General features: G+C 35.3%; 28 protein-coding genes and 3 non-coding genes across 59 annotated transcripts; 17 read left to right on the top strand and 14 right to left on the bottom strand.

Annotated features, from left to right (window-relative positions):
* Positions 1–2,076: 2,076 nt before the first annotated feature.
* On the bottom strand, positions 2,077–4,782 carry LOC140775514 (S-adenosylmethionine synthase 5). Its single transcript, XM_073118863.1, has 2 exons — positions 4,630–4,782; positions 2,077–3,664 (listed from the first exon to the last, which is right to left on the bottom strand). The coding sequence occupies exon 2, from the start codon at positions 3,652–3,654 to the stop codon at positions 2,470–2,472; it is 1,185 nt and encodes a 394-aa protein (XP_072974964.1). The 5' UTR covers positions 3,655–3,664; positions 4,630–4,782; the 3' UTR covers positions 2,077–2,469.
* A 9,405-nt stretch (positions 4,783–14,187) lies between these two features.
* On the top strand, positions 14,188–16,504 carry LOC140776304 (peroxidase 1-like). The gene is made up of 2 exons (XM_073119967.1): positions 14,188–14,439; positions 15,542–16,504. The coding sequence occupies exons 1-2, from the start codon at positions 14,230–14,232 to the stop codon at positions 16,367–16,369; spliced, it is 1,038 nt and encodes a 345-aa protein (XP_072976068.1). The 5' UTR covers positions 14,188–14,229; the 3' UTR covers positions 16,370–16,504.
* A 2,285-nt stretch (positions 16,505–18,789) lies between these two features.
* LOC140775763 (autophagy-related protein 8i-like) lies at positions 18,790–22,122 on the top strand. The gene is made up of 5 exons (XM_073119184.1): positions 18,790–19,007; positions 19,126–19,181; positions 20,247–20,299; positions 21,654–21,772; positions 21,853–22,122. Exons 1-5 carry the CDS (start codon positions 18,968–18,970, stop codon positions 21,939–21,941), a joined length of 357 nt encoding a protein of 118 aa, XP_072975285.1. The 5' UTR covers positions 18,790–18,967; the 3' UTR covers positions 21,942–22,122.
* A 961-nt stretch (positions 22,123–23,083) lies between these two features.
* LOC140775764 (membrane magnesium transporter-like) lies at positions 23,084–27,401 on the top strand. 2 transcript variants are annotated; one of them, XM_073119185.1, is made up of 5 exons: positions 23,084–23,334; positions 23,429–23,481; positions 23,576–23,676; positions 26,835–26,974; positions 27,087–27,401. In XM_073119185.1, the coding sequence occupies exons 1-4, from the start codon at positions 23,262–23,264 to the stop codon at positions 26,959–26,961; spliced, it is 354 nt and encodes a 117-aa protein (XP_072975286.1). In that variant the 5' UTR covers positions 23,084–23,261; the 3' UTR covers positions 26,962–26,974; positions 27,087–27,401. The 2 variants fall into 2 exon arrangements, with proteins under 2 accessions (XP_072975286.1, XP_072975287.1); XM_073119186.1 differs by lacking the exons at positions 26,835–26,974; positions 27,087–27,401 and adding an exon at positions 25,090–25,398 and having other exon boundaries at positions 23,162–23,334.
* Positions 27,402–28,228: 827 nt separating this feature from the next.
* Positions 28,229–29,896, bottom strand: LOC140775707 (pentatricopeptide repeat-containing protein At5g48910-like). The gene has a single exon (XM_073119114.1). The coding sequence runs from the start codon at positions 29,894–29,896 to the stop codon at positions 28,229–28,231; it is 1,668 nt and encodes a 555-aa protein (XP_072975215.1).
* A 706-nt stretch (positions 29,897–30,602) lies between these two features.
* LOC140775407 (protein GFS12) lies at positions 30,603–49,712 on the bottom strand. 3 transcript variants are annotated; one of them, XR_012106749.1, is made up of 18 exons: positions 49,556–49,712; positions 48,670–48,704; positions 48,152–48,223; positions 45,866–48,055; positions 45,314–45,645; positions 44,992–45,204; positions 44,836–44,904; positions 44,541–44,746; positions 44,372–44,434; positions 43,995–44,203; positions 43,800–43,911; positions 43,140–43,658; positions 39,479–39,774; positions 34,674–34,887; positions 34,519–34,592; positions 32,967–33,102; positions 31,056–31,270; positions 30,603–30,960 (listed from the first exon to the last, which is right to left on the bottom strand). XR_012106749.1 is itself a non-coding variant. In XM_073118681.1 (18 exons), exons 1-17 carry the CDS (start codon positions 49,682–49,684, stop codon positions 31,121–31,123), a joined length of 5,019 nt encoding a protein of 1,672 aa, XP_072974782.1. In that variant the 5' UTR covers positions 49,685–49,712; the 3' UTR covers positions 30,603–30,960; positions 31,077–31,120. The 3 variants fall into 3 exon arrangements, 2 of the variants coding, with proteins under 2 accessions (XP_072974782.1, XP_072974784.1); XM_073118681.1 differs by having other exon boundaries at positions 31,077–31,270; XM_073118683.1 differs by lacking the exon at positions 49,556–49,712 and adding an exon at positions 48,824–49,414 and having other exon boundaries at positions 31,077–31,270.
* A 4,433-nt stretch (positions 49,713–54,145) lies between these two features.
* Positions 54,146–59,740, top strand: LOC140776618 (ATP-citrate synthase alpha chain protein 2). The gene is made up of 11 exons (XM_073120372.1): positions 54,146–54,333; positions 54,647–54,823; positions 54,920–55,162; positions 55,353–55,404; positions 55,613–55,727; positions 55,823–55,904; positions 58,488–58,583; positions 58,776–58,877; positions 58,985–59,101; positions 59,189–59,305; positions 59,425–59,740. Exons 1-11 carry the CDS (start codon positions 54,235–54,237, stop codon positions 59,494–59,496), a joined length of 1,272 nt encoding a protein of 423 aa, XP_072976473.1. The 5' UTR covers positions 54,146–54,234; the 3' UTR covers positions 59,497–59,740.
* Positions 59,741–60,336: 596 nt separating this feature from the next.
* On the top strand, positions 60,337–68,187 carry LOC140776205 (uncharacterized). 4 transcript variants are annotated; one of them, XM_073119830.1, is made up of 8 exons: positions 60,337–61,830; positions 62,962–63,249; positions 64,056–65,915; positions 66,027–66,095; positions 66,864–67,165; positions 67,273–67,483; positions 67,648–67,752; positions 68,102–68,187. In XM_073119830.1, the coding sequence occupies exon 1, from the start codon at positions 60,453–60,455 to the stop codon at positions 61,824–61,826; it is 1,374 nt and encodes a 457-aa protein (XP_072975931.1). In that variant the 5' UTR covers positions 60,337–60,452; the 3' UTR covers positions 61,827–61,830; positions 62,962–63,249; positions 64,056–65,915; positions 66,027–66,095; positions 66,864–67,165; positions 67,273–67,483; positions 67,648–67,752; positions 68,102–68,187. The 4 variants fall into 4 exon arrangements, with proteins under 4 accessions (XP_072975931.1, XP_072975933.1, XP_072975932.1 ...); XM_073119832.1 differs by having other exon boundaries at positions 64,056–64,177; positions 66,864–67,483; XM_073119831.1 differs by having other exon boundaries at positions 64,056–65,730; positions 66,864–67,483.
* An 81-nt stretch (positions 68,188–68,268) lies between these two features.
* Positions 68,269–72,729, bottom strand: LOC140776207 (guanosine deaminase-like). Its single transcript, XM_073119833.1, has 5 exons — positions 72,457–72,729; positions 71,041–71,103; positions 70,624–70,814; positions 68,719–68,823; positions 68,269–68,629 (listed from the first exon to the last, which is right to left on the bottom strand). The coding sequence occupies exons 1-5, from the start codon at positions 72,470–72,472 to the stop codon at positions 68,441–68,443; spliced, it is 564 nt and encodes a 187-aa protein (XP_072975934.1). The 5' UTR covers positions 72,473–72,729; the 3' UTR covers positions 68,269–68,440.
* Positions 72,730–78,788: 6,059 nt separating this feature from the next.
* LOC140775706 (agamous-like MADS-box protein AGL80) lies at positions 78,789–79,645 on the bottom strand. Its single transcript, XM_073119113.1, has 2 exons — positions 79,331–79,645; positions 78,789–79,052 (listed from the first exon to the last, which is right to left on the bottom strand). Exons 1-2 carry the CDS (start codon positions 79,643–79,645, stop codon positions 78,789–78,791), a joined length of 579 nt encoding a protein of 192 aa, XP_072975214.1.
* Positions 79,646–87,611: 7,966 nt separating this feature from the next.
* Positions 87,612–88,614, bottom strand: LOC140776663 (agamous-like MADS-box protein AGL80). The gene is made up of 2 exons (XM_073120448.1): positions 88,300–88,614; positions 87,612–88,030 (listed from the first exon to the last, which is right to left on the bottom strand). The coding sequence occupies exons 1-2, from the start codon at positions 88,612–88,614 to the stop codon at positions 87,716–87,718; spliced, it is 630 nt and encodes a 209-aa protein (XP_072976549.1). The 3' UTR covers positions 87,612–87,715.
* Positions 88,615–94,686: 6,072 nt separating this feature from the next.
* LOC140776649 (transcription factor PHYTOCHROME INTERACTING FACTOR-LIKE 15-like) lies at positions 94,687–97,862 on the top strand. Of its 4 annotated transcripts, none has more exons than XM_073120424.1 (6): positions 94,687–94,844; positions 95,567–95,651; positions 95,779–96,715; positions 96,814–96,915; positions 97,009–97,230; positions 97,314–97,862. In XM_073120424.1, the coding sequence occupies exons 2-6, from the start codon at positions 95,584–95,586 to the stop codon at positions 97,746–97,748; spliced, it is 1,764 nt and encodes a 587-aa protein (XP_072976525.1). In that variant the 5' UTR covers positions 94,687–94,844; positions 95,567–95,583; the 3' UTR covers positions 97,749–97,862. The 4 variants fall into 4 exon arrangements, with proteins under 4 accessions (XP_072976525.1, XP_072976526.1, XP_072976524.1 ...); XM_073120425.1 differs by having other exon boundaries at positions 94,696–94,810; XM_073120426.1 differs by lacking the exon at positions 94,687–94,844 and having other exon boundaries at positions 94,855–95,651; positions 97,009–97,074; positions 97,165–97,230.
* Positions 97,863–98,338: 476 nt separating this feature from the next.
* Positions 98,339–103,938, bottom strand: LOC140775475 (uncharacterized). The gene is made up of 3 exons (XM_073118794.1): positions 103,745–103,938; positions 103,367–103,633; positions 98,339–102,144 (listed from the first exon to the last, which is right to left on the bottom strand). Exons 2-3 carry the CDS (start codon positions 103,406–103,408, stop codon positions 98,725–98,727), a joined length of 3,462 nt encoding a protein of 1,153 aa, XP_072974895.1. The 5' UTR covers positions 103,409–103,633; positions 103,745–103,938; the 3' UTR covers positions 98,339–98,724.
* Positions 103,939–121,840: 17,902 nt separating this feature from the next.
* LOC140775626 (transcription factor MYB61-like) lies at positions 121,841–123,504 on the top strand. Its single transcript, XM_073119007.1, has 3 exons — positions 121,841–122,126; positions 122,251–122,380; positions 122,475–123,504. Exons 1-3 carry the CDS (start codon positions 121,994–121,996, stop codon positions 123,502–123,504), a joined length of 1,293 nt encoding a protein of 430 aa, XP_072975108.1. The 5' UTR covers positions 121,841–121,993.
* A 90-nt stretch (positions 123,505–123,594) lies between these two features.
* Positions 123,595–132,676, bottom strand: LOC140775625 (pectin acetylesterase 3-like). Of its 3 annotated transcripts, XR_012106789.1 has the most exons (14): positions 132,529–132,676; positions 132,025–132,191; positions 130,195–130,277; positions 129,981–130,110; positions 129,805–129,878; positions 129,213–129,299; positions 129,014–129,138; positions 128,774–128,834; positions 128,537–128,590; positions 128,344–128,421; positions 127,996–128,101; positions 127,760–127,905; positions 126,031–126,943; positions 123,595–124,724 (listed from the first exon to the last, which is right to left on the bottom strand). XR_012106789.1 is itself a non-coding variant. In XM_073119006.1 (12 exons), the coding sequence occupies exons 1-12, from the start codon at positions 132,341–132,343 to the stop codon at positions 126,830–126,832; spliced, it is 1,377 nt and encodes a 458-aa protein (XP_072975107.1). In that variant the 5' UTR covers positions 132,344–132,354; the 3' UTR covers positions 126,030–126,829. The 3 variants fall into 3 exon arrangements, 1 of the variants encoding a protein (XP_072975107.1); XR_012106788.1 differs by lacking the exon at positions 132,529–132,676 and having other exon boundaries at positions 132,025–132,354; XM_073119006.1 differs by lacking the exons at positions 123,595–124,724; positions 132,529–132,676 and having other exon boundaries at positions 126,030–126,943; positions 132,025–132,354.
* Positions 132,677–133,348: 672 nt separating this feature from the next.
* Positions 133,349–133,420, bottom strand: TRNAH-GUG (transfer RNA histidin (anticodon GUG)). Its single transcript has one exon. It is a non-coding gene; the product is annotated as a tRNA-His (tRNA).
* A 590-nt stretch (positions 133,421–134,010) lies between these two features.
* LOC140776165 (uncharacterized protein C24B11.05-like) lies at positions 134,011–136,561 on the top strand. 2 transcript variants are annotated; one of them, XM_073119776.1, is made up of 8 exons: positions 134,011–134,081; positions 134,699–134,761; positions 134,921–134,986; positions 135,158–135,255; positions 135,340–135,465; positions 135,603–135,920; positions 136,011–136,076; positions 136,266–136,561. In XM_073119776.1, the coding sequence occupies exons 2-8, from the start codon at positions 134,716–134,718 to the stop codon at positions 136,413–136,415; spliced, it is 870 nt and encodes a 289-aa protein (XP_072975877.1). In that variant the 5' UTR covers positions 134,011–134,081; positions 134,699–134,715; the 3' UTR covers positions 136,416–136,561. The 2 variants fall into 2 exon arrangements, with proteins under 2 accessions (XP_072975877.1, XP_072975878.1); XM_073119777.1 differs by having other exon boundaries at positions 134,022–134,091.
* A 279-nt stretch (positions 136,562–136,840) lies between these two features.
* TRNAC-GCA (transfer RNA cysteine (anticodon GCA)) lies at positions 136,841–136,912 on the bottom strand. Its single transcript has one exon. It is a non-coding gene; the product is annotated as a tRNA-Cys (tRNA).
* A 2,872-nt stretch (positions 136,913–139,784) lies between these two features.
* Positions 139,785–154,913, top strand: LOC140775345 (nuclear pore complex protein NUP98A). Of its 2 annotated transcripts, none has more exons than XM_073118581.1 (13): positions 139,785–139,957; positions 140,024–140,174; positions 140,777–141,058; positions 143,684–144,325; positions 144,593–144,820; positions 145,199–145,833; positions 145,992–146,076; positions 146,167–146,218; positions 146,648–146,786; positions 146,906–147,022; positions 147,140–147,317; positions 152,755–152,817; positions 153,855–154,913. In XM_073118581.1, the coding sequence occupies exons 2-13, from the start codon at positions 140,156–140,158 to the stop codon at positions 154,514–154,516; spliced, it is 3,102 nt and encodes a 1,033-aa protein (XP_072974682.1). In that variant the 5' UTR covers positions 139,785–139,957; positions 140,024–140,155; the 3' UTR covers positions 154,517–154,913. The 2 variants fall into 2 exon arrangements, with proteins under 2 accessions (XP_072974682.1, XP_072974681.1); XM_073118580.1 differs by having other exon boundaries at positions 146,158–146,218.
* Positions 154,914–156,557: 1,644 nt separating this feature from the next.
* On the top strand, positions 156,558–164,860 carry LOC140775478 (pentatricopeptide repeat-containing protein At3g56550). 12 transcript variants are annotated; one of them, XM_073118804.1, is made up of 6 exons: positions 156,558–156,801; positions 156,939–158,278; positions 159,526–161,933; positions 163,265–163,381; positions 163,502–163,679; positions 164,476–164,859. In XM_073118804.1, exons 2-3 carry the CDS (start codon positions 158,225–158,227, stop codon positions 161,767–161,769), a joined length of 2,298 nt encoding a protein of 765 aa, XP_072974905.1. In that variant the 5' UTR covers positions 156,558–156,801; positions 156,939–158,224; the 3' UTR covers positions 161,770–161,933; positions 163,265–163,381; positions 163,502–163,679; positions 164,476–164,859. The 12 variants fall into 12 exon arrangements, with proteins under 12 accessions (XP_072974905.1, XP_072974906.1, XP_072974904.1 ...); XM_073118805.1 differs by having other exon boundaries at positions 156,558–156,806; XM_073118803.1 differs by having other exon boundaries at positions 156,558–156,818.
* A 1,140-nt stretch (positions 164,861–166,000) lies between these two features.
* On the bottom strand, positions 166,001–175,024 carry LOC140775480 (protein ROOT HAIR DEFECTIVE 3-like). Its single transcript, XM_073118815.1, has 16 exons — positions 174,874–175,024; positions 174,578–174,644; positions 174,258–174,348; positions 172,780–172,850; positions 172,624–172,687; positions 172,462–172,527; positions 172,295–172,342; positions 172,157–172,213; positions 171,748–171,801; positions 170,797–170,940; positions 170,600–170,668; positions 170,424–170,512; positions 169,926–170,004; positions 168,603–168,768; positions 167,506–167,603; positions 166,001–166,285 (listed from the first exon to the last, which is right to left on the bottom strand). The coding sequence occupies exons 1-16, from the start codon at positions 175,022–175,024 to the stop codon at positions 166,178–166,180; spliced, it is 1,422 nt and encodes a 473-aa protein (XP_072974916.1). The 3' UTR covers positions 166,001–166,177.
* A 5,255-nt stretch (positions 175,025–180,279) lies between these two features.
* Positions 180,280–193,210, top strand: LOC140775454 (DEAD-box ATP-dependent RNA helicase 50). Of its 2 annotated transcripts, none has more exons than XM_073118754.1 (8): positions 180,280–180,666; positions 181,159–181,718; positions 182,094–182,288; positions 184,627–184,814; positions 188,517–188,730; positions 190,409–190,540; positions 192,080–192,249; positions 192,884–193,210. In XM_073118754.1, exons 1-8 carry the CDS (start codon positions 180,303–180,305, stop codon positions 193,122–193,124), a joined length of 2,064 nt encoding a protein of 687 aa, XP_072974855.1. In that variant the 5' UTR covers positions 180,280–180,302; the 3' UTR covers positions 193,125–193,210. The 2 variants fall into 2 exon arrangements, with proteins under 2 accessions (XP_072974855.1, XP_072974854.1); XM_073118753.1 differs by having other exon boundaries at positions 181,141–181,718.
* On the bottom strand, positions 192,258–195,782 carry LOC140775457 (uncharacterized). Of its 3 annotated transcripts, none has more exons than XM_073118760.1 (6): positions 195,523–195,777; positions 195,286–195,351; positions 195,074–195,214; positions 194,771–194,844; positions 193,744–193,892; positions 192,258–192,679 (listed from the first exon to the last, which is right to left on the bottom strand). In XM_073118760.1, exons 2-5 carry the CDS (start codon positions 195,316–195,318, stop codon positions 193,754–193,756), a joined length of 387 nt encoding a protein of 128 aa, XP_072974861.1. In that variant the 5' UTR covers positions 195,319–195,351; positions 195,523–195,777; the 3' UTR covers positions 192,258–192,679; positions 193,744–193,753. The 3 variants fall into 3 exon arrangements, with proteins under 3 accessions (XP_072974861.1, XP_072974860.1, XP_072974859.1); XM_073118759.1 differs by lacking the exon at positions 192,258–192,679 and adding an exon at positions 193,358–193,638; XM_073118758.1 differs by lacking the exon at positions 192,258–192,679 and having other exon boundaries at positions 193,358–193,892; positions 195,523–195,782.
* Positions 195,783–196,014: 232 nt separating this feature from the next.
* On the top strand, positions 196,015–198,606 carry LOC140775456 (large ribosomal subunit protein uL18c-like). Its single transcript, XM_073118757.1, has 3 exons — positions 196,015–196,230; positions 196,993–197,154; positions 198,236–198,606. Exons 1-3 carry the CDS (start codon positions 196,015–196,017, stop codon positions 198,383–198,385), a joined length of 528 nt encoding a protein of 175 aa, XP_072974858.1. The 3' UTR covers positions 198,386–198,606.
* LOC140775455 (glucose-1-phosphate adenylyltransferase large subunit 4, chloroplastic/amyloplastic-like) lies at positions 197,179–204,910 on the bottom strand. 2 transcript variants are annotated; one of them, XM_073118756.1, is made up of 16 exons: positions 203,048–204,910; positions 202,420–202,533; positions 202,139–202,312; positions 201,983–202,075; positions 201,821–201,904; positions 201,665–201,720; positions 201,279–201,372; positions 201,070–201,182; positions 200,683–200,755; positions 200,398–200,478; positions 200,219–200,305; positions 200,028–200,132; positions 199,717–199,823; positions 199,576–199,636; positions 199,317–199,443; positions 197,179–197,337 (listed from the first exon to the last, which is right to left on the bottom strand). In XM_073118756.1, the coding sequence occupies exons 1-15, from the start codon at positions 203,276–203,278 to the stop codon at positions 199,342–199,344; spliced, it is 1,575 nt and encodes a 524-aa protein (XP_072974857.1). In that variant the 5' UTR covers positions 203,279–204,910; the 3' UTR covers positions 197,179–197,337; positions 199,317–199,341. The 2 variants fall into 2 exon arrangements, with proteins under 2 accessions (XP_072974857.1, XP_072974856.1); XM_073118755.1 differs by lacking the exon at positions 197,179–197,337 and having other exon boundaries at positions 199,075–199,443; positions 203,048–204,909.
* A 1,361-nt stretch (positions 204,911–206,271) lies between these two features.
* LOC140776122 (uncharacterized) lies at positions 206,272–206,988 on the bottom strand. Its single transcript, XM_073119705.1, has one exon. The coding sequence runs from the start codon at positions 206,761–206,763 to the stop codon at positions 206,467–206,469; it is 297 nt and encodes a 98-aa protein (XP_072975806.1). The 5' UTR covers positions 206,764–206,988; the 3' UTR covers positions 206,272–206,466.
* Positions 206,989–214,833: 7,845 nt separating this feature from the next.
* Positions 214,834–220,438, top strand: LOC140775290 (uncharacterized). The gene is made up of 3 exons (XM_073118489.1): positions 214,834–215,330; positions 217,704–218,141; positions 220,143–220,438. The coding sequence occupies exons 1-3, from the start codon at positions 215,069–215,071 to the stop codon at positions 220,331–220,333; spliced, it is 891 nt and encodes a 296-aa protein (XP_072974590.1). The 5' UTR covers positions 214,834–215,068; the 3' UTR covers positions 220,334–220,438.
* Positions 220,439–223,740: 3,302 nt separating this feature from the next.
* LOC140775705 (arogenate dehydratase 3-like) lies at positions 223,741–224,835 on the top strand. The gene has a single exon (XM_073119111.1). The coding sequence runs from the start codon at positions 223,741–223,743 to the stop codon at positions 224,833–224,835; it is 1,095 nt and encodes a 364-aa protein (XP_072975212.1).
* Positions 224,836–232,371: 7,536 nt separating this feature from the next.
* Positions 232,372–232,443, top strand: TRNAQ-UUG (transfer RNA glutamine (anticodon UUG)). The gene has a single exon. It is a non-coding gene; the product is annotated as a tRNA-Gln (tRNA).
* A 1,286-nt stretch (positions 232,444–233,729) lies between these two features.
* Positions 233,730–238,206, top strand: LOC140776536 (protein LEAD-SENSITIVE 1-like). Its single transcript, XM_073120270.1, has 2 exons — positions 233,730–233,916; positions 237,181–238,206. Exons 1-2 carry the CDS (start codon positions 233,823–233,825, stop codon positions 237,951–237,953), a joined length of 867 nt encoding a protein of 288 aa, XP_072976371.1. The 5' UTR covers positions 233,730–233,822; the 3' UTR covers positions 237,954–238,206.
* Positions 238,207–242,616: 4,410 nt separating this feature from the next.
* LOC140776541 (protein LEAD-SENSITIVE 1-like) lies at positions 242,617–245,347 on the top strand. Its single transcript, XM_073120278.1, has 2 exons — positions 242,617–242,710; positions 244,682–245,347. The coding sequence occupies exons 1-2, from the start codon at positions 242,617–242,619 to the stop codon at positions 245,335–245,337; spliced, it is 750 nt and encodes a 249-aa protein (XP_072976379.1). The 3' UTR covers positions 245,338–245,347.
* Positions 245,348–251,973: the final 6,626 nt, after the last annotated feature.

Below are 251,973 nucleotides of genomic sequence, written 5' to 3'. Positions count from 1 at the left end.
TATTAAGTTTTGAGTGTCATTTATTTTTTTTATTTTTCCCTGCTTTACAAATCAAATGTGTATATCTCATATATCTGATTGTATCTTACGGTCATCAAATACGATGACCATTTATTATTCATAATAACATTCAATATATATATATATATATTCTATTTTGGGAGTTTCCAAAGCTTCACATTTAAGTGAGCTTTTAGTTTAAGAAATCTTATGTCCCAATCTTTGTGCACTTAAACAATACCCATGAATCACAAATCTTAAGATTAGTGGCAAATCCCAAGCATGATGCAAATTGCCCATAGTTATGCCTAAAATTAAACTAGTACTTATATTTTTTATCTGTATCATTTTGCCCTCTGTGGTTTAGATTCATCTAAACTAGTAGAGAAGTACAAATTATCATAATATCCTTCTGATATTAATAATTATATTGTTTGAGCAAATATAAATCTTCTAACCATATTTTAAGATGATTGATTTTTTTTTTTCATCATATAATTTAAGGAATGCACATCCTAATATTACATTAGGACAATTCTGATATTTAAATATTCATTGTGTTGGAAAATTTTCCTCTTTAACAGTTATTTTTTTAAAGCATTTTAGATGAAAAAGACAACAGTTTTATATGGTTTTAGAACTTACACAGTATTATCCTGTAAAACTTAGGAATCCGGATCTCAACTTGCTCATAGATCAGGAGGTAAAGCTATTTGGATCTACTGTTTTTGAAACCAGTGGCTATGTCTGGCTTTAATAAAGCACTAAAGCGAAGTTAAAACCAATGAAAAGTATATGAAGAAAACACATTGAATCTAAACCAAACTATAATAAGATCTCAAGTCCCCCAAAAAGACTTTGGAAGATGTGAATGCTCCCTGGTCCTTTGCCAACCGACAATGCGACGATCTTAGATCACCGACACACACTGAAGTACTTTTAATAAACTCATCGTAGCTGGCTCACAGCTCACACTGCCTTGGCCTTCATCAACTATTTGGTGATTTTGAGTTTGATTATAAACTTTACACATTTATATTAATCGAATGCACCTTTAGATTCGTAGTAAAAGCTTGTCCCGAAGTGAAAAGAGATAAGCTCGTCTCAGCGTTATCTACAGATGAGCAAGTGTGAGAACTGTGAGTCGCCGAATGCATTCAGTGGGCAAGTTGCATGCTCCACTGGGACTGCTAGAGAGATTGTGCCCTGTTTGATTGCCCATTCACGAGTTTGTTCTTCTTCTATCTCTCTACATTATTTCCATGCCATGTTACTGCTTACTTTGCGTAGAGAGTCCCATCTCTGCGTGTGGACCCGTGCCGACATTTTCGCAGATTCTGGATATGCCTAGTGGGCTCTCGTAAAATTAAAGAACTCTTAAACTTTTAAAGGAATCATCTTTTTGGCATTCACTTTTTTGTGTTGTTATCTTGGTGGAACAAAAAATTAAGGAAGATTACAATTTCATTATCCAAATGGAACCATTGGATTACCATTAAGGTTAGGGATTAGGGTTTGAGAAGATCCAAAGAGAAAAGTGGGAGAGGCACTGATTCTGTAAACATCACGAGTCATGATCTCGCTTTTTGTAAGAATAAAGAACTGCCGATGTATGAGTATAGGCTGAGTATATGTGATGACGAAGAACCTTCTTGGTTAGGTCGTAAGCAAACAAAAGTATTTGCTCATCCGGTAGAGGTAGATCACTAACCATGAAAATAAAGTTTTTTATTGAAGTTGGGGTAGGCATAAGTCCAAGAGTGGGTGGTGGTCAGTAGTCACTATCCATCACCAACAACTTTGGCTGAAGGGAGTAAAAGTCTAATTCAGGATTAGATGAGTGAGAGGAAACACTGGAGAGATAGCAGTTATTAGAAGAATATATAGCATCAATACCGGCAAGATCATAAAGAAGCATCTTAAACTTTTTATCTAGCTTTAGACAGCCAGGACATTCTGATTCAAAGCAGAGGGAGAATATAATGCGGATAATCTCGAAGGACATTATTTGTGGTTGACTTGTAATGCAACACATGAAACTTAAAGACATGACAGTGATGCTGAGACATGGCCGTATCAAACCAAAGGAGAAAAAGAAATAGTTCATTTCATTGACACAAACAGTGATGCTGAAACATTACATGAAGCAAAAGAAGCCCCACAGAGTTGCGATCTCTCACAATTTTTCCCATTTTTCAGATCACAAAAATTCAAACTGAGTTTCTCTCAACGCAACATAAGGCCAGGACCAGATATATAAAAGAACAAGAGTGGTAAAAGAAAAAGGAGAGCGTCACAGTCGAACAACGGGAGTAGAAATAACCACTGTCTTTAATAGGAGGACCAGCAGGGGGAGAGAGAGAGAGAGAGACTGACAGAGAGCGAGAGAGTTCATGAGCAGCAGCAGCAGCAATTTAGTAGTTATTTGTCTCTACCTAAACGAATAGGGGAGATGGTAGTCTTTAAATCTTAGGCAGTAGGCTTCTCCCACTTGAGGGGCTTGACCACCTCCCATGTGAAGTCTGGGTCATCCCTGCCAAAATGTCCATAGGCAGCGGTCTTGAGGAACCTACCATTGCCACCCCTCTTCAAGTCAAGATTAATGGTGATCATCCCAGGCCTGAAGTCAAAGTTCTCCTTGACAATCTTCAAGATCTCCTTGTCGGGGATCTTGCCAGTGCCGTAGGTGTCCACAAAGACTGATAGTGGCTCGGGAACACCAATGGCATATGAGACCTGGACAATGGCACGACGTGCAAGTCCATTGGCCACAATGCTCTTAGCTGCCTGCCTCACAATGTAGGCACCACTGCGATCGACCTTGGTGGGGTCCTTGCCGGAGAAGGCACCACCACCATGGGCTCCCCAACCACCATAGGTATCAATGATGATCTTGCGGCCAGTTAGTCCGGCATCACCGTGAGGTCCACCAATGACAAAACGTCCCGATGGGTTGAGGTGGAAGATGGTCTTCTCATCAAGGTACTCCTCAGGGACGACAGGCTTAATGACGTGCTCCTTGAGGTCAGCAGCAATCTCATCGTTGGTAACGGTCTCATCATGCTGGGTGGAGATGAGGACAGTGTGAACACGGACTGGTACCATGGCACCACCCTCATTGCGGTACTCAACAGTCACCTGGGTCTTGCCATCAGGCCTCAGCCAGGCACAAGTTCCATTCTTGCGGACCTCAGTGAGACGAGCGCCAATTTTGGTGGCGAGGACATGGCTGAGGGGCATCAGCTCAGGGGTCTCATCAGTTGCATATCCGAACATGTGACCCTGGTCACCAGCACCAATCTCCTCAGGGCGCTTGGTGAAGTGGCCGTGAACACCCTGGGCAATGTCAGGGGACTGCTGCTCAATGTTGACAAGAACCTTGCAGCGATCAGCATCAAGGCCCACATCATCAGATGTAAACCCAATGGCACGGCAGGTGTCACGGACGATTTTCTCATAGTCGACATTGGCCTTGGTGGTGATCTCTCCAAAGACCATGACCATGTTGGTCTTGGTGCAGGTCTCACAGGCGACCTTGCTGTCGGGATCCTGGGCAAGGCAGGCATCGAGCACTGCATCAGATATCTGATCGCAGAGCTTGTCTGGGTGGCCCTCGTTGACAGACTCAGAGGTGAAAAGGAAAGTTTCCTCCATTTTCTTTTAGCTGAGTAGGTACATAGAAAGTTAGAAACTATAAGATTGAGTGAACAAATAGAAAATTCAGCAGAAGCCTTAATATAGTCATCACTTAAAAGTTAGATAACAAGAATTAGAAGACTATGCACATGAATATAGATCATCAGAGAACACGAAGCTCGCAAGTTCTATTACAAACTTAAGAGAGCAAGTTTCAGTTTCACGGAATACTATGGATATTGCAGTGACAAAGAGCGTCGGTAATTTGACGTACTATAGCATTCGGGTTCTTCAATAGATCTAAATAGGGAAATAGCACACAGTAAAAAAGATTCAAATTGGTGGATGCAGAAAAAGAGAATAGGAACCCGAACAAAGAAAGGAAAAAGGTCAAAAGAAAAGGACGAAACAAATCAGAAGCTCTAACTGAGAATACAACCATCTCAACTCCTTCAGTAGATTTTATATAACCTAACATAGACTTCTACAAGGAAAAGATCCCTTCGTATGCCAAGAGTGGCGATATCCTCAAAGAGATCATCATAAATATACATCAACAAGTGAGATCTGAGTGAGTACTTTAAGATTTTTAAACAATGCGAAATCAAAAGGTTACAAATGAATAGATCAAACAGATCAAGCAGTAGAGCAGAAGTTCGCACCTAACAAAGATCTGAGGATTATTTATGCGAATAAATCTTTAGATCTAATCGGACTCCATATCAATTATAAAATACAAAAATATTCTACAAGACAAGCAGATCTGGAAGGTAAAATCCTAAAACCCTAACACCATACAAAAAGGTCACAAAGAGGAGATCTCAAGGAAGCTCTAAATCAAGCTAAGATCCAACCATTCACAAAGGAAACATCGAGAAAAACACATCAATCCCAACAAATCCACCCAGATCTACCCAACGGAGAGCAAGAAATCCGACTCTTAAATCTCAGATCTAAACAAACAGCAAACAGGAACGGATCGAAGGAGATTACCTGCAAACCCTAATTACTGCTGCTGCTGCTGCTCTTTTAGCGAAGGATTTGTTCTCCTCGTTCACGGCCTCTAAGCTCAGGGATGGGACTGCTATTTATAGAAGTCCGGGAGCTTTATTATGGGTTAACTGGATGGGACGGTGGGGATTAAATTTGATCCGATCGAGTGGGCTTTAAGATTCGTGGGGAGTGGGTGGGGGAGAGCGACACCAACGGCTTTGTGGTACGAGGGAGAGGCGGTGAGAGGGGGGGAAGTAGTAGTGGGATTTTTACCGGCTACCGCCGGTGGCCACCAACCCTTGTGGGCCCACTCGATTCTCTCGGAGTCTCATCTGGCTAGGCGAGCCACTTGTCAATGACCGGCTCCAGTCGGACGCGCGGATTGAGATACGGAACGGGCATAACGTGCAAGTGGAGCCCCGCCACGTGTCACCGAATTCTAGTTGGATTTAATTATCTGAAGTAAGAAGCATAAGCATACACATATAATAATTCTTATGGTATATTTTTTTACTTCAATGTATTTATTACATATTTTAATTTTATTTTCCCAAAAGTGAATGACCAACTTTGCCCAAATTGCTTATGCATGATACCACTACTTGGGGTGGTGAGACGAGCACTACCTACTTGTGACTTTAGCTTATTTCTCACCAACAATTGTGGTTGGTGGCTTTGATCAAATAACAAACATGTTGCTTGAGTTTAGATCTGGTGCTGTCACTATTACATCATCAATTGTGACTACTTCCTACTTCCTACTTCCTACCAAGAATCCCTCTCAGAGTGAGTTGGTGTAACATGAGGTGGTATTAGGCACGCAGCTGGGATGCAAAAGATTATTTATGGTAACTAGTTGCTATCAATGAACACATCAGGGGAGTTGGACCTTATATCTTTTTTTAAACCGGGTCCGTGGGATTTTATAATAATTCAAAAGCATGATTGATTCATAGTTCATACGGTTGGAAATATTATGTATTTAACATGAATATTTTATTAACTTTGAGTTTATTTTTAAGTGGGGTCTATATGTTATTAGCGATAAATTAATGGTGGAATTAAAAGAGCTTAAATAGTACTTTAATATTACATATTCACTTATTTAAATACGTGGAGAGAAGTGAATAAAAATTGGATTTAAAAAGGATAGTGAAAATAAAAAAGAATGAGTTTAGTACCATATTGGATATTTGAGAAATATTAGTATAATATATAAGTGTCAAACTTCCCAAAAAAAATACTTATTTTATAGATTAAATAGTGTAACCATTCGTGACCAAATCTAACTATCTATCTGTTAATCTATAAATTTATTTATTTTAATTAATTATCTTTTATTAAAAATTTATAATTTTTAGAATCAAATTATTACTACCAACACACATAGGATTTCACAGTCAACCTCGTCGACAAGCTTGCCGTGTGAGGACGTGAGTTGTATCCCATGTTTTTATTTCTCATCCTTTTCTTTGTGGGCAAGTGACATAGATGATGAAGATGGTACCGAAGAAATTGTGGAAACTTGAGTCAGAAGAGAAAAATATAGACTTGGGCTTGGGCTTGTGAATGGGAGCCGAGCTCGAACGTGGCGGCGGCTCGAGTCACGCTTAGTGCGGTTCTAACCGGAGCAACACCAGTCCCAAAAAGCTTGGAAATGACACGCGTCAGTTAATACGGTTAGTGAAGTGTCGGCCACCTGGGATTATAGCCGGTTTAAATCCTGGCTTGACCTAATAATCTCAAACTATATAAAATATAATGAATGATATCAATTTGAGGTCCAAAATTTTCCAGGATTTGTGAACGTATAATGCTTGCTTTTTATTTCATCTTTTATATATACAGTTTGAATGAAAATTATTTTTTCTTCTAATTTAATTTTTTTTAATAAGCTTAAATATTCTTTTGTTTAGACTTATACAAAATAACAAAATAATTTTAAGAATGAGATCGTCGATGTTCATCACCGCTGGATCTATCCCAGCATGGCAACGTTCACCACCAGCACCATCATAGACCCTAGGGTTTGGAGTTCCAATTATCTCCTTTATTCACCTCCCACCACTAGCACCGGATCCAGCACTAAATCCATCACTAGTGCCTCGGTGGTGACTTAGTCATTATAAGCGAGGGGAGCGGAGCCCTACCGTTAGATAGGAATCGACAACATGTGTGCGATGTTCGAGACAAAGGCAAACCCTATTGCCACAGGCGTCGTTGGTGTTCTGGACTGGCTCTTTGAGGATGGTGGTGCCCTCGAGTGGCTTTCCAAGACCTTGCAAGTCGAGGCTCCGCCTCGTGAGGTCGACCCACTTCCCGAAATCCTCCAACAGGTGGAGATCGAGAGAACAAGAGGGATTCATGTCTCTGACTCAAAGATGAAAGATGAATGGAGTTCGACGAGGAGAGGTTCTCTTGAAACCCTAGGAGTGGGTCAGCGACGGCAACAGCGCAAAAAACTAAGGGAGGGAATAGGAGATTAGATGAGGAATTGAGGCTAACATAGATTGTTCGAGGCCAATGTCGCAAGCAATGGCTGCGAGGTAGAAGATGAAATATGAGGTGGGAGGCTAGGAGCGATGCCATCCGGAGAGAGTGAGGTGTGAGTGAGTTAGGGTTTATATATATTATATATCGGGTTGGCTGGTTGACCCGACCTGTATACTTAAACGAGTCAACACGGGCCAAAGGTATAAACCCGAATATAACCTGATTATTAATCATGTTAAGCAGGTTGACTCGTTTACAACCCAAACCCTATTAGACTAAACTCAAACCCAACTATGAGCTAGATTATCCCAATTTGTGCCACACCTAGTCTGGCCACTTAATTAGATTAAGATCGGTAATGAATTCCCTTAAGAATGGATGAGTAAATAAACAAAAGGAAAGATAGGAGTTAAAATAAAATGTGTCCTAAATTATAAAAAAAATAATTCACTACGCATGGCTTGTCGGCAGTAGACACTCCTCCTGTTCCCAAGAATTTAAAATCCATAGATTAATATTTAATACCACTAACGCGTGTGCAAGTGTTGGATTACACTCCAGCCAACTTGCCAATAAATAAATTAAACTACTAATAAACAAAGATTAAATAAATTAAACTAATAGTAAGCAAAGATTAAAAATAATGGTGGACATGACAAAGGAAAAATTACCGCATGCCTTCGCTATAAAGTTCAATTTTGTTTAACTAATTGGACAGCCATTTACAGCCTACCAAGTACTCTTGGCTTTATAGCAAATTCTAGCAGCCCTCTTCCTAAGAGATAATATATTCCAGGATTACTAATCATATATTATAACTTTAGTCAACTGTTTAATTTACAAATAACTATATATTGGATAACTAAATAAAATTATATTATTATACTCGATAAAGAAACTTAATAGCATCAATTACTATTTTAAAACTGATACTAATTATCCCAGACATTAAATTATATTATGTTAGTTATCAAAATTAATCAGGTTCAATTCAGAATAATTATAATTACAACCAAAAACGTAATTATTAAGATTGTTAATTTGTTATTTATATACCTAAATATTTAAATTTATTATTTTATATATAAAGACAATATAGTAATTAGTCCTTTATTTCTTCGTAACATCTAGCTAAAATATTATATCCCTTTTTTTGGAGATATAATATTCGATTCAGACTCCTAATTTTGTATATTATGTTTGTACCAAATCTCAAATATGAAATTATATGGGGCTCACGGGATAACTAATCAAATCTTATTTTTTATATTTTTTAAACAAACGCATCCTATAAAGCTTACTAAAATTATTGTTGAATCTAAGAGACTTTGGTAATTAGAGACAGAGTTATTCCAATAAATTCAGTCTTATTTGTGAGTGTCAACACTAGCAAAACTAACCTCTTCTTGGGTTAGTGTTGTTGTTGACAACCTCCTCCCTCTCCCTTTCTCTAGTCTTCGACTCAAAGCGGGAGGGGTGTCTTCTTCCTCCACAAAGAGTTTTTTTTTTTTCCTCTTTCACTCCCTTTCTTTTTCCTCATTTCTTTTCTTCTCTCTTTGTTTTCTTTTATTTCCTCCTCCTTTCTCTCCTCATGTCTCCCTTCACCTTTCTCTATAAACCATCCCTTATCTCTCCGTTTGGCCTTTCCCGAGTCCATAGTTGACATAGTCGCTAACATAAATGGTAGTCACTAGCGGGGTTGCTACCTCACCTCCCACCTTATCGTCCACCACGCCTTGTAGCTAGTTGGTGTTTCAGGAGTCACGTTTTAGACTATAAGACCACAACATAACCACAAATTGACTCGATACTCTTTGCTTTAGTGAAACTACTTGAGTCATGCTTTATTCTTAATTATTTTTGTACCCCCCGAGTTTGATACTATATTTTCTATTGTAGTATTGTCTAAATTAGACCAACTTTTGGGCTTGTATTAAAAAGTCATCGCTCTATTCTCCACTTTCTTTTTTTAAGATTAATGAATCGCTGCCACTAACCGGCGTTACCTCAAAGAAAAAAAAATTCAGTTTTTTCTACAATCTCTCAATACTACTTTATTAGTCTTTGGATTCTTGAAAATTTTCTTAAACAAGTAGGTTATCCAAGAAGATCTTTCTTATGGAGAGTGAAGAAACCATATTTTTGGCACTCATTATCAAGCAAATTGGCGTCTAGTTTGCAAGTCAAAGAAACAAGTGCACTTCTAGGGACTTATAGGCAAGTTGGGGGCCTAGGGTAAAACTAAGATGGGTCAACGGCCCAATATATCTCAGGCCTAGGCTTAACAAGGCTCGTAACAATGCTAATGCACTTAGGTATCAATTAAATCGATGTCATTTAAGATAGTTTTTTTAACTTTTTTATTCGTTAGAGTAGCTTTCTCAAATGGAAGATATTATCTTTTTTTTAAAAGAATTTAGTAGTTATTATTTACTTAGTTCCTAAATGCAATAATTAGAAATATTCTGTCTAACCCAACAAGACCAAAATTTCTTGCCCCGGCCATGAATTAATAATGAGCTATTTGAAACCATGAATTAGACTCAATGTTTTATATATATATATATATAATGTATTTGGAACCATTAAAAGCTTGATCTAATAATAGTTCAAATTTTTATACCCATTTATCTCTTATGGTTCATTCTTCTTTTAAGACCTGAATGAAGCCTAATTTAGTTCAAACTTAAATCAAGCTTTAGGTGATCAGCTTGATTAAAGTTTGAGTTAAGCTTGAATTAGGAAGCATTGAACTTTACATTGAATTGGATTCGGCTTGAATTCTACCAAGCAACGTTTGAACACCATATTAAGGTTAAGAACTAATTTCAAACTGAGCTACTTTATTCCTAATTTTTCTTCTCGCTCGACCAATTTTTATTGGTCTCAGTCGTCACCGACCTCTCTGTTGTCAGATTCGCCTCTTTCTTTTCTCCTGAACCCACCTCTACCTCTCTCGACATCGCCCTCCTCTCTTCCTCCGACCACTTCAACCTTCCTACTCCTCTAGCAAGCTACTGCACCTAATGCGCCATTATGTCGCTTCCCTCCTTCGTTGGTTTTGTTCTTTCCTTGCTTCCTCTGTTATGTACAAGATCTTGTTCTATTGGTGTGCTTAAGTGCTGGTCTGAATCAACTAGGTTACAACGGAGCCGATGAAAGCCTCTTATCATGATGTTATAGTGTGCTTATGACTGCTATATCTTCTTTGCCCATTAGGCTTAATACAATATGTTTTGCCACGTTTTATGGGGCTTCCGCTTGTCCAAACTATCTTCTATTTTCTTTTATGTATCAGACTTATAATGTAATGTTAGTAAATAACTTAGATTTATACATCTTAATATAAATTTAAATAGCACAATGGATATAAGTTCTATAAATAATGCGGGTTTGCTTAATCAGAGTCGCAATTCTTATGAAAAGGATTAATCAACCGAACAGGGCTATAAAAGACCCAAAGGGTACATTAATCCTAAACTTATCCTTGTAATGAAATTATTATTCTTCTTTCTTTATCATTATTTTAAAAAAAATTAATTTCAATGTGAAAACTTGGACTTTGAACATACAACTCCCATGGAAAAAAAAAATTAATTAATTAGGTGGAGACTTCACCCTTCGAAGTATTAATTATTAACCCACATACTAGGGCACAAAATATGGATAAAAGTCCATAAGAATAAAGAACTGAAGAATATATGATTATGATGGCCTCTTATGATAGAATGTAAGTTCTAAAAATAATGTGGGTTTATGTAATTGGAGTCGCAATTCTTATGATAAGGATTTACCAACCACTCAGGGCTTTAAAAGTCTCAAATCTATCAATATCACTCACCATGACAACAAAGGCTACCTTATTAACCCTGACCTTTATCCTTATTCTTATTTTTATTTTCAGACCCATTTTAGTTTTTCTTGCATCTCAGACCTTTTTTCTTTTTAATTTTATTTTCAATTTTATCTTTGTTGAATAGTGAAGATAGAGAAGCATGTTGTGCATTTAATATCACTATGGCATGAAAATACAAATGTTTAATAATTATAAAAATACAAATTAAAAACTAAAAGTATTTAATAATTACTAAATTTGTAATAAAACTGAGGAATACAATTAGTGTTTTCAATTCAAAATTATTGATTGTGGACTCGTCTGCTGTAGGGCCAATCCTATCATAATTAGAAGGGCAAATTTGGAAGAAAAAAAAATATGAGACAGTCCAAGTGAGAAACTAAAATGAGTGTATTTTAGTACCAATCATCCATCTTCTTCTTTTTTTATGGATTTTTCTTTTAAATTTATTTCGATGTGAATACTTGATTAGCATGAGGCATCCACAATCCATGGACTTTGAACATCTAACAACTCCCATGGAAAAAATTGATCTGATGGAGACTTTTATTCTAGGAAGTTTGAAAAATTTAGGCACACGTATGCATCTAAATTCTAAACAATAATTTTAACCTTTTGCTTATGTAAATATGTGGAATAAATATCAAAGTGCAACGCAAAGATGAATACAAGATTTTTACGTAAAAATATCCAAATAAAAAAAATCACGGTTCCAAACTCGGATCAAAACTAATTGCTAAACTTGTAGCAGTTATGAGACTGACTTAAAACAACCCGTTGAAGACGAAAGTTTGATGCGTTGAAGAAAAGACGAACTTTGTTGGTGGAAGAACATTGTAACTCCAACAATTTCTTTTCCAAAGTAATCACCAACACTCTCTTAGGGTTAGGGCATCCAAATCTTTATATAGGTCAACAAGATAAGGCTAAATCCAAGTCAGAGCAAATCTCACGAAAGTCCAAGCTTATCATGTTACATAAAGGCATTCGAACGCCGCCCAGGTGTATTCGAATGGGCTGACTTATTTTCCCAAGCGCGTTCAAACGTGCAAATACACCCCTTTGTATGTATGAATGCGCTATGAAGCATGCATGATGCGTTCGAATGGCCAAGACATCACCTCTGTATGTGCGAACGCGTTGTGAACGCATGCAGGGTGCGTTTAAATGGCTAAGACACCACCTCTATATGTGCAAACACTTGGGTCCGCATTCAAACAACTGAAACACATTCTCTGTATGTGTGAATGCTTGAGACTGCATTTAAATACAATTCGAATGCGTTGGAATGCGGTACAAATGCAGTGACTTGTCTCCTCTAGATCTTAAAAATCTTCAGTCCGGATATTTCAAAACTTATATAAATGCTCATGTATATATATATATATATATATATAAGAGCAGTTAGATTATTTTATACATATTTGCCACCACTAAAAACCTAACGAAAGCATTAATTATTAACCCACATACTTCTGCACAAATTATGGATCAAAGTCCACCTGGCTCTTTTATTATCTCATATATTTTGAACCATTCCATAGCTCGTGGAACAAAGAACTAAAGAATATATCACAGTCTTTTACCTAACTGCCGCTGAAATCTATTAAATTATATTTATAATCGACTCTATGATTAATTATGAATGAACATCCATAGGTTGTCAATTTTTAAAACGACTTAGCATAGATACATTTAAATGACTAAAAATATCCTTCTCTTGAGTGACATTAGGGCCATTTAACCAACTTATATAAGGCCAAACAAAATGGTCTTCTTAGAAAGCTAATCTTATAATATTGTCTACTTCCAATTGGAGACTTCCACAAGCTTTCAAATTGGTGTAAGGTTTTCAAAAGAGATTTGGTGAAGACTTTGAAAGGTAGGAGAAGGGTATAATTTATTTGTAATATAATCAAAAGATTTAGTTGTGATGCCAGTAATGCCACACATCCACATTGATAATAAATTTAAAGAAAACTACATATGACGTACTACAATTTGACTATATTACAACTAAAGCTCGTCATACCCAGCACTATATTTCTCTTTTGACTGTTAAATTACATATAAGAACTACAATATTTCTAATAACGCCAAAACTTAGGGGTGTAATTTTCTCAATAAATTAAAGCATCACTCTTCTCCATTGTGGGAGTAGTTGAGATGGGTGGTATTGTCGTTAGTGTGATCAATGTTGCACGTTTTGCCTTCTGTTTGTAATTTTATTATCCCCAACTACTAAATATTTATGCCATTCATGAATCATATGATCGATGTTTATGTTATTGGGTTATGATAAAGTGCTCTTCACATGCTAAAGTGAAAAAGGAACTTTAAGAGAAATGATTAAAGGTTTGAAAAAAGAAAAGAAATTGTTTTGATAGACACAAGAAATCTAGTAATTTTTTTCATGTAGATTCCTCTAAACCTCATTGTTTGTGTGTATGTTAATCTTTATAAATAAGAATAAAGAGTGTTTGTTGTCTTTGTTGGGTTTGAAGGATACCCATATTGAAAAGAGAAAGCATAAATAAATAAGAAAGATATCTTAATTATTCGAATTTAGAGCACTTTACTACTTTAGATTAAGCAATACATTAGACATCATAACTATGGACTCAATTTTTCTTTGTTTATCCCTTTTCCTTTAGGAATCAAGCTTTTAGTAGTACTACCAAAGGCTAGAGGAGACCACATAGACTAGATAATTTAGAAGAACAAACAATAAGTTTGATGAATATTAATTGAAGATGACTAGTTCAACGATTCAAGGAAGAACAAATCACATTGATATGGGAGTCACTAAGATTTTCTTGATTCAGGGAAAACAACCTACCATCCAATTAATTATATTACTTGCTACATCACCATCATCATCATCATATATATATATATGAAAGAGAAAAAAAAATTACTTGTCTTCTGGAAGTCAGGATATTAAGAACAATGGTTTTTAATTAGCATCCTGATCCAAATTGTTAAGCAGCATTCATAATTAATTATCACACTCAATCTCTAACAAATATATACATATAGAAGACTAGAACCAGATCTAGGTCAACAAAATCAAAGTAGTCATGCATGTGCCTGGCAGAACTGATATTTTGTCATGAAAAAAGGTTAGTTGCCCAACCAAATATCTTTGTTAATTAGGATATCTATTTATCTATCTATCCCTATAAATAAATACCTCCTTGTCTATGAAGAGAGACTAAGTTGTGGCCAAGGTTGAGTTGAGAACAAACAACATGGCCCTTGCAATGAAGCTCTTCTCTCTTCTCCTTCTCCTCACTCTTATCCCACTTATCAATGCCGCCGGCCTAAAAGTAGGGTTTTACAACAAAACCTGTGCGTCGGCCGAGTCGTTAGTACAGCAGGCGGTCGCCGCCGCCTTCGCCAATGATTCCGGTGTCGCCGCCGGCCTCATTCGGTTGCACTTCCATGACTGCTTTGTGAGGGTAGGGATTCTCTCTCTCTCTCTCTCTCTCTCTCTCTCTCTCTCTCTCTCTCTTTTACTGTACTTACTACTACTCAAAGTTCAAACTTAGCTAGTTTATTATTTACTTATTTTAACTGGGGTTACAAATGAGGGGTTGTTTTGGTGTATATATGAGATAATACTTGAAGTTCACTAAATCTCAAGTAGAAATCTAGTGATAATATCTGTGCATTCTTTCTCTCTGCATAATTGTGACTAGCTCACATGTGAACAAGAGTGGTTATGTATATATAAAGTCAAGCATTAGAGTTCTACTTTGCATCTGTCCACTTCTACCTTTTCTTTTCCATCATCTTTTGACTGGTAGAATAAGCTCAGCCTTAATTTGTTTGTGGAATTTAAATTTGGTCATTCCAAGGATTTTGGTTCTAAATTGTTATTATTTATCTTAGAGATAGTTATACTCAGGCATCTTAAATTGTTATTATTTGTCATATATACTTTCAAAGAAAATATATAAATACTCTTTTTAGTTTAGAAAATGTATGTAATAATAATAATAATAATAATTTAGTAAATCTAAATAAAATTCTCTCTTAATTTTATTCCACCTCCATATGGATAAGAGGATAAAGGAGATATGGGAGTGTGGATTGTGGTCTATGATGGTTGGCTAGTGAAGGCACGAAGAGAGCATTAATTGGTCCATAACTCCCACTTGCATAAACATTTACTTTTTAGGGCCCACATGTGTGGGGAATTTATTATAATTTTGTACTATCTTACAACAAGTAGATGAATGCCTTTGTTCTTGACCCTCGTAATGGTAAAAAAAATGCAAATAAAATAATAATAATAATAAGTTCTTTTGATTAGTTGATTACTTTATTGCGTTCGAATCTAATTTAATGAACCTTTTTTCTAGTACCATAGATCAAGTTACAATTATTAAATAATTATTAATTATCCTAGTAGAAATATAGGGTGTTTTTGATAACATTTTAGATCTAAGATATAGATATGAACTTTTCTTTTTGTTTTATTTTTGTAATCATTATGGTTACTGAACATTTAACGTAAATGCATGTAATTAGTAGTAAGAATTGCATGGAATATTGCAGGGTTGCGATGCTTCCGTCCTCCTGGACTCCCCCACCAATCAGTCCGAGAAGGATGCGATCCCGAACAACCCCAGCCTCCGCGGCTTCGAGGTCGTCGACGCCGCCAAGGCCGCCGTCGAGGCCCAGTGCCCCAACGTCGTCTCCTGCGCCGACATCCTCGCCTTCGCCGCCCGCGACAGCGTCGCCCTCACCGGCAACGTCACCTACCAGGTCCCCTCCGGCCGCCGGGACGGCAGCGTCTCCAACATCAGCGAGGTCATCCCCAACCTCCCCGGCCCCTCCTTCAACGCGACGCAGCTCGTCGACAACTTCGCCTCCAAGAACCTCACCGCCGCCGAGATGGTCGTCCTGTCCGGGGCCCACACGCTGGGGAGATCCCATTGCAGCTCATTCCTCGCTAGAATCTACAACTTCACCAACACCACCCAGGTGGACCCAACTCTAAGCGAAGCCTACGCCAGCCTTCTCCAAACTAGGTGCCCTCAGAACACCAGCCGATTCTCTCCGATTACGACCGCCATGGATCTGATCACGCCCACGCTGCTGGACAACAAGTACTACGTGGGGTTGGAGCTGTCGCTTGGGCTCTTCACTTCGGATCAAGCGCTGTTGACGAACTCGACTCTGAGTAGTTTGGTGACCAAGTTCGCCAAGCACCAAGAGGACTGGGAGAAGAGGTTCATCAAGGCCATGGTTAAGATGGGGAAGATTGAGGTGCTCACTGGGACCCAAGGGGAGATTAGGGCGAATTGCAGGGTGGTGAATAGTGGTTCTACTACTACTACTATCTCTACCACTGGTAGCTCGGATGGAGTAGCTAGCTACTAGTAATTGAGATGTAGACATAGGTAGATATGGTTGTGTGTTTGTTTGATGATCTCTCTGAGTGTTTGTGTGTGTGTGGGTGGGTGGGTTTGAATGAATAAATGACAACTTTGTTGTGGTTTTTGTTCACCACATTAAGTGAGGATTAATACCCTGCATAGAAGAACCACTCCAGTTACAGTACTTCCTTTTGGAACATTTTGTTTCTCCTTTTCCTTCATACAATCAATCACTTTTTAGACCAACAGAACTAATCAAAAAAACTTTTTTCATACAAAGATCTTCTTATTTAGAACTTAATTGACAATTTGAAATGGAGCCAGCCTTTTGATGGCCCTCAGGTTCATTGTTTGGTTTTGTTTCTTTCTTTCCTTTTCCTTTGTTGATCATTATCAAGTTACAATTAGCTAGGCAATTGTTATATGTGTTCTGGGTGTTGTTTCAATTAAATCTTATATTCTCTTTGAGCTTGATGTTTACTTCTGCCTTTCTAAAATATCTCCCTATGGTTTGTGCATCAAGTTTGTAACATCTCAAACTTAATAAAATTATCATCCTACTAAATTTTCATCAAAGAAAAAAGGTTAGCTTATTTCCGAACTTAATGCTCACCTAAACGTGTTTATAAGAGTAGCACCAACGCATGATGAGTAAGACGTCCACTTGGCAAGGATAAAAATATAATATAAAAAGATGATAGAGTATTAATAAGGATAAAAATGAATTATGTCACAACTAAATGGTGTTGCAGTTTAAATTCAAAAATACTCATATTATATAAATGGCATATAATAGTATTTATAAGGTACATGTTTCTTGATCTGTGCTTATGGATGGGATTCCAACCCATGTCGTTCACATAATCTAACTATGACATAATAGATTAGTAAATATTATAAAACATAATATATATATTAATATTACCTTATACTAAAAAAATAGAAAAAAATATATTTTATCTTTTGTTGCTAGATCTAAATTTATTTCACCCCCAAAAGTTGTGTCACTTTATCACCTTATAATTTTTTCTTAGACTGAAATTATTATTTTTTTACATAATATTTGCCTAATTATAAGTCTAATTTGAAAATATTCATTGGAAAATTATAAAATTATTGGATAAGTTTTCTAATACATAAAAAAATAATATCAATTGGATTTCGTAGGATAAAGATACAACAAATTTATTGAGCATTTGTGTATTTTTACAATACTCTTTATCATCTGAAATATAATCGATATTATTTTAGATGAATTAAAAAACTTATTTAATTATCTAACTTTATTGCTAATAAATATCTTCAAATTTGACATGTAGATTAGCCAAATATGATTAAAAAGGGGTTAATTACGTCTACATCCTCTAAACTATTTCCAATTTCTACGAGAACTCCTTAAACTTTTTTATGTTATAATGTTCTTCCTAAACTTTTATACAATTTTCATGTTACTCTTCCATTAGCCTACCGTCAAAAAAATTAGACGAGTCAGCTTACGTGGCAGTTAATTAATTCCAAAATAAGCTAGATGCCCTTGTAACCCTTATATGGCCCTCTAATTAAATTAGGATAATATATATATATATATATATATATAATTTAATTTTCCTTATTAAGAAAATTTATCGATTTCTCCCCTTCACCATTGTCGACAGTTGACACCTCGTCCCTAGCTTGCAACACCATAGCACCACCAATCCCCCACCTTTCCCTCCTCTTCTTCCCCGTCTTGAGAGGTAGTGCCAACATATTTATTCGACGATCTTGAGAAGGAGCTTCCACTTGTTGTAAGGGCGGGGCGAGGCAATGATAATGAGGGTGACGGTAGCCACAACCGAGGAGGGTGAGAGCGGCTACGATCGAAAAGAGCGAAGTGAGATGAGAATTGATGAGACTATTTAGGTAATTCATAATTTTATTTTATTTTGCTGGCTAATTGATAAGCTTATTAACTTATTAGCAGTATAATAATTATTAAGCATTTTTCGTCACCGTCTTAAGCTATTTCACTTTGCCCCAAAATTTAAAGGGGACATTGTAATTTAAAAAAGTTTAGTTCTCGTGAAAACTCTAAAAAAAAATAATTTCATTTTAATTATAACAATAATATGGTACAATGACATAAATAAAATTAAGAAGCGGTGAAATGAATTTTAAGAGTAACCACATTGAGATAAAATATAAATTCTCCTAATATATATATATCAAGCTAATCCAAATGGAGCTCGAGCGAGCCGAGACTTGCTCGGCTTGGCTCAATTATTATTGCGAGCTAAAAGAAGGGTCGAGCTCTCGAGCCGAGCTCACTGGCGGCTATTTTGACAGCACTGGCTGAGGTGTCCAAAACGTTTTTATTTTTATTTTTTAAGGTACGAAAACTTCCTTTGCTACGTTTCTCGACTAAATACGGTACTACTATCAGCCACGTGTCAAGAATCGCCGTGAAGGAAACGGAAACACGACGACGAGACGGCAGAGAGAAGGTTTCACGATTTACACCCCGCGTTACGAATCGGGAAAGATAGAGGAGAAGCGACATCGTTCCCCTTATCCTCTCTCCGCTCTCTTCCCCCGAATCATCGAAACCCTAATTTCTGTAGCGATGAAGCATCGACGATCGTTCAAGGAAGAATATACCTTCGGTTCGTACCGCTATTCTGCGAGTTCCCTTCGTTTCTGTAGATTTCTTTCAGGCTTTTGCAAATTGCTGTTCTTTCTCGTGTTGGATTATAATTGGGGGGTTTGCTTGATATCTGGCAGAGGAGCGGCTCCATGAATCGAGGGACATAATCGCGAAATATCCTGATCGAGTCCCGGTGAGTGCATCGTGTCGTCACATATTGGTTTTTCTTTGTGATTTTATATTTCTTGAAGAAGTTGGGAGAAATGCTATGATCTGTAATTTTACGTGATTATGCTTCCAATCGTCAACTTGTGGGGCTAGAAGATTGATTCAGAGTGGCGTTATGAGGACAAAATTACGCTTGCAATTCTATAAATTGGCACTCTAAGCATAGTATAGAATTTAACTCAGATGAAAGATATGATTCGATGGAGTTGTGGTGGTAGGTAGGGAGGTTCTAAAAAATTCTGGACCAAGCAACGGTTATAGATTTAGGCATCTTGTTTAGGTTGCTATGACTCCCTATGTTGAGTTCCTATGTAGTTATTTACAGTTGAACCTATCCTTTGTTGTCTACGGACTTTCACTCAAAAAAAAAACCTATCCTTTGTGAATAAATAACAATTTAATGGTCCTGATGTATCCCTGAAGCAGAACCATGGTATCTGAGCTGACCTGACCTTAGGAATTGTTGTTCACTTCAATGAAGGAGAAGCAAGGCCACCTGAGAACTGACAATTCTTCTTTTCAATGAATAGGGTAGTGTGGTAGATGATGATTTAGCATTGTAGGCTCAGAACCTCCGCAATGCCCTTCTGTTTGGTAGAATGGCAATGAGATTGGTTGAATGTTTATTGGAGATAAGCATTTAATTATTGTTTGAATGAGTAGGAAATTTAGTGAGTCAGAGCAATATATTCTTTGGAAGGAGCAAAGTGAAAAAAGCAGCTTATGGGCCACTTTTCAGAATTTTTCTTGATTCTTTCTACAATTTAAGCAAGTATGCTAGTTTATTATACCGTATATGGTATGCACTATCCTTTATTTGTTCCAATGCATTCGCCTGGTCATATCCTACATGAACATTTAATCCTTGAAAACCAAACCTATAATTTAGTCTAAATTTAATCTTGTTAAAAATATTTAGCTTTGCCAAAACAGTATTTGTATCTGATGAAGGACATTATGAAGGTTCCTTTTTTTTCTACTGATATACTTTGGAAGGTAGCCTAACATTTGGTTATTTTTGACTTTGAAGGTTATTGTTGAGAGGTTTTCTAGTAGTGATCTTCAAGATATGGAAAAGAAAAAGTACGTTCCACCTTTCACTTATGACTTATATGAGATCTGTTTGTATTCTCTTGGTTTCTTACTATTTATGTTATACCTAGATACCTATTCTCATGCATCTGTTGAAACTTGAAACAGTCACATCCCTTCATGCCAAATGCTTGCCTTATCTAAGAAATGTATCTCGTTCATTACTTGCCTTCATCTTCATGGAGAAAGAGATAAACAGAAGAGCATGTATCTGTGTTCAATATTGGCATCCCAAGGATGTAAATGATTTGATATTGCAAGAAGATAAAACACTATGGGTTTTAAAGAAAGTCAGCCTTATGCTCTATTGATATCTTTAAACTTTGCATATGCATATCTTATGGAGTAGGGACCTAGGTGAATCTGAGGTGAATTCTTTTTAAACTTTCTTCATGCTAGTGCTCTGTCAGGCTAGCCTATTGTATTTATTCATATGTTAGTGCATACATGCTAGATTATAATTATTTCATTTTAAATTTCAAAGTAGATTAATGTTCCTTATTAAATATTCAATGGTAAATTAAATTGTTAAAAATATGCTAATTTGGAAAGGAATATCCTTTCTTTATCCTAGGAAGAAAAGAAAAAGGAGAGGAGAGGAGAGGAGAGGAGAGGAGAGGAGAGAGGCAGGGGGGTTTGTATTTGTGGTAGATACTACCTTCAAATATATTTCTGTTATGCTACTTTGTTTTGTACCCCAGTAGTGAAAGCTTGGAGAAACTTGTGGGAGATGAGTGAAGGGACCGCTCTAGAAGTTGGATGGACATAACCTTGTTTTGGGACATCCTCTCATTTCATTATGGCTGCCTTCTGGTTACCAGAAGGGACAGCTTATTATCAATGGGAATTTTATTTTTCTACAGCAAATTTGAAAATCTTTCTTGTTTTGAGAAAAATTAACAATAGAACTGCTCTTTTTTTTTTTTGTTTATATGTTTGCTTGACATTATTAGCATTTAAGTTAGCATTACATCATCTATTTTGGATGCAGAATATATTCAGTTTACAATTCAGTCATATGCAAATAGGAATTTTATGGCTTGTGCTCTTGGTGATTATTACTGGAATTTCATAAATAGGCATGTGTTGTCTTATAAGCACATGATATAAACATTTAACTGGGATCAGTCGTATTGACATGCGCATAACTGTCGAAATTTCCTGCAAAGGAACGTTTTGGTTGTCGAATCCATAGTTCTACATATAGTTGACAATGACATGCATGTGCCAGGTTATAGGAGTTGCTATAGTTCTCCTATAGCCACAAAATTAGCAAATTATTTCATAAAAATTGCATTTGATTGTAATATATTTACTGCTGTAACTTTGTATTACCCTACCGCAGATATCTTATCCCTCGAGACATGTCGGTTGGCCAGTTCATTCACATTTTAAGTGTCAGACTTCATCTTCCTCCGGGGAAGGCACTCTTTATATTTGTCAAGAACACTTTGCCTCAAACATGTCAGTTATTGAGTTATATCTGCCTTCAACTTTCACATATTTTAGGATCATGTTTTGCTTAGTATCCTTTTATTTTACAGGTAGTCTCATGGACTCCGTTTACGATTCTCACAAAGATGAGGATGGGTTCCTTTATATGTGCTACAGTAGTGAGAAAACATTTGGATGAGCTACCACCATCAGAATATTATGTATAGATGCTCATCCTTGCCCTATGTTGAAAATATTTTTACGAGAACAAGACAAGCCAAGTTGTATATATTTATGAATTCTATGCTTTCAAAATTAACGATTAGTACTCTCTTAATTAATATAAATTTATAATAGGATCAATTACACCTTGTTGCTCATTTTCCCATAGGCTCTTTTATTTATCTTTTGTGACAAGTTGGCTTTCTTAATTTATCTCGACCAATGATTTCCATCCTATGAGCCTTTGCAACAATCCCTACAATATTATATCTCAAATTTGACAGCCTCATGCATGAAACCAGTCCTTCCGGCTCTAATAATCCAGTGCAGGAGATGCATTTTCTTAATTCTCCGAAGAGTAGAAAGAAGGTTTCACCAAGTTGATCTCGGACGTACTGCACCACCACCTCCTCTAATGTGGCTACGTTTTTAATCATCCAACTCTGTGTTGAGATAGTAATGCCATCATCCAACTCAATCCCCAGTAGACTTCATGCCATATCCTCTATTCTTCCAAGTGAGCAAAATCAATGGTATTACCCGAGGTACCTCTATAGCGAGGGATTTGAAAATACCAGTAAGCAATCTATATATATTTGAGAAGGATGTTTTACTAATAGCTTTCAAGACATCTCTATATGCATGCATTGCCCCCATAATTAACAGCGACTGTGCTGTATGTTTGGCATGAGAGCTCTCGGATGGTGGGGTATTGGCATTCTGTTTGCTTAATTAATAACCCAAGTTCTGGTGTTCTTAATTTGAAGGTTTGAAGGGCCTTTTCAGACCCAGCTAGCAGCTCACCGGATTAATTACTCATAAGTGATTTTGCCGGAAGGTTGTTAAAGCTATCAATGGATTACAATACCATATTTGTTGGACTATTTCTACCATTGAAGAAAACTTTACATTTTCTTTTTACTAATATAACCCTTTTTTTTATTTTTATTTTACAATTTTCGAGCATAAATATATCCAATGTAATTATCTATTTATTATTATATATATGATAATTGACATATATAATATCCAACATTATATATTTTTTTTATACAAAGTAATCATTACATTGTGCCAAACTAAACATTAAAATACTTATAAACTTTAATAGCTACCTATTTTGCATATAAAATGTCCACATAAAGTTATCCTTAAAACCCAATAAATTAAAATCTTCAGATGATTCTATTCGGATCCAATAAATAGTCCGGATCCGAAATCCGATGTTGCCGTTCCTTGGACTCTTCTCTTGGAAGTTGGAAATCCCCCAAATCGTGAACTGAAGAGGAGGAGAAAGATGGGATTTGGTTTCTTGGTCGGAGTATTCGGTGGCCTTCTTCTTTCCCACGGCGCCTTAGCCACCATCCACTGTAACCTCCTCTTCTTTACGATCCCGTTAGCCGTGGATAGTTGTAAACTTTTCGATCTCAACCCTTGAACTTTTGATTCGATTCGTTGCTGCAGATAGAGGAATGCTCAAGATCGCGGAGGAGGAGTTCTCGGGACCTCCCATGAATGTATACCCACTTCTCAAAATCCCACCTTTCTTATCAAGTTTCGATCTTTTTTGAGTTTGGTAATTTGTGGATCTATTGTGTGTTTGTAATGTAGGTGGTGGTGGAGCTGCTCTTGGGTTTAGTTCTGTGTATGTGGGCAGGTCTGGCTGTGCCGTCGAAGTTTCACTCAGTTCTTCCTGATTCGGATGAGAACAGGTAGAATCTGACTCTCCTTTTTCATTTCAAATTAGTGGTCCACAATTAAGTAACATAATGTTACTTGAGTATACAAAAAAAAGAAAAAGAAATATGCTATACTGATACATTACTAGTGTAGATGGCTCCAAGAATTTTAGATAGATGTAGTTGGATGATGTAGCATTATCTGTAAGTAATTTGATGCCAAATCTCGAGTGCCGCATATATGAATGCATATGTAGGTACGTAGATCATATTTTAGGATACAGATAAAATCTTGGTGGAATTCGAGACATTGTTATGGCGTGTGTGCAACTATTTGAAACCTTTTAATTGTAAGGTCTCTTTTACTGTTCTCGTTGTTAGCTTATTCTGTAAGTTGATTTTGTAGGTATTAACTTTTCAATTACTCAGCTTGCTAGTAGATTTGATAATCTGATAGGATGTAGTTTAGTAAGGTCATGAATACCTTGTCTATACATGTCCTGCATATTGTATGTTCTATTATTCTGTAGTAGAGAAGTGTTTAAAGGTTCAAGCTGAAGGTGTTAGAAGTGGAAGAGGAAGATAAAATAATACTTCAATAAGACTAAGTCACAAAAAAATCTTCTACTCACATATTGTGAAGAAACAAATTAATAATCACTACCACTTGACAGAATTTTGTTGAGGATCATATAAATGTTGGTAGTTGTCAATATATTCATCGTCATCCTCATCAAGACGATAGAGATAATACTGATGATGAGGGCCGGGCACATTGAATATTGATCTCATCAGTCTTCCATATCGTAGGAAGTTGACTGATGCTCTTTATATGCATCCCAAGCATCAAACTGAATACCATTATAATTTCCCTAACTATAACTAATCATTTTCAGATAATAGTTTATTATAACCCCTTTATGACTTGAATAACACTTTATTTATCCGAATAACCATATAATAGTTATAGTTATAGAAATTATAAATTTCTAATGGTATTCAATATGATGATTGAGATGCATATCAAGAGCATCTGTTTCTTCCTACGATATGGAAGGACCAATGAGATCAATATTTGATGTGTTCGATCCTCATCATCAGTATTATTTTGATAATGACAACAACCAACATTTGTATGGTACTAAACAAAATTTTGTTAAGCAGTAATGATTATTAATTTATTTCTTCAGAAATGTGAGTTGTAATTTTTTTTTATGACTTTCTTCATTTCTGTAATTTTAAAATATCTATGCTATTTTTCTTAAAGTTTTTGTTATTTTTTAGAATTTCCTTAAAAGAATATCAAAACTGAAAAAACTTCAAACCATGTCCAGTGGACCTCAATCAAATATCTTGTGATTGTGCTACTCTCTCTCTCTTAACTATCTTAATTTGACTAACTTCCCTATATATATAGCTTTTTAATGAACTGTCATACAAATGCAGGATTGTTTGCCTACCAGCTAACCTGGACTTCATGATCTTCAATCACCGTAGTGGCATGTTTCCTTCCAATTCAAAAATGAAGTTGAAGACCTAGGAACTTCCACAGTTTACTTTCTTTTGACGGAAATTAAACTTGGATAATGGATTTTAGGGTTTTATTTAATGCCATGGAAAACCTGCAAAATATGGTTGTATTTCCTGTACTTGTTTTTTTTGTTATTCTTTTGATTCTCAAAGACTGGATCAATTAGTTCCTTGCAACTGACAATAGAAGAATATGTTTTAATATAATTTGAGCATCTTCATTGACTTGTTCAAAATCTTATTTTTCTTCTTTGTTTGTTTGTTGAGGAGTATATCGTTGGAAATGAGAGAGTTCTGTCTAAATAATTACTACCTGAACTCAGCAGATGTAGTATTGTTTGGCATCCCAATGGATTTTTCTCCACACTACTAATCAATTTGAGGTCAATTACGATAGTTGGATGCTCAATTTTGAGGTCAATTATGATAGTTAGATGCATACATTGATGCATTGGCACGCATCCGATGATGCACATTAATTCAAACAGATTAACACAAATTCCACTCTCTTTCCTTATACTTCAATTGCTACTAAGGGTAACAAAACCCAAAGACTTTTAAATAAGTTTGAGTTTACCATACTTAGGTTTCGAATCATAACCTGATTATTAAATAGATTGCATAATTATTTGTCATTTTAACCCTTTTAATTTAAATCAACTTGTTTATAACTTGATGATCTTATGACTGAAATAATTTATTATAACACTTATTATTTGAATAACCATATAACTCGTTTAACCAGTTTAAATCTAACTTATTTAACAAGCAGGTTTAATGTAACTCATTTAATAAATGAGTCATAATTATGATAGCTTGAACTTCCCCATGTACCTCTCAAATCCTAATCCAATCTCTATTCTCCCCTCCTCCCCTTTAACTCCAGCCACAATCACTATGGCAGAATAATTCCTTTTTTTCTCTTTGCTTTTACTATATACATTTATCACCCCCTCTCTTTATCGCCTCCTTTCATCTATGACAAGCCCAATCCTGGCCTCTCTTCCAACCCATCACCTCCAAGCCATGCCCGATTCAGACTTAAGGGAAGAATTACAGCAAGGTGAGGTTTTGATGCATTGTTTTTTTTTGTTTAGAAATGAATAGCTAAGTAAAACATATAATTTGTATGAGAATTGAAGGCTATATATATATATATCCATGTAGCATTGATGAACTTTTGATGTATTAATGTTATATATTTCATATAGACAAGAATCATACACTGAGGCATGTTGCGTGATCTAGACATGAAAAGTATGACAGACAGTGTTGTAATATTCTTGCATAACTTATGCTGCCATTCTTTGTCAACTGCATTATGATCAAAGATTATTGCATGTTAGCTTTACTGCTGAAATGATCTAGACATGAACAGTATGACACAGTGTTGTATTATTCTTGCATAACTTATGCTGCCATTCTTTGTCAACTGCATTATGAACAAAGCTTATTGCATGTTAGCTTTGCTGCTGAAATGTTTCAGTTATATTGTTTCTGACTGCGACTCAATCGAGGTCATCCATGAGTGCCAGAGGTGGCTCGTTGACACCCCTGATTACAGGATGCCGTCGCGCTGAAAACTGATAAAAAATTTTATCATCTCCTCGTATTAATTCTCTGCTTTAATTGGATGATTAGTTTCTGATGGCCTATGACAGGGTATTTGTGCCTGCTAATGGCAAGTCCAAGGTGCATCTTAATCTCAATGCTTGCAAGGCATTAGGCTTGGTTGAGAAGATGGCATACAGTTCTACTGTCTGGAATCAGCACGATCGTGTGTGGTGATGGCGATGCGGCGGTATTCTTCCTTGTTGATGTTAAGTTCAAATTGTAGATTGATGAGTGAACTATCTTAGGTTGTCTTTGTTGTCTTCTTAGTCCATTCAATGACAGTTCAAATGCTCTTCCAGTTATTTCATACGAGAACCACTTGTTCCTTAACTGCTGAGAGGAAGAATTTTGGCGATCAAATGTAAGAGGCTTGTGGTGAAACATCAAGGCTTCTTTGCTATCTGTTCTCCTTAGAGAAGTAATGTTCTGAATGTCTATCAAATTTAGTTATCTAGTCAGATAGACTTAGTGATGCAGGTAAGATGCTGAAGAGCAAAATCAAAACAAACCAAAACCACAGTTGACAGTTTGCCTTTTGTTCTTCTTTCTCATTTTACAATGCATAAAAAACACATGATTCTGACTTATTTTCTACAGTCAACTTGTTAATGTCTCCAAATATGACAATGTGGAGCTTATGCCATTGCATTCTCAAAACGTTATGCTTTGATTCGCAAAGTTGCAGTTTCTGGAGAATACACTGATTCAGTAGAGACTGGTGTAATTGATTATGTGGATGATGATGCATGAAAATTAAGTAAATCACAGCCTCAGAGAAATTAACAAGTTAACAGCAGTGATGTGGTTACATTCAAACTTTCAGATCATAGACAATTCGCTCAACACAGTTGGGCCAAATGAAACTACACTGACAAGGGAAAGCAAGAACTACTGCTCTGCTCACACCATGACATAAAGAACACTATACAAATTACAATCAACTGCCCAGATTCATCTCCACCTCCAAGACCTCCTCCAGGAACTACAAGGACATTACCAACACCAGGGAAGGACCCAAACAATCACCTTCTGTAGGGTTACCAAAGAACCCCCGAAGCCAGAAAAGTTCTGCAACCAAGAAGGCTTCTGCTCGTGGGGATGTTTCATCCTTCTCGACACGTACGTAACAAAAATTCTCAATAAAGAGAGAAAGGAGCAGTATTATCTTCTTAGGCCTCTCCATGAGTTGCTACCTAACTAGGTATTTTTTGAATAGTCCTTTCCTTCTTATAGGAAAGGAAATGTGAGCTGCTGATCTCTTTAAGAGTTGTAATAGAATCATGGTATACAACCAAACCACTTCCTCGGCGACATACGCTCATCGTTGCCTTGCAATCTTTCTCGAAGAAAACAGAAGTAGAATGAGTATGTAGGCTTTCTGTTGCATTGTTTATGACAGATGTGTTTTCAATTTTGGATGTTCCAAGATGAACCTCTGCCTCTATAAATTGTATTCTTCTTCTACTTTCAACATTTTTTCCATCTCATGTAATACACATATTATGTCCCTGCTTTGAGCATGAAAGCTCTCTCTTCCCATAAAGAATTCATGAACAACTCCATCCACCTCCACCCAGCTGCAGCCTGCAACCTTTCTCACCTGGAGATCATTCATCTCTTTTCTCATCCTAGCAGTATCATCCAATTGCCCTACATCATTATATATATTAGCTATAAGAATGTAGAACCCGCTATCTTTAGGACCCAATTCAACCACCTTTCTCCACACGCGGTTAACCATTTCTACATTCTTGTGAATTCTGCATGCACTGAGAAGAGTCTTCCAAATTACTGGATTAGGTTGAATTGGCATCTTCTCCAAAAACTCCAAAGCCTCTTCTAGGAGCCCTGCGCGCCCTAAAATATCTACCATGCATGCATAATGTCTTATATTTGGGGTTAATCTGTAATGGCTGGTGAAGAGATTGAATACTGCCTGGCCCTCACTCACCAAGCCCGCATGACTACAAGCACTGAGAAGACCAATAAATGTAATGTCATTGGGTATTATTAGGGGATCATCTTGCATCCTTGAGAAGAAATTAAGGGCATCTCTACCACGACCATGAGCTGCAAGACCTAAGATGATAGAATTCCAAGCTGATAACTCCTTATGCTTAAGATTTTGAAAGATGTTTATAGCATCATCTATGCATCCACATTTGGAGTACATATCCAAAAGTGCAGAACCAAGGATCGAGTCCACTTGTACACCCATCCTTCCTATGTAGGCATGGATCCACTGCCCTTGAGTAAGAGCTCCAAGCTCCGCAACTGCTGGTAGAACGCTCACAAGTGTGACTTTGTTTGGCTTCACACCAGCCATTTGCATGTCAATAAAAACTTCCAGTGCCTCCCTAAACTGGCAGTTCTGCACATACCCAGATATCATAGTCGTCCAAGTGACCACACCCCATTCAGACACCATGCTATCAAAGATCCTCCGTGCAACTTCCACACGACCACATCTCAAATACCCAGATATCAGTGAGTTCCATGAGAACTCATTCCTCTCCGGCATCGCATCAAACAGATCCTGAGCAATCTCCATCTCCCCACTCCTCGCATACCCATCAATCATAACACTCCAAGAAACAACATTTCTCTCTGCCATTCCATCAAACACCTTCTGTGCAGACCTCAGATCGCCAATTCTACAAAACCCAACGATCAAATCATTCTGCGAAATAACATCATCTGGTTTGGAGCACATGGCGAGCACATTAAGGGCATCTTGGCAGGCATGGCACTTGGTGTACATCCTAATGAGAGATCTCTGGACAGGAACATCATAAAGGAAGCCACTTTTGACAGCATGCGCGTGGAGCTGCCGACCTTCTTCCAAGGCATGGAGCTCGTGACAAGATCGGAAGAGGGAGGGAAAGGCGATGCGATTGGGAGCGAGAGCCCCGCGCGAAAGAAGAAGGGAGAAGCGGAGAATTGGGTCTTGGGAGGCGGGGGGAGGATGAGTTTGGTGAGGTTTTGGGTGAGATTTGGTGGGAGAGGAAGAGAAGGGGAGATTGATTTGCGTTTGCTTCTTTGGAAGCTTTCCATAGTCTTGGGGATGAGAAGATGACAGTTGATGCAAGGGAAATGGCGCGGCGGACATCCCAAAGATACTGTATAACTGTTTCAACTGTAATAACTGACATATAAGATAAATGGCATTATTATGGAAGGAAGGCAGAGGATAATGAGCACGTGGTGTAATCTAAGTGGACTAGGGATTTTTTACATTTCACACCCTGAATTATGTGTCTATTTCAGTTCACACCCTGTCTTTTAATTATTTTTAATTCGACCCTTCTATTCTTTTTAATTAAATCAAAAGATAATTTCACTTAGACTTTTTCTACGTACATTTTCTAAACTTATTTTTTACCATACAGCACTCCTTAAACCTCTTTTTTATTATTTAGGAGTCCAAATAGTTTTTTCTTTTCCTTTTTCCTAGTTGAAAGAGATATGTGACTCAAGAGTTGTATATAAATAATAGTATAATTTTGAGAGTATATGTGAAAATTGTAATAGGTCAAACTGTCTAATTAGAATTATTCCTTAAATAGTTTCTAAGGAGAAGATAAATTTGGTGGATTCTAAGAATCCAAACTGCTGTTTATGCTGACGTTTGTTCTTTTAGATGCATTTAATGGCTGGAATAGGGTGAACTGCAGACAAATATATCCTAGTAATCAACATATAAGTCAGCATATCTTATGCCAGATTATGTTCCTATCATAACTTTTGGGTGCAATTTGCATTACTTTCCAAACCAAACAAAAATGAAAATAATAAGCAAGCAGAAGTACTCTGCATGAAATCAATAATTTCCATTCTGATTTTTATTATAACTCCAATAGGATGCAAAATTTCCCACTCTGTTAGACAGTTCCAATTAATAAATAGTACATAAAAGAGAACACTTACAATGAAAAAAAAAAAAAGAAAGGAAAAATGTGGCTACAATAATTATGCTCACTAATTGTTGAAATATAACTGCTACTAATACAAATTCGATCGGAAGGAGGACCGATTTGAGATATGTATGTATATACACTGCCACGCAACCATATTGAAGCCCGAAGTAAAAACTGGGAAAACTCAGTCAAGCTGTAATCAGGAAAATGGGCCACAACGATGCATTGCAACCTTACTGTAGGTATCCGACGATAACTGCACGACACATTGCAACATGAGAACAACTCAGTCATCAAGAAAAAAGATATATTGACTTTCATCATGCAGGTAAGGAAATACTCTTTACGCACATTATGATGGAAGGTTATTACCCTCTCATATGCCTGGGACAAGGAAGAAAAAGGAAAAAGAGAGACTAGCAGCATATCTTCAGATACCCATCCTCTGTTCCAACAAGAAGCAATCTTGAAAATGGAAGCACGCTGATGGTCGAGAGAACTGACAAGTTTCTCGTCCCCCTGTCGGCAGAATACAGTTTCTGGGGAAAAAGCCGCTGCTGCCCACCCTACAACAAAATATCAACAACCCATAATTTAATAAGAAACAGAAAAGAATGAGTGAAGAAGTACATTGTTAGACTGATCACCAGAGACAGTAGCAGGGAGAAGTCACCAAGTAGAGCTTAGAAAGCTCACTGTTTGGATACTAGGTCCCAAACAAGTCAAGTGACCCCAGCAACCTCCACTACTCAATAGGGGGCTGAAAGAAAAGGATATTTTGCATATCACCACCTATTTTAGCCTTAATGTGTGGAAGTTCTTTTTGACATACTTGCAAATTGAATCCTCCTCTTGCAGGCATATTTGCAAAAGCTAATTCATGTTAGTTTTTAAGGAATATTCTCACTGTACCCTTTGCTACTAAATAGTCCTCTTCCCTTTCTACTTTCAGAAGAACCACATGAAGGGAATTTTAAACCAAAAAACAGAAAAAATTGAGCTGGAGGTCATTTCTTGCAAATATAACTAAACAAAGAAGAGTCAACTTGAAAAACTTGGAAATATGACAACAGAGAATAGGCTTTTCACAATAAGATAAGCAGTAATGTTAGTTGCATACAACAATGGTTGTGCCGAAGGCATATGCCGTGCCATGCTACTATCAGCATGACATGATCCTACAAGTCACTGGTCAGCACGCCCTTATGTGCCACCGGTATGCATTTAATATATTTTTAATAAAAAAAATTAAAATACTTAAAGATGTTTTTAGATCTTCGGCACGTCAATTCTTAGTTTTTTATTTGAATTTCTGTATTATAACCTACATTACAATCTTTTATCTTTATATTATTTTTGTAAATAACATATTTTATTAAAGATATAGCAATAGTCAAATATAGATATTATTCAACACATAATATGATTGAATACATTCATTAAAACTTATCTTAATAATTGAACACTCCATAATATAAGTTAATACCCCATAATATAAATGAACGCATAATAGCATTCAACACATAATATTAATTAATAATAGTTCAATAATTAAAACTAATATCTAGTTGAACGTAAAATAACCGGAAGAATCAAAGATTTTATTTGTCGGCATAAGAATAACATGAAAATATTGCGTTAAATACTATTAATAATATTCAATTATATTGATGACGATTTTATTTGCTGGCACAAGAAAAATATTAAGGCCTCGTTTGGTTCATGTATAAATTTTTTTTAAGGATAACTTTATGCACACCTCTTAAATGTAAATTACGTAATCTAAATTTTACTCACATTTTGTTGTTTGATTGTAAAAATGTAATGATTTTGCAATAAGATTTTATGTATAACTTATTACGTGACTTACCTTATACAATGTTTGACTAAAATATACATGAATGAGTGTTTCATTGCAGAATGTATTTAACGAAAGAGGGTCCTAATTCATGAATAAGTATCTCTTATGTATAAACCAAACGCCACCTAAAGTTGTTTGATTATGATCAATGAGTGTAAGAAAGAGTTTAAAAAAAAAAAGTTCCACATTGGCATAGGTCGACACGCACCCGTGCCAGACAAACACAACTCGGCACCAGGTGTCGTGCCACCACCTGCATGGCAAGTGCCAACCAACACAATTATCCTTGGTTGGATATACCCACAAAAGGAAGTCAAGGATGTGGTTCAAGGCCACCATTTGTCTCATACAATTTGCAAAAGATATGAATAACAGAAAGATAAAAGGAACAAGTTCCATACTTCACTTGTTGATCTGGAAAGCGAAGTGAGTGCAATCTTATGCCCAGAAACTGATATCACATCCTGACCCCACAAAGAGAAGCTGGAGATTCCATCTGAATGGCCCCTAAAAATATTCGACTGGGTTGCTAAATTCCTGCCAAAGTATACATCAAGAGTTTAGTAAAGGTACAAGCATTTGTTTTTCCATTTATGGTACTTGAAACATAAACATGGGAAAGTGGCTTAAGTTTAGTTTGCTTCTGAAGTTAGCATTATCTCTGGAGATCTGAACCATAAATTGTTTTGTAAGGTGAGGGTTGTTATTTGTTGTAACTGAATCAAGGATCCTGCTCTCATGGTTTTAACTGCCAGGTTGCATGGTTTGTAGTATTCAACATGTTGCAGATTTCAACAAGGTGCAGAATATCTGGCACAGCCAGAAGTTACACAAGCCACAGAAAGCCCTGTGGCATATCATGTATCTGCATGGGATCATGTTGACCAGATTACCGTACTGATGTAGGCTGCATCAAAAACCTAGCTTCTCTTCTAAAATATAGAACAACGACCAAAGTAAGCATGCTCTTGAGATCCAAGTACGGTCAATAATAGTTGTGCCAAAAGCAAGAGGTAGGCCTCGGCTTGGCACAACAAGTATTGCAGCACACACTATGTGAGTCTACCTATCACTGCCACACTAGAAAACCTAAATATGATTAGAAAAAAATCTTTAATCTTTTTTAGAGCCCTAAAACAGGATTTATGGGCCAAATTGATGTCTATTAGCACTATTTAACAGCAGTAGATCTATTTGAACCATACACTAATAAAATTCTAATTTGATGACTTCCCCAACTTCTTTCAGATCTTGTCACACTGAGGCAAATAACTTGAGGAACCGAAATTTTCCATTGATTTTTGACATTTAAATGTGACTTATAGGTATCAAGCACCAAAGATAAAGGTGTCTCGAAAGGGATGAAGGAAGTAAGATGCTTCCCCAGTATCAGACCACTTTTAAGTAAGATATGCTTATATGGTTATACCTAATTGCACAAAGAGGCGCGGGTGGACATTATGGAGGATCCAGGTAGTCCACCCATATTAGTGCAGAACTTTTTCTGGCATCATAGATATTGATCCATGCCAACCATGCCAATTAGCACAACAATCATGATGAGTCATTTTTAAGAATGTAACACTGAAAATTTTTAAGGTGGGGGTTCATGAGTTGTCTGATTCCTAACTTATAATGAGTTACATGAAAGTAATAGTAAATATGCACTTTAGTTCATTATCTTTTAATTGGAGATATACCCTAAGAAACTCGAGCATAAATGCTGGAGATAGCATGTAAAATTCAGGATTGATTTCATGAACTTTTGAAATTCTGAGCAGTTAAAGAAGTGAAAACCAAAGAAGAGTTCTGAACGCAATGATGAAGTGATGGCTTTTCTTTACCTTTCTCTTCATTAAGATGTAGCTCATTTAATCTCATCTTACAATGCTTATGAATTAAGATAAATATAGTGATACATGCATATCAAGAGAGGGCAGTAGAAAAACTAACCCTCTCAGGTCCCAAACTCTTAGAGTTTTATCGAGAGAGCTTGATACAAGCAGATGATCCTCCAGTGAAGCCAACTGCACACATTAAACATGTAACAGTGAGTAAGAACTAAGAAGTATGCAACAAGAACTGATAACCAAATTTTTCTGTCCTACCTTGGTAATATAGCCATCGTGTGCACGCCAAAAGGCAATGATGTTCCCACTTCTTGCGTCAAGCAATCTACACTGACCTGAGCTTAACCCAGCTACTATCCATGATGATGAAGATCCACAAGGACAAATAGCTGACACAAGAGATGAGAAGGAGTATTCGGCAGAATCACTCTTCCACAAATGCAGCTTCCTGTCCTGAACAACATCAATGAACCTACAATTGACAAGATCTTAGAAAGCATTTTAGTATCAAGCTAAAGCAAACAAGGGAAGGCAGATACTGGGAAGGTATACACTATATAGAATAAATAGGCTTCAATGTTTTAAGTATCTGTACTCTTCTGAAAAAAAATTGCATTTATGCTGCCTATGGCCCGTCAACAATGTTCAAACACGCAGCCAGATTGTTTACGACGGTAGTAGGCTTGGATAAATAATGAAAAATGGAGCCCAGCCCACTCTCTTCTCCCTCTCTTACAACTAATAGTTTGTTTAATCTTCCCATCTTCCAGAGTGGCAGAAGTAGAAACCAGGGAGTCAATTGATGAAGAGTAGCGACCAAAGGATAGCCACCAGAAAAACCAGTATGTACGTATATTCTTTTTCCGAACCAAAGCTACTGTCAACCTCCTTTATCCCTTAGTCTACCTCCATTTGCGTTATTTTCTCTTCTTCCTCCCCCAAACTATAGCCACCTCCTTTTGCTCCCTATCATGTTCTTCCTCCCTAAACCATAGTCGCCCATCCAAATTACTCTACCTCCTGCCAGCTTGCCTTGCTTTCTCTGCCTCATCAAATTGCTAAGATATTGCTAATTTCATATTGATAGCAGATTTTGTGATTTCTTGTGCTTTTTTAGTATGTCTTAAGGTGACGCAATATGTCCCAGCACACATATATACTCTCTACCACTTTGAGAAGTCATAACACTGATAAGGTTTTCAATTATCCAAGCAGTAACAAGAACTGCTCACATCAAGATATACTCAGCTAAGGACCATAATTCCAAGCTCAAGAAGGCTAGGTACAGAAGCATATCTTAAAGACAGAATATTGACTAAACACCAGTTGCCTACAGATAGGTGATCGTTCATGAGAATTCAGAAGTCAATCGGGATGTAAAAGATTCAAATAAATTATACTTCAAAGCATTAGATCTGTTGATGTGGCAAATACATGGTAGCAAATAAATGAACCAAAAAGGGAGAAGAAATTTTTAGTAATTTGATCAGCAATAATGGAAATGGAAAAGGTGCTATGTATCACCAAGCAAGGATGACTATGCCAAAAGCACGTGCCAATTTTAGGGGTGGCAATCGGGTCGGGTTGAGTAGGTTCGAATCGGGTCGATTTCGGGTCGGGTCAACTTTACCTTGACACGAACACGACCCGATTAATAAACGGGTTGTATTTGGTAAACACGAACACGACCCGACCCGCCGAACCAATTTAATAAACGAGTCGAGTTAACACGACACGCTAACACAACCAGTCTAACCCGTATAGTTAAATGAGCTATGTTAACCCGACACGTTAACACGACTCATTTAACTTGTTTAATATAAATCATATATAAAATTTAATATTTACTGATTTATTATATAAAAAAATAAAATAATATTCCAACCTTTTATTCATCTCCCAAAATTTTGATTATTGTTAAAGTTTATATTGGGCCTTTGATTAATATACATAAAAAATTTGTACAATTATTGTAATTTACTGTGCGTGCTAAATTAATTTAAGCAAGCTATAAATTGGTATGTAGAAATCTTTGTGAGATTGCAACTAATTAGGAAGTAACAACTTCACGGTAATTGCAATTAAAAATATATCTTCACAATTATAAAGGAAAAAGGAAAGACAAAGGGTATAAAAGCCAACTATTTAATTGAATCATTAATGTAATATTCATATCTTTCACTTCTTGAAACAAATTGATATGGAGTATAATTGATAATGCCCAGATTCTTCTCAACCAAATCTAAAAGCAATCGATAAACGTAGAAAGAAAGCATTTTTCATAATTGTTTTCAACCATACTCCAAATCAAAATTTAAAAAAAAATCTCTAATGTACCGTCTGAGAGATCAATCATCACTTCGTGGAGTTGCATCCGAGTATAGATCTTCCTCGCGTTCATCAGTGGAGGAAGCATCGAGTTCTCGGTGGCATGGAGAGAGAAGATGTACCGAGGATATCCACTGAATAAGCCAAGAACGTAAATGTAGTAGGAGAAAAGGTAAGGCGGCGAGAAGGGTCTGAATCACGAGTTGCCACCGTAGTAGATGGAGAACATTCGCAACTATTTTTCGATGAGGATTTCGAGCTTGGAGAAGTAGAATATGGAGAAGTACTCGTCGTTGACGTTCGCGGTGTTCCAAGAGAAGGTCATGTCGGTCGATTTGACTAGCTTCACCTACGTTGCCGTCGTCTGGAGAACGACGGAGAGGGCCTCAAAATCATCGTTCCGGTAGTTGTCGATGGTGAAGCTGGTGGAAATCTCCGTCCAACCCAAGTCTTCTCATAAAGGCCACCATACCCAGTTATATGGGTCATCGGTTCATCTGCTTAACCGATTGAGTGAGGAGTGAGGAGATTAGGTGGTGAGTGAGGAGAATCCGGCGATGTTACTCCGTGTGAGGAGTGAGGAGTAAGGGGGCGACGACGCAGTGTGATCGGGCTACGAACATGGGTAAGGGCCAAGGAGCGACGGCTAAAGGCATGGGAAAGGGGCAAGGGGCGACGGCTGTGGGATTGGGGATTCACTCACTCACTTGAGTTGTGTTGTGGGTCTTAGGGTTAGGGTTAGAAAAACTTAGAATATATATATATGTATATATGTATATGTATATATATATATATATATATGGTAGGTTGGCGGGTTAACCCAACCCGACCCGTTAACTTAAACGGGTTAAGCGGGTCGGTGGTATAAACCCAAACATAACTCGATTAATAATCGGGTTAGGCGAGTTGACTTATTTATGACCCGAACCCAACTAAACCCAAACCCGATTAACAATCGGGTCATCGTATCAGATTATCGAGTCAAGTCAATTTTTGCCACCCCTACGTGCCATGTCAATACTTGGTCAGCACGCCTCCGACATACATTTGCATGTCTTTGACATACCTCTAATAAAAAAATTTAGGATATTTAGATATAATTTTAGTGTCTTTAACGCAATAATCCTTATCTTTTAGTATGAATATATATGTATGAAAACCTACATTAGAGTCTTTTATGCTTAGATTATTTTTGTAAACGACCTATTTTATTAAAGATATAACAATAGTCAAGCAAAACATTATTCAATATATAATATGATTGAACATATTCATTAATTTACAAAAAACCAATAGCTAATTGAACATAGCTAACCTTACATGTTTCTATATCAATTTTGACTCAATTTGAACAAATTTGACATATTAATTTTGATTTTTTTTTTCAAATTTGAGCAAAATCTAATTATGCTATAAAAATTATAAATTTTGGATTCAAATTAACTCATATAGGGTTATTCTAATATGTTCCTATACTAATTTTGACCCAATTTGAACGAATTTAACAAATTAATTTTGAAATTTTTAATTTTTACAGGAAAATAAATTTTCCATTTGATTCCTATTTTTCAAAGGCTTTGTTTGATTTGAGGCTAAGCCCCGAACTCGATTAATTAGTCTCATTTCATAGTCTTGATTTTTTAGAGAGTAAACTTAGTTAGATACGAAAAAGATAAAAAAAAATATTTGGTTATTGAATTAGATTAGGGGTCCCCAAACTCAAAGCAAACAAGACAAAAGGGTTTTCCATAGATCTAGCACCAAAATGTCATATCTATATAGAAGATCCTTTCTAGCAAAATTGAGCTGAACTTATCATTTGTACTCCCTCAAATTATATTTTGAATTATGAACAAAATAAAAATAAAATATAACCATGCCAATCGGCACGAGTCGACATACCCCAACACGGGGCTGCACCACTAGCACTAAAGATTTTGTGCCTATGGCACGGCTCATGTCAACTATCGATTGTCACGGCATGTATAATAGCATGTGCCGACCATGGCACAAGAGTAGAGGCTCCACCCATCATCAAATTATGCAAGAGAGGAAGAGAAAAGGAGTTGGGAGACTACTCATCATTGCTATAGTGTGACATAACCCGTCGCTCGCATGCCCTAGTAGTAAGGAGGAAGATGATGGAAGGAAAGCGGGTTTAATAAGGATCCACACCGATGGGCAATGATGAGGGTGACGATGACGTCAATCACTACTAGGAGTATTGTGCGGCACCCCTCGTGCCTAGTGGCAGTACACCATATGCATGGCAATCTTTGATTTGATTGGCAAAACTCGTGTCAGGTGCCAGTACTCCATTGGCACGGCCATCCATACCAAAAAATAAATAATACTAGAAGAGGCATCTACTATAGATGCAAAGCTCAGATCAATAATCATTTGAATAAATTGACCAAGTACTCATTATTGGCTTCCTGACTCAAAGCCATTAGAGAGCATATAAAGATCTCAGTTCACTGTAGGAACTTCTACATCACTAAATTATCATGTTATGAGTCTGCATATCCCTTTCTAAGGATTAAAAAGAAGACCAAGAGTCATGTATAAGCTATCCAATGGGTACTGGAAATTTCCACTTTGTAGAACATAATATAAGATACAGATTACAGAATACCATGTTACATGAATTAGAACCATTTTCAACAAAATAAAGAAAGTCAAAGAAAATTATTTCAAGTGATTACTCACTAGTATAAAAGTTTATGTATAAATACCTGAGAGAGCCATTTCCCATTCCAGCTATAAGCTTTTCATCAGATTCTAGGTAATGCATGCAGGTATACAGACTACCACTGAATGCATTAGACAACATTCCACCTGAGAGTGCATTGGGCATAAGCATGCTTGTCTGCTCTGTAGTAATCTTGGCTGTAGTTTGTAGTGGAGAATTTGTTGAAGAATCTGCATATACAGCGATCAGTTTACCGGTTTGTCCATTCCATATATGAATAGTACCATCACAAGAGGCAACTCTTCCGCTGACAGACAATATGTTGATAGCATTCACAACCTGAAGAAACATTTAACAGTGAAAAGAACAAGTTAAAAAGATTATGGGAAATTGGATTTTAAGAAGTTAGGTTAGGGATGAAAACGGATTGGATACGGATCGGATAATACTCAACCCATATCTGAATCCATATTTTTAGTCCGGATACGGATTCAGATACGAATATTGTACAAATAGCAAAATTTAAAACAATATCCTAACTAAACGGATACGGATAATTTTCGGATAGAAGATCGAATCTTAAATGGATATTGATTGAATTTTAAAAAATTATAGTATTTTATTTAGATATAATTAACACAAACATTAAGACTTTTACAACAAATAATTTTTTTGTATGTCAAATATGTAAAATTAGAGAAATTAATCTCTATAAATAATATATAACGTATTATTTGTAACAATGTTAATATTTATTATTTAAATAATCAAACTAAAAACTATAAATCATTCAAAAAATATGCGGGTAAACAGATATCCGAATACGAAAAATATATCCGACCCGTATCCGAATCTGTATTTGAATTTTTTTTCAAAAATTTATCCTTATCCGAATCGGAAAGAATTTTTTTATCCGAATCCGATCCTAGTCGGATCGGATCGGAGTTAATCCGACCCGTTTTCACCCTTAAGTTAGGATGAAGGATGTAGTTTAGAAATACATGGTCATGTAGACAATAAGAAGCACATTTAAGATATGCTCCTAAAATCAAAGAAATAGAAGCATTTATGGTGCTTCCATCCAAGAACATAGAAATGGTTATATGCCTGCGCAATAAACAAGCATAGAAGCACTTAGATACAGAATCAATAATTGTGACTTTGACATTCCATGATGATTGAAAAGGGAACATGAATGCTGGACCAAATAAATATCAGAATAAGTTAGGATAAAACAGGTAATAATTTGCAAGAGGCAGTTAATTTCATTCCAAATGGGTGAGACTTAATCAAGTAATTTAGAGAGGTCGAGAAGAAAAAAAAAACATAGAAATCTTATTAATATGTTTCCTTTTGCTGAGGACAAGCTTATTAAGGAACGATAGGTGTGCAAACACAATTATTCTATTTGAATAGAACAATCAACAATTCTCCTGAGTTAAAGGACCTTCAATAAACTATATTTTAGTGTGTAAGATATGGAAATCGACAAGGTTAAAAGATGGATACTGCAAGCTAGTCAAAATTACTTGAAATATCCATCTAACAAAGATCCTATAGCCAATATATGAAGGAAAATACATTAAAGTGGGTCAATGATAATTGAGTTATAAACAGCATCCACTTGTGATGTTCTAATTCAAAATAATTTACAATGTTTTGAAAGACGATCGCGAGTGACAAGCAGTCACTCCACAACCTAACACCAAGGTGAAAGACGGGTGACAAACCAGTCTAGTATTTTTTATATAAAAAAATCACATATGATATATTTTTATTTTTTTAATAGTAATATAGTATATATAAAATTTATAATGAATCAGTAAGACTATAACTAATTAGTAATTACTGATATAAAAAATTAAAAACAATAAAAAGTAAAAAATAGTAATCACTAATCACTAAACAGTAACTCACATTTCATATTCCTCTAGTTAATTCACATTTTAAATTCTTCTAATCAGCAACTATTTATTTAATTAGCAACCCATTCCTCCGAGGCTCCAATTGTAATGCAAGTCGGTGGAAAAAAAATAGTAATCTTAATTCATAGACTACTTAGCATTTAGCAATTAATTCCTCCAGCTACCTAAATGAGAGTGGGAAAGACTGAGAAGTGGGGAAAAATTTAAGAGAAATTAAACAATCAATGGATCAAGACTGTGGAAAAAAACTCGAGAGTTCAACAATGTTTGCCGTCAATGAAAAGAAGTGGGAGAGAGTGAGAGAGTGAAAGAGAGTGGAGAGAGTGTGAGAGTGGAGTTGAGAGAGAAGAAAGATCAAAGGCATACCATTGCCAATCGTCGTCCACAATAACTCACTGCCGGTAGCCATCACCTAAGCTCCCTAGTCGCTGTTCGCTACTAGCAACCATGGAAGGTAGAGCCGAAAAAGACGATCGAAAGAGAGGTTTAGGATTTTGATGGTTTGATCAAGAAAGAGCAACGAGAGAGTGTGGCAAAAGAGAGTGTGTGTGTGTGTACTTTTTTCTTTATATATAATGGTTATTGGTTAGTTAGTCGGACTCAATCTATTAACCCGAATCCAACCCAATAATCTTTAATGGGCGGGCTGAATCGCCGACCCATATTATCAGGCCACCCGACTCACCAGACTGCCTTTTAGCGACCAGGTGGCACGCCAATGCGGTAGGCAGCCTTCTATCATCACCACCACTAATGGCGAGGTTGCCGATGCACCACCCAACATGGCGGCCACCACGAGTGCTATTCAAAATAATGATAATTTAATATAAGAAAAAATTCACCACAAAATATATAATTGATCTCAAGATACTTTAGCCCCCGTTTATTTCTGGAATAACTTTTTTTCTTATTCCAGAATAATAACTAAACATCATAATAACCTTGTTCGAAAATACAAATATTATTCATCAAAATTACATTTTATACCACATACCAACCTAATTATTAATTTGTCCTTAAAATTTATACCATCAATCTACTTTATATCAAATCAAAAGGCATTCATAGTAATTTCATAGGAAAAGACATATTTTTTCCATTTTTTTCTTTATTTTATATCACATCAAAAGTAATTATTATATCCTTATTCTAGAATATAAATGAACATAAGAAATAACTATTCCTGAAATAAAGACTTCATTTTGAAAATAACAAAGAGAAATACTTATTCTAGAATTAACCTTATTCGTAAAGTAAATAAGGCTTTAAGCTTTTGGAAAAACAAGTTTAACTAAGGTGGCACAAAAGAACGAGCAAAACCCACAAGACCTAGCTATCTTCAAATATTAAAACCTGCACACTTTTAGTTTTGAATTTTCTTTTGTTGTTTATTCTACGGATCCCAAATAGTTGGACTAAAGGCTTGTTTCCTGTTGGTTTTCTTGTATGCTACTATGCTATTTCATTCTGAGTTTTAAACCTACATGCAGAGAAAGTGCAAAGAATTTTGCTCAAATTAGTTGCAGGAAAAGAATTAACCATCGTGCCTACTTACAATATTAACTCAGAGAATAGTCAAATAACAAAGAGAACACTTTATGAAATCAGAAGATCATAAAATGCCCAAAAAGCACGTTACCAAGTCATCACTATAAATGCAGTACAAGGAGATGATTTCCTCTGCTCACCCACACCTAAAATGCTAAGGCATATCAAGTGATTCCCCTTGACATGTCAGGGAAAATAGCTTATCATAAAGGAAATCTAAAGGAAGCTAACCTCATCATGTCCGTAATAACCAGATATGCAGTTCACTTTAGGCAATTCCCACTTCTGAACACTTCCTTTAAATCCAGGACCAACTCCCCCAGTAAAAATTGTGCATTCATCATGACAAACAGCTAATGTTCTTAGTGCACCAGGATGTGCACGGGCAGAGTAAAGAACTGATGCTTTGATCTTCCAAGGAACTTCATCTTTCTGGCCACCACCTCGTCCAAGAAAATCAGGTCCCTCCATATCAGCATCAGGACCAGGGAACCAAAACCAGGGTTCCTGGTTTCCGAAGTTTGAGATTACTGAACTGTTGATGGATGCAACTTGTTCGCGATCATTTAACTGCTTGCCATTTGTCACAGTTAAACCACTTTTTACTCCTTGTGATTGTGGTATAGACCATCCAACCCCATTAAGCAACAGTTTAGCGGGATTGTAATCAGAGGAAGAGTATTTAATGATATGAACCCTTTGAGGATTCATAATGTCAACACTTCTAGAAGTTTCACCTGAAGATTCCCACTACAAATGCAAAAGACAGGAAGTGAACTTTAAGCAAAGTATAAAGTATATTCGACTAGAGTGTAAAGCAATCAGAATGTAGTGTTCATAGTGCAAGATAAATAAGACAAACTCCTACAGTCTCAAAGGATAAATGTTTACCTTCCAATTATGACGTCTTTGAAGAATTTGCTCCAAAAGAAACCATGTGGAGCAGCACTGGCGGAGCTTCTCTATGCCAATAATTGATGCCAAGGAAGGATACAAAAGCAACCTACAAGAACAAAGAAAATGTAATGAAATATTCCCAAGTGAATCTTGTTTAACATCATAAACTTATTTATAGTTTGCACCTACACAATGTCCTTTCTGTCTTCAATCTTAACATCCTCATCTAACTTTAATTTGGAGATCTTTGAGCTCCTCAAAGAGGGGCCAAATTCGCCAAAAGCTACCTGGGAAAAGGCCAATTCAGCAAATAGCTCTATGAGCTGTGGCAAAACATACAAAGAAGTCAAATCTGGTCCAATTCTCTGGGAAAGTGCAACAAGTGTGGTTGCAGCAACCTGCCAATAATCATGGAGCAGACAGATCAGCTAACAGATGTCTTGCAAGATGCTAATAAAGTGGTATATAAGTATTAGAAAGAAATCAACTGATGAAATGCTAATGTAGCAATATCTAGAATCTAGATCTGATCATTAAAAAAAATTAAATGGAAAGAGACTATTTGCCTGAGTCACACGGAGATCCAGCTGAATCTGCCTGAGAACCTTAACATGCAGGCAGACTTGATCCTGTAAAAGTAGCATGAGAAAGGTAAATAAACAATAAAAAATTATTAAGCAAAACAAAAACCAAAGTCAATTAACTGGATTAAAATACATGAATAAAAAGACAAACCTGAATTAGTTCTTTGAGAATCACCTCGACAGGAAGAACTGAAACTAGACCATCTAAAGTAGATAAGCTATCAATTAAAGTTAAAACATTCCAGCTTTGTTGGGGCTCAGGCTTATTCATCTGTGAGATATTGATACACGAGAGAACTACACTCCTTACTAAAGGCAGAAGTTGTTTCACAATAAAGTTTTCTCCGAGAAGCGCGCCTATTAAGAAAATGAATCCATTAAATAGAAATTTTCTCTGGCAGGAGAATAAAATGAGGGAAGTTAAAGCAACTCAAAAAGATGGATACCAATTCTAACCAGAGCATCAATCCCATCAGCAGAAAGCCCTTTTCCAAAAGAGTGGATTAGTGGTAAAACTGTCTGGACAATATTTTTTACGTCAATAATGGCCCAATATGTTGGAGTGACCTATATCATTTAGTCAGGAAGCATCTTATGCAAACTTGCCTGATGAACTGTGATGGGAATACCAAGCTCATCGCTTGAACCAATGAGAACAACAGAAGCAGCAGAAGCTGAGATCTTGTTAGGTGAATTGCACAAATTTTGGACAATTAAAGAGTGTACCTTCTCCAGATACGTCTGTTTACCCAATTTCTTCCACAAATCCCTCACAAAGGAAACTTGGAGGAGAGAGACCTTCATAAGTGAATATTCTGATGCCAATAACAAGTATCAACCCGTTCAAGTGATCAGAACAAAGATACTTTACTATCTAAAAACCAAGAAGTCAGAAGTAAAAGAAAAATACATGAAATTTCTAACCAGCCTGTAAAATCTTTTGAATGATGGGTAGAATCAATGCTTTAATTGCTTGCATGCTCAAGCACTTCAAAAACTCTTTTAGGACATGCATTGCTGACTCAGTTTCAACATCAGATGCAGCTGATGCAATAAGATGCAAGCAGTGTGGTGCACACATTTCTGCAGCAAATGTTCCCATTGCTTTCAAGGCTCCTTCACTTGCAAGCTTAGCAACATACTGAAGGCGATAGCCAGATTTAGACAAGAGTTGAAGTGGAGCAAGAAAAATATATGCGGACCTGACTGTTGGGGGAAAGTATGGTGACTCCAAAAAACATTTTGCTGACGGCCTCCTGAAAGAGAATAAAACATTTAGAGAAGTAAATTTTGCATAAAAAAAGAAAAGAAGATCTTTTAGAAGGAAAACCATAACTAGGAGTCACTCAAAGAAAAAATTGTTAGTTCATCAGTAAAGGATCCCATCCATGAACAGCTGCCAAATTCATTTGTTTTATTCCTATGGGAAATCTTAATTTTCTTCACAATAGACTCCTATCAGTGAAAGAAAGTTACCTCTTCCAATCCTTATCAATAGATGCTTCAACAAGAAGCGCAACATGGGAAGGCAGTTCTTGCAGTACACCTGGTACAATGCCAGTTTCCTTGTATGCAGCTAGTGAGATGGGATCAAAAAGTGGTCTTTCCAAATAGAGTTCAGCTAAGATGCATCCAACAGCAAATATGTCATCTGCTTGTTCTTGTGAAGATATACCCAATGCAGAGGACTTTTGCCTCCACAGCAAAATCTCTTGAAAGCCCATAGAGAGACTGTCATCAGCTTCAAAATATTCTAAAAGACAGCCAAAATCAAAATCAGACAGGACTGATGGAGCTCCATCCAGTTGTTCTAAGACTTTCTTGTCCAAATGTTTGTTTTTTAGATACTCCAAGGAAGAAAAGTTCTCAGCAGAACTTTCACGATAACTGTAGATTGGATTCAAACAGTTTGAATTTTCAGAAAATAAAGTTGCTTCTTCTATGTCTTCCATATAACTAGTTTCTGAAATGAGATTGTCCTTGGGCGCAAAGTGCAACGGACTAATAATATCTGACCCCATGTTAGCAGCTGCCTTGCTTTCATGTACATCTTGGCATCTAGCACATGATGCTCCATCATGGTGATAGCGTGAGTGAGTTGTGACACCACGACGAATAGGATGTGGTCGTGTAAAGAGCTGTCGGCGCCCAATAGACTTTGGCATTGAGGGATCACTGGTTGGCAACATTACATTTTTCGCTTCAATAGATGCTTGGCCAGACAGCTTATAACCAAATGTTATGTCAATCCAGTGATGAATTTGTCGTGAGACATGAACACTTTCTAGAGCATCTCGATGCAATATAATAAACTCTTCAGGAGATGCAGCCCAGGATGGGACAGCCAGATCACTCATCTCAGAATGACGAGATACAAAAATGCGAGGATCAGTATAAAATTCAGGAATGCACTCGTCTGGGGTCCACTGATAAAGTCTTTGCATGCTTGATGGGTACTCATTAGGCTCATAAACAGAACGTACAGCAGAGCGAAGAATGTTCAAAGGTAACCTTCTTGCTTTATAACTGCAGACAGCTAGCTCAGAAAGGCATTCATCAGAAACATGATGGGGAAATTCAGATGTCGAATATGTAAAATCTAATTGTTCATCACCTTTCGCCAGTCGCCATTTGCTTTTTGAGAGGTCCCTCCATCCAGCAGTAGAATTTTCATCAGGCTTCACATTGAAGTCTATGACCCATGGCATTACAGTATGGAATGTATGGTCACCCCACCTTCTACCAGCCAGTTTATTTAAGACAAGAAGGTACTCATAGTTGCTCATTTCACCCGTCCACCATCTCTTGAAATCAGAAGGCCAGTCTATAGATAATGATAACTTAAGATCTGAATAAATAGTTTGACAAGGGCAATAATCCATTAAACAGCATGGCTTTCCAGAAGACGCAGATTTTGCTGATCTCAAGTTACATCTCACAAGAAACATATCACCAATACTTAGCAACGGCCAACAAGAATCAGTCAACAGTATGGTGGAAGGTCTTATGTTGCCATGAGAAGCTCCTAAACCATGTATATATGCCAAGGCAGAGAGTATCTGGTACATAAAAAGTCTAATATGCCAATCTGACTGCAATGCTTTGGGGCTATACTGCATGACATTTTCCAGAGTATACTGAAACTTGGGTTGCAATAAGTATCTAGAGTCACGTGATTCTAGAAGACATAATATAGGGCAGATATTGGGATGTCTCACCGTACCAGTTAAATTAGTGCCATCAAAAGTAGAAAATCCAACTAAGTTAAGAAAGTTCACACCATAAACCCTATTTATTTTTCCTTCAGCTAGTAGATTTATTGATGAAATCACCTCGTCTTCAGTTGACCCAGCTAAGAATTTTGAAACAACATCTCTGATTGCGATATATGAGATTCTGCCAATATAAGGAACTGGAGTCAATGCAGAGATCATTCTGAAACATGAGGGATGTTCACAATAACTGATAGATAAACCTCCATGATCCACAGCTTCCAGAGTTTCTCTTTCACACAAGGAGTCATTTAAGGAAGATGAAGTTTTATCAGCTTGTATGCCTACATCAAGTTCTCTTTGATATTGACCTTGTTCCAAGGGAGTGATACTGTCTTTACCCTGCAGACCATTCACTAAAGTGACTAAACCATTCTCCAAAGTGCTGTAGCCACTGCAAGAAGTAAATTTGTTTGAGCATATATTTAGACATGTACATAACAAAGATAAGGAATCGTTCTTTGACATGTTAGAAAGAAATACGACTTACTCATCTGCATCCGCAAACCTCTCCTTGTTCACAGACAATCCCACCAGCATAAATTGACCGGAGACATCATAACTGCAATATGGTGTTCCATACATCACCACAATAAGACGCGGAAAGAATGTAAATAGAAAGAGAAAAGTGGAAGGTTGAGTTTCTTCAGTTTTTCCTCCTTTTTTTATTTTCATATTTTTATGTGTGTATTGAGGGAGGGAGGGAGGGAGGGAGGGAGAGGGGGGAACCTGTTAGCAACCTAAAATTAACCCTTTAGAAAGTGATGCAAATTCTTGGCAATTTGGCAAATTGGCAAATCTAAGCAAGAGAGATTTTGACAAGGCCAGATGCTAAATAAATGCACTTAGGGTAGCATTTCAAATTTCCAATAGCTTCCAAAACATTGAAAAAGGTTTCGAGAAGAAGAAATTAACAAGTTTACCATATTATATTATCTTCACCTCAAAGGCATAAATAGTCAGAGAGCTAAAATTGAAAAATATTAAAAGGGTAAAAGTTTCTTTCACCTTGTTGTATCTACCACTTCTCTGTTCACATAGATCTGCAGCGATAAAATAAGTGTTATACATTTGAAGAACAAGTGAAATAACAAAGTTTATGCAACAACATGAAAGAAGAACACAGATCAACCAAAAAAGTTGACAAGCTGCAAAGTATCACCCATCATGGACGTGTCGCCGTGTCGGTTGGCAAGGTCAGCAAAGTTCAGCATCTACCATGCCAGTGAATTGTCAGTATTAATATCGGGGTAAGTATCTCGATGCTCCCTCATGCCCACACATTTCCTCCCCTGATGGCCCTGAGATAACATTCTGAACTAGCACCTATTCTTTGGCATGGGGACATACTATTTCATGCCTACTGTGCCCTCAATTCACATATAGTGGAAGACAATGGCTACTGCAACACTTACAACCTACGTTACTAGAGTGACGCAGTCTAGGTTCAATGACAGGTTTTGACTCAAGAACCCAGTCAAATTCACCTCAGAAGAAACTCTTATCACTTCTCTATTCACCAATCGAATCCCAAATAATCAAAGTCTTTGTTGCATAAGAAAGCACTAACTTTTCTGGGTTCTACAACAACTTCGTCCAAACACGAAAGATCGTAGCTTTGGCCCAATCTCTAGAAGTGAAAGAAAGAGAAGAGGAAATCCAACTAAAAGAAACAATTCAGCTCTTCTCCAGCACATCAAAAAACACTTTTCATGAACGAACAAGCAGGCCCTGAACAGCAGCGACTTCTCGCACTACCACCACTAAACCCCTCGTCCAAATTCAAAAAGATTGAAACTTTCAAACAAAAACAGGAAGACAAACAAAACCCTAAACCCAAATTAAAGAAACTAATAATCGAATGACAAAAGGGAAGGAGTGGTGCTACTGGAACCTCAACAACGGCGGAAGAGCCAAATGGTAGCGGCGAATCGGAGACTCCGTAACGGAAGACGACCTCATCGGAGAATTCGGATCGGATGCGCCGGTCCAAGCACTCGAAGCACGGCGTCACAGTTCCCATGGATCTCTCGGGATTTTGCGATCCCGGGCTTAATCGAAGGAAGAGTAGGAGAGGTGAAAGAAAAAAAGCTTTTATACGAAGTGTGGAGTTAACGCTTATGCTACCATCGGACGGCTCAGATTTATTCATGGGTGATTATCACTGGGCCTAATTAAAAAAAAGGTGTCAAATTATAAAATACGACTTAATTTATAATTATTTCCCGTCCATTGTTTTGACCGGGGCTGTCAAAATAATAAAGCCGGCTCGAGTTTGGCTCGATAAGCCTCAATCAAGCTCGGCCGAAAACTAAGCTAAGCAAAGCTTAATCTTTAAAACAGGTTCAAAAATAATTTTGAACTAAGCTTGATCATGAGCATTAGGCTCAATCAAATAGGCTCAAAATTTTGTATATATAAGTAATATTTTCTATATCATACTATACTTTTATTATATTTTAGAATCTGATTAAGTAGATTATTATATATCCTGATCTTATAGAGTTTAGTTCTGATTCTAATTTTATTGTATATTTTGTATACGCGGATATTTTTAATAGTTTATATTTATGAATTATGCCCTATTTTAAGTTTGATTCAAAGTCGAACTTAATTTAAGTTTTATGAATCTTGAAATTTTGCTTATATTGATTAAGGCTTTAAAAAAATTATTTAGGATTTGGGAGAAATTAAGAAATTGAAGAGTGAGATTTGGGACATTATTTGAACTTTGGATAGTGAGGAGAGAGATTCAGATAATTGTTCGATGGATGGTAACATGGTAGATTCGTCCGACGGTTGGATGGATGGCTCTAAGAGACTTCACTTGACTAAGTTCTAAATTTAAATTACTAAAATATCTAAATCTCATTGTTGCCTAGGTTCTGAAACCAAAAATATAAATCTAACCATTAAATTTAAAACATGTCCCTTCTAAAAATATCATTTATTACTTGTATTCTAAATTACATTTACAACACTTAATCGTTAAAAAATTTCTATCTCCTTTTACACTTAACTTGTCTGCCAGCAGAGTGCTTCTAATGCGGCGTAATCCACTAAGTTTTACATAGGAGAAACTCATTTTTTGGTCAACGAGATTTAATCTTATAACCTTTTATCACAAGATAGTGTGCTCAATTATTGTATTGTAACGGTGATCACAACATATTTTCTTTGTTTAAGAAAAAAATAGTATTGTAATGATAGTGCCTCTATAATACTATTTAATTCTAGTTATTCTTATCTCATTTCTTCGAAAATCCAAATGTGATTAAATGATTGACATCTTGTAATCCCTTATTTCTTTATATGCATAGATCATAGATTGTGATATATAGTCAAGTGATGTTCTAAAAAGTTATTGTGGCTCTTGATAGTTCAAAATCAAGGCATTTTCCTGCTGATTTCTACTAAAGTAGTGAAGCTAGAACAAGAAAGGTGCGACATATAATTTGGTCTCTATCTATGATTATTTGCTTAAAAGGATACACAAGTTAATAGGCCTTTTAGCCAAGTTATGAAATATAGGAAGTTATGGCTAAAGTATCTTTTTCAACTGAAGCTGATCTCTTCAAGTAGAATAACATTTTGTAGTTTTCTTAAGTGTTATATTTTGTTCTTCAGACCATGCATCTTAATGTTAAAACTTGTCATACTATATTAGTACATAATTGTACTTTATTTAGCACAAGATATGAGTTGTAAGAATCTTTCTTCAACTAAATGGAGATTTTTTATTTATATATTTATTAGGAAGTTGCTTATCTTAAGATGATTTTATTTGAATTCAATATTTTGATATATTTGTAACGACTCATACTAGTAGATTTCAAATCTCCAAAGCAATTTGTTAAATAGAAAATGCAAGAGCACACGTAAACATATTACTTTAATATAGAAAAACTCCTTATCAAACAAGGGTAAAAATTACGAATCCTTTTTCTGGGATCAAACCAAGTACAATGATAAGTAGTAGTTACAAAATATTTACAAACCATCCGTCGTCATCCACAATTATTTCTAAAGTGAATTGCTTGACTCCCCTCAATACATCATTTCATGTGCTTGATATCCAACTTTAGTGACCCTTAAGGTTGAAAACCTATCTCTGTGACCCTTGAGGCAATAGTGAATTTAATCTTGAATCTAGTAGAAATGTGATATAAAAACTCCACCATTCAACTCTTCCAACTCTTCTCTTTTGCTCTCCTAGGAGGCTCTATGATATTTTCTTCAAGACATCCTTATATATAATCCCAAAAGATAGACTCTTAAAAAGCCCTAATTTGGTCAAATGCCTCTCTCACCGTGGATATAGTAAGCTCTTAAAAAAATCTCATTCCACCAACTTTTTCACATTGGATACAATTAACTCTCAGAAAATCTTGTTCGAACATATTTATCTCGTTCGAATGGATTTCAATTAGAATTCCTACAACACTATTCTTCAAACAAAAATAGCTCTAATTTTGATTTTCAAATGGGAAGAGGTTGTGCTATTGATCTTCACAACAAATCTAAAGAATTTACATCATAAAAACTTTGCTTTCTCACAAATTATCTAGTTACATAAAAAACTAACAATAATGTATTCTACGTTCTTAAACAATAAAAAATTCACAAAATTTATATAATGATAATATCAAAATAATGTTATAAAATATAACCAACCAAACACTTGTTTACCAAATATATTATTATAAAATATAATAAATTAAACACATGTTTAACAAATAGGATATTATAAAATACAATCAACCAAACACATTGGATTGTTTGGTTGGGGGCTTTTTTAAATACCACAATAATAGATGCAGTATCTAATTTAAAAATTATTATTTAGTATAATAGATTTGAAAAAATAGACTCAAATGCAATCCGTTGGAAATTGAAATCACTTGAATCAAATGAATGTCAAAAGACTATATATAGCCATCACAATTTAACCATCTTTCTCTCATTTTAATCTCAACACAACACCAACCAACCTCCCTATTGATCCCAATCCAATCCCAACCCAACCCCAACCCATCTCTCTCCTCTCGTCTCATTTCTATCCTCAACTTTAACTCATATTTCCTCTTCTCTCTTCTATTCTCTTTTAATTAAAGACTTGTTTACAAAATATGTTATTATAAACTATAGCATTAAATATATTTTACCCCTCGTACTTATACCCAAAATCACTTGATCCCCATATGTTTCAAAATTCATAAACCAGTCCCTATAGTTATACTATTGGTTTTTCTATTAAATTTAACTAAATACCATTGCTATTTTGGTAATTTAGCTGAATTATCTCAAAATATGCATATCTTCTCTAATAAGTATTATTTTAACGTCATCGGTTAAGTTTAACGAAAAAACCAATGGTTTCACTTTAGCCAAAAGTATAAGGACTAGTTTGAAATTTTTTTAAGTACACGGGGATAAAGTGATTTTGGGCATAAGTATAAGGGATAAAATATATTTAACCCTAAAATATAACTGAGCAATATGTGTTTAACATATACAGTATTATAAAATACATCATCCAAACAAACAATTTGTTTATCTAGATACAATATCTAGAGAAACATGTTTATCTTAATACACATGTATTTCTAAATATAAAAAACCAAACGACCCAATTTGTCTTTTGTCTTTTGTTTTATTCTGAAACACAACTTTTTATTTTAAATATCATAACTTTATTCGAGAATATAATTATTATTCATCAAAATTACATCTTATGCCTTACACTAATCTAATTACTAATTTACCATTCATATTAATTCGATCAACATATTTTATATCAAATCAAAGAGTATGTATTCATAATAATTTTATAAAACATAAAATAACTTTTTCAATCTTTTCCTTCACTCTATATCATATCAAATGTAATTATTATATCTTTATTTTAAAATACAATTGAACATAAAAATAGTTATTCCTAAAATAAATACCTCATTTTAAGAATAACAAAGATAAATATCTATTCTATAATTGATCTTATCCTTATATAATTACCATAATATATATATGTATATATAAAGTATTCAAAACTGGCAGTTAAGCATGTTATCTATGGATATAATTGAGGATGGCGATATCCATCCTCCATCTTGTTATCATCGACAACTCCATCTATCAAGATGAACGGTGCAAGATCTGCCCGCATAGAGTAGATTAAACGGACGTTCGCATACATCATACTGGTCCAACAATAATTAATCCTTGCTTTAAAATGGCGGATGGGTAGGTGGGTAGAAGGTGACCGTTTGCTTCTGCGCTGCGCCTGCCCGTAACTAACACCGCTTACCTTCCGCTATTCCCCGCCAAACAGCACACAGTAGTTTGTCTGACGTGTCGAGTTGTCAATGGAATAATCCAGTGGGACCCACCTACCTCTGTTCGACCTCTCCTACCTTAGTTTAGATCTATGCTCCGATCCCGGAAGCCAATTTAACTCCTTGGATTAGATTTAGAAAGAGAGAGAGAGAGAGAGAGAGAGAGAGAGAGAGAGAGAGAGAGAGAGAGAGAGAGAGCGATTTAGTTACCTTAGCTCTCGATTCTATCGAGGAAGAGATGGCTCGTAAGAAGATCCGGGAGTACGACTCGAAGCGCCTCCTCAAGGAGCATCTCAAGCGCCTCGCCGGCATCGACCTCCAGATCTTATCCGCCCAGGTCATATCCATCTCCCCCACTGTTCTCTTCGTTCGCATATCTATTTCCGATTAAAATTCCCATCATGGTGTTTTAGCTGCTTCTGATTGGCTTGTTACTTGATTGGAAGATGTTAAATTTGTACCTTGATGCTTTCAGATTCTTTAGATTACTTAAGTGTATGATCGGATATACGAGGCTTCGATTTTTTATGCGAATTTTCGGTTTGAACTATTTTTACGTTGCGAACAGTTCCATGTCGATGCTTTTATTGGATTGGAAGGTGTTTGAGTATTAATTTATGATACGAATTTGACATTCTGATAATGTGAAGGTTACGCAATCGACGGATTTCACGGAGCTGGTGAACAAGGAGCCATGGCTGTCGTCCATGAAGCTGGTCGTGAAGCCCGACATGCTTTTCGGGAAACGTGGGAAGAGTGGCCTGGTGGCGCTCAACTTGGATTTGGCCCAAGTGGCGCAGTTCGTCAAGGAGCGTCTTGGAGTCGAGGTGCTTGATAGTGGAATATCGGATCTCGGTTTTGTCTTTTTTTCACTGGCAGATCAGAACACGGTGTAGTGAGTGATGCCTTTGTTGATTTTGTAGGTTGAGATGGGTGGGTGCAAGGCTCCGATTACTACGTTTATTGTTGAGCCTTTTGTACCCCATGACCAAGAGTATTACCTTTCCATTGTGTCGGATAGGCTCGGATACACCATTAGTTTCTCAGAGTGTGGAGGGATTGAGATCGAAGAGAATTGGGACAAGGTGAAGACTGTCTTTCTTCCCACAGAGAAGCCCATGAGCTCCGATTCTTGTGCTCCATTGATTGCCACGCTTCCCCTGGAAGTAAGTTGCATCCCTTTCGCATGTTATTATCACATCTTCCAAATGCAAATCTGTGTTCAGATTTGGTCTGATATGAATAATAGAAACTCCATTCGCATACTTTTCTCCTAAAGGATTGAATTTTGTCTTAGATCTTTTGTTGAACAAAGTAATAGTAGTCTAATTCATACTTGGTATATATGATTTTTAGGTACGAGGGAAAATTGGAGACTTCATAAAAGGGGTGTTTGCTGTTTTCCAAGGTATGCTAGAAGAGTAATTCTTTCCACTTATATATTAGTCATCTCTTCATATGTAAGTTAGTTAAAGGTTTTGCATATTTATATGGTCTCAAATTTTCACTTGAAAATTTTAATTTCATCAAACTTGGAGTACTTTTCATTTCGAGCAGCATCGTTCTAAGTTCTTATAACCATTCTTAATGAGAATGAATGGTTGCATCTGTCACAGACTTGGACTTCAGTTTTCTTGAGATGAACCCATTTACTTTGGTGAACGGGCAGCCATACCCACTGGATATGCGAGGAGAGTTGGATGACACAGCTGCTTTCAAGAACTTCAAGAAGTATGTCTTGTGCTTCTTATTTTTCTAAATAGAGTTGGATGCTTTCTCAACAAATCCATGCGAAGTTTGTTTTGATTACTCTTTTTACTGTGCAGATGGGGAAATCTGGAGTTCCCACTTCCTTTTGGCAGAGTCCTGAATCCTACAGAAAGCTTTATCCATGAACTGGATGAGAAGGTAGCTAAATTTACATTTGCTCTTACTCATTTCCTAATTTGGTCAGATTTCTATTGTTGGAAAATTTGCAGCACACACTTTTATTATGATAATATGGTAATACTTTTCTCCTACGCCCCTATGGTCAAACCTTATCTTCACATATATGCAAGTATAAAGACTAATTTGCAGCACATTGTACTCCATAGGTCATTGGAAACACATTTGAAATGAAATATAAAAGGCCTATGGTTCATAGGCATACACTAACTAAGGTATCCCATTTTTGTATGGAAAACAAGTACAATCTATTATACTCATATCCTGATTGAAATAGAATATGAAAGGAAATAATGCTTACTATACCTTCGTCTTGTCGAACTAAACCAAAACCTGCACAAGTTCAGCTTATAACATCAAATTGAATAACACTTGAATTTTAATCTCGAGCTTTTGTCAATCTTAAAACTCATACAAAGCAACGATGGCCGTGTCGACCACCGGCCATACCGTAAGAGAGGGAAAGAAAAAGGTAAGGGACTACTTACCTTCGCCGTCACCGTTGCCGCTCGCCGAGTTGTTGTCGCCCGAGCTCTCACCCCCGTAGGGTGCTCTAGCCCGAGAGAGAGAGAGAGAGAGAGAGAGAGAGAGAGAGAGAGAGAGAGAGAGAGAGAGAGAGAGAGAGAGAGAGAGAGAGAGAGAGAGAGAGAGAGAGAGATATTAAAAATTTAAGTTGCGGATCTTGACAGCGAGCGGCGACTTGGCGATGGCAAGGTCGACGACAAGATCAATGGTGAGTGGCCAAACTATCATTGCGGCACCCCTCGTGTCACGCGCCGGTATGCCACCGACACGGCCATTCATGATATAAAGGATGATGCCACATATGTACTACTAAGCATTTCTTTTTGTCTATTAATAAAATATCTAGTAGGATAAGCCACCACGGTCATCTGTAATCATGTTGAATCTAAGCTCTAGTCCCTACACTTGCAAATTGCAATCCTCCTCCTTTTTAGAATATAGACCTAATGTTCTATATACTTTCATCTTTCAAAAGCTTGTTTCCTTGCCTTCTATCCCTTGTTATGTCATTTTGCCAATATTGTTGGTCAGTGACAAGAGAGAGCTATAAGGACTCTTAAGATATTTCCAGAAAAGGGTAGATTTGTTAAAAAAAAAAAACTCTCAAAAATAATGTCTTAAAAGCCTGAATTAGAAATTGAACCTTTTCCATTAAGTTCATTCCACTGTCACTATCTCTCCACAACTCTAGGAAGTTCCGCATTTGCTACCTAGCTTTCTTAATAGTTTTCCTTTGTCTCTTATTTGTTTAAATTACAATTAGGGTTCTATAAGAATGATTAAATTGTGGGAAGTTATACTTTTCACTATGAGATAGTGAACTAAGAATGACAAGTCAGTGTACATTTTGATACCTCAAAAGTATAGATTATGGATGTTATGATAATGAAGAAAACAATCAGGAGAACTGATCTATTTTTGAATCATTAGTGGTGGACGGTCACTTACCAGGATGTCTATCTTTGAACGAGAAAGGACAATGAAGTAGCTAGGCTCAAGACAGTAAATATACTTCAGCTTTAGTAACATCAGGCATCAAAGTAAAGATGGTTATTCTAGAAGACGGTATTATTATAGAACTAGTGCAAGATTACTTGTGTAGAAGTCATTCAAGTGACAAAATGCTTTTGACAAAATTTTCTCCTGGTCTTAGTATTTACTATTTCTATTGAAGTATTGTTTTATGAAGTGAGAAGAATTAAACATCAAATTAACATCCTAAAGAACTTGTGCTGCTGATATTTACCTTATTATGATTCTCCTTGAGGTAAATAATTAAGGACTTATGATGATCATCATAGATAGTTGTCCCAACATCAGAAAGCGAAGAAATTTTGTTATTATCATGCTATGCATTACACTGGAAGCCTTTAAATACTCTGGGGTAATAAAGTGATATAGGCGCAAATGTGAATAAAATGTCATGCTAGATGCTTAATGAGTAAAGAAGGCATACTCCTCGCTTTGATCCTTTTCTTATGGCTGTAGTTTTTCTTGTAAATTATGACTCAATATGGATGCCACTGCTTATCTTCGCCTCTTATATTTCACTACAAATGCAACAGGATATGAAATGTAAATGGTCAAAGTAGGATAATCTATAAAAGTCATGTGATAAGGTTCCAATTGTCTTGTGGGAGTTTATACGAATAATTATTGTTGCCCGAAATGCTTGTTCATCTACTTAATACCACCACCAATACATATTTTATCTGGAGTATGGTGATGGTTGTTATAGCAAGGTCGCCATATATGCGGAAGATACAGATGTGACTTCATGACATTCTATCTATTTTCTTACACTTTAAAGTTTATGTGCAAGATGCAGATATAGCTTAATATTTTTCTTATTTATTTATTCTGACTATAGGATGCAACTTCCATGAAACTAGTAGTGTTATAGTGCTTTCAACTGGTTTCAAGCTACATAGCTAAGGATGTCTACTATAGTTATCTTAGGGTAGCTTGCTAATTTTGATGAAATTTGGTGATTTCTGACTAACTAAGCTGTCATTCCAGACAAGTGCATCTCTGAAGTTCACAGTTTTGAATCCGAAAGGGCGCATATGGACAATGGTTGCTGGTGGTGGCGCAAGTGTCATATATGCTGATACAGTAAGCCTAAATTCCTCCGTACCACTTTCTCTTTTTTCTTTTCTTTTATGAAGGATTATTTTTCTGAGTGGTTTCAACTCATCTAACAGGACTTTCTTGTTGATGAAATTCTACTGCTTATAGTGATAATTTAATCCGGTGTTGAACTTGTTGAAAGTATCAGTATGCAAATCTTATTTTGATCCTTACCAGGTTGGGGATTTGGGTTATGCATCAGAGCTAGGAAATTATGCAGAATATAGTGGTGCTCCGAATGAGGAAGAGGTTTTGCAATATGCCAGAGTAGTTCTTGATGTAATAGCTTTATTGACTTTGCTTCCTTAAGTTAGTCATACTATTTGTCTAGTTTTGATAGGCACAGCTGATTTACCACAACGCTGGGTTCCATTTTGTTTGCACAGTGTGCAACTGCAGATCCTGATGGTCGTAAGAGAGCTTTGCTAATTGGAGGGGGTATAGCTAACTTCACTGATGTGGCTGCTACTTTTAATGGCATTATTCGAGCCCTGAAGGAGAAGGTTGGATGTGGTTTCTTCTCTGAATCAGTCTTAGCTAGCAATAAATTTTCAACATCTAAAATATTTGTCACGTCACTCTACTTGAAGGAATCCAAGTTAAAGGCTGCGAGGATGCACATTTTCGTGAGAAGAGGTGGTCCCAACTACCAGACTGGGCTTGCGAAAATGCGGGCACTGGGTGTGGAACTAGACATTCCCCTTGAGGTATATGATGCCACTTTGGTTGGTTCAAACAATGACAAGTTCCACATCTCCACTATCCTGCGGAGATTTCAAGTTTATCTAATGAATTGATCTAAAAATCTCCAAAACTTTTTGTGCAGGTTTATGGACCAGAGGCTACAATGACTGGGATTTGCAAGCAAGCCATTGATTGCATCATGTCTGCAGCATAATAAGCATTAAGTTTTTGAACAATATATAAATGTGTCCTCTATTTTGTCCAAGCAGCTCAGTTCACTGATGATTTCTGGTGAAAAACAACCAGAAACATTTTTATAGAGTATAACTTTGGTGTGCTGCAATAGTTACTGCAATTTTGAACTTCTGGGGGTGTGTAATGTTGTGATAGTGTAATTCCATCAAATGGTAAACTTTCCTAATTGCATTCCATCTGAAACAAGCAATGCTGGATTCCAACTGCGGATGTGCACTGTGTTTTTCTGTTTCTTTTTTTTACTTTTAAACTTTGCATGATGATTATTAATTGTTTAGTATATAGCTCAATTATGTTTAGCTTGTACTAGTTAAAATAATTGCAGTTTGATTTTAATTTACCTTATATCGTTTAAACTTAAAACACTTAATATGATAGTACTGAATTGGTTAAAAAGGCTCATATCTAATAGTGAGACACAATTAAGTTTTCATTTTTCTTCTTAATCTTTGGTTAATTTATATTTTATTTATGACGAAAATTATTGATGCTTGTAATTTGGTACGAAACAAGTGAGAGTTAAAGTGCTCAAATTTAAAGAATATAAGATTAAAATTAAAATTAGGTTAAAACACACAGAGTAAACTGTAATTTAATCTGATACACTATATATAATTTCATGTATTTGGGAATGGTATTTATTATTTTCTGCAATGATTTCAATGGCAGTTATGTAATAAAGATAGTGAAGAGTTTGGAATAAGAATCATGCAAAATCCCTTTTATAACGTTAAAAAAAAAAACCCCAAGAAACCAGTAGATATGCCAAGATATCCATCTAAACCGGATTCAAATAATAGAAACCAGTAGATATGCCAAGATATCCATCTAAACCGGATTCAAATAATAGAAACCAGTAGATATGCCAAGTAGATATCCATCTAAACCGGATTCAAATAATAGAAACCAGTAGATATGCCAAGATATCCATCTAAACCGGATTCAAATAATAAAATCCTTCCAACAATCCTAATCCTATTACACTTTCAAATCTCCGAGAACAAACGAGTCGAAGGTGGGAAGGCAACATCGATGGAGATGGAGATGGAGATGGAGCAAAGGGGAGGAGAGGAATACGATGATGACATTGTCGGTACCCACTTTATTCCGACAGAGGAGGAGCTCATCGCCGATTACCTGTGCCCGTGGGTCGCCGGCCAACCGATGGCCTCCGATTTCGTCACCGTCGCCGAGGTCTCCTCCATGCCGCCGTGGGAGCTTCTTGCAGGACGGGAGGAGGCCTACTTCGTCTTCGAGCGGAAACAATTGGGCTCGTCGCGGACCAGTCGGACGATGGAGAGTGGGAGGTGGAAGAAGGATTCTACCGGCAAGGAGGAGACGCTCATCCTTGACTCCGGCGAGACCGTGCGGTGGAAGAAGAGCATGTTGTCGTTCCATCTCACCGGATACGACTGCAGCAGTGGGTTCGTCATGCACGAATACCAACTCTGCGAACCAGCCGGCTCTCGTAATCGGCAGAAGAAGAGGAAGACATCTAGCTCGGCGGTGGACTCCTCGTCTTCTTCTTCTTCTTCTTCTTCTCCTCGTCCTCCGCCTCAATGGGTTTTGTGTCTCATTAAGATGAGCGCAAAAGCCCAGAAGAGCCGCAGATCACGCAAGCGTGCTCAAGAAGAAGAGGTTTCCGTCGATGTGTTTGATAACATGCCCTCCATGCTGATGCCGTCTCAGGATAGCCTGATCCAGAGCAGCAGATCACGCAAACGTGCTCAAGAAGAAGAGGTTTCCCTCGATGTGTTTGACAAAATGCCCTCCACGCTGATGCCATCTCAGGATACCCTGATCCAGTCCAGTGAGCATACATCGGATGCTCCTTCATCATCAGGCATGTTCCAGGACTGGGTCCAGGACGATGTCGAGGAAATCCTTCACATGCTTGCAGAAGTTGACCAATATCTTGACTGTGAGCCATCAACTGAGAGTGCAGGCACAGTGTTGATCCCGCCAGTGACTGTTGCAACGCGGTCCCAAGAAAAGTTCGACGGCTCTGTTGGTGACAGTGATCAGGAGACAAAGTTAGCCTACGACCAGCAGGTGATGGTGCACCAAGAAGCCCTCCGATGTTTTGACATGCAATCAGGCTTTGGTGCAGGGGACGTGGGCAATTATATATGTGATGCAGAGATGTTCGATTGTTCTTCCTTGCATTACATGTTTCAAGATGTCGATGCTTACACATTGGATGAATTCACCGATATGACTGGGTTTAACATGGCTGGGAATGTAGTTCAGGAAACAGCACCTATGGCATCTCCTCCATTTTTCGCATAGCATTGTATGTATATTTTGGGGTTTTATTCTGTTATTAGCCTCAAGATGCAATTTTGTTATTATGCAGCTGTACAGGGCTGGGTTTACATATATATATGGTTTACATTGAATATATATAGTGATTGATTTCACTGACTGATGTTTTACACCACCCACTTTCTTGGTGCTCCACGCTGTTGTTTATGTGCAATTTCTTTGATCACAATAAATTCATTAAATGATATAAACTTCCATGAAACAGAATCTTTGCTGGCATGTTGAGGAACCTATCTTATGTGTTTCAGTTAAATGTCAAGCAATGAAAATATCCTAATTAAATTGCTTTTCTGTTTTTTGAGATTAAGCTTAATCAAAGTAGAAATATGTGAAACGTTGTTCAATAATAGTTTCAATAATAGTTGCATGAGGAAGAACCCTTAATATCTATTTAGACTTGGGAAACAAAGAAGTTGCATCACAAGTTTTGTGATTTCTTGTGTTGTCAGTCAGTCTCAAAATTGCAGAAACTGTTGTATGCTTACTTTTTTTCTATAATTGTTGGGTAAATGAACTGCAACATAGAAAATTGAATAATATTACCATGTTAAAATTTCTGATTAATGCCAAATTGGAAGATTACTTTATAGATTGATTACAAGGCAAGTGTTTCAATCATTAATAAGTCTTCTAAGATTTGATTTCTTATGCATACTGATGTATAATGCTCCTATTATGATAAGCAGTGGTGCATTATTTATTTCCTCCGAGGTTTCTTGCATCTTGTTTAGTAAAGATATTGCTATACTTACGGAATTCCTTGAAATGGTCAAAGCATGAAATTATGTCTGTCGTTTATGTTTAAATTTTCCTATGGTCAATTTAAATTTGATTCTACAATGCAGCATTAGATTTAACTGTTTTTAGCAACTGTCCATGCCATTCACATTGCTTTCCTGATCTATTGCCATATTCATGAAATTCCTTGAAATGGTCAAAACATTAAACTATGTCTGTTGCTTATGTTTAAATTTTCCTATGATCCATTTAAATTTTGATTATACAATGCAGCATTAGATTTAATTGTTTCTAGCAACTGTCCATGCCCTTCACATTGCTTTCCTGATCTTATGAATGTTGTTTTCTCATATCAAAACAGAGTCAAAGCAAGTTCTGTTCATTGCGCCATAGGCAAAGTGATGGAAAGAGGCAAGTTTGACTTGTCCGAAAGAAAAGAATGAACTGAGAGGAAAGTCTAGTCTAGAAGTAATGACATCTGCAAGTGTTGATAGTTTAAAGTCCTATGCAATTGTTATCCTTCTAGGTCTTAAATGCAAAAACGGAGAATGTGGAAAGATAATAAGAATTGTAGCACAGAATGGATGCCTGAGCACAGTGACAATTGCAACTAGTATAGCTGGACATGGTACAGCTATTATTCTTGGAGGTAATGCTGAATTTATGTGTAGTTTGAAGTAGCATGAGATGCTTATGCCATGTTACTTACTTTAGATCGTACACCATTTAGTCGTCATTAAATCTTCATGGTCATCTATGTATTACAACCACCATTGATGCTGCCATAGCTCCATAACTGTATTTATGCTGGTTCTATGATGATATATATGCCACAGAATTGTCAAGCCAATAGAAGGGGTCTTTGTATCTGTTGAAAAATGTCTACCAATGAAAACTTGGAAGGTAGAATTGTGAATGAAGATATATTAGTATTGAATTTGATAAAATAGATCCAGTCTTACTGCGTATTTCTGGAATAATCTTTATGACTGGTTTATTGAAATATGTCTTTTTTCTGTCAAGAAACCTAACTTTTCTTTGTATTTGATGAAAAAGGCCATGAAATTGGTTTATAATGTCTTTTGTACTTGGAAGGATTTCCGTTGTGCTTTACTTTGATTATGTTTTATGTGCATTCTTGCAGAGTCATATTATTAATAAATTAGCATTAAGGTCATTAACTTTTTTGAAGTAAAATTCTTAAGATTGTCATTTTGAAGTACAGTCTTCTGTTTTCTTTCTGTAATAAAGTAAAACTGCAGATAAGACATTATCCTGAACTAGTAGTATTTGTTTTCCTGGCTCTTTGTTAGGATGTGTGACCTATGATGGATGTTTATTCGTTTTATAACTTTTACTATGCTTTATGGAGATTTACTTTGTGTTTTTTCATGACATTCTTACTGGTAAAGGTTTCAAGTTCCAACATGTGTTTTTCCATGACATTATTCTAAGGGATGCATTCGCCAAGATAGTTGAAGAATATAAAGCATACACAGAGGAGGAAAGAATGTTCTGTTTGTCCACATGATGGTTTCACAAATTTACGCCATGAACCTTGTAAGATTGACAGTCAGGTAAAGCCAAATATTGCAATTATTCATTTACTCAAGTTACTCCATTGGTATCTGCAATTTCTTCTCAGTCAGTAACTAAATTACATACAATTAGTTCTGAATGAAGATGCATATCTAAAGATTTTATTCGTCATCGCTCCCGTCACATTGTCTGGAAACACTCTTCCCTTTTACTGTTATGCTGTGATTTATCCTTTTTGTCTTGGAGGATCTGCTCTAGTGACAAATGTTCAGATTGAAATATTATCTTTAGCTTAGAAAAGTTCTCTGTGTAACTCGATATATTAGAGTAAACATGCTTTCACTCAACATCATCATCAATTATATATAATCATTTGATGTATGTTTGCACAAAAATTTCCCTCTGAGTGCATTATGCACTCTATGTCTATACAGTGGTTTATAATGCAAATTCTCTACCTTGTCCATCTGACTTGTCAATATGTTCTGTCGGATGTCCACAGCTTCACAGTCAACTTATTCCTGTTTGTTAATTTTATGCTGTCATATATATATATATGATGTAGACTTGATTTCACCAGTAGGTTGATATTGTTATATAAGATCTACTTTTGTCATTTGGGTTGTTCCTTGGCTATATCAAACTATCTTATACGGATGACAAGCTTGGTATCACATGAGACACCCAAAAGACTTTTTCGGATGTATCACCAAGAAAATAGAGAGGAGATAATGCTTTTGCACATAACCTTTTGTTTTATATAAAATTGTAAAAAAGCTTTCAAAGTTCCATCATCATTATATCCCTAGTTCTTAGAATATGCTTCTGCTGATGTACTGATTTTTGAGGTGGTATGTATTCAGGCGCCACCAGGACAGCAAAGCAAGCATTCTTCAATAAAAGGGTTAAAGTTTGTTACTTCTTTGCTTTAAAGATGATAATGTTTCATTAACTGTGCTACTCTGTAAATTGATAGGGTTGAAATTCTTTTGGTGAAAAACAGCAAAATTAGGGGTATCTTCTTAAAGATTCCTAGTTTTTTTATCAGTTATTTTTTTGGTTGGTTTATCATGATTCCTCGTTGTTACATGGTGTTTCTGTGACAAAATTTGAACAAATATTTGAATAGGAACAGAAGAAATTTTGTTCAAGGAAACTAGGCCCAATCTACTCCTTACATTATATGCTATCTATTTTCCTGATTCCAACCCTAACAAGTATCTAGTTCACGACACATCATGTTTGTTGTATTATCTGATATTATATCTTTATATGTCTAACACATATGGTTCTTGTTTTCTTTACATCTCACTGCCAGCAGTTATTGATTTTTATCATAAAACTGTGCTTCAGAGTTGACATTTATGTGCTTGAAAATGTTGCCTCCAACATTCGTAATAAGCTTCACAAAGCAAGCTTTTGATGAGCTAGATCTGCTAGACTGATTATTTATTTTGTTTTTGTTTTTCCCTAAGCTACTCATATGCCACTCTTTATAGCAAAATGTGTCATTTACCCATAAGAAGTGCAGCGTTTGATGCTGGATTTCAGAGTTGAAGACCTCTCAATTAAATACCAAATGCTTACAAAGGTACTAGATGAATGTCGTAAAGTTGAGAATTACTCTTTTAAATTTAAAATGAGAAAGCAGTGATTCGAGTATGATGAGGTATTGAATAAACAAAGAGATAGTATGTATGCAAAAAGAAGGCAAGCCCTTGAATCTGGTAGTCTTCAGTCCCTTTTACAGAATATGATGTGGACGATATTTTGGAGGTATAAGTATATTATGAATCATATAGTCTGGAGTACTAATTATGCTGAGATTTTTCTTAATGTAGGAGCAGTGAATAATGTCTTATTTAATTTCTGTTTGCAAATGAATAGGTGAACATTGACCCAGATGCTCCCAATGTAAATTTGGGATTTGGATGCGCTGATTGCAAAACTTCAACAGTAAGTTACAACCATGTGATATTATCACTGCCTGTTCTAATTATTGCAAAAATACAATGAGGAATTCCCCTTTGGCAATGTTTCTGATATTCCTCCCTTCTTTGCAAAGGAGTTAACATTACGCCTCTCATGTCCCACTTCTTTGAGAGCGTTGTGGTTGGCTAGGGTTCCCTGACCAAGTTCAGGGACCCCCTTTAAACTCAAAGCAAACAAGGGCTTGCTAAAGCCTCACCTACTTAGCTTCTGCTTATAGCTCTTACCTATGCCATCATAATCATATGTTTAATACTCATTTTATGATCAACCAATTCATTCTGTAGTTTAGTAGTTGTCTAGTTGTTAACAGAGGAAAAAGTTCCTACCAACTTATACCTTGAGGTACTTACATTTCTGTGAAAAAAATTCATAATTGTTTGATGTTAAGTTCCATTAGTTATAGAAAAGTGTAAATTAGGAATATCAAGAATTGATTGTATTTCCATGTAAATGTGATTGAAAAGAATCAGGCTAGGCATTCTTTTTATAAGAACAGGTTAGGCATTAGTTGCTTGCAATTTTGTCATAGTTTTTACAGAAAAAAAAAAGAAGAAATCATCAAGGTGTTGTCCTATTAGTGCAATTCTCAAGTATTCTTCTTATAATTTTCTAAAATTTTGGCAAAGCTTTACTTATCTTCCTCATTTCAATTGTAAGCATCAGATCTTGTGTAAATTTTACCAGATCTTATCTTACATATATACAATGCCACACTCCACCGATGATTTGCAGGTGCTATCTAGGTTGTTCCATCTGTCATATGGTGTTGGGACAAAGATTCATCAAACTGGGGTTCATGTTGCTAAAGAAAATCTGATAGGGACAAAAGATAGGTTTCAATTGAAGGCGTTGCTGAGTTCATAATGCTTTGTTTTCTGGCGATTCTTTCTTTGTTTTCGGTGACTGGTGCTGCATCGATGTTCTGTCAATGGTTGGCAAGCCAATTGATGAACAGATAAGACTATCCATTTTTTTTTTATCTTCAGATTGATGCAATGTGAGTGCGTGTATCATTTTCATGCCCATACTGCAATGTGAGTGCGTGTATCATTTTCATGCCCATACTGCTCTTGTAATTTCTCTCTACATATCATCGTTTGGATTATTCAACACTCTGACCTTCATGATCCTGCATTTGTAGAATCCATTGCAAATGCTTTTGGAAGCAAACATCAGAATGTTAGAATAATTGGTGTCATTTAAGAACCTCAGTGGAAAAGATAATAATAGAAATATCTTCATTTCTAATGTCTCAAATCATTTATGGGAGTTGAAGCTGCTGATGATACCGTGACGAGTTTGTAAATGCTGTGCGAGATGCTGCCAAGGCCATTCTCTTATTGAAAATATCAGTATGAAATATTGTAATTTTTAGTTTCCTTTACTTCATATGGGCTTGATTATCTGTTAAAGATCCTATATGCATATCGAAATTTTCATTTACTCTGGTATTCATTATATAAATATTTCTTCCGCAGCTTATCGATAATGATTCTTCTCTTTTTGCATCTTGCAGTGAGTAGCAGACATTTAAGATTATATTTCATCCATTAAAGGTGCTGTCGATAGTCCATCTAAATGACAAAGAATGTAAAGTTTCAAGTTCATCGCCATAGATGCCGTAAGATTTCAATTTCCATTTGTATACCAATTCTATAATATTGTGGAGTCTATACATAATTACATCTGAACATTTTCTTCTCTCTTCTGTTGATCACTGTGTACACTCCTTACTCGTGATTTAATTTTTCATTAATATTAGGATTAATATCTGATAATTTTTTTTATCGAAATACCATACATACATAGTGAAACAGAGGGCTAATCTAGTTATCCAAACTATATATTATATATTGAAGTCTATTAGCAACTTGTGATTAGTAAACAAAGGTAGGGTTTTTTTTAAAAGATAAAATAAAAATATGGAGATCGCCCACTTGAATCGTCTTCTTGAAATCCTCCAAATGCAGAGGCAGAGGGCATCATCGATAGAGGAGGTGATGAATATATTGATGCCATTGTTGATACCTAGATGGCGGCATTCGACAATGTCTCGATCGCCCCCACTCTCCTCCGCACCCGTCTGTTCTCATGGAATTTATACTTCTAGAGCTCCAGCATTTCATTGTCAAATAAATTTGAGTAAATCCACATAATAATTCTGGCTTTCAGAATCATACTGTCATTACAAGGGAAGACGGCCATTATTGTATGATAGCAGTCTAGAACATTATACACAAAAAGCAAATAAAGTTCATCCAGGATTGCTCTACACCTGGAGCATCAGTACATCAGAATCTTTGCCAGCATCAGTACATCGAAAACTTTGCTTTGGTATTTTCGAAGACTTTCTCAGCAAGAATGGCTTCATTACCATCAGCTCTCTTGATCTCAAGGTGGGCCTTCTGGTAGAATCCAGTGCCTCTTAGTGCATCGGCTATGAAATCATCAAATCCAATAGCTATTGCAGCTTCTGCCTTGGCTCCATATACCAGCCTCTGGATCATAGAAGAGCAAAAACAGAGTTACCTTAATAATTGCTTTATATTTGTATATCACCAGAAACAGAAAAAGGTTAGAGCTGAACCTTAATTCGGGATAGATGAATTGCACCAAAGCACATCGGGCAAGGCTCACAGGAAGCATATATTTCACAATCGGATAGCTCTATCTTTCCAAGCTTCTTGCAAGCCTGACAAGGATTACTCAGTTATGAGACCAGACCACCATATGATGTAAGAAAAATTCCCACAAAAAATAACATAACATAGAATTTTTTTGGATTATGTGAATATATAGTCGAGTCCTACCTGCATAACTTGCATGCCGACCAACATACTAATTTTAAGGTAGAATGCATTCCAAAGGCATAGAGGACAATTAGAAAATGGTAATCATTTTTCAAAAAATAACCATCAGCCATCTTAAGTTCACCCAGTCTTACCATACAACCTTCCCAAGAACTAGGATGAATTTACATTTCAAATGAAGAATCACAAATAGAAAACTTCCCAAATTACCCATAGATCGTGAGACAGATTGTTAGCTCTAAAGCATTCTGCAAGAACCTTGGCAAAATAACATTTGGCTCTCTTGGGGCCTTGCAGTAAAATTTGGAAAACCGATGAAATGACTGATCACAAACCAGGACTTCCATTAGGGAGGGGCTGCTCCAAATGTCCTAATAGCCCATCCTAACAGAACTGCTTCAGAACATGTAACAAGAACAGTTGGACTCATATTCAGCCTACAAAGATGAATATGTAAGAATTTCTTGTACAACCCACACAAATCTCTCAACCGGAGAGGAGAGTCAGTAGCCAAGTCCAGTCTGAATGATTGGCAGACTTGGATCAGGTTTGGGTCTATTGTGCTTGGCTTAGAACTAGGCTAGAGTGAACAAGTTTAAAACTAACTTGTGGCTGAAACCATGGCAAGATCATGACTAAATCCAAGACTTTCACATAGCAGATGTTAGAGGCAGTCCATTCCCTAATTAGATTAGCCTTTGTGTCTCAGTTCATGGAAAAACCTGCAGCCATATCAGTCAATCTATAGATTTCAAAGTCTAATCCCTCAAGATCTGCAAGGAATGAACTACAAATTTATCTTCAATCAGAAAACGAGTTATCATTTTCTTCTAGAACTCTGAGGGGTACTAAGTCTAACTGCTACTTTAAATGAGAAGGTCCTTGCTACTCTCTATGTTCTAATTCAGTAACTGTGGCTTCACATGTCAAATAAGTTAAAGAGGCATCTCTATTAAAAAGAGTGCAAAAATCTCAATAGTACTCGTTTACCAGTGTTCAACCCTAGAATCTCCAATCAGTCAGTGGACATATTTTCTACATATTTCATAATCCTCATTTCACGTTGAGTATATGCCAACTAAGGAACTCTTATAAGAATTAACATCTTTATTTAGCGATAAGAAAATCTCACTTGAGATATTTGGAAAGCAAATCTATACCTTATACAAAATTGTACCATACCATAGAAACTGTATACAATTCTTTGTAACAAACCTTCCTAAATATTTCTGCTGTCAAATGATCGGTCAGGAAAATATTTCTTGATAGTTCATTAATGAAGTGCACAGTGCACCAATTTACAGAGCAGTGAAGATTAAATAACCAGGAATATTGAAGTCGAAACTACTCAATGAATCATCCAAAATGTGTTAGTTGTTCAGCCCAATCAATTCTTTAGATATCAAATCTTTAGACCACTACACAGATGTTTAGATAGGTATAAATGATGCAAAGTACATCAAACATCAATCTGAAAAGCACCAGAGAAGATACTCAAAGACAGAAAAGTGGAGAGAACATAGATCCATGGTCTAAAGTAGGACAAAAGATCAAGAAAATATACCCAGATTGGAGCTTGAAATCATAAACATCATATTGAATAACCCATTAACCCTAGCTTGCTAGAGAATATCAGAAGCTGATTAAGCACCACTCAGTAAGTCTAGCTTTCTAGGAATTACCTCTCTTACTGCAGTCACTTCAGCATGGGCAGTAGGATCTGTGTTCTTCAAAACCATGTTGTGACAACTGACAACTATTTCGTCATCACGAACAACAACTGCACCAAATGGGCCTCCATGACCACAATCAACTCCGTGATATGCTTCTTCAACAGCTTTTGACAAGAACTTGTGATCCCTGTCTTGCACAGCTGTTTAAAGAATCACCAACTTTTGTAAGGAAACTGGAATAAGAACATTTCTTTCAAAATCGGAAACGAATGCTGTACTCAACAGATATAAACATAGATTCACGCTACAGAGAGCATAGCTAAAGAGGAAATTGATCAAACAAATTACACCTGCATCTTAATTAAAACTTATATGATAACGAAACACCATCTAAGAATGAATAAATCTGGAAAGTGCAAGTAATACCTTCATGATGACCAGTGATTAATGGAGAAGCGACAGAGATTGTCCCTTCCTTGCATTCCAAAACTGGGATAAAACAATAGAAGGAAATATAAGCCATAAAAGCCAACTTATGTTCAGTACAGTCCATTTCCTTTCTCATAGTATATCCCCTAATCCTACACTGTTGATAAATAAAAGGAAGACAGAAAACTGGAGAAGTAGACTAGACAGCTTTCTGCAGTTAAATGGAGAATATATAAAAACACTATGGACGCTATGCATACTAATAATTCAAAAGATTAAACATAACTTTGTTACAAATTTGTAAATTTTACATAAGTAGCACGAGAGCTCTTGTCGAGTAGGATTCAATGAAGACATATCTAGATATAAAGCTCACTGAGATACACTTAGATGATCAAATTTCACCAGATTATATATGAAGATTCGAAGCACCACAATAACAATGAAACAACTTTAAAATGACTTCTATTATCTTAGAGAAATAACTATTGGATACAAAATAATTCATCAGGATAAAACAGGAGGAAAAAGAACGAGGGGATGAGACATAAGCACGAATTTCAGAGTCCATAGACCTTAAAGATGAAACTCCCCATGAAGGATCATGAGAGGACATGAAAAAAAGAAACACTTCCCACATGAGGAAAAAATGCCAAAAAAGGAATCAACCACCACTTTTACATTTTTACCTCAAAATGCCAACAATACAACAGATAAGAAAACCATATATTGAAATGTAAAAGCATGTAATGGTTGTTGATTGCCGACACATTGGCAATATTAGAAACCTCACCTATCTACAACATAGACCTCTATTTTTTTTTTTTTTTCCCAAGTAGTTGAACGACGTATCTGAATAAAAATTTATGAAAAGGTGAATGTGAAAAATGCTTAATAAAAGAATAAGCAGGTACAACAACCCTCATGCTTTCGTTTCAAACAGAGTGGTCTTCGAACGATATTTTGTCACAAAAGAGTATCATCCACCAAATTCTCCACCAAAATAGGAAAAACTACTGCTACTTCATCTAAAAACCTACCTTGGAAGTCGAATCTGCCCAAATCGAACAAATTGTTCATCATAAGCATTAGACGCGAGGATCTACTAAAAAACGAGAAGACTAAAAGAGAAATCAAAACGCGATCTCAGGAATACAAACCGAAAGTTTTATAATTCCAGAACAACAATATGGCGTAAGTAACAAAGATATCAACAAATTGAACAAAGTCAACGACGACCCATGATGGAAATCCACTACTAAAATCCGAAAGACGGAAGCTTTCAACAAAATCTTCAAGACCAAAATCAATTACAAGTAAGGGGAGAAAAGCCACAATGTAATTAGAGAAAAGCACCAATACCCGAGACCCAGAATAAAAGAATATTGAAGAAAGACACTGAGAGGGCCATACCCTGCGCTTCTTCCATGGAGAGAATCCTGAGATGGGCTTCCTCCGCTTCCTTGGGGCCTTATTGGAGAGAAGAAGAAAGAGACTGCAAGAAGCCGCGAAGGCTAGTGATGAAGGGAACGGAGATAACGAGGTATATATAGAGAAGACTGGAGAGTAGAAGAAGAAGAAGAAGAAGAAGAAGAAGAAGAAGAAGAGGGCCTTGTAATCTTTCTTTATTACTCGACTCACGAACACGGAGAGGCAATTAGCGTAAAAAGAGATGGACCGGAAGGAAGGAAGCGAACCTGTACTTCTCTACTGTTTTATGGGAGATGTTTTGCAAATAACCCCCCTACGTTTCGTCTTTTGCAGAAAAGACCCTATCTTTCAATTATTCTCCCTGTGAGTGTTTGTCTATGTACTTATGTCCAAATAATACCAAATTACTAAAATATATTTTTATATTTATTAGACAAACTAATTAGAGAGAAGAGTATTTTGAGTATTTTATTTGTTACATTTAATTTTAGTAATTCAAGTGAATTATATTAAATTGGATTTAAAAAAATCTACCGGTCTTATTTAATAGTTTAGTATAAAGAATTATATAAAGAGGAAGAATTTTTTTTTCCCCAATTTATGTAAAATTTGTGGAGGTTTTTCAAATTAGGTTGAGAGGCAGGTGGTGATTTGTAAAACAGCTCTATTCTCAATATATTATTCTGATTATAATTAATAATAATGTGTGCGCGAGAGTGATTCTTTTTGGGGATGTAGATCCAAAAAGAGATTGGCCACAAACACTTGGCCTCCAATTCTTTGTCGAGGAGGAGTCCCTGGCCCTCCCTATTCCCTAATGGGTAGTTGGAAGGGACCCACAGATAGAGATAATCTACGTGGCACTCTGATGGAACGAGGTGGAGAAGGAGATGCCCCAAATACCCAATTGGTGCATACTTGCACCTGTCCTAATCCAATAAATCTCTCTTTTTCTTTTTTATCTTTTAAAAAAAATAAAAAATATATAGCGGGCCAGAGTGCAATGCTTTGCTCAGCTCTTTTACAAACAGTCGTTTATTACAAGTTCGGAAAGAGAGAGTAACAGGGCGGTCGATTCGAAGGCCAAGCACGGGAGGGGTGTCGGTCCGATAACCTCTGAGCTGTGTAACTTTATTTTGACAGATGCCTTAATCTCTACCGGATGTTAGGGACCGCTGAATCTAGCTTTTTCTCTTTTTTTAAGAAAAAAGAAAATAAATAAAAAATTTGAATAAAGCTAACAACTTTATACGTCAGGATTTGTAGACATCCAATGTGAGAAAGAAAAGAATGGGAATCAAGAAATTACTAGTGGTTAAATGAAATGTGAATCATTTCTCGTTTTGATGCTGGATGAAAAAGAAATGATGGAACTTATGGACCTTATTATGCCTTACCTAGAATTTTTGTTATGCCTAAAATTAAATTATCTTCTAAACTTTCATTTGTATAACTTTGTTCCCCCTGTAGCAAATTAATTGAGAAAGTACATAAAAAGTAAATATTTATTAGAGGGAATTTTCTTACCAAATATCACTTTCCCATTCCATTAAATATACTCATTCTATATTATAAATGTCATTTTAACCTCTTATCTCTAATCTAAGATTACGAGTCCCAAATCTTAGCTTTTGAGAGAATCAAATTCATTTTAGTTTGTACAATTGAATTATTCATTTTATAATTATCTCAATGTTATTCACATCCATTGGAAAACAAATATAAATAGGATTATGTTTTTAGAAAGGAAAAACATTCTGGATGTAGAATCTCACAAATACAAAGAAGATTTGTAGATAGATTACGAGGAGAGGAAAAAGATTTTATGAATATATTAAAGGTTGGTATCATGGGTGATTCACCCATATCACCTAAGATATATTTTTGTGTTGGTAATTGAATTTGTGTTAGAATTCAATTTTGATTATAAAATGAAATATGAGGTGATCTACTCAAAATTTGCTCCAAATTAAATTCTTTCATTTGGGTCTTGAAATTAGAAAATTTTTATTCATTTTAGGACATTTAAATTGGTTTAGTAACCAAACACTTTTTATATTTTTTTATATCAAGACCAAGAAATAAAACTAACTAATTAAATTCAGGACTTAGTCTCATATCAAATAAATTAGTAAGATTTTGGGTCTCCTGTTAGTCTATATATAGTGTTGTAGCCTGACGGTTAAAGTAGCTAAATTTATTTCTAATAAATATTATCAATATCTTAAAAAAAAATTCTTGACTTTTATTTATGGTTTTCTAATGTTCACCATCCTTAGCTGCTGTTGGAGAAAGATGGTATACAGGAACTAGTGGCCGTTCATTGATGGCTATGGAGATGGTGATTGGTGTTCACATTTGGGACAAATTAGGAGTCAGTCAGTAATTAGATCAATATTGAACTCAACTTTGACAAGGAAATGGAATATGAGGTGATAGAATTGGACAATAAGATGATTTCTTCTTCTTCTTCTTTTTTCCGAATTCTTAGATCCCTCTCTAAATTATCAAAACTAAAATTCCTCTCTTCTTCCTCTCTCTCTATAATATAAGAATAAATATACAAAATAGATATCGTGTGATTTACACGTGATAATTTATAAATAAAAAAATATAACAGAAAGAGTATTTAAGATATGTTTAATAATTTAAGAGGCTATGTGACAAAAAAAAATTTAGAAAAGGTATATGAAAAATAATGATAATACAGAGCGTTAGTGTGAGTAATTCTCAAATTAATAATTTTATCATTTGTTTATATTTCTCAGTGTATAAGAAAATCGATTCTATTTATTTTTTGGATGCTTAAATGATTAATATAAGTGTCTATGAGTCCGTCGATTATGAAAAGTAATCATAGAAAGTGATTACAGGTATTTTAGGATTTTAGATTGTATCTCGTGTTAATCTATATATAGTCTTGTAGGAGTGGCCAAAATCACTTAATTTATTTTTACTAAACTTTGAGAGTTTTCTTATAATTTCTTTATTAATTGATGTTTTTGATACAGTATTCATAAAAATCAACAGATTAAAATGAGCATATTTAATGGCCCTAATGATACCAAAAAAATAAAAAATATCTGAAGGATGAAATAATATTTGTCTAAAGTTAGGTTATTTGCGAAAAAAAAAATACTCTAACAAGTAAGATTGGACTATTGAAACTAAATGCGTTCATTTTTTTTTATACTAGATGGATATATTTTTATAATAAAATATATATAATTTATATAAGAGATATATTTTACCAAGTATTTTTAGATAATATTTTGAATTAGGTTAACATTAATACCGTTATTTTTTAGTATAATTAATTTAATCTAAAAGTCTAATTAATTTCAATCAACAGAATTAGAGGTATTTTCTACAAATATTTGGTAAGAAGTTGGGACTTGATTTTTTAAATATTAAAAATGTCAGGGTGTTAACTACAAATATCTCTAGGATAACTCCAACTACTACTACACACATAAGGTTCTCTTTGTTCATCTAGCCAGCAATCAACCAAAGGGGCCCATAAGTGGATAGTTTCCTGAGGATAAAACCTTATTCCAAAGTCTTCATTACATAAGTCAAGGTATAATTTTAAAAATCCAATTCTATCTTTTAAATTTTAAATTTTTTCAATTCTATCTCTTAGAAATCTTCTTTTAATTAATTGGATGTTAAAATGCAACATATTAGTTCAAATTAGTACATATGAAAAGGGCCCATTATCAAAATACTGTACTTAAAACATGTTAATTTGATTTTAGTGTCTCAAAGGCATCCTGACATAATTTTTCTTAATTATAGATATAAAATAACCTTAATGCTCCTAAATAATTTTTAATGTTATTTTATATCTAATGAGAGGATATAAATTAGTTGTCACCCTCTTCTTTAGGAAACGTAATAATAAGTTCCTTAGCTTCCTCAACTGTCTAAGAATCTCAACGACTTTTAAATTAAAGTGTTGAGAGAGGCGTATTGGGATCCTTCCATGAAACATATACCATCATATGGTAGGATGGTGTTAGAAGGCACTCCTCTAACGTTCCAAAGTAGGTGCATTGTGGACCTTGGATTGCGTGCATTTTGGACATGTAGTTAGTTCTCCATTGCGGACCTTATTTATTTATTTTTTTAATGTTAATCATTGGCATACACAAGTAGGTGTCTATGACTAGAATATTGTACATATATCTTGTGTGGCATTATCATCTAAAACACTAGAAAGCCAATCAACATGGCATATGTAGATGATCTGAACAGTTGACACTTTGTTTTTAATTAATATGATCACACATGAAAATTATGACATCTAATAGTTGCAACTAGGTATCCTTTATCATCCACTTCTCGTTGAGATGAGGGCTACCTATTCATTTCGAGTCTGACATGCGAAGTAGTTGTTCACTAGCATAAATATTCAGTGAGAGGGGTTACATTGTTATCGGAGGTAAAAGAGTAATCAAATAATCTAGTAATTAATTCTTAATTAAATTTTTATGAGATAATTAAGACTTTTGAGGAAATATGCCAAACCGGTGATATAGAACATGCTTAGCAAATATATAAATAGGAGAAATTTATTTTCAACGTCAAGCCTTTTTTATTTTATTATTGTTTGCATTCTACCCTCCGAGTATTTATTATTCCACTCCTGTGTTTTACTTTAATTGTCTCAAAAAATTCCTAGATTAATTTTACAATAATAGCAGTTAATAAGAGAATAGGGAACATTCCATTATCATTTGACTTTGAAAATACTTTAACCTAGAAAACCTTACTGGAGGGTATTATGGTTATCTTACATCTAGTATATGTATCTTGTGGTGCCCACTATTTTATCTTTATGGATTCCAGTGTATCTCTGATGATATAGTGATTGTTTTTATTGATCATAAGTCTATAATCTACATGCTAAACTATTGATAATCTCCATGCACATTGAGATATTTTAATGTGCTAATTAACTATAAAACCATCCATATATCAAAAAATTAACTTAGTGATAATCACAGGGAGGGACACTCAATTTTCTCGACCAATATATTATAATTAATCCATAGAACTTGCTGATAGTAAAGGATATGAAATTCTATCTACTATTCTCAATATCCCACTCCTTCTAGCTGATCACTGAATCTATCATTGACGACATTAGGGTTCTTTCCGTTTCCATTATAATTTATTTTAAACACTTAAAAACCAATCAATATGGAACAATTGACACTTTGTTTTTTTAATTATTATCACAATAAAAATATAATATATAGTTGACACAAGGGCTCCATCCATTCCATCTTGAAAGAACCAAGGAGACTGATATGCCTCCTAGCTCACAAAGGTTGAACGATAAATATTCTTACAGTATAGTGTAATAGATAATAAAAGGAATAGTTAATATATTTTATAAATTAGTTCAGTTATGCAGATAATATAAATTGAAGTGAAATTTGAACAACTCGCTTGGTTAATAATAATAATAATAATAATAAAGGAATGTTCAATCTACTTTTGAGTGTATCCAATAAAAGAAATTATATGAGCCAAGGGCCAAATATGGCATGATACTGAATAAAAGTCTAGATTAGTGCCTTATTACTATGGAGTAGAAAAATTATACCAATTTATCACAATTGCATAGGAGCTTGGATAGAGTCTGGATCAATGCCAATAGCATAAATTTGGGGGATGCACTTCTGGATATTATAATTAGTGTCCAAGGAATGTTAATCATAGACCATGAATTAACTCAATATATATCCAACATTAATCATAGATACTAATAATTGTAGATTTAAAAAACTAATGGATAAAGTTGAAATAAGGCAACTATTTGTGAAATGATTCATGTCCAACTAGCAATTAAAAATAATTAACTATGAGGTCACAGAGATAGTGTGTGTTATCTAGTGATGCCCCTATTTTTATCTTTATGAATTCAAGTGTATCTTTATAGATATAGTGATTTTTTTTTTAATTGATAATGAGCATGAGGCTTCTCCTGCATGCACCTTGTTAAATTTTATTATGCTAATTAACCATAAAAATATCCAAATATTAGAAAATTAGCTTAATGGCAGTCACAAAGAGAGACAAAAACAATATTATTCAAACCATCATATATTATCAAGCAATGGAAATTATATCATCATCCTAATCATGATGTAAATATGTTAAGACACTACCTTCATGCTCATTGGGTGGAGCAGAAGATAATAACATGAGACACAACAGCAAATAGAAATGACGAAATGACCACTTTCTCCAAACTCCATGCACCTTACAATCAACGTGCATGATTCAAATAGAGTCTCTTATCATCATTTATTAGGATCCATGTACAGTGTCGACTGCCCTTCCTCTGGTAATGGCAATGGCAATGGGCTCATCATCTCCATCACCCAGTTCTCCTGCTCAGCCACCTTCTTCCTCTCCTCCTCTATCTTCTTCCCGATCTCCTTTAGCTTCGAGTCGATCAATGACATGACGCCGGTGGCCTCCTCCAGTCCGACCCCCTCAAATCCTCTTCCTGCGAGTCCCTCCAGAACGAGCGCACGAATCTCTGCCTCGCGGATATCTTTAGCCTGTCACAAGAGCATCGCTTTACCATGGTATTAGAACCGAACACAATATCTAGATTTGAAAGAAAAAAAAGAAAAAGAAAGATAATTGGAGGGAAATAGATTAAACCTGGCCCTTTTTTTTTCTCTCTCCTATTCTCCTCATCCAAATTGAGTATAAATATAAATAATATTAATAAAACTTTATGCTTCTTATCATATCTATCAATCTATTAATTAAAATATAAATATCAAAATATAATAGTATAAATCTTTCGAAGAAGATGGTGAGTTAAAAAAACCAGGCGATGCAACTGTTCGGTCATCTTGGCCACACGTTGCTGGAGGAAAGTCTCTTGGTTCATCATCTTGCGAGTTTGCTCGAACTCCGGCTTGCTCTTGAAGCGCATGATCATGCGCTTGGTCACATTGGGAGGAGTTGGCCAGACCTCTGGCTGGAGATCATTGGGGCCATAGACAATCGCACACGCCTTAACACCGCAAAGAATGCTAATCTCCCGCACCTTCTTCATTAGCCCCATCTTGCGCTTCTTCAACGTCTGGCGACGAGTGGAGTCATTCATGATCCACGCTAGCTTCACTCTCTTCCGAGCCATGGCTTTTGCCCTATATTTGTAAGGGATTGATGTCTTGTGGGAAGACTATGGTACTAGGCAAAGGTATTTATAGGGGAAGAAAGTAGTATGAGTTGGCAAAATAAATTTTGCTAGATGTACCCAGTTACACCCAACACAAACAAAAGCAGTATGATTTACTTTTTTTTCTTTATATTTTTAATTACCAAAACCTATGTTGTGTTGCCCTATGTGCCAACAATATATACATATTTTTTTCTTTTTATGTATCACTTAGATCCAACATTATGTAACACTTAGGTTCGACATAATTTAATTTAATTAAAACTAGGATTCATTTGTCGTTATCTATAAACAGTAAAGTGAATCTAAGAGCATACGATATTTAATTATTGGAGCTTTAGTTTTGGAAATGCTATGCAGACAGACGCTGTAATAAAGAAGGCGACAAATTTTTTTTAAAAAAAAAACCCTAAGTGCCGGAATGCATAATAAAAGTTCGTCAAAGTATAAGTAAGCTTAGCATTTCTTATATCTTTTGGGAAAAATGGACTGAAAAAAAACCCCCAAATTTATCAACATAAAAAGCTGAAAAATGTAATATAAATAACAGTGGGGAATATATTTGGTACAATATTTTGTACAAGTTTTTTGGGAGAGGGAGAGAGGTGTGGTGTGGTGTATACCATTAAACTCTTAAATGCAGTAAGAAATCTCAGTCAAAGATTTGTGACATTACCCAATAGCTTAGCAGTGTATTCGCTGGGCTTGCAATTTTCTCATTAATTGATGCACTCCCCTTGTACCTAAAATTTTATAGCAATAACTAATAGAGAATTTTTTTTTAATAAATATTAAAAGTGCCACTATCTTCTTTTTCTCCTCCTTTTCTTTTTCAACTAATAGAGAATTTTTCTTAATAAATATTAAAAGTGCCACTATCTTATGTTTTTTCCTCTTTTCCTTTTTTAAGGCCCATTGTGACTCATCTTTCTTTTTAGAGCATCTTCAAAGGCTTCAAATATACAGCCAAGAGCCCTGTACACTCTAGGTTCTATATTTATTATTTAATTAATATAATATTTATATTTATATTTATATTTTAAATTATTTAATAAGTCCTTTTGATGTTATTATTTTTTAATAAAAAATATATGGTTAGAAAACTCTCATCGATATCTTTGTAATAAGACTAATATTTAATAGTTTCAGAAATAATTTTAAATTAATATTTTTTAATTAAAAATATCAAAATTATATTACGTGAAATAAAAATAAAATAATTTAATATTATACTCATTTTAAAGATCTCGATTAGAGCATTCTAATAGTACTATTTTTGTTAAAAATTAATTAGTAAAGCTAATTATATATTCAATTTAATTAATTATATTATTTAATAAATGATATAGATAGAATTTAAATTTTTGGATTAAACTTTTGTAGGGCAAAATTGATATTTCTAAAAATTAAATAGTATTGGAGATAGGCTCCAAATTTTTAAATGGAGCTCCAAATTTAGAGCTCCACTGTGTAGCTGACTTCAAATTTGGAGTTTTGAAACACGGTTGAAGATGCTCATGCAAAATTTAAAAGCAAAGAGAGAGCAAGTTAGTTCTTCTCCAACCTCCTAACTCTTGGTAATGTATTTTAGATTGGGTAGGGTAATTTAGGTTGAGTGAGGTATTTTAGTTTGCATAACGAAATTTAAATATTTTTTAGTATAGTTAACTTAACTTAGAAGTTTAATTAAGTTTAATCAACATAACTATTAATAAGATATTTTCTACAAATATTTGTAAGATATTAAAGATATAATTTATGAATCACAAATAGGTGAAAGGCACGATGTTAAATAGAAATTTGTTTAACTAACAAGGATTACTCTATAAACATGAGTAAAGGTTCCTCTTTCGTCATCTAACAATGCTAAGCATAACACCTTTTCCAAAGTCTTTATTATTATTATAAGGCTCTTCGTAATATAAGTTAGGTAATTTTTTTATAAACCCAATGTGGTCATAGATACAATCTTAAATAATACACCATTAGCAATGTGGCTATCAAATTTCTTACTAAATCACAGTGAAAAAGAAGAAGTGTTATACCTCTCTTTCAATGAGGTAGAGCTCTTTCTCTTCTCTGTTATTTGGCCCTTGTAGTCTATTTTTAGTGTCTCAAAGACATCCTGATATTAGTTTATCTGATGACGATTACCATACAGATGAACTAAATTAAATATAGATGTAAAATAACCTTAATACTCCTTGGCAAGTTTTTAATAAGTAATTAGAAAATAAAAGGAGACAGAATTTAAGGTCCAATGAGTGATATTTTAAGTATTTTAATTTTTTAGTTTAAAGAATAATGAAATATTTTCTATTTTGTTGATGTATTAGAAATAAAATATAGGATTCGAATGATAAATATTCATGTGATAAAATGTGAATGATAATAAAGATAAAATTTAGGGTGTCTTTAATGACCTTTCCATTAAGTTGTTTTCACCCTCTTCTATAGGAAAGATAAGTTCCCTAGCTTCCTCCAGTAAGAGAGTGCATTGGAATTCTTCCATTAGAATCTCAATAACTTCTAAAACAGGTTGATTTTTTGATCTGTTTCAGTTTGGCTTAAACTAGTTTTTTGGTCTGTTTCTCTGATTGAAGAGATTTAAAGTTTTAGAAGGGTTTCGACAAAGTGTTTGTAACGATCAGAAATATTAGAGAGAAGGGATTTATCAAATATTTCTGATTGATTGTTGATGCTTTCTTTATTAGAGCTAATTGTTATCTTGATAGTCGTTGAAATAGGTCATCGATTTCAATGTTCACTTAGATTAGTAGATTAATCACTTAAAACAATTTATCATTGGTTCTAGTAAGAAAGATAACTTCAGATATAGTTGCAGAATTCAATGGAATGTTTATAAGTGGTTCTTGTACTTGTATATTCTTAGTTGTCGCTCTAGAATTTTTTACGTAAAAATTATTTGTGTTCGCTTTAATCTCCATTTCTAATTATTTTTCTATATTTTTATTTTCATAATAAGCCGCTATCCCCTGGATTACAGTTAGCTTGAAGAATTTTTAATTGGTATTAGAACGAGTCTCTCTTACTTTAGAGAGAGATTATTTGGTAGATAAATTTTTTGAGAGAAAATCAATCTACTATAGGCCTCTCATTTTAGATGGATTCATATATCTATTTTGGAAAACTAACAAAGTTCCTGATGAAAATAATTTTAAAAAAAATTAGAAGTTGTTAAAGTTGCTTGAGCAATAATTCACAAAATCAAGGGGGAGTGTTTTAATATTGTGAATGCTTTGATTATCATCATATTGCTAAAAAACTATAATCCCTAAGAAAAATAGTAGAGTTATGCAAGTCTCTCAAGATAATAATTCTAAACTTGATTGAGAAAATTATATTATTTTTACTATTTTTTTATTATCTTTTAATAGTTTTTGTGAAATATAAGTGTAAGTAAACAAAATACAGATAATTCAAGTAATGTTGATGAGATGGACATCCAAACTACCTATGATGAATTATACAAGAATCTTAAAAGATCGAAAGGCTAATGGAAAATTTGTAGAAATACTCTAATAAAGGCCTTGCAGGAGAAAATTTATAAAAAAATAGATAATTCACTTTCGATCTCTCAAAATTTAACTTTTGAAAAGAAAAATTATTACTAGATAAAATTAAGTTTCTAAAAGTTAATTTGTAGGAGCAAATTTTTTTAGGAGAAAGTTTAGTTGAGAAAGTTAATAGTCTTGATTCTAACTTAAACAAGACTAAGAGAGTGCACTTGATAATAAATTTAATGTAGGTTCCTCTTCTAATGCAAAATCTATTTTTGTATCTGAAAATAATCAAGGACTTGAAATCAATCATCAAGCAACAAAAACTCAAGGTGGGTCGTCACAAATGGAAAAGGTAAATCACATACATTATGTTCACAAGGTTCATGTATATTCTAACTTTAGAAAGTCTATTGATATAAGAAGATTAAGATTTATACTTACATGCCATCATTGACTGTGTATTATGAGATATATATTAGACCAAGTCGTTATATATCAAGAAATGCTAGATGTATCACAAATTTTGGCTTAAAATCTAGACGAGTGTATATAAAAAAGATCTTTTGTCACCCCCATTGAGGTGGTTCTATTAAATAATACCTAAGTTCTTAGCTAGGGAGAGCTTTATCATTATTTCAATAATCCCTAGCTGCATGCATCTGTATAGTTTTATTATTGTTTGATCATTTTTGCTCGTTAAGGTTTCATTATTTCATTGATTATTATAAAAATTGCTTGTTTCTAATTTGTTTGTCATTAGTTTTATGGATCTTCTATTTTTATTTTTTTTCTTGTTTGAGTTTGCAAAGAAAAAAATCTGATGCATTTCTTTGAATGTGATTGACTAATATGACAACGAATCACCATATCATGAGATCTGTTTGCATATGTGCACTTGTTCAATAGTAGAACTCAAGTTATCTAAACAATTAGTGTCACTCTCTCTATTTGATTGCTTAATTTAGTGTCAAAAATATTTTACTTATGTCATTGAAAGGATTAATGAAAATGGCTACCACGTGTTGTGTGCGAAAGCCATCTTATTTGTATCCAGTTTGACACCGACACACATATAAATATATATATAAATATTATTATTAATTTATAAATAAATGTAAACGATAATTTGGGAGGTTCTATTTAGAGCTACGTATTTAGCTAATGTTGTGCGTAATGTTATTTCCAAAACTATTATGATTAATTTTAGTTTCGTCGTCTTATTTTATACATAATGCAATAATTGACATGGGTTTGATAGGATTTGAGTTCGACTTGATCACTTTTTTTTTTTGGTAATTTTAGTTTCTAATTTTTTTTTAAATTTGTTGTGAATCATTTTTCTTGCGTTGTCTTTGATCACGCTCCCTTGATTGTTTCTCTTGGTAATGAGGGCAAGATTCTTAGAGGTTAGAGATATTACTGAGCGCATTTGGTTCTTGATATTACTTTCTAACTCATCTCTCTTACTTCCTTTTTTCAAAAAAATTTAGAGCTTACGATGGACTCCTCGCTCTTTTAAAATAAAAATCTTCTCTTTCCTCGAATTATTGGCTTGCGATTCCTTGTTTAAGAACTACTTGCAATGATGATTTTGTTAAGTACATTAATTTAGCAAAGGTTAAGAAAACCCTCCGGTCTATGCCAGACACAAAAAACTCTAGGATTAGAGTGGTTTCAAATTGATTTTTACAAGAATTATTGGCATATACTTGGTTAGAATTTCTTTAAATCTATGTTACCTACTATAAAAGGTCAAAATAGGCTTAATCTTATTTGCAAAAATCTTAGCCAGAATTCTATAATTGATATTGTATAGAAAAAAATTATTCTAAATTAGAGGGAACATGGGTATCCATGAAGGGGATCCTTTGCCATATTAATGTTTTGTTTTTAGTGCTTGAAATCTTTTCCTCTTTGATGAATGAAGTTGTGCTTAAAAATAACATTCAGCCTTCTAAAATTTGGGATGACTTTGTGGTTAGTCATTTGAAGCATGCTTATGGTTTTTTGATTTGCAATGCAACCCTAAATAAAAGATCAGAGGTTGAACAGGGGAAAGAGAAAATGGGCTCTCTACCTACGGTGCTCTGGTCATGCTGGTTAGATTAGTTCTTATTGACTAGAGCTTTTGAGTGTCTCATGCCCTTCGGGTGTGAATCTAAGTTTGCTACTTGACTAGAGGATGGGTCTAGGTTTTTGTGGGAGTTGGCTATGGACAAATTTTAAGAATTTGGCTAGGATATAGGTCAAATGGGTGAATAATCTAGACTTGTTAGACTAGCTCGGGTCTCGCTAGATTGGCTAGAGCTTTAGGCTAATTAAGGCCCTTACGGGAGGCATCTATTGCTAAAATTTGCTATCAAAGTGGGTTAGGCTCTTAGCTAGAGATAAGCTAGGGTTTGGGCTACGAAAAGAGCTCGAACATGCGAAAGTCATGGACTAGACTAATTGGCGCGCTCTGGGCTAGATTGGACTAGTTAGGATTTGGGATGTGCCCCTTGTGTGTGAGGACATGCCAAAGGTTGGGGTGGCCAATCTAGAGTGAAGCAACCCGAGCTACGATATCTAAGAGGTTTGATTCAAGGTGGAGAGCGATTAGGTTCTAGAATTGGTCGACAAATAAAAAGAGACTGGAGGTTGATGGAGGGCTTTGACCATGCCTGGTTGAGGCATGGAGTGGGAGGGATGCCACGAGGTGGTAGTAGTGAGGCCGAGGGTGGAAATTGGATGATTAGATAGGGTGGAGATGGTGACGCAAGTGGAAGACAGGCATTATGATTGGTTAGCAATGGGGGTGGTAGAAATGAAGCCGTGCAAAAGATAGAGACGACTAGCTAAAGAGAGACAAGGGAGATAGGCTAGGGAGGAGGAGAGGATAGATCCAAATAAATTCATGTATAACTCAAGTAGGGCTACTATCCATAAATTTATAAAGGCTAACTGACTAAATTGAATCAACTAGCCAATTCGATTCAGACCCAACCAATGCAAATAAGAAATAGGTCTAGACTAAACCTTATATAGAACGAAGCAATTACAATAAACTTAATAGTTGATCTAAAATGAAATTAAATAAATTCAAATCCACTCAACTGACCCGCTGTCTTGAGCTTGGACTCGACCAAATTCGTAACAATCTGTTTAAAATGCTAGTAAGGTATCTTGATGTGACATAATGTGTTTATTCAAGTAGTATGAAAAAAAGTCACTAATACATGCATAAATTGTATAAGTTTGAGGGGTTTTTTCCCCTCCAAGCTCCCTGCTCAATAGCATAGGGCATTTCTACACATTCTCGCAAAAAGGGAATATCACATTTAAGTTACTTAAGCGAGTGTTAATCTATAAGCACAAGGATTCCTGACAAGAGTTCAAACTAAGTTAGCAGGATGGAAGTGTACAGTTTTTTCACAAGCAGGCCATGTTGCCCTCACTAACTTGGTTCTTAACTTTGTGCCAGTACACCTTCTTTCCTCGTTATAATCTCTACTGGCTATGGTTGATCAAGTAGCCAAGCTTTCTTGCAATTTTTTCTAGGAAAAATCAAATAGTGATTGTAGGCTTAATCTGGTTTAGTGGGATGAGATCACTAAATCCAAGAGAGAGGAGGTTTAGGTCTTGCCATTAGGGATATGCACTTGATCTTCTTGTCCCTCGTTGTCAAAATAAGTCCTTGCTATTCTCAATAAGGATAATAATCCTTAAGCTGAATGGTCACTGCCAAATGTAGTGATCTCCATTTGTGGAAATCAACTAAGCCTTGGAATTGTGCTTGGAGTTAGTGGGTTGAAATAAACGTCTAGATTAGTGCCTTATTTATTATGGAATAAAATAAGTTATACCAACTTATCACAATTCTATAGGAGTTTGGATCAACGGCGATACCATAAATTAACGGGATGTACGTCTGGATATTATAATTAGTGTCCAAGGAATGTCAATCATAGACCATAAATTAACTCAGCGGTTCTAAGACCAAGATTTTACTCTCACTCCAAATCATATCCAATAATAATCATAGATAGTAATTTCAACTATTTGTCAAATGATTCATGTCCAGCTAGCAATTAATTGTATGTATATATGTTGTGATGCCCCTACCTTATCTTTATGAATTCAAGTGTTTCTTTGCTGATATAGTAATTCTTTTTTTAATTGATCATGAGCCAGTAGGTTGTAGACTCGATAAGGCTTCTCTCCATGCTAAACTTTAATATGCTAATTAGCCATAAAACCATCCAAATATTAGAAAATTAACTTAATGGCAATCATAAGGAGAGACACTATTTTCAAGATCAATATATATTTATTTTCGAGATCAAATATATATTATCAGTCCATGGAACCTTTTCAAACAATTTAAAGAGAAACATAGTTTTATTCTCATGATGATGTAAATATGCTAAAGATATTATACTATCTTCATGCTCATTGGATGGAGTAGAAAATAATAACACGAGATTATCATTTTCTTCCTCTCTGTGCTCCTTACAACTTGCATGAATCACTCATGATTTAAAGGAAGGAACGGAAGATGCCATGGGCTATTAGGATCCACATACAATACCGAGTGCCCATCCTCAGGCCCCGGCGGGCTCATCATCTCCATCACCCAGTTCTCCTGCTCGGCGACCTTCTTCCTCTCCTCCTCAGCGACCTTCTTCCTCTCCTCCTCTATCTTCTTTTCGATCTCCTTCAACTTCGACTCGATCAACCACATGACACTAGTCGCGTCCTCCAGTCCGACCCCCTCGAATCCTCTTCCTGCGAGTCCCTCCAGCACGAGCGCGTGAATCTCTGCCTCACGGTTATCTCTAGCCTGTTACCAGATTATCAGGTTAGCATAATATCCAAAGTTTAATTTATTTTTTCTGTCCTATTTTTTTGGTCCAAAACCAGTGCAAATATAAATAATATCTATATAACTTTATGTCTTGTCTTATCAAAAATAAGGTATTTGTAAAAAAAAACACTATATATATATATATAACTTTAGCATCTTATCATATCTTTTGATCTATCAATTAAAATATAAATATCCAAATATAATAAATAAAGTTATACGAGAAGTTAGTGAGTTAAAAAGACCAGGCGATGCAACTGCACGGTCATCTTGGCCACACGCTGTCGGAGGAAAGTCTCTTGGTTCATCATCTTGCGGGTTTGCTCAAATTCCGGCTTGCTCTTGAAGCGCCTGAGTATACGCTTGGTCACATCGGGAGGGGTTGGCCAAACCTCTGGCTGGTTATCGTGAGGGCTATAGACAATTAAGCATGCCTGAACACCACAAAGGATACTAATCTCCCGCACCTTCTTCATTAGGCCCTTCTTGCGCTTTTTCAGTGTTGTTCGACGAGTGGAATCGTTCATAATCCACGCAAGCTTCACCTTCTTCCGAGCCATGGCTGTTAAGACTATGGTAGTGGCCAAATGTATTTATAGGGAAGAGGGTGGTGTGAGTTGGCAAGATAAGCTTTGCTAGGTGTACCCAACTGTACCCAACACAAGTAATAGCATTATTTGATTTTTCTTTCTATGTCACATTGCCTTCTTTGCCTTAAAAAGTATACTTATTCTTTACTTAGATCCGATATTTTAAATTCAATTGAAACTAGCGAAAACGTGTCGTTGTCTATAGATGGTAAACTTAATCTTCGACTTTTTTAGGAAATGCTCTACAAACAGACGCTTTTAAGAAGAAGGCGACCGATAAAAAGATACTAAGTGCTAGAATGCTATCATGAATATTTTTTAAATAAAAGTTCATCAAAATATACGTAAGCTTAGCATTTTTTATATATATTTTTGGGAAAAATGGAAGAAAAAAAAGGAGTAAATTTATCAACAAGGAAAAGTGTAAGGTGTACATAAAATGTAATATAAATATACAATAGTGGATATATATATATATATATATATGTATATATTGGTACAATATCTTGTACACTTTTTTGTGGAAAGGGAGGATGGTGTGGTGTACCATTAATTATTAAAAAAAATAGTAAGAAATCTGTGTCCAAGATTTGTGACATTACCAAATTGCTTAGTAATGTATTTGCTGGACTTGCAATTTTCTCATTAATTGTTACACTCCCCTTGTACCACAAAGTTGATGGCAATAACTAATAGAGAAATTTATGTTTAATGCCCTGACTTATCACCCATTTATATTTATACGTAGCTTGTCTAATATTTGCAAGTTAAACCGTATATTTTACTAAGTATTTATATACCACACCCATGGCTTGGTTAATACTAGCATTACTACTTGAGCAATCGAGAATATTTCATCCGCCACTAATCATTCTTTTATAAATATCAAAAAACCTTTTTTTCCCCTTTTTACGGCATGCTCTGAAAGTCATACAAATCAAATTAGATTCGCATGAACATAAAAATGAATCCTTCTTCTCCAACCTCCCTTCTCCACAAGTTGGATAATATATTTTGGGTAGATAAGGTATTTTTTTTAACTTGGTAGAGTAATTTAGATTGAGATACTTTAGTTTGGGTAAGGATATCTTAATATATTTTTTTAGTATAGTTAACTTAAACTTAGAGTTTTATTAAGTTTAGTCAACAGAACTAATAATTGGATATTTTCTACAAATCTTTGGTAAGGCTTATAGAAATTTCTTTAACTGATAAGGATAATTTTATGTGCATGAGGATGGTCCTCTTTCTTCTACCTAACAACGCTAAGCGTAATCCTTTTCCAAAGTCTTATTATTATTATTATTATTTAAGCACATCGACTATTATACTCCCATGAAAACGAGTTGCTACGTAGCTCACCCATTGAAAATTCCTGGCTTTGAATTCTTGTGGGATTTATTATATTTTGACTTCCTTTTGTAGCATCGTTGCTTCTTAGCCACAAATTTAATTATTCATCTTGAGGTGGTCCCTTTTTAAAATATTATACTTAGAATATATATATCGATACAGTATCTTTAGAAATGTTACACCAAATACCTATGTAAGTTCGACGGGCTCCCAAATATAATTGTATGCCTGGTCTTGCAGGTGTCCGATGTAGTTATTTCAGCTCGGCCCTCTATGCAGAAGCTATGGGAACGAGGGAGGCATAGATATGCTTCTCAAATAAAAATATCTCAAATATGTGGATAGAATCGGACTCGCTTGTGCTGATCAATAGACAGGCATTACGAGGGTTTCTTGGACTGTGGAAAATATTGTCGATGATATTATTAAGCTAATTCATAATTATCAAAATTGTAAAGTTACTCATGCTTATAGGAAAGCCAATTATGCTGCTGATTGCTTGACTGAAAAAAATAGGTTGCAAGGGTTTGGGTGTACGTGAGATGACGGTTTCCAACTGAGTTGATTTAGTTTTTAATCTTCTATCCTAATGAAGCTTTTTGTAGCTGTGGTGGCTAACTTAATAAATTTAATTTAAAATTTTTTCATATTTGTTGCACAGGATCTACCACATGGATATTGTGTTTGAAATAAGGACCAAAGTCTTGACATGTATGCATGTTAAAAATTCATTAGGCACGAGAAAGTTTGACAAATTTTCGGTTGGGTTTTTAATATATTATTTTTTTTAAGAGAGGGAAGAATAGAAATATTTTTTAAAAAATATGCTAATGGTAAAAAAAATTCTAAAAATAGAAAAATAGGATATCTATTTTTTTTTTTTACCATTTTCCCCTTTTAATAGAAATAAACAATTAGTTTATAAGAGCCCAACTCGGCTCAGCCAGCCTGATCTCTCACGGGCTAGCGAGCTACAATGAGATAGACTATTCTAGTCCGGCCCGAACATCAATGAACGCTACCGGATTCAATAGCCTTTTGGGTGTAATGAATAGAGGAAATATATATGGGCCTTGGGCCAATTATGCCATGATGGCATATCAAACAATTGCAAGAAAAGGTTGAGATCAAATGTCAATAGTGGGCTATATCTGATATATTCACTTCAACATCGGTCCTCAATAAAAGTCTAGATTAGTGCGTAATTTCTTATGGAACAAAAGAAATTATATCAACCTATTTCACAATTCCACAGGAGTTTAGATCAATCGCGATAGCGTAAATTAAGGGGATGTACGTCTAGATATTATACTTAGTGTCTAAGATATGTCGATCATAGACGATGAACTATCTCAATGGCTTTAGGATGAAGAATTTACTCCATTCCAAATTATATCCAATATTAAAATGGATAAGTTGATATAATGCAACTATGTCTCAAATGGTTCATGTCTGGTTGTTAATTAAAAATAATTAACTATGAGGTTACAGAGCTTATGTATCTTGTTATGCCTCCTATTTTATTATTTTTTATGTATCCAAGTGTATTTTTTGATGATCATAAGCCCATAAACTAATAAACTATAGGCTACACAAAATAATTAGTTCTCTCTATATATATATTGAACAACTAAGTCAATCATCTTATAAATATGCTACACTGAGACCAAAATATGAGCGTATAATAGCTTGATAAGAAAGATATCAAATGTGTATGTTTACCAAATCTATATTATGTTACCCACTTTATCTATAATATATACATATTCTTTCTCGTTATATAACATTTAGATCCGACACTATTTAATTCAGTTAAAACTAGAATTAGATTATCGTAGTCTATATATAGTTAACTTAATATAAGAACGTACGATACTTAATCGTAGACAGACAGTTTAAAGAAAAGGGCGACAGATTAAAAAAAAATGCTACCGTGACAAATTTTTAAATAAAAGTTTGTCAAAAATATATGTAAGCTTAACAATTCTTATATATATATTTTTTTTAGAAAAAAAGAAGCATAGAAAAACAAACCCTAATTTATCAACTTGGAAAATTGAGGTGTATATGAAATTGAATATAAATGGCATATATTTGGGATAATATTTTGTAACACTTATTTTTGGAGAGGAGGGTGGTGGTGTGGTGTGGTGTACCAGCAGTGTATTCGCTGGACTAGCAATTCACACGTGTCAGTCTCCCCTTATAAATCGTGTCATTTTCATATTTCCACAGTCTCAGAAGAAAATGGAGAAGAGAGAGAGCTCTTCTCCATTTTCTTATAAATATTTCTCTGTTCTCTCTATCCAAAAAGAGTGTTAAAGTATAATATATTTGTTAAATATTTTTTAAATCATATTAAATAATTTATACAAAGATAAACATTATCCTTTTGGACCTAATTTTAGTGGCAATTTTGCTAATTATAATATTTAAAAAGGGTTTACTAGCAATTATGTAAATATTTCTACACAATATTACGTAATGAAATCACTAAATTTTAAATCACTCCTATGGTTATGCCTGCATCCAATCTAACCATCCTAAATTACCATTTAGACTAACATAAAATTATTAACTATTTCATCCAAACTTAAGAAAAAAAAAATATAAATTAGCATTAATAAAAAAAATTAAAAAAAAAGAAAAAAGGAAAAAAAAAGAGAGAGAAGCAAGTGAAGTGAGCCCCTCTTCACTCACATGCGTACATTCAAGCTGTCTGATGTAATTAGCATCTGTCTGCTGACATGTAATCCCAATTGCAAAGTGTTCCTATAAACTAATTAATTAAAAAGAAAATCCCAAATTTGCTTAACTACAAATTTACTTCAGCTAATTAAAAAATAGGTTACCTAATACCTATTTCTCTCTCCTCTCCTTCTGCCTTCATCTATTCTATCTTATCCGGTTACTTTAATTAATTATTATCTGCTAAGATATCTATATCAAATATAATCGTTACACCACTACACTGTCAAACAGTAATTTCAGCACAATAGTCATGTTATAAAATACAGACGTTGTACATACTAATATTTTTAATAATTATTATACTATTTATCCCTAAACTAAATAAATATACCTTTATTTTTAAAGCAAAAAAGAAAAAAGAAAAAGAAAAAGAAATAGTAATTAAAAATGTCTCTATGGAGTTGGCGTTGTTTCTATAGAGGGCGAGGCTATATATAATAAAAATGCTTCCAGAATCCAGATGCGTTGCATCTTGCATGTTACTCCAAGGGACTGAGTAGATGTGAGTCATTGTCATGGGGGCCCAGTTGTTTCCTCCAGCCAGATGGGGCCCATCGCAAGAACAAACAAGACCGAAAAGACTACACCGATCTCCATCAGTCCACGTCACCGCTCTTGTTAGTTAACCCTTTTTTTTTCTAATTTTTTAATTTCTAATTAATTCTTAATTTTATTATAGAATATAAAATATTATTCATCAATTCAATTCACGTATTATACCATACACCCGATCTCAAATAAAATATATATTCCTAATTTTCTTCTTTTATATCGCATTAAAGTGGACTTTTTTTATTCTAGTAATTATAAATAGGAACCATATTTTCAGGTGGGAACGAGGACTTATATAAGCAAGCAGCATGTGAACCGCACGTGCCTTTATTTGGCGCATGCGCGTAATCACGTGAAGTGCGCATGTTGTTTTTTTTCTTCTTCTTTGCTGTTTTCCTTCCGACGTAGTAGGTGTATATTCTCATATGCCGAAGTTGATAGAATGGAGGTAGAGAATACCAAGACAAGCGGTTGCTACTGTCTCCTTTTCTTAGTAAGATCTTATCTCTCTATCAAATTAATAAGAGGTTCAGGATTCCAACTTACTTTGAATGTTGTGTCTGTAAATAATTTTGGTAGCACTGGATAGGTGTTAGCTTTGTGTTATTTAGGAACTAGTTTCCAGAGTATTTTGATAGATAGAAGAATGGATATCTCAGTAAGGGGAATTAATTGTTGGTTATATATTTCAAATTCAATTTATTTAATTATTTATCCCAATTATCGATACTTTCCCACGAGAAAGAGTCTGTGACATCGATTAAAACATTTTTATACTTTATACTGCAACAAGATTTGGGGAAGCACTAGATGTACAATAATTTTTCTTTTCTTTTCTTTGGGAGAGGGACAGAAGAGTACAACTCCCCGGAATAACGAGGAATATATTTAAAAGGATTTAGGGGGGGGTGAGTCCATGGGCGTGACAATGACCATAACAGCGACCCATCAGTTAAAAGTTAAAACATATCTTAGTCTAAATTATTAGATTCTGTCAGTTTTACTGTCTGCTTATTAAGTCTAAAGTTGGTTATGCACTCAATCTTATTAAGCAGAGCTGCACAACCAAACAAAGAAAGCTCCAACAATCTAGCAGAAAATAATACTGAGATTAAAATAATCGAATCCAATTACAAGTCAATCCGTATCTTAATCCATGTCACAGTTACATAAACCAAAAGTGGTCCTGGGTTTCATAGATCCAGTCAACTTCTCTGATAGCTTTCATTACTATTTCTCTCTCTCTCTCTCTCTCTCTCTCTCTCTCTCTCTCTCTCTCTCTCCTCTCGCTCTCAAATATTTCTACCGACATATAAATATAACTGCAATATATATTATATAAATATAGACATCACTTATGGGCATGTTTTGTTGAGATAGAGCAAGTACACTGTACCTTATCTCGTAATCTTGGAACTTGCAATGACGAGAAATAAAATCGTAGCCACTGGATAAGAACTGGCAGCTTGATCCGGTCGGCAATCATTTCTGCTACCGAGTAAGGGGAAAGGTGAGGAAAGCTGAGACCTTTTAATTACCTTAAGGTAAGGGCTTCTCTTTCTCCACTTGGGTCCGTCTTATTTTGGTCAATGGAGTAGTACATGTTCTTGCGAGTAGGAGAAAGTCTTCTCTTGCTTTGGATTGAAGTCCCATTTATGCAAAAAAAAATAGATGAATTTTCGCAATAAAACTGAGAGGTTTAGGAAATCTCGTCGGTGGTTGAGGTTGAACTCTGTGTCGCCGCTTGTTCTTGTCGTAATCTTTTGCGGAAAATTTGATGCTGGCTTGGCGAGAATTTGGGATTCGGTTAATAGGGTTTATGACTCCGGTGGGATTTTGGTGATAAAAATTTGATCTTGGGTTATGGAATCTCCCGCTTCTTCATGTGTCTGTCGAGGGTTTCAGATTATTTGGTGGTGATATGATTTCTGAGTTTCTTCTTCTTCTTCCTTTTTATGAGTTTGGCCATTGTATGAACATGAGGTTGTTGGTTAATGTGGTTGTGAAGTGAGAAAGATTGGATCTTGTCTGGAGATTTCCCTTCACCTTCAAATTTCTTCTTCTTCTTCTTCTTGTTCTTGTTGTTGTTCTTTTAATGAAAAACAACTAAAAAGACTTAACGTTGGTTATTGCGGCTTGGCTCTTCAATTTGGAATCCACTGTGGTCTTTTCTCTTGGGATTTAGAGTATAGGACAAACTCACTATTTTAGTCTCTTTGTAGTTCTGAGAAGTGTCATCAATCTCATTCCATCATGCCTCTCTCAGAGCTCTATCTGAAGGCGATGAAATCTAAGCCCGAGAACACAACTTCTTCCAAGATGCCCAATTTCTCACTTGATCCACTTTCCATGTAAGTTGCACCTTTCAATTTTGTTCTCAAATTCAATTAACTTCTCTGCTGTTCTTTGTATTGAGTGCTTCATTTTTAGTTCGTTTGGTAAAGTTTATTTGGACGTTTGTTTTTGTATACAATGAAGGTCTGATAATGATTTCGCGGAGCTACTATGGGAGAATGGCCAAATTGTAATGCATGGTCATTCCAGTAAGCCTAGGAAGAGTTTGGCTACTGCTTCTGACCTCTTGACTGCTCAACATGATGATATGGTCCCATGGATAAATTATCCTATCGAAGAAACTCTTCGAAACGAACAGCTTCAGAGCGATTTCTGCTCGGAGTTCTTGGAAGAATTCTCCGGGGCCAATCTTGATAGCAATCTCTCTGCCCGTGCAGATAGAAATGGCGGCTTGGGTCAAGAAATTAGGGAATTAAACAATGTGGAACATGAGAACGCTTCCAAAGCGCTTACGGAGTCGAGAATTCCCGACACCGGAACCGGAGTTAATAGTAAGTCCCGGTTATTAGGTCCCTGCATGGAATCGCCAAAGACAAGGTTGCAGAACCAAAATTTGGCAACTTCCAGGCCAGCACGACCAACTGCAAACTCGGGGAACTTCTCTCTTTTCTCAAGACCCTTCACTGTTTCCACGGCCAATCTTCGTATTGATGATAGATTGAGAAGCAATGAGAAGACGTCCGCGCCAGTAGATAGCAACTCTATGGAGTCTACAATGATCGAGTCAAGTAGTAGAATTAAAAGTGTCATAGGTACTCAAGAACAATCAACTTCAGTTCTCTCCAAGTTGGAGTTGCAAGCGTGCAAGAAACCTCAGAATGAGCAATTGGAGGCTATCCGTGAAGAGGATACAACACCTGGGAAGGACAATAAGAGCAAGATCAATGTCCGCAGCTCCGCAGCCAGTGTGGTCTTAAAAAAGCAGGAAACTGGGAAGGTTCATGAAGCCATGGTTACATCTTCCTCTGTGTGTTCAGTCAACAGTGCTGGAAGTGATCTCAAATCCAGAGGAAAGAGGAAAATTCCTGAAGGGGACGAATCTAGCAGCTATCAAAGCGAAGTAAGTCTGTGATAAGAAAAGATACAGATGATCTATCAGCTGGGTTGCTGAGTTTCTTTTGCTATAAACCCTTTCAAGTTTGAACTATTGATTGGCAGGATCTTGAAGATGAGTTGGCATGCAAAAGGAAACGCACAGCTTCACGAGGCACAGGTGCAAAGAGAAGCCGAGCTGCGGAAGTACATAATATGTCTGAAAGAGTAAGGAACTTGCTCGCACTATATTTCTGTGTTTCTTCATTTCTCGACTGATAACTTATATGCGGTACGCCATTTTTCTTTCGTCGGCGTTAGAGGAGGAGGGACAGGATCAACGAGAAGATGCGTGCACTACAAGAACTTATACCTAATTGTAACAAGGTGTACTCCTTTCTCCTTTTACTATCAATCTTTGCTATTGCAGAAGGTGAAATTATTAGTTTCTATAACTCAAGTTCACATCTTTTGAAGACGGACAAGGCTTCAATGCTCGAAGAGGCCATTGAGTATCTTAAAACGCTTCAGCTACAAGTTCAGGTAAAGGATTTCATTCTATGGCTACAATTTACTTTTGCTTCTGACCTGACCTACAATTAAAAGGAGCATGATTCTCAATGCAGATCATGTCCATGGGGAGTGGGATATACATGCCTCCAATGATGCTATCTCCAGGAATGCCGCATATGCGTGCTCCATGCATGCCTCATTTCTCACCGATGGGGATGGGAATGGGGATGGGAATGGGATATGGGATGGGGATGTATGACATGAATGCTTCCTGCCCTATCATGCCTGTTCCTCCTATGCCTGGGCTGCAGTTCGCTTGCCCTCCGATTCCTGGACCGCAGATGCATGGGATCCATGGATCTCTAAATCCTCAAATGTTTGGAATGCCTAGGCCACCTCCAGTTGATTCTGCAGCAGGCCCTATTGCTAAGACAAACTCAGTGCCTGAAGTTAGAATTCCAACGACTGATCCGGTGTCATCCTCAGACGTCGCGGTGCCGTCAGCGTCTGCAGATCAGCAGGAACGCAAAAACTTGACAACATTATAGAGATCAATAATGGATAGCGTACAACTTTGAGAACATCTTGTAAAGTTTTACATATACACAATTAACCCTCATCTACTCTTTTTAGTTCAATGCAATCTTACTGGCTCGTTGGCCCGAGAGTTATGTCCCTAATAAAAGTTGGCATGATCCAAAAGCTTCTTTTCGAACCGCATTTGTTTTTTTGGTTTGAAAAGGCTGGTTGAATGAGTCCTATTTGTTTGAGATCTTTGCCATCTTGGTGTTTCAGTAAGAGTATCAAATTCCTTGCTGGTTAGAGGGGAGCAATTATGGCCTTGCAGATGCCAGGGGAAGTGGTCTCTTCCTTAATGTGATGAATATAATTGTTGTTCTCAACTTGGATATTTAGTTGGCAGTTCTTATTAATGATCATTTATCAACCACTAGTTAGTATATATATATATTATATATATATATATATATATCCACGTAATATTAGATAAAAATCTTGGTGTGGTCTGTTGGGTTCTCTCTTTAAAATATGGATTTGAGAATTTTTTTTCCCAACAATCATTTGTTACTACTTTATGAGATGAAAACATGCTGATAATTTGAACTGCGCGCACAGACAATTTATCCTTGAAAACATTATGCTTTTCACAACAATCAGTTTTGCCACAATTTACAAGGGTACGGAGCAAGTACCAAACCAGCGTCACACTATCAACAATACAAATGTTGTCTTGATAGACCTACAAGCACTGAACACATAAAAAGAGAACAGAAACACACCATTTGAAATATCCAACAAAAAAATAAAATAAAATAGAACGAAAACGATATGGTGATTTAAATGTTTTACTTACGCTTTGTCTATTGCGCTTACCATATGGCAGACTCATCAGCAGCAATTAAAGAACCGGGGATCTTATGCATGCAAGATATGCCACACAACATCCTGTCCTGTTTGTTGTAGATAACAATGATTGCTTTAGAGATGAGTCTTTCCCGCTGTCGGTTATTTCACTTTGATGTCATTCTTATCCCCTGCCGACATGGTCTTCGAGCTTGGTGATTTACCGATTATTGCTTTCTTCACTTTTACGATCGAATGCTTTACTTTGGATATAATGTTGTTCGAATGACGCTGAGAAGGCTTAACAGGAGCATCCTGTTTGGCTGCTGTCTCTCTGTCTTTCTTTGCAACATCACTATCCTTGGAGGGTTCAACTGAGTTTGTCTCAATAAGTTTTTCAGTCTCTTCATTGTCTTCTACAGCTTCTTTATGTTTCTCAGCCCCCTCTGCACCATCAGTTGATTCTAAGAATGCAGCAGGGGTGTTCCTTTCCTTCACATCAACCTCTTTTGCTATCTCCACTGGATCCAGAGTGTCAACCTTGTTTCCATCATCTAATTCAGCACATTCAGAAGTTTTTGCTTCATTGTTCTTCTTCACATCAACTAATTCATCACCTTCAGATATTTTCTCTTCCTGAGGTGCAACTTCAGCAGCAGGTGCAACATCTGAATCGTTAGCGGTGATGTCCAGAGTTGTGCTATGATCTTCAGAATCTTTCTTCTCCTCAGATGAAATCTTGGCAACTTCAGTAGCTGTATCAACTGCTGAAGCATCTACCAAAGTTGTCTTGGCATCCTTCGAAATCTCATCCGTTGTCTCCTTAACAATTTCACTACTTTCAGATGTCTTCTCTTTTCCTCCAGTTGAAATTTCAGCAACATTAGTAGGAGCATCAAGATTTTTAGAGATTTCCTCTTGACCTTCTACATGCTCATCATCCTTTTTCTCTCCAAGAAGGACTGCCTCTTCAGAGGCCTTCACAGAAGTTGCCTCCTCATCTTTTGAACTCTCATCCTTAATCTCCTTAACACTTTCAGTACACTCAGAAATCTTCTCTTCTCCCGGTGAAGATTCAACTTCTACAGAAGAAGAAGCATCAGGATTTTTAGAGATTTCCTCTAGACCTTCTAGCTTCTCATCTTTCTTCTCCAAATCCATGACAGCCTCTTCAGAGGCCTTTGTCTCAACAATATCAGAACTTTCACAGATCTTCACTTCTTCGGCTGAAGCTTCAATGACTATCGCAGACGCATCAAGAGTAGTCTCATCATCCTTTGAGCTCTCATCCTTTGTCTCCTTAACAATTTCAGTACTTTCAGATGTCTTCTCTCCATTTGAAACTTCAGCAACAATAGTGGGAGCATCAAGATTTCTAGAGATTTCCTCTTGACCTTCTGACACGGCCTCTTCAGAGGCCTTTGTTGTCTCCTCATCATTCAAGCTCTCATCCTTTGTCTCAACAATATCAGAACTTTCACAGTTCTTCACTTCTTCGGCTGAAGCTTCAATGACTATCGCAGACGCATCAAGAGTAGTCTCATCATCCTTTGAGCTCTCATCCTTTGTCTCCTTAACAATTTCAGTACTTTCAGATGTCTTCTCTCCATTTGGAACTTCAGCAACAATAGTGGGAGCATCAAGATTTCTAGAGATTTCCTCTTGACCTTCTGACACGGCCTCTTCAGAGGCCTTTGTTGTCTTCTCATCATTCAAGCTCTCATCCTTTGTCTCAACAATCTCAGAACTTTCATAGATCTTCCCTTCTTCGGCTGAAGCTTCAACGACTATCGCAGACGCATCAAGAGTAGTCTCATCATCCTTTGAGCTCTCATCCTTTGTCTCCTTAACAATTTCAGTACTTTCAGATGTCTTCTCTCCATTTGGAACTTCAGCAACAATAGTGGGAGCATCAAGATTTCTAGAGATTTCCTCTTGACCTTCTGACACGGCCTCTTCAGAGGCCTTTGTTGTCTTCTCATCATTCAAGCTCTCATCCTTTGTCTCAACAATCTCAGAACTTTCATAGATCTTCCCTTCTTCGGCTGAAGCTTCAACGACTATCGCAGACGCATCAAGAGTAGTCTCATCATCCTTTGAGCTCTCATCCTTTGTCTCCTTAACAATTTCAGTACTTTCAGATGTCTTCTCTCCATTTGAAACTTCAGCAACAATAGTATGAGCATCAAGATTTTTAGAGATTTCCTCTTGACCTTCTGAAACTGCCTCTTCAGAGGCCTTCACAGAAATTTTCTCATGATCATCCTTCGAACTCTCATCCTTTATCTCTTTAACAATTTCAGTACACTCAGAAGTCTTCTCTTGCCCAGTTAAAGATTCAACAACTGCAATAGAAGCATCAGCAGTTGCGGAGATTTCCTCTTGACTTTCTAAATTTTCATCTTTCTTCTCCAAATCCTGGACAGCCTCTTCAGAGGCCTTCGCTGTCTTCTCGTCATTCAAGCTCTCATCCTTTCTCTCAACAACCTCAGAACCTTCAGAAGTCTTCTCTTCTACCGTTGAAGCTTCAACGACTATAGCTGAAGCATCAAGAGTTGTCTCATCATCCTTTGTCTCCTTAAAAGGTTCAGCACCTTCAGGAGTCTTCTCGTCCTCATTTGAAGCTGCAGCAATATCCAGACCTCCTAAATTCTCATCCTTTTTCTCTTCAACCAGGACAGCGTCTTCAGAAGCCTTTACCTCCTCTGAAGGAACCTCAGGAACTTGTAAACCAACTGCACTAGCATTAATTTTGTCTTCAGTGATCAAAATTGGCTCTTCATCTTTCATACTATTTTCCTGCTTCTCTTCTTCAATTGTATGCTCAGGATTCCCATTCTCCTTAGCAGTTCCGGTAACCGGAGTGATATCGGTTACCTCACTGAGACCTGCGGTAGCAGAAGGATCAGAAATTACATCTCCTGTGGGCACTTCTTTCACTGGCTCTTCAACCTTATCGACCTCTTTCGGAGCATCTACTGAGTCAGCAACAGGAATTTCTTCAACTGCCTTACATTCAGCTGCATCAGCAACTGTTTCCTTTGAACTTTCAATTGCAACAGCCTCCTCAACCTTTTTATTTTCATCTTCAATCTTTGATGGGCTATTATCCTCTTTCAAAGCATCAAAACTTGCTTTGTCCTCAACTACAAGTTCTTTACCATTGAATGTCTCTGTGCTCCTATTTTCAGTATACGCTGATGGTAACTCCTCCAACTTGGTTTCTGTTTCTGAAGCTGGAGTTGGAACAGCAGGAATCTCACTGACTTCTTCATTTTGTGCCTCTATAGCACCTGATATCTTTTCAGTGTTCTTTGATTCGTCGTCGGTAATAATCTTAGGTGTTGGCTCTGGGGGAGTGGAGATGTTGATTTCTTCTTTCACTCCATTAACAGCATGAACTTCTGAATCAGGGGCTTTAGAATTTTCTTCTGGTGCAGTCATGACCTCAACCACAAACTTATCTTCCAGGTTTTGTTCTGATTTAGTTACAACTGTTTCAGTCACTTCTGCAGTATCCAATTTGGTGATTGCGTCCTTATCAGTAACTTCCTGATTGACCACTTCCTTCTCCTCGACAGCCTGCATGCATTTCATAAAAGGGTCACTGCCAAAAAATGAAGCTTCTGACATATGAAATGGTGCCAAAAGAACACAAAAAGTAAATGTATGATTTTATAGAATTGCATTACAAAACTACTAATAACTGGCAATATCTTGTTCAATATAAAGACATTTGGGTGTTCTCTAATCAGTAGCATGTAACCTGCAGTCCTGGACACACTAAGTTTTAGACTTTTGGACAGGAAGATAGAGAAAATGTATCCTTCTGATGTTTCTGAAAAGTGTTAGTGCTCTGCTTCTGATGTTTCTGAAAAGTGTTAGTGCTCTGCAGTACTTTTGGTCTGATTGCAGTTAAAACTGAACATTATGATACAGTATAAGACTTCTTATCCTCAGTAATTTCTTTTGATCACTATCCTAAAACTAGACCTGCAACTTGAGATACCAAATGAGTTCACAAATCTCTTAACTAATTGGGCCTGTTTGAATAAAAAAAAAATTAACACTACTTATTTTGGTTCTTGATTCCAAATCATAAAATCCGCGATGATGGACTGGCTTGGATGCTGTTGTTTCGATTACTCGTTATCTGTTATTGGCACCATTATCATAATCTTCCAAATATTTTCCCAATCATATTGGGTTTGCCAAACAACTCATTCTATTAAATAGATTGTCAAAAGTCTATTATTCCCTCACTCTTGCCCTCTTCTCCTTTAACAAATTTGTGGGCTCAGTTTATTAAAATTGAAATCAAAAGTTGTGTGAAACTTGTCCTTTAACAAAAAGATTTGTTGATAAGATGCAATAAAGGAGTTATTGTTAGTCCTTATTTGCAAGTTTATTTTTTCCAAAAACATATAAGATAAAAAGGGTAAGCATCTTTCCTCATAACTTGCCACTTTATTTGGTGAAAGACTAAAGTAAAGTTACTCCCAGAACTTGGCAGCAAACAAGAAAAAGATGATTGAAGGCAAAAATAAATCATAGTCGAATTCATGAACTTCAGAAAACTTTCTCAAAGTTTCTACCTGTTTTCAGGTGGAAAGGATCTAACTATCTGCATGATTCTTGAATACAAAGGATAGGATATTAATCTACTCTGTAGCAAACTCAAAGATGATGAAGAAAAGATTAGATCTTTCCCACTTCAAATGATCTTATCAACACCACTTCCTTTCGCATGCCATGATATCCCATGCAAAACAATTAGGATTAAGTTTATGGAAATTTTACGTACCGCATCTCTTGCTTGATCTGCAGGTGATGACTTAGAATCCATCGAGGAGAGACCAACTGCTTCAAATCTGCACTTCTCTTTGGCTCTCAGTCTCAGAGTTTGTGAGCAAGGGGGGAGAGAGGAAAGGGTGGAAGGAAGAGCAGAGCAAAAGTAGAGATGGATTAATTAGAGCTCTCCCACTGTGTTGCAGAAGAAAAACAACCACAAGCCCAGCTAGGAAAACTGCAGGTCATGAGCTGGCATGAGATGAATGCTGATGCACACCCCCTACAAAGGCAAGCTTTTAATATAAAATTTGGAAGAAAAGAAAGAAAAAAAAAAGAAAAAAAATATTTGAGGGGCTCACACAACACACATACACACACACACACACACCACCTTCTCTATTAAAGCATGTACACTCTGTCTTTCTGCACAGGCCCAAAAGATTGCAGGGAACTTTCCTATCTCAAATGGTGAGTTTCCTTCTATAAGTGGCAGAGAGAGAGAAAGAGAGAAAGAAAGAAAGAAAGAAAGAAAGAAAAGTGTATCTGTTTTTATGTTTGGAATGCCATGAGGAAATACAGGTAGGATTCTGGGATGATGGGGCTCTCTGGCTTTTGTAGGTAAAGGGGTGTTCATGAGTGTGGCATGGACACATGGGTGATCATTGGAGCCTGCAAGGCAGCATCCAAGGGTGGTAAAAGATTATCTTTTTTAGGACACCGTATAACTGTCTATTGTGATAGAGGTCATGTGTTTGATTCTCTCCGTAAACACTAAGATTAATATTTAATAGATTTTTCATGAGTTTTCTACCGAACTAATCATGTTACGGACCTTTTCTTTTTTATCGAAACAGATCATATGCTAAAACTTAATATCAAAAGGGATTTATTTCGCTGTAGTTGTTAGTAAAATATTGATATGATCAGCAATTAATTTTAGACTAGAAACAACAATAATTTTAATATTTATATTTATAAATTAATGAGAAAAAATGTTAATCTTATCAGCAGTTAATATATGTAAAATGCTGAACTTATCGACAATTCATTTAGAATTATTTAAATAAAATGCTGACATATTCACCTAAATCTATTTTAGTTTTTTTTTCTTGTTGCCACTAATAAACTTATGAAGATATTGAACTTGTAGCATTACCTCTTCTTAGAAAAATGTTGATAATTTCAGCATTTAACTTACATACAATAAAGAGGGGTAGTTTTATTTTAGTAAAAGAAGTTTGGAAAATGGCTAGTTTGGTTAATAGCTAGATTTTTCCTATCAATATGCCCATAATTTATAAAAGAAAATGTAAATTTATTCATATCATCATGTACAATTTAGTCTTGTTATGAATAATAGCTCCTTAGTTTGCAATTCTATCTTTACTTGAGCATAGTTCCTATAAAATAATGAGCAATGATTCAGTACTATCATCAATACATTGTTGAAATAAGCATATATTCTTAGACCTACCAAGGACTAAATTGACATTTTACTAACTCCCAAAATTAAGCAATAGTTTCTTTGGGTAACCCTTTGAAAAAAAGAAAAGATCATTGTTTTATTTGGTGTGGAGAGGAGAGGATTAACTAACAAGGAACCATAATATAGAAGAAAATAAGTAAATTATTTTACTCTTAAAAGGTGAAGGGATGATCAAAATACATTAGCTCATTTATCAGTCAGTATTGAATTATTTGTCGAAATAATAGGGTTAGTTCTCTATAAATATGTAATACGACGGATTTTCATATTAAACTGAAAGTTTAGGTAGATACATGTATAAAGAAAATGATCAAAGCCATTATTAAGATTAAGATTAAGATCCATATTTATTGATCTCATGTTTGTTTATTTTTGTTTCTCTTTTCAAATTTCTCCCAGGCCTCAAGTGTTCCTTTCATATTCTGATATGAGATCATGCTATCCTGCAGTGTTAGTTTCCCAAAATGTTTCCTTAGGTTTTACTCACAAGTTAAATATATGTTCACCAGCTCCCATGATTGCTACTAAAGTTCACCAACTCCTAATGTCACATTCTTATTATTATTAGCTACTATTAATGAACATATAATAAAAAGAGTTTTCTACAGTTTTAGGTGGATACATTTAACTAAAATTAATATATGTAAACAGTACTTTTATCTTTTTACAGATAAACTAAACTGATAGAATTTAAAAGATATCAATGCGAAAATTGGTCTCCTTCACTCGTCGTATAAATCTCATTATACTAGTATAGTAAGTAAATATCAATTTATCTCAATACTAGTTAATATCTATTTTTCTCTACTCTTCTCTTTCATCCAATTACTATTTTCGAACAACTCTCGTTCTTCTCTTTTTTTTTCTATCTTTTTTTACCGATTCATCCATTATAAAAGTATTTTAATTTTTAACTAAACTATTATTTTAATTTTATAATCATATTAAATATAATTATTACACGCTAATAATTTCTACCAATGTGATCTCTCATATATATAGCTATATCAAGACAAAAATTATTTCACAAGTGAACATCCTTTACCAAATTTTAAGAGATTTATAATGGTATATAGTGCTAAAAATATTGATCATTCTATATTTTTCCTTCCCAAAGTTATGTATCCACAAACTTATAAAACAAAAGGAAGAAAAATGATAAGATTCTTGGAGGCTATTTTATAATGTTTGTTCTGCTGTATGATTCCCTTATCAGTATTGGCATTATATATATACATATAAAGAAGTCTCTAGACCTAAGATTCTTGGAGGCTATTTTATCATATCTTAAGGACATCACAACCACCTAATCTTCTTTTGGGAGGCTTCATTTGTCTTGATGTTTTAGTTAGTGAGGAATGAGGTCATATAGTAACAAAGGGGGCCAATAATTAGATCCCTTAAATATATAAATATAATCCCAAAATATTTATAGTGGTATTATATTTTATATTCCTCAAGGACAAAATGTTACAGTTAGCACAAGATCTTGGAATAGTTGGTGAGTGAGTGAGTGAGTGAGTGAGTGAGTGATGGTTGGTAGTCAATATGAACTTAAACTATTGTTGTTAGTTTTGATTAAAACATTGTTGAAAGAAATGGTCCTACTAGCTAAATTATATAGCTTTTAAGAAGATATTGATCAAGAAATTTGTTAAAAAGTTTGAGATAATGACATACTTTTGATTGAATTTATTTTATTTTTTTCTTTAAAAAAAAGGCACTTATTCTACTAGCTAAGGCCAGATATTTCTTCTATAAAGAATTCAAGTTTTAATAACTGGGATAAGACAACCATATGATAGAAGTCTGTTGCTCTCTAGAAGTCTCCCTGGAAGTAATAAAAGTAGCATTTTTGTAACCTAAGAATTTAAGTCAAAAAATTCTCTAAACAAATCTCACAAAATCTTCCAGGTTTGATAAGGTTTGCAATTACATGAACCTATGAATTTAACTTATGGTAGACATTTGTCGATTACATAAACCTTACACAATTTACTAAAGAAAATTTACAAAGCTCGTGTTTTCTAGGCAATTTGTGTATAACACCATACACTTTTAATGAAATTATGATTTATATTCTATATTTTTATTATTTATAAATTGAGTCATGTGATTTAACAAATATGTGTAGAAAATACCATACCATGCGGTTTAACGAAATTGTGGTTTACGCTCTATATTTTTACTATTTATAAATCGAGCCCTATGATTTAATATATATGTGCTAAAAATATCACGCCATGCATTTTAACAAAATTGTGATTTACGCTCTATATTTTTACTATTTATAAATCGAGCCCCGTGATTTAACATAAAAGTGCAGAAAATACCATTGGGTTAGATTTGAACTAACATCGTGAGATATTTTATTTCTAAAATAACTAAAATATATTTATTTCTAAAATGACTAAAACACCCTTAGTATAATTAGGTTGAAGGTATTTTTATAATTTTCTTAGTATAGTTAACTTAATTCAGAGGTTTAGTTAAGTTTAACTAACATATCTAACAGTAGGGTATTTTCTATACACTAAATTATAAGGCTCGATTTATAAATAGTAAAATTTATGGTGTAAACCATAATTTTATTAAAAGACGGGATGTTATATATAAATTTTCCCATTTTCTATTATATGAAACTAGTTTAAAATGACTAAATTACCCTTGCAATTCTATGGATATTTGTGGGGGTAATTAAGTTTTCTCATATTGTATTAACGACCGGTCGCATGGGGATTAAGTGCTTAATTTTAAGATATATAAGTTAGATTGAAATCTAGCCAATCACATAAATTGTAATTTACCCAATTCTTTTACTTGACGAGATTGCTCTACTCTATGTGTTATAGTAACTCCATTGTAGCAACTCACATGTTGACAAGCTTTGCTAGTTGTAGTGTATAGTTTGATAAGAGTACTTACTACAAAACTATCAAAACACACTCTAGATATTTTCTTCTTTTTTTCTTTTGAGGAAAAAAGAAAATCTAAAGGCGAGATAATCCATTCCGTACCAACGCAATCTCAGATGACTAGACTAGTAAAAGTATAAGCAGTGATGTTATTACGCCTACTTGTAAAGCAAACCCTAAAAAGAGAGAATAAATACCTAATATACTTCTGAACTATCTAAGAGATAGCCTAGGCGATATCATTAGTAAGACCACTTACGGTCTAGACAATTCCGTGATACCTTGTTGTTAAAATCGATGATCAAAATAATGGTTTAATAGAGCAAAAAAATGACAAAGAAAAAAAAATTAATTGTATAGAGTTTGACTCTGAGTTGACGAGTAGATTTTTGAATTACAGAACAATGTAACATTTTTCTGAGTTATTTTTCTAGATAATTATAATTAATCCTCTTAAATTGTCACAATTTTTTACATACACTTTCCAAACTTTCTTACTATCCATTTAAACTCTTGAACTAAAAAATAAATAAACTATATGAACTCTCCAAATGAAGAAGTTTCTTAGGTCATGAGATCCATATGATTAGAAAAAAAAAGTTCTAATAGGTATTATATATGAAAAATTGTAATAGATCATAGGAAAAGTGTAATTAACCTTTTCTTGTAAAAAAAAAAAAAAAAAGGATCAATTGCAAGGTAAGGCTACCTTTGCATGAAAAGCTAAAAGGGTGAAAGAGGATTGAGTACATGAGTACATAGGCACATGTGTTATGTCATGCTCCCCATTCTTTCTTCCACTAGCAAATCCAAGGGTCCCATATTGGGTTCCTCTCAAAACCTTATCTTGTGAAATGAAATGATATAATGGTAGGAAATTAAAGGTCCTAGTACTCCCATGCACAAAAAGAATCACATATCCATCTTTGCCACTCAAATGCTCTAAATTAATAATAGATTCAAATATACATACATATATAGATAGGTAGATGTAGATATGATCTCAATTTTCTCTAGTGTTTGGTCTTGGCACGCCACTCTGAATGACTCTAAGAAGATCGATTTAAAGGGTTTTTGTTTTCATTCGTATACATTTTGATGAAGAGATAAAAGTGTGGCAAAATTGAGGTGATCATCTATTAATCACATCAGTCCAATATACTGAAGTGGATGCCAAGAGGGCATGATAACTACTAAAGGAGCCACTTGGGCATTGTAGTGTACCAGCTTTTCTTTAGCTTTTGCTTTCCATGGTAACAAAGATTGATCAATGATGGACGTTGAAATTCTCATCCTACACTGATGTGTAAAGTGGTAAAGTAGTGAACTCCAACTTTTAGCAGTGAAATATAGAATAATATATGACCACCAAATTATATTAATATAGTCATATATGTCGAAATACTACGTTGTTGATGATTGATGGATCTTTTTCATCTTTGATTGATTCCCTTTTGCCCTCATAGGTAGGTTAAGAGCCAGCTTAATGGAGCTACTTGGGCAGATTAATTTATTTAATCTTTCAGATACATATAACAAGTCAGTCTTCAAGGTTTCATCCTGCTCTTTGTCTTGTCATAAACTAGTCTTATAGCTTCTTTAAAACATTACTTAATAACTTAAGCTAGCTCTTCTAAAGAAAAGGTGGTGGATTATTGCAAATATGTGCTTGGGCTTTCTTATAATTGAGGTGGAGAAGTGGATACTTTGGCCTATGGATTGGCCCATTTGGATTCTGGGTTTTATTTTCTTTTAAGAAAGAAAGTAAGAGAAGTGAAACTCTTTTGGGGAGATGAAAAGAAGTCACTTTCTTTTTGAACTAGCTTTCACTGCTAAATGAAAGAGATAACAGTTTTATAACACAAGAATGAATAGCATTGATTTAATTAATTACACACGAAAAGGAACCCATAATATATCTATATCCCCTTCTAGGCTTCTACTCCTTTCGAACGTCCTGGCGGTGGATGACGAAGACAACCTCGAGATTCGGGGGGAGGAAGAACTCCTTGCCACGTGTCGCCACCGGCCCCGTTCTCCTCCCCTTCTTCCTCGGGGCCGGCGGGCACGCGACCGCCTCCGGGATCCGGTGCTCCGCCGCCGTCGGCGTCGTGCACCCTTCCTCGTCCCACGCCGCCGCCGCCGCGTCCACGAGGAGCTCCATATATTGGCCGAGCGCGAATATCGATGCGGGACTACGAGAGCGTCTGGGGGAGGATAGAGGAGCTTAGGAGAAGGTTTGAAATTTATGGGAGGGATGAAGGAAATGGGAAGGAAGAAGGCAAGGTTGACCGGTCTTCTGTGCGTTGACCAGAGTAGGTTGGGGGGAAACGCGGTCCACGTGGAATGTTTGACTCGTGCTTGGACTGGTAGAGTCGCAAATTAATGGGGTTGTTTTTTTTCATCACAAATTTTGAGGCGAATAGCTGGTGGATAACGACGTTATCCTACTTTTCTTATCCCATCTCTTAACATAGTACAAAAACCTAGGGATAGTACTTTAAATGACATTTTTGCCCTCTGCTTCCTTTCCTCCATTCCTTCTCAACAATGCTAGTAAATTATTAACAAGGGCCAAGGGGTGAAAGTAGATTGGATTTGTTCCGATTATATATCCGAGTTTTATTGACATTTTTCTATCTATCTTAGTATCTGTATCTATCGAGTATAGAATAGGGGTTGAAGAATAATATCTAAATCAATATCTATCTTATTTTAAGATATTATGAAAATAGTGGTATAAAAGATTTTTTATTTATAATTTTATATGAATCTCTAATCTAGTTTTAGCATTTCTTTTTATCCCATGGCCTATATATTTCGGTAATTATATCACAAATTATTCCGTATACGTTGTTGTATTTAATGGATATGGTAATTAAGTTCACTATCTGTATTCTAATTCTAATTTAGAAGAATAAAAAAAAGTGAGCACAGTGACTTAACATAATAAGCTAGGAATATTATATAAGATATCTTAGCCCCCGCTCACTTCACGAATAATTTTCTTCTTATTTTAGAATACAATTGCTTATTCTAGTTAAACATCGTAATAATATCATTCTAGAATAATTATATTATTCATCAAAATTACATCATATCCTACATACTAACTCAATTACTAATTTATCCTTGATATCTATCACATCAAATTACTTTATATCAAATTAAAAAGTATTCATGATAATTTTATAAAAAATAAAAAATATATTTTTTTTTATCTTTTTCTTTACTTTATATCACATCAAAAATTAAAATATAAGTGAATATAAAAATAGTTACTCTTAAATTGAAGACCTAATTTTCGAAATAATAAAGAGAAATATATATATATATTCTAGAATTAACATTATTAATCCTAAAGCAAACGATGCACGATGCATTAAAGAATATAATGACAATTATAATATTTCAAAAGTTTTTTAGTGCCCAATTATACACCCCCAAAAATAATAATAATAATAATAATAATAATAATAATAATAAAATCCAGCCATGCAAGGCCCAAATAATTTCTTCAGCAAGAACAAACTGGGCCAGACCTAGCCCAGTTAAAGCTTTGAAAGCAGCAGCATCAACCATTAGTCTACTCAAAGTTGCTCTTAGATCCAAAGATCTCTCCACTTGAGATCAGCCTGAAGACATCCCTACAGTGCTAAACTTAATTTTTACCTAAAACTTTCCATCTCTGCCATTCTTTAAAACTCAATTTTGGCTTCTCTGGATCTCATTCCTTCTGCTATCTGCTTGTCTGAATGCAGAGCTTTAATTTGTGCTTTTGTAGCACACACTCAGATGCTTCCAGTTTTCAACAAGAAATAATACTTGTTCATGCGCTGTGACGAAGACATGATGGTGGCCATTGCCTTTGATTGGGTCCAGTTTGATGCTCAACTTTGTCCTCCAATTCTAGTGTAAATGCTGCTGCTTTCATATGGGGAATGTGCATGAGGAAATTGCTTTCTTCTTTCTTTCTTTTTTCTTTTTTGTTCCATTTATCTTGATCGTGACTTTTATATCCATGCATCTAGGGATCGATTAATCCGGTGAGCGTTCATTGAAATAGATTGATTGGTGTGGTTCAAATATAAATATTGAGTCGAGATAATTACACTTTGATCTCTGAACTATCATTTAATCCTTTTTAGGGTTTGATCGTCTTTTTATTCATATATGTTTTAAGGGTATCTAAGCATTTCATTTACTAAATTACTAGTCTTTAGGTAGGAGTGATAATCGGGTTAGGTTAGTTTAATTCGTGTTAAGGTGATGTAAACATGAACATAACAAATTTATTAAATGAGTTTTATATGTCATAAATGAGTTATTAAGTGATACAAGTTATTTGAATTTATATAAGTCATTCAAACTATAAACTGATTTATTCATGTATTAAATGAGTTATTAAATGATAAACTAGTTAATCCGGTCATAATTGGAATATGTTGTTATAAACAAGTTGGCAAATAAGGTTATAACTAGATTGAAATAATAAACATAAACACAGCTCTTTTAATAACCGAGTTAGGTAAATCATTGTGTTTATAATCTAATTTGATTATATTAAACTTAAATCTTTTAAAACTTTCATCTAGTCAAGTTCGAGTTAGATTAATGCAAACACGAGCATAACCAATTTATTAAATGAGCTGCACATGCTATAAAAGTGTTATTATTTGAATATATATAAATTATTTGAACTATAAACATACTTATTCGTGTGAGTTATTCAGATAATAAATGGGTTATTCAGATTATAGTTTGGTTTGCAGGTCGAATCATAAAAGATTGAGGTAATAAACATGAATACGACTTGTTTAATAATTAGATTAGATGAATCTACTGATTTATTACCAGAATTCAATTATATTAAACCTAAATCCATTTAAAGCCTTCATATTCGCGTGGAGTTAAAATTTGTCACCCTACTTTTAATTAATAGGTGTCAAAAAATAATACTAACCTTAAGAGTAAAATCTAAAAATATTTTCACTCATAAAAGAAATCATTTTAACACAAACCCTGCTCTTTTTAATGGTTTATTAAACTCTTCAATTATATAAAAAATTTCAAATGTTCCTTCTATGAGTTATTTTTCAAAATTTTATTTTTATTAGGAAAATTCATATAATCGCACGCTTTAAGTAAGAGCAAAATTAAGGAAAAGATAGTTATTTAATATTTTTCGTCAATATCGCAACTCGATATTAGATAGTTGAGAGTATTAAAATGTCATAAAAATTAACCATAGATTTCTTTTCTATAAAAAAAATGAATTAGAGTCTAGAATATTAGGAGCCTCCTAAAACCACTATCTCATTGGCAAAATCCCAATATTTTAGGGAGGCCAAGGTGTGATTAACCCCCCCCCCCCAATGTACTATTATTTGGCTACTCTCCTTATCATTAGCCATAATGATACTTTGGAATATTATTGGATGACACGAATGAGTGGATAAATTTGGGACCACCAAGAACCTTCTTAATTTGTACGAATTTGAAGGTCTTGTGAAGATGATGTGATTTGGTGATAGTGGTTTTCCTCTCAGCAAACAGTAGATCAAAATGTTGAATTGCTTTCTAAGATGACAACTCTCAACTCAATTTTCTTTTTATCATCTAATTAACTCTCTCTCTCTACATATATCATTATATATATGTATATGGGCATCTAGATTTTCTATCAAATTTTGTATTAATATACTAAACATATAATTTATTTAGGATTAGAATTGATACAACACATACCCAACCTTAGTTACTAAAGTTGGTTGGTACAAATCAAAACTCAATTGGGGGTGGGTAATGCTTTGAGATCTTTGCATATCAGTTTGTTTTTCTTCACTTTTGTCAATTACCATTATGACTTTTGGCCTCCACCCACATTATTAATTTGCATCAAGGAAAAGGTTGAACCCCCCCCCCCCCCCCCCCTTGTTTCTTTCTCTTTGTTGCATATGAATTGACTACCCAATCCATCTCTTTGTCTAGAAAGAAACTAATGGGTTACTTCCATGTATAATTAATCTATCTATCTTCTCAATTGTGCTTTTCATGAATGTTGTCTTCTAATTTAATTATATCACTAATAATAAAAATACGACGTAGATATTATATCACTTTAAACGGTCATTAAACCCAGAAAAAATAAAAGAAAGTATTTAACGATGATTCCTAATTACTCGATTCGATTAATGGTGATAGTTATGTTATTAGATTTGGTCTCTCTTTATATATCTTGCTTCTTCTCTCCTTTCATAACCGTCCTGATTTGGACTAAATATCACTGTCGATGTATTAAGCTTCCAAAAGGATGATTGTGATTAATGAAATGAAATTCCACCTTCTGTTCTAGTATCTATCAGCCTAATCACGTTATTATTTTAGGGGCTAATTAATTAATTAATTAAGTAGGTAATTGTGAATGTTTCCATACGACTACGTTAATTTTTAATAAGAGTCTTCGTCTGATATGTGAAAATAATGGGTAGTGCAGGGTTCAGAATGTAAAATAAATGAACCGCGCAACGAGATTCGCGCGCACGCCATAAAATCGGACGGCTCAGGAAGTAGGAGGACAGGATAAACAACGGCCTGTTCCCGCGGCTCCACAGATCCGGCGCCGACCGACAACTCGCCGCCTCGCGACAAGGGCGAGCATCGGTGCGCCGCGGGCCCCACCGTCGGACGTGGCGCTGTCGGCGGCGTTGACTTTAACAGCGACAGTCCTCCCCTCCCCGGCTCCCCCGCGCCACGTGGGCGCAGGAAAGAGGGTTGGTGTTGCTTTCGGATCACGTCAATCGCGTTTCCAACAGCTGTCAGGATTAAAAATTAAAATTAAAATATATATTTAATGACACAGATTAATCTCTCTTCCCCTTTTCTTTTCCTCTTCTTTTAAACACAACGTGGCGGCTAAAGAAGAGGAGAGAAGATCACGTGTGGTTGGATGTTTGGCTCCTCTTCCTATTCTATGTTTATTATTTACTCTTATCAACTTTTATCTCCTCCTCTATGATCAACTATTAAATAATAAATTAGTTTATTATTCATTTTTAATACTAAGGAGCCATATAAAGACACGTACTAGAAGTCGTTTGTTTTTTTCCCTCTATAAAATTCCAAAGAAGAAGTCCTGCGTATATATATATATAAGCTTAGGCCCAGGTCATACTTAAGTCAAGCTACCTCGAGATTAATTAACTCTCTAATTGGAAATATTAGTAATGATCGTATCCAATAAGATAGATTATTTATTATGCAATATATATAAATTAATTACCAATGTAATGGATAATATACTATTTGCAAACCATAAATATATATATATATATATTACACGTTAATTGATTGATGGGATTAGAGATCAAATCATTTCTTCGTATCACATGCAATGTCTAACTGAATAGAGGTTCTTATTAACTAGCACTAGAGGACTAATGATCACAATTTTAGCCTTTTTATCTCTCTCAACTAACAAAAGCAAGCATTTAATTATCCGGACGTACCTAAAAATAATGCTGCTGTTGGTAGATGCTGACTTGTTCATATCAACTCTGGAGTATCATATCCTAAACATCGAGATTATCAAAAAAAATATAAATTTATCTCTCAAGATTTAACTCATTCCGCTATCGTTCGCAAATCATGAGATAATATATTTCACCTAACAAGTTAAGCTTTTAGATCGAACTGGTTATCAAACATAGTATCCGATACTCTAGCGTTAGTCCGTTACCTTAAAAACCTAAGATGAAAACCTATTCATTGAATTAGTTTTAAACTAAGAGAGTCTTTATCACTGCTAGTCTTTGTTAGGGTGGGGGAGATCCTGTGAGAGTTGAATGATAAAGGTCTGAGGTTTCTTTATGGTTAGGGGGAGAAGAAGGGAGGGGAGGTGAGGGGAGGGGGGTCCTATGGGTGGGGGGGGATACCCACCACATAAGGGTAATGGAGGTGGCCCCTTAGGCCTTAATTATTGGTGGTGGTGCACTTTATTCTTGCTTGCCAACGTTTTGTACTTTGATATGGAGGTGGACATAATCAATCCTTTATGGGTGGTCTTCTGAATAGGCGAATCTTCTCCTGTGACAATTCCCAATTGGACCCATTCAATCCATAAGGACAAGATCCTCTTCTGTTTAGAGCCATCACTTGTGTATATCAATTTGAAATTTTTTATATATTTATTTTCTTTTAACCCTATAATTAAACTTCTCCTATCACTTAATTTATTATTCTTCTCTCCAATGTACCCAACTAGGATAAGTTTCATAATTGTCTAAAAATTATATTGACTATTAATGAGACGGATAATAAGATGTGTAACTCATCATACTAATACAATCGAAATAAGTAATGTATATAAAGAAGGTGAATATACTTTTATCGTTTTAGTGTTAAAGGATTGAAATAAATATTTGTATAAAAATAAAAGGTTTCTTTTAGTGGTACGTATTTCGAAATCAAATTTTTTTTATACAAATTTTAACTTTAGAGAGATATATAAATAAATCACTGAATTCATAAGAGTAAAAATACAAAAACCCTAATGGAAAATAAAGGGAAGAATGCATGACCTCTAAAATTATTAGATAATAGACTTATTGATATGAAAATAATGTATATCATATATATATATATATGATTATCAATATAAATTCCTTCCATTATTTCCAACTTTGAAGATAAGTTTTGGGCTCACTTGGAATCTAACTAATGAGGGATGCTGATAAGACTCTTGATTGATGTTTTGTGGCTCCAAAAATTAATATAGATCTGCACACACAAAAAATCTTACTCCAAATTTAAGTGGCTTACAAATTTATTTACATCACTAGGTTACTATAGTTTACATGAGGGCCACATAGATATATGAAATAGAATCATTTTCAAAATAACAATTTTATTCAATGAGTCATCATTTGTTATCCTTTACAAACTAGAGGGTGAAAGATAGAGCACCTAACAATTTAGAAATATATATATATATATATATATATAATAGTCTTTTATTAATTTATATTAAATAAAATTGCTGGCTGAAATAATAACTTTTCATATTAATTTTTTAAGAACTTATGTCCATCATCTCATTTGACATCCACATGGTATATAAATAAGTTTGAGACTTACTTACTTATTTTAATATATTGTTTAGTAAAGAAAATTACATTGATAAAAAACTCAATACCCAACACTAATATTTTGTCAAGGTCAATTCAATGCACTGTCTTGCCACCATCACCATTAATTAGTTGCTTAACCAAATACTATTACTTTGTGCAGCAAAGCAATTCCCTAAATATACAAACCAAACGCGAGTTAACTAATACTAGTGATTAATTGCTCTACTTGTATTGCAAGTCTAATGCTACAGGTGATGGAAGCTTCTTCTTTTCTATCTATAGTTGTTTAGTGATCGATTAGCTAACGTTAAGAAGCCCACGTTCCTTATATATAAGATCGTGAAAGATAATGGCATATAGATAACTATATCTATACGTACTAATTAATCATCATTTTTAGCACAATAATATGTGAATTAAAACTTATATTTTGTGTCTGACTTTATAACAAGCCATGTGCAATCATATCATTAGGTCTATATAAATATCTTTTTGCATGGAAATATATATATATATATATATATACATCACTAAAGTCAAGAGAGAGGGTCATAAATATAAGTACAAGGAGACAAATGGAACAGTCTAAGACTTGTTAAATTGAGATGCCTCGGAATGCTCGGCTGTCTTGATTCCATGCACACCTTGCATGGAATATTTGCCCTTCTCAGCTTCACAATATTTAAAGCATTTTCTTTAAGGGCTACAAGACATTACAAGATAGGGTATCAATGTATATATCACGAAAATATTCAAGTTTTAATTAGTTTAGTTCTTCTTGGCAACTTGTCATGCCTTTTTAAATTCATTTAAAGAGCAACTAAGGTGGATAATGGTGGTAATAATAATATTTGAGTGGATATAATAATAATGATAATATATAACTAGCTGACTTCAAGTAAATATGCTAATGTAGAGTTACACCATTACTTTCCACTATGTTGGTTTTTGTGTTGCCGAAGTAATTAAAAAAAAGTTTAGTTAAAAGAAAGACTTATTAATCTAACAAAGTTATATCAATTTCCGAAAGGTTAAAAAGAATGATGTAATCTAGATCGGGAGGAGGGAGAAGATTAACCCCCCTATGAGACGCCCGATCACAATCTATCTTATTACAATTTCTATAAGCATGCATCAAAGTACAGAGATTAAAATGAGATATCAGTTCTCTGCATCAAAAAAATAATGTTCTTGATACACCACAAAGTTTCTTCAAACTGGTAGACCGCAATGTTAATGGTTTGGAGTCGCCTTCAAAAATGACTTTTGCAAGAGATGTCTAGCGACAACGAATTTCATCACATCAACGCTATCACTAAATTTGTGAAGGGATAAAATTGATATTATACATATATTATTTGACCAACTTGTTAATTAACTCCTAAAATTAGATTGTCAAATTAATATTTATCACACTAAGGTTATATATATATATATACATATATGCCACCTTACCCCATATGCATGCAAGGCTAAGACATACCCATCACTTCATATCCTTTAGCTTGACATGAGTAACTATCCACCAGACACTAAACATTGGTACTTGCAATGGAAAATGATCTCACACGCATGCTTCTCTTCCTCCACAAGCATGCATTTGATTCCAACTAAAAGTTCATGAGCTTTACATGTAGCGTTGTACGTACGTGGAGAATATCCAAAGAGTATCATGCATCCTCGAAAAGCTTGATGTATACTATGCTTAAATCTTCTTGGAAAATAAACCAAAACTTTGGTGGAATGGCATTTTCACTTGTATGACAATGGAAGAGATAGTCCTTTGCTCACACCTTTGCTTGGTACAATGACAGGATTCAATGTTAGTTGTGCTTGTTTCGTTAACCAAGCTTGTGGACTAGGATAGAAAGGGAGATGAAAACGAAATAGAAATATGTATATATATTTGATCTTTTGTTGCTGCCAATGCAACATACATGCATGCATGCATATATATATATGGAGAAGAAACTTTGGTAAGCTGTAGGCATCTTATTTTATCTTTTGTGGACTGATCATGGCCGTAGATAACTCCTTGACAACCTTCCTCTCATCATCTCATGTCCTTTTTTTTCTTATTAAATTGTTTATGTTTGAAATTTATTTTTATGCAAACAGGTTATAAAGTTGATGTGTATCAAGAAATATATTTCATACAAAATTATAAAGTACTATAAAAATCATATACACTGTAATTTATTTATGTTTAACATTTCTCTATGGTTCTACACATTAATTAAACTTTTTTTGTTATATATATAGATTGTGATGAGTGTCCAATATGATTAGGGGGATAAGTATATATGAACGAAGGTAATTATTTAGATTATGTTAAGGAAGGGGAAAATGCCAACTAAATCCTTATTTAATAAATTATCCACGCCGTTTCTTCGGAGAGACGTACGATGTATATAGTCCACAAGTCATGTCATGCATGTGAAGATAGAAAATGACATCAATGCAAACTAGGTATTTGGATTCACACATACACACATATATACATACATGTACATGTACATATACATGCATGACACGTATACTCTAAGATTGCCAAGTATCCTCCTAGTTAGAGATAGCTAAGCTTAATTTAGGGTAGTGCATAGAAGGTTAAAATAATTCATAGTAAATAAGTATACTTGGATTCAAATATTAACGGCATCGGTTTAATTAGAAACTATTTAAGTCTCGCTTATCTTAAGAAAAAAAATATTGTTTAGTTGCTTGGCTTCTGTCAAGAGATCGATAGTTTGACTCGCTCTCAGTTCATTAGAAATACGTTGACATCTGATATGACAGAAAAGTAAACTACAAAAATATATATATATACTAATTATTTTTCAGGTGCTAATAATTCTTAGGTGGCCTCCAGGTGTACAGAGGTATGTGTTATTAAGCTGTCAGCCGATGTTTTTGTCAAGGTCTACTTCTTTTTAACGGTCAATCATTGGCCGTAGGGGCTACTCTTTTAACCTAGCATATTTGTAAGCTTTTTTAGGCCGTACAATTTGTGAGATTAGTTAGAAGCATCTTATCTTTGTCGGTATTGCAGTCTAGAGGATGATTCTTTCACCAACTAATCATAATTTCCATAGCTAAATCACCCTGGTTACATCCCCAATTCATGCCATTACTGTATTAAAAAAAAAATCCCAACTCTTTTTTAAAAAATAAAATAAAAAAGAAAAACATATCCAAGTGTTAATAATTAGGTTGGATTTGGGTTGCAAATGGTTAAGAAAAAGAGATAGATTTAAGAATTGGGGAAATTTTTTGGATTGCGTGAAGTGGCGGCTGACATGCCAAAGACAAAACTATTTTGAAGTGAGAGCTGTTTGCTATTAGAATTTTTATGGTGCATTTGGTTTTATTTTGTTTTGCTTCTTGTCCTTGTGGCATGAGAATATTTGGTACTATTTGTTAAAATGGGAGTGAAGGAGGGGAGAGTTTCATTTTGATATCTTTTGTCATGGGTTTATGGACACTAATTGTTTGGGGGGGGGGGGGGGTCCCTCAAATAAGCTGGAAACAGCAAGGATATGGAGTGTTGAAAGCTAATGGCTTTTTCAAAGGAGGGCCCCACTGCTATAGAAATCACCCAAGAAGAAAGAAGAAAGAAGAAAGAAGAAGAAGAAGAAGAAATAAATAAAAAGTGGGTCAGAGTGAATTAATCCATATGAGTGCCTCATTGGTGATGGTTTTCCACCCCCTCATTAGTTTAATCCACAATTGCTTAGGAGATCACATGGAGTCTAATCATTGATGCCAAATGGGTTTAATTACAAAGATACTTCTCCACCTCTCTAGATTGATTATTCTATCCCCTCCTCTCTCTCTCTCTTTCTCTCTCTCTTCTGCTGATCTGGTGGATATTGTTGTCTGAGAAAACTCTCATTAATTTGTTGGGAAGAGAGAGGAATGAGGAGTTTTAATCACCTCGAATCTTATCAATTCACCAGAGAGCTTGTGCATGTTTTGGGACTATTCTGATATTGTTTCTTAGAATAATTGGCACAGCTGTGTAACTTAGTTTCTTTGTCTAATTTATAATTATACAAAAGTTATGATATATTAAAAGAGAGAAGAGAGAAGGCTGCATGGATGATTTGTTCTTTCCACTCAAATGATAGAACTTTCTAAACTTATCATGGTAGAGGAGATCTGCCCAAAAAGCAAATAGGTTCCTGTTCCCTCTGACACAAAGATTATCTAGGAATTTAAATGGGCACAGGGGGTTATTTCTTTGTTGGTGCCTTCTGTACCTTTACAAGAAGGAGAAAAGTGACAGTATTCTAGTAGTAGTAGTAGTAGTAGTAGTAGTAGTAGTAGTAGTTATACTATTCTGGTGAACTACTCTGCTTGAGAAGGGGAATGCCCACCATGGCATGAAAGGAACCTCTTTTTTTTTTTCTAACTCCTTTCCAGAAAAAAACAAGTGGTCCTTCCAGTATGGGTGTATTGGTCATAGACTGTGGCAGGCAAAGGATTAGATAGCTTGAAGTCCAAGTCCAATACATACAGAACTCATTGGGAGGCATGGCATTGCCCTTCAAAGATGAATTGGACTTTTCTTCTTCTTCTTTTACTGTGGTTTGGTCTTTTTCTCTTGAAGACAATGGGATTAATCCCACTCTCTAACCATAACCTCCATTAGATTAGTCTCAATGATTGTCTCACAATCAGAGCAGCAAACACTAACTCCCAGAGCTGTATAAGACATTCAACTTTCATAATTAATCCCTCATCCCCACCTCAAGACAGCAGGAGGAGGAAAACTTGACGATAAAAAATAAAAAAGATTAAAGATTAAAGAAGACCAAAATCCAATCACACCTATATGACTGTGAGGTTGGTCTCCTTTTTGTAGCTCAGCCCCATATCAATAGCTCAATTCTCCTCCTCCTCCTCCTCCTCCTCCTCCTCCTCCTCCTCCTCTTCCTCTTCCTCTCCACTGACCTCAGCCTCCTACAATCCCCTTGCTATACATTTCCACCACTCACCTCAGGCCAACAAAAACAAGCTCCTGCCTTCATTATATTGCCTCCTCCAACCGAGTAATTCGGCGAATTCGATACCGGAAACTGCAGCATTGCACTCCGGGGTTGGCGCGCCAAATGGGGAGGCACTCTTGCTGCTACAAGCAGAAGCTGAGGAAAGGTCTTTGGTCTCCGGAGGAGGATGAGAAGCTCCTGAAGCACATCACCAAGTATGGCCATGGGTGTTGGAGCTCTGTTCCAAAGCTAGCAGGTAATTCTACTGTACAAGGATGTACAAAGAAAGATAATCTCTAGTTGAAGAAAGCAACATCGTTTTTGATAATTTCTTATCGCATCTCCCCTAGTTCCTGATTCTGTTATCCAACGGGTTTCAGGTCTTCAGAGGTGTGGGAAGAGCTGCAGGTTGAGATGGATTAACTATCTTCGCCCAGATTTGAAGCGAGGGTCGTTCTCGCAGCAGGAGGAGAACCTCATCATTGAACTCCATGCAGTACTGGGCAACAGGTAGCTGAATTCCACAAAATTTGCCCACTTCAAATGCATTTGAAGCTTAGTTTTTAGTAAGAGGTGATATAGTTCTTAAATTTTTCCTTCTCAGGTGGTCTCAGATTGCTGCACAATTGCCGGGAAGGACAGATAATGAGATTAAGAACCTGTGGAATTCCTGCATCAAGAAGAAGCTAAGGCAGCGAGGCATTGACCCAAACACCCACAAGCCACTCGCCGAGATTGAAGGAGAAGCAGGCAAAGCCCCCACAAACAGTGACAAGACCTCAGGCTCCAGCGAATTGAAGCACCTCGCGCCGACCATCGCCAACCTAAACTCGATGGTCTCCGAGACGACTCCGCCATTGATGTCCACAGAGGGCAGGACCAAGATGGAGAAGCCAAGCTTGAACAATTCTATCGCGCCGACAAAAGAATTCTTCCTTGAAAGGTTTGTGACAACCCACGGGAGCTCCTCCAGCTGCCAGGCATCGAATTCAGTCAGCTACTTTCCTCTCCAGAACTCGAATTATAGTCCCGACTGCGTCGGCAATCAGACGGCGTCCTCCTTCGAGCTATCAATGAACCAGAGTCTACCTCCTTGGTTCAACCAAAATTGCAGGATATTTGACGCCAATCCTGAATTCAGTTGCAACACAATCCCATCTATTGCTCCATCGCTCTCGAGCTCAATCCTCTCGACCGCAACTGCGCTGAAGTCCATGATGAATCTTCCACCAGACAAAGCTCTGCCAGACCTGCAGTATCTGCTCGCAGGTAGCTCTTGTAACAACAGTGCAAGCAGTGGGAACAGCAGCAGTGTCATTGAGTTGCAGAGCAGTGGCTCTCTCTATGACAGTGGCATCTTTCCATGGTCAGACCTGGTACCAAGCAAAGAATCTCAAGTCCATCTCGAAGGAGAGCCAGAGGACCTCAAATGGTCCGAGTACCTCAACGGCATCATCCCGTCATCCGCCGCGGCGATCCATAGCCAAAGCCAGGGGCTATATGGAGGCAGCAGAGAAGAGTCTCAATTCTCATTAAATGGTTTGAGCACCTGGCACCAGAATCAGCAGCTTCAACCTTCTGATATGTATGGTAAGGAGTTCCACAGAGTTTCTGCATCCTTTGAACAGATTTAGCTATAATTCGATACAGTTACGATTTGTTTCGGAACCTCTCAATTCATACATTGGAGACAGAGAGAGAAGTATATAGCAGCAACCCCCCCACTTTTTCTTCTTTTTTTTTCTTTTTTCTTTTTTAAGCGGAGTTTTCAATTCGATAAAAGCATGAATAAGTAAGAAGGCTTCTCCCCATACTCTCCAGATGTGTTTCCTCAATAGATTCTTGTATTGTATATAGGCCTCATGACACAGGAAAACAGAGCTTTTGTGCATAGTGGTAAGTTCCATCCCACCTTTGTTCATAGAAGGTGGGGAGATATGCTAGAGAATAAAGCATGTTTTTCACCGTCCTGTCCCTTTTTATTATAGTAATTTCATTGTTTTTGCCACTCACTTGTTGCTACTTTGTCATGTAAACAATCAGAATCATTGCTTTCTTTCTTTTTATTTTACTTTCACTGTAATGTTCCAATTTGCTGATTTGTATAACCATTATTAGCATCAGCCTCAATTTGGGAATGCATGGCTTTGAGTAAAACAAGGTACCATATTCCTGTCAGAAGCAAGAGAATCAAATATTTCAACTTCAAGCACTCTTGAGCATTTACTTCCATGAAGGTTGTGGCACAGTGCCTGCTTTTGGGAACAAGATAGTTGTCTACCTCCTGTTTACCCAGTTGATAGCTACCTGAAAATAATCTCAACTTAATTTGCAAGGCCTTGAAAGCAAAAGGACTGAGATGGATTGAAGAAAAAGATAAAAACTGAAACCTACTGCTCTATGTAACTCCTTGTTAATGGACAGTGACCTCTATTTACAATACATCTGCTTCCTTTTCCCCCCTAGGCATCTTGTTCCTCTGTTATAAAGACTGACACTTGAAAAAGAAGCAAAGCAAGAGATTCACTACTATGTAAAAAAAAGAAAGAAAACTCTCCACACTAGTTTCTATTGAAACAGAGACTGCACCATCTTGTTTCTTCACATATCCAACATACACATGACCAGTATATCTTTCTGTTGCTTGTATTGTCAGGAGGGCCCTTTAGAACAGTATATTTCCTGTTCTCATGGATGTCTTTCTCCATTCATAAGATTGTATGATTAATGGATAGGAGATTTGAAAATAAGAAACAGGAGGACTGGAACCAGAAGATATGGACAGCTTCCTACTTGGAAGAATCTTTTCCCTCTTCAAAGTTGAACTTCAATTCCATGGGCTTTCTTTCTTTTCCTGCTCATCAACGAAGTTGCATCACTAGCTACTACTTTCTTGACACAATCGATACGATTGCGATGAGATTCTCGAAAAATGAAAGTTCATCACATGTATCAAATTAATCAAGAAAACAAATGGTCTACTGATTTAAATAAAATTAAAAGAGATAAAGAGGCATTGAGCTTACTATCAAGAGATGAGGATGCTATAACAGACTACAAACCAAGACATGCTAATATGCACACAAGTATTGTATCCAGTAACCAACTACGGTAGGGGGCACTCTATTTAGGAATAAATATAACAAGTTGATCACACATAGAACAAGTTCATGTAGCCACATTTGTTTTTTATTTTGGCTGCTCTGCTTGTCAATTGCTATGCATGTGGAGGAGTACTATTAGATTCTTTGGCTTGCTGGACAAAAGAGTGTGTCAAATTAAGAGAATCTAGTCCCCAAGGGACCATATGAATTGAGTTGGACAGACCAACAGAAGAGGTTAATGCCGGTCGACATCAACAGGACGAGCGCCGCGGAGGCGAAAGTGCTAATTCTTGCTGGTTGCATGGAAAGTGTGTCACCGGTCCTAAAAATCTTACATAGTTGTGATCTCACTACCTTATTGCAGCTTATTTAATTGATATTAAGAGAATCTATAGGGATGCCATTGTCATCACCTACCAGAAGTTCCAGGATGAACTACAAATGAGCTTCAAACAGTTGCTCTAGATGAAAAAGTAAACTATGAGCAGAGCAGCCTACAGATCTTTCTGTATTCCTCAACTAAGGCATCTTTCTATCTTCTACTGTATGAGAACATTGAGAAGTTCCACAGAAATCTAGTAATGTTTTCACTGTACTTGTCACCTTCCAAGTTTGTCTTTTCAGACATAGCGAGAGAGAGAGAGAGAGATTGGATTTCTTCCAAATAAATTTAAGTTGTAATCAATATGCTATGTTCCCTTCTTATAAATGTTTCCAGTATTACGATTGTCCTTACAAGAATAAAGGAATCTCATGGGCATATGAAGAATGATTTTAATTTCATGAAATAGACAGAGTATCTAAAGCTACTATAAACATGAAGTAGAAGATAATCATGATCAGAGTCTGTTCAATTGAATATAAAGTTGGGCATCTAAACCAATACTTCCAGCAGGAAAGAATTTGATAAAAATGGCTCCCTCCTTATCTCTATGATCTGCTGAAATTTAACCTCTATTACTTCCATTACAAACTTTAGAAAAGAAAAAAGAAAAATAGGAGCTGTTGCAACAAATTTAAACTCCTCCTACAACAAGATTGAAACTTCCAACCAACCTCAGAAACGAAATGGTTTTGGTACTCTGGAAGAAGACAAGTTCAATTACTAGCCGCAAAATCTGAAAACAAGCTGTGAGCATCAGAATGTTATGACAACAAGAAACATTGTCCTTGTTTAGTACACACTTTCATTACAATGGAAGGATCAGAAGGTTCAGATTGAGAGCATGTTATTAGAAAGAAACATCCAACCATACCCTGTTCACGTTGCATAATGGCACACTGCAAACCTCTGCTTCTCATTATAGAATCTAGTTTGAATCACCATATAATCCTCGTGTCAGTGAGTTGTATGACCTCCTATAACTATCTGACTGGTTATTACATTTCTCTTAACCTTCAAACAGTTTCAACGGTTACGATAATTTAATAATTAGACAGTTCCTCTCCTGATGTTTGCATACCTAATTTCATTAGGCACCTATCTATTAGCAAAATTTGAGGACAAGTTGGCAGTGAATCAGATTCAGTTGAAGAGTCAGCACCACCATGTACTTTTCATGTATATTTCAGACCCAACTTTTGAATTTATAAATTGGCAACATAAGGGACAATATCATAGTCAAATTATCTTTGAAAATATTATACCTATTAGCTAGAATATATTCTGGGCAGGACCATTAGGTGTACTAGGAAGAGAGTATTTGCTGACCACAATTTTTCAACTGCTTTGTTGTTCTTTGGTCATATTTGAGAAATATTATTTCTTTCTGAGAAAAATTATTTCGGAGAAAAATAGGACTCAAAGTCTCAAACAGATACAACTATAGCTAGAAGTTGAAACTAAACAAAAGAATCATGATCCTGATGATACAAGATTATGACAGGAGTTGTCACAAGGGTACGGGCAATCGATCTCTTTGACTTCTGCTCGATCAAAATACCAATCACCAATAGATACTGCAATTTTCTGCAAAGATTACCAATTAAATATATCATCAAGTTGAAGACTATAATATCAGTAACTATGCAAGTATAAATCATTCCATTGGTATAGCAGCCAGGTTATGGTAAGCAACAAGAGTTACTCTCATGAGATCCTAAGGCGAAACTCCAGATAATGATTGACAACAATTGAAGAACATCTGCTAGATGTCACATCTTTTATTTCTCGTAAAGAGTAATTATTTCTTATTGGCCATTTTGTATACTAAGATGATCCTTGAAGTACAACTAATGCAGGATAAAATTCCATCATGAAAATTTGTTGAATCTATGTTGAAACAATTTATCCTCCATGCAGTGACCATAACAATCAAACTAATGGAATGATGACTAACAACAGTATAAAGAGAAAGAAGCCATATAGTAGATAGTGAAGCATGTGATCTAATAAAGATTCTCCAACTGAAATCTTGGAAATGAATAATAATGTGATCATTTTGCAGATGAGAAACTAGCTACTGGTTATTGTTTTAGAAATGCAGCACACTTCTTTGACTTCTAAAATAGAATTTAAGATTTCAAATAGATTCATTGGAGCTCCCAAGATGTCTGCAGTTCCTCATAATGAAGATTTTGTTCGAGTCTAACCATATTGTTACTTTGAATTCAGCCAAGCTTTTCTTGCAATTGTCTAGTAGATAATTTGTAACCAACGAAAACAGAACACACATAACCAAGCAGAAATATTAGGACAGAGAATAAAATATATTCCTCTAGTTTATTTTCAATAAATATATGCTAATTTTTATCTGTCTCTAGAAATGAAAACAAGTAGTTGTACCTTGTTTGAGATTGTAGGAGAATCATCTTGATACCATGTGTCCTGCCTCTCAGATTGGCAATGAGCAAAGCAAGAATTAATGAATAAACCATTTTCCTTGGACTTGGAGAACGCATTTACCACATTAATCATTTGGCTCCTGAACCCTATATAAGTCCCCATTCATGCACAATTCCATGTTACAGGCAATCATCTTGCATGGTGCAGAATATTGACGAAACAAAGCTAATAGGTACCTTGCAAAAATTGGATCTGCGTTGAGTTGCAACGCAAATAATTTGACTTGCACTCTTTCCAAAAACCATGAGGATCAGCATTACCAGTGGCTAAACTTTCGTGGAGCTGAGAATTTAACAGAAGAGGAAATGAACATGTTGTCAGACAGGCAGTAGGTAACCAGAAATTGTTGACGCTTATGCGCTTTTACCCATTAACCAGTGACATACTGAAAAGAGAAGGAGATTCCAAATATAAAAGGAAACAAAAGAAATTTGCAGATCATGACATCATTACTATAATAAACAGTTCTGTGAAACATTATTGCCATACAACAACTCATATTGCAGGCTAAAATTGGTGAGTACCTGCCATACATCATATGCCGTGTTTAAGAGAAAAGTTGGGGTCTGGATATTATCCACTAAATTCTCTGGAAAAAAACACTATAGAAGAAAGGAAACAAAAAAGAAAGAAAAGCAAACAGAAGGGTAAGTTAGTATGCCACTCTGCTTTAGTGCTTTCCATTCAATGGTTGCATTGTAGATAAACTAAGGTTACCGAAGTTGCATCCATGTGGGCAGTGCATGCTTCTGGCAAGTTCTTAACTCCTCCCTTCATACCATGAAAGTTTCCCACAAGACAGTAGAAATATATTAGAGTTGACTTTGATGTAATTCCAAAACCAAAACCATGAACAATCATAATGCACATCCAGTAAATAAAGTACAGCAGAGTGAATAGATGAAAAACATTTGCTCCTTTATTTGTAGAATAAACTCATTGTAGCAAAAGTACCTGCAGGTTCACTACACCTTCATAAAAGGATCTCAGGGTATGCCCACCAGCTACATCAACACTGAAGTTGATATACATATGCAATATGTAAATGAGAAGTGCAGATACACAAAACCACAAGTAAAGTTAGTCAAAAATATTTCAAGTAGCTTTGTACTTGTAAAACTTGTTCAAATGAAACTAATGGGAATGCATCATAACATTTAATGAAGCATCATAACAGTTCATGAGGAGTCATACGCATCAAGGAACAAGCCAGCATCTGCGAGGCACTTGACTTCAGTGTTGCCTGGAAACAGTGCCCGAAACTCATCACAGTGTATTATTGATGCCAAACCCCCAGCAGAACATCCAGAAAGAAGGGCCTGAAAATGACAACTCCGTAAAATGATTGGTGTATGAGCATGAGAAAATTATATTGCACAAGATGAAAAACAACCTGCTTGGCTGAACTCATTCCTTTTGACATCAGATCTTCCATAGCAGCTGACCAAATACGCTGTCCTCTAAAATAAAGGCCGGATGCCTACATTTACAACGTTGAAACATAAAACAGAATGTGATAGAACTAAAAAGTAAAAAACTAAGGCACAAGAGGAAATATGCAAATACAAAAATTGACTAAGATTATAAATTTACTAGGACGTACACATCTGAGTCTGACAGAAGAAAGAGAACTAGAAGTAGTTGCCTACATGAGTGACATATTTGTTAAGAAACTTGAAAAAATACTAAATATATTTATAGAACAAATGATCTAGAAAGATCAAACTCCTCGACAAAGTACACTAGAATAGTATCAAGGTATTTTTCATTGTTATGTCAAGTTAGTAATGTAAATACTCATGAAAGATATATGATCATTTAAGACATTCCTAAAAAAATGTTGATGTTCAAAATTCCAGAATCTCTCTATTGAGATAGATTTAGAATAAGAGGATTGCCAAATGTGAATTATAAAGCTGCAAACACCAATGTCCATAATTACTAGTATCAAAATTGTATTTGAGGTTACAAATAAACCTACTAACCTCATCATAGCCTTCTCCTGCGAAGGATGCACCATCACAATAACGAACCTTTACTCTGTTCCAGCTATAGAAGTCTGTGAACATCACAGAAGAAATCATTATGGGAGGAAACCAGGGATTGAAAAGACACAGATAGCTGTATTAGAACAAAAAATGTACAAAGATGAAGACAATACCAGGATTCTCCTCAGCTTTGTTGCTTAGTATCCCAGTAAAAGCTATCTGTTTCTCCATGTAATTCGATGAACCTCGACGAGTTGTCTTACGGAATACACATGACCTTATATCATTGCACCAGCCTCCTCCCTATATGGTTTATAGCATTCAATTACTTATCACAGAACAACATGAGAGCAAAGAGTTTGCATGTGGAGATCTATTTAAACTCACTTCTAGGTGAACAAGCCAATTGTCAGCTCCTGATCCAAAGCCTCGATGAAGGTGGTAAGCAGGTGGGGTTCCATCCAAACAAACTGTACACAAAACAATCACAATCCTTTACCATTTCTTTCTCACCAAAATATCACAGAATTATGACTGACATAAACGTGAACTGAAAATAAACAAGAGAGTATCAAAGAATCATTCTAGTCATCTTAGTCAGTACATAGACATCGACTGTTATGAAAAAACAAAAATGATGCATGGAAGTTCTTTAATCTAATTTGATAGCAGATCTTTTTCAGACAAGTTTAAACCAATCCAAGGTTCTATTTGACAAAATGTACAACTGAAAAGAAGACATAATATTTCAGCTTTCATGCTACTTTTCTGTATTTATTAACTAGAAAAAAGGATCGATGATTAAATAAGTTCTAGCTTCAGAGAGACTGGGAATGAGAGTTGACATAATTCTATTATTTTTCAATGTCTAAAAACTGAAAGTTATGTTGGCCTTCACTGTTGAAGGATCTGAATATTATGCTGAAATATTATGTTACATGTTGGCCTTCCATCAGAATATTTTCTAACAATAATATTGCATAAAGCAATAGTGCAATACCATATATATTAAAGAAAATATCAAAACAATCAAGACCAAGAGTTAAAAAGTATCAACAAATTATTAAATTGTGGCTGGATGGGAGCCAGGGATTTTTGGAAATGTGACAAATTTATCAAGGGGTAAAGTATAAAGATAAGATAACATAAAAACAAAGTTTGATTGATGTAGATCCTTGGAGCTTCCTTTAACACAGTGACTTCCCCATATCAATGCGGATGGGCTCCTGAAAGTCCTATCTAAGGGATACATGCTCAGCTTAGAGATTTGGAGGGTTGTCACTCCTCTATATCTTGAGAACCAAGATTCTCACCCCATAAGAAAAAAAAAATTACATTCAAAAGATTTCAGTTTTGCAAGAAAGTAGTAAGGAAAATATATCATCTCATTTTCTACTTTTTGCTCTCTCTCCTTTTATAGATAGAGGTCATTTAAGCACACTTGGAACAAAGGATGCATCTCTTAGATACACCTCTTCACCAAATAAATCCCTCTATTTACAATGAGAAGACATTACACCTTGTATATATATGCATCCTTTTGTTCTTATTATTGCTATATTATATTCTATTATATTATTATAAAATACTTAGCAGGAAATATATACAAAATTGAACCCCACTAATTGAAGGAATATAGAAAGAGGATATAAATAGTATTTCATGTAGCAGTAACAGGAGATAGAAGAGATGAAAATTTGTTTTGACAAAATAATTATGTTGATTACATATCTGACCAAATTAATCAAAAGGATTTATATATATAGTTGAAAAATTAAATGAATATAAATTGTAGAGGATAGCAAATATTGTAAGAGATATGATCATATGAAGTCCTCAGCCAGTATCACAAACATTGGAGGTCATAATGACAAGAATTATCCTATTATCTATCATCTGTCTATGTGCAGGATACAAGATATACAATGGTGAATGTTAGGGCATAATGTACATTGTTGGTCATCTATCACCTTACAACTTAAGCTTATCGGAACAAAAGAACTGTTTGAAAAATCAGATTCAGTTAAGTTCTAATGAGATGACAGTAAAGGTAGCCAACTAATAGGGAAAAAAGTTTTAAGGGAATTAAACAACTATCCTCTCTGACTTTGGTTCACTTAATCTCTTCCTTACTGCAACTAAACAAACTTAAATTACAAGAAAAGAAAAAACAAAAACAAACAACTAATAGACACATGAGAAACAACAAGAAAATACCAGCTCCTTGGGCAGCAGCAGATTCTATGAGAGTCTGTTCAACCAGCAGGGGGCTGCTTGCACTCCCTTGCTCACCACCTTGAGCCCATCCCAACATAACCAATCCAAGAAGCCCAATTACCCACAAACCCTTCATGGGTTCTCTCTTCACCTTCTCCTCTCCACTCCTGGGAACAACAGAGGAGGAAACGAAGGGAATGAAAGAGGATGGAAGTGGATAAGCCGAGAGAGACAAAAGGGCTCTGGCGAAAGGAAACAAATTGGCGCAGACGGTAAGGCAGAGTCCCAATCTCTCACAATGTGTGAATTGCTTTAACATAAGACTAGTACATATGTAAGTGTTATCCACATGCTTACCAATTCTAAACAAACTCTGAAACCTAAAATTCCTACTCTGAAACAACTCTAAAAGATAAGTTCAACTAGCAAATAAAGTATAAACTTGACCAAAGACTTAGAAAAGTAAATCTAACTAAGACTTGAAAAATAAATTCCGCCTCCAACCTCGACGAGATGCTGCATCACCAATGCTGTTCGGTGAATGCACGTGACTCTGCAATTTACCCTTCTTTTCAACTACCTTTCCTCCTATTGCCATTAAACAATATGATATAATGCCGCTGAGAGGAAGCTTGTCTCGTTGTATTCCGGACCAAAAGAAAGAGCCAAAACTCTGCCTTGGTCCTTGGATCGACATTCGACAGCCGACAGGAATGATCTCCAGCATCTAGTAGAAAGATTACCCTTTGCTTTACCTTCTTTTGGCTCGAAGGGTGCGTTTGATGGAAAATTACGGAAGATCGAGGGTTCATTATGACAAAATTGCATCAAAAAAAAGGGCAAATATTTCGATAACCCTTTAAAATTTATAATCTTAATCTAACATTTATAATAAAATTTATAATCTTAATGTAATGTTTATAATAGTCCATTATATGTTCTTTACCTATTCGAAAACCACGATACTTAAAAGAAAAGAGATATATTAGTCAAAAATATTTACCTATCTGTGTCTAATTTTCAGATTACATTTCATTAAATTTTTTCTCTTAGATATGATTATGATAGATATAATTATGATTCTCTATAATTATATAACAGATCGAGATATAATTACGCCTTAATTATAGGAGATATTATTTAAATTTAATTTTTGGGAGATAAACTTCAATGTAAATATAATTCTCTATCACGATCTGTTATTAAATATAATTTAAATTAATTTTAAATAAATAATAGATATATGTAAATAATAAAAAAAATTTAAATAGATAAAATTTAATTAAACTTAATTATAAAAAAAATCAATAGAAGCGCTAAAAATTGTGGCTGCTGGGATTCGAGCCCAGGTCTCCACGGCCACAACGTGGAATTCTAACCACTAAACTACAGCCACATTCGCAGCAGTAAATTATAAGAAATTTTAATATAATGTTCTGACAACTAGTCAAATTATTCATTTATTCTTAATAATGGAATTAAACCAAGATTCGAAAGAATATTACCAAGTGAACCTCATTCCTTATTCCTGTTGGAGGGTAAATATGCTTCAGAGGTACCTAAAGATAGTTGGATTTCTTCTACAGAATCTTTGGAATTTCATCGAGGGGCAAATTGTGAGCAGCATATGCCAACTATTTCATCCATCCAGTCATAGTTTATTAATTTAACTGAAACAGAGTTTGATATAAATTTAAAGCAATTAAATTAGTGCTCAAGAGTTTATATAACCTTTTTCATTTTTATTTTTCGTTTTTCTGGAACATGCATTCTTGCTAAGAACTCGTTGGCATGCATGCCCATTTCTAACTTTTGGCCTCTTTTAGGGAGACTATTTGAGTCTCATATGAAAGTAACCAGAAACATATAGAAGGAATTGGAATTGAATCATTCCAAGTGGATATATGATATCCTTTTATTCACCCAATGGAACAACTCAAGTGTTTAGATTCTCCACACACCATACCTTTAATCTCCTATAAATACACCACCTACTGCACCAATGCTAACACCATCATCTGAAGTTTGCAAGCAGTGATTCTTTCCTCCAGTTAGAGGTAATTGGGGGTATGCGTCTATTTAGTTCCTTCTTTCTCCTTTCTTCATGAGCAATTTCTCTTTGCATTTGTTGTGTGATGCCTCTCTTGGAGTTCAAACTTTGCTTGCATTCATAATGAAATCTTTTTAGTGTGAGGAGGTCTGATGCAAAAGTAGGACAAGAGTAAGGTAAATTGAGTACTTGTATGTTATTAAGTAAGCTCTATATGCATCTTAAATGGATTTTCTCCAACTTGTTTTTACCGATTAACAAAGGTCTGGTTAAACTACTAAAGCTTCAGAAGCAACTTCTTTTATTCCAAAGACATTCTCATATGGCTCAATTTATTATCAATTTCTTTCTCCAAATTGCAATGAACTTGTTCTTAGTTCACAGCTTCTTATACGTCTGTAGGCTTTGCTATTCAAATTCAGCATTTACAGTAACCAGCAAACTACCGATCGCTCCTAAATAATCGGAACTCTTACAACACTTAACAGAAGTCTTATTTTGTGTATATTTAAGGAAAGGCGGATATCACTTTCTAAATGATCATTATCCAGACTATTGGATGCATCACACTTCCTACTTCTTATGCAAACTTGCTCCTCTTTGTCATTTACATTTTCTTTGCAGGTGCAAGACTGTCACAAATGGAGAGTGCCATTGATGGAGCCAAGTATGACTGCTTGCTCTTCGGTAATAATACAATCTTATTATCAATATATATGACAATTATTCTAATTATTCCCTTCCTTTCAATCAGAATCAAACCGACTCTGTAATTAAATTTCCTCCATTGATAATCTAAAACCTGATGCATGATATGATGTTTCCTCTTGTGATTGTTGTCTTTAGACATGGATGACACCTTGTATCCGTTGAGTTCAGGCATCAACTTAGCGTGTCGGAAAAATATACAGGGTAAGCAAAAGATTTACAAAATGGAGAGAAAGCAAGCTTGTCTTACATACATTCCAAATTTACCACATCCTTATCTTTCTTTCTTTCTAAGATTCAAGTATCTTAGGTCCAGACTGAAAGCCTCCCTAAGATACTTGATATTACCTCTACTAAATTATGTCTACTTTGCAGATTACATGCAGCACCATCTCCAAATTGAAGAAAGTCAAGTCCCACAGATGTGCTTGGAATTGTATAGGGAGTATGGTACGACGATGGCCGGCCTTAAGGTACACTCTCTGATTGTTTTTTTTTTTTTCACATAGGTAGTCTTCTATACATTGTGTTAGTCTAAACTCCAATATACACTGCAGGCATTAGGTTTCGAGTTCGACAACGATGAATTTCATGCTTATGTTCATGGAAGACTGCCATATGACATATTGAAACCTGATCCAGTGCTGAGGAATCTACTAGTTTCAATGCCGCAGAGGAAAATAGTATGTGTAACCAGTTTACAGAGCCCATGAAAACATGGCTGGCTATTAAATCTTTTAAAGCAACTAAGTTAACTAGATTTTTTTTAAGGTGATGATTTCCTTTCAAAGAAACTAAACTTAGCTCAATTATACTGCAGATATTCACAAATGCTGACAAGAATCATGCAGCAGAAGTTCTTAGCAGGTTGGGATTAGAGGACTGTTTCGAGGGTGTCATATGCTTCGAAACACTCAATCCGCCGGTTTTGTCGTGTGAAAACATTGATAAGATCAATACTCCTGTGCCTCTAATTGACAATGATCATGCATTTTCTAGCAATTGTGAAACAGAAAATGCTGCCACTGCTTGTGGCGTGACATATGGTTTGAACTCTAAATCACCAATACTATGTAAGCCCTCCATCGAAGCGATGGAAGCTGCTATTCGCATCGCAAATGCTGATCCCAAGAGAACAGTAAGACTATGTGAATTACTCATAGAAACTACTCAATTACAGATATATAATCAAATGACATTTTAACAATTCAAACTCTTCTACTTTCAGATCTTCTTCGACGATAGTCCTCGTAACATTGCTGCAGGAAAGGCTGCTGGTTTCAATACAGTCATCGTAAGCTGCTCAACTCCATCAAATTAATTATTTTTTTTTTCCTTCTTCGCAAAATTGCATGTCTTGATTCTATTTTCCACAATTTAAATCCATGCTCTTCATTATTAGAAAGTGTAGGAGAAGCATTTAAAATGGCACCTAACATGATAGCCTGCACAAAAGTTAACAAACAGGAAGTTTATGACACAGGTGGGGAGTTCAGTTCTTGTGCCAGGGGCTGATCATGCACTAGGGAGCATTCACAACATCAAGGAAGCGCTACCGGAGATATGGGAAGGTGACGATCAATCTGATGCAGTTCTTCCATCGACTGCGGTCGAAACAGTAGTCCTGGCATGAAAATTTCAGACAATATGAACATCTAAGGATACATAACAAAGACGAGGGGACTGTAACTTCCATTATAATATTTAACAAGAAATGTATTCCTTCCTTTACTTGAAGGTCGATAATATATAACAAGAAATCATCAAGGATTCTCCCTCTATCCTTTTCTTCATTTTTTTAGCTCAATGACATGCTTTATACATTCTAAAGATCAGGTTGAGATTTGATGCAGCTATAGCTTTTATGCCTGAGAGCCTGAAGAAGAGATCAGGTTCAGGCAAAAGAAATGGAGAAGACAAAGAGGCTTTCAGAATCTAGTAGAAACAGTACACAACTAGAGGGAATAATTGTCTCTTCTTATGATACTAGCAAACTTGAAAACTTTCATGTGTAGAAAAAAAAGAACTAAAATGAAAAAAGACAATATAAATAAAGATAGGGCCCAACCGGGTTCGAACCGGTGACCTCTTGATCTGCAGTCAAATGCTCTACCACTGAGCTATGGACCCATTTATACTTATTGCGAGATTACATAATAAATTTCATTTAGAAATCAAACCCATCAATTCCTCATATTCAACAACGACAATTAGGCTCAAAATATATCAAAGATTTGGATGAGTATTATCAGAATTGTCAAACTCATGTAATCGATGCATTGACACGCATCTAGTAATACACTAGTTAGACTTGAATCGAATTGCAACACATTATTTCATATTAGGTTAAGTGTGGCCCAAATATTTTTAGATAATAAATGGTAAAATATAGGCCAATTGGATAAGACAAAATCAGAGCAGTGAACTAAAAATAACAAAATAAAAATAAATAATAAAGAGAAAAAGAGTTAAAAAGATTTGTTGTAAACTTTAATATGTTACTAAATTAACTCTCTTGTTAATTAGAAAGGTATGCAAATAGTCTTCTAGTTAATTAGAAGACTGTTTGCAAGCCTAAAGACTAGGGAGGTTTAGGAATTATCAATCCCCTTAATCAAAACTTAAATCTGATGGATAACCGGTGATAGAAGCTTCGCAATATTTAAGGCGATCTATGTTGAAAGAACTTGGTCCTTCACTCTTACAAAAAGCATATCCCATTGAAAGAATTTTTTTTATTTTTCATGTTCATACTTTTGAAGAGATGTTATCAAATCAAAAAATGCTTCAAATGAGGTGTTTTGTATCAAATTAGTAATAGAACTTAGGTTAATATCTAGACTAAAAGCTGGTCTTCCCACTTATCTCTAACATTCCGAATGTTTAGAAACCTAGATTCTCCTCTCGAGAACTATATTCCTTATTTTTGTTATTTAAAAGATCCAATAAGGTTGTTGCTTTTGTCGGAGATTAGAAGCGTAGCTTATGGAGTTGCTATTGATGATTCACTATATGAGATTAAGTGGAGATTCATTACCAATAAGGCAATAACAATTATTTAGCTAATTCTCACTAGTACCTTCTTAACTTCTTAGGTGTGAAGTTCACTAACTTCTTCGGGATTTGAAGATACCATCATCTTTCAAAGCTTAAAATCTTTCTCTAGCTGGCTAGAGTTGATAAGCTTCATAGTAGATCTAATCTAGCTATAAAATATATCACAAAGCCTCTTTCTTATGCCCTTTGTGACAAAAAAATAAATTTTGTGTAATATCTTTTTTCATCACCCCTATACTCTCATAGTGATCAATAGCTTTATCTCGAAGTTAGGATTCACTTTGACTATCAATTTGGGTCATGAATTTTAGGTTGACCGGGGAGATCCTTAATTATCTTATTCTCTTTATAAGCTGTAAGAATTCCTCATCTTTATCATCTAGTGAAAAATTTGGAGAAAATGCAACAACATAATCTTCAACTTCAAAGCTCTTATCTCGGTTAACCCTAAACCAATCAAGACCTTGAGGTTTATAATAATTGACACACAAAATATTAAACTATTATAACTCCCATGATATTCATTTACTTTATTTATAAAAATATGTACAAAATAATGCTATATGATTATACTTATCTTATTGCAATTTGTATCACTCCATTGTCTTCACTTGTAATTTCTCTTGTTGCTGCTATTTTATTATCAGATAAATAGCAAACTTTATGGGAGCACTGAAGATTACTCAAGCTCAAAGAGCTTGATATATGACTCACCATTTAAGACATTGAAACTAACCACTTGAAAGGAGTGCAAATGATGTGCAAACTTGTGATAGATTCTCAGCAACAGTATTCCAGATACAAATATGAAAAAAACATTGCAATACAAATGCTTTCATAAATCTTGGGATTTATTATAGAGTTGGAAATGAAGAGTTTCATGAATTAATGTCTATATTCGTAGCGATACAAAAAATGTTTGATTCTATTTACTCTATATCATTAAAAAATACAGAAGCTATAATCAATAAAAAATATCGAGTTATTAACAAACCTATTGAAAAGAGCATGATTGTGACTCTAGGGAGGACAATAAATATTCAGTTTCATCTCCACCCTTTTATTTTCTATCCCTACCATTACCTCTCTTTGGTGTATATCAATTCATAGGTTATATACATCATTTACAAGATATGAAAAATGAATTGAATGCTAGTTCATATATATATATATATATATAGCAAAGAGGAATAGAATATATTCAATAGATAATAGACCTGTAAATTAGAGACAGAAAGTGATAATTTAAATATAAATAGTACCGTACTATAACATATAAAATAATTTTTTATACATCTACATATAATAAATCTTTGAGTTTTTATTTATTTATATACCCTTTGAAAATCTCTTATATGCCCCTGTAAAACATATATTATTTATATAGATATCCAATTAATTTTTTTTTCAAATTAAATTTTAATAATTTAATAAAAATAAATAATAAATACTCGTAACTATAAATATTTATGAAATGTAGAATAAGAATAATTTTGTTTTATGTCTTAATTTGTTCAAGTTTTAAATGCTAGTATTTTAAGAGGCATACATATAAAAACCGTGTGCATTAAAATATGTATATATAAAATATTAAATTTAGAGAAACATACAAACAAATGTATGAAAAAAACACCCTTAAATTACTTAGTACCAGCTGTTTTCAATATTTGAGATATTATTTTAATATAATTAAATGCAATACAACCAAAATAAAGACATGAAATTGCCTGGTAATTGTATCAGCTAATACAACTGCACCAGACCAAGATATAGAGATAGGGTTTTGGACATCGTTCGTGCTACGTAGGCACACGCCACGCAAGATGATTATAGGGACCCACGTGACACGTCACACCCTAGGTGGACTTCAGATGCATCCGACCCTTTGGATCGACGGATTCACGGTGTTATGAGCGGCTATATACCTTCCTCTTCGCCTCATTTAAGTCGCGATCCAAATCCAGAGACGAAAAAGTTTTCCTTTTTTTCTACGCACTAAAATAAAGAAGAGACGAGAAATAATTTCATCTCCCTCCTCGTTTGCCCTAAAATCTCTCAATAGATTGCTCTAACCTCCCTTCCAGTTTCTTGATCGGATCCGCTTAGTCTGGTGTTTCGGTAAGGGATTTATACCTTTGTTTTTTTCTCGCGTTGGTTTTAAGCTAACTTTGGCTTCCTACATAGATTAAAGTGGAAGCGCAATCTCTTCTCCTTTGCGGTTATAAGTGCGAAAGGTAGCGTAGGAAGCCATCTCGCTGCTGCCGTGGAAGCCTCAAACCCTAGCTGACTTTGTGATCGAAGACAACCCGAGCAGCCATGTTCGGTTCGACCAATCGTAATGCTCTCTTTTGGTGTTTCCTTGTTGAAATCGTGGATGAATTCTGTAAACTTTGCCCTTTTCTTTTCCTTCCGTCATGATTCTTAAGTGCTTCGCTTGTTTTTCTTTGATAGTAGGGTTTATCTACGGTCATATCGGTTCCTTTTCGTGAGTTTGGTTTGGATCCTGGATCTTTGGGTTGCTGTTTGAGGTTTTGATGACACTGGTATGATCTGGTGTCATTTTTGTGATTGATCAGTAGAAGTTAGCAGTGTCCTCACTCCTCAGCATGCTTCTTCTCGTGATTTCATTTCTGTTTTAGTTTATCTATGCGAATTCAAGTTAGATTTTAGTGTGTCTGGCTTTACTCGTAGTATATGGTTGCTTTTAATGAGGCTTCCTTTTCCTGGTTTTCATAGATTTTGCCGGCTATTAATGTTGATATGCTCTCTGCCTCTCTGGTTCACCTTCAGTGCCAAGAGTGCAATTTTCGCAGCTGGCTACAATAAATTGATTTACATTTTTGGATGTAAATGTAGAATTTAGTTTAGATGATTAGATTAACGGAGTTACATTAATATCTCATGCTATCATTTAATAACTGGTGTTTTGTGATGCAGCATTTGGGCAGTCTTCTAGTAGCCCCTTTGGTTCTCAGTCTGTATTTGGCCAAACAAGCAACGTCGGGACCAATCCTTTTGCTCCGAAGCCTTTTGGTAGTCCTACTCCTTTTGGGTCACAGACAGGGAGCTCGATATTTGGGGGCACATCAACTGGCGTCTTTGGACAACCTTCAACACCCACATTCGGTGCTTCGTCAGCTCCTGCTTTTGGAAGTACTGTTCCTGCCTTTGGTGCATCATCAACTCCTGCATTTGGCAGTTCTTCCTCTTCATTTGGTGGTTAGTAAATTTTTTTAAACACGATCACTAAAGTGTTGGCAGTTTTTAATTAGCAGCTGTCAGATAATTCATACAGTTGAATAGGCAGCACTTGGGTAAATCTTCAATTTTCTGAATCATTTTCATGCTCCAAACTGCTGCATAGGCTTTAGTCTTTATCAATATATTGCTTACTTTTTTGTTGTCGTATCCTCCTTATCCATTTCAATTTCAAGTCAAATGACAACCAATGTGACCACTTATGTTGGCTTGCTCTTTCTATATCTTTTGATTAACAGGTTTTCAGTATGCGGAAGTTATTCTTAAAAATCACATGGCTTTTAATGAGTTTTTAGTGAACTTTTCCCTTTATGCCATCCTATATCAGGTATGAGAATAGGAGATCCATGACTTTGGTTTCCTTGAGTAGGAGATCCATGATTGTTGATTTCAAATGACTCTGTACATCTCCCTAAGAATCCAGAAGGACCATGACTGTGGATTGTTTGATTTCCTTTCGTTGAGGAAGATTTGAAACATAATCGACTTGAATATTGGTCAGATATTTAAAAGATAATTAAATAACTGTCTGTATCTTCGATCTGTTATCTTCTGAGGAGCTGAGGCAACTATTTAATCAAATGATATTAGCCAAAGGAATGATTTCCTCTGGGGATTGTTGTAAGCATCTTATAGTCAAATTTTTAGTGATATAATTGAAGGCATATCCGATAGAATTGTAACTGTAGGGTACACTTCTAACTGAAATGCATACATTTGTGATGGTGGGAAGAGATATATTTTACATTTCAGAGGGCTTAAAATTTGGGATACACTTGTGGTCACTTTATATCTGAGAACTAAGACGAAGTAAAGCTGAAGGTAGTATCATTGAGCAAGTAGGAGCTCTGAAATGCTTCTTTAGTGATAGACTTGATCTTTATCTAGAGACCTATACTCCACTCAAATGTTTCTTTTTTAGTGCTCTTTACTTTTATATCATTCCGATGGATGGTTTTGTAGACAAAGAAACATTTGCTTGGCTATTTGGCTCAAAGAATGTACTTGACAGTTGGCATGCTAAGCAAAATCAAAGTCCAAAATATGAGCCTTGCTTTTGCTTCTGTTTTCACTAGTTAGGTTTCTTCTGTTGGAGAAATATGAAAATGTCAATAAAATTAGCTGAAAGAATAACTAAAAAACATACTTTCACATAATTCAGATCATGTCTAATGTTTGCATTTCTTTTGTCTGTTGGTCTTGGTATGAAATTTACTAAATGATATATGTCATATAGAAAATCAGTGAAATATGGGATTAGGGCTGCTTATCTCACTAAATTTAGATGCTATGCTTTCATTCAAGTTAAATTTTCTATTAGACATGAATTATGTTCTAGTAACATAAATATCAAGTTCATAAAATAGCGTAAACTAACCGAATTCTTGGGAGATTTGAGTTGTATACTTGTAGCCTGTCAGGAACTTTATTATGCCCAAGCAATTTGGTTGAATCTACTTTATTATAGCTTCCAACCAAACATCACAATTTTATTATTGACTCCCCTTAAGTGTATGCAACCACTTTTCTGGGTACAAGGGCTGTAGGGGATAGGAGCTTGTTGCTGTTTTTGGACTCAATTATAAGTGATAAGTTTGTGCCAATCATAATTCATAGCAATAATAATTTATGACCTCATATTGTGGTACTTTAAAATTTTTTTGCCAGGAAGTCAAGTATAACTTGTCGATACATCCTTACTTATATATGCCTCGAAGCTATAGGTCCTATCTTGTGTCCACTGGATTTGTTTTTGAGAGTACCCTAAACTTATTGATATTGAAAGGCCAAAAGGATTCTCGCAATGTCTCATTTCTAGGTCTGATATTTTTATGTGACTGTTAAGCCCAGAGAAAGGAGGATATAATAGGAACAATGCATGGATTATTTCCTGTTATCCTTTGACAGATTATCTAAGATAGAGCTTATCGGAGAAGGTTTCTTGTAGTCAACCAAATTTATGGGCAGGTTAGGCTGTCATGAAATTGATAAGCCATTATCATTCTACACTTTTTAATAGATTACCGAGTTTAGGGGAGAAAAAGTGGTTGCACATAATGGACTGATTCCTTGGATAGTAGGATGTGCTTGTTGTCAATCTACCAACAGAACATCTTAGTCTCAACTGGAACACCTATCTTTCTGATCAGTCATTACTCATTAGGATGTAATGGAGAAATTTTTGGATATTTAAACTATAAAGCTTAATAAGCGGTTTTTCTAGCTTTACTGCACTATTAATCATGGTAAGGTTAGGACTTAGGAGGCAGTTTTGAATGTTCCTTGATCATTTCTCAAACTAGGAGTGCTTTGGTATTCATATCTATAAACAGAGAAGTATCGCTGCCATTATAATGGAGGAGCAAGTATTTCTAGGTTGCATTAAGCCATTATAATCAAGATGAATCTCGTTAGATACTGTTATCTAACATTGCCTTGATGCTATGAATGATACAAGTATGTCATATTTAGAAGAAGTTTGCTTAACAGTTTACTACTTTATTGACAGGTATTTGGTTATATTACAATTTTGTGTTTTTGACTTTATGTCAGATATTACACTACGTCACCTGGAACTTTTTGCAGGGTCATCTTTATTTGGCCAGAAGCCAGCCTTTGGAGGCTTTGGATCATCATCTAGCCAATCAAGTCCGTTTGGAAGCACATTTCAGCAAACACAACCAGCATTTGGCAGCAATGTCTTTGGTTCCACAACACCTTTTGGTGCACCAAGTCAACCTGCATTTGGTGCTCCAAGTACCCCAGCCTTTGGTGCGACAAGTACCCCAGCCTTTGGTGCGACGAGTACCCCAGCCTTTGGTGCGACAAGTACCCCAGCCTTTGGTGCAACAAGTACCCCAGCCTTCGGTGCCACAAGTACCCCAGCCTTCGGTGCCACAAGTACCCCAGCATTTGGGTCCACATCAACTTCGTTATTTGGTAATACTGGAACAGCATTTGGTGTTTCAAGTACCCCAGCATTTGGTTCAACAGTGACACCAGCCTTTGGTGGTTCAAATACATCTGTTTTTGGATCTCCAAGCACTCCTGCATTTGGCGCAACTACTACACCAGCATTTGGAGCTTCAAGTGCTCCTGCTTTTGGTGCATCAAGTAGTCCATCTTTCAGTTTTGGCTCTACACCATCTTTTGGACAATCAGCCTCCACATTTGGGAGCACTCCTTTTGGAACAACTCCTCCTTTTGGTGCTCAGAGTTCCCCATTTGGTAAGTCACCAAGTTGTTTTTGTCCTTCAGATACTGATCTTATGTCACAATCTCTGATGTGGTGAGAATGTTTCATTTCAGATATTGCAATTATTTGAAAATTAAATCTATCTTTTGGATTTGTGATTTATTTTAAAGTTGCTGTTGGTCTTCCAGAATAAGAAGCCGTATATCATGCTTTTTATCTTTTATTTGCTTTCCTATTTTTACTCTGATTTTGCTTTAAGTCTCTATCTTTATTCACCTTTTGTTTGGCAATGATTTTAGGTTCTCAAGCAGCAACACCAACATTTGGTAGCCCTGGTTTTGGACAATCCACTTTTGGAGGTCAAGCAGGAGGAAGCCGAGTAGCAGCTTATACCCCAACACCGGAGGTTGATGGTGGCACTGGTACGCAGCCCGCTGGGAAGTTGGAATCTATTTCTGCCATGCCTGTGTATAAAGATAAGAGTCATGAAGAATTGAGATGGGAGGACTATCAACGTGGAGACAAAGGTGAGGACAGTGCTTCTGTATAAAAATGCAGCTTACTACAAGCTGCTAGAGAACCTCAGGGAGTGCTCAATTTGTGAACCTTTTATTTCATAGTTAGAGAAACCGATTTCTTTTAAGGAAAATGAAATTTAAGACATTCCTAAGATCCCAACAAATTTTAACTGGATTAGAAAATAATTAAAGTTGCACTTATGGAATTCCTGTTAGTTTTTTCTGAGATTATGAGGCAAGTTCTTAGGTACTAAGAGTGCATTGTTGCAAGAATTGAAATTTTTGGAATTTTGCACTACCAAATTTAGCTCATTCTGCATAATTTGTCGGTTATTTTCCACAAGCTGCCTGTCTTTTCACTGAAATCTTCATGTTCAAATTTCTCAGGGGGTCCAAACCCTTCTGGGCAGCCTGCAGGTGGGATTGGTTTTTCAGCTCCAACACAATCAAGCCCTTTTGGTGCCACAGGTGCATTTGGACAGACAGCTGCAAATCCTTTTTCTTCCTCTACAGCTTCTAATCCATTTGCACTTAAAACACCTGCTTTTGGTGCAACTGGTTTTGGTTCCACATCTACATCACTTTTCAGCTCCCCATTTAGTTCATCATCATCAAGCCCCTTTGGTTCAACCTCGTCTACTCCTACACTGTTTGGTGGACCCACTGGTGCTGGATTTGGTTCAAATACTTCATCGTCAATTTTTGGTGGAACAACCACACCTGCTTTCAGTTCTTCACCGTCAATTTTTGGCTCATCAATGGCGGGTTCAGGTTCAGCTTTTGGTAGTGGCTTGACTTTTGGTAATACTCAATCATCTGGGCTATTTCAGTCCTCGGCTCCATCGTTTGGGCAAGCACCTTCTCCTTTTGGGCAACCATCTACAGGGTTTCAACAGAACACACCAGCTTTTGGTTCAAATCTGTTTAGTACCCCATCAACAGGGTTTGGAGGAAGTTTGTTCAGCAGCTCAACACCTTCGATATTTCCTTCAAGCACTCCAGCAGGGTTTGGTCAGACAACTGTAAGTGATCCTTGAAGCTGTTGTCCAAGTTTTAAGACTAATTCTTTCTAGTTTTTCTCATCTGATGAAGTTTCTAACTTTATTATCATGTGATATAATGTGCCCTTTCTTTTCTTTTTTGTATTATTTTTAATGTTGTTAATCTATGCTTTGTTTAGCCTTCCCTATCAACACCCTTTCAAGCAGCTGCGCCGCTACAGACATCAAGTGCCTTTTCATTTGGGAATTTCGGTCAGACACCAGGTACGTTAATCATTCCTCCTCTTCCCTCACCTTTGGATCTTGAAATACCCTACATAATTATTTTTCGTTTTGCCATTTTAGCATCTTCAGGTGGCTTTGGTGCTGGTTCCAACATTTTCAGTCAGGGTACCTTTGGGCAACCGTATGTTTCACTTCTCTATTGCTTTAACTTTAATATCATCATGATCATCCCGATCATCCCATTTAGATCATTACAGAATGGCACACTGTTATGATAAGTTGAGGTTTTAGTATTTTAAATGGGAAAAAGGGAAAACTCATACATGTTAACTGAGTTCAGACTTCTTGTAAAATTCTCTTTGCTAATTGACAATATGTTTTCTTTCTTTCCACTTGTAGTTCATTCTACTTCTCATTGTGAAATGTCGAACCTTAGATCATATTCTTTTACTTTATTTGTGTGGACTGTGGAACTTATAAATAATGGAGTATATTTTTTCTTGTTATGATGCGTTTTCAGACTTATGACTTTTATCTCCTTAACCATTTATTATGATTTACCAATTCCGTTTTTCTAATTAATTTCCTGTTATTTGTATCTATGAGGCAGTGTTGCTAGTCAATCCAATATGGTCATGCAACCAGCTCCTATTACAAATCCTTTTGGTACTCTTCCAGCGATGCCTCAGATGTCTATTGGCCGTGTTGGTTCTGCCCCTTCAGTTCAGTATGGTATTTCAAGCATGCCGGTAGGACCTCTTTGAGTGTAGGGGTGTAGCTATGACATTACTTACTTTTGCATTAGTACGTCTTTTAGGTGCTGTTGTTAGAAAGTGTATGACAAATGGAATGTTTTGCATTTTGATAGGTTGCTGAAAAACCGATTCCAGTCAAAACACTCTCCACTTTGGTTCCAAGACACCTCTCTCAGAGAAGGATAAGATTGCTGCCAAGGAAATATCATCCCAAAACTGATGGTCCAAAGGTGAGAATTTCTTAACACCAGACGACCCATTTGGAATGTGGCAAGATCTGTTAGATGTTTTCTCTTAAGCCTTTTCTGGAAACCTTTATCGCAAAACCTAACACTTCATCTTCACAGGTTCCTTTTTTTGCTGATGAAGAAGAAGCTCCTTCAACACCAAAAGCAGATGCTTTTTTCGTCCCTAGGGAGAACCCCAGAGCACTGATTATTCGTCCAATTGAGCAGTGGCCTTCGCGAAGCACTGCAGATAAGCAACTTATTTTAAAGAATGGAATCGGTCCGAGTAAGCAAAATGGTATGTCCTAAATTTATTGCACCGTGACAATCTTATACAAGCATAGACAACTGGATTTTAGTATACCATGCTACTTGAAGCTTGCATTTTTGCATGAATTATTAACTAAGAGCAAGAGCTGCACTAGTTTTGTCTATTTTGTAGTAATTTACACTTCAATTTGGCAAATTTGGTGGTGATATTTATGGATGGTAACAAGTTATAATGATTTCTTTATTTTAAATGGGAATTACAGGTCACTGAACTATGAAATATGTGCATCAAAAGAAATGGTAGCTAGAAATAAATAAGGCAAACAGGTGAGAGATTATTAAACAAGGGTGACTTATGAATGCTTTCTACAGTAGTGTCCAAAATTTCATAATCGGAACAAAAGTCAAGGATACTATTTGGATACAACTAAAATAATTTCTCTCCTTAGAGCAGGAGTTCTCGCCTTCTCATGTTCAGCATTAAAGGAAAAAATAGTGGTGCCAAGCTCCTCAAGGATGCATAATTTTGTAGTTGATGTTATCTGATTATTTGCTAATAGAAATGCAAGTATAAATTCTTACAAATGAATGAAATAGTTTGTGTTACAGAGTATGATAAGATGTGAGTATTTGCATGCATGCCTATTGACCTGTGCATGTCTTCTGTGTGCCAGTGACCAAGCGTGTGTACAGACAAGCAATAGCGTGCATAATTTTACTATTTTTTTTTAAACTATATTTTATGGTCTCACTCTTATCTTCCATATCTGTACTTGTATTGTTTAACCTTTAGCCCTGAGTATTTAGGGTCTAGGGATGTTTGTTTCAGACTGTTTCTACTATCTAGACAATGCCCTTCACTATTTTGAGGGTCATTATGACTATTTGACATTGGTACGAGTCTTCGGGGCTCTTTCTCCTGCTTGTCTTGGAGTATCCTTCTCCTTGGTAGTGGTACTGCTATATGGCCTCTGTCTATCATGTGTGAATGTTTCTAAAGGATATTGCTTCATCTTATTCCTGGTGATAATCTCATTTTGCCTAGAAGGTTAGAGAACAGAGATTCTTTTCTCTGCTATGCTACTTTCCTCTTTCTTCCCTGAGGGCATTCCTTTCCTGAACATAGAGCCAAAGGGTCTTGCCCGGAACTCTATCCCCCCTTTTCCTTCCGCAAACATGTTTTTTAACTTTTAAAATTCAGGCAATTAAAACTAAATATTGAGCGCACATAAGGAAGATTTGTGCTTTTGTGGAAATGATCATAAATGTTAAAGCTTTTGATGGTTAACTTTCATATATCAACAAATTTTAGGACAGGAGAAATAATATCTTGATATAGCCTACATTTAAATATTTAATTATCCTAATTTCTTTATGAATGTACATTAGACCTATCAAAAGTTTAAAACTGTTTTCTAACTTGAAGTAATTCAGATTTTGAGCCAGCTTCATATTTTGAGGGAGAAGTTGTAGTAGTTTCCACCAGGGATTTCATTGTTGTGCCACGGGGTGTGCCAGTGGCTTGCTGGCACAAGATGTGTCATACAGCATGGTTTGTGCCGTTTGCTACAATATTCGTGCTGTGTGTTTGCTTCAGCTGGTGGAGGGAGTGACAGAGGTGGAGGCAGAGGAGTTAAAAAGAATGACTAGCAGGCTAACATTCATCGCCATAGGAGTTGGAAGAAGGGAATAATTGGTTCTCAGGTCAGAGTTTATAGAGCTTAGGATCGGGTTAGATTCGGCTCTGATCTGACCCTAACCTGACTCAGGACCCTATTATCTTAAGTTAATGGGGGTTTTGAGCCTGGTTTGAACTGGATCAGACCCAATCTAGCAGAAAAACAGTTCATCTTCTATGTCGTTCCCTCTCGGCCTCCTCTTTACTTCAACCTCTAATTCCATCAGCTTCTCTCACTCTTGGCTGCCCAATCCCCTTCCTCAATATGCAGCCCCTTCACTTTATGTCCCCCCCCCCCCCCCCAACAGTCCATTTAGTTGATTAATAAGTCGAAGGGAATAGAAGAAGTGGTAGTTTTTGGATGCCAAAAGATGTAAGGTATTGATAAAATGTTGAGGCATGTTTCTTTGCCATGATAGAAAAATATGGACCATCTTTAACCAGGTTGCTTGAAGTGCATATCCAATGATTGAGCTTTCTGTTGTTAGATGGTTAAAACCATTTCATGTATTTGAGTAAGATAACTCTCAATCAGTTCTTTATGCGTACCACAAGTCTTATTGATATAATGTTGAGGCATGTTTCTTTGCCATGATAGAAAAATATGGATCATCTTTAACTAGGTTGCTTGAAGTGCATATCCAATGATCGAGCTTTCTGTTGTTAGATGGTTAAAAGTTAAAACCATTTCATGTATTTGAATGTAACTCTCAACCAGTTCTTTATGCGTACCACAAGTCTTATTTAGGGATTTGTGTGCTGCGTTACACGAAAAAACTAGAAACTGTTTCTGAGAAGGCTGTATTCTTGCAGCTCATTTTAAGAGCATTTTTCTTTGCTTCTGGTTCTTTCTGTGCAAAATTACTAGATCACTTGCAAAGAGAACGGAAGTTCATGATGCTAGCTTTCTACTATACTATATTATATTGATGGAAGTACACTCTTAACATACTCATCTCTAGCAGCAACTTATTGTGAGGTTCTTCTAACACTCTAAAGAACGGATACTCTGTGTATGTCCCCGTACGCGTGTCCAATATATATTGGATATGATTTGGGTATTGAGTCAGTTAAGTGGTTTAAGTCCATTAAGTTAATTCATTTGACTCATTAAGCTTATTAAGTAATAGAATAGGATAGATCAATCTAATTCCCCTTTCTTCCAATGCGTGCCGTAGCTACCTTTGTCCTCCCTTGACGAGCTTCAACGAAGCGTTATCCTCCATCTATTCTCTCTTGTGGGTGTTCTCTTTTGTCTATTCTCTCTCGTGCAGGTAAGTTTCTCTCCCTCTCTCTATTGTTCTCTCTTCCCTCTCATTTATCTCTTTTCTCTTGCCCTCTCATCTCTGTGTAAACCACGGAAGTTAATTCTTGGGATTGGCCAAAACGGATTGGGATTAGCCATAGCTAATTTTGATCTAGGGCCGAAACTTGTCTGATGGCTAGTTTCAACTTAGTATTGGCTGAATTAGTTGATACCCGATCTGTATTCGGTCGGGATTGGTTGAAATGGACGGAAGTCCGGAGAAAAAGAGAAATAGAGGGATGATAGTAAGAAAGAAAGGGAGGGAGAGGGTAGGGAGCTCGTCGGAGAGGAGGGAAAGAGCATATCTGAGGTCGTTGGAGGTCACTGGAGCCAGATCTGCGTTGGAAGAGTTTGTTGGACATTGATAGATATCGGAACTACATTGGAGAAGCATCAGCTTGGGAGAGAAAGGTGGTGAGAGAGGGAGAGGAAGAGTAAGAGTGCTAAGGAGAGAGAGAAGGGAGTCAGAGAGGGAGAGGGAGAGGGAGAAGGAGAGAGTTTGGAGGGAGTCGGATAGGGAGAGAATTTTGAGGGAGATAGGATTTTTTTAGGGAGTGAGTTAATAAGAGAGAGAGTTAGTGAGAGAAAGAGATACTTGATAAGAGAGAGTTAGTGCGAGAGAGTTGATAAGAGAGAATTAATGGGAGAGGTTAAATTTTATTTTAATTTATGTGAGAGAGAGTGTGTGTGAGTGGTAAAAAGGGGGAGAGAGAGATTGAGAAAACAATAAATTTTTAATATTTAGGCTTCATATATGAATAATTTATATTTATATCTTATTACTTATTAGTTTTTTGAATTTTTATGTATTTTAAAAATTATTTCAAAATACAGGCCAATACCACTGATATAACAAATATATATTATTTTTTCAGATGGTCGATTCCGATATTTGGAACCTTGGTCTAAACCCTAAACCCTAGTGTTTGTTTTTTCCTTTTCTCTCCCCTCTTTTTTGAATTTACATGGTTGTCATCTCTCTCTCTCTCTCTTCACTTCTCTTTTATTTCTCTCTTTTTCTAGTTTCCCTTCTCCCAATAAATCTCTCTATTTTGTCTGTTAGATTGTGTTAGAAATCAGTAATGTTTTGTGTTTTTGTCATACATGTATATGTCATCTACTTTTTGCAAATATACATGTATATGTTGTCATTAGAGTATAAATATATATATTAATTTAATTTATTTATTTACATATCTTAGATGTATCATATCCTGTTTTTTTAGAATTTGCCGTATCGCGATATCTTTATTGTCGTATCTGAATGATAGCATATCCATATCTAGTACACAATCCGTGCTTCATACCTCTAGCATAGTCTTATAAATTTCTTGATGTTTAGGTTTGCTGGCTGTTGTTAATTTGTCTTGATCTTTCATGGCAGTAACTGCCTTTCTTGATTAGTAGATCCTTGTTGGTAAGGCTGAGGAAGTTTTCTGATCAAAATTGCTTTCATTAATGATGTTCTGTAGAATGTCCTTGTCATCGGCAGCTAATGGGGTGGACGATGGTGCTCGGAGATAGTTCTTATTTAACCAAGTTCTGTTACAAACCTGTAACCTAGAAGCAAGAGTTTGACAAGTTCTAAGAGGGTCTCGATTAGGAAAATTAGTTTTTCAACAAATTTGAGTTCTATGTGAGGTACTGCGGCAGTTTTTCAACAAATTTGAATGATGGCAAGATATAATCTTTTGACAACTATAATTAGATGATATAATTATATAAAGTACCCCAAATTTATTCTTACGAGATAGTGTCTCTTATTGGTATGTGAGTTAGTGAGGTGCTTCATGACAACCTTTGCCAATTGAAACCTTTCTTTGGTCACTTACTGATATGGATTCCTTTTGGGGCTGTTGGTGGTGGCATTTTGCCGCCTGCAGCTTTCCTTTATTTCTTAAAAAAGATGAGTGATTATCTTGACCTTTTCAAAGATCGGATGGTATCAAAGATTCTGACTACAATGTAGACCATTAAATTGCTCTTGGTGATTTAGATTAGCTGGTCGGAGTTAACTTAGATTGGATTCAAACCAAAAGAGAGGGGCTTGCGGCATCTGAAACTACATTCTAGCCTCTGGAAGAACCAGTAGTTTATGTTTTAAGTTATATCAGTGGTCCCTACTGAGTTATTGGGCAACTAAGCTCCTATTTAATCTGCCCCAAATATAACAGTTTCCTGTTGCTTGCTCTATATTAGTTCCATCAATGCGGTTCTACTGAAAATAAAAAATAAAAAAACTTTGTTCATGTCATTCTCTATTTGCTATTTATACTTCGAAAATGGTGCTTAGCAGCCCCATGATCACCAGGCACCACTCATGAAATGTACAATATTGTTACATTTTGGTAACATGTCACCTTGCTTGATCTTAATCATATTGTCCTTGGTTTGCTTGTGGACATGCTCTTCTTCAATCTTTTATTTTTGATATATTTGATCTTATATGCTGTAATGGAGTTGTTTTTATTTTAATCATAGGTAAAGTATTGGAAGAGCCATCTGCTCCTGCAGTAAGTGAACCCTTTGAAGAGGACCATTATGGTGGGTTGATCATGATTATGTTTTTTCACTTGTTTCATATTGTTTCTTGAATCCTTTCCAGTTCTTCAAAATATAGAAAGTAACTACGCTTTCATTGAAGATCTTTGGACCTGTATGGAGTTGAGCAGGGCAGTCTATGCACAAGTTATGACGTATATATATATATATATATATATATATATATATATATATATATATATATATATATATATATATATATATATATATATATGATTTTTTTGACTATTTAAGTCTGCCCATATTTTTTTACACATTTAATTCATTTCAAAATTTAAATATGAGACTAGGGATTTGGAAACACTAATCAAGTCAGCGATTTTCAAATATAAGTAATTGATTGAATCAATAATTTATATGGAAATTTTAAATCTTGAAAAAAATTGGATTAGTCTAACGGAAAAGCTTCTATATAAGTTGTTCATCCAGTTTGCCACATATATTTAGAAGTCATTGAATTAGAAAGTGATTTATAAAAAAGTTCCTCTCTAAAATTTGACAACTTTTTTAAATGATTTGAAATTCTATGTAAGTCATAGATTCAGTCAAGGACTTGTATTTGGAAATCGCTGACTGTGTCAGCGGTTTTTAAATGCACTTGGTCTTGTATTTAAGTTTTAAAGTGTACTAGACATGTAAAATAATTTTTTGGGAAATTAGTTTGGTTAAAAACTCTGTATATATAACTTTTTATGTTTCTTATCATTTTTGAAAATAGAAATTCTTGTTGCTATTGAATAATTATGCTTTATTCTTGGAGAAAAAAAGATTTTTGTTATGGTTTTGTTGGTAAGATTGCCTTGTAAGAATATATTGCAGTCAACTGAGTAATAGGATAACATTTTTAAGAGAAACTACCAAGAAAACCTCCACTATTGACTTCACATGTTTGATTTGTAGTCTTGAATGAGATTGAATATAACAATAATTAATCGCACTGGATCTGTTAGTTTTTAAATACTCTTAGAACTCTAAATATTACATTTTTCCTGTGTTATAGATTTATGAAATCCATGCAGATTCTCAGACTAGGAACCACCAAATGGCTGAGCAAAATGACATTCAATCACCATCCAAAACTATTCAGAAGGCGAACGGAGTTCATGAAGACCAGACACAAAAGGGTTTCAAGGCTGCAATTGTGTATGAGCATGGTGCAGACGTGGAGGCGCTGATGCCCAAGCTACGCCATGCTGACTACTACACAGAACCTCGAATCCAGGAGCTGGCTGCTAAAGAACGAGCTGAACCAGGCTTCTGTCGTCATGTAAAAGATTTTGTGGTCGGCAGGCATGGCTATGGGAGCATCAAATTCTTTGGTGAAACTGATGTGAGGACGCTTGACCTTGAGTCTATTGTCCAGTTCAACACCCGTGAGGTGATTGTATACAAGGATGAAAGCAAGAAGCCTCCAGTTGGACAGGGGCTCAACAAGCCTGCAGAGGTGACACTTCTTAATATTAAGTGCATGAACAAGAAGACAGGCCAGCAGTACACAGAAGGACCTAGAATTGAGAAATACAAGGAAATGCTGACAAAGAAAGCTGAGGAGCAGGGCGCTGAATTCGTATCTTATGACCCAGTGAAGGGCGAATGGAAGTTCAAGGTCAAGCACTTCAGCAGCTATGAGTTCGGCGAAGGAGACACCATTATCTTAGAGACCTCCCCTTTAAGTTGTTGATTTTAGATGCTTGAACCAAGTGACTTAAGGCTTTCTTGTTATATCTTGTAGCTACTTTCTGCCTTTTTTTGCCCTTTAACGGGGTGAGTGTTGTATGGTTTCTGTATAGACTTTTTTTTTTTAGCCTCTGTGAGAGCTTGCTGTACTGTGGGGCAATTGCTTCTGCTCTTGTTTTTTTTTCCCCTTTCATTTCTTGTTCTTAGGTCCCCTGAAAATTGAAGTGAGGAAATGCCCCATAGTGAGTTTTGTTTTCAGCGACTTTCCATGTTTTCCTATCCTATTGGAATGTCATGAATGTGTATCATCAATTCTCATTTTTGAACTCACTATTTGTGAAATGCCCGCCTTAACTATTTTGCCCAACTAATAAATAAAGCTAATAATGATTATGCTTGTCTCTTCATAATTTGTATCACTCCATTGCCTTCACTTACAGTTTCTTCTGTTGCTGTTACTCTTTTATTAGGTAAATAGCAGATTTTATAGGAGCACCGCAGATTACTCAAGCTCGAGAGAGAGTTTGGCATATGACTCACCATTGGAGACATTGAAAATAACTTCTTGTCATAGATTTTCAGCAACAATATTTCAGATGCCAAAATGAAAAAAAATGTTGTTATACAAATATTTTCAGAATCCTGGTATTTATTTTAGAGTTGGAAATGAAGAGTTTCATGAATTAGTGTCTATACTCATGGCAATACAAACAATGTTTGATTCTATTTCCTCTATGTCGTTAAAATACAGAAGCCACAATCAAGATGACATATTGAGTTATTGACAAATCTGCAGAAACCATGACTGTAACTTTATGGGAGGACAAATAATTCAGTTTTGTCTCCATCCTTCAATCTTCTATATAGGAGTTAGGAGGTTATATACATCATTTAATGAGGTAGGGAAAATGAACCGGATGTAAGTTCAAATATAATAAGAAAATTTGCATATGACACCCCGCCTTTTAATAAAATTATGATTTACACCCTATATTTTTACTATTTATAAATCAAATTTTATAATTTAGTGAATATATGTAAAAAAACACTCTACTGTTAGATATGTTAAATTAATTTCTAGATTAAGTTAACTATATTAAAAAGATTATAAAAATATCTCAATCAAAGTTATATTTATCTAATCTATACTAACCTAACTCAATCCAATTAAATCTAACTAAACTAAACCTAACATATATTAAGAGTATTTTTGTTATTTTATAAATAAAATATATCTTATTAAGGGAATATTTTGATGGTGTTAATTTAAATCTAACTCATAATATTTTTTCTGCACATATTTCTTAAATTATAGGGCTCGATTTATAAATAGTAAAAATATTGAATGAAAATCACATTTTCGTTAATAGAAAATATGTTATTTGCAAATTTTTCTAAATTCATTCATTCTACTAAATAAATAAAGAAAAAAAGAAGAAGATATATATTCAAATACTGATGCGATAACGTACAAAGTATTTTTCATGCATTTACATATAATAAATTATTGGGTTTTTTTACTTATGTACCATTCAAAAATCTCTTATTTTATTCTATGTCCCTCAAAAATTCATATTTACATGTATGACCCTAAAAAATATGCTATTTACATAGATTACACAATCAGCTAATTTGCTAATTATGTCTCAATAATTTAGTTAAGAAAAAGACAAAAACACCCTTAACTAAGATTTCTTTTTCTTTTAAAAAAAATTAGAATAAGAATAATTTTATATGTCTAAATTATTTAAACTTTAACGGTTAGTTAGACTCCAAAGATATCCATGAATAAAAATAAGAATTCTAAACGGTATAAATACATAATCCGTAGGATATATATATATAATATCAAATTTAGAGGGAACATACAAAAATAAATATGAGATTTTTGAAGGGTATGTATGTAAAATAATTTGGACCCAGCTGATACACAACTGCACCAGACCAAGATTTCACTGAAGGGAGATAGATAGGGTTTTGGACATCGTTCGTGCAGACACACATGAGACGTCGCACTCCATCCGAACCTCTGATCCACGGATTCACGGTGTATGAGTCGGCTGTATACCTCCCTCTTCGCCTAATTCAAATCCAAGGACCAAAAAGTTTTCCTTTCGTTTTTATTTTTCGCACTAAAATAAATAAGTGAGGAGAAATAATTCCCTCTCCCTCCTCGATTGCCCTAAAATCTCCCAGTAGATTCCCTTTCCGGTTATAAGTGCCAAAGGTTGCGGAAGGAAGCGTCAAACCCTAGCTGACTTCGTGATCGAAGACAACCCGAGTAGCCATGTTCGGTTTGATCAATCGTAGTTCTCTCTTTTGGTGTTTCTTTGTGGAATCGTGGATGAATTCTATTAACTTTGCCCTTTTTTTTTTGTCCTTCCTCCATGATTCTTAAGTGCTTCGCTTGTTTTTCTTCGATATAGGGTTTATCTACGCTCATATCCGTTTTCTTTTAATGTGAGTTGGGCTTGGATACTGGATCTTTGGGTTGCTGTTTGAGGTTTTGATGGCACTGGTATGATCTGGTGTTGCTTTTGTGATTGATCAGTAGAGGTTAGCAGTGTCGTCACTCCCCAGTATGCTTCTTCTCGTGATTTCATTAATCTTTTAATTTATCTATGAGAATTCAAGTTAGTTTTTGGTGTGTCTGGCTTTATTCAAAGTATATGTTTTCTTTTAATGAGGCTTCCTTGTTCTGGTTTTCTGTTTTTGGAGCATAGATTTAGCTGGCTATTAATGTTGTTATGCTCTCTGCTTTTCTGGTTCACCTTCAGTGCCAAAAGTGGAATTTTTGCTGCTGGTTACAATACCTTGATTTACATTTTTGGGTGTAAATGTAGAATTTAGTTTTAGACTATTAGATTATCAGTGCTACATTAGTATCTCATGCTATCTTCTAATAACTGGAGTTTGCAATGCAGCATTTGGGCAGTCTTCTAGTAGTCCTTTTGGAGCTACTTATGTTGAATGGGTCACATTTGAGGTGGGAAGTGGGCTAAGTTTAGTTTTTAGGATTTAGCGGACTATTAAAAAAAATTATATATACTATTTTAGTATATGGTATATATCATATATAATTATTTATTATTTTATATATATTAAAAATACTAAACTGTTTTGACATCTGCCTTCCGCCTAGGCGCTAGGCGGTGGGGTGACTGTCCGCCACCTGCGACCGTCTTTTATTACATTGCTATTTTAAAAAATAATCAAATAACGGTGTGTATCTTTGATATGTTATCTTAGATCTGCTTTTTGTGACAATGATTAATTGAAGGGATGGGTCTTTCATATGAGGAGCTGAGGCAAATATTCAATCAAATGATATTAGTGATGCCAAATGAATAATTTCCTCGGGGGATATATGTTGTAAGCATCTAAAAAGTTAAATTTTAATTGTATAAAAGAAGGCATATCTGATATAATTGTAACCATAGGTACAATTCTTATTTGAAATGCATACATTTGTCTCGTACACTTTGGGGATGGTGAGAAGAGATATATTTACATTTCAAAGGGGTTAAAATTTGGGATACACTTGTGGTCACTTTATATCTGAGAATAAAGATGAAGTAAAGTTGAAGGTAGTATTATTGAGCAAATAGCAGCTCTGAAATGCTTCTTTAGTGATAGACTTGACCTTTATGTAGAGACCTATACTCCAGTCAAATATTTCTTTTTTATTGCTCTTTACTTTTATATCATTCCAATGGATGGTTTTGCAGTCAAACAAGCATTCAGTTGGCCATTTGGTTCAAAGAAGGTACTTGACAGTTGACATGCTAAGCAAAATCAAAGTCCAAAATTTGGGCCTTTCTTTATCGTCTGTTCTAGTTTCTAGGTTTCTTTTGTTGGAAAAATATGAAAATGTCACTAAAATTAGCTGAAAGAATAACTAAGAAAACATAATTTCACATTATTCAGATCAAGTCTAGTGTTTGCATTTGTTTTGTTTTGTTTGTCTTGGTATGAAATTTACTAAATGAATATATGACATATAAAAAATCAGTGAAATATGGGATTAGGGCTGCTTATTTCACCAAATTTAGATGCCATGCGATCATTCAAGTTAAATTTTCTATTAGACATGAATTAACATTAATATCATGTTCATAAAATAGTGTAAACATTCTAATTCTTGGGGGATTTGAATGTAATCGTGTAACCTGTCAGGAACTTTATTAGTGCCCGAGCAATTTGGTTGTAAACTTTATTTTTACTCGATGTCTCATTTCTAGGTCCAATGTTTTTATGCGAGTGTTAAGCCCAAAGGAAGGAGGAAACAATAGGAACAGTGCATGGATTATTTCCTATTATCTTTTGACAGATGATCTAATATAGAACTTAGCGGAGAAGGTTTCTTGTAGTCAACCAAATTTATGGGCAGGTTAGGCTGTCGTGTAATTGATAAGCCATTATCATTCAACCCATTTTTATAGATTACTGAGTTTAGGGAGAAAGAAAAGTGGTTGCAGATAATGGACTGATTCCTTCGATAGTTGGATGTGCTTGTTGTCATTCTACTAACAGAACATCTTAGTCTCATCTGGAACACCTATCTTTCTGAGCAGTCATTACTCATTATGATGATTAAACTGGAGAAATTTTTGGATGTTTAAACTATAAAGCTAAATAAGCGGTTTTTCTAGCTTTACTGCACTATTAATCATGATAAGGTTTGGGGGCAGTTTTGAATGCTCCGTGATCATTTCACAAACTAGGAGTGCTTTGGTAATCATATATATAAACAGAGAAGTATCGCTGCCATTGTAAAGGAGAAACAAGTATTTCTAGGTTGCATTAACTATAATGTGTATAGTCAAGATGAATCTTGTTACATACTGTTATCTAGCATTGCCTTGATGCTCATGAATGATACAAGTATGTCATATCTAGAAGTAGTTTGCTTAACAGTTCACTGCTTTATTGACAGGTATTTGGTTATATTCCAATTTTGTGTTTTTGACTTATGCCAGATATTACAGTACATCACCTAGAATTTTTTTGCAGGATCATCTTTATTTGGCAAGAAGCCAGCCTTTGGAGGCTTTGGATCATCATCTAGCCAATCTAGTCTGTTTGGAAGCACATTTCAGCAAACACAACCAACATTTGGAAGCAATGTCTTTGGTTCCACAACACCTTTTGGTGCACCAAGTCAACCTGCATTTGGTTCTCCAAGTACCCCTGCTTTTGGTGCGACGAGTACCCCCAGCCTTTGGTGCGACGAGTACCCCAGCCTTCGGTGCTACAAGTACCCCAGCATTTAGGTCCACATCAACTTTGTTATTTGGTAATACTGGAACGGCATTTGGTGCTTCAAGTACTCCAGCATTTGGTTCAACAGTGACACCAGTCTTTGGTGGTTCAAGTACTTCTATTTTTGGATCTCCAAGCACTCCTGCATTTGGCACAATTACTACACCAGCATATGGAGCTTCAAGTGTTCCTGCATTTGGTGCATCAAGTAGTCCATCTTTCAGTTTTGGCTCCGCATTATCTTTTGGACAATCAAACCTGCTCAGAATCCTCCAAAGTTGTGCCAGCATGACCCAACTCAAAGAAATCCACGCCCAAGTCATCGTTCATGGCTACCAACACCACCATTCTCTCTCCTCCAAGCTCCTCTCTTTCTGCGCCACCTCCTCCTCCGGCGATCTCTCCCACGCCCTCCTTCTCTTCTCCCACGCCCTCCTCTCCCCTCTCGCCCATCACTACAACACCCTCATCCGTGCCTCCTCCCCTCTCAACTCCCTCTACTTCTACAATGCCATGATGTCTCGCTCTACTAGTGTCCGACCCGATGCCATCACTTTCTCCTCCGTCCTCAAAGCTTGCGAGCTCGCCAAGGTGAAGCCCAAGTGCAAGGAGGCTCATGGGACCATTCTGCGAATTGGGTTTTGTTCCAATGTTGTAGTCTGCACCAATTTGATCCGGTCTTATGTGGCAGTTGGCTACATGGACGATGCGAGGAGGGTGTTCGACGAAATGCCGTGGAGAGACTTAGTGTGCTGGAATGCGATGATATCTTGTTATTGCCGTGCGGGCTTGCATGATGAGGCATTGAATGTTTATAAGAAGATGAGGAAGGCAGATGTTGGTCTTGATGAATTCACTGCCGTAGGGCTGCTCTCGTCATGCGCTCATGTCGGGGCATTGGATTTTGGTGTCTGGGTTCATGGGTTTGCAGAGGAAAATGGATTCTTGGATAGAAATTTGTTTGTGGGCAATGCGCTTATAGATATGTATGCCAAATGTGGTAGCTTGGATGAGGCTCATCGGGTTTTTGATCGGATGCAGTGCCGTGATGTCTTCACTTGGAATTCGATGATCATTGGATTGGGAATTCATGGTCGTGGCAATGAAGCAATCACATTCTTCCAAAGGATGTTGATGGCTGGGGTCCGGCCAAACTCTGTTTCGTTCCTTGGATTACTAATGGGATGCAGCCACCAAGGCCTGGTTGATGATGGTCTCAAGTACTTTGAATTAATGAGCTACCAATTCAATGTCAAACCGGATGCTAAGCATTACGGTTGTATCGTGGACATATGTGGCCGTGCAGGCAAGCTAGAGAAGGCGCTCGAGTTTGCCAGGAGTTCACCTTGTAGTAATGATGATCCAGTCCTATGGCGCACATTGCTTAGTGCTAGCAAGATCCATAAAAATGTAGAGATGGGTGAGATTGCTTTCAGACATCTTGTCAATATGTCAGCTTATAATGCTGGAGATTGTGCTCTTCTAGCAGATATCTATGGCAACGCAGGGGATACTGATGGTGTCTCTAAGATGCGAAAAATGGTTAAGAATGAGGGAATTAAGACCACTCCTGGTTGGAGCTCAATTCAGATTCATGGTGAGGTGAGGAAATTTGTAGTTGGTGACTGTTCACATCATGACACCTCAAAAATTTATAAGAAGCTGAAGGAGATGATCAGCCGAGCAGCTTCAGTGGGTCATTTGGAAGAGAATTTAAAGTTATTGAGAAAAGAAAATGGACCTGCGCGATGGTTGGAGGATGTTTCAGAGAATGGGGGAGACTATCATAGTGAGTTATTAGCTATTGCTTATGGATTGGCTAATACTCCGGATGGAACAAATCTGCGGATTGTGAAGAATTTGAGGGTGTGTAAGGATTGCCATTTGCTGACAAAATTTTTGTCAAAAGCTTATGGTCGGGAAATCAATGTAAGGGATCGCGTACGCTTTCATCATTTCAAGGACGGGTCCTGTTCTTGTAAGGACTACTGGTGAAACTTCTAATGGTTGTCATTTTATAGTCTATAAATCCAAGCAGCAGTCAGAATTGACAAGTTGGAAGATGGAAACTGAGTGGTAGAAGGTGATCTGCTGCAATCTTTTCCATACCGAAGATGTCATGTAGCATTGCATTCTACATCTTAAGTCAGAGATAGGAGGTCATTTTCTCACTTAGTGTTTTCCTTCTACTTAAATATTGGCAATGCTATTTTAATTAAAGAGTTGGAGTAAAAAGGCCAGGACATCAAAGGGTTAGCCTTAGAAGTTCTTATGGAGAGAGTGAAATTATTCTAACTTAAGAGGAAGCATGTTTCTCCCATATAGTTAGTTTTTTTTTTTCCTGAAGGGTTTTTATACTTTGATTTCCATAATTACTATGCCCTTTTATTGGTATTTTGTAGGCAAAGTGAAAGATCTGTAGACTCTAGATACTCTAAGATACCCAAGTCCAAGTTACTTGATGCTAAGAGGATTACTCTGAGGTTGTCCATCTAAGAGGTTGAAGACGACCACACTTGTGGGAGTAAACTTGCCAGCAGATCTGAAATAGATAATCATGAAGGATGCATAAATTTCTAAGTAACTGTTAGACAATCAGCACACAAAACATTAAACTATTATTCCCATGATATTCATTAGCTTTATTTATAAAAATATGTGTAAAAGAATGCTCCATGATTATAACATATAAAGTATTTTTTATATACTATAACATATAAAGTATCTTTTATACATTTACATACAAAAAATTATTGGGTTTTATGCTTGCATACCCTTCAAAAATCTCTTATTATCTTGTATTCCCTGCAAAAATTCATGTTTACATGTATACCCCTCATGTAGTTTATATTGATAGCCTTGAAAAATCACGCGGCAGTAATAACAAGGTAAGTAGAGGTTTTAGTATTTTAGATGGGAAAGAGGGAAAACTCATACATGTTAAGTTATTAACTGAGTTCAGACTTCTTCTAAAATGTCTCTTTGCTAATTGACAATATGTTTTCTTTCTTTCCTACTGTAGTTCATTCTACTTCTCATTGTGAAATGTGGAACCTCAATTCATATTCTTTTACTTTATTTGTGTGGACTGTGGAGCTTATATATTATGGAGTATAATTTGTCTTGTTTGGATGCATTTTCAGACTTACGCCTTATTCCTTACATATTTATTATGATTTACCAATTCTGTTTTTGTAATTAATTTCCTGTTATTTGTATCGATGAGGCAGTATTGCTAGTCAATCCAATATGGTCATGCAACCAGCTCCTATTACAAATCCTTTTGGTACACTTTCAGTGATGCCTCAGATGTCTATTGGCCATGTTGGATCTGCCCCTTCATTTCATTATGGTATTTCAAGCATGCAAGTAGGACCTATTTGAGTGTAGGGGTGTAGCTATCACATTACTTACTTTTGCATTAGTATGTCCTTTAGCTGCTAAAGTTAGAAAGTGTATTTGACAAATGGAATGATTTGCTTTTGGACAGGTTGCTGAAAATCTGTTTCCACTCAAAACACTCTCCACTTTGGTTCCAAGACACCTCTCTCAGAGAAGGATAAGATTGCTGCCAAGGAAATATCATCCCAAAACTGATGGTCCAAAGGTGAGAATTTCTTAACACCAGACTACCCATTTGGAATGTGGCAAGATCTGTTAGATTTTGTTTTCTCTATAGTCTTTTCTGGAAACCTTTATCGCAAAGCCTAACACTTCATCTTCACAGGTTCCCTTATTTGCTGATGAAGAAGAAGCTCCTTTAATATTAAAACCAGATGCTTTTTTCGTCCCTAGGGAGAACACCAGAGCACTGATTATTCGTCCAATTGAGCATTGGCCTTCACGAAGCACTGCAGATAAGCAACTTATTTTAAAGAATGGAATTGGTCCAAGTAAGCAAAATGGTATGCCCTAAATTTATTGCACTTTGACAATCTTATACACGCATCGACAACTACTCGATTTTAGCATATCATGTTACTTTAAGCTTGTAAATTTACATGAATTATTAACTAAGAGCGGATGATTAGAACTTTAAACGAGAGCTGCACTGGTTGTCTATATGGTAGTAATTAACACTCCAATTTTGCAAATTTTGTGGTGATATTTATGGATGGTGACAAGTTAGAATGATTTCTTTATTTTAAATGGGAAGTGCAGGTCACTGAACTATGAAAATATGTGCATCAGAAGAGATGGTAGCTAGACATAAATAAGGCAGATGGGAGAGAGATTATTAAACAAGGGTGACTTACAAATGCTTTCTACAATAGTTTTCAAAATTTCATAGTTGGACCAAAAGTTAAGGATGGATACAACTAAAATGTTTTTTTCTCCTTAGAGCAGGACTTCAGGTTCAACAATAAAGGAAAAAATAGTGGTGCCAAGCTCCTCAGGATGCATAATTTTGTAGTTGATGTCGTCTGATTATTTGTTAATATCCTAATAGAAATGCGAGTATAAATTCTTAGAAATAAATGAAATAGTTTGTATTATAGAGTATGATAAGATGTGAGTGTATTTGCATGCATGCCTATTAACCAGTGCATGTCTTCTGTGTGCCAGCTAGTAGTGTGTACATGCAAGCACTAGCGCGCATACTTTTACTAATTTTTTTTTTCATACTATATTTTATGTTCTCACCCTTCTTTTCCATATCTAAACTTGTTTAACCTTTAGCCCTGACTATTTATGATGTAGGGATGTTTGCTTCAGACTGTTTCTACTATACAGACAATGTCCTTCACTATTTTGTGGGTCACTATGACTATTTGACATTGACCTGAGTCTTCTGGGCGCTTTCTCCCGCTTGTCTTGGAGTATCCTTCTACTTGGTAGTGGTGCTGCCATATGATCTTTGTCTATCTTGTTTGAATGTTTCTAAAGAATATTGCTTCATCTTATTCTCGGTGATGATCTCATTTTGCAATAGATCCAATCTAGATGGTTAGTCATTCATTTTTATGAAAACCCCTGTCATCAATATATCCATTTGCAAACATGTTTTTAACTTTCCAGGCAATGAAAATTAAATATTTTAAGCGCACATAAGGAAGACTTGTTTTCGTGGGAATTATCATAAATTCTAAAGCTTTTGATGGTTAACTTTCATACATCGACAAATTTAAGGACAGGAAAAATAATATCTTGATATAGCCTACATTATGAATGTACATTAGACCTGTTAAAAGTGTTATCTAGCTTGCAAGTACCTTCATATTTTGACTTTTGAGGGAGAGGTTGTTGTAGCTTCCGCCAGGGATTTCATTGTTGTTGCCATGGGGTGTTCCAGTGGCTTGCTGATACAAGACGTGTCGCTCAGCATAGTTTGTGCCGTTTGGTGCAAAATTCATGCTGTCTGTTTGCTTCAGCTGGTGGAGGGAGTGAAGAGGTGGAGGCAGACATGAAGGGAGGTGCAAAAGATTTATGGCAGTGAAGATTGGAAGGTTGAAGAGGTCGCTAAAGGACTTAAAAGGAATGACCAGCCAGGCTAAAGATTCATCGCCATAGGAGTTGGAAGAATGGAATAATTGGTTCTCAGGTCGGATTCATTTTTGAACTAGCCCAAACCTAACCAAAACTTTATAGCGTAACTTTAAAGAGCTCAGGTTAGATTCGGCTCTGATCTGATCCGAACCCGACTCCAGACCCTATTATCTTAAGTTAATGGGGTTTTGAGCCTGGTTTGAACTGGGATCAGACCCGAATCTAGCCCAAAAATAGCTCATCTTCTACGTCCTTCCCTCTCGTGATCAACCCCTAGCCTCCTCTTTACTTCGACCTCTAATTCCATCAGCTTCTTTCACTCTTTATGTTCATGGATTATACTATTTAAAAATAAATCCTTTTAATCTATGGATATGGCCACGATATGGTAGGATACAACAGGGGTTTCCAATCTTATTGATAATATGGGTTGGGCATTGAGTCAGTTTAAGTGTTGGATGGTTTCTGTAGACTTTTTTCTTTTTCTTTTTCCTCGATCCCCTGAAAACTGAAGTGAGAAAATTCCCCATACTGAGTTGCTACTAAATTTTGCTATCCCATTAGAATGTCATGAATGTGCAGCATCAATTCTCATTTTCTTGAGGAGGAAAAACTTCTACACTTTGCCTAGGAGCAGTAGCTCAAGATGTAGATGTGATAACAGGGAGGATAATATACTTTCAGAATATCTTGAGAAACTGTTAAAGCTCATGACCACCCATTAACTACAACAAAAGAGTGATGTAATTATCCATCACATACTCATTCCACATTGATATAACATCATCTCTTAATGAGACGAGCAAGACAACAATAGTATAATATAACCATGCAGACTAGTAATACATACCAAGTTTGCCTTCATGTTTCTGAAAGGAAAGTAACATAATAAAGACATGGCAATAATGGAGTTCATTTACAGGAGGAAAAGAGCAGCTACATCGACCAGACTGGTTGGATCACCGAATGCTAGCCTGCCAATAGCAAAGGCTGCACGGGCTACTTTAAATCCTGTACGTTTGAACTGCGCAGAAAATGATGTGAAAAATGAAGAACTTATTGTGAAAAGAAGATGAGAGGATATATAGCTACTACAAGGTATATATGTGCAGTGTTCTTCAATCAAGCAACAAACTGAAATAAAAACTACCAAAAGGAACAAGGAGGGAGTCGCCATGCCATTTGTTATCAAAAGCTTATAAAAGATGAGGTCGACTAGGAAACTAACTTTCTTCTAAGCTCAGAAGATCATTCTTTGTTGATGAATTCTACAAATCTCAGCACTGTATCATGATTTATTTTTAGAATCTCTAGCTAAAAAATTATTTAATTTTATTTAATTCAGCATAATCTACGTATTATAAATATTATTATAGATTAATATCTCATATCAAAATTTGTTCTTTATATGTTATATTATAATCACATTATAATTCAGTAACTCTCAGAGAGGGCCAAATTGGTAATTTCCGCTTTTTTGGGATAAAGTGATGAGATATCCCTTTTTTTTTTTTCATCCTAGCCAAAAGTTAGGATAAAGATATCGAGATAAGCCCTCTTTATCTCTGTTTTTATTATAGCTCTTTATCACTTGTTTGACGAGGATTTAGGGATAAAAGAGGTTTATTCCGAATTATTAACCCCCTCAATACTCTTGCATGCTCACCTGAGTCGAACTCATATTGATGGTGTACCAAACCAACACGTTATTTGACACAGTATTTGGAGTTTTTGACCTAGCTAGACCTTTTTTTTTAAATTTTTTTTATCGAAATAAATTATCTCTCAAACATATTAGCAAATGGGGTCTAATTTACTATAGTCATAATAAAAACGCTAAATTAATCAGTATTTTTAAAAACGTTAATCAGTTCAATATTTTTACATTACATTTTTTTTTTCTTAACTACTGAAAGATTAAGTTAAAGAGAATTATATATATAAAATGCTAAACTAACCAGTATTTTACGCTGAACTAATTAGTGCTTTTACTTAGAGATAGAACGCTAATTAGTTCAGCGTTTTTATTAGGACTATAGTAAATTATAACTTATTTGTTAATAAATTTGAGGAGTAATCAATTTCGATAAAAATAAATTAAAATAGGGTTAGTTTGGTCAAAAACTCCAATATTTGTATCATGTTTTTGTAGACATATTTATTTAGATGAATTTACTTAAGCTAAGGAAGGAGGTAAAGATTTACAAGATGACTATTTGGAAAGAAGCAAGTAAAAATATACACCTGAATTGAGCTCGCCTTCTCTTCAGCATATGAAACAAGAACTGCCTCAAGTCTCTCACGCTGACAACTAACCAAAGGTTCGTACTCCAGGTGCAGACCTGCAGATAAGCAATTTTGCTTGCTGTATAGGTTATTGATTTGAAGGGCGAAAGAGAAAAAATAAACTTAAAATGAATGATTTATTAATTTGTTAGACATATTGCAGGACTAGTGGCACTTTAATCTTTGGTTTGGATGATGATGCCTTCTTTTGTTAAAAGAGTTGAACCATTGAACGAGATTTACTCGACAACTGCCCAGGTGGACAGGGTTTATTTTTGAAGACTTACACAGTCTTGTAAGAGCAGCATGTAGCCAAGCAAAAGCTCTTTAAAGGGTTCAACTTTTGACTCTGAAACATGGTGAAAGTTTTTCAGTAAAGTTATTTTTAATAAAGATTAGAAATGTTTGGTGAAAATAAATATTTATTGTTATTAATAATAATATGCAATAGATAAAAAGGCTGAAAGCACAACCCTTTTTTTTTTTTTTTTAAAGAATAGAAAGTGAAGTAGAAAGAGTTGAGTTGGTTTAAGAAGGTAAAAAAAAACTCATTTCTCTTTTTTACTTTCTTTTTCTAAATACCATAAAATATATTAGTATCACATACATCTGGTGAAGAATAAAAACATACATTGCATTGGCTGAACTATTTAGAATATTTATCCACTTCAGTGCTGGATGCAAATTGTTTCATTTTTTATTGTATAAAAGTTGAATTAGATGCTTTTGTTTTCAAAGGGTGTAATGTGATATATTAAATGGTGCTAATAGGATATTATTGCTCAAATGGCTCGTTGTATATGAGTATACTAAAAAAAAATGATCTTGAGTGATAGTGTATGAGGTGAAATTATATAACTTAGCTTAAAAGTTCTTCAAAATTAAAATCAAGTTTGATTGCGAAGGAATATTCTATTTGTGCTGCAGTAAAGCTCTATAACAGTTGCTACTTGTGTCATGAAGACAAGACAAAATTAACATAAATTTGCGAGGTTATTAACCAAAGATTCTTGTGGAAACCCACTCGCAGGTAAAGTTTCAAGAAATCAACGTACCTGCACATGAATTATCAAACTTATCCAGGTAAGGTTTAACCACAATATTGACTGAGTCACAAGGGCACTTCGCTTTGTTTAAGGCAGTGCCAATTTCATCCTTACTTGCGTTAAAAATTGCCATGGGGAGATTTTGCAAGATGTCCTTACACTTAGGTTCCAAGATCTGCAAACAAGAATAATTAGTCAGCTAAAGGAATTATCTATTTTGTATATATATATCCGCAATGTTATCTTTGGCATTACAATAACTACGATCGATCAGAGATATCTGATGAAACCCATATCTTTTAATGTTTTCTGTTCACCAAGAATGCTTCAACAAAAACCTTCTAGAGCACAAAATATTATCTTTGGCATTATCCCCATGACCTATAGGTGTAGCCAGATCTAGTCCAAGTTGGTTTGAAATTAAGTTACAACATTTCAGAGCCATTGATTGTCTGTTTGTTGCTAACTTGATAATTCTCTCTATTATAGTTCAATCTGTGTTTGGCCAAGTGTAGAGCTTATACTAGAGTGTCACTCTATCTCCCTTCTTTATACTTTTATATCTAAGTTGTAACAATTTACTCAAAGCTCAATTAATTATCAGTCTACGAACTCTCTTTACAAAAATCAGATAACGTAATGGCGTAGCAGCAAACTGTTCTAAGTTCTAACAGCCTATTAGTTTCTATCTGAAACCAGCCAACAGGTTGCAGGTGATCAGTGCACTGATAATTTTCACTATTTAAAAAAAAAATCTTCTTCAGTTTCCTTAACCGCATGATATCTGAATCTCTATTATGTTCCATTTCTTGATCCATCGATGAGTAGAACTTGTAAATTATACAGTAAATATGAAGTCAAATATCTACCTTTAGAGTCCATGAAGTTAAGCATCAGAGATGGCATTGGAGACATCTCCTAGGTGTTGGATATCTCTCAATTAAGTTCCATGCTGTGGTGGGCACAGGTTTGAACCATTTGGTCTTTCAAAAGGCATTATCTTTAGTTTAGTTCCAGATAAAGGAACTATTGAGGTCAATTCCATTGGACAAGTCCTACGGCAATTGCTATTCCATTGGACAAGTCCTAGCATTTCTATTGAGGTCAATGTACTCTTCTCTATTATTCGTCTGCATTTAATTTCTTTCAACCACTCAAATCTTGAAAACAGGCTCTTTTTAATATGGGCAGTTCCACTTCCACAATCATGGAAGAATGCCATGGGGTTTCGATTATAAGTTAGAAAAAAGAGGAAAGTACCGTGTTCCCAAACAAATAAATAAAGCCAAAAAACATATCATAAGTAAAAGGGAAAGGAGGAGAATTTCTCACTTGCAATATCTTGGTCTCTAGGTTGCTTCGTGTTTTATCCCTCACATTTGCGACATACATATCAGTCTCTTCATCGTATCTATTTGCAGGTAAAAGTGTTTCACTATCAGCATTATTCAATTTAGAAGATATCACAAAATTATTTTTGCTTTGGTCCTTGCTGAGGTAATGATCGACTTTCCTCATTGATCTCTAATGTACTCACAGGTATCTTTTTTGCCATCTTCAAAGAGATAAAGTACTAACTGGTCATCAAATCCAGATTAAATGCATCAACGTACTCTACAGAATTATGGGAGCAATCATTTGTAGCCTTGTAATTATTTCTAACCAAAAGAATGGTCAATGTGTGTGTGTGTGTGCTGATTCAAGTTTCCCTACTTCCACTATCTGGAAAGAACTATTTTTCATCACACAGACGGGTTGCCTCCGCAGAGAATTGACAACAAGATATAAGGAAGAGATATTGTTGAAGAGAATGCTGCTCGATTTACTTACTTAGCCAGTGTGCAGTTTAGAAGCGACTGAACACTACTGCTAAAGTCAGATGCAGAATTTGATGAAGATCGCTCGAGAGATGAATAATCCTAGAGAACACGTAAGGGACAACAAGCATGTTTGAGCTTTAGGAAATGAAAGCTTTTGAGGAGAATTATAGTACGTTCCAAGATTACCTGATTGGAAGCCAAAGAACCCAAAATTTCCTCCATAATTTCCTCACACATGGTAGTAGCTACCATCTCCTAGAATATTTAGAAAAGAAAAGAAAAGAAAAAAAAAATCTCAAAGTTGGCAAGCAAAACTATAAGTGATGTGACAATTACTGCTTCTGCGAGTAGATTATATATTTCTCCCAGTCATGGTAGAATACCTTGTAAGCTGGAAGGTTAAGGTTCCCGTTCTGTCTAATATCATCCCATAACCCTTTTGCACTAAAGGAGAAGGCAGAGGCAGGAACTGTATCTTGTCGAGAACCAGCATTGCCCGTAGAAAGCGATTTCCTCAGCTCTGTACACTGCAAGATATAACGAAACCTCCACTCAGTGAGAAATCATCAAATTCTTGTGACAAAACCTCAGCTTCTTTTCTCTCAATAAACACTATACTGTCTGCAGCCTACTTGGTGGATAGAATATACTCAGCAAAGAGTTATTGCCTCATATGACATTTGGCAGTGATTTTTTTAATCTGATTATATTTTGGTAATACTTGCTATAACTTAAAAAATCTAAATGCAAGTGTGATATATCCGCAATGTAATAGAGAGTGTATCTAGTGGTAGCTGTTAAAGTGCCTTTCTGTCCGTGATGGCATTACAACTATATTGTAAGAGAGTTCATGTCACCCTTTTCACGACATATCTTGTAGAAACTTTCTGTATGATTCATGCATAAAACATAACTATTCCTATAGCAGTCATATCGATTTTCTCTTTTAAGTGTTATAGCCCAGCAAGGTTATGTGGTTGAAGTGGAGAGAGAGAGAGAGAGAGAGAGAGAGAGAGAGAGAGAGAGAGAGAGAGAGAGAGAGGATATAGTGCTCATCTAATTATATGACAAAATTTTGCTTTCTAGCTCTATCCTAATTTCCAAACAATGGTTTCTTTCTTAATATCAGTACCCCAGGTAGAAGCGGACAGATGTAGCAAAAGGGGCATTTGGTATGCCAAAACTTCGTTATTTGGGAGCTTCAAAGACTGGAAAATTCCACTAGAACCAACTGGTCATTTTCTGTATTAGTTAAACAAGATAAACCCTTCGTAGCCTAATAGCAACAATCAGTTAAAATTTAGTACAAATAAATATCGAAACTAACTACATACCTTTTCCTTAAAAGCTTTCTCTTCACCTTTCCATGGTAAACCCACAACAGACACCTTCACATGAAAATAAATCACATGAAAATTTATTGGACTATGTTACACAACACACAAATGAAAGCTAGCACATTATATCTTCTTAAGTTTCATAATTACTTTGGGACTTTCAATTTTTTATGTCCCACCACATGTTTTAGGAGCGTAAAGCACCAGACTAGGAAGTGAACAACCCATATATATTATGCAATATAATAACCTTCCCCTCCCTCTCTGTTGGTCCATATGGCCAACATCTGGGACTGCACAAAACTGTGGACCTATATATATGGTGTATGCGCATATGAAAGACAAAACAAATGTTATCTGTTTATGTAGTAAAACCTCCTCAGTCTTCGTACATGTATCAACTCACCTGGAAGTAGTCACTTATTTTTGCATTCCCCTTCCTAGGTCGTACCAATTTCCATATCTGCTACGAGTGGTTGGTATGAACTATCTTCGGAATATAATAGGATGCAAACAGCTAGAAAGAAGAATAAAGAAGGATTACATTTTCAATGCTTTCCATCACGATGTTCTTCAGCTCATCAAAGGGAGTCTGAAACAGAAATAGAAATATACGCAGTTTGACATTCCTTAAGGTGAATGATGTATTCATTATTTTATGGTAGTAATGATATACAGGGTAATAGATATCTTATTCTGAATGAAGCAAACCTTGTTATTATAGTCACGAATGACAAAAATAACTCTTGTTTTGCAGGGATCAAGCTTAACTCTTTGCTGCCAAGAATTGCATCAAATGTAGTGAGGTTCAGGACCAACATCATGTAACCAAGAATTTAGTATGAAAAAATTGTAACTTTATTCAGGACCAACCTGGAGAATTAACGTAAGAAGGGGAATGTTTTTATCTTCTTGACGGCCAATATCATATACCCACCTACACAAAAACGATAGAACCACTACAGATTCCAGCAAACAAGAGTAATATAATCTCACTCAAAACCAAGAGGACCAACATCATGGACTTACATGTTTACCAATATAACATCTGAGACCGCCAAAGCAAAAAGAGCACTTTGCTTTTCAAATAGCGTGTCGTCCTGTAGAAGAAATACTTTTGATTGTTAGTTACTCAAAGAACTATAGTTGTGAAAAGAAATATCAACTATACTTGATCAATACCATGGAAAAAGCTATAATCTCCATGGTAGTTTCAAGAATATGAAAAGCAGTGGAGCATCTCATTATGTTACTTCTCGTCATAATTTGAATAATATTATTGCTATACTAAGTGTGGACGACAATGGAGAATTGTTGAACTGTTGGACTATACATGCAAAATCTGGTGACTGCATGTCATACGGAATACCAAGTAGTTTTATGCAAAGACTTTTTCTTTACTTAATATTATTTTAATAAAAATACATAGATTTTTGATAGAGGATTTAACATACTTAGAGTTTCTAGGTTTCTCTTCCCCCTCTTGGGAAAAAGAAAATGCTGCGTTCAGCACTTCTAGTTGAATGTTTTGCTGGATATAAAAGATGTTGAAAGTTTCTACGATTTCGTGACTTAAATCTCAACTAAAACTCGTAGGCTAGACAAAATAAAGATGTTGAATATTTAAGCGTTAATACAGATGGACGCCTAGTATTTGATTGATGCATAAGAAATACTTACTCATGAATTAAATTTATCTTAAACATATTTTTTAAATAAATGCTCACTTATATACATTTACATTAATCGAGGTAAATCGTGTGATAGTTTAAGAGAATGCAGAGGGGTTCGATAAGAGAATGCAAATAAAGATATAAGGAAGACAGTTACCAATTTATCCCTCTACACTATCCAAAATAATGAATTGCCCTTATAAAACAAAAAGTATAATATCTTACAGTAAAGCAATAAATAGTATTGTTATAAAATATAAATAAAAAGAATATGTTATAGAAAATAATATTCTCCTTACCAAAATAACCTTTTCGACATTTTTAAGCACAAAATATCAGATGTAATCATAATAAGAAAGCTTTCTTGGTACCTACCTCTAACAATTTTGAAGTTATCAAAGAAATGAGCACCCACAATTTATTGCTCTAATTTATCTCCTTGTAATGTTATTTATACTTGTAATGTTTGTCTCTAATCTTGTGTTGCTTTTCTTATTTTTGTTTCTTTATTTAGCTTAAAAGAAATCCACATCAACAGTTTCTTAGCCTACAACGAAACCTTCACTCATCTATGGAAGGAAGTCAAGGTCAAAATAAGCTACTTAAGCTTAAATACAGCTTTAGTTGTTCAGAAAAGAAGGCTTAAAATTCTTTTCTTTTCCATCAACATGACTAGCATGAAATCCACCATTTAATTCCTATTGGATAGCAAAAGTCACTGCAACACATAATGAGAAAACAAAACCAATTCTGAGAGCACTTGTTTAAAGATCAGAAAGACAAAAAGAGTGATGACTAAATATGATTAAACTGATTTTGATGAGAAGAACTCACCTCTCCTCTTTCTGTTCCACCTTCTACATCCATGATAATCATGCAAGGCCTGATGCACCTTGCTATCCAGATTCCTTTGGTAGTTTGTCCCCTTTTTATTTTGTGAAAATTATACCATAATGATCAGAAAAACAACTCAAAAAAATTCCAAGCAGGATATATACATATATATATATCTTCAGAGAAGGTCTGTAAATTAAAGAAAATGGAATTCCAGTTCCTTTATTGGGGAAGAAGATGTGGACATCTTTGAGCATGAGGTCTTAATTAATTTCTCCAATGAAGATATATGAAAAGAAAAATAGTGATGAGGAGATTACCTACGCTTGGCAGCATTCATCACCTCAAAGTTGGTCCCGAATAGAGAGTTCAACAAATAACTTTTCCCTGCTCCGAGGACATAGTAAAGCAAAATTTTCTTTTTAAAAAAAGGGAGTAATTTACTGTATAAATTCTTCGTGAGCACTGTCTGCCCATGATTTGTGTCAGTCGGCTTCTAGTTATACGATTTATATAGCAAGAAAGACTAATATTTTTTGTCTAACCTATAATAAAACTACAAGCTCATGATATGAGAGTTTAGGATTGCTGTGCCTTCAGACTCGGGCTTTCTTACCACTGCTTTGAGGTCCAATGATGGATACTACGGTGTAGGAAGCGTGAGGAGCAGTGAACTGTTGAGAAGCTTTAATGAAGTCGTCGACTGCCGTGGCATTGAAAACACCGGCGCCCGTGATCATTTGGACGGCACCACCCTGAGCTTCCATTCCTGCAACTCTATCTCTATATGTTCTGAAACTACCAACTTATGATTCTATACCCCTATTTAAGCAAGGAGCTTGGCTTCCACATTTGTCTATTGAAGAAGACCAGGTCCAAATTTTGGTCGCAGCTGTTCTTCTGTAGCTTGATTTTTATCATTGTTACATCTCAATGAATTGATAAAATAAAATTATATCTCTAGATATACTTAGGCTAAATTGGAATAATATTGAATGGTGCATGACAATCAACTTTTTATATTAATATATTGCAAAATATTTTTTCACGCTCTTCTCTTTTTAATTTTGTAAAATAAATCTATTTGCTATACTTTGTGTTTAGATTAGAGGTGTTAATTCACCGGTTACTTTGACACCCTGTTGGGATGGAAAGAATATGAAAGAAGAGAAGAGAAAGTAAGGAGAAAAAGTATATTTTTTTTCTTATTTGGATTGAATATTTAGGAGTAAAATTGACATAAAGATAGAGGAACAAAAAATAGTTTTTTTTTTTGTAACATTTTAAATATCTCTTATTCTATTATACAATTTACTTAATTCAATGGGATTCTTTTAACAAACTATAGCTTGTGGACATTATAACTTGTTTATACTACTTTTATTTAGTTTAAAAAGTTTTCTTATAAATGTTATAAGTTATGCTACTTTATTTTAATAATTAAATATTAGAAGAAGGGTATAAAGAGTAATATATTATTTTCTCTCTTTGTCTCCTCTCGTCTCATCTCTAATTCTCTCATTCTAAACAGAATGTAAAAGCTTAGACTATTATGTAATAATAATTTTTATATTTTAAATGCTAACAAGAGGAGATGAGACTCTCCTCAATTAAATATACATGTTAAAAGGGTCTTTTATATTATGATAAAGTACTAACAACTCCATTCTGTCTTTCCCAACTCGTGAAGGTACAATCTTTACTCTATGGGCCTCTAAGCATCATTAACTATTGGGTTTATAAAATAATATGAGTCGAGAATTATTACACACTATTCTAAAGATTTGTCAGACAGCTTAGGAATCTTTTGACAGCGATGAGGTAATACAAAACAACAATTAGAGTGTGTTAACATACGTTGTAATACAAAACAAAGACCGATAATATTGACTTTAAAAAATATGTATATATTTTAATTCTCTGTAGATAACCATCATCTTTGGATCAAAATAAAACCCATTTGAGTAACATTAATGCATATTAAGCTTATTTTATTTCGTTTTGACCTCGTTAAGATCAGTCAGTGACATTCATCCATGTTCTCTCTATTCTTTTTCCTTTTGTTTTTGAGTAAAGTTTGCAGACATATAATACTCATCTAGAACCATGGTTACAAATGAAGTCCAGAGATGGTTCAGCCGAATCTTGGGTTACAAGATGTTGGATGGCACGAACTGATAAAATTATGAACAAAAAGTTATTTATTTACTCAAAAATAAGAATGTTCTCATGGCGTCTAAGTTATGCATAAATAATTGACATTATTATGTTCAAGAAATGAATGTCAACTCTGCATGCAAGATTTTGTTGGCATAATAATGCTCAATTTTTGTATTCAACTAGTAACAGAGTTTATACACTAAGTTTCGTTATTATTATTATTAATACAAATTCGAATTGAGTCATAGAGTTGTTGCAACTACTAGTATAACAAACCTTCACCAAGTCTAGATAAGCAACCATATTCTAAAGCCATGAACTAAGACATTTGGCAAGTTGGGAATTGTATTCATATTTTGTCCAATTGGTTTAGGAGTTGTTGTGGATGATTATATTTGTGTCGTTCTCGTTAACTCTGTATTAGAAATTAATGGAACCATGTCAAGATAAGTTAGGATTAATTGCATTTGTGATGTCGAACTCCCAAATATGCCTATTATTTAGTGGTGTATATTAATTATTCTATCGAATAATTTTTAATATTTTTTTCCTCACATATATACCTTTAAAAAATTCCTTATTTGTTTGTATACCCTTAAAATAAATATTTTTTTTTGACTATTTTAAAGATGTATATCTTTGAGTTTATTGATGATCATTTACGTATATATTCCTCAAAACATAAGTATATATAAAGATGTATATCTTTGAGTTTTTGACTATTTTAAGTTTCGCCACTTTTTTTTTCACTTCTAGTTTATTTTAAAACTTAAATATAGACTATGCCTGTTTGAAAACTATCAACCTGATTAATAACTTACATTTAAAAGTCACTAACTCGGTCAATAACTGGTATAAAAATTTTAAATTTAAAAAAAAATTTGCATAAGTTTTCTATATAAATTTAATCTAGTCACCAACTTATAATTGGAAATCACTACTGGGTCAATGCTTTCTAAACACGGCTATCTCATATTTAAATTTTGAAACAAAATAGACACATAAAATAAATATTTAGGAGGGCTAGTTTAGTGTCAAAAACTAGAATTTCTGACATTAAGTTTTAGTCCAAATACACACATGTACAGTTGCAAAAGGTAACAAAACCAAGCCATGGTTGGAAAATAGTTGAAATCCTTTCAAAGCTCAAAAAATATTGAATTTGAATGGGAAAAACTTCTGCACTTTGCCTAGGACCAGAATAGTGAAGTCCTAATGTTAAATGATTAGCAGCAATAGCTCAAGATGTAGAGGCGATCACAAGGAGGATAAGAGACTTTCAGAATATCTTGAGAAAATGTTAAAGCTCAAGACCAGACCCATTCTTCTTTAGAAGATCTTTTGAAACCGTTTGGTTTCCTTGCATCTAGTTTATAAATGTAGGTACTAGAGACTTGAGTACAAAAGAGCTAAAACTCAGTCAGTCTGCTAGCATGAGTAAGTAATAATCTCAAATGCATGTGGAGTACTAGTACAGATAAATAAATAGAGTAGTAGACAATAGAGCATATATACAAATTTATTATTTTATTACGAATCAGATTTGGAACGATCTGAACGTAAAAAATAATGAAAATTTAGATGGTTATAGCATCATGAGATTGGTTTCTAATAGCTCTAGTTTTATGTCAACTGGATGTCTGGATGAAAAGATATAATTAAAACAGTCAATCAAGATCAGAATGTGGGAGAACCGTAAATATTAGATGTTGTAACGGTCGTCGGAGGGTGGCGGACAACCAAAGGTGATAGTAGACAGCCGTATAGTAGGGTGGCTATTGAAGAAATATGGTGGCTAAGATTTGGATGCTTGAAATGGTTCTACGATTACGATATACTCTTATGAAAATAAAGACGATCTAATGGCTATGATAAAAATAGTAAATGCGATCGTAATAAAATAACTAAACTTAATTAATTTTCAATGCTTAGATTAATAAACTAAGAAGCCCAACTCCTCTATATATAGAGGGTATGTTCAATGAGTCATACTCGGACTTAGTTATAAAAGCTTATACAAATTGAACTAGTTTTTACCTTAGAGATTTACATGACTTACTTAAACTTACTTTAGTGGCTTACATAACTTAATTGAATTTACTTTAATAGCCTATATGACTTAAGTAGACTTACCTTAAGCGCTAACATTACATAAGTATAAATCAATTAAAAAATAAATAGATTCGATTCATAATACAATCAAATATGACCCGGTTGGTATCATATTTCAACAAATCTAAGTAGTAAATTATGAGCAACTTTATGTTCCAATATTATCTTTTAACTGTAGCATTACCTCTAAAATTCAAAGCTTTAGAAATATTCATATATGATAAGCTCTCCCTCCTTAAACATTTACAGTGATCCTAAGAAACTGTTAGAATGCGATATTAAGCTTATCTGTGTTTCTTAAGCATTTAACAACAACTATAATTTACCATGATATTATTTTTTTACACGCTATTGTGAAATGTTTTCTTATAGAACATTTCATTTGGTTAAAATTCTAGTACATTCAACGTTACTATAAATATAATTTTTCTATATTTTGTAGAATTAAATAAGAGCCGGTGACTTTATATTTTGGGAGTGAAGAAATTATTTATTGAAATTTGTAGTTATTTGTGAAGTTACGTCGGAGTAATTTTGATCTATAAAATATTACCATATTACCAATCCTTTGTCAAGTTATAACTTTCTACTTTATCCTTACTATTATTTATTATCTTGGAAAACTAAATTGACTCCCATTAATTGGGTATACGTTGGTGTTAGAATTGGTACTGGGTAGAGAATTGGCTTATAAAATAGTTCGTTTGTGATAAAACGAGATATAAATCATTTAGCTTAATTTATATGAATAAATTAAGAATAAGAATAAGAATTAGAAAGAGAATATTTAAGCCGGTCTTCGTTAGGTCCGCTACGAACTCCGGCTCATTCATTAATATGAAAATATTTTCATTAGAAGGTGAGTATAAAGCCCAGCAAATTTTTACTTCTACAATCTAAAAATAGTACGATAAATGATGCAATAATAAGTAAATATAAATATATGCATCATGATCAAATCAATAACCTATAATGTAATCAATCTAGACTATCAAGTCCTCAAACTCAAGCTCACACTGAGCTCCTCCCATAGGTCTATCAACACCACACCATATAATATGTATCATCTCAGACTATCAAATCTGAGATGAAAAATTATATTTAGAATTTTTCAGATTCAAGACTCTATCTACGGTGGTGGAATGAAGAATTTCTAGTTTAAATACGAAATTCGTTGTTTATGTATAAAATTCTATCTATAATTTATAGATTTTTAAGTAGATACTATAATTTATTTGTAACATAAATTAAATTCTCTTTATGAAACATTGATTAAATTTTTTATTATTTAAACTATATCTAATTAGTTTTTTACTGTATTTATTAAAAAATAATTAGAGAGATTTGCATAGAAAAAAAAACTAAGGGATTAAAAAAAAAAAAGTAGCAGCAACAAAATAAGAAACAACAAAGAGAAGAATAAAAAACAGCAACATAAGAAGAAGAAAAAAAGAAAAGAAAAGTGTGTGAGTTATTTCTCTATATTCTTATATTATCCTATCACTAAATTACAGAACAACAAACTTAAAAGAAAAAAGAAAAAGAAAAAACCTTTATCTGCAAAGAAAATTGAAAATGAACCTGAGCGAGGAAATTAAAAAGTAATTTAGATTTTTTTTTTTCAGATTACCCTTTTTACTTTATAAAAATATAAAGAGACGTAATTTCGTGGAAATATGAGGGTTTTCTTGTCAAATGCCCTCATATATGTTGGACGAGGGAGCCCGATACTTTCATTCCTTATCCGGGACAAAGCATAGAAAGCTCGCTTAAATGCTCGCGAGAACTCCACAGAGCACTTTCCTCGATGGTGTCGTCGGAATTTCCCAAGCCCCTCCCGGTCCCCCCCGACGCTTCCTCCTTCTTGGCCGGAGTTGGTCGATTGCAAGAACTACTACTACTAGTAGTAGTACCGATGGGAAGAGGGAAGTAATGGCGTCGGCGAGAGGTCGAAGGTTCGAGAGAGTTCCCTTGGAGACCGCCGGCGCATACGAGCTCGTCGACAAGGAGAGCGGCGAGAAGGTCATCGTCTGGGGCGGCGCCGACGACGACGTCCGCGAATCCCCCGTGCCGTCCGACGAGGTCCTCTCTTGGAGTCCTCGCTCTCGCAAGGAGGAGGAGAAGGAGAACGAGAAAGGTGAGGAATTGAGTAGATTTCTTATTCTTTTAGCTCAAACCATTTGCTTACCATTAGGAAAGGAGCTAATTTTAGAACTTATGACTTATTGGGAGCTAATTTAATGAAATAATTCATTCTTTTTCCCTAGTTACAATAGCTAGGATGGTCATGCTGATGCTAAATGAGTGTCGAACTGGACTGGAATTTTATCTGAAAGCCTGATTACTAGCAATGTCGTTCTTGAGCAATTGTTGCATTTGGTTAGTAGTTCATGTGTTCTTCCTAGCAATCAAGGGGTGAAATCTTAAATAAGAATAATGGCTTGCGGATTTTGATCTCTTTTGTGCCTATTTATATTTTATACTCCATTTGTTGAGCATTTGACAACTAGAGATTTAGTTTAATATGTTCATAAATTTTATTATCTTTCTAGAAACTTAACAAATGGTGTCTTTCTGATGTTATCTCCTGAACTGTTTTTTATTGTAACAGATGCTTTTGATGCCACAGGAGTTGAGATGAATGCAGCTGTTGCTGAGTTTGGTGCTAAACCAACAGGACGTCTTGGTCAATCTGTTGGAAGTTTTGGTAGATTAAAGGCTCAAAAGATAAAATCACTAATCAGAAGATCAGCACGAATCAGTAAAGAAAGCACTAATTATAACAGGGGCCGGCAAGCTGGTAATATTCCTTTTGATGGTGCAGACCATATTGAACCTTTTGATCTTAACAGCGGAAAGACTAGTTTGGGCTTTTCCCAACAGGAAGAATTAAATAACAATGCAAACAATGAGAGGGTTCGAGATACACACACTCTGCACGTTGAACCTGAAGAATACACACGAGCTGCTAATGTCGGTATGCCTGCTTCAAAGGTCAGTTCTTCCACAAAAGGATGGGGAGATGCTGGTTCTGACAAGTATACTACTCTTGGCCGCCAATATCAGCAAAGGAAAACATCTGTTGATAGTGGATTTTTCAGTAGGAAGTCTTTCAAGGATCTTGGTTGCAGTGATGATATGATCAAATCTCTGGGGAATCTGAGGTTCCTTCGGCCATCACATATTCAGGTTCTTCAATTTTTCTATTAGTAATGAATTCTATCTTTTCAGGAATGCTATTTCAGATTAATAAACTGGGACTGCCAATAGACTATGCTGTTTATAACTTTATATCATTCACTCATCTTTAATAATAAAATGATCTGTTTCAGATCAAATTATTGATGATTCTAGAAGATGGGAGTGCTTCTATTTTTAGTTATTTCAGAGATTACCTGTGTTTACTTTGCAAATGATTGGTATAACTGGTAAACACTTTACATGACCCTGAAGTGTTTGTCAGACTATTTGAGATTTCTTGTGGAGGAAAGATAAACAAGTAGCGTGTTTGGCTATTTTTTAGTCATCTAGAGAATTTCTTTTGACATACTCTAATAAATGCAGGCTTTGGCATATCAGCCTGTCTTAGAGGGGAAAAGTTGCATAATTGCTGATCAAAGTGGATCTGGCAAGACATTGGCATATTTGGCCCCAGTTATACAATGCATAAGACAAGAGGAACTACTAGGGATTTCTAAATCATCATCAGGGAGTCCTAGAGTAATAATATTGACACCTACTGCTGAACTGTCTTCCCAGGTTGGTATATGGTTTAAAATTTAATCAGTTGTTCTTCCTTTCTTACATGTTTGAACCAATGAGAATATTTTCACTTGTTCAGCATATCATATAGTTGGTATCAATGTTTTTGTTTTTATCAAAATTTTAAGTATCTGCATGTAAATGAGTTTATCACTTTTAATCTTGACAAGTTGCTTTATTGGCAAATCACTTGCTCTACCGTATTAGGATCAACTCAAATTGAGAATGGGTATGACATGTAGTAAGATTTGGTTTTGCAGTATATGAAGCTCCTTCTAGTCCCACTAGGTGTAGCATATGACTTCATCTCCCTTGTACCTTTGAAACTAGCATAGCTCCCTTTATAAAAGCTTACGATTTCCTTGCTGCACTTTTTTGTTGCCTGTTAGAAATTTGTTTTGTTACTTGATTGCATGAGTCACCCACCTAAGGGGCCTTGTAATTGACATCAATGATAGTGGTGTGGACAACACTATTTGTCACATTTAGTCTCGTAGGCATAAGAGGGCTGCATATGTGGCTCTTTGGCTTAATGAGGATTTTAACTAGCCTTTTAGGGTTATTTTCGTCTTTTTTTTTTACTTTGTTTTGCTTATAATCCTCTTTTATGAGGTTAATGAATACTTTGAGAGTTTTCATATATTGAGTGTTTATTGATGGATTCCAACATTGGTGAATTACGACACTCTGGTTGGTGGATTCCCCAGGTTTATTTTTCTACTTATTCTTCTCAAATCTGCAATCGAGATGTTGTCCTGTATCAGATAGTCATGTCAGTGGCATGTGTTGTGCCGTGCCACCATCGGCACGACACACCATTGGCACGACACACCTTTGGCACACATTTAAAATATTTTTAAGAGATATTTTAGGTTTTTGGCATGTCAATTTTTGGTTTAAATATATGTATTAAAACCTACATTATAATATTTTATTTTTAGATTATTTTTATAAATGACCTATATTATTAAAGATAAAGCAAGTCAAATATAAATATTATTCAACACATAATATGATTAAATACACTCATTATAACTAATATTAATAATTGAACACTCCAAATATGATTGCGTTTAACACTTAATGAGAGCTTTAGAGGCATTTAAAAGAGTTAATAGATAAAAATAAGGAAAAGACAAAAAAAAAGAAATAAGATTAGATGACAAAACGTTAGTTAATTATTTGATTTGATTGAAAATTAGAGAATGACAAAAGAAAATTAGGCATGAGTTGTTATTCCTAAAATGGCTAAAGTTGATTGATGGAAATAAGAAAAATATATCATCTCATTTTTGTTAAGAACATGACTAAAGTTGATTTAATGATAATTGATGGAAATAGAAAAAAATAAAAAAAAGCTCCACAATGGCACGGAGACCGACAAGAGAGATGTCAGTCAAGGATGGCCATGTCGGTGGTACCTATTAACTTACCAAATGATAAACATTTAGCTGTTAAAAATTATGGTTTTCATATTTTATATTCCAACATTCTCCCTCCCTTTTAGGCTTAAGACTTTTTTTTATGGCCCAATAAGTAGATTTCATTTGACTTAAATGAGTGGAGATTTTATATATTAGATGACATATAACCAGGCGATATTTGAACTCAGAATTTGATATCATGTTAACTCATCAATTGCTTTAAAAACTTAAACTGTTTGGAAACAGTGATTCTTATATTTTATATTCCAATAGTACCAATTTTGAACGTTCGAAATCCGGTTGATATGTAGTCGTGAAAATTGAAAACTACAAAATAGTTGTTCAATTAACTTTCTCATAATCATGTTAGCTCTTCCGTGGTGGTTTCTCTAGTCACTTGAAACCAATCATTTCTTCCATGGATCTTTCTCATGAACAGATGTTCCCACTATTGATATGAGTAGTTTTGGATTATGTTGATTTCAAATATTAAGGTTCTAACTTCTAACTAACGGTAGCTAAAAGATACCGAAGAAATTTTACTTTGATTTATAACTCGTTTTCAGTGTGTCTTAACTTTCCTATTTCTATTTAAATTACTTGTAAATGGCCATTTAAGATGAACAACTAAAACAAGGAAATTACTTTTCATTTTAACATTTCGTATATTTTCTTTTATCAGTATATAAAAATTCATACTGAAGAAAGTCCACACACCTTCCTTTGTTTGATGTACATAGGCACTAATTTTGTCTATGGGCACATCTCTAGATTTACTTAATACGTTAACCTCGGGTTATGGAGTAGCTGAAAGTTCCTTGTAACAATATATATATAATTTTAGGAAAGCCGTCATTTTTTTTCTTTTGTTTTTTCTTTCTTGACTTATCTAGTTATCTCTAAGTTTGCAGGTCCTTAACAATTGCCGGTCCATATCAAAGGGCGGGGTCCCCTTTAGATCTATGGTTGCGACAGGTGGTTTTCGACAGAAAACTCAGTTGGATAGTCTTCAACAAGAGCTAGATGTGCTCATAGCAACACCCGGCCGTTTTATTTATTTGCTTCAAGAAGGATTTTTGCAATTAACTAATCTCAAATGGTATGGCATATTGATGTTTTCATGTCCGCCCATCTTATCCTGAAATTCATTATCTGAAAATTGTGTTTCAGTTAATAAGTATAAATGATATTTTTACCTGCATTTCCTTTTATGATTAGCATGCATAATCTCAATGCACCAACATTCTTTTTTCTGAAAATGAAATAATTCTTGATAAATGTTTCAAGATACATATATGATGTTTTTTGCTCAAAATTCATCCCAGCACGTCTATATTATCGTATTCATATTAACTTAGCGGTTATTGAAGTTTCTTTATATGTTGACTTGATGAATGATAACCTTACTGATGGAGTTTCTTGCTTCGAGCTGTGCAGGACAAGTAGTGTAGGTGCTAGCCTGCTAGGTATCCTCTGGAAAAGGGAACTTTCCAATCAACTCCTATCTTGGCATAGCTGAAGCTGAGCCTTTTAGTACCCTTTCCTTGTATCTTTATCCCATTTAAGCTATGCCAACACACTCTAATGAACTACCTTTGATGATTAGAATTATGATTTTCTGTAGAGTTATACCTGTATTCTCAAATTGATTGAAATCAGCTAAGTGAGTTAGTAACCTAGTAGTTCTTGCAATAGTCACTGTGACATTATCATAAGGTATACAACCTTAGGTGCCCTACAATTAGCAATCTTTGTACTAGATTGTGTAAATTTACTAAGATTTCAAAACTCGGTATTGGGATTTGGATTGGGATTGGCTGTTAGAAAAAATAAAAAAATGATATGTATCGGTTGTATCGATCGTATAGGCTGCTCATATTGAATCGGACTATTTTTAAAATGCAGAAACATTTCTAAAAATTCATAAAAAATAATAGAAAATAAAAAAATAGTCAAATATGAACTTTAAAAACTAAAGAAAAAACTCACTCAAAACTATAATGAATTTCTACTTGAATTAGACATATTTTTATACTCGTAAATTATTACTGCAGAACAATATGAAGAGAGAGATATTTTCACTGTTGTTCTATAGTAATAAAAAAGATGAGTTAAAAAGTTGTGAGAAAGAAAGAAAAAAATGAAAAAAAAACTCATCTAAGTTTACCAAAGTGTAGACTAGCCAAAGGAATTCACTAAGATGGCTGCCAAATAAACTTGGTGAATTATGAGAGTTAGAGAAGATTGTGTGTGAGAGGTAGAGAGTAAAAACTAAAAATTGAAAAAGAAAGCAGTTGATGATATCAGTTATTAATGTATCTTATGTTAGATATATTTTAAATTCGACCTAAATCTTATAAAAAATTAATTTCAGCTAACATTGTTGTTTTTAGCCGATATGACCGAGACGGATCGGCCGATACTGGCTGCAACCGAATCCAACTTAGGATTGGCCAATTTTGGGATCCATGGAATTTACTCTAGATATCTTCTCCACTTATAATGGAAGTTCCCTTGGTTGCTTATGGTTCTGTCTATGTTTGATTTATATGATGAATCAAAACCTGTTGAGTAGCTTCAGTAATTTTTTTTTTAAGTTCTGTGTAAAATAGCCGTAAATCCTTTTGAGCCCTTATTACCAATTTATCCTCAACTAAAAATGTAATGTTTCTCTATTTACTCAAATGCTGTCATTATTGATAAGCCTTAAAAATAAGGGACTCTAACGTGTTAGGATATGTTTATGTCATAACTCAATCTGATCATATAACCATTATTAGATCCTTGGTAATGCCATTCCTGAGTAATTATTGAACTTTTATCACAATAACAATGCACCAATGCACAAAATAACATAATATAAGAAACTGTTATGATGTTATCCAGTCTGTTCAAACTTGACTGCAGACAAATTAATTTCGTCATCTTGTTTTGCTTGGATTTTGTTAGCCATCCCCATGTGCAAGTAAAAGCTATAAAGGATATCTGTAGCAACATAATAGTCTTTTTTCTCTTATTATACGTTCGCTTTATCTCCCAATAGGATATTACCAGTAGTCACATTGGCAGAATGGAGCCTGAAGGGATTTCATTACCTTTTTTTTCCAATCATAATACTTCTTTTCTCACCTTACTCTTGGATACACTGATATCTCCTTTATTGTGATGATAAGATGGATGGGATGGTGCAGTTATAAAGGTGGTCAGGCTACGGTAATGATGGATTTGATGGTGGTTTGGTGTAGCTCGATGAAGGGAGGTGGCGTGGAGTTAGGGCAGCGAGGTGGTGATGCCGTGATGGCATGTGAAAGTAGTGTAGGTCAAATACTAGAGGGGAAGAAGGGGGAGATGTGGTCGACCCTAAGGGACTTGGGAGTGTTGGCAATCGAATAGGGGAAAGAGGTTGCTAGGAGAGACCGAAGGGAGATAGAGAGAGAGAGTTACATTAAGGGTCGGTGACTCAATAATTGCATAATAATCAAATGACTTGTCAACATATTTATAGAGGCAAACCCGACTCCAAATCAGACTTGACTTGACTTAATTTAACTTAACTTCTCTAGACTTAGATAATTAAATAAGTCTTAGATAACTAGGACTCTAACTAAAGCAATAAGTATACTAGCTCATGCAAATAAATAAAACACTAACCCATCTAGGACTTTGACTAATAAATAAGTTAATAAAATAAAATAGACTTGATCTATCAAGTCCAATGTCCTCTAATGTGTGACTCGATTAAGTTTGGATCACATCAAATCACATCACAACATCATGCTTCCACTCACTTTGTTTCCAAACTGTGAAACTAGGGAAGCGGTCCATCAAGTCTGACTTGAGCTCCCAAGTTGCTTCTTCCACTGGCTGCCGAACCACTCGATTAGCGCCTTAATTACTAGTCTCCCATCATGTCTAACTTGTCTCCTAGCCAAGAACCTTATTGTCTCAGGTTCTATTGTGTTTGTGGCTAGATCGGGCAAATTTGCCTCAACGGGCTTCTCCAGACTGAGTTGGGCTTGCAAGCTCGAGACATAAAAAACCTAGTGAACCTGTGACTCTTTGGGCAAGTCAAGTAGATATGCCACTGGTCCATTCCTCCTCAAGCCTTCGTATGGCTCAAAGAAACGATGTGCTAGCTTTAGATTGAGTATAGGTCACACCGTGGTTTGCCGATATAATTTGCAGCCGGATGTAGACTCAATCCCCCACTTCAAAGCTCCTCTCCTGATGCTTGCTGTCATAGTTCTACTTCATTCAGTTCTGAGCCGCTGCCAGGTGGTGTTTGAATCTCCGAAGCAAGGCATCACGGTTTGAGAGCACCATATCGACCTCGCAGCTATCCGTCTAACTAGCCAATTATAGGCTTGCAATGTAGGAGGTGCGTGCTTATAAACCGCCTCAAATGGAGTTATACAAGTGGCCATATAGTGTGTTGTGTTGTATGGTCACTCAGCCCAAGGCAAGTAGATGAGCCACTCCTTAGGGCTCAATCCCTAGTTGAAGATGGATTTTACTCATTCTTCTATAATGGTGTGGTTCTTTCAGATTAATATTTTGTAATATCAAATTATATTGGAAGATCATATGTTGATTTCCTCATTGTTCTAGAGATTTATGTTATGTCTTGTGAAGAAATGATTGCTATTGACTTATTTCTCTTCTTTTTACTGCCAATTTGAGGGCGCAAATATCTGTTTCCTGCAATAATTTGCATCAGGAAACCACAGAGCCATTCTTTGCTTAAATTATCATGTCAAGTACTTCTTCCCTCTGAATTGACACTGCATTTGCATGTTTCCAGTATTGTGTTAGATGAGGTCGACATCTTATTTGGTGATGAAGGCTTTGAGCAAGTTCTTCAGCGTTTAATTGATTCTGCACCAGTGTCAGCACAATATATTTTTGTCACTGCTACTCTTCCAGTAGACATCTACAACAAGGTGGTGGGAGTATTTCCTGATTGCGGAGTAATCATGGGACCTGGCATGCACCGAACAAGCTCCGGCCTTGAAGAGGTTACTCTTCTTTTGATTGATTTATTTCTTCTTCACAATATATTGCATAATTTGAATTCTTCTTTGCATTTACGTAGTATTACCTGGATTGTGAGCTTTAATTAATTTTGTGGAGCAGTAAACTCTGAACATTGATGACATCAATGAATGTGACATAAGACCCTGCTATACAAAATGGTCATCATTTCAAGCCTTTCAAACAACATCTCAATAATAGGGGTAAAGTTGCATCAAGCTTTGCCCTACCCAGATCCCGCATTGGTAGGATTCTTGTTCACTGAAACACCTATATTAGTCAAACTCTGAAATCATTTTGGCTATATAGATAGGTCCAGCTTCTTATCTTTCAGTTCATTTTTCTCCTTTGAAGTTGAGACTTGGTATAAAAAAATTAGGGAAGTTATTGAATCAAATGTTATCCAACTGCTGTAAAGAGAAGGAAACGGATCATCACTATGGCATGAAAAGAGCAAAGGATGGGGAATGAGCAGACAATTCCATTTATTATTTACTTTCTCCTTTCCTTGTAAAATTGAATTTGTTTTCTCATGTTCCTTTCCTTTCTACTTGCAAAGAAGCCAGTCATTGCTAAATTAGTGCCTTTCACTGATATATAGGGTTCCAAAAAAATTCTTATTGTAACTATGAGAAGTTGTGATGCCTTAGAATCTATTTTTTTTGGCTAGTTGAGTACTCTTTTGATCTTTATATTGGGCTTTCATCTACAGTGACGCATATACTGTAAGCTTCAAAACTAAATGTTAACCATAGGGTGTCAGAGGCCCTTAACATCTTGCGACTCTAACAACAATCTTTACCACCATCACCAAGCCAACTATTTGGGATAAACTATGCATATACTTTTCCTCCATTCATATCTATTTTGTGCAAAAATGTGTTAAATTTAGTGCTATGTTGTCTCCTTTTATTACTTCCTCCCACTTCAGTTTTGGTTTCTCACTCTTTTGTACTGAGAATTTTCTATCTGATTGAAATTACTTCTTATAATTTTTGCACTATTTGGTGTCCATTGAGCAACTCCAACTCTTGATTGATTCTTACATAATATATCATCTAGCTTCAACCCCTGGTTGTATGTGATACAAACATTTATTATTCTATATTTAGGTAACCTCATTCATCCATGTTACTATCCTCATTTAATCGCGCTCATCCAGTACATGCAGTAAGATTATTGATAGGAAGAACTGAAGAAGAGTGAAGGACACCTCAGAAAACAGAGGCAAACTATTTCCTGTTTGATTTTCATGTCAACAATTTCCAGAGCTTGACATTGCCAGTTTATGTTTATATCACGTTCAGATTAAAGAAAAATAAGCTACATCTATAATTGAGAAAGCCATCTATTTCATTTCACCTATGAAAGCTTGCCATATCCCCTTACTATCTTTTTATACAGTTATAATATTGTGATGGTAAATTTATATATTGACATTACATAAATATGGAAGTTTCAATATCTCTTTGATGATGTAAACATGGGCTGTCTAGAATATCATTCTTCACAGGATAGAAGATAGCAAATACTTCCTTTCTTTGTTCTGTGAGACCTCTTTTCTGCAGAAAACTTGTTCATTATTTTGCTGTGGTATGAATCCATCTATAGTAGTTATCTTGCTTTGGAACATTGAGGTGACTTCTATGTGTTGAAATGCAGGTTCTGGTGGACTGCAGTGGAGATGACAGGGAAGAAAAAAATCCCGATACAGCTTTTTTGAATAAGAAATCTGCTCTTTTGCGACTTGTAGATGAATCTCCAGTTCCTAAAACTATTATTTTCTGCAATAAGGTGATCCCCTCTCTCTCTCCCCCCCCACCCCACCCCGCGTCTCTCTCTCTCTCTCTCTCTCTCTCTCTCTGTGTCTCTCTCTCCCCATACACATGCATACATGCATTATAAATATATATACACATGTATGCATTTTTGCACTTGTTTATACATGTGCTGTGTGTGTAAATAATGTCTGTGATTTATATGTGTACATAGCATTTATATACATTTGGGCCCAGTATGAAAAGCTTATCCCTCCTTGAATTCTAGGATCGAGGTTGTACCTAAAAAAATTGAGAAACATTACGTGCAGTCTACAAGGTCTAAAGTGATTTGTGTTGAACCATTCCAGATAGTTTTAGATAGTGAAGTAGAAAACAAAATATGTGCATAATCCAAAACCAAAATGTGTTTTTTTTTGCTTTCTTTAATTTCTCTTTCTCTTTTCAGTTGGATTTGGTATTTCACATCTTATAAGTAGATCGAAATAAATGAATTTCAATTCTACAACCTCCTTGGTCATAAAGAATGGGATGTAAACTCTCTATATCGTGGATTTTGGTATTGGCCCACATGACCAACACATGCTGACGTGACGCATGACTCATGACCCAATTCACTTGCCGAGCCACATGCCCCAGAAGGATTTTGCTTTGAAAGATGGGCGTCTTGATTGTGCAGAAGTGTCATTATAATGCATGCCTAGGAAATTGGTGTTCAACTAGCTAACTGCCGCATTGAATGCAATATTAGTAATGAAATCACCTTCAGTATATTATTATCATGACATGTATGCATATTTCTATGAGCCAATATATGAGAAAATGTTTGAGCCGAATATATTATATATGATCATTGTCACTAGCAAATAAATGAGTCATCTCAGCATCCAAGTTTAATTACTGCAGGGATTTTGCATTTTTCGGAAGTTAATAAGCAGGAATTGGAATAGTTCTTACATGTATTGGAATGTCTACCTTTTGTGATACCTTTTTGGGGAAATTGCAGTTTACCCCCTAGTGGTTTGACCCAATTGCTTGAAAATTCTTTTGTTCTTTCAACTTAAACATTTAACCCTTCTGTGGTTGCTAAAGTGCAACCATTGATCTTCTGTTAACAGGAAGGTGAAATAACGATTTTGACCCTATGTATTAACTCATGGGTGAGTGGTGTTTTCTTTTTGGCAAGTGGGTTGCTTTCGTCATATAAATATGGTCTTATAACAAGAGATATTGGTCAATGGTTAGTACCATTAAATATGATAGAAAAAGTAATGGTTGTACTTTGGTCTAGACTAAAGAAGGTTTGAAAGTACAGAGAAATTTTGTGCAATTGAGCTAAATTATAAGGGGTAAAATATATTTTTTCTACCTTTGGTATAGGGAAACTATAAGATTGTAGTCTAGTTTTGTCTTAACATATCCGTTCTATTTGTTTTCTGTTTATGCTGCATGTTAACATCTTCTCAGTAGTCAAATTTTCCTCTGCTCAACATTTTGATGATTCACTATTTTCTATACTTGCAAGTAACAATAAATTTTTTGTTTAACTGTGTAGATTGAGACCTGCAGAAAGGTTGAGAACATGTTCAACAGATTTGATAGGAAAGGAGAAGATATCAAAGTTTTGCCTTTCCATGCTGCATTAGCACAGGAAATGCGCCTCGCAAACTTGAAGGAGTTTCATTCAGGGTCTACAGATCCTATGTTCCTCATCTGCACTGATAGGTAACAGAGACAAGGCAAAGGCTATTTATCCTGACATTTATATTTTATAGAGGAGTATCTCCACTTTTGTGTCTACATTTTTACATCGAACAATTTTTGTCCAACTCGATGTCTGATACAGTGATCTTCATCATTGTGTAGTCTTACTACTTTATTACAATATGATTTGGGCTTGTGGCATCATGCGAATCATGTACTTGTGTGTCACTTAGGCTGATCATTACCTTGAGTCTATTCCTTTAGTGAATCACTGTATGCGATCTGTAATCTCAGAGCCAAATGCTGGTATGTCAATTTTCATGTGCAAAGGATATCTTAGCTTTATGCTAAAAATCATCAACCTACGTACGTCCTTTAATTTAAACTTTCGGTTGGCATGTTACATCCTCTCAGTAGTCAATGAGTTCCTCTGTTTTCTGTGAGGGCAGACCTGAACAAGTGAGAATGAATGATATGAAGTCATTATATTATTTTGCAAGATTAGCGCAGGTTGTAAACTTTGGACTCATTTTCAACATGCAGTAAGATCTAGTGACAAGTAAAATTCAATAGCTTTATATTCATTTTAACTGTCATTCCTTTGACATAATTTTGTCAGTCTATTGACTGGAAAGGGCAATTTTGCATGCTGCAGGGCGTCGCGAGGCATCGACTTTTCAAAAGTGGACCATGTCGTGCTATTTGACTTCCCTCGTGATCCAAGTGAGTACGTCCGTCGCGTTGGGAGGACAGCTCGTGGTGCCGGGGGCAGAGGCAAGGCCTACGTGTTTGTCGTAGGCAAGCAGGTCCCCTTGGCTAGGAGGATAATAGAAAGAAACAAGAAGGGTCATCCATTGCATGATGTGCCTTGTTCTTACGAGAATTCAGTTTTGTAGATGAGTAATAGCCATTAGGGCTTTTGTATTACTGAGAAGCAACAGAAGTATTGACAATCTTAGCAAGCTATAAACTTCACCCCTACTTGAGAACTGTTCAATCTTCTTCTTTTCTCTCTGTGAAATTCGATGTTCTTTCCTCACCAAAGACTCTTCTTCGAGGTGCGATTTTGGTTTGCATTTCTGTCTACGATATCCCTCTTGCTTTACAAGTCCTGTGCTTTAATGAAGTCTACTTGTAAAAGTTAATTTACATGATAGCTGTAAGCATCTTCATTTGCCCAGAATTCAAAGGCGGGTAAGTGGTGGCGTCACCATCTGATCTAATGTCTGCAGTTCCCACGGTTTACCAGGACATTGCTGCCAAATAAATCCTTCCAGTTCCAGTAAGTTCTGCTACATCTATGTTCATTATTTGTAAAGCTACTTAAAAGGACACTCGTAACTAGTCGTACACTACGCAAAGAAGACATTGCCGACGACTGCATATTACAGGGTCTTCAGAATTGTAAGGCTTTCCATAGCAAAACAATCACAACATTAGCAAGCTAGCAATGTAGCTATATCTGGTCATTAAGCACAGCATGCATTCTACTATAATGGGTGTGTCCAGTGCTACCTCTCAGGAGTCAGGAGTCTTGCTGAACATTCTGAAGAAGATGAGACTGGGCGTTGTGCAGAAGAGCTCGGGCTGCCTCATTGGATGCGTCTTGCATGCGCAGCTCCTTTATCTCCTCCTGCCACTTCTCCATCTGCTCTGTGTGTATTCTGTATGCATCATCACGGGTAGAACAGAGAATTTAAGGGCCTTTTAGCTTCATGTATTAAGAAAAACTGCTTCTACATATATAAAGTGTAATATAAATTTTAGTTTTTTAGTTTATAAACTCATGAAATATTCTTTCTAAGAAGTAAGTTGAACTAACATGCAATATTTTGATATCCACTTCAATTACTTGGGTGTCAAAATATATTCTCTTTATTCTTAGTGGGAAGGAAAAAGAAATAATATCTTTGTTTAACCTGTAGATTAGGGCTGTCAACATAGTCCAGCTGGCTTGGCTTAAGAAATAATATAATACTTAATATTACATAATATATATATATATATATATATATATGACTAATGTGAATATTTAAATCAAGATCTAAAGATTGCATAACCTAAAAAGAATAATCTAAAGGCTCATAAGATTCAAGCCCGAATGAAGCTTGAACTCAAAATAAACTTCAATTAAATTATTTTACCCAAGCTCATCTTTGTTTCGCCCCTACTGTAAATGCTGCATCTTAAAATAAATAAAACCAAATGGCCTAAATGGATTTTCTTTTTTGCACTCGAAAGTTTGTCGTTTTATTATTCTTAATTCAACAGCTGAATTTTCAATAAACTACCAAATTGTATCCTGGCACTTGATTTCAGAAAAAAAAAAAAGAAGAAGAAGAAGAAAGAAGAAAGAAGAAAGAAGAAAGAAGACTAAGGTCAGATAAAGAAATATTGACATGAGAGGCTGTAATTGTGCTAAGCACATATACTAAGGAACGAGACAAAATAATCCCAAGATTAAATGTAGTTATAGAGAATGAGAAAGAAAGAGATGCATGAACAAGTGCTTGTGTGGAGAAACAAGACTAGTGTCACTTACGAGATCAAACGCTCTTCGAATTCTGTGCTCAGATCCTTGAACAGGGTCCGCCCAGATTCGAGTAGCTCGGAGACCTTCCATGGCATAGACCAGTTACATTGTCACAAAAGTTGTTATCTATTCTTTCCTTTAGGGCAAAAATTTGTTAAACACAATGGTATATAACAGGAACTTTGCATTCAAAATTGCATCTTGACCATTTGGAAATTAAACCTTCTATTTATTCTTTTTTATAACATGATCAAATATTAGTCCGCGACACAACTAAGAGCAGATCAGGCCGTTCAGATTGGGGCATCATACCTGTTGCGTGAATTGCTCGATCCTCTCGAGAATGCGTTGGATGTGGAGCTCCATCTCCTCGGATCCGACGGCCAAACCGGACCCCGCCGCCGTCTCCTCCTCCTCCCCGACCTCACCTCCTCCTTCCCCTTCGCTTCCCTCCTTGGATTTGCACAAAGATCAGTAAAAGCAAATCGAAGTATTAATTATTCAGAAGAGCACTCGATCTCTACCATCGTCCTCATGCGCTTGTGCAACACCTCCATCGTCGTCTCCCCGAAACGAAGAATTCGACGGATCTGTCAAAATCAGATAAATCTAGATATTAGAAAGATCAAGGGCGATCCGTCGTTGTAGCACCATTTGTATCTATCTGCCAACAGCTAAACACAGAAACAAGGAAATCTCACTGCGAAACACAGAAATTTTGATGGAAACTGGAGATCAGATGGCATTGATTCGAAGCTTACCCTGGACGGACTAGTGAGTTAGTACTGGAACTGGGAGAGATTGCTCATTTGCTCCTCAGATCGGATCGATCGGAAGGGAAAAAACGCTTGGAGCTCGAAATCTCGCAGATGTATCCCTGATCGATCGAAAGCTTAAGCTGAAGCGAACCGATGGCCTTCGATCGCTAAGCGGGATTTTCAAACTACAGAGGGCGGCGTCCGTAGGTATAGCTATATATAGAGCTGAGGCAATGCGCGCGAGAATAGTTCGCGGTAAAGCTTTCCCTCAGCACATTTTGCAATTTTAACCCTCTTCTAAATTAGTAGTTACTCCAAAGGGGCAAAAAGGTAATTTACTGAATTCTTCAGTGCCATCTCATCTACCCGAATGGATTGAAGTGGAGGATAGAGATAACCGATAAGGTCTCAAAAGCGCTTGCGAGGGAGAGAGAGGACAGAGGGAGGAGGCGAAAGCGAAGGAAACGAAAGAGAGAACGAAGAGGGGAAAAGGAAATGTCTCTCTGCGGTGCCTCGATCTTTGCGCCGCCGCCGTCGGCGTCGTCTATGGGAGGAAGGGGCAGCGCATTCCCATGCGGGCAGCGCCTCTGCTGGCTGACCGTGACGACGTCAGCTCCGTCACCCGCAAAGCAGCGACCTTTGGCCGTCGTGGCCAAGGCCGCTACCAGGAGGGAGAACCGCACCGCCCGCCACGAACGCGTCCGTAAGAAGGTAAGGTCTTTATGCCTACAACCTGTTTGATAGATGGCCGGACAATGACACCACAAGCTGAGCCCTTCCTTGTAAATGGTACAATATATATAAGGAAAATGATTAATGATGAAAAGTCCAATCTTTTTCCCTCTTCCTCTTTGTGCTGTGAAGTTTTATTGGGATTGATTTTAGAAATATGCTGTGTTATAAAGCAAAAAAAAAAAAAAAATCGTACAGTCATTTAATGCTAAATCCCTAGCAATAAGCCAAGAAATCCATATATATATATATTGTCTGGAACTATTTTTGCCTATTTCATGCAGCATTTGATACACATTTTGTTATCTTTGTTTTTCTCTATAATGGTGAAAACCTGGCATTGAATTCAACAGGACATTCATAATTTCTTTTTTTTTTCTCTTTAATATGCGTTGAAGTCATAATATCTATTTCTTGTCTCAATTTGCTTTTGCATTTTTTCGCCTCCTTAGTGTGTACCGTCAGGATTCTGTAACTGGTTATTTCAGGTATCTTTAATATAAGTTTCATTCTCTTCACGTCAGTAATAAGCTTACATTGTCGTACTTCCGCTGCAACATGATTCTCTAAAAGCCGGTTATTTTTTTCCTTCATTAAGTGGAATTCTGCTATTATTTTTGCCTCAAAGTCTGTGTTTTTGTTTCTCTTTCTTTTTCTGTTCTGCTACCCAAAAAATGTGCTATAGTTCATGTTCTGCTGCCGGATATGTAGAGGTTAAGATATTTCTTTTTGTGTTTTCAGGTTGAGGGTACCCCAGAGAGGCCAAGGATGTGTATTTTCCGTTCAAACAAGCATTTATATGTCCAAGTCATTGACGATACCAAGATGCACACCTTGGCTGCAGCTTCAACAATGCAGAAGCCCATCTCTGAGGAATCTGATTATTCTTCTGGTCCAACAATTGTAAGTTGTAAAGACCATCCTTTGTCATGTTATGTTTTCTCTTTTATTGAATCAACCATTGTTCAACTTATATATCTTCTCTCATCCTATGCAATAATGCACGGTCCAATCTCTCCTTGCTTCTATAGTTTTGGGTCTCCAATCCCAGTTAAAGATGCTAACATTGTTCTTCTCTTGTATCCTCTGCATTTATTATGTATATGTAGTTAGATACATAATGTGCAACAATGATAAATCCCAAATAAACAAATTTCTCTTTTACTGACATCCATCTTATCTTGTGGGAAAGATAATGTCAATCGACACAATACCATCTTAACTCGTATATTTTCCCTATGGTGCTGATCTTCATGTTTAAGAATAATTTAGGTTATTCATCTGTTTCTTCATATACTGTGAACCCCACAAATGAAATGACATAATGATTGCTGGGCCACCTTTCTGATCAGTATGATCAGTACGGGGGGGTATAATGTTAAATGATCTGCTCTTCACATGTTATCAATTATAAACTCATAAATGAAAATCTTTAGACAACAAATTTTCATATGAGTGAGGCCATCCTCTGTATCCGGAATAGCAAATCTATAATAAATACATGTTTTCTGCATAAGATTAAGCTTTTTGTTACACGGCAACATTTGGTTAGCTTTTATTGCAGGCCCTTCCTGCGAAAATGCATTTTCAGAATGTCATATGTATATGTGGAATTTTGTAGTTCTTTTTCTCTTCACTGAGTAATGGTACACATACAATATCTTGGAAGGAGAAAGCCTTCGTTTATTTTTTATTTTCATCATTCTGATCTAGTAGATCTAGAAATCCTTGTTTAGGATGGATTTTTTTATAAGGTTGTGTGTGTGTGTGTGTGTGTGTGTGTGTGTGTGTGTGTGTGTGTGTGTGTGTGTGTGTGTGTATATATATATATAACATAATTCAACTTTTATGGTGGAAGTGACAGATAAAATCCAATTTGTAGCTTTAGTTTTGCTGCTTCTGTTCCACAGATTGTAGTGTAGCAATCTCAGTTTGAGATTTCTGGTTTCTAATAGAATTTTCTTTCTTTAACTTTTGATGCCAGGAGGTGGCAAAGAAGATAGGTGAAACTATCGCCAAGGCTTGCTTGGAAAAAGGAATAACAAAAGTGGCTTTTGACCGAGGTGGTTATCCATACCATGGACGCATAGAAGCTCTAGCAAATGCTGCGCGGGAACAGGGTCTTCAGTTCTGAAATTTGGCAACTTTACCAGAGTCCCCTAGTTGTAAGTTCTTTCTGGTTTTACGGCAATCAAAGGAACCAATTTGTTGTGGTAACCTTGACAATCTTTGTAAGCATTACAAGTCTTGAGAGTTGTCAGTTGTATCATCATTATTATCATACTGAAGCATTGCTTAAATTTTGTATCTAACGAACCTTATGCATTCTCAAACTTGTGCTAGCTGCCTTTCTAATGTTAGAGTTGATGCTTTTTAACATGTAGTCTAGGAAAGTGGAGTATCTGTGCAATTGCACTTGTGATACATGGGAATTGGTATATCTACTACCTTTTGCTATTGGTTAAATACTCTAGCATGAATGCTTGTGTCTATTTTATCTGGGGAATAGACCGAACCATACGAACTGTTTCCATGAATTTGATCATTTTGTATCAAAACGAATTCCCAAAATAATGGTATTATTTCCACCATTCAATCTGCTTTCTTTTGGGAAATTCTGTGTACATGTCATGGTTGATGTTCAAACCCTACTATATGTTGCTATGATGCACAGAGAGCTTTGCACAAATGAACCAGCTCAGTTCCCCTAAAGATAGATCCTCATTGTGAAGGTCGAACTGCATTAATAACAAGTAAAACTACTGCAGGAGATTTCAAAGCATGCATAAATTGATGGCTAAAGCTTGCTGGTCAGTATTATAATGTGGCATCACTACCGCTATCATTTATTCAATATTCAATATGACATCAAAATATCCAGTACAAGAAAAGATTTATTCTTCAATATCTACAGAACCATCTTTCTGGTAATGCAGAGTTCTTGTTTATTGCAAGATTTTGAAAATAATGAAGAACTAATAGGCTAAAAACCGTCGGAAAAAAACCCTAAATCTTTTGTGTTATCAATTATAGCTATGTAAAGATTATTATTTACATGTGCCCACCTGCACTTAGTTGATGGAAGAACTTCTAGATGACAGCACCATCTGGGATTACAGAGTTCTTTGGCACTACAGTGATTCCAGAGCGAATATAGAAGCCTTCTGATGGTCTATCAGCTTCTTCCACATTCTGCACACACAGCAAAACAAATTAAGTGAACACATTGATGTATCTTACTTCCAATAGATTTGTAGATTTATAATTAAGCAGCTTAGATTTAGCACAAAATTTTTTTTAAAAATTTGGCAGAAAGCAACATACATCTGAGTTTGTGATGACCACGTTTTTCCCAATCCTTGCATTTTTGTCAATGATACAATTCCTAAGGAGAAGTACAGCATCAGATGGTTCTCAAGACTACCTGAAGTGAGACAGCATTGCATAATATTTGGCAAAACTTACCTTATTTTGGTGTGCTCTCCGACGCCGACCGGAACCTTTCCTTCGACGAGGCAAGATGCTCTCTCTGCCTCAGTTTGGTAATAGTCTGCCCCCATCATCATTGTATCCTTTACAACCAGAATCAGTTAGCAATCTTCATTCAAGGAAGTTAAAGCCCACAACAAAAATTCTTCATAAGGAATGAAACTAACATAAGATTATTCCTCGATGACTACTTAATATTGCACTCATGATTCATGAATCCAAGAGCAGGATCAGATGTACTGAACCATGTTATGCCAGTATAAGATTACAAGCTCTAAAGTGACTACCTTAAGCTCCACTCCATAGTCTAATCTTGAGCGGATGCCAACAATGGAATGTTCAACACTGCATTCTGTTAAAAAGCATCCATCTGAAACTATAGAGTTCACAACCTGCAGAAATGAGAGCAAACATACTCAACATAGTTTTCAGATAAAGGACAATTTAAAGCAAGAATTCTGTTTCTGAGGAACCTTACCCTACACTTTTCTATCTTAGTTGGAGGTAGAAACCGAGGCGACGTGACAATCGGCTTCAGCGGATCGAAAAAGTGAAATTCCGGGGACTTCAAAGAGCATTATAGAAGTTAGAAAGACACCCAGAAGAGCTTTGTTCTTGTCCATGGAAAAACTTTATAAAAGAATGTTTCAGAATGACCTGATCAGTAAGAGCCAGATTTGCATCAAAGAATGACTTTATTGTTCCAATATCTTCCCAGTAATCATCAAATAGATATGCCTATGATTAAAAATAGAATACAATTAGCTGATTATAGAATTATAATGATCATTTTTTTAACAACTGCATGTCCTTTCTGAGTAAGAATCTTCCTTTACTATTGTAAAGGGAGAGACAGTGGAGAGACTGGAAGTCAGCATTGCAATAATATCTTAGACATTCATATATTAGCATTTGAAGGCAAACTTTTGAAATTGAAAGTACCTGCACATTATAGTCTTTGGAAGCCATAGGGATAATCTCTGATCCAAAATCATTGGCGCTTGGATAATGATGTCTAAAGGTGCAACAAGCAAGCAATATTTGGAACAATTAATTTTGCATCAAATTTTAACTGAGCAGTCAATAATAAGCAGTCAGTCATTACTCATTACAAACTTAAATGCTTCAGAGAGTTAAAGGAATGTAAATTAACATGAGCTTAATGTTTGCATTGGCAAAGTAGCCATGTCAGAAAGAACTTAAACTTGGATAATCCAGTGGGAATTTCTAAGAGATAACATTAAAAAAAATTCATATTTATTATCATCCAAAAATAGAGAAAAAAAGTGACCTTGTTTGTACTGATTGAATGATGAAGCACAACCATACCTTAAAAGTCTCAGCAAGACATCAGTCCTGAAAACATATATCCCCATTGAGGCAATATATTTATACTTCTCGGCATTTTGAGGAGACAACCCTAAAATAGTTGTGTCCACTTGCTGCATTAGTGAAGACCTTTATTCAGTTATTGAGATACTCCTATTAATATCTTCAATTTTCAGTATGTGCAGTAGGATCTAAGAAGGAGATCATACCATTAATTTTAGACTTTCACCTTTGGGCTTTTCAGAGAACTGATTGATACGACCTGTTTCATCGATCTTGATCAATCCGTAATCAGAAGCACGACTGCAAGGGAGAGAAAGAGCAAGAGAATTACGAACTGCATACAATAGCTGAGGCATCCAGATTGACTAATTGCAAAGAAGGAGAGTAATAACAACATATAACAGCTTAGCTAGAAGGTATTGCATTCAGCATAAGCAATATTCAAGTCCAGATGAACAAATCATGGATAGAAATTTATATAAATCTTATCTTATTTGACATGATAAATAAGCAACAACTTCTTTGAAAAACAAACTTTTAGAATTTAGAGTACACTACTGAAAGAAATTTACATGGGCTCAGATTGGATCACCTGTCATCCACAGGGACACAAGATACAGAAATATCGGCGCCAGACTCAATATGTTTCTGCAAAATATTTCCAAATCTGAATCAGCCCACAAAAGGAAAAATAGATGCATAAACTAAAACAAATGTATCTCATAACAGAAAGAAACTTAATGCAAACCTGCACGAAGTCCATATAATCCATCCGATACAGATGATCCCCCGATAAAATCAGAGTATTCTCTATATGTCTCAGTTTAGCATCCTACAAGAAGTGTCAGAATAACTCAGATGTAACCTTGTCCCATAAAATTTGAAAGCACAAAAGCCACATATTAGAGACCTCAAATAGCCATATGAATTGTCTAACAGCATCTGCAGTTCCCTGAAACCACCTCTTTCCATATTCTCCAGCTGTTTGAGTAGCAGCTAATACCTAAATAGAATTGAAACAAATTAAAGGAACACCATGATATAGGTAAACGATCATGATACTTACCTCAACAAATCCACCTCCAAAGTTCACGCCATTGCCGAAATCATACGTTCGAGCAAGATGGCGATTGAGGGATTGAGAGTTGAACTGAGTTAGGATGTAAATCTTATTTATTCCACTATTGATACAATTGCTAACAGGAACATCAATGAGCCTATAACACCCACCAATTGGCACCTGACATGCAAAATGGTAGCCGAAAAATATTTCAAGCATAGTTACATAATGATACACGTATACTTATTGATCGTTGATCATCTCATGATCAAGTTAGGAATGCTTACGGCTGGTTTTGCTCTCTTCTGTGTAAGAGGAAAGAGGCGAGTCCCTGCTCCTCCTCCTAATATGATTGAAGCTACGGTCTTGGGATCAGCTGGCGGATATAATAGCAATGGAGTCTGGTATAAAAGAGCAAATATTCAAAAAAACAATCTTAACTACATCCAAAACTAAAGCAAACTGCAGTCATGTTGTTCATTTTAGGCATTCTACCATGAGGATTTATTATTCGACCCCTGCCTTATGATTTTATTACCTCAAAAAAATATATCTGACATTGATAATTAACATGAACACGCGTTAAATTAACTAAATAATCGTATTTTATTACAATAGAGTGTACATAATTTACATATACTAAAAGCCCATCTGTTGCCTCCTTTGGTACACAACTTTAAGAACATATTGGTGTATATGGTAGGATGTTAAAGAATTTTTCCACGATTGTGAGTCATCAGGCCTTATTTTTCTCTCTACATTTACAGGATCATCTCATCCTGAGATCAGATTAAAGTTAAATAATCTTATAAAACAAGAAACCATTTCAGTGTTTTTTACGTACAATTAACCCATTATTGAAAGGTTCACAGAAACGAAGAAAGAGACGAGAGAAGAGAGAGAGAGAGAGAGTACCAGGAAATCCCTGGCTACGTCCGTGAGGACGGAGTTGATACTGGCTCTCGCGATCCCAAGATCAGTGCTCCTCGTTCTATAACGCTCGACCCAACTCGTCCGAGAACGGATTCTTGCACCAAGAAACGACGACGACGACGATGAAGAGGAGGTCATCGAAGTGCGACGGTCCCTGAGCATCAGAGAAGAAGAGAAGAAGGAGGGCATTTGCAATGCCACTGCCATCGCCATGGCCAATACCGAGATGAGCGAGAGAGAGAGAGAGAGAGAGAGAGAGAGAGAGAGGAGGAAGAGAGAAGAGAGGAGAGTGTGCAATATGGAGTATCAGTAGAGCATTGGGTAACTAACTTCCTACTTTCAAGTACCGATCCGACAACTATATCGGGAATACCGTTAGAGAGGTGGAAAGGGAACTCCGAACTCGGGAATCTACACACACAACTCGAAATCTACGTTGCGCCGCGTGTACTGGGAGTGACATTCAAGCTGGTTCGTATCGATATCCAGCTCTCGATAGAATTCAATTAATGGAGTCCAATTCGAGCTCGATCTCAGCTCAAGCTTTGAACAAGCCCAGTTCTATAGCTCAAAACTTTAATCAACAACCCCAGTTCTGAAGAACTGATTATTTTCTTTCTTCTTTTTTCAATGGTAAATCTCCTAGAAAATAGATTTGATAAAAAATAATTTATAGATTAGTTAGTTCGAATTAGAGACCAAAAACTGAACTAGTTCAACGAGAAAACCGTCATCCCAATACAACTAAAATTTAGAGATTACCCTCTTTCAGCCAACTAACCAGCAATGTAATTGGCTTCTCACTGTATATAAGTAAATTTATAATTTTAATAATTATGAATTAGTTTAATAATATCATCATTAAGTGTCTAAGGTGTTTGTATAGATCTTTTAATCGTGTTAACAAGAAGAAGCGAATAAGATTGAATCCATAGGAACATTTTTAGTGTCATTGTTTCTGTATACTTTTACAATTTTTAATTTCTGTGCGTACTGCAAAGATGATATTTTATATCTACCTTTGGGGTTTTTTTTTGTATTAATACCTTTTCAAATTTTACTTTTTGCATGGATGTCATCATCTCTTAAAAAGCTAATCAATTGTTAGGATTGAATGCATTTGCAAATAAAAAGGCAAAACTATTTTTCCACCATTTTGCCAAGGTGACAATCATGCTATAGAGATTGAATAATTTAGACTACAAACAAACTAAATACAAGCAACATATGTAAGACAAATTTATGTGGTTCAGTTTGTAATCTGCATCCATGACTAAAGATAACTAGAGTCATAAAAAAAAACCAAGTATTGGTAGAGAGAATCACTCAAATTTAATTCTAAATCAATAATAATCTTACTCATGGATGCAGAAAGAGCAAGAGCTATCATAAAGTACGATAATCTCCTCACAATATCTAAAACAAAAAGAAATAAGATTTGATAGAAAGGATATCAAAAGGAGATTAATCCAATTCAAAATTCCCTTCCTTGGAATTCATTTTCGTCTTGTTTATTTAGTGATATTGTATTATTAGTTAACCGGTTAAAACTTTAAAAGTTACGAATACATTTTTCTAATAAGCCTTCAAGTCACAATAGGTTTGTCGGGACTAGGGTTGGCAGTTTTTGGCCCCACTTGATAATGTGTGATACGAACCCAAAAAATTTAAATAGGTTTACAATCCGGTGCAAGGACATGAATGATTTGACCCACCTAACTTGATTTAACGGATTGTGTTCGTATTTATTATCTCAACCTGTTTGATTAATTTATAACATGACCTACTAATTTATTTATGATACAATAACTTGCCTATAACATAATAATTTTTTAAACACCGAATAACCCTTTTATAACATAAAAAATATTTATAATATGAATAGACACGTTTATAATCTAAATAAACTCAATTTTAGCAATTTATATAAATTTAAATAATTTATATTACTCGATAACTAATTTATGACTCTGTGTATTTCGTTTGATAAGTGAATCATGTTTAAAAATTTTCATTATTTTAATAAACTAATTGTGTTCCTATTTGCATTATCCTAACAGACCAAAACCTAACCTAATTTCCAACACTTGTTTGAGCTTTTGAGCACCCCTAGAGCCATTCGAACTCCTATGGCAACTCAGCTGGAATTTAGTTAAGTCAAGCTAAGCTATTAATTTAGGCTTGAAATTATTTCGAGCTCGCTTAGGTCTGCACGATGAACTCAAATTAATAATATATATTAGTAATCTATATACTATGTTCTAATTTATAACTATTAGATTGATTCAAAATTAAAGTCCGATTATTTAAGTCTTAAAAGTAGTCTCGGAGTTATTTATCAATTAAATATAGCCTAATTTTAAGGTTTGATAAGCTTGCTTCGAATTGATCGCAACTTATCTAAAGCTTGAAAATAGGTTCGACTAAGTGATACAAAAATAAGCATAGATAGTAAAATAATTTTATTACTACAGTGAAAGAGGTAGATTATATTTAACCCATAAATTCCAAAGGGTTATACAAGCAAAAATAATAATAATAATAATAGAAACCTAATTCCACGTGTTGGTTCGTACATCTTTATAATGGCATGCTACGGAGTTACTCCAATTCAGATCGTAACCTTAAATTGACCAGACAAAGAACGACGACTGTGTAAATAGAAATTAATTACTAGTACGAAGCAATAAGAAGCTGTTACATAGCTCATGAATTCGAATCCCCTTTAGATTGCAGAGATTAGGTGATGAGATGTGGAAGGGAGCAAAGCTGCTGAATGCGGCTTTGAAGTTTGAAGGCAAAGGGGATGATGATGATCTCCTCCTGGTGGCCATTTGCAAACTTCCAAGATTATGAAATGAAGACCCCACCTATTCTAATTCTCTATTACTATTCCCCAGATGTCTCAATACTCACCTTTCGTTTTTGGCCGGGGTAGGTCTAATTAAAGCACAAAAGAAACTTATTCTTTCATCTAGAATATTATGGTTATGGCATTCGTAGATGGAGAGAGAGTTGCAAATGGTTTTCAACATGTAGGACAAATTGGCTCATCTGGTCAAAATTGATAAACTTTTCAGCGTTTACCATTTGCCGACTGGAACATGAACAGCTTCGATACACTCTCCTCTGCTTTCCGTGGATCGATCCGAGTGTACGAGATGACATTTAAGATGAACCAAATTTATTTCTTTACTATTCACAAATGAAGGCTCAATTCACCACACTTTTTTTTTTTTTTTGGTAAGCAAAAGATACAGGCGATAAGATTAAGTTTGAAACAAGAGAGCAGCTTCTTGATCTACCAAACTACATTTAAAACCAAAAAGAAGAAGAGAAGAGAAGAGAAAACTACCATAGACGTTCGCCTTATTAGAACAACCAGAGATCCGATCTCCCAGCTACCAGAAGCACGGGACGGGGGAGGACCGGCGGCGGGGTCGGAGGACGACGTGGCGGTGGAACGACCTCCGGCGACCCCGGGCCCACAGTGACGAGCTCAGGCGAGACCAGACCAACCGCGGCAGCTTGCGCATTCGGATCCAGACGAGCCGCCTGACCCGGACCAGCGAGCGGCGGACCCTCTCCCCCGCGGTGAGCTTGCGGGAGAACTGGTAGCTCCGCAGGAAGAGCTGCCGCCGCTCCATCTGCTGCTCCCACTGCGTCATATACTCCGTCCCCCACGTCGCCATCGCCATCTATCGACGATCTCCAAAGAAGAAGAAAGAAAGAAAGAAGAAGAAGACGAAGGATGAGATCTAGAGAGGAGAGGAAAGGTTGGACGGATGCCTCTACAACTGTTTAATAGGAAGGAAGGATGCTTGCTATTAAGCTTTTAATTTGAGTGTTTTCTTAAAATTGGGCACATTTAACTCCTTCCCCCCCACTATTGGGATGGGATTCTAATTCTATACTCTATAGGCGGCTTCGGGTGCATTTAAAGTACCGAAGTCTTTATATTTTTTAATTCGTTTTTTATGTGCTGCAATTGGAGTTGGTTACTTAGATAGGGATTTGATGAGCCGTCCCGCCCTCTCATGGCTTTGCCGTGACACCCCCAGCTTTCCTCTTTATCTTACTTTGCCATTCCACTACTTATCTTTTTCTTTTCTTTCTTTCTTTTCTCTTTTTACTTTCTGTTTTAACTTTATTCGAATTCGAATATACCCGCGTCATAAATAGAAATTTGTCTTTCAACTGTATTATTTAATTATAATCTAATAGTCTCTTAACTATTATATTTTGCTCCGATCACATAAGATGGTAGCGCTTATGCTCATTTACAAGGCTTTATATGTTTGTTGTTTTTAATATGAAAATATGATAGCATAAATATTATAAGATAAGAATAAAAGTGGGGCTAAGGAGGTTTAGTTTTTTATAAAAACTAACTCAGATACTATGTTACATGACACAAAAAACTTAAACTATCAAGTGGTATAATATAATAATATATATCATATATTTAATAACAAATAGAGATAATTATATTTAGACTCTTCTGAACTATTGTTATTTTCTATATACCTACTCTAAAAATTTTGTGACATGTTTGATCCCTCGAACTATTATCTATAAATTGAAAAATATAATAAAAACTTAATGGAAGATGTGTTTGAAATATTTCTCTTTGTCACAGAAGAAAAATTAGAGAAGATATATAGAAAAGGATAATAAATTCAGATATATATATGTAGCATTTTCATTAATAATGGCTTGTCGGCTTAGTCTCAATTAATCATCAGTTTTAAGTCATCTCGCCAAGCGTAGCGATTCAACTCACTGCCAAAGAACGTTACCATGCAGGCTTGCAGCTAGCCTCCATAAATCATAATTAATGGTCTAAATGGATTTCCTTATCATATCCTTGGATCCCTTTTAACAATTATTATATATATATATACACTATGTGACGTGCATAACCCTCTAGTCTATCTAAAGAAAAGGATATATTATGTGACTACGTACGAATGAAATCAGGTAGGCATTCTAGTTAATCCATCGTAATCATCCTCGCTTTCCATGTAGACATGGTACTACTTTGTTCTCCTTCTTTCCTTCATCTTTCCACCTAGTATTACGGTAAGATACTCACTTCTTAGTCGTTGGTGGTAATGGGGATGGATATGGGTCTCCACTTTCCACAGCTTATGTAAACCTAGCAGGACAATTATATCCCACTTTAGATTAATTAATGGTCATTATCCCTTCTTTATCCTTTTCAATACTTTGTTAATTAGATTTTTTTTTTCTCTCTCTTTTGGTTTTGTATCCGATAAATATAACTAGAGTAGTCAAAATCAAGCTGGCCATCTACCCAACAACAATATTCTGTAGATCATTGCAATTTGCATGGGTAGTAGTGTTCACAAATGGACTGGATAAGACATTACATGTTTAGCATTTGGATTAAACAATCATTTTATTGTGTCAACTTTGATTTATACTAATACCCCTCCCTACGTTGCAACGATTAAGTATTTCATCAGTTTAGCCAAAATTTACTTTCTAATCAAAATATAAAATTATTTAACAGAAACAAGATGGTTTAAATTATTTTATCATCTCAGTTTAATCAAAAGTTTAAAAGGTTAAAGTGATCTTACTAACCTTATTCTGTTAATATGAACATCCAATTGAGTTTGAGTTTGACCAAAGATTTGATAAAAAGGATTTCCTCCTTCATTAAGACATATTAAGGAACCCTCTTGGCTCTAGAAAATACAGCATAGGACTATTGACTTCTCCACTCTTGGGCTAGAATTAATTTGATTAATGAGGCCAATATACACGATCTTCTAGGTAAACCTATTAATTAAGAGTGGAATAAGTACTCCAGGAGGCTAATTAAGACTATACGGGAAGCTGGCCATCTACACCCCCAACCACAAAGCCCACGACTGCGCACTTTGACCCAGAAAGGTAATGCTTGCATTCTTCAAACACAAGCGATATTTGGTATACTATGTCTACACGCTACGTTCTTTCATTAGTTGGAAGTTGGGATTGTTTACTGTCTCCAAGGTCAACTTTCAAAGCAAGATCTCTTTGGGGAAAGTCTAAGCATTCCACACCTATTATTAATAATAGGAGCAAAAAATTATAGTTTTACATAGAACTCGCCATCTTTTTGTATATTATATTACTCTCTATGTCATCTATATGATACTTTATTCAATTCATCATATATATTTATAAATACATAGCAAAGGTCTTGAAACATTACTCTTATTATCTGCTGAGATAGCTAATTTCTGTGATAACTATTAGGTAGATAGTGTTTGAAAATTGGCTTGAATCAAGAAAGCCCTTTGAATAGGTTGATTGCAGATTGATGTTGTTCTAAATTTATGTGCCGGCATTCGAATGACGTTTGCCTCCGTTTGATAACCAAAGAGTTTGGAAGGGGTTCGAACGAGTTTCCAATGGTGCATAGACGTTCGAATGCCATCCACCCGTTCGAACAGCCCGCTAATTTCTTCTCCTCTAAGTCATCCCTATAAATACCTAATTATGGTTCTAGAGCTAGATAACCGTTGAAAATATTTGAAAGAGATAATCACCACTGTACTTAGAGCATCTACACTTTGGAGAGTCTTTTGTGTTTGGATTTAAATAGTGGATTGAAGATTTGCAACGCCCATAGACGTAGGCACATCACGGGACCACGTAAAAGCTTACGTCTTTCTTTCTTTTTACTGTAATTACTTGCATTTAGAGTTACTTATTCGTGCTTAGATTATTCTCTAGTATTTCTCTACTATTAGCATCTTATTTACGATTTTTTCTAATTAAATTAGATTTATTTTTACCATTTCATTGAGATTTTTAGTATTTTGATCGAGAATTTGCTTTTGTTACCCTATTCGGCACAACAAATAATTAATTAATTATCACTCTTTGTATACACATTGTGGGTTAGAAAGGAAGAGCCCATAGAACAGGCAATGCAAAAGCAAAGGTTGGTACACCACTTTAATTTTTTTTTCCTTTCACTTACCTTATCCTTCTATTAGTCCTTTGTTGAAAACTATCACTCATTGAGGGACGTCGTTGTGCTAATTTGATTAAGTTAGATGACACTTATGTGCAGGAAATTTAGAGAAGAAGTGGAAAATATTTCCACTCCAGCACATCTGTTGATGTGAACGTGAGTACGTAGATGATTACCTCAAATATAGAAAAGGATTTTACTAACAAGGTTTTATAATAGATTATAAATTTGTAGACTAATTATAAATTAGATATCTAGATTAATTCGTAGAAAAGGGAATAGAAGGCTAAATGCTTTCAGCCAAATATATATATATATATATATATATATATATATATATATATATATATATATATATATATATATATATATATATATAAATGTCAGGATCTCTCTTTAGACAATTAGACTATCCATATTCTCTATTTTATTAGGTTAATTATAATTAGATTTCCTAACTATCACTCTCTATTATTTTCACACACAGAAACGGAATTGAAAATTTTGGTTCTGGAGCCCAAAATCTCTGATCATCTAGATGTGCTTTGTAAATATATTATATGTCATAGCAGTTTAATTAAAATATTCTATGTATAAGAAGGGAGAAAACATATTTAATATATTTAATATTTACAGAAGAAGCCATAATTGTCACTTAAAAAGAAGATAATAAAAAGAAGGATATAAGAAAAGATGGGGCATTTTTTTGTCCATATATATAAAACTGAGTTTGAAATTGAAACAAGTTTGAGTTTGATCCTAGATATCTGGACCCAATCATCCGATCCAATTGTTGTCAGATCTTTGATTAGTGGGTGATGATACCATTGCCACGAAATATGATTATAACATCATCATCATATCAGAGAAGAGAAGAAAGAATCCCAAGGAGAGAAGATAAATGATTGATGCGATAGATCTGCTGAGTTCATGAAAACGTCAACCTTACGCACTTGGTGTACAAGAAACCACCAACCTCAATGACATCTTGCATGACTTCTTAACGTAAAAAGTCCAGAAACATATGCATCAGCTTTTCTTAACAAGTAAACAAGTAATAACGTATTGTCAAACTTATCCTTCTATCAGTCGTTTGTTGAAAACTCTCTCTCACTCGTTGGGATACGTGGTTGTTCCTTTTTTTTCTCCGTTGTTGTTGTCCCAACAGGTAAAAAGACGTAGGATGATGAGACTGCGTGCAGGAAATTTAGGGGAAATGTGGGAAATATTGGCTCCTCAAGCACACCCGTTGATGTGAATGTGAGGGTATATATATACACTCACATGACCATTGGATCAAATATTCAATGGCTCGGCTTAATATAGAGTGCTAGCTCTAACTTGAATATATATTCGGTTTGAGAATTGGCTCAGTTAAGACTTATGTTTTGTCCGGCTAAACTCGAGCTCAGTGGCTACTTAGAGCATCTCCCGTCGGATGCTCCATATTTGGAGCCCAAAGGAATCAATATGGAGCAAGAGCCCAGGTACACTTCAACGTATCGGGCTCCATATTTATTAAAATAATAATAATATTATATATATATATATATTTATATTAACTATTTTAAATTACTTAATAGGTATTATTATTTTTTAATAAAAAATATATGGTTAGAAAACTCTCATCATTTTTAAAATAAGAATAATATTTAATAGTTTTAGAAATAATTTTAAATTATTAATTTTTTAATTAAACGATTCTTTGCTCGACATAGGAAGATCCAAGATAGAGGCTCATTCTGAGCTTCGAAATAAACACTTATGACAGAGGCATAGGAACGAAGGAATATAAATTTTAATGTAATTTTTTTAATGTATTTAATGTTTGATGTATTTCATATCTGATATATTTTAATATTTAATATTTATATTGGAAAATAATTTTGAGTAATAATATTTTAGGACACATTGATTTTAAATAATAATAAACCTATTTATTTTATAGATAATAAAATACCAGACTCATTTTTATAAAGAATAATAAATTTAAAATTTAAATTAACTCAAAAATAATTTAATATTAGACTCATTTTAAAGGTTTCGATGAGGGCTTTCCAATAATACTATTTTTGTTAAAAACTGATTAGTAAAACTAATTATATACTCAGTTTAATTAACTAGATTATTTAATAAAGGATACATATGGAATTAAAATTGTTAAATACAATAATTATTAAGCAAATTTAGTATTTTTAAAAAGCTTAAAATAAAATTGGAGTCAGGCTCCATTTTTTTGGTGGAGCTCCAAATTTGGAGCCTCACTAAGCTAGCAATGGAGCCCGGTTGAAGCTCCAACGGGGAGTTGCTCTTAAGCTAAGCCTAGCCTAAACTAAAATTTAGGCTCGAAAGTAATTTTGAGCTAAGCATGAGCTAAAGCTAGCTCACTTGCTCATTTACTCCATCGTATAGGTTATATAAAGAAATTAATCATTTCAAATATATAGGTTGGATAACCGGACTAACTCTACTGAAAAACAAACTATAACGAATCTAAACTATATGCATATAGTGCTCCCCTAGTAAATCTATTAAATATCAATCTTAAAAATAATCATGGGCTAGTGAGACCAGAATATTGAGCTGTAATGATAACCTATATTAATGAGGTATTCACAATATAGGCTGTGCCCCTTCTACACCGGTGGTGCTACTAGAGCTTATTTTGATAAGCAACTTACTATACTATGAATTTTGGACAATCCAAATAAAGTAAACTGTGTTATCTATCCTCTATTATGGTGAACTTGGAGTCTAAACTAAAGCATTAAGTTTGAATTAATTATTTTAAATTTGAGCAAATGAATCAAACTTAAATCAAGTTTGATCAAATTTTGGGCTGTCCACGTTCTATATGTATATACATATATTAAATACATAGTAAACGATATTCATTTTTTTTTACGTCGGAAACACATGATGGATGGATGCATTGATGTCCGGCATATAATTATATTATCATTTTAAAGGATAAAATAAGGATTATTCGGGTTGTGCTTTGTATCAAATGTGGAGACTTAGGCTCTTTCACTTCTTTTTTTTTTTTTTAAATTCTCTTATATATCAAGTTATATAATTATAATTTGTGGAGGTTAATGAAATATTATCACCTTCCCTTGAAAATAAAAAGTAAAAATAAATGGGAGGACAAATGATTGATGCCCACTGTTCTTGACTTCACAGAACAGCCAATTCTTATGCATTTCTCAACAAGCAAACAACCTCAATGAAGTCTTGCATGACTTAACATGGAAGTCTAGAAAACATGCTACTATTTCTTTCCTAAGAAGTAGTTACAATGTATGTCAAACTTACGTTTGGGTAGCTAGGAGGGGCTATCTCTGAATTCGATATCTTAACATTAATTTGAAGTTTTTTGTTTAATTGAGATTGAGAGAGCTAAACAAACAAATTAATTACAATATTATTTGCTAGCTAATAATCATGAATCCTTCACTGCCTTTAAAACATCAAAAGATATGATCCTTGTGACCTATTCAATCACTGGGAAGAACCAAGGAAACTAGCAAGGGAAAGGAAGGGATTTTTGATACCCTTAAAATTATTATATTATATATAAAACACACTTTATTTATTTTTAATTATTGTTCACATCCTATCATATGGATATTTATCATTTGTTCCATTTAATTTTGCTTTTAATGTCTCAAAAATATCTTGAGTTTATTTTATACTAATAACGACGAGTAAAATAGAGAATACTCTATTATTTTTAAAAATTAAAAATAAAACATCTCTCATTTGACTTTAAAGTCTAGTTTTTCATTTATTGCTTACTTTAATCTGAAACTAAAAAGAATGATGGTATCCTTGTCTTCAAGCATAAATAGTTGCATGTTAATTAGGTTTGACAGTTTTTCTACCTAAAAGCTATTTTTGAGGAATATTTATATAATTAAAAATGATTTAACTATGTATGTTATGTGTGCAAAAAGACATAAATATTTTATATGTGTAAATGTTAAAATTTGGGAGATATATATAAGCAAACAAATTTCTTTTGAGCCTTATAAATGAAAATTTTTAGAAAAAAAAAATAAATATGATCCAAATGTCCCCTCCACCGGAAATTCCCTCTGCCCCTACCGTACTCCAGCTCGGTAGTTTCCACCGCCTATCCAGGGTTGAGCCCTGGGATTTGACGGCGGACTTGAAAAGCCACCTACAGACGCTTTACGCCCAATCATTCCGGATAACGCTTGCAGCCGTGGTAATCACAAGTTTAATACAAGCACTTTTTTCCTAGACATTTTTTGGCTCTCTTTTTTTTTCGCATTTTTTAAATTATTTTTATATTATAAAGAGACTAACAAGACAAACGAGTAGTTAGCAAATAATTACCGTAAGGTACACTTTTAAGGTTTTAATTTTTATACTTAGGAGAGTTATGTCAAGAAAAGAAAAACTAAATGCAATAAAACGGATAATAGTTTAATGGCTTTAGATGTAATTATCTTCTCAGAAAAACTAAGCAAAGTCACCAATGGCATCTCAAGTATAAGGGATATAACCAGAATTTTTATTTTATTCCCTCTCAAGTAGTTTTATTACAATTTACACTCTATTTATTTGCCATTTTAAATTAATAAATTAAATCATCAAAATACTTGTCCAGAGGCAGTTCCGATTTTTTAAATTATTTCCAGGCGATTTAATTTTATTGAGAGGTAATTAAAAATATTAAAAATAGAGGGTGTAAATCATAATAATCGCGACAGGAATGGTGCGAAGTAGAAGAATGCCATCTTCCAATCCACGGGGCGTCCTTTTTGGCTTCTTCCTCTTCTCCTGGTGCTCGAATTCGATGTAAGGCGGGTTCCAGGAGTAGAGAAGGAGAGGGGACAGGTGAATAAAGAGAAGTTTCCTAAGACGGAGGCAAACCGAAACCCTCCTCTTATCCGGGAATAAGATCCCCTTATTCCCACATCCTTTATCTCTCTTTCGTCCCTCTCCTCTCCTCTCTCTCTCTAGGAGGAGGAGTAGGGAGGATGCCGACGATGACCGCGATTGCATTGGAGCAGCTTCTGCTGCCCGACGCCGTTGGCCGCTGCCCTTCCAAGAAATCCGGCTACTGCAATGGAGTCACGAAGAATGGGGACGAGGAGAGAGAGGGTCGTGCCGAGGATGGAGATGATGGGGAAGTGGAACACGATGACGGCGGTTTCCTCGATCCGAGGGTTACGAGGAGCCCCGGATTTGGGAACCAGGCGCTCTTGTTTAATCAGAGCGAGTTCTATGATGCTGCCGAAGGTTAATCTCTCACGCTCTTTATACATTTGCCTCTTTGATCTATCTATCTTTCCCTAAACATGTTGTATCTACGTCTACGGAGACGAGTTACTCGATAACTTTATTGGATAAGAAAAATCAGGTAGTGCTATTACTCCTCTCATGCATTTACATGTTGACCATGAGGGGAAAACCAGCATTTGGTGTTATGATAAATTGATGGGAAGTCATGTTAGGACTCCCAAATTGATGGGAAGATAACCTTTTATTGTTATCTATACAGCTATAAATGGATTGGTCTCCTACTACTTTGCAGGTAATGGATAATGTGGAGACAAGATCATTTCACTAACTTGTTAAAAGTTAGGTCAAATTAGATTCGATTTTCCCTTATCAGGGCAAATACCAATAGGTCGATACATCAAGATACATCAATGGCCTTGTTTATCTAAGGATGTATCAAGATTCTTCTTTATTTTATTCTCAAGTTTCTCCTAGTGTCTCAGTTTGTATTCTTCTTGATTGTAAATATATGTAAAGACAAATTCAGCTTAAACTAGCAATTTGCATCTTTTCCTTATAGTTTTCTTTTAAAGAAATTAAAGTAGCATCTTTTCCTATTATTTTGGTCCTATTCATTCAGGTAAAATGAGACATTTGAAATTATCCAACATTGGAAGAAGAGTAAGATGAAGAAAAGTGGTAAATAATTGAAGAAGCCCGAATGTTATGTGAGACAAGTGTGATTTAGATCAACCAATAGAACATACCTAATCTCTGTGTGTCATTTTGGGGTTAACCTACTAGGAATTTTTGATTTGGAGTACAAGCAACTTTATTTCCTATACTAATAAAAAGATGTGTAATTAGAAAACAAATATATATAAAATATAACTATAATGAGGGAGCTTACATATCAACTATTATTAGACCAATTTGTGCAACTTCATCTACTGGTAGTAAGAGAAACACAATCCACTAAACTAAGCCTACAATCTCTTGAATTATAGGAAAAGGCAATGTTTTAACTTAAATATAGGTAAACGAGCTGAGGTTGAGCGAGTAGCGTTCTGCTCGGCTCAACTAGAAATGGAGAATACCCCAGCTCGGCTCGAGCTCGAGACAAGTTTAGCTTAGCTGTAAAGACTATTTCAAGTTTGTTAGTTTTCAATGTGTGACTAAAAGTGGAACTTCATGTGAAAAAAAAAATAACATACTCTCTTGATACAGATACTTTAACCAATTGTGCTAGAATAACTTTAGATAAATTAGCAAAACTAAATATATATAATATAGTTTTCAAGCTAATTTGAGCCAAGCTTGAGTGAGTTGACTTTTGCTCGGCTTAGCTCGATTAAATTTTTGAGCTAAAAAACTCAGCTTGACTTGGCTCATTCAAAGCTTGAGCCGAGCTCAAGTCTAGCTCTAAGCAAGGAATTTATTATCTGTATATTCTTCAACTTCTAAAATTTTTCTATGTTTAAAATTATTTTTCATAATTTAAGTAATTAAAAATGTTCAAACCTAAAACGGCTAAGATGATTGATACACATTTTCTCCAACGACTATAATACACAGAATGAAAATACTAAGAACAATATTGAATTTGAATACATTCCCTAAATACATGTGTTTATTACCATCATCACCATTACAATAAAGATGATAAAAGACCTCCTATAGGTGAGGCTAACAACCACCTTTGCAATAGAAGTGAGTATAGGGGTGTTAAAAGAGAAATGAAAAATGTGGAGTCAAGGAAGAAAAAATAGTAACAAAAAGGAAAAGAGAGAAAAATATGATAGAACCGTAAAATGTGGCACTCACGACATCAAAAGATTGATAGTTGGTATCTCAAGTTGTATTCAGTTTAGATGCAATTTATTATGTGTTCCACATATGGTTCACATATAAAATAATCAAAATTGTGTTTATAGCTAATACGACTGGATACATAATACGTATCAGTTGATACAATTGATACTGGTCTGAAACCAAAGAAAAATTGGTTTTGGCCCTGGTTTCAGATTGGTAAGGACTGATACCATACGATATTAACCGATACTTGGAATCATAGGAATGTATCAAACACTAAGCAAGTTTACTTGGCAGTATTAATTTTCTAGATATCTTTTGATGATTTTTGATGAGACAAATCCTGCTTCTTTAAATTTTAATGAAGTCTAGCATTAGAAGCCACTAAAACCACTATCATATGTCAGCTTCATACTCTTAATAAGTTTACATGTATTAATTTGATCTTACTTTGTCTAGTAGTTTATGTTAGTTTTTCATAGACAAGTACAAGAACATAGTAGTCTTCCAGCCATTACTCTTTCGATCCTAATTAATCAATAATATCAAGTGTAATCACTGACACTGTCAGATTTGCAGATTTTTTATCAGATGGTTCTGTTTCGCAAGCTTCTCCTTCTGTCAGCAGGAATCTTGAAACTGAATTGCGTCATATACGGTTCACTCTTCATGAAGAGATTGCAAGAAGAAAGAGGTCAGAGAACACTCTGCTTCTCATGCAAAAACAGTGGCAAAGGATGGCAGGATCTCTCTCTCGTATGGGGTTATCATTGCCTGTGAACCAGCACAGTGAGAACATTCAACTTGAGGTGGATCCTGCAGAATTTTGCCAGGAGATTGTAGTTTCAAGGCTTGTTTCTGCAGCTATTGAAAGAGATTTGGCTCGGAATGAAACTGAAGCTATTGCCGAGGAATTCATTGATTCGAAAAACTATGAAATCTCTCGGCTGCAAGATCGGGTGCGATATTATGAAGCTGTGAACCGTGAGATGTCTCAGAGGAATCAGGAAGTTACAGGTCAGAACATTTTCTTTCTTTTTTTAGTATTTCCTTTTGTCTTAACTATAATAATATAATATACATGGGTGTCGAAGAGATATCATTGGTGTATGATATATTATGAAGGTGGATATGATAAGAAAATTTATTTTATGTTTATAATGCTTTGCAAGAAAAATTCCTTATTTATCCCGTTGTTGACTTGGTTTTTTATTGATTCACAAAGATGAGGGTTTGAAAGTCATTGTTCTAGAAGAATGATTTTTTTTCCTTGGTTGTTTTTAATGAAACTCACAAGATCTCTACTCTTTTCTCTGATTAATGAATTTGCTTTTGTATATGCTATATAATTATTCAATGTCACTTTAAAAATTTGAAAGGATCTAATGGTAATTGGTAAGAACAACAATAAGAAGCAATCTAGTGTCTCTATTGATTGGGGTCCTTGCAAGAATACTTATACATCTTGGTTTAGATTTCTTCAAGGAAAAAAAGAGTAAATTGTATTTTAAGAGCTCAACCGACTGTATCTCAATAGTTGTATGATAGTAATCCAGAAGGTTCGAGTTACAAGTCATTAAGGCAATCAGTCACTAGTTAGGCTTTTGTATTGTTATAATTCTTCCTATGAGGTCTTTGGTCTTATTCCTAGTTGGCTAGGACTTGGTTAGGCTGGGGTATAGGTTACCTGAAGCTGTCCTCAACCTGCTCTAAACTAGGAAACACAAATACTTCCATATTCTCTCCGTATCCGAATTGGATACTGTATTGGATATGATACTTGCCATATACTTCCGGTTATATATCATATACTTTCATAAAGTATTTGATTTTCTTTTAACAATAAAATTAATGTTGTGGATATTTCTTCGATATCTATTAGATACTTCTTGAAAACTTCATAGACTCTTATCAATGTGAGTCAAATTGAAAGAGATTCCTAAATATATTTCAACAATATATAATTCCTCAATTAAGAAAATGCAAGTTTACAAGTTCACTAATATATATGTGTGTGTGTGTGGGTGGGTGGGTGGATGTAAATATGTACTTATATGAGTAACGTATCCTAAGTCATATCCTTATTTTTCAAGATTTATCGTATCGGCGTATTCGTATTGTATCATATCCATGCTTCATATGCTGTAGACTTCAATAACCCTATTAGAAATGGTGTTAGTCCTGTGTCTATGTAGCTCAATCAGGAAGGGCTCAGGCCAAGTATGAGCCACTTGAACTGACCCTTTGCTTGCTTCAAGCTTCTCAGCGTCAAAGCAGAAAGGGATCGGTCCTGCTCTAATAGCTGTTCAGTTGTGAACTGACGGTGTTTCATGATTAAATTCTTAGGATTGTGCCAATAGTTGAATTCAAGCTGTAATTTCTATGCTCTTGTGTAGAGTATCAATAATTGTCATAGTTGGTCCTTATGGAAAATGATATATCCATGTGGTTTTATTTTTCATACTGTAGGTTGATGAGTATTGCTAATCTAACCCATAGCTTTAAAGCTGAGTTATTTTATCCTTTTGTGACTTTGTTTTTATTCTTTTATCTGTACTTTGAATTCACTTTGTAGTTGAAATTAATAATCTACATATAGCCTGCAACTTTTCTTCCATCGATTCTTGGCTCTGTACACTTCTTTGGTTCAGACGGTCTCTATTTTAAACATACCTTTCCCATGGCCAATAGGATTTCTTGTTCACATTCCCTTTGTCTATTAAATGTCCATGTGACAATTGAGGACTGAATTCCTCCTAGCTTAATAAAATCCACATGCAAGTTGACTAAGTTCCTTTTATGTCTGCTAACATCACTTTCTATTGTTTCACATCTTAAACACATGCATTTGGATTTCATGTGCTAATATTCTACATGTATTATTTGCGTTATTAATTCTATGATTCTATCCATATATCCATTCTACTGATACGGGTTCTGCTTCGTAATGTCCATATACTATGGTAAGGTTCTGTCATGATGACTATACTTTGATGGGTTTTACTTGGTGATATGCAGAATTGGCTCGCCAACGACTCGTGAAAAGAAGGACAAGACAGAGATGGATTTGGAGTAGTGTTGGTTTATCTGTTACAATTGGTGCTTCTCTCCTTGCATATTCTTACATACCGAACTCTCTTAAGGAGTCATTGCCGCCATCCTCCACTGGTGATCCTTATGGAACTTTAGAATCTGGGCCATTTGCTTAAGCTAATCAGGTGACCCTACAGTTTCTGTGTAAAAAATCTCAGTCTCCAACTTTGTAATTTTCTTTAATAATGATTAATGGCTTCATGGCTGCTTTGCTGTCTCAACATCAAGTTGAGTCAAATAGTGAAGTACAAAAGGGGGGAGGGGGCGGGGGAGAAACTGCTTTGAAATGGTTGTTTACATTAGCAGGGAAATAGCAAAGCAGGCCACATCAAGAGAAAATGATGTGATACTCGTATTCTTTTTTAATTAACCATTCCATTTTACTCTGCCACAAACTTGTAGTTATGGTCTATATGAACTACTAGTTGTTGCTGCTACTGTGTCATTTTTTGTCCATATAGTATTAAATAGTGACTTATCTTTAATATAACTGTGGCATTCTTTTAGCACTCTGGTTGTGAGAATGATATTTTTTGCTCTGGAGATGAATTTGTTGAACTTGAAATCCATATAGTATTAAATAGTGACTTGAACTTGAATATAACTGTGGCATTCTTTTAGCACTCTGATTGTGAGAACAGTATTTTTTGGTCTGGAGTTGAATTTGTTGAACTCGAAATCATATATATATGTCCTCCTTTCTTAAGGCCTATTAATTCAATATGTAATGTTGCTATCTGTCTGTCTACCTACTACCACTGCTGTCGTAAGGCTGACGAGAACTGTGCTTAATTCAATATATGTTACTTTTTTTTCTTTTTATTTTTTAGGTGATAGGGGCGGAAATTCGCTAATTTCAGTTTCTATATATATATATATATATATATATATATATCTAAAGTTTCACTTTGAAGAAAGCTAAAGAAACATAAACGATTTTCAAATCTACGGAGGCCTATTGCTATCGTAAGATGACACAGATTTGCTCTTATTTTGTAATTTTTGTTTACTCATTTTTCCTTTTCTTACAGTGTGTAGGATGCACGGCTGCTTTTTTTAAGAATGTCCGTAGATAGATATTTATTAAGGCTGTGTTCATTCGTGGAATAAGGGTAAAATATTTACAAACATTTTAATTTTTTATACTAGAACAAAGAGCTAATTATTAGTATGTTATTCTAATGTTCAATTTAATATTAATATAAAAAATTATTATTATATTTGATGTGACATAAATTGATATAAAAATATTAGCAATTGCTCATGTTTTAAACCAAATAATAAAAATATCCTTGAGTCGAGGAAAATAATATTTTAAAATTTTCTTCGCATTGTGCGGGGTTATAATTTTGTACTTAACTAGAGTAATACTTCGTATTGCGCAGGTATACGAGATTATAAACCAGCACTAATATAGGTATGCTTTGGAGAGGAGAGAGAGGAGATAGTAATTGTAGCTGATATAACTAGTAATTATGTGTTGTCATCTCAAAAGATAAAATAACAATTTTAGATTATTAATAATAATTTTTAAAAAGTTGTATCGAGTAAGACGAGAAAATGTTAAATTAGTAAATTAGAACAAAATAAGATACTGTTTAATTACTACATTAGAATAAGAAAATTTATTCTAGAATAAATCTATTCCAATCCTACGAGTGAATGGGAGGCCAAAGAAACAGTCCATGTACCTAATATGAAGCTAGATTAGTCAATATTTTGCTAATATGAGCTAAATAAATAACGAGGGAATTGATTGCAACAACTTGTATAACAATCTATTGCAAAAATTTCCTAGTTATTAATAACTTGTATAACAATCACCGAGTCTACTTAGAGTTGATAAGTAACTTTCTCATGACCAAGCAGGTTATGGGTTTAACTTTACTCCTAAATAATATTATGAAGAAATTATGTGCTAGTTGGTGATTTGGTGGCTTAGCTTAATTCAGTTGATGGCTCAACAGTACGGTTAGTTTAGAGGAACAGCTTGGTAAGACAATGGCTTGGAGCAGATCTCGACGGTATTTAGTTTGAGCAATTGTTCGACGACGTATACAACTTGAAGCTTAGAATAGGCTTTAAAACTCGATTGGGGCCTAAGTATCTCTGTACGTAGAGGGGGTTGACCATTTCTCTAATCTATTAAATGATCAAAAGAAAAAGAAAAGAAAAATTGAACGGAAAAGTTTGAAATCCACCGAAAAGACATTCCCACACAATTGTAATAATTTCTCTCCACCAAATCTTCTAATAGCTTTTACCGCTTTAGTTATTACTTTGATATTATCACTGCAGAATCGAAACTAATTATGTAGAGAGTCCAACTCATAAAAGATCCTTGAGCCCAATTAAGAATGCTTACGCCTTAGCAGTTAGCATGCAGCGCGCTGTCACAGCACTGCAACACCTCTCTGCCTATCTCCTTTCTAGCTCAAAGTACAAGCCGTCGGGCTAAACTAAATTAAAAAACATAAAACAAATACTCGACCAACCGCCTTAGTCCGTGTGGATCACGTGGATGGCTGTCTGGCTGGCTGGGGCCCACTTTTCGTCCATTCAACCACGAAATTCTCCCACGTGGTGGAATGCGATAAATGCTAATTTTAGACGAGTAAAATACCAACAATTGAGTATTTTACTACCATGGCAATAAAGTGGTAAACTAACAAACTAAGATGTGCATCACTGAGTTTGGCATTGAGTTTAGAAGGTAAACTTATTTCTATAAATAAGTTTTAGGAATATCTTACTCCGGTCAATTCCTCCAATTAGGTCAGTTTTTCGTTTCCCTTTTTCTATTTTGTTTCGCTAATTTGACGCATATTTTCAGTCAATTCGCAGGTTTGACGTGATGACGGAGATTACTACGCAACTGCGACGCAAGAGGAGAGCTTTTGTCTACGCAGACTAATTCCTCTTACCAAACCGATAGTAAGTAGGATGAATATTTCTCCCTCGAAGAAAGACCGCAGCTCTCTCGACTTGCTGACCGGTCCACTCATTCCTACCGACCTCACCCACCAACCAAACACAGACCCGGAAATTAGCACGCTGCGAAATTAGCAGGGACGAAGTTAAATAAACAGAACGGAAATTTACGAATTTATGACTCCAAATTCACTATTCGTAAAATAAATTCGCAGACTTATTGGAAAGAAAAAAAGAAGAAGAAAAATTTAAAATAAAAAATAATGATTTAATAGGTAATATTTGTCAAGGGGGGGGTCTTATGGGCGAATTAGTCCCCACGTTCCCACGAGCCTTCTCTGCCGCTTCTCCCACCTAACACCCCTCACCCACCAAACCCGACGAAACTATTCAGCGGTATTCTTTACTTGTATATAAACTCCTGCCCTTCTCCTTCCTTCCTTAGCCAGGGATCCCTACCACGATCTCTGTGCATCTAATTCTTCTCTAATTTATCCCCATCCCCCTTCTCTTTATTTTACTTCTTGATTTCCAAAAAAAACAAAAAGAAAAAAAGAAAAAAAACAAAAAAGTTCGATTAGATCTGACCATAATGGCGCTTAGGATTTCTACCTCTCCGATCACTGCCAGCTTGAAGCATCAACATCAGAATCGCAAGAAGACGTACCCTGATGCTTTCTCCTCTCCGCTCCGATCCGCCGAGGAGCTCGCCTCTCGCCTCGGGTTCGAGCTCGCCGCCGCCGACCTAGAGCGCCTCTTCCGATGGACCCCACCTCCTCCGTCCGCCGGCGGCGGCATCCCCCTCCGCGTCGCCTACCAGGGTTCCCGTGGCTCCTACTCCCAGGAGGCCGCCGCCGCCGCCTTCCCCTCCTCTGCGGGAGCGGCCTTCCCCTGCCACCACATGGAGGCTGCATTCGCCGCTCTCGAGGACCACAGCGCCGACCGCGCCGTCGTCCCCCTCGAGAACTCCCTCGACGGCCCCATCGGCCGCAACCTCGACCTCCTCCTCCGCCACCCCGCCGTCGTCATCTCCGGCGAGCTCCTTCTCCCAGTCAACCACTGCCTCCTCACCCTTCCCTCCTCCCACCCCTCCTCCCTCCGCCGCGTCGTCAGCCACCCCCAGGCCCTCGCCCACTGCCGCCGCAGCCTCGCCGCCCTCGACATCGCCGTCGAGGAGGTCCCCTGCGCCGCCGACGCCGCCCGCATCGTCGCCGAGGAAGGGATCGCCGACACCGCCGTCATCGGCAGCCGGATCGCCGCCCGCGAGTTCGGGCTGCGGGTCCTCGAGGAAAACCTCCAGGACCAGGCCGAAAACGTGAACCGCTTCCTACAGCTGGCTCTGGGCCCCACCCCACCTCCCATAACCGGACGCGAAAAGACCACTTTAGCCCTCTCGCTGCTCAACGGGCCGTCGGATCTTTTCCTCGCCATGCGGATCCTCGAGAGCCGGGGCGTTAAGGTCACCCGGGTCGACCACCGGCCCAACCGGTCGAACCCGGTTCGCGTCGTCGTGGAAGAAGACAAAGAAGCCAAGGGGATCAGGCAGGAAAGGGTGTACATGGACTACGTCTACATCTTAGACGTGGAGGGAAACAGGTCGGACGTCGAATCTGCACTCGCTAGGTTGGAGGAGATCACTGGGTCTCTACGAGTATTGGGGAGTTATAAATGCACGTACAAATTATAGTAGCACAAAATATATTATGGATTTATGAATCCCTGCAAGAAGAAGGGGAAAAGGGGAACTGAATCTGTGCATATTGAAACTTTTTTTTAACAGATTTCATTTTATTTTTCTCTCTCTCTTCTTTTCTTTTCCTTTTTTTCTCTTCACTTGTAAGATGATATGAAAGAATAGAGACCCAAAATACCAACTTCAATTATCTCGATTTGCTCCAAAAACACCATCAATTTTTTCTTTTGTTGTTGCTTGCATCAGAGATTCTGTGTCTTTAGATTCCAGAGAAACTATTAGACAATATTTAGTTTTCTTAAAGACTCGGCTCCAAGCCTAGTAATTCAAGACCATCATGTTTGTAAAGAATGAAGTAATCAATCCACCCCTAGATCATGAATAATAACCTCGAATTCAAATGATGTCACAGGATTTAGATTACAAGGTAAAATGAAGACAATATTCTATTATTGGATTTAGATTCGTCAGACAAGTTGTTTCTCCTAATAATGATGTTGATGTAGTACAATTTTAATTTTAATGCAACAATTCGATTATTAGTTCTAGCACTTTCAACTTGGGTTTGTAGCTTTTGAATACAATTAGCTATATATATTTATATTAAAAACAAATACCTATATATTTGGCACCTTTCAACCACTCTTTGTTGTTAACCACCAAGCTAGCTGGCCATAATTATTCGTCACTAGTATCATCTATCTGTCATTCAATGATTTGTTTCTTTACAAAAAGTATCTACCATTCAATCATAATTTATCACAAGCTTATTATTACGTTTGAGAGAGAGAGAGAGAGAGAGAGAGAGAGAGAGAGAGAGTAAAATTATTATCTCAACTGTATCCAAAACAACGCAAAAAGCTCTCAACTCTAAAGCTATTATAATGCGAATTGATTGGCAAAACCTTGCTGTCAACTTACGGTAATGACTTTACTTAAATAAAAACTTTAACTTTATCTTTTATATATATATAACTAGACCTTACAAGAGAAGAGACATCCAATAATCTCTATAGTTTTTTAAGTCATAACCCACAGAAGACGTACTCAACCAAGCTTGGGTTGAAGAAAAAGTCATTAAAGAATCCAACCACCTTGAAACGTAAGCCCATAGATTGCGAAACCTGTTATGTTTATATAATTATTCCCAGCTTTGTCTTCCATTGCGTGAGATCAAACAAATACGCAATGCTTAGCTAGCGATCACTTGTTATTGTTTTTGTTTATATATATATATATATATATGGTTCCAAAATCCAAATCCATTAAAATGTTGGTTAAATATATAATGATGATCGGTTACTTCTCTCTCATATCATCGGTTTTCTTTTAATACTGTGTGATTTAAATTAACCATATTAGCCCAATAAGCGATTCCTGTTAGAATATCAAGCAAAAGCCTAAGTCATAAGGTCGTATGTACGATTTGAGTCTACAGTAGCTCGTTTCTTGGAGGGCTTGCTAATTATCTAGTTTGTCATTAGCTTAAGGGCTCAGAATACATTGGAATTAAAACAAATAAAGAAAAAAAGAGCTTAATAAATCGCTATTAACAAAGCATAATTCTATATTACAAAGACCTAACTAGATGTACAACCGATCTGGTCGGTTGTTACCCCCAACAAATAAGACTGCACCAATGTTGTGCTTCGAAATTAATACTAGTAACTGGAAACGCGTGTCACAATTAAAGCATCAGATGTACCAAAATAAATAAGATCACTTCTTCGGTACCGTAGAGATAATTATTTATCCATTGATTTGATAAATATCTAATGATTAAATCTTGAAGAGTATAATAGAAATGTAACAAATCTAAAAGATATTATCGGTTCAATAGATAATTATTATTTTTTAAATATATTATTTTACACATTATTTTTTAATAATTATATTATCTTAATAATTTATTAAGTAATATATATATATATATATTAACTTGATGAAAGTTTAATTAAATTTTATCTATTTGATTATTTTTTATTTTTTATATATATCTCTCGTTAGTTAAAATTAATTTAAATTAAATTTAATAACAGATAGAGATAGAGAATCATATTTAAATTAAAGTCTATCTCCAAATAATCAAATTTAAATAACTTAATATTAAATAATACCTCCTATAATTAAGGTATAATCATATCTAACAGAGAAAAATCTTAATAAAAAAATAACGTGTAATCCAGAAGTTAGGCACACGTAATAATGTTCTTGACTAATATGTCATTTTTTTAACATAGTGTGGTTTTGGAATCAGTACCAGGTGTGAAAACTGAGTATTTTAGTCATTAGATTAAGATTATAAATTTAGAGTGGTATTAAAGTATTTGCCAATAAATAATGATAGAAAATTATAGTTTACCCCATAATAACTAAGCTTAATTTTAGACTGTACGTCTTCCTGAAATTTTATTTTAAGTCACAAACACCTTGAAGTTGTATATAAATTTATATACAACTTCAAAACTACCGGTGAAGATAATGTCCAAAATATAAAGATTAGTTGTTGCAGAACAAGAGGAGTACTTTAGTCTTTTTATATTAATATTTATATATGCTGCACAGTATATATATATATGTTAGCCTAACTTATATTCTTCCCTAGATTATTTCACTTCTTTTTAGAGTTATTTTTCTAATCCAATATGCTAAACGTTTTACTTGATAGATAGATTCCTGACCAAGTACTTCCAAGGACATATATAGGTAGATCCAAGCCATTTAGATGCCTTTCAAGTCTTCAACTACTTATATTTGTGAATAATTTAGAACATTAATGCCTTCAATTAGGTAGTAGCATCAGCACTACGCATTCAATGACGTAAAACTAAGCCACTTATAAGTTTACTAGATAACATTTAAGGTTGTGGGTCTAAATCTGTCACTAGCTTGATGCAATGCAATCTAATGGATTCTAGCTGATGGAGAATCTACTTGCCACCTACCATTTCCCATTGTGAGAGACTAATAGAATCATAGTTGATCATATCAAAGGTCTCATCTCTAATGTCGAATAATCTAGGAAACTTAGTTCTTAAATAGGTGTTTTTTTTTAATGTTTTTAATATGATTCAAACTTCTGTATTTTACTTTTAATGTCTTAAAAATAAATATTCAGAGAATATCGAATATTCCAATAGTTTCTGAAAATAAAAATACCTCATTTGATCTTAATGATCGGTTCATGATTTACGTTTACTCAAGATATTAAGGTCGTTTTGTGTCTATCATTAATGTAGCTTATCTATATGATAACTCTCTATTAAGAAAATTAATGTTAGGATGCTTTTGAAGCATTAGGGTTTGAGTGATAATATCAAAGCAGCTCTTAGAAGTACTCCAACTTCTTCCAGTTGAAATTTTCTTATCTATATCATAATTCTCTATTAAGAAAATTAATGTTAGGATGTTTTTGAAGCATTAGGGTTTGAGTGATAATATCAAAGCAGCTCTTAGAAGTTCTCCAACTTCTTCCAGTTGAAATTTTCTTCATCCTTTTGATGTTCTAAAGATTACTACAGACTGTTTACTCTTTAGTTCATTCTGTAGGCCCTCCAAGATTGTACACACTGTTTACTATTTTTACCTTGTAATGTTTTTACACCAACCAAGAAGACTCTTTTCAACAATCAAACATTCAATTTTTGCTCTCAGTTGAAGTAAATCATTGAAAGATGCTCAATATTCCCCACCTACTCCAAGCTAAGATATTTCTCTAAGTTGGTAATGGTAGGGGCACAAATTAATACTTCTCAACCACCCTATGATGGCAACTTCATCTTCTAGAACTGATCTTGGTCCCAAATAACAGCAAGTTGATTGAGAGCAAAAGAAGAATTAAGCAAGTTGACAAACAAAAAATGGGCACTAAACTCTCAGATCATCTGATATATATGTGATTGTTTCAAGCAATAACAAACATGAGCATGCAGATGGGTACTTGGGAAAAAAGGAAAAACTAAAGAATGACAACCTCTATTGTTTGTTTATAGGCTGTGATGAATTAGTATGATATGAACACAGATTGCAGATACTTATCATGTATGCTATTTTATAATGAAAACACACTGTTATGTTAAACAAATTTCTGCATCGACGTCGGTATGATGGTATGATGCTACAAATAATATTTTTGAAGAAGGAAATATAAAATATGATTCACAATAAAGAGGAGTTTACCAGTGAAAGATCTTATTAACTTGAGAATGGTAAGAGATTGTTAAATGCTATATGACCATACTATAATAATTAGTATGAAAATATGAAAAATTATATTTTACCTATCTAATTTTACTTCACCTCTTTATGATGTACTTTAAAGTAAAATAGTACCTTTTAATATATTTAATTAAATTATAGGTCGAATTTGAAGATTCATTATAAACAAAGGCGTAGAGAATTTGATAAGTTTTTAATATATTTAATACCTTATTTTTATATGAAATTGTAAAAAACACTCTGGATTAGTTTTGAACTAATACTGTAAATATAAATATTTTATTTTAAAAATAACTAGAATGCCCTTATTTTTAAAATGACTAAATGCTATTAGTATGACTTGGTTGAGGATATTTTTATAATTTTATTAATATAGTTGACTTAACCTAGATGTTTGGTTAAGTTTAATTAATAGATCTAATAATATAGTGTTATATGTAAATTTTCTTTAAAAATAATACTGACCGAATTTCAAATAATAAAAATATTATATATATATATATATATATATATATATATAATGTCATATTTTTGTCATATGAAACTCAATCGATATTATTTTAGATGCATTAAAGAGTTCATTAGATCTTCTACAACTATCTCTAACGAGGATTTTTCAAATTCAATATCTAGTTTGATTAAATACAATGAAAAAAATTACAATTTCAATTTAACTATATCAATAAGAGGGTAAAGTAACACAAATAAAATTATGGGATTTTTATAAATCACATCCTATATTTTGCCTATTTTATGATTCGCACACCCATCTTTGGGGATTTTATAACACGACCTCTCTTTTTCTCTATAATATTCATTTAACACCCTCAGTTAACTTAATCTAACCATAATCAAACTATATGACACCAGAAAGAGAATATTCTATTATAATCCACTATGTAATTTATAACATTTTTAAATTACTCTTGTACTTATCTCTAATTTTATTCATAATATGAACATCCATACTTGTTGCTTTTTCTCAAACCATAGAGAACATCACATAAATGCCAAGCCAATTTTAGAATTTTCAAACTCCAAGCCATAGAAATCTTAGAGCTCTCCAATCGCTAAGCCGATTTTGTTGCTTACAACTTTAAAAATGAAAGGGAGATGAAGAAAATTTGGGGAAATATGAAGAAAAAAAGGGTTTAAGCTAGAGAGAGAAAGAAAATTAGGTAAAGTTGGGGGGAAGCTTCTAAAGTTTGTACGTGGTAGAGATTTTGGGGGATTTTTATGGGCCATGGGTTTTGATATTATAATTTTGTAAGGTAGGGTTTAGTTATAGATAAGAAGATTTAGATTTTGTGGGGTCAAGGTTTAGTTTAAGGAAGAAAGATTTTGTGGGGATTTAGATTAGGTCAGAACTTTTTAAGGGTATTTTAGTAATCTTTGAATTAGAGTCACATAAACTATATAACATGGTTAATGTCAATTAGCCAAAGTAACATTGGGGTATTAAATGAACATTATAGAAAAAATGAGGAGTCGCGTTATAAAATCCTCAAAGACGGAGTGCGAATCACAAAATAGGCAAAATATAGAGTGTGATTTGTAAAAATCCGTAAGCTAAATTTAGGTCTAATCACAAGGTGAGTAAAATTTAATTTCATATGAAAATACATTAGTTTATAAAAGCATGGTTACCCTTATTTGATCTAGAAAATATGAGCACTAGAAAATTTGAGCGTCCAAAAATGCTTCTTTTACTATGTTATGATCACTAATTTTCCATATATGGCTGTAATTTGGATCAATAGGATGCCATTTTTGCTTTAAATCCAAAGTATTAGTTAGATTCAATTCTGACTAATATAATTAATTAGTTTGAGGTTAAGCCCCGAACTCGTAGTTAGTTTCATGTTTTACTCTTAATTTTTTGAAAAGTAAAGTTTATTAGATATAAAAAATATAAAATGATATTTAGTTACTGAATCAATATAAAAATTTCTAAATCAATTAAAAGTGATTCCTAAACTTAATAGCAAATAAGGCCCGGAAAACTAACACCAATTAGTTGCGTAATGCTTATAAACTCAATGAAGCAAAGAACTAGTCGATTGCCGTCGGCGACTTCTCCCCTTCTCTCCTCTCCATTCTCTCCTCCTCGTAGGAGTCGTTGTGGTCATAAGGGCCGGTTAGGCTTGTCCGTGGGCAGGCCAGCCCAGTCCAAACCAATCATTAGCTGCGTGGGCTACACCTACACGGCCCAACCTGCTTAGGTGGGATGGTGGCCTTTAGGCTAGAGCTAGCTACTACAGCCCACCCCAAATCCTTGGGCCTCAATTCATCCCAATTAAGTGATTTAGATTAGTTATTAATTTTAGAAATCATATTGATGGTTAGATTAAAATATACTATTTATTTACTAGAGATTTTAGTTATTTCACTTAAATTTAGGCGAGTGGATCCAATTTTGTTTTTATTCTGTTCGTACTTCATATTTCATACAACATTCAGTATTTTATTTTGTGTGATATCATTATAGTATCCGTTAGCAATATATATAAATATATTATTTTTGTGTATCCTATTTCTTTTTCATACAACTAACTAATATATTGATTATGAGTAGCTAAATAGATATATTTCATAGAACAGCCAAATTATTTTGTGACTTTCTATGATGATTGAGTCTATCTAGAAGTCTAGAGAGCAAACTTTTTTTAGATCATTACAATAACTTTCTTAAGTGGCTCTTATGGAGATTAAAAGACAACCCAATGCTAGATCGAAAGACCTTATATGGTAATTTTAATATCTTTCAACGGTTAGTGAAAGAGATATAATATATTTGTCGTATAATGATGCCAGAAAAGAAATTAATTGTTTATCACATACTGATACCTTCTAGTGATCTTAACTAGATTAGCTAAAAATAAAATAAAATAATAAGTATCATCTCGAGATGACTTTTAGTTAATGCGAATCCATTGCACACAGAGTCAAATAAGAAGTATAACATTTATTTAATATTGAAAAATTTCGCATAACAAAATAGTAAACATATTATAAGCCTTGTGCTTTATTATTATTTAATTATTATTATTATTATAGAGCATTATTAATATTAATTTTGTGTTATAAATTAAGTAGCCTAAAATCTTAAAATCATGCTTATAAATTTTAGGACTTATTTAATTTTTAAGTGAATTTCATTGGGTGAGCTCCTATTATAAGTAAATTCGTTTAATAAACCAGTTAGATGTTGTTCCATACAAATAATTAGATTATGATTTGCTTTGAAAAATGATTTGAATCCTCTAATGTTTTTTATAGAAATCAAAAAGTTTACAGTTAATTGTCAGCACTGGTTCTATGGTGTAGTGGTTAGCACTCTGGACTTTGAATCCAGCGACCTGGGTTCGAATCCCGGTAGGACCTTTGCTTGTTCTTTTTAATTTTTTTCTCATTCTAAGAATGATATTTATCATTCTTTTCTGATGTTTAAACTTTAAAGTGTAAATATATTTATCTCTAGATTTCTTTTCTTACAAAATGATTAGATTTAGTTTCTACTATGATATCTCATATTATTATATACTTTTTGGACCATTTTAAACAATTTATATAAAAGCAAAATAATTAAGTTCAGTTCTAATCATGACTACTTAGATGTAACTAAAAGAAATATTTTAAATACTATAATTGAGAATGATGATATTAAAATTAGAGAAATTTATCAAAAACATCTTACGACAATAGAGATATTTACCATTTGACCTATAACTTTTTTTTATTTTGAGTCTCTTAAACATAGTTTCAGTTAATTTTAACCGAACAACGGCTAACAAAATAGAGAAAAATTAGAAAAAAAAGCTAAAATATGGTTCCCATTTTATTGTTATCTTAACTTTACAAAACTTATTTACTTGGGTATATATATATATCATTTATATATAAACTAATTCTTACAAGCTTACTTGTGCTTAAGGTCGCCTTAAAATTAAATTAAATTCGGACAGATTATACTTGAAATTAGGAGTTTTTGACAGAATACGTCTGAAAAAATAAACAAATAAAATATAGTTAAATTGGTTAACTCTAAATTTATTTACTTGGGTGTATATATATCACTGGACACTAGTAAGTACTAGTCCATGTAGGGCTATAGACGGATCTGCGTATAGGAGGAGATTGTAAGGCTATTAGCAAGGTAAATCACTGTCTTGTTCAATGGTCTAGAAGAACGACCGTACTAATACTTTTTGTGAAATTAAATCAATAACTCCCCATCAGCTAAAGTAACCTACTGAATTACAAAAATACACCTGGACCTCGAGAAGAGTTTTTTTTTACCAAATTAGTCATATTCTAATTTTATATTTATAAAAATAGACTGCTTTTCAAACTTATTATTAATAAGTGAAGTGTATTTTACTGTATCTCTAATAAAAATACTAAACTAATTAATATTTTATTTCTAGATAAAAATACTAATTAATTCAGTATTTTTATTTTATCTTAAAATACTGATTATTTAGCGTTATATATATATATATAAATCTTTTTAACTTAATCTTTCGACCATTAAGAAAATAATTTATTTTAATAAAAAGTAAAATAGAAAAAGGGCTAGTTTGGTCAAAAACTCCTCCATGAACGATGATGCCATGAGTACACCCGTCACCATCCAATTTAACTCCACTTTATTCTCATATACCGCGTCTTCTTCCTTTTATAACTGATCATTATTCGGAAGAGGGAAGAGGGAAGCGGTGAAGCTAAAATTCGAGAGAAGCAATCGGTTTTGGACATCAGAGATGGGGGTTTTGTCGAACAAGATCGAGAGGGAGGAGTTGAAGCCTGGGGATCACATCTATTCTTGGAGGACGGCCTACATTTACGCCCATCACGGTACCGCTGGCTTGCTCTTTTCCACTCTTCTACTCGTCTCTTATAGAACTTAGTTGATTTGATTGATCTTTTCTCTATCTGCTTCTCGATTCGTTTGATAGGGTTAGGTTTGAATGGGCGGCGTGGAAAAAGGAATCAGAGATTTCTTCAATGAGAATATAACCGAATTTTTATTTATTTTTCACTTTGTCATTCCAATCTCCGTTGATCCGTCGCAATTCCACCTAGAAGCTAGTTCTTCACCATTAGGAGTAGAGTGTGATTTTAATTATACTGGCAAATCCACTGTTCATCATTAAGACGTTTTGAAACTTAGGTTATCATATCAAGGACTGCATGGAAGCACGGAGTTACTCTTATCTCTTAGGCAATAACTAGCCTTCATAAATGAGATCAAGGAAATCCTATCAGACAGCCCACAAAACAACAATAGCAGCAGGGACAGAAGGAAACCATAGAAAACCGCCAATGAAACCATAGAAGAGCAAAGAACATCAAACAAGCAATACAAACAAAGGAAATTCTAGCAACAGCACTTACCAATTATAGGGGACCTCTATTCACAAAAACCAAACAACAAGTAGGGCCTTTTCTACTTTAGGGCCGTTCTTACTTAGTGCAGCATCTGTTTCTGTATGCATGAAATTACTTTTAACTATTACAACATTTCCATTCAAGATAAAAATTTGATATTATATCAAGAACTGCCATGCCATTGGCATAGTTGACCCATATCTATTGTGCTAATACTTGCCGTGGTGATGTATGTACTGCGGCAACCTGTGCTACCGTCTCCTTGTGCTCTGCTACAGCACATGACATGCCAATGGCTGATTATACACTCTATGTAGCAGCAAGCAACTCTATCTATAACAGAGAGATGTTTGAGACTTAGATTTGATAATTTCTGCTTTAGGTATTTGTTAGTTTCTTTTTTTTTTTTTAAATCAAATAAATTTTTTTAAGCCTTAACAAGCTTTAAACATCTCTGAGAAGTTTCTCCATCTAGGCCTCTATCTATTTGGCATAAGAGAACATCAGTTGCTTATTCCCTTTGATATTGGATACATTGTTATTCTTCAAATAGAATTGAGGAATGACAGAACCTAAAATAATTTGTCAAAAAGAACTTCCTTAGCTTGCGGCATCAATGATCCTTCCTCCCATTCTCATCATGGCCTTAAGGTATAAACTGTTATAGCAGAAGTTTGAAACAAAATTGAAATAGATAACAAAAGGGGCAAGAACAAGCAATTTGATGTGAGCTCTTTAAGAATTGGGACAACTGTCAGACTTAAATGTCCAGGAATTACAGTGGAAGTAGAAAATATTTTCCTTTTTAATGAGAGAAAGTGTTGTTTTAGGATCTTGATTTTCTTTTTTGTCTTGATGAAAATGAAGAAAACCAAGACGATGAGGATGACCTCCCTACTGGCTCCCTCCCTTGGATCCTCACTCTGAAGCAAATTGATTTAGTGGTTAGAAGACGAAAGAACAATGATTTAGTGGGAAGAAGACGATTTCAACGAGCAATTGGATTAATGATATTGGAGGGATCATAGATGAGAACTGCACAATAATAGGACCTTTTTGTCCAATGAATTGAATCACTAGGGTTTTATCGCTTTAAGGGAGTGGAGTTATTTGCATTGTATGGTTAAAATAACTAGGTATATGATTAGGAACTTAGGATCTGTGAGGTCACCTAACAAAGGGTGTCTTTTGATGCATAAAGTGAAAATATGAGGTTCAAACTAGACATGTAAAAAATGTAGGGTATAAAATGTAATAAACAACGCGTGGTGTTAACTAAAATTTTCTCAAAACTAAATTATATCTTCGTCAGTGTTGTCCATCCTATTTGCGTCTGCGCAAATCCTAAAACTTGTGTAACAATTATGCGGATGTGGGAGCTCTTTTGAGCTAGTTCATTAGTCTGTTCTTAGAGGTACTAACAAGTGGTTCACTTTAACTAACTTCAACTACAAGATAGTGTCTGATTAACAGTTATCTTGCTTCACTTTAATTTACATTGTAAACCACAGTTTTTTTGTAGTAAAGATCTTTTTGTTTACATTCCAATCCCAACAAAATAGTGTATCTTCTGGCTTCCGTCCAGTTTATCTCCAGATTAGCAAAGTTTACCTTTATCTCCAGCTTTAATTCTTGAATGTGTAATATCTTATTTTTATCCAGAGGAGGTGTTCACATGCCCATAGATCCATGTGAACTGATCTTTAAAAAGTACCTGAGGTGCTTCATTGCTTAGTTTGATTAAATAATTCTCTAAAGATTGTTATTTCTTGCTATTAAGTCATGTCCCTGGTTTTTTTGGACATATCAATTAACTTTTCTAATTTCATCAAGTCCCTATTTTATTTTGATTCACAAAGTAATATCACCATCTCCAGCTTTATTTGTTGAATGTCACCCTCCCTGTTTAAAAACGTGTCAATTAACTGCTTTACTTTCAGCAAGTCCATAATTCTATGTGACCTGATCTTTGGGAAGCAGCTAAAGTTATTTGATTTCTTAGTTTAATTCTTTAAATCGTAGCTCTTTTTTGCTGAGAAACTATTAGTAGATTGAGAACTGCCATCTCCTAGTTCATTTGGTGTTCTTGATTAAGTTCTGCAGCTTGGTCGTTTAGCATCATAGCTGTCAGAATCAGGGATCCTTTAGTTTAGCATCATTTGGTGTTGTTGATTAAGTTCTGCAGCTTGGTTGTTTAGCATCATGGCTGTCAGGATCAGGGATCCTTAAGGAGGTGCTTCATTTGCCTATTTTAGAGCCTATATCAGACTATCATTGTTCTGTCTAAACAATTATTATTATTTTTACTTTCTGTGATATAATCTAGAAATATGAGAGTTAATATTTGTAAGTATAGCTGTCTCCTTTTGACTTTGTACATGAATGGTTCCTTCTGTAAATAACTCTTAAGTATCTTTTGTTGACCATCTTTCTCTGCCTTCATGAGAAGCTCTTATGTAATTCTGCTAGTTACGCTTTCACATCATGCCTATTTTTGGTCCCAAACCACCCTTCGAGTGAGAACCAAGAAGGATGGTTACGACTGGCTGTGGTAGGTTAGACATATTCCATTTCAACAATTATCAAGTTTTTTTGCTGCTAATTAACCTTCTCCAGAATGTACTGGAATTTTTTTTTTATAAAAGAGAAAAAAACTCTCCAACATGTATATTCTTTGTTCTGAACCATACTTCTTCTAGTGTCTAAGATTGATTAATTTTTGTATATTAGGGATATATGTTGGAGATGGAATGGTTATTCATTTTACTAGGGCAGCAGGGCAGGAAACTGGAACAGGAACCATCTTAGACCGGGTTCTATTCAGCTCCTCACCCTCAAATATGGGTATTGTCTGTGAGAGATGTGGCGATCAGAGCAACCTACATGGAGTGATAAACTCCTGCCTTGATTGCTTCTTAGCTGGAGGCAACCTCTACCTTTTCAACTACTCAGTCTCCTTAGCTTTCTTCCTTGCTAAAGCTAGAGGAGGAACCTGTACTCTTGCTACTTCAGATCCTGCTGTGATTGTCCTTCACCGTGCCAAATATCTCCTTGATAATGGATTTGGCACGTATAGCTTATTCAAGAACAACTGTGAGGACTTTGCCATATACTGCAAGACAGGTTTGCTTGTCGTGACTGAATTCAGTCTCGGACGAAGTGGTCAGTTGGCATCCTTTAGCGCTGCAATCAGTGCAGTAACATCTTCACCTCTTCGTTATTTGACGACAGGTGCTACTGGATTGACAGTGTTAGCCGGTGGCATGTACTGCATTGGCCGATATGTATCTGATATTGGCATTCGGCGTGATGTTATCAAGATTCCTGTTGCAAATCTTGTTGCACGAGCCAGAATTGAGGGACCTGCAGCAGCAGCAGCAGCAGAAGCAACAATAGCAGCAACTGCAGTAGCAGCAGCAGCAGCAGCGGCAGCAGTGACAACAGTAGCAACGGAGGTGGTGATGGAAGCTGGCGCTACTGAAATGGAGTGCTGTGCTGCATAAAAAGTGAGTCTTGATGTCAAGGATAGTAACATCACATATCTGTCTTTTTATTTAGAATTTCGTCTGTATGTTCTGTGATAAGTGCGCTACAAACAGGTCGACTTACTCAGCTGTGTTAATTTGCTCAGTTTGCTGGTTGGTTCGTTCTTGCTTTGTCAAGCTTCCTTTCAGCTGATGACAGTTTGATTTGGTGTTTGTTTTGCATGTTTTAAGATAGCATTTCAATCACAGATGGCTTTCTTTTAAGACCAAATCAGGAGTGAGACAGATTTGAGATTTTTTCCATTTCTATATTACTCTTCACAATTCCCATAAGATCAGAATCGCCTTCAGTCAATATGAATTGTAGAAATTCTAAATATTTACCGAATCCATAGATATTTTTTTCATAATCCATAGATACAAATGAATTAGTATATAGTTAATTCATAATTCATATCTAAATATGTATTCCTCCGAGTAATAAAAGAAAAACACGTAAAGGAGCTAAGAAAATAAAAGTACGACAAATATACAAATTATTTGTTGGTACATTAACGTAATCAAATCACATTTCTCGGTAATCCATAGATACAAAATGGATATTAATACATAATATGATTACCCGCATATACAAAATGGATATCGATACATAATATGAGAATCCAAATATGTAAAATATGAAACCGTAGATATATATTATGAATCCTTAGTGATAAAATTAGAATCCATGTATATATGTACATAACACTGATAAGAAAATTATGCTTGAATATAAAGATAGATTCTTGAGTTCGTAGTACAGCAGACACTTAATTATTTACATATTTTGAAAGTCTAGGCTGTTCGATCTTATGATATGCTTTACATTTTTGCATTTGACACCTCTTTAGTTTTACCCTTTAACTCGTAACATTTTGTATTATCTAATATGAAAATGATAAGTACTGTCATTTTTGTTAACAAAAAAGATTTTATAATAATTTACTATTGGAGCACTATCTGTATGAAAAAAAAAAAAAATACTGTTTTAGATTTCCTGTCATTCTTTTAAAAGTTAAAATTGACATTAATCCAACTCAATTTGGTGATACGATTCTGATGCGAATCGGGTTAGATCATATCATCTTAAAGGGAGATTGGGCTCAATAGATTGAGTCTAGTTATCTTATTTGGTTATTTGGTTTAGTTAGAGTCTTAGTAGGTTAGGATTTTATTTAATTAGTTAAATTTAACTCTACACAGTTTTGAGAAAATATTTTCAGAATATTCTACAGATATCCGAATAATATCAAACTAGTTGGATAATGACTTCTCCTGGTTCGGAATCTATCTATGAAGAAACAAAAATTTAATCCGAGAAGATAAGGAAGACTGGATTAGTTGATTTGTTAGGGTTGTTTGGAGTGTTTTTATGTTAATTAAAGAGTCCTTAGGGTGAGCTAAAACCCTAGTTGGGATATCATCTTATTATTGGAATTGGTTTTAGCCTTATCTCTTTCTCTCTTTGTCTCTAGCCATTGGCGTCTTCTCCCATCGTCCAAGTCTTTGGTCGGCTTCTTCCAACCTCTAACCTTCTTCTTCCAACCTCTAACCTTCTTCTTCCACAACAACTTCTCCCCATTCACACCACGAACTAACCCTAGCATCCATATAGCTATTGGAGGGCTATCAAACTAGGATCTAAGTTTCAGAACTGTTGCGGATCGGATTAGGCCAGTTCGTAACAACTGGTATCAGAGCCAACTTTCCTCGAACCACTATGGCTACCATAAGATCCAAGGCAGCTAAGAAAGTAAGTGATCAAGGCGTGGAGATGGACTGCGTGGCTATATCAAGATCTCCATCCCCTTAGAGTTCTCGAGGACGGATAGAAAGCCCTCCTGATCTCACGTAAACCTTATCACTTATGGCATAAACATTGTTAGAGATAAAAGCCACCCTTGTTGATAGGAATGAATACCCTCCAAGACGTACCCTTGAGTGTCATAGAAGACATGAAGAACACCCCTTACCTAGAGAGGGGAACCGATGAGGATCGATCCTGGAGGCACCTTGGAGACAACGCGATGAGCCGCATAGGCACCGTACTGACTTACCTCCCTTTCACCCGAGGGAACCTATGGCTCCACACCCAAAGGAGGAGCCTTGGGATGAGTGGGAGGAACTCCCTCATTAGCCAAGGGTCCAGTAACAAGAGTCGCTTCATCGAGGACGCGAGAACGAGCGCGACCAAATGCTACAACCCCGCACCGTTTGAATTGATTTTTCTAAGTTCAGCGGTGGGGACCCGTTGGATTGGATTTATAAGGTGGAGTAATTCTTCACATATCAAGGGACATCTAATCATCAAAAGGTGTTATTGGCCTCATTCCACCTTGAAGACGTAGCAGTGAGATGGTATCAAGCAACGCATCGCGCACGCCCCTTTGCCACTTGGGAGGAGTTCGCCGATGCGCTTTGTGTGAATTTCGGACCTTCGGACTATAAATACTTCCAAGCCACCTTGACGAAACTAACCCAAAAGACTTCTGTAAGAGTCTATCAAGAGGAGTTCGAAAGAATCAGCAATAGAGTCCATGGGTTGTCGTACTCGGCCCTTAAAAGTACTTTCATCTTCGGGCTTCGTCGTGATATCCAAGCGGAAGTCAAAGCTACCCGTCTTGCATCCTTGCTAGAGGCCTTCTTAGTTGCACAAATGATGGAGGAAAAGATACAAGAATTGAAAGCAATATACCAACCAAAATGGACCATATTGGAGTCGACAACCATGGAGCAAACGCCATTGAGCAACCCGAGACCGCTAGCCTTGGGTATGCCATATTCGGGACAGACTCGGCCAAATCCAAGCGGGCCAGCCCCACCTCGAACCGAGCTAGATCCTAAGGACCTGCCAAGGTTGAGAGGTCGACGCCTCCTACCAGCGGACATTGAAGATCGGCGTTCGAAGGGTCTATGTTTCTATTGCGACGAGCGTTTTGTACTGGGCCATAAATGCGCTAAACAACCTGCTGCCATTATGCTCATAGAGAAGATGATCAAAGATGATCCAGAGGGCGCCATGGAGGACCAATCGTGGGAAGAGCATGGACAAGCCGAAAAGGATGCACACTCAACAAATCAAGTACATAAGATTTGGGAACCACCATGAACACCTTGAGGACAAAGTGGTTGGAAACGTGGTGGATTGATGCGAACCAAGTTAGATCAGATCATATCAAAGAAAGATTGGGCTCAATGGATTGAGTCTAATTATCTTATTTGGTTATTTGGTTTAGTTAGAATCATAGTAGGTTAGGATTTTATTTAATTAGCTAAATTCAACTCTGCGTAGTTTTGGGAAATTATTTACAAAATATTTTACAGATATTCGAATAATATTAAACTAGTTGGATAAAGTCGGCAACCTCCATATCTACAAATTTGATATTCATGACTTCTCTAGATTCGGAACCTATCTATGAAGAGACGAAAGTTTAATCCGAGAAGATAAGGAAGACTGGATTAGTTGATTTGTTAGGGATTGTTAGGATTGTTTGAAGTGTTTTTATGTTTAAGGAGTTCTTAAAGTGAGCTTCTATATATATGTGGAGGAAATCCTAGTTGGGATATCATCTTATTATTGGAATTCGCTTTAGCTTTATCTCTTTGTCTCTAACTATTGGCGCATTCTCCCACCTTCCTTCTTCTACTGCATAAATCTTTGGTCGGCTTCTTCCAATCTCTAACCTTCCTCTTCCACAATAACTTTTCCCCCTTCACACCACGAACTAATTCTAGCATCCATATAGCTATTGAAGCTAGGATCTAAGTTTTAAAAACGTTACGGATCAGATTGGGTCGGTTCGTAACAACTAAACCAAATACCAAATAAGATAATTAGACTCAATCCATTGAGCCCAATCTTCCTTTGATTTGATCCGATCTAATCCGATTCGCATAAGATTCTTGATGAAGAGCCGCAAAAGTGAGACATATATATATATATATATTTTTTTTTTTTTTTCATTTATAATGTACAACAAGAGAATCCCAACACGTGACATTTGTTAGCTTAAAAAAAAAAAAAGCTCATTTTTCACAACAATTTGTTACCCATCCAATAGATATATTAAAGGCGGCCTCCTCAGTATACAAGGAAGAAGAGAGAGAGAGAGGGAGAGCCACGTTTCTTTGATACAAGTGCCACATTTGCTAATAGTGAACAATACTAGAACAAGGTATTAAGACTAAGGGTACAAACAAAATATAAGAAGGAAGCACAAATATAACATATTCATAGATGCAAATGGCTTCGGCTTAGCTTGTGGCTCCATCGTGATCTAGTGGTTGAAGAAATATCTTTGATAAAGAGCGTATATATAGTATCTGTCGTCGTCCAATTAAAGTCCAATTTGGTTTCATGCTGTCGGAGCAATTTCTTCCTATAATTTTCCGTTAATTCGGAACGGTTCTTTCTATAAGAGAGGGCGCAATTTGAAAGAGAAGAGGTCAACGGTAGCAGCACATAGAAACGATCTATTCCAATGTCTTTTTCCTTTTATAATATGCACAAATTGGAAGAGAGGAGGAGAAGTCACCGCACCGAGATGTCTTCTTCCTTCTATAACTGGGCACGATTTGGAAGAGAGAAGGGGATGAGGTGAAAGATTGGAAAGAGGCAATTCGTGACTGGGTACTAGAGATGGAGATTTTGTCGAACAGGATCAAGAGGGAGGAGCTGAAACCTGGGGATCATATCTATTCTTGGAGAAAGGCCTATGTTTACGCCCATCATGGTATGGATATAACTTAGGTTTGTTTGATTGATCTTTTCATCATTAGGGTTTTCTCCATCTACATTGCTCACCCAGCTTTAACTTGAATTCCAAAGTAGGAGTAGAATGTGATCGTTGTTGCACTGGTACCGAATTAGTTATTAGAGCACTCATGATGTCTTTGAAACCATGTTTGAAAGAGTTACCTTTGTTGACATATGCGATGAAAGATGCTAAGCAAATCCACTGCTCGTCATTGAGATATTCTGAATTCAGATATTATATCAAGGATTACATGGAAGCATGAAATTAGTCAACAGTTGTAGCATTTCTTCATTGAGATGTAGCATCAACTTGCACTATGCTGCAGCACGTAGCGTGCCAATGGCCAATTATATACTCTATGTAGCTGCAAGTAACTCTATCTATGCATGACAACAAGACAGACAATTTCTGCTCTACATATTGTTAAAATTCTTAACAAGTTTCAAATATCTTTGAGCAGTTGCTTATTTCCCTTTGCTATTGAATACAACGTTATTCTTTGGACGCAACTGAGGAATGACAAAGTCTAGATGAGAATCTATCTAGAGAATTTCTTGATCTTGAGACATCAATTGAAGATTTGAAACATGTAACCAGAAAGATTCCCTAGAAGAAAACAAAGAGGATATGATGCAAAATTGAAGAAGCATCTCGAACAAGGTAAAATAAATCAGCCTTTCTGGAATTAATAGGTTGAAATTGTTCATGTTTTAAGAAAAAGAAATCCTCAACTGTCCTCAACATTTTTTGTTTCAGAAAAAGAGAAAGAAAGAAAAAAATTCAACATGAATTTTACAGATCTCAGGAAGTTGTGTGCTAAAACTGAGGCACTGTCCTTTGAATTATGATTAGATCCATACAAATTTTATTGGGCAACCTCATGGTAAAATTGCATGGAGATCTATGCTTGTAAGTTCAAGGAATCCACCCTCTAAATGAAGTTATTTAAACCTAATGAGGCTTTTCAGTTTTAACTTTGACTTTCTATGTTATATTTCTTCATATTTCGTTTGCTTGGTCCCATGGCATCAGTTTCATCTTTGGTTTGTTCTATCAGCTTCAAATTTCAGCCAAAATTTTCATTTGATATTTTGTAAAGTTTAGAAAAGTGAAAAAAATTAAATATCCTTGAAAGCAATAAATTTCACCATTTTGACACCTTAAAGTGCAAACCAAATTTTTTGTGTAGCAAAGATCTTTTCTTTTACATTCCAAAAGAGCCTAACAAAATTGTGTATCTTTTAGGTTAATTTCAACTAGCTATCCAGTCTATCTCCAATTTGACTCACAAAGTAATATCTTTATCTCCAGCTTTGCTTCTTGAATGTCACATCCTATCTTATGCAAAGGAGGTGTCCACTAATAGCTCTTAGCTCTACTTTCTCAAACCCATAATTCATGTGAACCATTTTCAAAATGCTCCTAAAGTGTTTCATTGCTCACTTTGATTAATTAAATCTTTAAGAGGTTGTTATTTGACTACTTATTTCTTTCTACATATACTTCACATCCCTAGCTTACATCAACTCTCTCTTTTTATTTTGACTCATGAAGTAATATCATATTTCATCATCTCCAGCTTTATTTTAAATACATCACACCTATTTAGAAGACGCGTCAAACAACTGCTTTACTTTCAGCATGTCCAGAAGTCCATGTGGTCTGATCTTCAGAAAGCAGAAGTTATTCTATCGCTTAGTTTAAGGATAATTATTTCTTGCTGAGAAAGCACTCTTCGAGTTAGAAGGATGGTCGAGAACAGTTTGTGGTATGTTAGACATAGTCTGTTCTTACAATTATTTATTTTTCTTGTTGCTTATTGACCTTCTTCAGCACGTACTGAAAAAAAAAAACCCTCCAATAATCATATTTTTGGTTCTGAGCCATACCTCTTCAAGTGACAATGGCTGATTTTTATTTCTTTATTTGATTTTTTCTGTATATTAGGGATATATGTTGGTGATGGAATGGTCATTCATTTTACTAGGGAAGGTGGGCAGGAAACTGGAACAGGAACTATATTAGACTTGGTTCTAATTAGCTCCTTGCCGAAGAATTTGGGTACCGTCTGTGAGAGATGTGGTGATCAGAGTAAACGAGGTGGAGTGATGAACTCCTGCCTTGGTTGCTTCTTAGCTGGATGTAGTCTCTACCGTTTCAACTACTCAGTCTCCTCAGCTTTCTTCCTTGCAAAAGCTAGAGGAGGAACCTGCACTCTTGCTGCTTCGGACCCCGCTGATATCGTCCTCCACCGTGCCAATTATCTACTTAACAATGGATTCGGCATGTATTGCTTATTCAAGAACAACTGTGAGGACTTCGCCATATACTGCAAGACAGGTTTGCTTGTGGAGTCTGCATTCGGTCTCGGACGAAGTGGGCAGATGACATCCGTGGCTGCAGCGATCAATGCAGTAGCATATTCACCTCTTCCTTACTTATCAACTGGTGCTGCTTTACTAGCTAGTAGCATGTATTGCATTAACCGATATGTATCTGATATTGGATTTCGGCATGATGTTGTCAAGATTCCTGTTGAGTTGCTAGAGACTTGCAGCCGTAGCAACAACAGCAGTAGCAGCAGAGGTAGTGAGGGAAGCTAGCGTTGCTGAAATAGACTACTGGGCTACATAAAAAATGACTCTTGATGTCAAGATTCGTAACACTACAGTTTTATCTTTTTATTTAAATTCCGCGTCTGAATGTTTGGTGATAAGCAGAAACTGATCGTCTACTCCGTTGAGTGTCTTAATTTGCAGTTGGATTCCTCCAGGGTATTATATCAAATAACGTAAAACAATAACATTCATAAAAGTAAGTGTTTAAATGACAAATTCTGAAGAAGAAAAAGAAAAGGAAAAAGAAGAAGAATAATTACCAGCAGCATATGAAGTAGAAGATAAAAAAGATGATAAAGAAGATAAGTACGGGTCATTTTTCTCTCTCTTATAGTGTCCCGTAAATAATAATAAGGCACTAAGAGCAACTCCAACCGGGCTTCATTGCTAGCTCCAATAGTGGGGCTCCAACCATGCTCCATTTTTTTGAGCTTTTTAAATATTTTAAATTTGCCTAATAATTATTACATTCAATAATTTTAATTTTATTTGTATCTTTTATTAAATAATCTAGTTAGTTAAACTGAGTATATAATTAGTTTTACTAATCGGTTTTGAACAAAAATAGTACCATTGAAATGTCTAACTTTAAAATGAGTCTAATATTAAATTATTTTTGAGTTAATTTAAAATTTAAAATTTTATTATTTATAAAATGAGTCTACTATTTATTATTTATAAAATAAATATGTTAATTATTATTTAAAATCAATCTATTCTAAAATATAATTACTCAAAATTATTTTCCAATGTAAATCGTTTATTATTATTAGTTTCCAACTTTTCAATGACTAAAGGTTGAGTAATTTTGATATTTTTAGTAAATGACATGTAATGCTTATTTTGATTTTTATTTCGTATAATATAATATCGATACGTTTAATTAAAAAATTAGTAATTTAAAATTACTTATAAAACTATTGGATATTTAGTTTTATTTTAAAGATCTCGATGAGAGTTTTCTAACCATATATTGTTTTATTAAAAAATAATAACACTAAAATGACCTATTAAGTAATTTAAAATAACTAATATATATAATAATAATAATAATTATTATTATTATTTTAATAAATATGGAGCCCGATGCATTGGAGTGAACTAGGCTCTTGGCTCTATATTGGATTCATATTTGGAGTCTTTGGAGCATTAGTTGGAGATGCTCTAAATGACAGAATGGGCAAAATTAGAAAAAAAATAAGAAAAAAACCTCAAGTGCAAAACAAATATAAAATTACCTTAGCCTGCCAAATCAAAAACCAAATAGATTGTTGTTGCAGATAACTCTTTTTCTTTCTACTTTCTTAGATAACAAAGAAAAACTTATCATATTAATATCTATTAGGCAGCAACGCTAAGAAGAAGAAAAAATCATACCAGTAACCTTACGCATAATGCTCGCATATTTTGCTTTAAACTTATTTAATTTTATGTTTAGCCACGGTTTAGTCATAATTGAATCTTATTCTTACTGACGTAGAATATCTCAGGCCAAACCGATGAAGAATAATCTGTATATTCTTTTTCAAAAAGAAACTTATCACAACGAGTTGCTTACTGTCTGTGTACTTGAAAACTAAGAAAGCTAAGGCTAAATTTGGACCTCTATTTCCTCAAAGGATACTTGACTGGAAATATTAATAGAGCTGCCGAATTATTATTATCTAGTCCATTTCAACCTACTATATTATGAAGTCAGAACAGATCCTTTTTATCGTTTTTCCCCATGAGTTGAGGTCTATATATATAATTTCTCGTTTTAAACGTTTCTTAGTTTCCAAACCTTATTAAGTCTTGTTTACCAAAACAATTACTCTACACGGTTTTACTGGTAGTTAAACGAGACCGAGTGTACCATTCAAAGGAGTCCATAATCTTGACTTCAGACTATAAGAAATCAAACCGTACAATCTAAATTCTCACAATAACCTCTTCTTCCAGACTCGATCACATTTGAGAATTAAGATGGCGGATCTGAACAAGGGTAACTACTGCACAAAACTTCTGATACTTACGTGGTCTCAAGCTTTCAAGTTGAAGCCTAAAGACCATTGAAGAAAAGTCGGCATGGACTCTAACTGGCAACTGTATACAAGTATTGTAACCGTACTTTGTATTCTTTCAAGGAAATTAATAAAGGATATTGATTGATATATCTTTAATTAGTTGTTGTATGTTGCGTGATAACGTTTCTTCTTAGATTGAAGCATTAGACGAAGAGTTCTTATGAACACTAGCTCATGATTATTCACAGCTTGTTATATGTTTGTTATCTTTCGTTGTTGCTGCTTAATATGTAGAATTACTCTTCATTCATTATTTATCGGAACTCCTTGAATTTTTAATAAGGGATATTTTCATTTCATTACTTCCGTTATGTCTTTATTTTAGATTACAAGCCAGCATTTTCTTACTTTTAATTTGATCCATGCCTTTTCATTATATTCTAAAGAACACTCTATCTAGCGAGGAAATGAGAATCGAGACAAGCAGATCCTATGAGAGTAAGTTTCAGCACAATTACGACGTTCAGATGCACTATTATAATTCACCACCCAGACAAGTTGGCCTAAAAAGAATCCCACCACCTTACCTAGCATGCTTGCTCTATAATAATCCAATGACAACTATACTAGTTATTCAGTTAATTTTTTTTTTTGTATTCTATTAAAGATACAGGAGTAGAATTTAAAGAAAAAAAGAAGTTAAAACAAAGAGTGTAAACCGTAATAAATACATAGTACAGGGTGTGAAACATATGCAAAATGGAGCACGTCTCACGGTGGTAAGGAAGCTACATTTTCTCGTTGCGAAATTGAACTCGTAAAAACATCCGGATATGTGGTCCAACTTCTTCCCCAAATATAATCTCAGTTTACTTTGACTTATAATTCTTATTACGTGACCATATATAGCTATGTGTGTATCTGGGACACAATAAAGTTGGGCGCGTTTGCGACGTAGTTAAAAGTACATTTGACCAGGTCTAGCATTGAAACCTTTAGACCAAACCATGCAAAATCAAACAGACTACGTACTTCTATTTATATCCCCCCTCCTTTGTCTTATTTCTTATCATATCTACTATTACAATTTACAAGCTTAGTGCTCCAACTCAATCGAGAGAGAGAGAGAGGGAGAGAGAGAGGGAGAGAGAGAGAGAGAGAGAGAGAGAGAAGGATTGAGAATTAGTTCTTTGCTGATGATTAAGATGGGGTTCGTTAGTGTCAGAAGAGATTGGTGTATAACATTGTTGCTTGTTATCTTGCTCGTTTCGCACTCGCAACCTCTACTAGAGGCGAGGCCTCTCGAGAAAAGCCAATGGTGGACGGAAAATAGCGATGGTCTTCTGAGTTCCTTGTCGAATAACCCCGTGCCGTCATCCGGCGCTTCGCAAGGGACGCATAGCCCTGGCACTCCCGGTGGATCGAGCTAGCTTACTTGAACTGAGTGGAACTTGCTGTGTTAAGTATATAATGGCTCGGTAATGGGCAAAGAAATTAAATAAAGTTATTGTATTCTCTAACAACTGTTTGATTATAGAATAAATGAGATCTGTTCTCTTTTACGTCGTATTTTACCTTTACTTCCTTCTGGCAATGTCGATAAAGTTTGATCGATCAAAATACAATTGAAAACAAATTACTTGGATCCATCTCTCTCTCTCTCTCTCTCTCTCTCTCTCTCTATATATATATATACACGCACTAAAGAAAAAATTATTTATTATGTGAAAATCTTTGAAGAAATGTCATATCTTATTTCTAAATGTATATGAGTTTAACAATTCTAATCTCTCTCAATACAACGGTGGTTCAATCCTCATAAATGTTCTTTCAACTACCAACCCTAAAAAACCCACTTTAGTATTTATGATCAGGTTTAGATTTGGTGATTTTTTGTGTTGCGTTTGAACGCCCTCGAGGGCGCGTTTGAATGCCCTCGGGGGTGCGTTCGAACGCGCCCAATGTCAATACAATAGAACCAAAGTGGCGTTCGAACGAAGGAGGGGGTTCGTTCAAACACCTGCAGAAACAGCTGCTCTCGGGTTGGCTCGTGTTCGAACTTCTGAAGAAAGTCTGCTCTCTGGTTGGCTCGCGTTCGAACTCGGCTGGGATCGTTCGAACGCCTGTATCACAGACTGTTCTCTGTTTGGAGCTCGGGTTCGAACGCCCCATGGCCCGTTCGAACATGCAGTACAGAAATGCTGATATATGCTGAATATTTGCTGAAATTGAATTTGAACCAATTTTTAACAATCAGTAGAATTCCTGATATCTGTAGGTAGTTGATCTGGTTGTTGGAATTCCTATGCTGTAACTGGGATCTGTCAGACTTGTGGATTAACCTTTGTTGAGGTTAATTCTGTTTTAAGTTTCAATGAAACGAGGATAGAGCCTGCTTGTAAAAAATAAAAATAAATAAAAACAAAAAAAAACAAAAAAAAAACAAAATGGAGAACGTCTCACAGTGGCAAGGAAACTATATTTTTCTCTATGCGAAATTTAACACGTAAAGAATAATAAACAACCCAGAGTAACTGTTCGATCGGTATTTCTCGTCCAACTTCTTCCCCAAAGATAATCTCAGTTTACTTTGAATTCTATTATTTATTTCTACTTTCTTACATAACAAAGAAAAACATATCATCTTAATATCTATTAGGCAGCAATGCTAAGAAGAAGAAAATATCATACGAGTAACCTTACGCATAATGCTCGCATATTTTGCTTTAGATTTATTTAATTTTATGTTTAGCCATGGTTTAGCCATAATTGAATCTTATTCTTACTTACGTAGAACAATGATGACCGTGCCAGTGCCACTCGGCACGCCTCTTTGTGCCGGTCCCACCATGCCACTGGCACGTATTTAAAATATTTTTAATAAATTTTTTAGGATATTTAAAAATGTTTTTCGGTTTTCAATATATCAATTTTTAGTTTTTAGTTGAAATATATATATTAAAAGTTTAAAATCTATATTATAAAGTTCTATGTTTAGATTATTTTTGTAAATGATATATTTATTAAAGATAAAGTAATAGTTAAATATAAATATTATTTAATACATACTATGATTGAAAACATTCAGTAAAACTAATATTAATGATTGAACACTTCATAATATAATTGAACACATAATATTAATTGATAATAGTTTAATAATTAAAATTAATATCTAGCTAAACATAAACTGACGAAGAGAATCAAATATTTTATTTGTCGGCATAAGAATAACACGAGAATGTTGCATTAAATACTGCCAATATATTTTAGAACTAATTCACTGATAGTATTGCTCATTGTAACGTTTTACATAGCCTTCATACAAATAGAAATTTTATAATTCTCCTATGATATGATATGAATATTGAATATGCACGGAAATGAACGGCATCGACATAGGCACAGACACATCATAAGTATATGTAGATGGTAGATATAGAGTATAATAATGATGTTCTAGCTCTGATGAGTGTGATTGATATGATGGTAATTATGATGAACTTATACCATCCTATGGGTACACCTCTCCTAATGTCCTACTAACTACAAATTCAAGTCCTCTGTAAAAACAATATTTCTATGAAAATGTTGTGTAATAGAGACGTATGTCTCATCTCTATTATCATTGCTACCAAACTGAGTTTCGTTATTATTACTATCATCATCATCATCATTATCATTTTTAGTCTCATTATCATTAATTTTATCTAAGCCTTCTAATTGATCAATTGATTTGATAATGACCGATGAAAATAGAAAAAAAAATGGCTCCATATGACATAATGACTAGTACGGAGCTGTGCCGAATGGCACATAGCTGTGCCAGCCCGGCACGGCTCGGCATGCACCCGTGCTGGTCGGCACGACTCAGCATGGGTCGGCACGAGGGTGTGCCACTAGCATATCTCCGGTCAAACCGATGAAGAATAATATGTATATCCTTTTTCATAAAGAAACTTACCACAACGAGTTGCTTACGGTCTGTGTACTTGAAAACTAAGAAAGCTAAGGCTAAATTTGGACCTCTATTTCCTCTAAGGATACTTGACTGGGAATATTAATAGAGCTGCCGAATTATTATTATCTAGTCCATTTCAACCTACTATACTATGAAGTCAGAACAGATCCTTTTTCTCGTTTTTCCCCATGAGTTGAAGTCTATATATGTAATTTCTCGTTTTAAACGTTTCTTGGTTTCCAAACCTTGTTAAGTCTTGTTTACCAAACAATTACTCTACACGGTTGTACTGGTAGTTAAACGAGACCGAGTGTACCATTCAAAAGAGTCCATAATTTTGACTTCAGACTATAAGAAATCAAACCGTACAATCTAAATTCTCACAATAACCTCTTCTTCCAGACTCGATCACATTTGAGAATTAAGATGGCGGATCTAAACAAGGGTAACTACTGCACAAAACTTCTGATACGTACTTGGTCTCAAGCTTTCAAGTTCTTGAAGTCCCAAGGCCATTGAAGAAAACTCGGCATGGACTCAAGATGCGGTTGAACTCCTGAGTTCTCTTACGAATTCGTTGGTGCCGACCAACCACTAGTTATCACCCATGATCCGAGCAATCCCTGCCGAAGATTGATGCATGAATTAGAAGCC

Source organism: Typha angustifolia, chromosome 14 (assembly GCF_048772165.1).
Source record: "Typha angustifolia cultivar Huaian chromosome 14, ASM4877216v1, whole genome shotgun sequence".
NCBI classification, from domain to species: domain Eukaryota; kingdom Viridiplantae; phylum Streptophyta; class Magnoliopsida; order Poales; family Typhaceae; genus Typha; species Typha angustifolia.
Note: the sequence above shows the minus strand (reverse complement) of the source record. Positions and strands in the feature narration are given on the sequence as shown.

What these genes read in the sequence shown, in the direction of transcription:
- LOC140775514 (XM_073118863.1), bottom strand. Translation starts at nt 3,654, where the DNA reads ATGGAGGAAACTTTCCTTTTCACCTCTGAGTCTGTCAACGAGGGCCAC.
- LOC140776304 (XM_073119967.1), top strand. Translation starts at nt 14,230, where the DNA reads ATGGCCCTTGCAATGAAGCTCTTCTCTCTTCTCCTTCTCCTCACTCTT. An exon ending in TCCATGACTGCTTTGTGAGG is followed by an intron (nt 14,440 to 15,541) that starts GTAGGGATTCTC and finishes GGAATATTGCAG; the next exon opens with GGTTGCGATGCTTCCGTCCT.
- LOC140775763 (XM_073119184.1), top strand. Translation starts at nt 18,968, where the DNA reads ATGAAGCATCGACGATCGTTCAAGGAAGAATATACCTTCG. An exon ending in CAAGGAAGAATATACCTTCG is followed by an intron (nt 19,008 to 19,125) that starts GTTCGTACCGCT and finishes GATATCTGGCAG; the next exon opens with AGGAGCGGCTCCATGAATCG. An exon ending in AATATCCTGATCGAGTCCCG is followed by an intron (nt 19,182 to 20,246) that starts GTGAGTGCATCG and finishes TTGACTTTGAAG; the next exon opens with GTTATTGTTGAGAGGTTTTC.
- LOC140775764 (XM_073119185.1), top strand. Translation starts at nt 23,262, where the DNA reads ATGGGATTTGGTTTCTTGGTCGGAGTATTCGGTGGCCTTCTTCTTTCC. An exon ending in CGCCTTAGCCACCATCCACT is followed by an intron (nt 23,335 to 23,428) that starts GTAACCTCCTCT and finishes TCGTTGCTGCAG; the next exon opens with ATAGAGGAATGCTCAAGATC. An exon ending in CCTGATTCGGATGAGAACAG is followed by an intron (nt 23,677 to 26,834) that starts GTAGAATCTGAC and finishes GGCCTATGACAG; the next exon opens with GGTATTTGTGCCTGCTAATG.
- LOC140775707 (XM_073119114.1), bottom strand. Translation starts at nt 29,896, where the DNA reads ATGTCCGCCGCGCCATTTCCCTTGCATCAACTGTCATCTTCTCATCCC.
- LOC140775407 (XM_073118681.1), bottom strand. Translation starts at nt 49,684, where the DNA reads ATGGGAACTGTGACGCCGTGCTTCGAGTGCTTGGACCGGCGCATCCGA. An exon ending in GTTATTACGGACATGATGAG is followed by an intron (nt 39,775 to 43,139) that starts GTTAGCTTCCTT and finishes ATGTTTCTTCAG; the next exon opens with GTTGTGAATGCTATCAACAT. An exon ending in TTTCCAGATCAACAAGTGAA is followed by an intron (nt 31,271 to 32,966) that starts GTATGGAACTTG and finishes ATTTTGTTGTAG; the next exon opens with GGTGGGCAGCAGCGGCTTTT.
- LOC140776618 (XM_073120372.1), top strand. Translation starts at nt 54,235, where the DNA reads ATGGCTCGTAAGAAGATCCGGGAGTACGACTCGAAGCGCCTCCTCAAG. An exon ending in GCTTTCAAGAACTTCAAGAA is followed by an intron (nt 55,728 to 55,822) that starts GTATGTCTTGTG and finishes TTTACTGTGCAG; the next exon opens with ATGGGGAAATCTGGAGTTCC. An exon ending in TCCATGAACTGGATGAGAAG is followed by an intron (nt 55,905 to 58,487) that starts GTAGCTAAATTT and finishes CTGTCATTCCAG; the next exon opens with ACAAGTGCATCTCTGAAGTT.
- LOC140776205 (XM_073119832.1), top strand. Translation starts at nt 60,453, where the DNA reads ATGCCAAGATATCCATCTAAACCGGATTCAAATAATAAAATCCTTCCA.
- LOC140776207 (XM_073119833.1), bottom strand. An exon ending in AATCACTGGTCATCATGAAG is followed by an intron (nt 70,815 to 71,040) that starts GTATTACTTGCA and finishes TTCTTTAAACAG; the next exon opens with CTGTGCAAGACAGGGATCAC. An exon ending in TTCATCTATCCCGAATTAAG is followed by an intron (nt 68,630 to 68,718) that starts GTTCAGCTCTAA and finishes TCTATGATCCAG; the next exon opens with AGGCTGGTATATGGAGCCAA.
- LOC140775706 (XM_073119113.1), bottom strand. Translation starts at nt 79,645, where the DNA reads ATGGCTCGGAAGAGAGTGAAGCTAGCGTGGATCATGAATGACTCCACT. An exon ending in CCGAACAGTTGCATCGCCTG is followed by an intron (nt 79,053 to 79,330) that starts GTTTTTTTAACT and finishes CTCTTGTGACAG; the next exon opens with GCTAAAGATATCCGCGAGGC.
- LOC140776663 (XM_073120448.1), bottom strand. Translation starts at nt 88,614, where the DNA reads ATGGCTCGGAAGAAGGTGAAGCTTGCGTGGATTATGAACGATTCCACT. An exon ending in CCGTGCAGTTGCATCGCCTG is followed by an intron (nt 88,031 to 88,299) that starts GTCTTTTTAACT and finishes ATCTGGTAACAG; the next exon opens with GCTAGAGATAACCGTGAGGC.
- LOC140776649 (XM_073120423.1), top strand. Translation starts at nt 95,554, where the DNA reads ATGCCTCTCTCAGAGCTCTATCTGAAGGCGATGAAATCTAAGCCCGAG. An exon ending in TCACTTGATCCACTTTCCAT is followed by an intron (nt 95,652 to 95,778) that starts GTAAGTTGCACC and finishes TATACAATGAAG; the next exon opens with GTCTGATAATGATTTCGCGG. An exon ending in CGCTTCAGCTACAAGTTCAG is followed by an intron (nt 97,231 to 97,313) that starts GTAAAGGATTTC and finishes TTCTCAATGCAG; the next exon opens with ATCATGTCCATGGGGAGTGG.
- LOC140775475 (XM_073118794.1), bottom strand. Translation starts at nt 103,408, where the DNA reads ATGGATTCTAAGTCATCACCTGCAGATCAAGCAAGAGATGCG. An exon ending in CAGATCAAGCAAGAGATGCG is followed by an intron (nt 102,145 to 103,366) that starts GTACGTAAAATT and finishes AAATGCATGCAG; the next exon opens with GCTGTCGAGGAGAAGGAAGT.
- LOC140775626 (XM_073119007.1), top strand. Translation starts at nt 121,994, where the DNA reads ATGGGGAGGCACTCTTGCTGCTACAAGCAGAAGCTGAGGAAAGGTCTT. An exon ending in CTCTGTTCCAAAGCTAGCAG is followed by an intron (nt 122,127 to 122,250) that starts GTAATTCTACTG and finishes AACGGGTTTCAG; the next exon opens with GTCTTCAGAGGTGTGGGAAG. An exon ending in CATGCAGTACTGGGCAACAG is followed by an intron (nt 122,381 to 122,474) that starts GTAGCTGAATTC and finishes TTTCCTTCTCAG; the next exon opens with GTGGTCTCAGATTGCTGCAC.
- LOC140775625 (XM_073119006.1), bottom strand. Translation starts at nt 132,343, where the DNA reads ATGTTAAAGCAATTCACACATTGTGAGAGATTGGGACTCTGCCTTACC. An exon ending in TGCTGCTGCCCAAGGAGCTG is followed by an intron (nt 130,278 to 132,024) that starts GTATTTTCTTGT and finishes TTTTGTGTACAG; the next exon opens with TTTGTTTGGATGGAACCCCA. An exon ending in GAATGAGTTCAGCCAAGCAG is followed by an intron (nt 129,139 to 129,212) that starts GTTGTTTTTCAT and finishes TGTCATTTTCAG; the next exon opens with GCCCTTCTTTCTGGATGTTC.
- LOC140776165 (XM_073119776.1), top strand. Translation starts at nt 134,716, where the DNA reads ATGGAGAGTGCCATTGATGGAGCCAAGTATGACTGCTTGCTCTTCG. An exon ending in CGACGATGGCCGGCCTTAAG is followed by an intron (nt 135,256 to 135,339) that starts GTACACTCTCTG and finishes TATACACTGCAG; the next exon opens with GCATTAGGTTTCGAGTTCGA. An exon ending in CAATGCCGCAGAGGAAAATA is followed by an intron (nt 135,466 to 135,602) that starts GTATGTGTAACC and finishes ATTATACTGCAG; the next exon opens with ATATTCACAAATGCTGACAA.
- LOC140775345 (XM_073118580.1), top strand. An exon ending in GAATTTCGGTCAGACACCAG is followed by an intron (nt 146,077 to 146,157) that starts GTACGTTAATCA and finishes TTGCCATTTTAG; the next exon opens with CATCTTCAGGTGGCTTTGGT. An exon ending in CTTTGAAGAGGACCATTATG is followed by an intron (nt 152,818 to 153,854) that starts GTGGGTTGATCA and finishes AAATCCATGCAG; the next exon opens with ATTCTCAGACTAGGAACCAC.
- LOC140775478 (XM_073118802.1), top strand. Translation starts at nt 158,225, where the DNA reads ATGGATGGTTTTGCAGTCAAACAAGCATTCAGTTGGCCATTTGGTTCA. An exon ending in GGCCATTTGGTTCAAAGAAG is followed by an intron (nt 158,279 to 159,525) that starts GTACTTGACAGT and finishes ATTTTTTTGCAG; the next exon opens with GATCATCTTTATTTGGCAAG.
- LOC140775480 (XM_073118815.1), bottom strand. Translation starts at nt 175,024, where the DNA reads ATGGAAGCTCAGGGTGGTGCCGTCCAAATGATCACGGGCGCCGGTGTT. An exon ending in GTGGAACAGAAAGAGGAGAG is followed by an intron (nt 172,851 to 174,257) that starts GTGAGTTCTTCT and finishes TTTCTTCTACAG; the next exon opens with GACGACACGCTATTTGAAAA. An exon ending in GATGTTATATTGGTAAACAT is followed by an intron (nt 172,688 to 172,779) that starts GTAAGTCCATGA and finishes GTTTTTGTGTAG; the next exon opens with GTGGGTATATGATATTGGCC.
- LOC140775454 (XM_073118753.1), top strand. Translation starts at nt 180,303, where the DNA reads ATGCTCGCGAGAACTCCACAGAGCACTTTCCTCGATGGTGTCGTCGGA. An exon ending in CTGCTGAACTGTCTTCCCAG is followed by an intron (nt 182,289 to 184,626) that starts GTTGGTATATGG and finishes CTAAGTTTGCAG; the next exon opens with GTCCTTAACAATTGCCGGTC. An exon ending in CAATTAACTAATCTCAAATG is followed by an intron (nt 184,815 to 188,516) that starts GTATGGCATATT and finishes GCATGTTTCCAG; the next exon opens with TATTGTGTTAGATGAGGTCG.
- LOC140775457 (XM_073118758.1), bottom strand. Translation starts at nt 195,318, where the DNA reads ATGGAGGTGTTGCACAAGCGCATGAGGACGATG. An exon ending in ACAAGCGCATGAGGACGATG is followed by an intron (nt 195,215 to 195,285) that starts GTAGAGATCGAG and finishes TGCAAATCCAAG; the next exon opens with GAGGGAAGCGAAGGGGAAGG. An exon ending in TTCGAAGAGCGTTTGATCTC is followed by an intron (nt 193,893 to 194,770) that starts GTAAGTGACACT and finishes TGATGCATACAG; the next exon opens with AATACACACAGAGCAGATGG.
- LOC140775456 (XM_073118757.1), top strand. Translation starts at nt 196,015, where the DNA reads ATGTCTCTCTGCGGTGCCTCGATCTTTGCGCCGCCGCCGTCGGCGTCG. An exon ending in ACGAACGCGTCCGTAAGAAG is followed by an intron (nt 196,231 to 196,992) that starts GTAAGGTCTTTA and finishes TTGTGTTTTCAG; the next exon opens with GTTGAGGGTACCCCAGAGAG. An exon ending in ATTCTTCTGGTCCAACAATT is followed by an intron (nt 197,155 to 198,235) that starts GTAAGTTGTAAA and finishes TTTTGATGCCAG; the next exon opens with GAGGTGGCAAAGAAGATAGG.
- LOC140775455 (XM_073118756.1), bottom strand. Translation starts at nt 203,278, where the DNA reads ATGGCGATGGCAGTGGCATTGCAAATGCCCTCCTTCTTCTCTTCTTCT. An exon ending in AGAAGAGAGCAAAACCAGCC is followed by an intron (nt 202,313 to 202,419) that starts GTAAGCATTCCT and finishes TTTGCATGTCAG; the next exon opens with GTGCCAATTGGTGGGTGTTA. An exon ending in TTGGAGGTGGATTTGTTGAG is followed by an intron (nt 202,076 to 202,138) that starts GTAAGTATCATG and finishes AATTCTATTTAG; the next exon opens with GTATTAGCTGCTACTCAAAC.
- LOC140776122 (XM_073119705.1), bottom strand. Translation starts at nt 206,763, where the DNA reads ATGGCGATGGCGACGTGGGGGACGGAGTATATGACGCAGTGGGAGCAG.
- LOC140775290 (XM_073118489.1), top strand. Translation starts at nt 215,069, where the DNA reads ATGCCGACGATGACCGCGATTGCATTGGAGCAGCTTCTGCTGCCCGAC. An exon ending in GTTCTATGATGCTGCCGAAG is followed by an intron (nt 215,331 to 217,703) that starts GTTAATCTCTCA and finishes TCAGATTTGCAG; the next exon opens with ATTTTTTATCAGATGGTTCT. An exon ending in GAGGAATCAGGAAGTTACAG is followed by an intron (nt 218,142 to 220,142) that starts GTCAGAACATTT and finishes GGTGATATGCAG; the next exon opens with AATTGGCTCGCCAACGACTC.
- LOC140775705 (XM_073119111.1), top strand. Translation starts at nt 223,741, where the DNA reads ATGGCGCTTAGGATTTCTACCTCTCCGATCACTGCCAGCTTGAAGCAT.
- LOC140776536 (XM_073120270.1), top strand. Translation starts at nt 233,823, where the DNA reads ATGGGGGTTTTGTCGAACAAGATCGAGAGGGAGGAGTTGAAGCCTGGG. An exon ending in CTACATTTACGCCCATCACG is followed by an intron (nt 233,917 to 237,180) that starts GTACCGCTGGCT and finishes TTTGTATATTAG; the next exon opens with GGATATATGTTGGAGATGGA.
- LOC140776541 (XM_073120278.1), top strand. Translation starts at nt 242,617, where the DNA reads ATGGAGATTTTGTCGAACAGGATCAAGAGGGAGGAGCTGAAACCTGGG. An exon ending in CTATGTTTACGCCCATCATG is followed by an intron (nt 242,711 to 244,681) that starts GTATGGATATAA and finishes TCTGTATATTAG; the next exon opens with GGATATATGTTGGTGATGGA.